General features: G+C 42.1%; 1 protein-coding gene across 1 annotated transcript; it reads left to right on the top strand.

The window, feature by feature from the left end:
- Window positions 1-95,220: 95,220 nt before the first annotated feature.
- LOC310746584 (uncharacterized protein) lies at window positions 95,221-286,896 on the top strand (the record flags this gene model as incomplete). The annotated part of the gene is made up of 7 exons (XM_083580492.1): window positions 95,221-95,395; window positions 163,715-163,864; window positions 202,786-202,864; window positions 233,962-234,024; window positions 278,267-278,333; window positions 282,955-283,106; window positions 286,843-286,896. Exons 3-7 carry the CDS (start codon window positions 202,826-202,828, stop codon window positions 286,894-286,896), a joined length of 375 nt encoding a protein of 124 aa, XP_083436618.1. The 5' UTR covers window positions 95,221-95,395; window positions 163,715-163,864; window positions 202,786-202,825.
- Window positions 286,897-288,358: the final 1,462 nt, after the last annotated feature.

Genomic DNA, 288,358 nt, shown 5'->3' with positions numbered 1-288,358 from the left:
GGCCAGTGGTTAATCTACAACTGCCGGAGAAGCCTGGGGACTGCCATAAGCTCTGTGCAATAAATTTGCATGTAGACTCTGCATATTATGCTGCCTTTTATATTAATCACAAACCTGTCTGTTTCCTTAGGAATTAAAATGTGCAAATTTACATTGATTACTTTCTTAGGGCATACGCTTAGCAAAGTTTTCTTTAAAAGAAAACTCAGTTTATCCCTCTTTAAACACTTTAAGCCATTGTAATGCTCTGCTGCAATTCACCTCATCTTAAACTGTCCTGCTTACCATGAGGTGGCAGTCCTGATCCATTACCATCAATGAGGAGAGCGGGCTTGTATCCCATTAGCTCTAAATATTTGTAGCATTACAGGAAACCGTTAAGATTGTGAGATCACTAATCTGTTGTACAACAGTGATGTCAAGTGTGGACATGCACCAATTCCTTAGCTATGCCATCTCAACCAAACTTCCTCTAGTTTCAAAGTAACCCATTTAGTCATGATTTCTTTTTTTAAAAAAGAATTGGCTTGTTCTATCAGGCCAAGGTCCACCTAGTTAAGCACTTGTCTCCATGTGTCGTACCTCTCCAGTATAAAAAAGAAATACACATGCATGTGTGTGACCTTCAAAAAAATGGTGCAGCATGGAGTGACTATTTTCAATAAGCCAGCCTGTCTTTCAGCTTACTGCATTCCAGCTCCCCACCCAGCTTTCTGTTACTGCCCCTTCAACAGATATATATCTGCCGTGGACTGGTTGGATGCAGAGGAATGGTGGGAGGAACCAGCTGGGGAACCAGCAAGGGAAGAAGGCTCAGCACCTGGGGTGGTGGAACAACGATGAGTGATCACAGGGAGAAGAGGGAGAAAACTGGGAAGAGGAAGTGTCGGAAGCTGAAGAGGTAACAGGGCTTAGTGAGCTGGGACACTCTGGGAGAGAAATGTCCAGAAGCAGAAGCTTGAAGCAGGAGGGTGGGAGGAGAAAGGCTAAGAGGCAGAGAGGAGTCAGGCTGGTGAAGAGTCACGGGTGTCTCCCTCTTCTGCTGTAATAAGCTCCCCTCCCCCTTGGCCTCCCAGAACCAGAAGATGTATGAAGTGGAAGGAGCAAAACAAGCATGCGAGAGCTATCTTCTCTTCCTTGGAGAGAAGAAGACATAGACAGCTGTGTACTCTCAGCAACTAAAGGCCTACCAGGCATGAGTTCTTGTGCTCAGTAGGCCAGGCACTCTGCCAAGACTGTGCAGATCCTGTTCTTGCTAATAAAGAGTTAACTCCAACATGCACAGTATGATTTACTGGTGATTTGCTTCTGTCATTATCATTCTGTGACCACTGAGTATGTTCAATGGTCATTGGATTTTTGGGTGTTGTTGTTTCCCCATTAAGTTCCCATCCCCACAAAGCCTCCTTGTAGTTTCTCAGTAGCTTTCATAACTCAGCATTTGAGTTTGTAGTGTGTCTCCATATGTATTATTATTCCAGAAAAAAAGATTATATTGGAAAAAAGTATTATACAATATTTAATATATCTCAGCAAACAACTGCCTATGGTTTAACTTTGTTTCAGTTTATCAAGAAGGGTCTCAAACTATCTGTGAGTATAGCTTATTTCCCCAGAATCTTTCATATTTTTAAAAAATATCATAACCAAGGTTTGCCAAGCCAGTAGAAATGTTTGATTTCTTCCAGTATTTTGCAACTCAAGGAAGCAGGAATGCTGTGGAGAGTTGTGGCTGATTGAGCTGCAGGAGCAATGTTTTATAGCAGATATTTATTTTTTAATACAAAAATAATACTGCCTAATGTAATAACGGTATCTAAGCAATTTTATATAAGAGTAAAATAAAATAAAATAAAATAAAATGTTCAATAAAATTTCCAAAGAATGATATAATACCACAACACAGCTGTGTTTGTGTATCAGAATGTGGGCGCAGAGAGATAAAGGGAGGTCCTTGAAGGTACGGATGAAGAGATTGTGATTTGGAAGCCAGTACAGGGATTTAAGGAGGGGTGTCACATGGTCAGAGTGACGATTTCAGTAGCAGTTTTGGTTAGAGATGAGGGGAGTGAGATGAGAAGGTCATGCTAATCAAGGAGACTGATGGCCAGGATGCAAATGAAAGTTTTTGCTGAAGGGGCAGAGGAAGGGGTGTTTTCACTTGGCAGCAGTCTGAATATGGGGAGCAAATGAAAGAGAGGAGACAAATACAGTCTTTGTGACTCTTCAGCACGCTGGACTGTGACATTGTCTTGGATGTATTGTATTTGTGATAAGGATGATGAAGCACCCAAACAGAAATATCAGGTAGGTAGAGCGTAGAGTGGTACAGTTGGGTGTCATCAGCATATATGTGGTTCTGAAAGCCATAATTTGATTAGGTTGCATAGAGACATAGGAGAAGCGCAAGTTCCCAAAGGTGGCGAGGGAGACAGAAAGAGGGGGTGGGATTTGTGAATTTATTCCACCATGAATTTATTTAACCCAGCCTTTTTCAAGCTGGCGCCCTCCATATATTGTTGGATTCTTCATCCATGGCTATTGACCAATGGTGGTTGGGGCTGATGGGAGTTTTACTTCAAAAGCATATGGAGGGTACTAGGTTGGAGAAGCTTGGTCCAATCCTTCTGTAACTCCTCTAAATTACTTGCTGTCAGCTCATTCCCTTCTTATCCCTTGCCTGGCTACATTTTGTTCAGATGCAACACCTACTTGTCAGATTTCTCAGAAATATCCTGCACTACATACTTGCTTCCCAGGGCAAAAAGCGTAATGGTGACTGATAGCAAAGCAACAAGAAGAATGACTGTTGTAAGAATCGAGAAGCAGCAGGTGTAATAAGGAAATACAGGCCCAATAGGCACAACTTTCCTGCTGCCATAAGCCTCTTTCTCAGGCAGGTGTGTTTGGACTTCCTAAAGTTAGAGGGTGGCCACTGCTATTCCTAACCTAATCCAATTTATTGGATTGTTCTTTGCAAATCTGTTATGGTATATGTTTGTCAGCTAGCATATATTTTCTTCTCTTTCTCCCTAAGGCTATGATGATTAGATCCTCTGTTTACTGTAATCTGGACTGTGATAAGTTACAAATATTGCCTGTTAATGTTATGCTCATTCATAAATATGACACAAATCTAGTTTGTCAATTTCATTTGGTCTGTGCTCTTAAAGTACTGCCGCTAGTGGTTTTGGATCTCCAGAAAATGTGTTTCATTTCCTAGGAAGAATGAGAGGCCTTGATTTAATGAAATGCTGATCAATACTATTAATTATATCATGCATGTGTCCTGGCTCACATTGAGTTGCACCCTGTATTTAGAGATAATAAATGAGAATGGCTAAGTAGAGATGAAACTGGCAGAAGAAGGCAAAATTTGCACGATGTACTGCATCTCTCTTTTCTATGTTCATTAATCACAAAGGAGGCACAAATGTAGCTGGGAGATAGAATTATGGCAAAAAGGGGCACAGGACTTCAAATTAATCACTGCAAGACATTAACTATTGTTAATGGATTTGTATCGGATACCTTCAATCATCTTAGCACAAATTCAGACTGCCAGGTCTTCACCCGGAGATGGTTCATGTCTCTTTAAAAGTTCTGGGGCACGAAGAAAGAATATGAAGCTACTATGCTCCCTAGATTTTCTTACCCTTTCTCCTTTTTCTGCCTGCTATAGCATGCAAAACTTTAGGTACCGGTATGTCCCATCATAGATGGAGGAGAAGCATTGACCAAAGGAAAGCAAGGCACAGCAGCTGTGGAGCTGAGAAAATAAAGAGCTGCTGTGCCTACTTCTCAGGTTTTTATAGCCTGGGGGTCATATTCTGTCATGCATAACCACTTTGGGGGGGGGGGAACATGACAATGGTGGGTATGACCAGAGGCAAAAGTGAGCAAGGGTAGAGGCAATAGTGTGTGGTCCAGTGGATGTGGCTCCTGCATGTGATAGGCTATACTCCAGATACGCAAAATCAGGTAGCTACTGAGGTCCATAGAAATGGTCAACCTGGCATGTAAATTATGGAACTCCAACGTTGGCTAAGCACACATAAACAGAAACAAGAACTTCAGTCTAGTGTTATATTGAAATATCATGTGGGAAAGAACAGATCACTTGCACTTGTGCAAGTCTGCCCACCTACTGAGATCATCCTAAAATGTGCTCCTCTGTGTTCCAACATCTCTTAAGATGGTTAGAACCGAAGAGTCATTTCTGTGGCTGCATCTAGACTTTGGGTCTCCATCTCGACTAGAAGGCATGCCTCAGCCCCTCTTAGATGTCCTTGCAGAAGCTGGCAAAAAAAACCAAACACCTTCCCCTTTTAAGAAGGATTTTGGCTTGCAGACAACTTTTAAAATTAGCTTTAATCTACTGATTTGATAGGCTTTTTAAAAAACTATTGTTTTAATGTTTAATGTAACTGATATTTTAAATGATTAAATAATTTCTTGATTTTGTTGCTAGCCACCTTACTATTTTATGAAAGTTGGGGTGCAAATATTGTAAATAAATAATTTTCTGAGTCAAGAATGGCCAAATTCCCTGTGAAATGTTCTCACGTTGCTTTTGTTGGGGGAGGGAAAGGAAAGAGAACAGCTGAGAGCTGATTAAGACAATTAGCTAGTCCTTGGCAAACAAAACAAAACTGAGTTCAGTTCAGAACAGAAACTATAGAATAAGTGTTAATTGTTTCACAATGTGCATTGCTGGAACAAAAGTCAATTTAATTTGGAAAGCTTCACTTGGTTTGTTTTGCCAAGAAGGCTATTTTGCAGTCAAGGAGGCTCTAACATTTTATATACAATATAAACCCATTACATCTTTATGTCACAATGCCATACTTGGCCTCTTAGCATTCTCATCTCAGGCTCCAGTGAATACTAACTCATGCAAGTACCGTATTTTCAGACCTACACAATTTTGTTGGTAGATGTAACAATTTCTTCTGCGGGGCCTTGCTTGCAAATGAATAAAAATGCACAGTCACTTAGCATCAAGGGCAAGAGCTGCCTCTGACAAAGTAACCTTGATTGGCTATCAGAAGTTTAAAAGCATGTCACAGACTGGTTCTTTTGGGGGAGGGGGGAAAGGAGCCTTCTAAGTCACCAATTTAAATGCTTTAGGAATCTGACAAGGCACAGACTCTAGAGGGAGAAAAATCATTACCTGTCTGACATCTTTTCCTTGGGACATCTTGCAAGGGGAGAGAAAGGAATAATGCAGTAGTAGACTGTTGTATGCAGGAATGGCATTTTCTCATTTGCTAACTGCTCCTTCCTAAAGAAAGAAAATAAAAGAGTAGGTGACATTTGTTTGTTATGCAAGAACCCTCTGCTTTAACGTAACCAGGTAAAAAGCAGGGACAGTATTATAATGATTCACTTGAAAAGTCATAGTTCTGAAGAATGATTTTGGATCGAAGCAGATACTTGCAGTCCTTGTATCTGTTCTTACTCTTGGGCATTTAAATCAATTCTTTCTTCATTACGCATTGCTGGCTGGAGATTCTTTTTCCCTAGGTGAGGTGTCTGGTCTGACTTACTACTTGCAGTGGACATTGCCCATCGCTGAAATATGGCTAATGGGGACAGCCCTTACCTGGAGTTAATCTAGGTCTTAAAAGAAAGTTTGAATATTTAAATGTCATAAAAATAATGTGAATGAGAGAAAAAAATTAATATTCTAATTTTGGGGACATTCTTAGAGGGAATAGAAAGTTAACTGATCTGCTTAACCAACATATTGTGAATACTATGTTATTTTCCAGTTAAGCAGATCAACTACCTATGTTTTGTGGTTAATGACATACCTCTCAACTGTCCTGATTTAAGCAGAACACCCTGTTTTGGGGGGCTGTGATCTCGTGCAAGTCACCTGGCTCCTGTGAGATTGCTACCTGGAAAGACACACATTTTTGGCGCTGTGCTCTCATGTGAGTGATGGATGTGCGCGTGGATGTGCGCTTAGAAGTGAAGGCACAAGTCTGGCAGCTTTCTTTATTAAATCCAAATGCATGTTGAATAATATAAAATAGGCGACATCCCATTCATAGTTAGCTATGTTTGGCCCAAGCATATTATTCTTATTCCAACTGGAATACTATACAGTTTTCAAGACTATATATTTCAGTAAAGTTTAATTTCTCATGATTTTTTAAAATAACTATTTAGGAGGGGCTATTCATGAAATACCCAACCAGCTTTCTCTTATAACATGCTAGTGAAATAATACTGAATGTTGAGAAGCTTGGAAAAGTCAGATGCACTGACTAGTATGTAAGTCTGTACTCCAAAGCAAGAGGTATATATATACAGAGAAAAGGGAGAAGGTGTGAGGTATGTTTACTGCATAGTTTTGTTTCTCTATTTCAATCCTCTGAACTTGGTTCAAGCTTGAACTATGTCAACGTGTCTCAGAGGGAACCTTGAGGTTGCTCTGAGTTCAGGGTGAAGAGTTTGAATGAGGAAAGCATTGGAGAGCTATTGGTTATTATTATTTTATTTTATTTTATTATCTGCAGCTTGAGAATAAGTGGATGTTTGAATAGTAGTAGAGGTTATTTTCTGGGTGGCACAGTGGTTGCCACTCAACATGGAAACAGTGATTTGGGAAGGCGCCAATGATTGTTAGCAATGATGTGCAGCTAAAAACACCTTGCCTCTCTTTTTATGGGCTTTCTCCTTAAGCTAACAACCCTGCAATTAGGTAATCAAAATCAGAAGCTATTACACAGCTTTGGATTTCCTTCTGCTCACATGTGTGTGGAAAACTGGAAATCTTGGCAGGTGTTACAGCATCTGGCCAAACTTTATTTTAGGTAAGAAGCATGCTCATTAGTCTTTATGTTGTGAATAGGTACTCTTTCTCTACTTGAAAGCTAAAAAGTTCTCCAGAAGCTTTTAAACTGTAATCTGCTCTGAAAAGTTTCTGAGCTGTAATAGTAATCAATAGTTTTCTGTGTATATGCAACTTGGCAACTGTATTATCTTGTATCTGGAGGGTGGCAGCCTTAAGTTAATGTTGTCTCCAATTCTAGAAACTGCTGTTCAGGATTATCCTCCCTCTGCTCCTCCATACTTCTCAGATCATACATCTCATTACATGGAGGCTTTTAACCAATGTCTGTCTTTTGTCACTATAAGAGCAACTTCAAAATTCAGTCATGGCGTTGGCGGCAGCAGTACAACAACAACAACAACAACAACACAGTATTGTTAATAATGATGATGATGATAGAAACTCAATCATGGTCCAGTTAAATAATGGATGGAATGGGAACTTTGACTGAATAAGGACAGGCGTGACAACACACACAACAATTTTCCTCTGATATAACTCATCCCTTTGGCTGCCATAATTAAGATGTTGGATTAGAGTTTTGGGAAATTACCGGAGCCTTTTCCCCCTCCTTAAGGACTGTCTTATCTAAGTGTAAAAGCTCCCATTAGTAAGGTTACAACACAGAATAAATGTTTGCATAAGTACATTTATTAGTGGAGAAGACTATATCATGGCTTCATTTTATCTGGCAGTGCTAAATAAAACTCTGTGTCTGGAGTTTTGTCTCCACTCCTCAAAATTGTTAATGATTACTGGGGAAAATGCAGCATCCTGTGCATTTTACACATGTTTGTTTATTAATGTTCATGCCCAACATTTCCCTTAAGGGCTATGTACACATTATACGTTTAAAACACTCCTCAAAGAATCATTGGAACTGTAGTTTGTGAAGATTACTGGGAATTGTAGCTCTGTGAAGGGTAAATTACAGTTCCCAGGATTCTTTGGAGAATAGGTTTAAAATGTATGGTGCGTATGCATCACGAGAGTTCATGATGGTGTATATCAGGCACATCCAACTCCCAAGAGGCTACGATCTACTCCCACTATAAAAATACTGGCACTGATCTACTCATTGTCATTGCCAAGAGTTGGTGAGCTTTTTTGGGGGAGGGTTGCTCAAAGTTGTTGAGCTTTGTTTAGGGATTGATCAGGAGCACCATGGAGATCTCTTTGATCCTGTGATGGGCTGGTAGATCGTGATCGACCTGTTGGACATGCCTGGTGTATATGATCCTTGCAACAAACCTGTGAGTAGAATCTAGTTAGCTGCTTTATACTGAATCAGGCCATTGGCCCGTCTTCTCAGTACTGTCTACAGGGAATCTTTCCCATCTCTACCTTGAGGTGCTGTGGATTGGATTTATCTTCTGTATGCAAAACAGAGGCAATACCACTCTTTTCCATGATGATGACTGACCTAAGATCACCCAGTAAACTTCAAAGTCAAGTGGAGATTTAAGCCTGGATTTTCCCAGTCCTTGCCCTACTCTCCAACCACTACACAACACTGGCCTCGGCTAGGCTCTGCCTCCATGATCGGAAGTGGTATGATTCTGAGTAGTAGCTGCTCTCCATTTTGGATAATTTAACTAAATCTGGTGATGTACCACTCAGCAACAGGCAATAACTCTATAGCCAGATATGCTTCTTCCAGCACCAGCTATTTTGCTTTCTTTCAGGTAATTATTAAAGTAGGCAGTGCTAAGGAGAAATGATAATGCTTTATCTAGTCCTTATTATTATTATTGTCTCTATTTCACTGATGTGGCAATGGCATGATTGATTGCTCCTTCTGTCCCCTGATAGGATTCACTGAAAAGAATGGGGGGCGGGGAACCACTATCTGATTTATGTGTAGAATTGGAATGGATTGAGACCAGGGATGAAAGGGTTAAATCTCCCCTGCTTACATGCTGCAGTCCCAATGAGCATTGCCCTTTATGCCATTAAATAAACAAATAACTTGACAGTTGCAAATGATGTGTTTAGCACCCTGTGCGGTTTGGGCCTTAGGAAGCATCTTTTGTGAAGTAGTCTCACTGAAACCACTAGGCATAAGTGCACTTGAGCTCAGTGAATTCTGCATGTGCTCACTCCACAAAGGACTACGCTCCAAAAGGTTCAGCAACAAAAAAGCCAGGATATATTCATGTGCTAAAGCTGTTTCAGATGTCTACCTCTGGCATAAGGCTTCTGATTTAAATGTTACTCTCTTAACTTTAAAGGCATTTTAAACAAATTGATCCTGGCTGGATTACATTAAGTTTCCTACTGGGAAATACACCAGAATGTTACATCTATTTATAGAAAGGCCACTCTTCTTTCTCTCTCTCTCTCTCTCTCTCTCCATCCCATCCCCTGAGCTATTTCCCTGTGAAACAGTTTGATCCAATGTAGAACGGTGCTCTTGTTGAGGCCATATTTGATTTTCAACAGGATGTGGCTTCATAAAAATGTGTTTACCTAGCAATCTCACAATCCCATTTTAATGGAAATGCTCGGCAGCTTGAAGGGACAAATGTCAAGATAAAAATGTGAGCACTCGGCAATACAATTTCTTTGTGAACTAAATATCAGATGATTTGAACTCGCAAGAATTCGGAAGGAGAGGAAAACTTATGCTCAACTGTCAGTTCTAGTATGAATGGTATTATCTTCAGCCTGCAACCATTTACAAGTTTAAGAGAGCATTTGCACAGCAGTTTATATGGGGGAAATGGTTGTTTGTGCCATCTATAGGCAACACTCACCTTTGGATCCCTCCAGACATCTTTTTTATTGCACATTCATGATGGGTTGTGCTCAAGATGCTATTGAGGCAGTCACAGGTGACCCTGCTTTCAATATCATTTTCAAAAGTTTTGGGGTTGCCCTACTGCTTCATTTCCAATCAGGGCATATCCCATAATTTCCTGCTAAAATCTCGCAACTCTGGTTTATTTTTGTTCCACTTTGGTTGCTCTGTAGCCCCTCCAGACAGCAAAAATGTGGTAGTGTTGGGGAACCATCGCAGAACAAACTAAAGCAGAATAAATCTGCTATTAATGTGCTATTACTGTGTCAATGACATGTTGCAGAATTCACCCATGATAAAATGCCAGTCTGGAATGGGCCTTAGATTCGGCTAGTGCAGGTTTCCCACAGTGCAGTCTTATGCCTCTCTCCTCAGGGCAATTCTAAACTGTCACAATTTTGGGTGGGATTTACTCACATACTGGATAATTCAGGTAACATGATTATAGATGATTGGGAGCTCTTGAGCAATAAACCCCTTTGCTACGAGATAGAACTTTTTCGAAAAGGAAAGTGGCAGGAAAATAGTCTGGAAAGTGTGGGACAACACTTCCTTTGACCCAATGACATTTAATCTCCCTGCAAAGAAAGGATAAATGCTCAGTAAACAAGCCGTCTGGAAGCGTCCTCAGAAGTAAGCCTCAGTGAGTTCAGTGGGGTTTATTTCACGGTAGGAATGGAAGGATCTGTCAGTCTTAGGTTCTGTTTCTTCACTTTTCTGCAGCCGTTCACCTTTTTTAAAAAAGCCTCATGAAAACCCTTCAGCATTTTAGTGTGTGTTTTTCCCGATAAACACATTTTTATATGCATGTTTGATTAATGTACCACGGATAGCTCAGAGTGAGCAACTTGTTCTGGCAAGGGCTTTATGAGCCTCTGTCGCCAGCCTGCCCTTCTCAAACTCCACCCGCTTGATCAAAGAATGGAAGCTCATAAGGGGCAGTCATAGGAATAGGGTGGGTCCCAATAACACACATCTCAAGTGTCAAAAGGCTAGGATAAAGAGGTGCAATTTTAGTATTCACCCAAAGCTGGATGTGAAGAAGCCAGCTGTGCCTTTGTGGGGAAGGGAATTTCACAACTGGGGGCTGCTTTAGAGAGTGCTGTCTCCCAAGCCACTCCCTTGAACTTCTGGGGGAGATGGAACCATTAAGAAGGCTCCCACTGCTGATATTCGCACCCAAGGGTGTCTGTAGGGCAGGAGGTGGTCTTTCAGATGTTTCGGAGCTTAGTTGTTTGTACCGCATGCATTTTCTGGTCTGTTGGGCACAGATGGCAGTGCCAGAAACACTTTATTCCTGTCTCAAGGGAAGGTGCTTGTGACGTTCTTCATTTGGTGAGTTCAGGCTCACTGTCAGGAGTGTGGCACAGCGCTTCAGCTGATGGCATAACAGCTTCAGAATTTGCCCACTCTGACTCCACAATGGGTTCTGGGCCCACAACATCGATGCCAACTTGCAGCTGTTTCTATTCTGATGATAGAAGAAGGGAGGTAGCCTCTGTGGAGATTGATTATTTATTTCTGGTGATTTGGAAATTAGGTACACTCAATTAATGGTGTGTGTTTTTTTTAAAAAAGATATCAGATTGCACCTGGAGAGATTTTTATCATTATAGATGAAAAGCAAAGACTTGGCACAATTTAGTACATAGAACGTAGCTGCTGTATCTCCTTCTCTTTCATTTGTCTAAACACTTTGCTGAGCAGAATGCACATTGGCTGTGATCAGTGGCGTAGCGTCGGTTGTCAGCACCCGGGGCAAGGCAAGTAATTTGCGCCCCCTAACCCGTGGATTTGCGCCCCCTAACCCATGGATTTGCCCTAACCCCAGATGTTGCGCCTGGTGCAGCCCGCCCCCTCTGCACCCCCCACGCTACGCCACTGGCTGTGATATATTTGTTCTACTCTCTGCATGGTTGTGATTGTGTCTTGTGGCGACCTCAGCATGAAATGGTTCCAAAACGAAGTGTATTCTGAAAGCTGTCCGTGCTCTTATCTGCCCAGTGAGTGATAGCAGCTTGGATAACAGCCTAGAGTGATGCAATGTCTCTGGGACCACCACTTCCTCAAAAATGCCAAAGGTGTAACAAAAATTGTATCAACTTGGTTCTAAACACCTTAGAAAACTTTTCCCCAAGCCCATCAATGCCAGGAGCTTTCTTATTTTTAAAATGTTGAATTGCTCTGTTTCATTTGCTTATATGGCCCTTTACCAAGGTTTGCATAATATCCTGCAAACATTTGTCAAATATCCTTATTTCTATAACACATCTCACTTTTAGCATTCTGAACCTTCTAGTGATTTTGCTTTTACATAATGTTCTGGCTAAAAGCTTAGAGCTTTTATTGCCAAATTCACAGTACATCTTAGCCTATGGATTTGTGTACTGTATGAATCTTTGCAGCCAGTGGCGGAGCTTCATGCTCCGGCAACGGGGAGGTGGAGAGCAGGCGGGGCTGGGGCGCATCCCGGGGGCGTGGCACGCGTCCTGCAGGCATGCCATGCCACCTGTGGGGGCGTACCGCCCAGAGTGGGCGGGGGGGGGGGCTGCCGTGATGGCACCCCACCGGGATCGCACTGCCGGGGGCAGTGTGCTCCCACTCCTCTTCCTCCGCCAGTGTTTGCAGCAACCAATTCACTTCTCTTGCTCAATAGTTTTTGGTAAATTTTAATGCTGCCAGTGTGTTTATGTTCAGCTTCTAAAATGGCAATTTCTAACAAAGGCTAGTCTCAGGCTGCTACTCAATCTTTTCAGTCTGGAAGACTCTTTAATACAAGCTCCCTTTATCACAGTCCCACAACAGTTCAATCGATGTCTCAGGAAGATGGTTAAATTGAAAGAATTCATCTAGGCCCTTTTCTAGTTGTTCCTTACTAGCCAATCAGTCAAAAGCACAGGGTGTAAGTGAAAGGAAAAAAAACACTTCTATCATGATCAATCATTGACAAGGGCATAGACAATGGTGTGTGAGCTAACATTGTGATACACCCTGTTTCTGCTGTTTCAAAGCAGCTCTTCGGTGAAGAGAAGGGGAGGATTAGATCTATACAAGACTAAATCTTTTTGCATATTGAAAACAACAACAGATAGTATCAACTGTGAGAGTGCAGAGCCTACCACATATAACAGAATGTGTGACTAGCAGTATGGTTGGACAACTTGGAGGAAGGGGATACCTTGATGCATGGGACCCAGAGACATGCCATTGGGTATCAGGTATAATGTTTAGGTTGCCACCCATAATCACTTCACTTTCAACGCCATTGTTAGAAACTGCAGTTGTCCCTCATTTGGAGCATATATAGAGCCAATAGTAAGGTGATTTGGGTCCAATGTGCCTTTAGTATCAACCTCTACAGACCGTTAATCTATCAATTGTTTGGAAAGGGCATCTCTGTGTGAGGATAACAGCAGTGCCCCTTGATTTTGAGGATCCAGGATAACAAGAATAATACTTAATCCATTTGCATTTAAGTGAATTAATCAGTTGGGATTTCTGCAAAAGGAGGACATCTGGGTGCTCTTTACAAATCAGCAGTTCAATACATGAGTGCTTAATGACATATCCCAGGCCCTTGATGTTTAGCAAAAAGACTTAGCTTATTACCCATTTTATCTTGCACAATCCAAATTCCTTATCAGAACTTTGGGTAGCTAAGGTGATTGGATCTAATGAAGAGTCTAGACACACTGCACCATTTAAGTGGAGAACATCTCTTTGAACTGGTCCTTGAACAGGAATATTGGCTTGGCAGGTTTCACTTACTGGAGCTATTACAGGGTTAATTTCCATAGTTACAGTCCTTTGATTTTTCAGTGATTTTGACTGAAAACTCTCCAAACTGAAGTTAATCAAAGTATCAATTGTACAAGGGACAGAAGGATCTACAAAGTGGTCATGCTTGGAGGACTGTGACTACTTTTGGTGACTTTTGATTCATCTCTTGCTAGGTCAAAATCCTGGAATTTTTATTTGGGGTTTGAATTGAGGGTTTGGAAATCCTGAAGTCTTGAGAAGTAAAATGAGTAAACATTTAATAGAATATTCATGAACATTGTGTGACAATTTCAGTGCTGGAAGGTGTTAGTTTATAGACTTCTCAGTAGCTTCTTGTTTAAAAAGAAGAATGATATTCTAAAACCCTTCTGATCCAAATTTTGTTTTTCCAGTTGGGATCTAGCTGCAAGGCTGGTGAATCAAATGTTACAGTACATCTCTTTATATGTGGAGAAGATGGGAGAGTATGGACAGTTTTACAATTTATTGGATGAATTCAACAATTCATTCAAACTGTATGCCATTTATTTTCCCCCTCCCACCAACTTGGCATTGCCCCATTCAGTAATGGGAAGATTTCAAAAGCCACCTGGTCTGGAATCAGAATTAAATTACATTTTGAGTCCAAGTTCTTTAATCTTCCTGTTTAATATGAATTTCTGGCAGCTGCCTAGACCTTGCAAAGAACTGCTAGACTTTGATGTACTGTCAAGGAGGTGGTTGTTTATATATTCTGGAGGTGGTAGTGCAGTAATGATATTTGGAAAGGCGATGATGGCAGCAGGAGCCACACTGTTTAGGTCTTCAGTGTAAACATAGGCTTGCCGAAACTATTGAATTAAAGTCCAGGAGCTTGAATCCCCTAGAAGAATAGTTCCTTTGAATACAAACACAGGTAAATTAAGAGTCATTTTGCTACATGTTTTGGGAATTTCAGTTTTTTGACCTGCTTGATATTTAGCTTGTGGAGTTTGTGGATGGAGTTTGTCAAGGCTGTTGTCAGCTCTAGGAATCTATTTCTATTTACTAGCCATAAAAAGCTGTGTTTGGTTTTCTTCAAAGCATTGTATGAAATCAATTGCTCCAGCGCTATGTTTTCTTCACAAGTAACAAAGTAGAATCAGATTCTGTAATGTTATCCAATTTGTTTGAAAATGTCACCACTTCTCCACATTTTCCTGTCTGTCAAGAACATACTTAGCTATACAAAATTTTAAAACAAACAATTCACTACAGGCTTCAGATTGTATCCAGATAATAACTGATGGAACCATTACCCCAACCCCCATGAGTAACTTTTGGGGTGATGAGTTTAATGAGCTGAGGCAGGAAGGAGGAGACAGGAAAGCCCTGCTGCATGAGAGGAATTTCACTATAAAGGGTTTTTAAAAATTATTATTATCCCCAGTTATGCATGCACCAGTTCTTATGAAACTTATGTGAAACTTGCCTGATTTAAAATTCATTCTTCAAACATCAGTTAACAAAAATTACCATTTTATCAGATTTTTTTTATTTAAAAGTTGCATTCTCTTTACAAAAGATTCTGATCATCCAGGATGAATATTTTCTCTTCACCCAACTCCAGGTCATTTGGTAAAGGAGCTAAGAGGATACCTTGAGTCCTAGTTCTGGAGATTCTACATATTACATGCATTCAACTGATTTCAGTGATTTTCCGTATGATCATGTGTGTTTGGGAGAAGTGTCTGTATTCTGCAATTTTAACTCAGGTGGAAGTTTCTAGTTACTGCAAACCAAATACATGTTCTGTGTGTTCACGGAACCATCACTTCTGCACCTGTTTTCTCACTTACAGCCATGATATGATTTAGGCAACTATAGAACTATTATGACAACAATTTTTGTAGAGTTGCTCAACAACCCAACCTTAAGTATATCCACTCAAAGGCAAGTCCCATTCAGTTTAATGGGACTTACTCTGAGGTAAGTGCATCTGAATGGAGACTAAACTGTAGTATATGCATACCATCTATCCAAATGTGAAAGGGTTATTGCCTGCATATTCAATAGTCTTATATGCGTATAGCTTCTCTATATGCATCAATCTGTCAGCAGATAAGTCAGTACTGAATACCATCCTTGAAGATATTCCCTGTGCAGATACATGTATGCTTATTTCAAGCAGACACATCTTATGATTCCTATAACCAGGTATCTGTCTCCACTTCTGCCCTGTATATAAACAGTATACAGTATGTTGTGTTCTGGAGTAACTTGCAAGGTGTAAGTGGAGGTTTCTGTAGCGTTATGGGAAACCTTTAGAGCTAATATGCAGAATTTAAGTGTCAGAATCGCAGCACTGATGCATTCAAAATGAGCTGGGGACTCAACACTTTTCAACACTTCAGAAGAGATGTTCACCATTAAAGAAAATGGGGTCCTAACAAAAGGGCAATTGAGCAGGATGCCTATTAGCTCTATTTCATGTTCAGGTTGGTGAAACAACAACAGTATCTGATGTAGCAAATTAAACTTGTAAGAGGACTGTTAATTATGCTTCCTTTTGAGCCTCTGTAATTGCTACATGGAAGCATTTCGTTGCATTACAATTTCCCCCTGACAACTGCTGCATTGTAATTGCAAGCTGTCATACCTGGATGCAATAGGCTGTTCAGAGGTATGTGTGGGGCTTGTCTGTCTCAATCTCCTTACTTAAGAAAAAATAGTGTTTTGTTGGTGCATGAAGCAAAAGCCACGCTCTTGCGGATGGGGTTGGGAAAAGTAATTTAGGAAATTTCAACAGCTACTTACATAGTTGTTTTTAACATGTAGATGTGAATACGTTGCCATGCAAGTAATTTTTGGCAAGAACTTTTAACCTTAGTTAGAACTCTATTGATCACGCCCTCTGCTCCTGTGCCCTTATTATTTGCAATAAGTCTTTGATGTCAAAAGGAACATTAGCTAATTATGGGAGGCACAATCTTGCATAGCTGTCAACTTACAGATTTGAAAATAAGGGACCAACAACCTTGAAAATAAGGGACCAGCAGCCTCACCTGTTCCAGGCACTCCAGTCTTCCTGTCCTCCTGCAGTCTGGTCAAACTCATGCTGGTAGCTTCAAGAACACTGTCCAACCAACTTTGTAACCAGAGGTTCAACTGAATAGAATCTGAATCACATGCACCACAAGGCCTATGCAGCCTCAACTTAAGATGGCTCCCCGGCCTGGCTTTGCACTGCAAAGTTTGCAGCAAAATGGCGTCCAGCATTCAAAAACCCCCTCAGCTTGCATTAACTAGCCGCACACAAGGCATGCAAGCTCCACCCCCCAGTCGTTCTTAGACTTCTTATTGGGTGAGCAACACAGCCAAGCAACACAGTTGGAGCCTCCCTCCTCCCTGGCCGGCAGGGAGGGAGGGAGAGGAGCTGCTTCATTTGAAATTTAAGGGACATCATTTAAGGGACATCTATCAATAAGGGACAGCTGCGGAACATGGCGCTGGAATAAGGGACTGTCCCTTCAAATAAGGGACACTTGACAGCTATGATCTTGCTCCTTGTTTTTTGAGCTCTCTGGAGACATGTTTTTGAAAAAGTGACATATCTTTTCTTAATCAAGCAGAGAAATGGCTGAGACACATGGTGCTACCAGTAAGATGGCATGAACTTTATTTTTTTCCTCTGCTTTGGCCAAACCACAACCAGTCTCATTTGCAGACAGTGTATTTTGTGTGCAGCCATCCTGGGTGAGAAAAATGGGGAGAGGACAGACCAGGAATGATTGGTCAGGAAGCTCTTGTATACAAGCAGAGTGTTGCCTAGCATGCTACTTGAAATTGTTGGGCTGCACACCTATGATGTGTAGTGGTGTTATTCAGCAGTGAAAAGGCTATATAATACCAGTGTATTTAATCCACTGTAATCTCAAAGCAAATGGGAAAACTCAATTTTAGTTTTTATTCTTCGCATTCATCAGTTCTTTTCACTGATGATATTCTTTAGCAGTTTGGTTTACATAAGTTGGAAGTTATTTTTGTGTGAACAGTAGAATTCATGGGGACCAGATCCAGCTTGCAGTGGAATTGATTTGTGTGCTGTGAGAAGTTGGCACATGTATTTGTGTTCCATAGTGGCATCGCAAGGGGGGGCAGGTCAACCCTGGTGTCATGTTTGGGGTGTGTGTGACAAGAAGGCACCCTGTGGGGTGCTCGCTCTGCCACCCTGGGTGCAAGCAGCCATCACGCCACTGCAGCTGCATGTGGAGGATCCTCCATTTGGGGCTGCAACCACGAGCAGAGGATCCTGCCACCATCCGTATGGCGTCCGAATGGCGCAAGCGGCAAACCGCTACATACAATGCATGCGTGGTGTCGCCTGCATGCACTGTACGTAGCGATGCCGCAGATAATAATAATAATAATAATAATAAATTTTATTTATATCCCGCCCTCCCCAGCCGAAGCCGGGCTCAGGGCAGCTAACAACAATGCACTCCATGTAGCGATGCCACACATGCGTCGTACGTAGTGGCGCAACGCGTGCGCAACCGGTGGTTTGCCCTGCCCCAGGTGTCGGTTAGCCTTCGTTCGTCCCTGGTGTTCCATTCTGAATCTTCTTTGCTTCTAGAAAAATCTATGATCTGAACATTCCAAATTTTAATTGAGGGGGAGGGGATCAAAAAGTTTGGTTTATGAAGCTCTGAGTTCAGTTTTGATAAGGGAATCTTCCCTCAAACAGTATCAAAATAGCAGTTATGTGCTTTTCCATGGACTAAGTTATGGGTACCCAACATAGTGCCTTCCAGATGATGTTGAACTCCAAATCCCCTCAGTCACAGCCAGTAGAGCCAATGTTAAGGGATGATGGGAGTTGGAGTCCAACAACTTCTGTGAGCATCATGTTTGCTAACACTGGGCTAAAGGAAAAGCATTGATGGAATGGTTACAGCCTTGGCCTTTCATTGCCTAGTCTTGTGCTAAACAGATCACGTGAACTTAGCCATTTCCCCCCTTTTCTTGGAAGGGAAGGTCCTTTTATTCTTAAGTTCTGGGGTGTGCCTTACAAGCTAGTATCAGAGAAAATGAATACTTTGATTCAGTAGGGGGAGCTCTTGCTATTATTTCTAAATAGGAAGAGGCACTGGATTCCTTCAGTGGGAAAAAAATATTGATATGTACAGATTTCCTTAGCTGTGAAAGTGATATAAATCTCTCACATTATTAGAAATATCTGCTAGAATGGATATTATTTAAGCACAGGGTTAATAAAGATGTTATACAGGTATGCTCACACACATGTATCTAAAATGTAAAGTTTAGATGTACTAGTCCCTGCAGCAAATTTTGGGTAAATAAAAATATTTTGATTGTGCTGTTAGGAAAAGTGAAGAAGTTGCATATAGTAAGGGGCAACACCTCCCTTTTTTGTATGGTAGAATGGAAGCAAATATAAGAACCTATTATGGTCTCTCGGTGCATATCTCTCTTGAAATGACATGCAGATAGGAGGAGTTGTGCATCTTAGGCTGTAAATAAGTTTAATGATTTCCTGCTGCAATTCTGTAACTGCTGAGTCAGTAGGAGACAGGATCCAATTGGAAGCACAAGCCATTGTAAGGTAATGGCAATATCTTGTTTGACTGAGTTGCTTTTTATTGTTGGATGTAGAGACATTTCCTGGCATCAGCTCTTTTAGTTGGAGGTGCAGACATTTCCTGGCACCAGATTTTGTAGGAACTTGAACAAGATAGATCTGCTTCCTTTCCTCCTATATATCTTTAGACACTCAGTGATTATCATGGTGATGGTGAGCTCCTGCTGGCCACTTACCTGTTTTTAAATCTCAATGGCTGAGTATCCAGCCTTGGCAGCCAGTAATAATAATTTAATAATTTATTATTTGTACTCCACCCATCTGACTCTGTTGCCCCAGCCACTCTGGGCGGCTTCCAGCATATATAAAAACATAGTAAAACATTAAACTTTAAAAAGCTTCCCTATACAGGGCTGCCTTCAGATGTATCCTAAATGTTATATAATAAATTATGAAATGTGGGTATGTTAAAGGGCATGTGTAGAAAAGGCTGAGCCTTGGGGAAGGGCTTTAGCTTAGAGGTAGAGCATCTTTGCAGGCAGAAGAGGATCCAATCCCTGGCATCTCTAGATAGGACTGGGAGAAAATCCTGTCAGAAATCCTGGAAAGCTGCTGCCAGTCAGTGTAGAAAATCCTGAGCTAGATGGATCAATGATGCAACTCAGTAGAAGGCAGTTTCCTATGTTCCAATGCAAGCAGGAATCGAGCAGGAAGAGAAAACAGTATCTCATGCATTGTGGGTATCTGAAGGGATATTTACTGAGACCTTTCACCTGCACCATCTTTTTGCAGTTGCCATAGGACATATTGGCAGGCACAGTGGAGCCCACAGGCCCCATGCTGCCAAACCCTGGTCTATAGGCATTTCACTCTAGCTTTCTCTTTCAAATATTTGTGTAGAGAGTGTGAGCACTTTGGGCCCATGTAACTCATCACCTGGCTTTTTAGTGTTTGACAACTACATACCTTCTATATTATTATTTATCAAATGTATATTCCATACTTCTTCTCAAAGGAGCCTAGGGTAGCATTAGCGTACAAAGGAATCAAAAGATGGAGAGGGTAGAGGGGGCAGATGTTCTATGCGGCCTTCAACAACTCCACTTGCCATGGCAAGTGTGGTGCCTCCCTCTGGCAAGTGTGATGGGTGCCAAGCCTTTCTATCACATCTGGAGCTGCAAAGGAAGGCAGGATTCATCTTAGCAGTGACATGGTAATTGAAACAAGGATATCTCGAATCTCTTGGGTGCTACCATGCAAAAGCACTTGGGGTGTCTTTAAGCAGCAGTGTGCAAAGGTAGTTTGCTTCTCTGGTTCAGAGATGGCTGAGTGGGGTGGGGGCTTGCCAGGTGGGAGGCGGTTGACTGCAATTTTCAGCCAGCAAAGCCAGTCAATTTGTAGACTGCTATTTAATCGTCGTTGTTTTAAAAAAGTGGAGGGTGGACTTCAACATGTTAAGAAAAAAATGCTGTAGTGATCAGCATGGTATGAATAGTATGACTGAAATTCCTGCTAATTCTGTTGTCAGCTTTGCCTTCTGCTACTTGTTAATATACATGTTACTACCAAATGGAGCGCTGTGAAAAGAAGAGGGAAAGAACTCACAGGCAATTTTATTAGAATTACTGAATATGATTATATTCAAAATTAAGTGAATTATTTGTTAATTAACTTAATATTGACTTCCATGTACTTATAATATACTTAATGATAATGACCCAAAGAGTGATAGTTTGTGCATAAACATTTCTAGTACCTGAACTGAACAATTAATTTACTAAGTAGTAAAAGAGAGTTGTGTGTTTAGCTACAGATGAATTATTTTTAAAAGAATATGTTGTTAGAATCTGCCAGCTAGTATGAACTGGCCCTTAAGTAGGCATTAATATCCAGCCAAGTGTGTGTCGTCAAAACTGTGTATACCTGATGGGAAACTGCAGACTCCTAGTTTACCATAAGAAGAAGCCTCTCAATTTGGCAGGGGAAATGCATTATCCCATTTCATTGCAATATTTCTGCAATATGGATGTGCAGTGTCATTTCTGCACTGTTCCTGGGATTCAAGTGTTACATATGGATTGGACCAATGTGTGGTCCCATCATCTGCTGCCAGCCTTACCTGCATCCTTCATCTAAATCCCTTGCTTAATCTCCTTGAGCTAAGGATGAAGTGCCTATCCAGCTAAAGCTTTCTCCCCACTTATTCAACAAGGCCTCTCTTTGCTTGCTCATGCAATTGCATGTCTATGCATATCTTTCAGCACGACTGGCTGCAATCTGTCTAGATTACCCTGTTCTAGCATCCCGGGGACTGCATCATTTGTCAAAGGGTGAGCAGGAAAATGTCAACGAACAATGTCCATGATATCGAGGAGCATCCTATGAACATTGGTGCATGCTGTCATTACAGAAGGAAAATAGATGCATCTGTTACAGGAGCACGAGAGAGTGTGTGCACGCAGAAGATGAAAGGCTAATGAGTTGTCGGCGATGTCGGTTAAGTCCATATAAAATGCCACTGCAGAAGTTGCAGTTGTAATAAATGTCGGGAAGGGTTTGCAGTGACACCGGCTACTCTGCAAATATAGTGGGCGCTTTAAAACTAAATGTATATGGACTAACTCGCAAGGCTGTGAGTCAAGCTTTATTTAGAGCAGAGGTTGTGCACTTGCTGTAGCCCTCCAGATGTTGGGTTGAGCTCCAATTATTCCTGACAATTGGCTATGCTACCTGAGGCTGATGGTAGTTGGAGGCTGATGACATCTTGAGGACATTGGCTGCCCACCCTTGCTTTAGTGCTTGCCTGTAGCACTTGTGAATCACCAAGCCACATACAACCCACCAGCCTGTGGGCTGCCTGAACACCCACTCTTGTTTTTGCAGTCCCAGGCAGGCAACAAAACCATATACTTATCACCCCCACAGTGTGCTTATGTGTGCACATGGGGCGGGCAGGCGGGCTGTATATATCACAAGATTTGGAGGCTTAATTTGGAGATTTATCTTTAATAAGATTTAGAGTGGGCAGGTGGGGGATCCTGTGGCCCTCCATGTTGTTGGACTCCAATTCCCACCAGCCCCAGCCAACATGGCCATTTCCGGGGTGATAGGAGTTGTTGTTCAGCAACATCTGGAAGGCTACAGGTTCCCTGCTCCTGGTTTAGAGAATTCAAATATTGTGTAAACCCTGAATATATCAATATATTTGCAGAAGCATTCCAATAGAGGTAATGAACTGTGTTATGCACCTCATAGCTCATATACTTTTGTCATATTTGCCACTGTGATAAAAGTTCACTCCTTTTATGGGTGAAGAACTGAGGCTGAGAATCTGTGACTAGCCTGTTGATTCCAAGCCCTGTAAGAACAATTTAGAATTGACCAGCCTTCTGAGAAATGGGTGGGTTGGGGTTTTGTTTACCCAACTCATTAGAATTGTGGGATCAGTGCAAACGAAATTCTTTTGTACCAAGAGGTGGGTGGAGGAGTGATTAAATAATGACCTAGCTACACACTCTATGCTTACCTCATGAAAAGGAGCCTGGACTTGATAAGATTCTGAAGTCTCCATGCCAACAGCAAAGATGATTGAAGGTGGAGGAGATTGAAATCGATTGGGATGCTGGCTGTGTCCTTTCCTTCTTTTCCTCCCTGTTATTCTCTCTGCTGCTAATTTTCCCTACCACAAGGATGGGGAACATGTGGCATTCCAGCTGTTGCTGGGCTCCAACTTCCACCATCCCTGATTATTAGCCATGCTGGCTGGGGCCAATGGGAGCTGGTTCAAATGCCACACATTTCCCATCACTGCCCAGCAGTTGGATGAAGGACGAACAGAGGAAGCAAAGAAGAGAAGCAGCAAGAGATAGCTGTTCTGCAGGGGCTCCTTTTAGGTGCCATGTCTGTCTTTACTCTTACTTTCTTTACCTGTCAGCAGGAAGCCTTCGGAATTCTTAACCTTGGATCCTTCTTACTTGTCACATCATCATCATCATCATCATCATCATCATCATCATTATTAAATTGATATACAGCTTAATTGCCAAGGCGGCTTCCAAGCAGTTTACAAGGATAAAACCTTTAAAACGAATAGAAAACCCACACACATTTCATCAAAATACACAATAAAAGTGTTCCATCAAAACATTAAAATAAACATCCAGAATTAAAATGTGCAACAACACAACACAAAAGTGTATAGTTAGAATCTTATGTTTGCCACACACAGAACAGAGAGTCCTGTAAGCAATTGTTCTAAGTCACATTCTGTTTCAGAAGGCCAAAAGCAAAACAAGCCACCCAGGAATGCAGCCCAAATCATACTGGGAGAAAAAAAAAATCAATTCCTGATCTTAGATATAACAAATAGTTTGATCCAAAGGCTCTTGCCAAGTTCATGGAGGTTCCTTCCTTCCTTGTTTTACACCTGGTTTATGGAGCTGTAGGACTGTGAGTTGTTTCTCTTTTTGTACCTATAAGGCTGTAATTGTATGTTGCTCGTGGCCTCTTGGCCAAGCAGCTAATCAACTGCACAGCTGAAGAAAAGTGAAAGAAAAACACCTTGAGCACTAAAGATTGGATGGATGGGAGAGATGCAACAGCAGTTTACTTTACTTGATATCCGTAAGGGAGCACAGAAATATAATTCAGTGAAACTAGGCACAATATTTTAATTATTTTAACCATTTCTATACCACTTTCTACCCAAAGTGGACATAGAGCAGCTTGCAACAAATGCACAACAAAAACAAATCAAGATGACAACTAACCTGTTGAGTTGGGGGTCAGCTTGATCAGGCAGCTGGTATTAGAGAGATGGTGATATTGCCTGGGAAACAGCTGCCTGCATCATGTAGCATTGCTGCTGAATTGTGCAATGAATTCTCACTTGGGAGAAGGTTGAGCAATGGTTCTCTTATAGGTTGCATGATAATCCAACAGGCTGCTTTACAACAGTCCTCTCAGAGGACTAATTACTGTTGACAAACTTGATTCATAGTATTGCATGTGCTTCTGAAGCCTGGTTTAAATCTTTTAGGTTAAAGGTATGTGTGTGGTGGGGAGGCCACCATCAAGCATTTTCTGTGATCAGAGTGCTATCCATGTGTTTCGTTGCATTTAATTCAGAAAGATAGGCATGCAATTAACCCACAGTTAGTTCCACAATCCACAGTCAACAAAAAGGTTCTCCGATCTGCCGAGCGACTTGAAACCCAAAGGGAGACAAATCACATTTAGTAGTTAATTAATAGTTTAGTATGTTTGCTAAAGGTGGGCAGGGTCAGAATTCAATCTAATATATTGTGTTGGAGGCAGGTCAAAAGAATTTGTTCATAGCACCTTGTGCAAAGGAAGTTCCCAAATAAGATATATACAAAAATCAATCAAGGCACTGATTATTTTTTTAAAAAAGAAACCAGGTGAGAGTCATTAAAACCACAAAATATGCAGCAGGTGCCATGGGAAGTGTCCTAGCACTTTTCTGACTACAGTCAAGAAGGCTCTCCCCAACTTTTGCTCTGCAAGGGAATGCTCCCTTGAAAGCTGAGGGCAGTCTTCTTGGGTTACCTTTTTATTATTGGATGATGCAGCTCCTGGCTTGCCTATGATTTTATTCAAGAATCTGTGTCCACCTTTGTGCTGCTTTGAGAGATAGATATCATAGCACAAGGTATCCCTTCCTGCTTCCCACTTTGTAGAGCAGAGGGTTGGCAGGGAACAGCTGAGCAATGGAGAAAAGGAGGCTGCAGTCACACGCTCTTTTCTGAGCTACTCAGCTGGTTGGTGGGAGGGGTCAACATACATTGCATAAAATTAGACAGCTGCAGCTAGTTTGTGGTCAATGGATTGATCACATTTGAACTAGGGACAGAAACAAAAAGGGTATGAAACAGAGAATATGCTCATTCTCTGGAGAATGTATACAGTCCTGCTGCATGCATAGGATGCTGACAAGGACTGGGTATCAGATGACTTCGATTCTATAGGCACTATTCAGTTGTACAGTGTGGTGAGTATCCATCCCCTGTGTGTAGTGGCGGTGCGGAATGAAACTTTTTCGTAGCTGCTTACAAAGAAAAAAAAATAGTTTAGAGATGCTACATTTTAGCAATTAACTCCGCATCCTTTCTGCCCCTCTTCCCTTTAGGGGTTTCCAACACTACAGCTAAATGATGACCTGCAACACTGAGCCATTCACACTCTCCTGTGTTCAAAGGCTATGACCTACTTGAGCGTTGATGCTGGAAGCTAACCTTAACACCTACTCTTAATGAATAGTCAGTTCCATTTATCACCCCCCAAATGCTGGCATTCCCTAGACAGACAGGCACGAAATGCTGTAGGGAAGAGATGGTGCTATTCACACTTAAATATCCCAGTTCATTGTGTGTCTAAGATTCTCTCCTTTTCTCTCTCTATTCTTTTATTTTGATGTTCAAAGTTTAGGGCACTATGCTTACTGCTAACTTTGCAGTGGTTCTGCAGTAGCTTGGGAAAGTGCTTCTTGGTCCTCTGGCAGTTACATTATGGAGTAATGTAGCTTCTCTGCTGAGCAGGTTTATAGCAAAGGCTATATCTGGTCTGCTCCTTTGGGAAAGATATAGCAGACTCCCTAGAGCTGACTGAAAAACTTTGGGTTTCTCAAACTCAGACCTTTCCCCGAACTGTCTGTCTTTCACGAAGTTCGTCTCCATGGGTGTTCTAACACCTGCACACTCCAACATTCTGAACTTCTCAAGTAACTGCTCAATTTTGCCTTTCTGACTGAGTAAGAAACTGCCGTCCTCGGTTCTATCAATCTGGACACCTAGGTACACCTTTACCAGTCTTAAGTTCTTGAGCTTAAAGTGACTTCCAAGCTCCTTGACAAACTCTTGCACTTGTTTCCGATTCATTGCCAGGTGGATGATGTCATCAACGGACACCAAAACCAGGTCCTGTTTCTCTCCAGACCCTTTAAGGTGCAGGCAGCTGTCAGCAAGACTCTTCCGGAAACCCATGCTTTTCAAAGCATCATTCAGGCACATGTTCCAATTTCTGGCTGACTGCTTTAGGCCATAGATGGACTTGTGTAGTTTCCACACTTGATTTGGCTTTTTGCCTTCAAACCCTGGAGGAGGTAGCAAGTACAAATCCTCCTTTAGATCCAAGTTCAAATAAGCAACATCCACGTCAAAGTGACATACCTCTAAACCTCTCTGGGCAGCAATTGCTAACATCATGTGTAGTGTTTCACTTCTGGAGGTTGGCGCATACATGCATAATGCACCCCTTTCCTCTGTGTGAAACCTCTCGCTACCAGTCTTGCCTTGTACTGTGGCTGTCCAGTCACTGTGGGCTTGACCCTGTACACCCAACGACAACTCACTGCCTGTTTTCCTTCTGGCAGTGTTGTGGTGGAGAACACTCCTAGGGACCTCATGGAGTTTAACTCCTTTTCCATTGCCTCATGCCATTTACTGGCTTCTTCCTGAGGTAATTTCAGAACCTCCTCAAAGCTTTCTGGCTCACATTGAGCCAAACCAATCCACACAATAGTGGCTGAAAACCTTTTGGGAGGTTTTCCTTTTGTCGTGCGAGCAGAACATCTTAGCACTACTTCAGACTCAAATGTACTGGGTGCAGCCTGTGTTTCCTTGACCTCAGAAGACTCTCTCTCTGATTTACTGCACCTTCTTTGCCCCACAGGCCTGACTTTGGGAGTTGTGGGTTCACTCTTATCCTCTTGCTTCACTGCCTTAGGAGATGTCCTCTCTAGTTCAGATACCTGAACGTGGTCTGGCTCTCCAGCAGATGCGGGTGCTAGCTCCTCCTCTCCATCAGCATCAACAGAAACCTCTGAGAGAATGTCAGGATTTCCGTGGATGCGTATCCACCCATTTTGCTCACAAAACTCAGCACTCCTGCTGACTAGAATCTGTAACTGGTTGCCTTCTGGGTAGGCAAACCTCCACCCCTTTGTCCCTGATTCGTACCCACAAAAAATCGAATCGAATCAATCAATCAATCAATCAATCAATCAATCTTTATTATGGTCCAGAGATCCAACAAATCATTACAAAGCAATGCATAATTCAGACAGCCTACCTCCAGGTTAAACAAGCATTTTGTTCAGACTTAAATATAGGGATCATTGGTTCTTGCAACCACCGATAAAAACTTCGCTACTACTAACGTTCTAGCATTTGTCCGGTCTTCCAATAGGAACCTGACATAGTGAGCCTTTGATTTTCCCTGGAATGGTACCAGCAAGGGTAATATCAGTTCAGCCCTGGCTTGCTCGTATTTTGCACAGTACAGCAAAATATGTTTTATAGAATCGATGCCTTGAGCACATGAGCAAAGTCTGTCCTGGTAGGGAACTCCTCTCAACCTGCCATCCAACACTGCAGAAGGAAAGACGTTGAGTCTGGCTTTGGTGAATAACCTTTGATAATTTGGTACTGTCAGGTTTTTAATGTAAGGTGTTACCTTAAAGACATGCCCATATTGTACTCCTACTGCCAACGGACTACACACTGCGTGTGATTGAGATCGCAAGTCACTGTGTGTATTATCCCATAATCTTTGCTTTAGCATCTTTAGGGTGCCTTCATAACCCAGGTAATAAAGTTGGGGGGGGGGTGACAGACCAATAGAGGTGGCTTTTCTAGCCATGGTTTTCTGCCATTTGCTGACAAACTCCTCATTGGTCAGGTTTTGGTACAAACCCTTCCGTAGAACAAACACTGAAATCCTGAGCCAATGCTTTAGTGCAGCCCACCATGCTTTAGTTGAAATTGGGCATTCACCAGCTTCTAACAGAAGTATGGATTTGGGAACACAGTTGGGTGCCTGCAGCAGAGATGGTAGAAATTTTGCCTGAAAGCCATCTAGCTTAGGCAGGTCCCCATTACGCCAGACATTCGCAGCATACAGGAGTTGGGAAACGGATTATGCGTTGAAAACCCTTAAGGCTGCTGGAACATACTTGCCACCCTTTGTGAAAAAGAATCTGAGTATGGCTAGCTTTGTGATCTTCGCCTTTTGAAGGGAGGTTTGCCAGTGGTGCTTCCAAGATCTTGTATGATGGAATGTGAGCCCTAGATAACTGAAGTATTTGATCTGTTCAAGGTTATGGCCATTCAGCACCCATTTAGACTGGGAGAAGCTTCTTTCGAAAACTAAAATTTTAGAGTTTTCATAATTAATGGATAAACCATTAGCAGAACATTAATCAGAAAACTTCCTCAGTAGATATTTCAAACCTGGTCTGGAACATGAGATGATGGCCGCATCATCCGCATATAACAACAAGGGGGTCCTTCTCATTTCTATTTTTGGAAGGTGTCCATCTGGGTCCATTAGGCTCTCTTCTAGGTCATTTAAGAATAGGCAAAACAGTGGGGGGGGGGGGCAAAATGCATCCCTGTCTCACCCCCTAGTCATCTCGATACTGTTCGATAACTGTCCCTGCCGACTGCATTGGACCTGCAGTTTGGTTCCATTGTACAGGGCTTCTATAAGAAAGAGTTGTTTGTACTGCAAAATCAGATTTAATTTGGACCATAGCTGGGATCTGGGGATGGAATCGAACGCTGATTTCAGATCATGAAGGCCATGAAGAGTTTACCCTGTAGAGGCCTAGTATACTTCTCAGCTAGGAAGGACAGCATTAGACAGTTGTCTGATGTTGAATGGTTCTTGTGAAAGGCTGCCTGGGCTTTAGATAGTATATTAAGCCTTGCTTTACAGCCCCAGCAAAACAGAAGCCTCTACCCACTGTCCTTTCCATGTGAGGAGCAGAATTCAAGTCAATTTTATTTTCTTAGTTCATATAGTGGGAAATCAAGGTAACCATGACAGTGCATGATTCCATATTGAGATACAAATGTCCTCTTTCTCTTTCAATGCTTTCTAAAATGTTAATAACATCCCTTCTAATTATTATGGGCTGCTAATGTGATTGTTGTCATTGTTTCCTTGACACTATTTAAGGAGCATTTCCAAATCTAATTAAGAGAGGATTGCCCTATAGTCTCCCTTTGAAGATCAAAGATAATTGTCATGACTGGGATAGCACTGTTGACAACTTCAGCATAGTCAAGAAGGACAAGGCAGGAAAAGGTGACAAGCATTGTGGGTTGTGTTAAAAGCAACCTGGTTGCATTGTACTTGGCTGGCATTGATTTGAATGGATTGAGAAGGATATCAGCTGGAGATATTTCAGAGGAGTAAAATGAGAATTATTTGGAACTTAGGCCAACGGAAGGAGCTGAGGCAACAGGAAGTTCAAGTCAATACATGGTAGCTTTGGAATGCCTTACAAATATGGTGCAAAACAAATGGAAGCAAAATGTCTGCTTAAGACAGGAGTGTGAAGCCTTTTTTTGTCCCACTGGTGCATTCCCTCATGTGCAACCTTCGGGGAGTCATATGCCAGTGATGGGCGGGGCCAGAGACAAATGTGAGTGGAGCAACAGGTGTGGCTCTTACCTTTGTACATTAAATGTCAGAGGTCTCTACATATTGCCACCACATCTCTCTCCTCCATCTGGGCAAGCATTATCACAGTTCAATGACAGCCCAGCCAGGAGAAAACACTCAAGGAGGATCTGGAGCAGGACCACTGAATAATGTAGCTTGGGGAGAGGAGGATTGGCTTGGAAATGACCAAAAGGCCATATTTGTCCCTTGCTGAACAGCAGCCTGAAGGGGGAGAAAGCGGAGTGACTCCACCTGCAGCTGATTAACCTTCAAGGACACAGAGAAGGCACGGATGAGAACCAGCTGGCTTCAGTCTTCTCAAACAGAGCTCTCAGCAGTAGTCAGATGCTGGAAACAACACATTTGGTTTCTGGTCCTACCTTGCTACTTGCTACTTCCTGCTTCTTGCTCTCCATCTGGACCCCTGGCTTCATAATCATCGCATTCCCTGACCTCTGGATTGTCTGACTATGTGAATTGCTGTTTGCCCAACCATCGGAATGGACTTGACTTTGTATGCTGGCTCTGCCAAGTGTATCTCAGAGACTGTTCTGGGTTTTTTAACTTCACACTCTACCGAGTTCATAAGAGTGAAGGCAAGCCTTAAGATTGCAACCCTAAATGGCCTAGGTTCTAGGTTAGCCTAGAAACAAAATGGCAACTGGTATCATCTGCTCTAACTGCAGTTAGTGCAGCCATAGATGTGGCCATTGTGCAGAGCAGCTTTCCCTGACCTAGCACCCTCCAGGTGTTGGGTGACAGCATCTGGAAAGCATCAGATTGGAGAAGGTGGGCATAGAATGAGAACATCCTTTCCCTCAAAGCATTTTCTAATGAGTTAACACCTCCAGCTCCTGAGGAAGCTAATCCAGAGGTCTCCATAAATAAATGACAGCTACTTGTGCTGAATCGAAAGCAAGGAGTACAGAGGAAAGGAAACCTCTGCATGAGCAAGCTAATTGGCCCAAGCAACAGAGAAGCTTATAAATTACTTAAAGCAGGACTAGAGAAAAGCAAATAATTGTATAATGCAACATTAAGGAGCAACATTTCCTTCTCCTGGTTAAAAGCAGGTATGCTGGCTAGTTTATGCAGATGATGCTGGTGAGCTGATTCTGAAGCAGAATCAATTTGGTTTCTTTTTTGCACAGCAACTCCTGTGGGTTCATGATAAATGTGCATAGGCAGCTGTTAAAGCTGTTAGAAACTGAATGGGAAAAGCATGGAAGAATTAATGGTTGCACAAGAATTGCTTCTCAGGCAAAAAAGTCCAGCATGGGACTGGATACTGTAAACAATTACATTGTTGCAGATGCAAATCACCTTTATACCTATAAACTGGAAGAGGGGCTAAGCCAAAATCACTGACATTTAGCTAGCACTAGGGGTGCATCTGTTGGCTTATGATATGCTTCTAGCTGTATCGAAGCTTCCTTCTGCATACTGGCTAAACTGCATTACAAGGTTAACAATGTATTTATTTTGTTTAAAAAATGTCAATAAAGTAGGAAAAAAGCCAAAAACAATATTCTGGCATTATCTTATGGAATTCTGGCCCCATAATAGATTTACTACTAGAAAAGCAGGGTCTTTTGCCACTTTTTGTGATGAGGAAATAACAGGAAGCATGTGTATGTTCATGGCTTGAGAAGGATGACTTGCACGGGTGAATGAACCATTGTAGGCTCAACTTACAGAATTTTCATATTAACTTGCATAAGTTGAAGCATGATGTTAGCTCATACATTAAGCTGTGAATTACTAGGTGCTGAGAAAATCTCTCTATGTATACTGTACTGTATACACACACACATACCCAGATGTGTGTGGACTGTTGTTGTTTAGTCGTTTAGTCGTGTCCGACTCTTCGTGACCCCATGGACCAGAGAACGCCAGGCACTCTTGTCTTCCACTGCCTCCTGCATTTTGGTCAAACTCATGCTGGTAGCTTCAAGAACACTATCCAACCATCTCGTCCTCTGTCATCCCCTTCTCCTTGTGACCTCCATCTTTCCCAACACCAGGGTCTTTTCCAGGGAGTCTTCTCTTCTCATGAGGTGGCCAAAGTATTGGAGCCTCAGCTTCAGAATCTGTCCTTCCAGTGAGCACTCAGGGCTGATTTCCTTCAGAATGGATAGGTTTGATCTTCTTGCAGACCATGGGACTCTCAAGAGTCTCCTCCAGCACCATAATTCAAATGCATCATTTCTTCGGCGATCAGCCTTCTTTATAGTCCAGCTCTCACTTCCATACACCACTACTGGGAAAACCATAGCTTTCACTATACGGAGCTTTGTTGGCAAGGTGATGTCTCTGCTTTTTAAGATGCTGTCTAGGTTTGTCATTGCTTTTCTCCCAAGAAGCAGGCGTTTTTAATTTCATGACTGCTGTCACCATCTGCAGTGATCATGGAGCCCAAGAAAGTAAAATCTCTCACTGCCTCCATTTCTTCCCCTTCTATTTGCCAGGAGGTGATGGGAGCAGTGGCCATGATCTTCGTTTTTTTGATGTTGAGTTTCAGACCATATTTTGCGCTCTCCTCTTTCACCCTCATTAAAAGTTCTTTAATTCCTCCTCACTTTCTGCCATCAAGGTTGTGTCATCTGCATATCTGAGGTTGTTGACATTTCTTCCAGCAATCTTAATTCCAGCTTGGGATTCATCCAGCCCAGCCTTTTGCATGATGAATTTTCGCATGATGAATATAAGCAGGGAGACAATATACAGCAATATACAATATTAAATAAGCAGGGAGACAATATACAGCCTTGCCGTACTCCTTTCACAATTTTGAACCAATCAGTTGTTCCATATCCAGTTCTAACTGTAGCTTCTTGTCCCACATAGAGATTTCTCAGGAGACACATGAGGTGATCAGGCACTCCCATTTCTTTAAGAACTTGCCATAGTTTGCTGTGGTCGACACAGTCAAAGGCTTTTGCATAGTCAATGAAGCAGAAGTAGATGTTTTTCTGGAACTCTCTAGTTTTCTCTACAATCCAGTGCATGTTTGCAATTTGGTCTCTGGTTCCTCTGCCCCTTCGAAATCCAGCTTGCACTTCTGGGTGTTCTCGGTCCACATACTGCTTAAGCCTGCCTTGTAGAATTTTAAGCATAACCCTGCTAGCATGTGAAATGAGTTAAATTCATTGCACTTTATGTCCCTTTGAAGTCAATGTGAAAAGTTAGTCATGATTTTAAGAAGTTCCATTAATATCAATGGAAACTAAGTGCAACTTAGTTTTTTTGAGCAAACAGCTTAAAGAAAAAATCCTATATGTAGGGATGAGGGAGAAATTTGGTTTGCTTTTTAAAAAAATGTGAACCTACCTAATTCACACTGTGAAATTTGCAATTTTGCAATGCAGCTCATTAAACAGAAAATGTGTACAAAAACAGATAACAAGAAAGTGTGCGTAAAAATGTATATATTAATTCAAATAATATATTAAAATGCATTGTGTTAGGGGGGACATGTATGTTATCCAGAAATGTGTATATGAAGAGAAATGTGTGCTAAAATGCTGAAGAATTTTCATGAGGATTTAAGAAAAAATAGAAAGTGGGGCAAATTAAGATTGAAAAAATAGAGATTGTGAGAAACTGAAATTCTTCCATCCATTCTACGCCACTCCCATTTGCTGCTGTTCTGTGGCATTTTGCCATGTGCATTAGCCACTTGAACATCCTGGTTTGGAAAAGCTGCATGAAGAGTTGTTTGTTCGAAACTTGCACATTGCCAGAAGATGTCACTATTGTTTACGTAATGCGCTTCTGGTATAAAAATGCCAGTAACCTTCCCATGGGTTCATTGTGTCTCTCCTAATCTCACTAAATTTCCTCTGGAGCTCTGTGAAAGAAAACACTTCAGTGAAACCGTGTCTTTAGGCTGTCAGCCACTGGAAAATTACTACGTGCACTGGACTGGATGTCAGTCACACTGCCACCTCTTTTGTGCTTCTGCAAACAGAAAATGCATGAGAATTGACAGGAAAATCTACCTTGATAAATGGCTTCATGTGGGCCTTCCATTGAGCTAATCATCTAATAGCCAATCTGTTTTGCATGTGCTGATCATAGCTCGTTAATCGCAACCTTTTAATAGACAGAATTTCAAGGAAACCAAGCCATCAACTCAGTACCTGCAGTTACGAAACAATATCTTCCAAAATCAAAGGCCAAGATATAATTTTATTTCACCAACATTGAAATTCAAGTTGACTACCGAAAGTATTAAAGAATAGGGTAAATGTTCTTCTAGTTTGTCTTGCCAGATGTGATTACATTTCACCACTTGCCTTGCTCAGTGGGGGGGGGGACGACATTTTATGAAATAGAACGGTAAGTATATTTAAGTTAGGGCTGCTTCAGATGTGCTTCCTGTATGGGAAATCAGGGAGCAAACATAGAATCATAGATTTGTAGAGCTGGAAGGGACCCTGAGAGTGATCTAGTCCAACTTATTGTAATGTATGTATTTAGACTGTGTTGATTGCAGTGGTCAGTGTTTGCCAGAACAGGCCTATGAAGTGAAGTATGTGTATTGCCTCATCTAATAACCTATAGAGGATGCTTAGAGGAGTCTCTTGTTTCCAGAGGCATAGCCATTACAGGAAAAACAACAAATACTCTAGTGCACCTTGAAGATTATTTATTTATTATTGCATTTAGTCCCCACATTTCCTTCCAGAAGCTCAGTGTAGCATAAATAGTTCTTCTCTTCCTCATTTCATCCTCATAACTGTTCTGGGCCCAGGGGTAACCCTTGAAACGAAGTCTAGGACCGGTCCAGAATCCGAAGGTTCCGCTGGGAGTCAGTCCGACAGGGCCAAGGCAGGACACAAGGCAGGAAACCAGGCAAGGACAGGTACAGGATCTCGCATACAGCAATGTTGCTCCCACAACCTGTGGCAGGGTCCGACAGCCTTTTATCTTTGTTGGGGTAGCGGCCAGTCCTGATCCCCCGGCGACTCACCTCCCTGTTTCGCCCGAAGGCAAGCACTTCTCCTGCTCAGGTCTCCTTCTTTCAGACCTTAGTCTCTGCAGCTTGGGAGACGTCGGTGGGTTACTAGACCCAGGGGCCGCCTCAGCCTCCCCTGACCAAACTGGTAGTGGAGCAGCTGTAAGTGATGGTCCAGCTGAGGGCAACGAGGTAATCCCCACATCTGGAGCCAGGGCAGGCTGAGGCCCCTGACTCGGCCCAGCTGGTGTTTGTTGCAGGGGAAACTGTGCAGACTAGAACTCTTCAGGATCAGGCCCCAGACTTGGTTCAGATGATGTCTGAGGCAAAGGATCCAGTGCAGATTGAGTCTCCTCTGGTTCCGAGTCCAAGCCTGAATCCCAGGCCATCACAATAACAACCCTCAGAGGTGGGCTAGCCTGAGCATGAGTGACTGACCCAAGGTCACCTAATAAGTTTCATGGCTGATATTGGAACCCTGGTCTCTTAGGTCCTAGTCCAACATGCTAACCACTACACCACAGTGGCTCTAACTGACTGATTTATTATGGCAATAATAGCATTGTTGTGGAATAGTCCACAAAAGCTTATGCCACAAACGTGTGAGTCATTAACATGCCATGAGACCCAGTTGTTGCCCCTTGTCTTTTATTCATGAAAACACTTTACTGGCTCATATTGGAGACCCACAGCAAATTTTATTGGGGTTGTATTTTTGTTTTGTTCTGTTAATTGAAGGTAGTTTGAAAGCTGCATTGCTGCTCATGACGTATACAGTAGGTTCATTTTCTATTTTGGCAAACAGTGTTGCAGGCTTTTCTAAACCTGCAAAATCTCTTTCATTTCAACCAGACGAAATGGTGGGAGAAAAACGTGTGCACACCACTGGAAGCAATGTCTCTCTCAGATTACTTTCAACTTTCTTAAAACAATTGCTTGACTTTTGCCTTAGCTTGCTGTAGCCAGGTAGGAGTCCTTTCTGTGAATGGACAAGTAAGCACTTGTGAGTAAACCCTTCTGAGATTTCAACTGGCAAACTTGCTTGGGGGGATATTTCTCCTGTGTTCTGCCGAGACAAAGAGGAACCTTGGGAGGAAAATGAATATGTCTTTAGGGTGGTACTAGCTTTTGGCACTGTGGGTTAAACCACAGAGCCTAGGGCTTGCCGATCAGAAGGTCGGCAGTTCAAATCCCCACAACGGGGTGAGCTCCTGTTGCTCGGTCCCAGCTCCTGCCAACCTAGCAGTTCAAAAGCACCTCACAGTGCAAGTAGATAAATAGGTACCGCTCCAGCGGGAAGGTAAATGGCTTTTCCGTGCACTGCTCTCGTTTGCCAGAAGTGGCTTAGTCATGCTGGCCACATGACCCGGAAGCTGGACACCGGCTCCCTCGGCCAGTAAAGCGAGATGAGCGCCGCAACCCCAGAGTCGGTCACGACTGGACCTAATGGTCAGGGGTCCCTTTACCTTTACCTAGCTTTTCTAACATTTCACACACACGATCTGGCAAATGGGTGTTTATTGTGAGATGGATGATCCTCATGCATGAAGAGTTTTTCTCCATCACCCATATGGCATTGTTGACATCAGAATACAGTAGCTAGTTGACTGGCTGAACCCAAAGATCTCTCATGAATGGTTCCTCACCATCCTGGAAAAAATTGATAAGTGGGGTGCCGCAGGGTTCTTTCTTGGGCCTGTTGTTGTGGGTAGTGGGCCATGGTGGAGATGGTGGGGATTTGGGGCGTATGGTGCTAATAAGGTGGATGTTGACTCTGGGTAGCTCGCCGTCAGTGAGGAACTTGCCCATGTCACCCTTGATAATCAGGAAGTTCATTCCCACTTGAGGAAGTCCAAGATGAGCCTCTGGAGGGGCAATCCCGCTGATGTGTGCTTGAAATTCTGACACTTCTCCTTCTGCTTTTCCTCCTCCTCTGTGGCAATATAGGTGATATATAGTTGTAGTTATTTTTTGGCAAGGAAACATAGCAGTTTTGGTGTGTTTCAGGGACTGTCACCTCTCCATTATTGAGCTGGCATTTGGGAGTGCAACAGAAAATGTTTTCCTGGTGCCCATACACTTCAAGCATCTTCTTTGTAAAACATCAAGTCTTTTCCTCCTTCCCAGACTAACCTACAATTTGCAGCCCACTAGAGCTCAGGATGGTTGGTTCATGCTACTGCTCATACACATCCTAAGAAAATAAAATTATGTAACTATACTTATCATAGAAAGATAGCAAGGATTCTGTATAAAAATGTTCCACACATCCCTGAGCAATTATGTTCACCCTTTCCTCTTGAATTATTTCACTGCCTTGGGAACTGTGAGCGGGAGAGGTTCAACTGGAAAGCCGAGAGGGCATGTTTGTGTGGTCTATGTCTTTCTCTCACTTTGGAGAAAAACTCACAAATGCCTAAGTCCTTTATGAACAGCAGTAAGATAAATGATATCTCAAGAATGTAGTGGCATCAGTAGCCAACAAACTGGGCCACTCCTCTATTTTCATGCTTGAGAATTCCAAGCTTTCATCAGGAAAGCCATGCTGCAGGTTGGTCAGCATATAGTTGGCAAGAAAGCTTCTCACCATCTACACCGCTGAAGGAATGCTGATTGTGTTGATGTATTCTTGCACATTAAAAGGTCGTTTTAAGCAGTTTGGGTCATCCCTTTCTATCTTCTTATTTTTATTTTTTTTAAAGTGACAGATTCGGAGTAGAGGCTAACCGCCAATGGCAGAGTGATCAGAGTGCATTTTTTTAACATAGTTTGGTGCTGTCATGGCTTCAAGAATAGCCACTGACCCCGTAAGCTAGCAGGGAGTGTTTTTTATGACCCATGATATCATTGATCTAAGGGGTGAGGGGCGGGCGGGCAGGGAATGTATCCTACTGTGAGAAGCTCTTCAAGCACTAGAATGGAGATACTATGCACTGTCACTTTGACAGACACAAGTCACTTTCCTTTGTTCTGAAAACCAGATGCACACAGCAGCAGAACATGTATAGATCAGTTTGAAAGGGAATATGTAGCCATATCAACACTGGATTAAAACTGAAGGGATCTGGAAAGAAAAGCTTTTTAAAAACCCCTTAGCAACAGAAATGATTATTTGCTTTTTAAAATACTTCTTATCCTGGGTGGAATCTTTTTACTGGTGGTAACTGTGCATTATTTTTTCTACTTGATTCCCCCCCCCCAACATGATACCATTCTTAAATTGCACACCGTCCTTTGTCTGATTTATAAGGCGTGATTGGCAATTGCAGCCTTCTCTTTCTGCCAATTGGTTCTGCAGCAGGGAAGAAAAGAGACAAAGGAAGATATTACTCCTGTGCTTTTAATAGCATGAGGAGATTCTCTCATTCTCAGCTTAGTGGATCATAGTTTAGTGGACAGAGCAGCTACTTTGCATGCAGAAGGCTGCAGGTTCAATTCCTAGTACTCCCTGGACTCCTGCTACCAGTAAGCATTGACAACATTGAGGTAGATGGATCAATGGTCTGACTCTGTATAAGGCAGCTGTGGGAATGTTGTAGATACTAGGAGAGGATATATTGATTTAATAGTATCCTTTAGTTTAGCGTTACAGAAAAGGGTTTGAGTTAATTCCATATGGGAATGGGCCCATGTCCTGGTGGCTGAGAGCCAGCAAACCTCAAAATACATCAGTATCAAGAGAGTATGGCATCAAGAAGAAGAAAAAGAGGGAGGTGGCTGCATGACCAGCCCCTTTTATGGGGTCTCCCAGGGTCACGCCCATCTACCTGGTCACATGCAGGTGGAGGAAGCTCCAGACCAGGTGTGACAGGAAGTCTCCTCCTGGCTGGAGTAACACCCCCCTGCGTGTCCACTCTCGACAAACAGGAAATGTTGTACTTGATTGCTTATGTTACATTCCACAGCAGCTTCCTATGCTATGTGTGGCAAGCTGCACCTACCAAGGTGCCCTTTTCTACATAACTTTTTTTAAAAGTTGCATTTCTTGTACATGTGGTATAGGTATAGGAGTTTTACTATTTCCCCATCAATAGCTGTTGAGTATTGCTAAAGGTTTCATAGAAATAACACGTTGTTCTCCATGAACAATGACAGGTATGAGAAAAGACGAGATGACATGAAACCAAATCATTTTTGAAACAAATGAAATCAATATTGTCATTAAACCACCATCTCCAAATCTGAATTTTTCATGGTTGTGAAAAAAAAATATTACGGTGAAAGTGTATAAAATCATTGGAAGTCATTATATACACATTTGATCCCGATACGTTTCCCCACATATGAATAATACAACATAGAGTCATCAGTTTATAAACTTATAAACAAGCTTAAATCATGTTAGAACTTTTCAGGATTGAATTGTGATGAGGTGATTAATCACAAATGCATGTTTGTGTAATGAATTTTTTTTGGGGGGGGAAGCATTACATCTTCTTTACAGAAACAACAGTTTTATTTATTTTTAGATACAGTCATACCTCGGGTTACAGTTACTTCAGGTTGCATTTTTTCGGGTTACGCACCCGCCGAAACCCAGAAGTACCGGAAAGGGTTACTTCCGGGTTTTGGTGGTTGCGCATGCGCAGAAGTGCTAAATTGCACTTTGCGCATGCGCAGAAGCGCGGAATCGCAACCTGCGCATGCACAGACACGCCGCTGTGGGTTGCGAACGTGCATCCCGCATGGATCATGTTCGCAACCCAAGCGTCCACTGTATACAGTTTAGATATACAGTAATATTTAGTAAATAGCCTAAGTCACAATCACAGTAACACTATTGAAATCAAAAACCTTTAGGCTTTTTTCCATGTGTAGACAACTTATACAAGTCAAAGCAACCGGAGAGTAATATTTGAAGAAGCCAAAAGTCTGGCTCAGGTGTCAGTCCAAAGGGCTGCCACCACTGTAAGGGATAGGTTCAGGTGGAGGTGAGTGATTGATTGGCAGTGGTAGCACTCATCACAATAGCAGCAGAAGTGGGTTTCTGATGGGGATGGCAGGGGTAGTGATGGACCCTTCTGAGTCTTTGCGGCAGTTGGTAGGTGCCCAACCATGCTCATCACTGATGTGGGCTTTATCTGGACATATCTAAATGTTCATTCTCAGTGCTATTTTTGTAGAAAAAGAGGTGCCAGAACTCACTCTGAACTTCTCCCTTGTTCTCTTAGAATGGCAATGGTGCCTACCTAAGAGGTGCCGAGGCTCAGCTCCGGCTGAAAAAAAGCCCTGCTTATTCTTTGTCTTCAGAAATCCTGTAGACATGCTTGGCAAAATAGCGAGGCAAGAAGAAAATTGGGTTGCATTTAGAGCAGGGGAAAGGAGCGGTCCCACCACACATGATGGAAATGTAATAGACAGCTCGACTATCCTTGTTTTCAACATTCTCCCAGTCCTTTTCACGGTGAAACCAAAAACATTGGGTTGCTGCCACTGAAATAAATGAAGATGCCAGTTTGCATCCAGTCAATAGCAACAACCCCACTTTCACTCCTATTTCATTTTACTGTGTCCTTCATATCTCCCTTGCTGTCACCCAGAATGAAAACGGGACAAATAGTGTGCATTTGTAATTTTCTGCTACAGCTTTGAGATTCCCTCTGCCCTTTAAAGGTACTGTTTCTATGGCCTAATCTAAGTTGGTTTCTTTAAAATAAATATTTGCACACGCTAAGTAGATATTTGCTTCTTAGAGACCTGTTTTTCAGGCTCTGAATAGTATGGTAGCTATTATCTTTAATAGTACCACTGCTACTACAACCTTTGTATCCCACTTTTCCTGTAAAGAATTTAAAGTGGCATACATGGCTCCCCTCTTCCTCTTCTTCATTTTATCCTCACAACAGCTCTGAGAAGTTGCTTATTATTATTACTGCAACTACTACTAATGCAACTAGGGGCTGATACTACCAATACTACTCCCTTTCCCACTCACCAATTGCCCCTGTAAAGGCTTTAAAAATATAACTCCAGAGACAGTTTTATTTTGTGCCCCCAAGTGCTGAGTGTTCATAAAGGCTGACTTTTAGTTTTTACATAACTGTGCCATAAATCTGTCTAGAAAAAGCACACATATCACCCAGTTCATTATGCCTTTCTAGAATGGGTTTCCCTCTTCTGAGTAGCATAATGTAGGACGGTGATGTGAGTCTATATAGCGCTTCAGTTCACTTGGCAGCCTCTTCCTATCCGGAGAACGCTATCCAGCTCTTCCACCTCTTCTCCCCCAGGTTAATAGGCTTGACAATGTGGCAACAACGTGTGAAATTCTTACTGTAGCTTAGCATGTGTTGTGCCATCAGCTCTCAGCTTGTTACAAGGGAGAAAGGGAGTCATGTTGGTATGTTACCTTGAGTTCCTTGGAGGAAAGGTGGGATATAAATGTGATAAATAGATAAATACCATCTAACTCTGTGTTCCCTTGTAGAAAGGGGACCTGCCTTTTGGGCTAAGAGGCTCTTTTTGTAGAAATCCTGGACTGTATCTGTCATTGGACTGTGGATCTTTATTTGTCACACTTATGCGCAAGCCAGGTGGTCCTGTGTTTCAGTGTAATGCTTTTGCGACCTCCTGAGCTCCTGTAGTTTGCGAGGCATGGAGTCCTTTCTTTTTCCATTCTTGCTATGTAGCAACAAAGAAAAGTTTTGCTTGAGAGGCTTGTTCCTTCCTGATTTGATTTCCTGCTACCCGCAACACAAGTCACCTACTCGTCTCAGGCATTCTATTAGGGCAGCTTATCTAGAAAGCTTTCTTTGGCCCCGGACCACAAGAAAGGCCTCAAAACTGCAGACCCTAAAGAAGAAACCTTGCCTTAGGTTGTTCAATTAAATCAATTTATTTCAGAATTTATAAACTGTTCCGCATTCAGGGAACACCTGAAGGGCATACAGAAATAAAAACAGAAAAGCAATAATAAAACAGAATTAAAACAGGAAAAACTCATAATCGGACTAGGCCTGAGTATCAAGGTATGTGGAAGCCAATTAGGGTTATGGGAAAGAGACTCCCATACAGGCTTCCTAATGAGCTTTTCGGCCAGCCATGAATGCTGTTACTAATTGGGCTAACTATTTATAATGAGAGGGGTTGTCTTAAAGTCAACAAACGGAACAGTTCGGGAGAAGATGAATGGGAACAGAATGAGAGACAGAGACTACTGCTGGGGCAGATTGGAAATGACAAGACCAGCCAGAAACATCAAACTGTGGTGACAGCTTGACATCTATTGTTACCGTCCTTGTTCAGTGAAACCGCTTAGGATGCTGTTGGCTACTGGAACAGATTTGATAGCCAGGCTGTATCAAAAGTGCTGTAGCCATTTACATTAGTTAACAGGGCTGGTTATGAGACCATAAAGAGCTTCAGCCGCTGCCTTGGTGACTGCCGTTGGCATATATGGAAATGTGACAGCAGCTTGGCGTGGCTTTGCATTTGCTGCCCTGAAGAGGCGAAAAGGGGGAAGTATATATTTTAAAACCCTCCAATCTGATAAATGCCTTTCGGAAAGAAAAGCAGGTGGGGAAAACCAAAGAAAATCAGCTCTTTTTAATTTTTGCTCTGTAAAGGTTCATCCCTGAATCTTAGAATTCTGTCTTCTGACTGCTTTTAAAATACAATTAAAAGACAACTGTGGAGGTGCAGAAGGGGTTTTGAGAGGCATTGTATAAGAAAGAAATACATTTGATGCCCCAGGTATTTATGCATTTATACCAGTCCAGATATTTCGATGAGAACAGACTGATCCATCACCTTTTCAGGAAATGGCTGCTCTGTTTTTTATGCATTTTTGGGAGTATAATTTTTTAAAATCAAATTTTATCGAAAGTTTTCCACATAAAATATAATGCTTCCTGTGTATATCTTCATTAATCCAAAATAGGGAACTTCAAAAATCAGCATAAGTAAAGCATGAATTGGAAATCACAAAGAGATAAGAGAAATGAAATAAAGAAGGAAAAGAAAAAGAAGGAGCTCCCGATTCTCTGGTTGCCAATTATGTATATGATAGTCATTCAAAATATTCAAAGCTTGCACTCCAGAATGACATCTAGATATATTATTTAGCTGCTGCTTAGTCTGCTAAGCGTTGTTTTCTTGATCTTCCATCCAAAGCATCTCATATTCATCTTTTTCCACTCAAAAAGTCCAAAAGTAGCTTTTGAAGTATTATTATCCTTAAATGTCCAGGATAGACTTTATCCTTGAACTCCCTTGTCTCAAAAGGGAGTTTTGATAGCCAGGATATCTATCTTGGCTATCTTAATCACTATGGCAACTGATGACTAATCAGCCATCTTCCTCCCTGGAAGTCCAGAGAGTATAAATGCTGTACTCAAGTACAAATTCTCTCAAGTATATGTCCTGCCCTTCAGTGGAACACCCTGTTTAGGGGTGATAAGTGTGAACCATATCTTTCTTGTTATGTTCTTTTTGTGCCACATGTCCCTTTTTAGTTATTATTATTATACCACTTGGAAAGGATGTCCAAGCACTGGAATGGATGAGACTGAGCCGTGGAGCCTCCAGGTCGAACCTTGTCTTTGTTATGAAGTCATCAAGGAACTCACAGATTAATGCTATGCAGTCTTTTTTTCTAAAAAAATGTTTTGGGGTACTCTCATTTTGACTCAAGAAAAACCACCATTTTATAATTCAAATTGGGAAAAATAAATACAGGAAATGGACAAAAGTACAAAGATTCACAAAATGTTTAGGGGTAGGCGTACCCCTGCATACCCCCAGAAGAAAACACTGCTTACATGGATGCAAGTCCCACTGAGATCAATAGGACTGTCTCATAAGAATGTGTGGAAAACTTAAGACTTCTAGTAGCTGGTGAATTTCTGTGTTGGCAGATGAAATATACTCAGAGTCGCAAAGTGATTTCATGCTCTTTATTCAGCTCATAGTGGTGAGGAGGAATGAATGAATGTCCCCTCAAAGTATCTGCTTTATATACATTATTTACACAATGGGCTGCACATGATTGGCTAATTCCGGAATTCTACTGTAAGCCAATCAGGTTGTGGATTCACTTCTATCTGGAGCATGATTGGGTGGTTCCTGCCAACCAATCATACTGCTGCATTGTTCTAGGACCAATCAGACTGCTGCATTCTGAATCCTATTGTTCTAGGACCAATCAGACTGCTGCATTCTGAATCCTATTGTTCTAGGACCAATCAGACTGCTGCAGTTTGGATCCTATTCAACTCAGTACATAACAGCAGAGCTGTGTGTTTTTGCAGAATCTGTGCTGCGTTAATACACTTTAGCATTTCTTGTGTCTGCATATGCCCTTGTATGAAAGAGCTGCAGATCTTACAGTGCCACTTTCCAGTTCCTTCGTGTCTCTGAGCCATCTTGGCTTTCCACTTTGTTTCCAGAACGATGCATGTGGCTCGCCATACTGTTCTGTCTCCTGCTAAATTAGTGGAATGGTTCTTGTGCTTATGCAGTTTGTTTATAGTCATTACCAGGAGGAAAGGATCAGAAATGGAAATGCTGTCTTTTTTATTTTTTATTTGCAGGGCACAGTGAACTTTTTGCAGCTCCAAACTCTTTGAGCGAAAGTGGAAAGGCTTGCCACTTCTAAAGAGCACCTGAACCCCAGGACTCTATTGATTAAACATAATGGACCTTCACAAAAGATTGTGTTTGGTAGAGCACATACTGACATCATGAGAAATAGCCTACTTTGGTCTCCAGAAGTGGAGTTCACAGATTTTCATTTTTGGTTTATTGTGAGGCAAAAGAACATAAGAGAATAAGCATTAAAACAAATAATCTCAACGAGCAACAATTGTGCCCCTGGTGTGAGCATTTTCCACAGTCTTTTTAATGCTTTCGGCTGCGGCACTTCTAACAACAGCTTTAAAAGCCTCTCCCCCCTTCCATTCCAACCTGCAGAACACATTTCTTCTGCTAACAAGTTAATTTAAACTTTCCTTTTATTACTTCAACAAACCTGGGATAGCCAGCTTCCACGTCTGTCTGTGGGAAAGGAAAGGAATTTTCCTTTCTTCTTCCTGGGTGTGTTAGGGGTACTGTTGTGCCATCAGTGTGTGTTGAACTATACAAAGTATAAGAGGAAATGTCCCTGTCCCAAAGAACTTACAATCTAGAAACATATCTGAGAATGGAGGATAGTGGAGAGTGGAGGCAGGGGTAAACAAGGACAGCATACACCCCATAACCAAGAATCCTGGGAATTGTAGTTAAGGGTGCTTGAGATTGTACCTGCCCACCGCCTTACCCTCTTAGAAAGTGGCAGTGACCCAGGGGCCAGGAAGCTGGTATTGTGGCCTCACTCCACAGGGTGAGCCACCTCTGTGTGTCTTTTTGTGCATGTGTGTGTATACACACCAGAGCAGGATGCAATGCATATACTGCATTTTAAACATGCACACATTATAGTGTGACTTTGTATGTTACGTTGATGCTGGAAATGAAGAAGTAAGTGCTTCCTGTTTGTTTTTTTGTTTTTGTTTTAAAATAGCTGGTGCAGCATTTGAATTGGATGGGATGGGGGCAGAGATATCCTAGCACCATATGAGGAAACACCTTCAACATATTTCCCTGCAGAAATGGCTTTCCAAACTTTGCACTAGGTGTACGAAAAAGAAAAAGAAAAAGGGCAACACATGTACACTTCAAATGCAGGCAAAATGCAAAGCCACCCTTATAGCTGTCGTGTCCTCTTAATAAACACTTATTCTCCCTCACAGTCCAGTAGTTCACTTGTCCTCTCTGCATCTGGGAAACAGCACTTGTCAATGCTGTAGATTGTGATAAAACATGTTTACATGAAAACTTGCTTTCTCTTCAAGCTATGGGTTTTATCTAAGTTTATAGATTTACTGAAATGGCATCCATTTGTAATAAGGTAAACTGACATTTGCAAGAGAAGAACATTTAAAGGAGTACCTTATGCATCTTGGAAAAAGGACTTGACTTACCAAAACTGGTATTTTTTTTACTGCAAGCACATCAAATTTATACACGCAATACTGAGAAAGAATGTATTCCCTGAAGCTTGATTTTAACAGTACTGACACATTTTTTACCTTTTTCTTGTATACTGTGGTTTACCACAAAATTATGATATATACCAATTATTTAGTTTTTCCCCAATGCATGCTTAGACGGATTTTGTGGATTTTTGGTGAATATAAGGATTTTGGTGGATTTTTAAAAATAAAAACCCACAATTCTGAGGTGCTGGTTGAATGTGCCTTCCTTGGTAATCATTTGTCGCAATCCAACTAGCAGCTATTCATGTCAAGTGCGCATGAAGGAACAGAGTCGCTGTCTTGAGCCCAAGATTAGGGGAGGCTGGCACACATTGCGTGTGCACAAGTTCATGCACATGACATGCGCTGTGTGTGTGATGTCATGCACCCAGTGTGCATTGTGCGTACGTGACGTCCTGCGCACCATGCACGCCATCACATCAAGAGAATGCCGAGCGTGGAGCAATGAGATTGTACCTGCCAGACTTCTCGCCTGCTCAGGAGGAGGCAGCCATTGAACCACTCACTGCTTGGCCTCTTCCACCCCCTCAACATTGAGGGGGCCCAGCCCTCTGCCAGCAAATATTGAGGGGGCCGAAGACCCCTCTGCCTCTAGGAATTGGTGTGCCTGTGAAGCACAAAGACTCTTAGGTTACATACATCCCATGCCATGTAAGTGTGTGCATAGGATTGTAGACTTGGGCTGCGTACACAACGTACCTTTAAAGATCCTCCCCCAAGAATCATGGGAACTGTAGTTTACCCCTCACAATTCCCAACATCCTTTACAAACTACAGTTCCCAGGGTTATAATTTTTTTGAGGGGATGTCCTTTTAAGGTATGGTCTGTACACAGTCCCAGGTTCAGATTCTTTCCTCAGTAAAGTGCAGAAAATATAGATTCCAAGCACTTATTAGTTTTAAAAATTGCAGGCACCAGACTGCAGATTTGGTTTAAGCACCAGTTACGGTCTCTCACCCCCCCTCCAAGTACATATTAACATAACTTGGGAAATCAGTAAGAAACTTTCATTGGAAGCTCATATATAAAGATTAGTTCATGACTATGATCTAAATTCAAAGCACAGTCTTGACATTCTATGAATTCAGGAGCGCAATATAGATTTATGGTAATATTCTTGAGAGCACAGGTTTGCTGCAACTATTTTAAGCTCTTTTTGTTATGCCATTGTCTGGAGCGAACTACAACAGTACAAAAAATAAAGGGGAAAAGGTGTGTGCATATAACAATTCTTTGGAGAGTTTATGTGTGTGTTGGATTAATTCATCATGGCCCACTTAATTGTGTCAGAATAAGGTTGTCTGATAACTGTTGGGTATATATAGGAGAATTACCCTTTTGGTTTGTAAATGATAAAGTTCCGAGCCCTTTAGCCAGAGAAAGAACTACATTGTGAAATGATCTTGTCCAAAGGTCAGAAGGATCATGGTTGTGGTGTGTGGGATGCATATGGAAGTATTCCTTGAGCTAGGATGGTTGAAAAATAGCAGTTTGGGAATTTGCTTAGCATTACAGGGCATTGGACAATGTTGCTTTGAGACTAGCATGGTTGCTTCTGCAGCCCCACAATGACTTTTATCAACCTGTGGATTGGAAATTATTAATAATAATAATAATAATAATAATAATAATAATAATAATAATAATTTGACCTTTCTGAGTGTGAAAGACATTATGTTGCATATTCAATTAAATATATATGTTGGTAAAACATTAATTTGCCCTTTCTGAGTATAAAGGATATTGAATTGTATCATTCTTGGAGTACACCCATTGAAATCAATGGACTTGGCCTGCTTATGTCATCTGATTCCAATGTTCCTGCTCTGATTATGATTTAGTAGGATATAATCCTTTGCATATTATAGCTTTGTTGCCTAAGGCTGCAATCCTATACATACTTACCTGGGAGAAAGCTTGCTTGGAATCATTAAGACTTACTTCTTGGTAGACACATATGTGATTGTACTGTAAGTCACATACCCAGATGCAGTGTTGGAGCTTCATGGCTAATGACAATGAATGATGAGTCATTGGCTATATTATTTGACTATATCAGTATTTTAGCCTTCCTTGTCTATCTTTATTGCACATTGTTCCACACTACCCCAATCTCCAAGTGGTGTGAGATTCCAGCGGTCTAGGCATTTACCCAGTGTTCTTGTTTCCTTTGGAAATGAGGTACAACAGAGATTGTGGTGCCTTTATGATAGATGGTTTATTTACACATCTATAAAAACCTGTGCCTACAGTGGAGGGGTTCAAAGCATTACACTACAAGAGGGACCTGTTTCTCCCATTGCTGCAGCTTTGGATCCAAAAAGAAATCAAATATGGCACTCTGTCCCTCTGCTCAGCTTGCTGCCTTTAATAGACTGACACACCTTTTCTGCTAACAATCTCTCAGTGGAAGGAGGGGCTCACACCCATCTGCTGTGCAGCACAGAGTATCTGCTTTGTTAATTGCCCATTACCTCCCCCCCCCCCACAATGGCTCTTTTCCCAGGTGATTGGGAGTGTCTGGCAGCCCATCTTAATACTCAAAGAGTTGTTTAAAGTCCAACACCTACTAGACCCAGGAATTTAGGGAAGTCAAGGCACCCACAAACTCATAACAATATGCAAGTCTCTGAATTCATGACTAACTTAACTTTGTGGTCTCTACTATCCAATTATACTGAAGTATTTGATGACCGGCAGGCAAGGAGGCGAGAAAGAAAACAAGCTATTTATACTTTACACAATGTGACATGTGGAATAACCTTTCAATAATGTCATGATGATCACAGCTCTAGTGTTGTCCAAATGAATGAAGTAGGAGGCAGATGCTGGGAATAAAAATGTTGAGGAAGAAATATTCATTTAGATATTCTCTGCCATGTCTGAAGCAAAGATTATCTACAAAAAGCACATTACAGTAATAAAACATATGTGAAAAACCAATTAGGTGAGTTCATATGGGCTACTTTTAATGACCAATGACTAGTCTTTAAATTGAAGACATTCTTTCTTGTTTTACTAAGGTTTAATCATCTGCACTTTTGAAGGAAGTTATTTCACTTTCAGCATTGTGTCAGTTGCCATGGCCTTTGTTTCAAAGAGTTAATAATTTTGACAAGAGGGAGAAGAGGGAGATATTTAAATGTAAACAATAAAATAATTTTGAGTCAAAATTGGAAGTGGGGAAATGAATGCAGCTAGTAAAAGGGCAGGCAAAAAAGCGACTGCTTTTCATTGTGAAGCATCAAATCTGGATCGAATCTTGGTGGTGGTGCACATCCCTAATTAAAAGCACATTTAATTATTAGGTGCAATCATATCTGTACAATTGCATCCGTGATTACAAGTGCTTTTGGAGTGTTTATGTGTTTTTTTCTTTGATGTTTTTCTTCCTGCCCCCCCGTCAACCAGGAGACCCAATTTCATTGGCTGCTCTTGCTAGCTACCATTCCCACCCACCCAAATGCCCCAGATGTTGGGCTGCATTTGCGGGGAAATGACAACCTCCCCTCAAAATGGTGACTGCTGTTGGCAGCCACCATTTCTCTCTAAGTGTGCTCTAGAATAATGCAACATCTAGAAGTTTCTTAGCATGAAAGGGATGGCGGCCACTGCAGTCAGCTTCTCTGCTACCACTGGAGAGAGGATATCCCCCTAATCTCAAATGGCAGTCATATTTGTGCCCTTTTGTTCCTAAATTGTTCAGAAGAAATGAGTGTCATTCAATTCAGCTTTTCACTCATTTCCAAAATAAATGCACATTCTCATTTCAAATTCATTTTTATACCCACAGTGTATATTCAGCCACAGGCGTTTACATATTTGGCCCAAAATGGGGTGGGGGAGAATCAGTGATAAATTCTGTAACCAGAAGGAAACCTTAAAATTAAGCAAACTTGGATAAAGCATGTAAAACTACATACATTTCAAACATGGGTGCTGAAATTGTGACCTTTCTGGCATGTTTATTCAGACTCGATGTATGTAAAAAATGTATGTCCTTACACTGTTTTGGATTTTATGCCATAGCAGGTAAGGATGAATTTAGTGAGTTTGTAACAACAAGATGGAATGTGGAAGGGGGAGGAAAAGCTATTTTCTGTTGCTCCATAGAGACGAACAGCTGCAGTAAGTGTTCATGCTTTAGTTCTATACTTCATATATTTTTCTTATTTTCAGCATCTTCGAAGTAATTTAAAAGATGGCATGTAGAGAACTACATTTTGGAAATGTAATCGTCCACTTTTTCTCCTTTAAAGGAACAGCTTATCTTCAGGAATCCCTCATTCACAATATTCATGGCTGTCACTGACTGATTTCTATCACTCCTGAATTAACGTCAATAAGTGTTCATGCTTCACCATCAGGGTTATATATACTTTTGTATTTTCTGCATCTTGGAAGTAATTTAAAGGATGGCATGTACTACATTTCAAAATTGTAATTGCTCAGCCTCTTTCCTTTTAGAGGAATAGCTTATCTCCAAGAATCCTTCGTTCACAATATTCACGGCTGATTTCTATCAGCTGAATTAACGGGGCTTTCTCAAATTGTTTTTGGTATAAAAATTGTATTCTGATCAATTGTAATTTAAACTCCTACATTATCTTGGCTGCCCAGAGTATGGGAATTATGCTGGCACTCCATATTTGTAAAAGAGCACATGCTGAATTTTCAAAGAAAATCATGTTTCATGAGGAGAGGTTCAGAGAGAAATAACTATTTAAAACTCACACGGCAGTAGAGTTCTTTCCTGGTAAGTGTGCTGAAGAAACTATTCAAGCAAGAATGTTTTTTAATTTAGGTTCTGCTTCTGATATTAAAAATGCTTTCATGTCCGTCAAGGAAATTCATGTCCACTTTCCTTGTAGAAGATAGTGGCTTGCTTGAAGTATTTGCCCCCCCCCCCCACTGATACAGGAGATTGTAACATAAAGCAGGAAATGTATGAAGCTTATATAACCATTAATACTGTGCTAGTGATGAAATAATAACAACCCAGAATAATGCTGCTGCTAAACAGTTTGGTTTCCATGATAAACAGAGGCCACAACCACACTATAGATTCAAAGCACTATGCTACCACTTTAACAGCCATGGCTTTCCTCAAAGAACCCTGGGATTTGTAGTTTGTTAAGGGTGCCAGAGTTGTTAGGAAACTGCTATTCCCCTCATTGAACTACAATTCTAGGAGTTATTTAACCAGGCATAGGCAAACTCAGCCCTCTAGAAGTTTTGGGACTGCAAATCCCATCATCCCTAGCTAACATGACCAGTGGTCAAGGATGGTGGGAGTTGTACTCCCAAAACATCTGGAGGGCCGAGTTTGCCTATGCATGTATTTAACAATCCTTCTTCCTGGAAAATTCTGGGAATTGTAGCTCTTTGAGGGGAATAGTGCTCTCTTAGTAATTCTAATTGGTATAAAACTGAAATCCCATGGCCTCATAGGTTCTGGAGCTATTCTAGAAATAAAATGGCAGAATGGAGGTATTGGGACATGTCTATTATTCACTATTCCTGACTTTGAGACCTTGGGATTTATGAGGCATAGGTTAAACATAGCCACTTCATATCCTAAAGGTCTCCAGTTCTGCTGAGGGCATGTACTTATATTCTCCTCCCTGAACTGGAGGGTTTCCATCCAGATGTGAAGAAATTCTAGTCATTTTGTTTGCCTGAACATGCAATGGTCAAAATGGGGATAGGAGGAAGGGCATGCATGCAAGCCCCACACCCTTGTGTGTACCATACATTCCCTCAGTCCCTGATCTTTCCTGTGTTGTGTGAGGAGGATCTGCAAAAGGCTTCGACTTAGGTCTACTTGAACACGAGCAGAACTCTTTGTGCAATTGGGAACCATGATAAAGTTGAATCTCTGATTGATCTCATGAAGGAGCCTGCACATGTTCAAGTGCATGTCACTAGAAGTCCCCTGTGGATTTTCCCATGAAACATGAGAAAGGTCACGTATGCTGCATATGATAATATTGAAGGTACGACTTACCTGCACCCTCTGCTCCCACTTTTAAGCATCACAAGTTAAAGTGAATCTTTGAATATGGGTTTCGTATTCTCAGCCAAAGCCCTCTGAATCCTGTGAGGGGAAGCGGAAAATGTTCATTTGCTGGAGCAGGGTGAATAAATGAGAAACTATTTGGAAAAGCAAAGTGTACTGGAAGATTATGTATTCCTAAACACACTTGGTCCCCAAAAGTTTCTTCTGTGTGGATTTAAAGGGAATACACTTGGCTTGTTAATTGGGGCTTGGAGAGTTGTAGGCCTGGTAATCTTTGTTCAGAGGCACTTGTTAACGAGAGTACTTTCTGTTAGTCTATAAGAGTTTGTAATAGAAATAGCCGTTGGCAATCTTTTTCCATTAAATGTTCTAAACCCCTAGATTAGTTATTTGGGAACAGTCACAGATGAAAAAAAAGCATGAAGTAGAAATGTGCCAAACTGAATCCATTTGGTGCGAATTTATTTTATTTAGAGAAGACTTGGGGGCAGAATTTGGGAGTGGACTATTCTTCATTCTGCAGAGAGTACCCCCTCTTTGCCATTTTTTTGGGGGAAAGGTTTTCTAGTTGTTTTTCATGAGAACACTGAAGACATGCCAAGATGCCCTCACATGGCCCCCAAACAATACATAGCCTCTTTACTACCCTAGTTGAATGGCTTTGGTTTTGTTTGTTTGTTATGAATGCAGGAAGTTTTCTGCTTCACAAGGTCCTCCTCATGAGTTGGGGGCCAACTGGAATGGTGACAAAAGGAAGCACACTCATCCCTACATGCATTATCGCTAACAAACTGAACACCTGTAGAGAGCTTCTGTTTTGGACTCTTAGCCTGAGGCTGTAACACAGACACATTAAAAATGCCCAGCTAGCCTACTAAGAAGAGTGAGCTTAAAAAAACAACCTGACCGTGGGACAGAAATTCAATTCAGTTCACAGTAAAAGGTGAATCTACTTAATCTGCACTTTCCACAACAAGGTGAGGACAAAAACACAGCCATTCTTCAAAATTCCCACTTCTCTGAATTCTGTTGTCCAGTCATATAATGTGTATAAAATGCATATACTGCGGTAAAATGAATATTAGTGAAAATAACAAAACAAACAAACACTTTAAACAATGGAAAATTGCTTTTCAAAACTGTGTATATTAGGCAAAATTGAACACAAATATGTACATTAGGATGAATTTGCACTAAAATATTGGTGGATTTTCATGAGGACATTTTTTTAAAAATAAAAAAATTGCAATCATGTGAAAACGTGGAGAATTGAATTTAAAATTGAAAAAAATGAGAAGCTGAGAGAAACAGAAACTGGCAGATGAGCATGCCACTTCTGTGGAATTAATTACCTGGAGTGATTTCTTGTTTCCATGGCCTTTGCCATGGTGACCAAATACAAATAACTACATTATTGGCCTCTAATTTTCGAGGATGCACTACACATGTTTGTCAAGCTTAATTAATGGAGGATGGAGAAGGCTTACAGCACCTTGCAGATTATTTCAAATATCCTATCCTGCAAACACTTGTAGAATGAATGGTTCTGGTGCACGATTGGCATATGAATTGGACCTGTTCCTCTGCTAGTGTTCAAAGCGCTTGAAAACGACTTTGCTCCCAGTGAAGTGATTTTATTTTGTACTTCATTGTGGAGCATCAGGGATAAACAAAACCAGGATCTCTGCCACTTCCTGTAAGCGATTGCCTGTCTGATTCAACATTACAGGGAGACAGAAACATCCATTTTGGGGCACACAATTCCCATTGTTAACAAGACTCAACGAGACACTGAGGCTCATGTGGTGCAGCTGGCGTTAGGTCTTGGCAATTATGTAGCTATTTACCCCACACTGACAACTCAGGAGCCAGGGCTGCAACACATTTTGGGTGTTGGATTTCCTACAGGGATCTGTTTATGTTCTGTAGGTTGTGTGCAGGCTGCTATGAAGACACCAAATGGTTGTATTGGGTTGAGGATTAATGAGGTTGAATTAGCTCAGTCATTTACTGTGCATTTTATTGAAGTTCAAGCTGTTCAGACTTTTGCTGCTAATAGAAGCATCCCAGAATGTTGCCAGTTAAGTGTAAGTTACCCATCAGGGATCCAGGGGTCATTACTGACATAAGGAAACTTTACTTGGTGATATACTTCCACATCAAGCAAAGAAAGTATGCTCTTTGTGTTGTGTTTGGGGAGGTGGTGAAATGACATTAATGTTGCCAGAAGCATTTAACACATCTGGAATGGAGGATGGTTTCATTTTGAAGACAGGATCCATTTATAATGCAGAAGCTATAATTTCAGATTGTGCAGTGCCACATATTCCTCTTGGTGGTGAGAGACAATACTTTGAAGGATGGAGAGCTGAGGTGTGTTCACATGTTATGTGCCTGTCTCTATGACCCAACACAAGATTCGGACCCACTAGCCCTGCCCCAAGGTAGAGTGGTGTTCTGGTGATGGTGATTACATTCTTATAAACCGTAGCAACATGTCCCTGCCTCCTTCCCTGCCTGTTCTGGTTCTGTGCAGAAAACCTGGGTTGTGCAGGCAAAGTGAAGTCAGATCAACTGTCCCCTGTTTGCCCATCCAAGGGATTCAGCTACATTAGTAAATTCCACATGCTGGCAAGGGTATGCTTAAAATTCTACAAGGCAGGCTTAAGCAGTTTGTGGACAGAGGCAGAGGAACCAGAGACCAAATTGCAAACATGCGCTGGATTATGGAGAAAGCTAGAGAGAAAGTAGAAAGACATCTACTTCTGCTTCACTGACTATGCAAAAGCCTTTGACTGTGTCGACCACAGCAAGCTATGGCAAGTTCTTAAAGAAATGGGAGTGTCTGATCACCTCATCTGTCTCCTGAGAAATCTCTATGTGGGATGAGAAGCTACAGTTAGAACTGGATATGGAACAACTGATTGGTTCAAAATTGGGAAAGGAGTACGACAAGGCTGTATATTGTCTCCCTGCTTATTTAACTTATATGCAGAATTCATCATGCGAAAGGCTGGGCCGGATGAATCCCAAGCTGGAATTAAGATTGCTGAAAGAAATATCAACAACCTCAGATATGCAGATGACACAACCTTGATGGCAGAGTGTGAGGAGGAATTAAAGAACCTTTTAATGAGGGTGAAAGAGGAGAGCACAAAATATGGTCTGAAACTCAACATCAAAAAAATGAAGGTCATGGCCCCTGGGCCCATCACCTCCTGGCAAATAGAAGGGGAAGAAATGGAAGCAGTGAGAGATTTTACTTTCTTGGGCTCCATGATCACTGCAGATGGTGACAGCAGTCATGAAATTAAAAGACGCCTGCCTCTTGGGAGAAAAGCAATGATAAACCTAGACAGCATCTTAAAAAGCATCACCTTGCCAACAAAGCTCCGTATAGTTAAAGCTATGGTTTTCCCAGTAGTGATGTATGGAAGTGAGAGCTGGACCATAAAGAAGGCTGATCGCCGAAGAATTGATGCTTTTGAATTATGGTGCTGGAGGAGACTCTTGAGAGTCCCATGGACTGCAAGAAGATCAAACCTATCCATTCTGAAGGAAATCAGCCCTGAGTGCTCACTGGAAGGACAGATCCTGAAGCTGAGGCTCCAATACTTTGGGCCACCTCATGAGAAGAGAAGACTCCCTGGAAAAGACCCTGATGTTGGGAAAGATGGAGGGCACAAGGAGAAGGGGACGACAGAGGACGAGATGGTTGGACAGTGTTCTTGAAGCTACCAGCATGAGTTTGACCAAACTGCAGGAGGCAGTGGAAGACAGGAGTGCCTGGCGTGCTCTGGTCCATGGGGTCACGAAGAGTCGGACACGACTAAACGACTAAACAAAGTAAAGAAACAATGATTTGATTGCATTATAAACATGCAACACCGGATAGTGCCAGAGAGCAGAATTTTTTTCTACACTCTTTTCCATAGGTCCCCCCCCCCATTGTTATAACAATCTAATTTCTGCCTTATTTATAGCTGGTTTTTTTCCTGTGTGTCGATCCACCCCAAGTCTCATTTCCCTTTGGTGGCAATCCCATTGCTTATGGGTCCACTGCCTAAGACTGTATTTCTTTGAAGCCCCTGCCCAGGAAGCTAATGAAATTGGGCAACAGGTATCTGCTGGCTGGGAACTGCTGAATCAGGCTTGGTTTATCCTTCTAGGAATCAAAACTCTCCTAGGTGGCACAGTATACTCATTTCCTTCCTGGGTCGTCAGTCCAGTCTGCCTCTCTTGCTGGAGGTGTGAGGTGGTAGCAGAGTCCATGCCAGCATTTATTTTTAATGCCCTTGCCCCTGGAAGCTGGCACAAGCAGGCAACACATTACCTGTTCTCATGTGAATCCTAAGAAAGAGAGCAATGTGCTATTTCCTCACCATTCTTCCATGCTGCGTGGGTACTTGATGATCCAAAGAGAAGCAGCCACACTATTTCCTTGCCCCCACTTTAGAAATACAGCAGATAGCAAAGGCTGCATCATCTAACCTGTAACAGTAAGTAGCACTGTGTTCAATGGGGCTTACTGTAAAGTGTGCATAACATACATGGTTTCTGCATCAACCATTACTCAGATTCACTCCTGTACTTCGCTCTGTGTGTCTGCCCATCCTTTAACATTTTTTAAGAGTAGGTGATGCATTAGCTTGGAAGCAGTTAATTTAGAACAAAGCAAAATGGATGAAGGTAATAAGTGAAGCCTCTTGTAGCAGGAGGAAAAATAGTGTTTCAGGGAGCTTTACGTTTATGAATATATATATATATATACAGAGAGAGAGAGTGTGCGCGCTCGCAAGCACACCATTACAGGATGTCAAATAGAGAAGGAGGGGAGAGAGAAAACCCACCTAGGGTGTTTAATGATTGGCATTAACTAGTACCAGGAAGAGTTTGATGGAAACTTTAGCCAATATTGTGCAGCATGGAAAATCAAGAGCTGTATTAAAATGTCTGGATGATACATGAGATAATCTAAAGTTTGTGTATTCTGGGTTAAAGGAGAATTGCCCTATTACAGGAAAAGGTAATGCAAATCGGTGCAGATGAAAATGTTCAATGTTCTTGCTGAAGGAAAACTTTAATGGTCTCTGCATTATTCAACTGTACTAAGTATGTGTCAACAGGGGAATTTTGACAGAGTCCGGTCACGCTAAGGTAAGAAAATGGAATCTGCCCTAATCCAGTTACATGAATATAAATGGATGCAGTAAGACTGTTGTCTTCCTTGGTAGTTATTCGGTATATTTAATTCTGCAGGAAGCTGTAGGCTCATATTTTTCAATTGTTGGTGTAATCATACATGCCCATTTCTTTAGCAGAAGAGGACTATCTCCAAAGAGGAGGACTGGTTCCAATATATTTATAGCTTCTGGGTTAGCGTAGGGTTCCCATTTATTCCAACTGCTCTTTAAGGAAGGTTCCTTCCCCCATATTTTTGACCGTGTGTGATTATTCCTCCAAATCAGCTATATCTTTGGTAGTTATGCAGTATGACAAAATAACTACAACAAATGATCTTAAAACCACGCTGCCTTTCGGTAGATAATCTTGAATATATTCATGAGTAGTAGAGTTGAACACCAGCTGGGGAAAAATGACTTGGCTGTTTTATTTATTTTTGCAATTTGCCAATAAAATAAAATAGAATAGAATCCACAAAGGGACAAACTTCCTCTTTATCATTTTTAAAAAGGTGTGTGCCTTAAGTCAGGAGTAGCCAGAGTGGTCTCTCCAAATGTGGTTGGACTAAGGTTACCAGGTTTTTTCAAAGAATCCGGGGACACTTTTTTTTAAAAAAAGAGAGAAAAAAAAGTTAGTTACAAAATTATTAATATATATATATTAAGAAGTAATATCTTCTCTTCTGTGGTCTCCTCTGCCACACAGCCTTCCTCTGGGCCCCAGCCTGCTCTCTTGGAGTGCTAGCCACCGTGGAGTAGGCTCGGGTCAGACCTGGGCTTGGCCATGTGTCCTTGCCCTCCCGGTGCTCTCCTACCTCTCTTTGTCAGCAGCGGTGGCAGCAGCGGCGCGGCAAGTTCAGGGTTCCCCTCTTTTTTCTCCTTCCTCTTTCTCTCTCTTCCTTCTTCTCCTCTCCTTCTCCCTGCGTCAGCTCCAGGATTTCCCTGGCCCCGGAGTGCTGCGGGGCGGGTGGCCGGGCGCTCTCGCTCCCGGCTTGATTTGGGTCGGGGGGGTGTCAGTGGTTTCCCCAGTTGACGCGCCAGGCATCCCTGGTTCCCCCTTGACAGTGGCAGTGGCAGTCCCAGCAGCCCAGAGCCAGCCTGGTAGCGCAGTTGGCTCTGGCTGGCTTCAGGAGCTGCTCGCTGCCGTGGCGCGTGCCATTTTGCCTCGCCAGCAGTCCCCATATGATGTGTCTTGTGCCATTGAACCAATCAAGCAACATTCATCCCTACTAATAAATCTACAACACTTAAAATATAAATCCGGGGACATTAAATGAAATCCGGGGACATTCCGGGGACGGATTTTGTCTGGGGACGGATTTGTAAAACCGGGGACATCTGGTAACCATAGGTTGGACTCCAACTCTCATCAGACCCAGCCAGCATGGCCAATAGTCAGGAATGATGGGAGTTGTAGTTCAACAACATCTGGAGGGCAACACATTGGCTGCCCCTGCCTTAAGTGAATAGACATATTCTGTGTGGTACTGTATCTTTGGACCTGCCAAAATCTACCAGGCTGCACCCCCAGGCTCACTCTGGACCTCACTCCAGAATCAGAGAGTATTTCCCATTGAACTTACCATAGGAGACAACTTCAGGGGGCTGTGGGTGCTTGGGCACCCACAATAATGTAATTGTGGGGGCCAGGCACGCACAAAGTCAATGAAAGCAGGCAGCAGCAGCACTGTGTCTGAGAGAGAAGCAGTTCAGCTCCACCCTCCTCAGCCAGTGAGTGAAGCACCCTTTTCCGTGGAGAGGAGCTCGGACTTGGAGGTAGTATCTCTCTATAATTAATACAGGTCCGGTGGATTCAACTTTGGCCTCTGCCTGTCCAGAGTTAAAGTATAGCCTGAGGATGTGGACAGGGTGTTCTTGATGGCTGCCCCCAGACTCTGGAACTCCCTCCCTGGAGAAGCTAGTCTGGCTCCCTCCTTGTTGTCGTGCTGGCAGGCGAAGACCTTCTGGTTCCAACAGCCTTTGGGGAATTGACTTCTTTTAATGAAAGGGCTGTCACCGTACTGTTTTTATTGTAACTATTTGTATGTTTTAAACATATTTTATAAATATATATAGTTTTAATTCTATTAATATTTGATTGTTTTTCATGATAAATTTTTCTTTATTTTTAGCAATGATTGCTTTTATCTGCAAGCCACTTGAGTTCCATCAGGGAAAATGGCAGGGTGTAAATAAATATATAATAAAAATAACTTTTCCAAAACCTGGAACTACTCCCCCCCATATATCTGCATTGTGGTAGAGCTGCTCTTGCAACCCCCCCCTGGATCATGCTATGATACAGTAGTGGATGCTGGCTCACTAACTTATGGCATAAAGGCATCTCTAAGGTCTGTAGTGGGGGTCTCTCTCAGCCTTACCTGGGGGTTTGAACCCATGACCTTTTGCATGCAAAGCAGATGCTCTACCACTGAGCTTATGGCACTTATCCCAGGCAGGAAAACAGGGTGTGAGGAGGAAGAGAGCAGCAGGGCCAAGAGGTCCTGGAGATGGGGAGGGAGTTGGAATGTGGGCCATGGCAGGTACTCAGCAGTGCCTATCCCTGAGCATTCAATGTTACAGATTTTGCCATCACAGCTAGATTTTGCACACCCCTCAAAAAAAAGCTGAGAATGTGGAGCATGGTTACAGGAATGTTGAATTCTCTGTTCCCACCCCCCCTCTCATATATTTCTCATTAGCCAAGGCTTCTTTTTCTGCCTGGAGCTATCTGGAATGTGTCTGACCCTCACAATCCACTTAAACGATAAAGAATCGCTTAACATTTACTGCCCTCAACAGTTGCTGCTCCAGGCAACTACCTGCATGGTCTCTCTGGAAGAATCAGCCTTCCCCTTCGGGAACAAGTAAGGTTGACTTTAGCCACCCCACCTCACCCCACACTTAGCATAATGTTTCATTTTTTAAAAAAACCTATTACCTGATTTCTGTTTCCTCAGATTTTCTCATAAAGGCTGTGAAAATCCCTGCTGAAAATAATTTAACAAAGAGCATAGCCTTTACAATGTATTGAATGTATATAAGACTGGAAGAAGGCGGGTAGATAGTTTACCGGCTCACATTTTTATTCCTAAGGATTTTGGGCAGAGTCTACTGTATTTACTCGAGTCTAATGTGCCATCAAATCTAATGCACACCTCAATTCCTTTTTAAAAATGGCATTAGTGATACTGGTGGAACACCCCCCTCCCCTTAGGTGGGGGTCACAACCCAGTTGTGCGTTACAACCCACAGCTGTTGTCTTCAGTACAATAGGCACCTGGCTAATGTTTTTGTGCTTATATTGTTACACTACTTTTGTTGCCTTTTTGCTTTGTTTTTTTGTGGGGAGCAAATTAATCTCTCCTCCCATTACAAACACTACTCCTAGCAGCACTATTAGTTTACTCCTAGTCTTACCTGTCTGAAACCAAGTACACAAGAAGCAGTGGCTTGGGACGGGTGGGACTGCTAGGGAGAGTAATTCCTGTGTGATTTTTGCTGTGTTAGTTTCTGGAATGGAATGTTAACTGTTTTGTAAGTTACATTCTTTGTACATTTCTATAAAAAAGAGAGAGAGCTAAAGAAATGGCCGTAAAAAGGAAACATATTGGATGTGAGAGGAGAGGTGAGTGGCAGAAGCTTCCTGCATCAGAGACATGGATAAGTCCGTCATCACAGCTGAAGCCTAAAAAGCAAAACAAGCATTGGCTGCATCTTGAATTAAGGCAATGAAAGCATGTTGATTTACAGTGCAATCTTATACATGTCTACTAAAAACAAAAGTAAGTCCCATTGTGTTCAATGGGGATCATTCCCGGACACAGTTAACAGCAGCCAAGTATTATTGGGTAAACATATTTCGAATTGCACTGATAATGGTCAATGTGTTAGAAAACAATAAGGCAAGGGAAAGTGGCAGTTGGCTACTGCTAGAGGAGAAAGAAAAGCTAAACCATTTCCTGTTGTTGTTGTCCATGTTGTTCTGTTCTTGTTGTCACATAAAATCTGTTGCGGAAAGGCACTTATTTACCAGACAAGATTATATATGCATGAAGATTCTAGTAGTGATTTTGGGGCCACGCAGAAAATAAAACTTTGTTGGTCTTTGCACATTGATTTGGCAAAATTGAATAAGAAGAATAATAAAGTCTGAATGCAGCCCCCTCCCCCAAACTATATCTTTCCCCTCCCCCCAATAGTAGTATACAGGAATCTTTAGTCTGGCAATAAATTGCATACCTCATATTTTGCACCCTGTATCTGTGATTCAGTCAGAGTAGTTCAACACGTGCATGCATTTGGGGCTTAACCTTGTGAATGTGATATTTCATCTGTAAGGTTTCAGCAGTTTGCCTTCATAACTGTTTTCTGTGGTTTTCAATGTGGTCCCAAGCTCTTTTTCATGACAGGGTATTGCATACTGCTTGCCTATAACCTTCAAACAGATTTACAAAGGGATGGAGGGCGGTTCAATTGATGATGAATGATGAAAGTAGGCTGGCAACCCTGACATTCTCACCCCAGTTTGTCTGGGGCACTTGCTTCTGATTTACTACAGAAAGCAATCTCTGGAAGCTTTTATTGGCCATCTACCACACCTCAAGCTGAGACATATAAACTGCTTCAGAACGTTTGTTTCACTTTCCTTAAAATGGCAGCCCCTGCTGGGCTCTGCCTTGGCGATAATCTCAACTAACAGTATGTACTTGGTAGCAGGCTTGCGCTTTGTGCCTGACGTGCTGATGTTTTCTTGAAAAACAAATGCCCCCTTTTGTCAGGAGAAGTCAGGGGAGGGGGAGAAAGTGTTTGGGGCCAGTTGGGTTAGCTGGCATATATGAATAGCCCTTCTAAAAAATAACAATAAAAAAATCACTCCTGAAATCTTGTGACTTTGTGCAGGGCAGGCTCTCCCTATTGGAATCTCATTGAATAATGCAAGCAAGCCCAAGTTGGGCACTGAAGTGAATGTGTGAGGACTTAAACTGGGAGGAGGAAATTCAAGCTCAGCTCTCAATGTCTTCAGATGCATTGGTTCCACTTAGATCTTTGAATATGATCACAGTTCCTGATGGTTGGCGCTTTTAAGGGAGGCTGGCTAGCAAATTCACCTGAATCCATTTAGTAGAAGCCTCCTCTGAATTAGGGATGAATGTGTTTTGGTTTCTCACAGTTTCTAGTTTTTCCAGTCTTCAGTTCATTTCTATACATTTCCTCATTAGTTTGCATTAAAAAAAATTCTCATGAAAATTCATTGGCATGTTAGTGTGAATTTCTAATAGACACATGTCTGTATGCAGTTTAGCAAAGGAAGTTTCTATAATGTACAGTGGACCCTCTGGATACAAATTTAATTCATTCCGGGGGTCTGTACTTACCCTGAAAAGTCTGTAACTGGAGGCGCCGCTTCTGCACATGCGTTCGCGGAGAAAACCAGAAGTATGCACTTCCGGGGTTTGCTGTGTTCGCAACCCAAAAGTTACATATCCAGAGCGGTACGTAACTGGAGGGTCCACTGTAATGCATTTTTGTATGTTATTTTCACAAATATCTGTATTTTTATGCACATTTGATCCGAGTATATTCATTTTTGTATGCAGTGCTTTGCTGGAGAACTGCGTTGCACAATTTGTAGAAGTGTGAATTTTGAAGGATAACTCTATTTTGGTCCTTGAATTGGTCCTTGAATTGTAAAGTGTGAACTAAATCAAATTTCTCCCTAGCTCCTATTCTGAATGCAGAAAGCTCAGAAACAAACTTACTACATGTGGAGCCATTTGGGGTGGTGCTTCTGTACATGCTCCCATCCACTCCCCAGTTAGACTCACACATTTGCTCAAATGCTTGAATAGGTCTACACATTTATTTTACAAAACCAGATCTTGGATACAATAACTTCTTGATTACAGTTCAGGAGATGTGGAATCATGGTCTGGACACAGGCAACTGAGACCGATTTACCAGTGAAGTTAATTCTCATTTTGATATCAAAGTATGTGAAATGTGTAGGCCCTCAAAATAATCTACTGCACAGGAGTGTCATGGAGACAAAATAGAGCTCATGTACTGAGCTCCAAGGAGGCAAGATACAAATGTGAGTTGATAACAATGAGAGGAGTAGAAATATTCTAACACAGACATAGGCAAACTTGGCCCTCCAGATGTCTTGGGACTACAACTCCCATCACCCACAGCTAACAGGACCAGTGGTCAGGGATGATGGGAATTGTAGTCCCAAAACATCTGGAGGGCCGAGTTTGCCTATGCCTGTTCTAACAATATATTTGGTATTAAGTAGAACAGAGAATAATATTGAGTAACTTGAGTCAATGGGTTGTATCCAGTGCTAGTCATCCTTGAAAAGAGTTAGTCAAGTCCATTAATTTCAGTGGGTCTACTCTGAATAGCATTGGATACAACCCAAATATTTTGTATGTATTTGTTCACATCCTTGTAATATATCTATAGGTAATTTTGTATTATATTTGATAAAGATATTATACACCTAACACAATCTAATGAAAAATAAAATTGTGAATAAAAAAGCTATAATTGGGGAGTCTGCAACTATTTTCTTTACTCTTTGCTCTTCAACTCTCATTTATGTGGTTGCAGACCAACTTAGGTCTCTCTCTTGCTACAGAAAGTATGGGTATAAACTATCCAAATAAAAGAGCTCATCCTTTGATATCCTATTTATCCCTTCCCCATCAGCAACATAATTTTGAATTGTAGGAACCCAGTTTTAGTGGAAGGCCATTATTATTACTTAAATTAAAGGTTTCTCAGTCTTCTCAATTCTGACGATATTTTCTGAATTTTCTCATACTTCCCTGTTCATACAATGTGTCAGGTAGGGGCAGAGAATCCCGACCCTTCCCATAGCTCCGGCTAATGCTGCAGCTACCCAGACAAGAGCTGCAATATAACTAAAATGCATAGTGGCCGATTCATTTGTCATGTCAGTTAATTTGCAATAGGGTGCTAAAAAGAGACAGGGAGAAAAAGTGCAAAAGTCCTTGGTTATTTAAAGAAATGTTAATTATCGCAACTTACAACACGCTCTCCTACTCACGAGATCTTGTCTGGAGGTGATACATGACATGCTGAAAATTCTTGTGCAGATTTTTATTTCTTTTGAGAGACTAATATCAGTGATTTTTGAGGAAGTTTAGAAAGCCAGGTTTCAGAGAAGTCTGAATCCATGATGATGTTTCCTGCTGGCAATGCAGAATATTAATGAAGCATCAGACATTACAGTGACATTGCTTAGGCACTGAGGGATCATTTTGGTACTCAGCATGCACTGTATCAGAAAACTTTATTATTATTATTGACATCCGTAGGAGGGCCCGACACTTGTGAAACTTAATCAGGATCATAGAGATGGCTTTTGTCTGTCTTTTGTGGTAGCGGAAAGCTTGTGGGTCGTACATTGTGTTTGACAACACATTAAATAGAGGGAGATGCATCGTGGGGATCATCTGTTAGCTTTCTGGCAGCTGAGCTGAATATGTGATGGCCAAGGGGATGTCGTTTTCATTGGTACTCTGCAGAACTTGGGTGTGTGGAGTTTTGTTGGAATGGCATTGTTATTAATTATTGGGTTGCATCCAATTGTGTCCTTCTGTTGATCAAAGGCTCTTTGATCCAGCGGAGGCTTTTGTGAGCTGAAAGGGGGAAGGGAGGAGACTCTCACAAATTCCTCCTTTCTCCTGCGTTCCCCTGCACCACCTTTCACATCTTCCCAAAGCCCCCCTCTGAACCTTCTGGAACAGATTTTGAGGGAGACGGACTGCAGAGAGAATAGTTGAAAATCACCTTTACTCTTTCTGCTGTTGGAAGCCTCTCCTGAATCCAAGAGCCTTTTCATCAGCAGAAAGGTGCAGTTGGATGCATAAAAAAGAGGCAACCTTAGTTTTTTAAGGCATTCTGCCTTGGGTCTTGGAAAAGCAGTACTGTACACAAATGCTTTAGATTAATGGTGTGCAGTTTATATTCTCTCTAAACAATATTAACAAGAACAGCAAGCTATGGTACTAGCGAGGCAAGGCAAGGCAGCTACCTCAGGTTGCAGCTTGCTAGAGGGTAGCAGCTGTTTTTCCTAAGAACTTTGGCCATTCCCCTTGGTGGAGGACAGACCTCTGTATGTTATATGACATGACATGTTCTTGGCCCCATAAACTAGCCTGCTTCCTCAGGTGTGAGAAAAGATACTACCTCATCACCAGTGTTGAATTAAGATTCAACTGCCGGTATAGTCAGTTTCTGAGGAGGGACTTCAGGCAGCAAAATGTATTAGGCTGGCCCTCTTTGAAGGCCTAGCAAAATAAACCCTTTGAATTTAAAAAAGGGAGAAAAAGGGAGAATTGTGAGATTGAGAATGTTGTGTGGTGAGAAAGTTGGCGGAGCAAATTATTTTAAAGAAAGCATTTTTATATTGTTAAGCCCACTATGGGGAAAAGGGGATTGTAGAGGCAAATGAGATTGTATGCACAAGCCCAGCATTGCTTCCTGGGGGGACGGAGCCTGCTGTGAGAGGGCCACAACAGCCTCCCACCCCAAGATGGGTAAGCAGCCATTTCCACATAAATCACAACAAGATCTAAAAAAAACCGAGCAACAACTCCCACAGCAAACTGCTCCAGACACCCCAGCCCAAAATGTGCAGTGGCTGGGATGGAACCAGCAAGTTTGAGCCTCCTCGCCATCCATGCATTCACCATGTACACATGGGAAAGGCAAAAACAGGGCCAAACAGTGACATAGGTATGTCTGGTGCCATAGCAGAAGAGAGGAGGAAACAGGAGTTTGACAGGTAGGAAACTATAATGGCAAATTGCTCAATTCTTATCTGGCCATGAAATGTCACAAATGCCCTTAATATTTTATCTAATTCCAGCTTGTATTTTGTTTCCATCTGCCTCTAGGTACATTTTTTCTTCTTTCTTGCAGAGAAAATAGATTGTGAAGGGTTTTCTTTTTTCTTTTTAATAAAGAGGTAATGATATTTAAAACGAGCACTTTTCACACACCCTGTTTCAATATTTCCTTTGAGAAGCAATGCTGCTTTTATCCTACAAATGTCAAGATTCCTCTCAGGTGTTTTGAGCTGTACAGATGAGTTCCCTTATGACCTTCTAGCAGGAGGTAATGATTTTCAGTTTTGCAGTGGACAAGGTTGCTAATATAAAAAAATTGCTTGGGTAAGATCAAATTGCTATGCCAGGGAAGTGATAAATTGATTATCCATATTACTACTGATGACTGGTTTGCTTAATGCTATTTGAAGTCAACATTAACTTACTAAAAGTGTTGAGATCAAACCAGAACATTCCATGCGTTTTACTCTTCACAGTTTTGTTGTGTGATAGGGTTTTCTACTTACTGGAATCTAGATGAGGTGTGGGGAACCTTTAGCTTTCTAGATGTTGCTGAACTACAACTCCTATCACCCTTGGCTGTTGACCATGCTTGCTGGGGCAGATAGGAGCAGTAGTTCAGCTACATCTGGGGGGGAGGGAAATGATCTAGACATCTGATCTAGACTTTCCTCCATTGAAATACTATTGTATGTAATGGTTCATGAACTACAGGCTGGCTAAAACGTGGTGTATAATCTAAGATCTATGCAGTTCAAAACAGAGCTGAAATGCACATGGTTAGCAAAGCCTTCCTCAACCCAGTTCCCTACAAATATTTTTACTTACAACTCCTACCAAGAAGGATTCTAGGAGTTGTAGTCCAAAACATCTGGAGGGCACTAGGTTGGGGAAGATTTGCAGATAGCTTAATTTTTTTCTTTCCTTGTTATTTATGCTAAGAATGCAACTTACTTTTCTGGGAACAAATATAATTTACACTATGAATATACCCAGCTGTATTGAACATTGTACCGTCTGCTAATGAAATACTGCTGTTTCTTGTTCATAAAAGGCAGAGGGGGTGAAATCGACCAAGCAATTGCAGTGTGCCACTTGTGGCATCAAGTAGCTTTCTTTATTGGCAGTTTAATGTGCTGAAATTATGCATGGATTATGTTGCACTCTGCAAACAATTTATGCCTGAGTGACCACATTGGTTTCTGCCGTTGGATGGAGTTAGATGGTGTGGCCTTTTGTTTTATTAAGACCATTGGAGCCTTGAACATTGCAGATGATGATGCTATGCGTTGGCATAACTTTGTATTGATTGTCAAATAATAAATTGGTTGAGGAGAAAGCCATTATATAATTGAAGATTTCCTATTTTTGCTTCTTTAGAAAGAAATGGAAGCAGTGAATGTGTCTAAAACTATAGTTGCTGTTTGTCTGTTCTTTACAACATTCTTCTGGGGAGTGTAAAATTCAATGCGGGAAGCTGTCAAGATCCACAGCCATTACAATTTATTTGTCCTATAGAACAGAAAATTTAAATTTTATTTGTAACATTGTGATTGGAAATTGTCATGAGAGTAATACAATGTTTGCTGCTACTTCTCCACTTTGAAAATAAGAGCATTTCAAATGGGTGACTTGAAATGGGCTGTGAGCCAGTCGAGTGGATAAAAGCATGAAATGATGAAATTCAGTGACCATCACTACTACAAAAAATCTCATTTGAAGTTGGTTCTCCTTAATTAAATTCTTAACCGTAGGCATGCACAGCACATTTCATTAGGGTGTGCACCCAGGAATTTTTTTAAGGCAAACATTTATTAAACACATAATCATAAAGGAAATTGTTTTTATCCATCAAACAAACAAGGGAAACTAAAACTAAAACAACTAAACTTTACTTAAAAAATACAAACTTAAAAAAAAAGAGACACAAAATACCTCCCCCCCTGTACAGATAACTAGGCTAATCTAAAGATACAGTTAGTTTTAATGATCTTTATCTTCAATCAGATAATGAACTAACCCAAACTGACCAAAGCAGATTCAGGTTACTTCATCTTCCTGTCCTAGACAATGAGACATCACTCATCAGGTGTGAGCAAAAATTGGCGATCCAAGCTTGGGTGGAAACAGAGTGATGAGATAGAGACAGGCAGATGAAAAAGGCTGCAATGGATCTGCAGCTTTTGGCTTCGCTGCTTCCAGAAATAGACGCAGGTGGAAGGTGCAGATCCATTCCAGCCTTTTCATTCCTCCTACATCTTTCTCGGTTTGCTCCCCTCCTTCTCCATTCCCCTTTTGTATCTCCCTCATGAGTTGTGGCAGCTGAGGGAGCTGACTTGCTGCTCTGTACTCTCCTCCTGACCACAATCCTCATATAGTATTTTAGAAAAGCATTATGGTGTGCCTGGGCACACCGGACACACCCTGAGCGCTTGCCTATGTTTTTAACCTAACAAGATTATATGTTCTGCAACCTTGTTTTCTCCAATGCTTTTAATAACTCCTGATGATTATTTATCAGCACAATCCTATGCATATCTACTCAGAACTAAGCTCTATTGATTTTAATGGGTCTTACTCCTTGTTAAAAAAAATTCTAGATTGCAGACTACTTGGCTAGATTTTAATAATAAACCCTATTGTGGGCAGGTTCTTTTTTGCTTTGGAGTCATCCAGAAATCCTTGGTTGTAGATGAGAGATACTTTTTTTAAAAAAAACACACACCCCAAAATAATTTCAAAGTGTTCTGGTATCATTGTCTACATGAACTTCATTGACCTAGTATTTTACATAGGCATGCCTTTTTATATTGATGCAAACTTCGTGATTCTAGGACAACTGCGTATATGTGAAACTCTACAATTTGAACAAATCCAAAATTATTTAATTTTTAATAATAATAATAAACTGCATTTGTTCTTTGATTTTTTTTGTCTTAAAGTGCATTAACAGATTTTTTTGTGTGGTTTAACATTAAAACCAGCAGCAGAAATGGATCTAGGATGTAGGCACACCCTCATGTTATATAAATATAGTGTGTGTGTATGTGTGTGTGTGGAGTGATTTTCTAACCATCTTCAGATATCCCCCTCCCTGTAATTGCACATTTGTAAAATTAAATATTGGATTGGCTGCCAAGAGTAATCAGTGTGCTTACAGTGTTGCAGAACTGGGAATCTTTTGGTTGCAAGAAGCAGTCTTGTATAGATTTTCAAAATGGATCATTTTGCTCTAGAGCATGTATTCAACTGTCACAAAGCAATAGAGCTATCTGCAGTATCTGAAGGAAATTGCATGGTCCCTGCCAAGAAGATGATTTATTATCCCAGGATAAAAATTCTTACGTAGTTAAAGAAACATCTGGGCAAATGAAAATAGAGATTAAGGGACAGTGTAATGATGAGACTAGACAGGTTTTATAGTGGGCTTTTGAGCCTCTCTCACCCCTCCCCTCCCCACAATTCTGTGTCCTCCCCTCAGATGTGACTTTTCAATCAAGTGGCTATAAAAGCCTGATGAAAAGGAAAGGTTTAAGGACTTGCTGGAGTGCAAGTCATGGGAGGCTTGCCTCCTGGAATAAGCAGACTCCAATATTTGCATATACGCCTGAAAATTGCCACAGCTTGTTTTCCCTCATTGTTTTGTTAGGTTCCCAAATGCAGCAGAGTACCCTCCCACCTTGCTTTTCTCTTTGAACCTCTAGCATCCATAGACAGCCAAGCCAGACTGGGCTGATCAGTAGGCAGAAAAGGGCCCAAATGAAACTGCATTCAGCTAAATGGTAAAATAAGCTGCTCACCAATATTTCCAGCAAAGCGCTCCGTAGTTGAAAGCTCTGAAAAAAAACGCTTGTCTTCAGTACTGGAGAACTGCATTGAGGCCACACTGCCAACCATGGTTACAGACCTAGGTAGACTTTTGGTATGACTCAAGCCCCTTTTCTGGGGGGTTTCATGGGAATATGTTTTAGTTGAGCAGTTAAAAACCATTGAAAACATCTAAGCACAATGAATGCACATCTAAATCAAATTCAAGAACAGAAAAGAAATTCAGTCCTACCATATGGTGCCCTTGGACAAGGGATTTGTGACCTTCCTCCTCTTCCTCTGCTCTGTGATGTTCCTTCATTCAATTAAGGAATCATCTTTATCAGTTGGCTCTAGACAGAGTAGAGCATCCTTCTGGGGGAGCAATGTGGCTTTCGCCATATGGGTGGGTCCACCTGTAGGTGGTACATGTATGGTAGTTCTTTGTAGGAGTGACTGGGAGGATGTGGAAAGCAGTGAGAACATAAAAACAGTCTGCTAGATCAGGTCAATGGTCCATCTAGTCCAGCATCCTGTCTTCACAGTGGCCAACCAGATGCCTGTGGAAAACCAGTGGGCAGAACATGAGGACCCTCCTGTGGTTTCCAGCAACTGGTACTCAGAAGCATTGCTTCCTCCAACTGTGGAAGTAAAGTATAGGCATCACGGCCAGTAGCCATCAATATCCCTCTCCTTCATGAATATGTCTAATCTTCTTTTAAAGCTATCCAGGTTGGTGGGCATCATGGCCTCCTGGGGGAGCAAGTTCCATAGTTTGACTATGCACTGCATGAAGAAGTGGTTTCTTTCACCTGTCCTAAATTTTCCAACATTCAGCTTCATTGGATGTCTACAAGTTCCAGTCTTAGGAGAGAAGGAGAAAACTTTTCTCTACCCAGTTTCTCCATGCCCATGCATATTTTTATAAAGTTATATCATGTCACCTCTTACTTGTCTTTTCTGTTAACTTAAAAGTCCCAAATGATACACTCTTTCTTCATGGGGAGTTGCTCCACCCACTGGCAGAGGAAGAGGAGTGCGGGGGGAGCACACCGCCCCCTGCAGCGTGATCCCGGTAGGGTGCCATCATGGCTGTCCCCCCACCGGTGCTGGGCGCCACGCCCCCACGGGCGACATGCCACGCCCCTGTGGGCGGCACGCCACACCCCCAGGAAGTGCGCCATGCCCCTGCGGGCAATGCGCCACACCCCTGGGACGTGCACCAGCCCCGCCCCACCTGCTCTCTGCCCCCCGGTGCTGGAGCATGAAGCTCCGCCACTGCCTCCACCCCCTTGATCATTTTGGTCCCTTTGCTTGCCTTTGGCTCCTTTCAGCTTTTATGGATTCTAAATGACAGTACCTTGCCTCACCTGCAACTTTTCATTCTTTGTTGGGAGCCTCCAATAACAGTTGCAACTTTCTCTCCTTAGAATGAGCTGGAATCCTTTCTCAGGGCAGCTGTTTTTGCCTGTGTCAATGACAGCCACGTGCGGTCTCACTTTCTGTTCCTCATCTCAGGTCCACTCCCCCCTGTGTTTTTGTTGCCATTTGGTGTTAAAACTTAACCACACAGCACATAGTACAGGCATACTTCAGTTTATTGCAATTTGCTTTATTGCACTTCACAAATACAGTGCTACCTCTGTTTGTGAACGGGATCCGTTCCGGAGGCCCGTTCGCAACATGAAAAGAGCACAACCCACAGTGGTGCGTTTGCACACGCGCGGGTTGCGATTTGCTGCTTCTGCACATGCGCGAGCGGTGAAACCCGGAAGTAACCCTTCGGGTCGCCGCGGGACGTAACCTGAAAGAACGTAACATGAAGCAAATGTAACATGAGGTATGACTGTATTGCTCCTTATGATGATGCAAATGCAGCTGTAGGTGGTCCAGATGCTTCCAGAGGAAGGAAATCTCCCACCACTTCTCTTCTTCTGGCCATGGGAGTTGAGTTGGCTAGGGTTGGAGCTGGGTATATCATAGTGCAAACATGACTTTTATATGCACTGGGAAGCAAAAAAATATATTGTGTGACTCGCTTTATTACAATATCCATTTTATTGTGGTTGTCTGGAACTGAACCCACGATACATCAGAAGTAGGCCTGTACTTAATGGCACCCTGATAACGAATATCCTCTCTGGGGAGGTGCTAGATTAAAGTAGGTGAGCTGACGATATTCCACGTGGAACTAATTATCATCAACACAATGTCCAGCAGAGACATGGGGGCCTCACAGGTTGCCGTAGCAAACAAGATGATAACATCTCGCTTTCTGTTCACTGTTTTTTCATGCATACTCTCTTTTGACAGGCATCATGAGAATCACCAAGGCAGCAGATGGTCTATGCACAGTTCCCTCAAGCATAAAACAACATTTCTGTACTTGTTGTCAGGACCTTAAATTGCACACTGTTCTATTTGATTATTTTCAAACTCTAGGATTGGCCGTAGGGGCTCAGATGAGAACTATTTGCATATCATGGAGAGGGAGCAAAAGCTGAATTGAAGTGGCAAGCAACTGGGCTGAAACGAAATCCTAGGTAAAAGCCACAAAAAATTAATTCTTCACCTCAGTTTTGACTGTGGCGCGTTTCCACAAAAGCAATGACCCCAGTAGAGTCCTATGAAATCTGATTAGGTTGAGCTATTTTCAACAAAAATTGAATAATTAAGGGATTTCTACAACATACGGACATCTTTTAAAAAACAAATAAAAAACACTTCTATGAAGGTTTTAGTTCAATTGTGGGCTAAACAGTATAAATAGCAAATGCATTCATTATGCACAATGTTACTGCATTGAATATCAAATGAATGTAATATATTAGTTCCTTACAGAAAATGCTGTTTTCATTTTTTTTAAATTCCATTTGCTATGCAAGAAATTTTCCAAGACACAATTGATAATGTCAAGTTCAAATCTGCATTCAAGTATGGAGTAAATACTGTTCAGCTGGATCCACGCAATGCTTAAAAAGAAAGAAAGAAAAGATTTATAAACCCAGCGGGCTTAAACATATTTGTTTCATTTTGTATTTTGCTCTAAGCTTCACATTTCCACTGCTTACATATTCAGAGTTGCTGAGGGTAAAAGGGAATACACACACACACACACACACACACACACACACACACACGATGTTAAACATAAAGGAATTAGAATTACAGCTGCAACAAAAGGGACCATCGTTTCCAGGGGGAAAGAAAATTGTGAAGAAAATGTTTTAGGGGCGATGGCATCCAGTGTGTAATAGTGTTGTGAAAAACTAACGCACAACTTCTCATTACCACATGAATTTTAATCTTGCTCAGAATGGTTTTCCTCTGAGCGCTAATCCATACTCAATCAAAGTGCACAGCTTTTTCTGAGTCATCACCCCCGTACTGTAGCATGTGGGAATTACAGCAATAAAACATGCCATTTTATGCCCCTGGTTCAGTTTCCCTGCATCATAAGCAAGTTGAATGTCAGCACCAAACTTTCTAATTGCATTGCAGGAAGGAGCTAAAGATTTTGACTTCAGATAATACTTGGAATTTTATAGGGCACAGTTGTATTATTGACCACTGGTGGGAGTGTTAGTGGGTGTAAAGGGAAGTCCCTCTATAATTTTGGGGAGTAATTATCCTTAATTTAGAATTTAATGAGGATATTTAGAAGCTGCTTTGGCTGGGGCCTGTTGGGTATCCGCAGTTAATCATTAACACACATTAACTGCTTTTGATTTCCCCATCACCACCATTATTACCTTTTGTACATTTCTATTACCACAACCATAGAGAGCTCTCCAGGATCACAGAATAAGTGTATTTGTGGGTGTATAAAGTAGCATCCAGGGAAGTCATGTAACAACCACCATCCAGAAGGAAAAACAAAAACCCTCCATCAATGCTAGAGATCACAAAAGCCCTAAATTCTTCACGGAGGTCAAGTTTATGCTATCTGTTGTTATGAAGGGAATAGTTATTCGTATTGCAGCAAAATGATTGACTGAAACTGACAGGACTTTTGTCCCTCAGATTTTTAAAAGCACTCCTTTAGAAATGAATTAAAATGGCTGCAGCCTCTGGTCAAGGATATTTGTACACTGTGACTCTTCACATGAAGGCCTTTTGCAAATAATCTGTAACTTCAAATCTGTATGTCTTGTGTGTACACATATAGCCCTTTGGCTTTGATGGTGTTGTTGCTGTCACATAATACTTACTCTCAGTTAGGCACTTTACAATATGCAGGCTACATGGGCATGTTAAAAAAAGGAGAACATTTCCCCCCATTTTAATGTTAAAGAAGTTTACTCAGAAGTAAGACCCGCTGATTTCTGTTATTGATTTATTGCAGTCATGCCCCACCTTTCCTCCAAATACATCATGGTTCTCTCCCCCATTTCTCAGCAAGTCCGTGAGGGAAGCTGGACTGAAAGATAGCTAGTGACTATTTCCCCATTTTCAGAGTGTAAGACTAGGGATTTCAGTAACTTGCAATGATATCTGTGGCAGGAGCAGCTTGTGTGTGTATGTGGATTGGTCGCCTCCCAGCACTGGTGTCACTGCAGTTTACCAGGGTTGGGGTGATGAGGTGGCAGGGAGCTTGGTGCTGTGTGGACACACCAATGGGAACTGACCTCCACACCACACCTTGCTAGAGACTTACTTTTTTAAAAAAAGAAAAGAAAAAGCTAAGAGTTGGGGTCCCCTGTCTGGGGGCACCAATGAAGACCTTCACACACACTGGGCTGGCAACTCTTGGTATGTGGTACATTTCAAATTATAAATGCATTTAATCCAGTATGTTTCATATGTCTCTCACATTTGGCTAGAGAGGTTAGCTACCAAGACACCTGTTGTTTATTACATGGGAATACACGAAGCTACTTTATTATTGGTGTCAAAACTACCATAATGGTAGAGGAATGTTTTGTTTTTGTTATTCCTTAATAACAAAACTGGTTGCTCACCCAGTGTCTTTTGAGCTGTAGCCAGGACCTCCATGGGCATTTTGACATACTGTGCAGGCTTACCTGTACCACCTTTCCACTTCATTCAAGACGTACAGCTATGAGCTGTGTCATTGCTGGACATTTCACTAAATGGTTCTGTTATTCCCACCTTTTATCTGACAAATTCACCCCTTACATAAGCAAGAATGAGATATGCAGTGCAATGCAACAAATTTATTAGATATATACAGCAAACAAGGGTTTCAAGATAACATTGTGGACATAAGCAAATGGCTTCTGTATTCTAGCATCTTATTTATTACTTTGCAGTTCCCATAATGCTAATCTAAGCAACCCTGCTTCACAACCCACTTTCCACAACTCTCCACAGTCAACTCTTTCTACCGAACTCCTAACTCAGATTGACCTTCAGCTGTCTCACCACTTACATTCAAAATCACCCGCTTTCATACTGTCAACCAATAACCCCTCCCCACCAACATTTCAAATCCACTCTCTTTCCCTTCCAAATTAACATTGCCTTAATTCTACTACTATACTTACCTTTATTATGTTATACCTTAATACATGTGTATATAACTTTAAATACAAAACAAAAAATTTTTTTTCCTTCCAGTAGTATCTGAAGAAGTGTGCATGCACACGAAAGCTCATACCAAGAACTAAATTAGTTGGTCTTTAAGGTGCTACTGGAAGGAAATTTTTTTTTTTGTTTTGACTATGGCAGACCAACACGGCTACCTATCTGTAACTTTAAATACAAAAACACTGAACAACCCATGCAGTTTTATGTTTCTCCTACATATACTGGCCAAGCTACTGCACATGTCTGGCTAATTTTCAGCCTTGCAATTTTATATGATTTTGTAGTATTGAAGCTATGGATTAAAGGGGGCTGGGAACTGAGAGGGGCTCATTACAATTACTTGAATAACCAGCCCCAGCATGTGTTTCACTTTTACAGCTATAAAAGAGAAAAGAAGTAGGCAAACAAATGAGCCCACTCAAATAGACTGTGTGTTTTGCTTTGGGGCTGTTTTGCAAGTACTCAGAGGTATTTGGGAGAGATGACTTTGAAGAAGCTAGCAATTTTGAAATGACTTTCTTATGTGGTGCTATGTACATCGTTGCCAGATTAGATATTGATTTAATTGCTATATTTTACCTTAGCAATTCCTAGATTCCCACCAGGAAGAAAGAAACCTCAGGGATATTGCACACCATATTCTTTCTTAATGTTGCAGGTAGCATGGTTGGCCTGTGGAAGCATTTGTTTATCAGATTTATTCTTCCTTCAGCTTGCCACCTACAAAGCCCAGTAGGACCTGTGGGCAGAGTACAAAAAAACTATTGTTATTTATTTCATCTACGAACCACTTCCTAAGAGGCATCTCAAAGATTTACAATACAATAAAAACATACCGTATATGAGACAATTACATGTATAAAAATAAAAATAAAAATGAGAGACAATAAGGTACAGAACAAAGGAGCAAATGCATAGGTTGGAAATTGCATTTGAAATAGATTAAATCAATCTCCACTTAGAAAGCTTGTTGAAATACAGAAGTTTTCAACAAGTGCCTAAAGAACAACAGAGATGGCACTTGCCTGATGACAGTTGAAAGGAGTTCCAAAGGTTGGGTGCCACCACCCGAAAGGCCTGGCTCTGACAATTTCCAGAATGGACCTCCTGATGAGATGGTATCTGATAGCGACCCTCAATGCTGAACACATTGATCAATTAGGTGTATAGGAAATGAGGCAATATTTTAGGTACCTAGATACAAGCAAATCATTAAAAGTTTAATCAAACATACGAATGTTGTATTGCAGGACAGACTGATGAATTGGAACAAGCTATTGAGCCATGGCCTGATCCAAGGTGGGTTACAGCAGGGGCACTAAAGGTAAAGGTAAAGGGACCCCTGACCATTAGGTCCAGTCGTGACCGACTCTGGGGTTGCGGCGCTCATCTTGCTTTATTGGCCGAGGGAGCCGGCGTACAGCTTCCGGGTCATGTGGCCAGCATGACTAAGCCATTTCTGGCGAACCAGAGCAGTGCACGGAAACGCCGTTTACCTTCCCGCTGGAGCGGTACCTATTTATCTACTTGCACTTTGACGTGCTTTCGAACTGCTAGGTTGGCAGGAGCTGGGACCGAGGAACGGGAGCTCACCCCGTCACAGGGATTCGAACCGCCGACCTTCTAATCGGCAAGTCCCAGGCTCTGTGGTTTAACCCACAGCGCCACCTGCGTCCCTACCTGGGCACTACCACCATGCAAATATATGGTAAAAAGATTGAGAAATTGGTCCCTAAATGCATGTTTTGGTTAAAAGAGGATCCTGTGGAAAAGACTGAAGATACCTGCTATAAATACAACTTGTTAATTAAAGAATGAACCCAATGTGCTTTGTTTCCCTGCCAAAATCCCTTAGCAGAACGTCTGGCCACTTCAGTGTATCATAGGCACTTTCTGCCCATGTGGTCCAAAAGTCAATCAGGATCCAGGGAGGGAAAAAATCCTGTGCAGCTCCAAATCGAAAGGTAATCAATATCACCCATTCTGAATTAAAGGCAGCCCAAATGTGACTGGAGGGAGGGGAGGTGGAAATAGGCAGTATAAGATGGCTCCCTCACCAAACAAAACCACCACAAACACATTGGCCCCATTTTGATGTCTCTTTAAATGAAGGAGTGGAGAGAAAAAGCCTAAGTTTGCAGTGGGAAAACTATCCAATTAACTGTGTGGTTGCAAGTTAGTTGCTTGCTTTTATTATGTAAATAGCAGGAAAGCCTGAGCAGTCAGAGGAGCATAGAGGATGGGGAATGGAAGTGTGACTCCATCTTTCTCTGTCTTGGTCCTGAAGGGGAACCCCACCCCCTCTGAAGTTGCTTATTTGCATTTCAAGGGATGCTCCCCTCCTGATCTACCAAAGTCCTGAGGCTGCTCAGCCTTTCCTGCAGTTGCTATCTGCATAACAAAAACATGCCTTTTAATTGCAATCCTGAAATTAACATTTTCTGTAGTTTGGTCTAAGAGAGACAGAATTGGGGTTTCATAAATGACGTTTCCTGTCTTAATACTTGCTCACCTGAAACATATTGGGTGAGATCCACCTATGCACATGACTAACATAAATATCACCTAAGGAAAGCTAAACAAAAAGGAACAGTGTCTTAACATATTGATTAAAGTACCTTCACTGAAAAAACACCAAGATAGCTTTGGAGAGTCATAGAATTCTTCCTCAGGCTGGTTGTCAGACAACTACAACAAACCAGATAAGGATTCTAAAACATGCAAGGAGCCTCTACAAATCCAGCTGCTGTTGGTGGTCATGCTACAGCATTCACTAATGGCAGCCTCCAGATCAAGTGCAAGGCAAGCTCCACATAGAGCACATTGAAGTAATTGGTTTTTGCATGGCTGGAATCTAGCCTACTGTACAAAAGTAAGAGTAATGTCTGTTGTCCTGTTTTACTTCTAACCTTCACCACTGACATGTATCTGTAGGAAGGAATGTAGCCCTCAGACTAAAAAAGTTCCCTCACCCCATTTCTTCCTTTTGTTTCATAACTTAGTATTTTCATTGTTGTTGTTGTTTAGTCGTTTAGTCATGCCTCAGCTTCACAATCTGTCCTTCCAGTGAGCCCTCAGGGCTGATTTCCTTAAGAATGAAAAGTATTTTCATTGCTTTTTATTTTATGAATGTTAGCCAACTAGAGAACTTCATGCTGTGGGTTAGCATACAAATGTCACAAGGAAACAAATGTTATTGTTTTAAGAAGATAATGATTGCAGAGTTTGTGCCCTGTGGAAAAGACTGTTGTATACCCCAAAATTACTGGGGTTAGGGCTTCATATAATAAAATTATTATTCTCACTGCAAGAAGTGATGTTACAGAGAACCAGGCAGAGGGCCTTCTCAGTAATGGCTCCCACCTTGTTGAATGCTGTTTCGTTAGATTCCAAAGAGATAAACAACTATACAACTTTTAGAAGACATCTGAAGGCAGCCCTGTATAGGGAAGTTTTTAATATTTGATGCTGCATTATGTTTTTATATTATGTTGGAAGCTGCCCAGAGTGGCTGGGGCAACCGAGACAAATGGGTGGAGTAACAACCACCACCACTAGGGAACCTCATAAGCATAAGTTTATTTGCTGAGGAAACCTTTGCTGCAGGGAATATATCCCAGAATGCACCCAGTGTGTTTTGGGAGAAGGCTAAATGATTATTTATTTAAGAGCATTTGTTCACAGCTTAATATTTAGAAAATCTCTTAAATGGTGATGATAAGCAAACTGCCTTTCAGGAAGCTTGGCCCACCATTTGCTGAAGTTGTCATGGTAGAGTCCTTGTTGCACTTTTGAGAGAATCCAAAGCTCCTTGCCGTTATACAGTTTGAAAAGCATGGCAAAGATGATGCTTGTGTTTCAAGCTCAATTAACATAAATGTATATAGAAATAGCTCAGCTGTTATTTTCTACACATAAAAAACCCAACCAAGACCACTATTTGCAGGGTCTTAATGCATATCCAAGTATACATCTCGGTACATGATTCTCCATTTGGGTGCTATAATTTCTACAATGAACCATTCAGTATCAGTATCAAACTTTATTTCGGTCACAGACCATCATAAGATAGAACCATTCAGTATTATACATGAAAAATGAGCATCGATTGAGAATTATAATCCATCTTTGTACTGGAAGCTGAAAACAACAGCAAAGAACAATGTTTCACGGAGTCCCCTGCATTATTTCATTGTTCTTTGATATTTTCTTCCTTGCGTGCTGTTAGCATGAGCAGTCTTGTGATGTCATTGTGTCCAGTTGTTTAGAAATAAGCTGGTTGTCCACCATTAAAACATTTTAGGAAAAGTTATTTTACTGGTTTGACTTTTAATATTGTATTTCTACAATGTACAAGGCTTTGTGCTTAGCACCACAGTGAGGTAGTCTGTTGTCCCAAACTTGTTTCTGTTTGATTGTTTGAAAATAGATAAGTGTTTCTATTACTTTTTCATGGAAACATAGATACTGTGGAATCTCTCTCTCCCGCTTCATGTGCTCAAACAATGTTTTAAATGCTTTAACAAGAGCTTGCCTGAAAAAGCTCTGGGACAAGCTTTTGCAACTGAAATAATGAAAGCTTAGCTTGTAGAGCACAGTTCAAGGCTTGGAAACTTCTAAAGGACACAGAAAGCAACTCCCTAAAAAGAATGGACTCCTATCTGAAAAAAATCTATATTTAGCTTCTAGTTCCCAGATCAGTGATTCTATGGTCTCCAAATGACAGCCAGATCAATAAATGCTTCTTAAGACTTCCAAGAAATAAACTTTGAAATGAAAAAGTACAAAAATAATCTCCTTCAAGAACAGAAGTGACCCACATGGGGTAGACTGAGCCCAAGCTCTGGCATAAAGTAAAATAATTTGTTAGCACCTGAGGCATTTGGTTTCTGGTGCTTGCTTATACACAGTAAATTCCCAGAGGGGGAGTATTTGCACAATTTTTTTTTTGTTCACGTCCTGCCATGAATGTATATCAATCATATATTATACTCTATTTCCAAACTTCAAAGGAGAATGTCTGCAGTTATGTAGCTAAGATGGCAGCTGCCACGTGTAAGAGGAAGGGACTGGTGTACTCTAGAGAAACCTAAGGTTTGCAGAAGTACACAGAATTTTTATAATGAAATGGGACGTTGAGAGACCGCTAAGAAAAAAAAGCTGACCAGTTAGGAGGGAGGAATTGAGGGTGGAGAGCAGCTATAAAGAAAGGAGTAGGGAAGAGGCAGAAAGTGATAAAAAGGAGGAGGGAGAAACATATCATTTTCCTAATAGGTCATTTCCTGGTTCACACTTTTTTTTGCAAAAGTAAAATGAATCAGGGGTGGACTTTGGTCTTCCACATTTCAGTGGTGCCCTGTGCGAGGCCAAAACCTGGCATCCCCTGCCTCTTGCCTTCTGTTCTGCTCAGTTCACCATATCATAGTTTTGACACTCTGCAGCACCCCCTAGGTTTGGCACCCAGTGCAGCAGCACTGGTCATGCTGTGCTACATCTGCCTCTGATGGCATTGTGCCCCAGGATGGAAACCCCTCCTTCAAAACAACCCCCCCCCCCGAAAAAGTAGCAGGAAGGAAATAATTATTGTGCTTTCTAATTCAGTTCTTATTTGGAGTCAATGTTTAAAAAAATTGCTCATGCAAATTCCAAAGGAAATGTAGTTAATTGTCCATATTGCAGGTTGGGCGAGGGTGTGGTGGGGAGACAGTTGCTTATTATAGCCCTGAAGTTTTGTTCACCCTGTATACTGCAAATGTGGTTGTGAGTAGACTGCAGCAGACCCGCAATGTTGTCCAGTGGAATTAGACCCATCCAATTGCAGGTTGGGCACCGGTCTGGAGTTGAGAGAGTACAATAAGCCTACAATGCTTTACATTGCTTTTATTTTTACATTGCAGGTCAGACATTCGGTTGAATGTGTGAGGCCATAAAAGTGTGCTGAGGGTGTGCACTGATTTGATGTCCCTTTCCACTCAATGAAGGAAGGTTGGGAGTAGGAAGGCCTGAAGGAGGATTCTAAGCATGTTTGGTTGAGCTTGCTTTTATGTTTTCTCCTGACTGTGAACCTTATATTTGAACCCCATCTCCTTTTGACCTCCCAGCACGTATGAGGACACTGTTTATGCCTTCACACATTTCGCAGAACCTCCAAAGGCTTTGGCAACAAGGATGATAGCTAAGAGACAATGATGATTTGTGGGAGAATCTGAATCTCCATGTTTAGAATTGTTTAGAATTGTCAGATGTTGACAGATGAATGCAAGTAGAACACAGAGAAAGAAAGCTGCTTTAAGTATTGCACTTGCCATGTAGAATCAAGTGCATTACATTGTAAGTTTCCCCACCTGCGTGACTGAGAACCATTGATTCTGAGTGGGGAAACTCAAAACTTTGTAGCCTTGATTTACTTTGGTGAATGGACCTACATTTGTCAAGAGGATGCCAATCCCATTGCCAAATGTAGCATCTAGGCTGGCTCCGAATATTGTTGGACTACTCATCTCTCACCATTGGCCAAGCTCACTGGGGTTGATGGAGTCCAATAACATCTGGAAGGCTACAGGTCTGCCATGTAAGATAAAACGCTCTTATAATGTATGTTCAGAAAGTGTTTCTGTGTGAATATGATGTAAGTCCTATTGTATTTAAGTGAAGTTACGTTTTTGGTGGTTTGACAAAGAAATACACTGGTATTTAAAGCTTTATTGTTTGTCCCCCCTGCAGCAAGATAATTTCTTGGAAATTGCTATGTATACGTCACATCAAAGAAAGGAATCTATGTAATTATGCAGAGAAATGGTGGAGATGGTAGTCTAATTTTGGCAAAAAGTACTACACAAATGATTTTTTTAACAATGCTTTTTTATGGTAGTCTTTAAGTCCTAATTACTTATTTATCTTCTATGAAATAATTACGAAAATTTTAAGTAGCTAGTTAAGTGTTTTGTCCTGTAATTACTTAAATCTTATATAATTATATGTTTTGAATTGTGCAGCATTGCTGAGTGGATGATTCTCTATTGTTGGAGGAAATAACTCCACTATACAAAGAGATCATGATTGTGAGATCTGATGTGAGGCAATTATCTTCAAAAAGTTAAATATATATATATGCAAAGCAGGCTTGCTGTTCTGTATTTTTTTTCTTTTAATTACATAATGCAAGTGGACAGTGTACCTTTGTTCAAATTTCAATATGTTTTCCTACTTGGCTGGCAAATCTATTTCCTATTACAAAGCTTTACCAATATGCAAGAGCCAAGTACGGGGTGGTGGTTAAGAGTGCTGGAATGGGACTGGTTGGACCATATTCCCCACTTCCCTGACAGCAGGGAAGCTTGCCATGTGACCTTGGGCCAGCCTAAGCTACTTCACAAGATTTTGGCAAATACAAAATGGGGAGTAAGGGAAACCTGCCCTGAACTCTTTGAAGGAATACAAATGTAGTAATAAATAAATGGAATATGTCAGGGAATCAGGAGCAGGAGCACTGGGGAGAGAGGATTGGGAGAGCGAAGGGGAAGAATCCGAGGGCAGCGTAGGGGAGTATGACAGTGGCCCGAGAGATTCCATGAGCTTCTCCAGCGAATCAGAAGATTCCCAGAAGGGGGCGCCAATGGTCAGGGCAAGGGGGGTCCCAGGGGGGACGCACCAGAAACAAGGAGCCAGAGGGGAACCCCAAAGCAGCAGTGGAGGATCGGGACCAGTTTCCCCACCAGAGCGTTGTGGGGGGGAAGAGTCACATGTGTCAGGGGCAGTGTCTCCTCCAGAGAGGGAGTCAGGGCTGACCACGCCTCCAACAGAGGGGAGGTCAGTTGCAGCTAGCCCCCCCGAAGGGGGAAGCAGTGACAGCAGCAGTGGAACGGTCAGGAGGAAAGCTGCTGGCTGGGCGCGCGCGCCAAGTTCAAATGTGCAGGCGCGCGGAACAGCAGGAGACCCGGATGGGGAACCAGCTCCTAAAGCCCGCCGGAGGGAGGGAGAAGGCTCAGGGGAATCAGCGGGAGAAGAGGCTAGAAAGGGCGGAACCCCGGCGGGCAGGCGGACCCAGAGGAGGAAGGAGCAGCGGAGAAGGTGGAGCAAGGCTAGAATCTTAAATTGGTGTCAAGGGGGAGGAGACTCAGACGGAGCATCAGCGGTCTGACACTTGAGACGTGGAGCTGCGCGCTGCGGCTCTGGAAGTGAAACTGAACTTCAATAAAGACTTTTATACTTAGCAACGAAGCAGCGTTGGTCCTTTGTGAGCTGGGACCTAGGGTAGCTCTGACAGAATACAAATGTAGTAATATAATAAATAATGATAGAAGTACAGTCTTACAGGTAGTTCTTCCACAAAGGGTAGCGATGGACACCAACTTGGATGGCATTTGAAGAGGGTTAGACAAATTCATGGAATACAAGTGATCAGTGTCTGCGAACCACGATGGTTGTATTCTTTCTTCATTGTCAAACAGAGTATGGCTCTGGGTATCAGTGGTCCCGCTGTAGTAGCACATCTCCTGCAGTGTACAAAACAAAGCTTAATGCAAATTTTGAACTTTGTGGCTTAGAAGTCCCATGGAAAGCGATTTGGTGCACAGATGGTGTACTGAAATAGGGAGGGAAACGGTTGGCCTTCCACAACTCCGCCAAAAATTCTTTCTCAAAGCTGATTTTCCTTCCTTCCTTCCTTCCTTCCTTCCTTCCTTACTTACTTACTTACTTAGCAATATCCCTTAGAATACATCAGTGCTCTGTGACACATTTGCTCAAAATGCATAGTTAGCCCCTGCTAACGATGTGAAAGCATGAAGCAAGGGTGAAAGAGCTGTCCCTTGGCCTTATTTCTAGACACTGTATGGAAATGTCTGATTGCTGCAATTAAATCCAGAGCAGTCCAAAGACAGTGAGCTTGAGCAACCTGGTGTAGAATTTGACTTAGGAAATGTGCATATCTGCACCGAGCAATTAGCCTGCAGTAGTAAGTTTCTGCAGTGCGTTGAGGCAACAGCTCCAAGATATATGGGAGGAAATTACTGCTTAGATTGCAAAATCTCTTCAGAGCTCCTGTTAAGAGGGAGAGAAATCTCCTGCTTGCAGAGAGTCCTGTTTGTTAATGGGCTGACTTGCATACTGTTATTTAACTGTGAGGCTTGCAAACTGCATAAGGGATCTGGGAGAGCCTTTTGGCAGCCAGCAGATAGGATGAAATAAAGCAAGTGCTTTATCTTATTAAGACCCTTTTGTAAGGGTTCATTTGAAACAATTTAGATTGTCTAACATAATTAAGTGACTAAACAGCATAGTGCAGGGCACAGCAATACCTTAACAAGCAAGGATTTACAATGTCTCTAATCCATTTAGAAACATTGCATTGTCCTTGTTTGTTAAGGTGGCGTAAGGTGCAAAGCGCTATATGGTGACCCAAAGTGATGAATTATGATGGATGACGGATGATTTGCCCAAAGAGATAAGACTTGTGCATCTTGATAATCGGGATGACACCCAAGTTGGTACCTTCATCTTCATAGCCTATTGAGGTGCACCAAAGGTTTTTTAGCAGTTTGATGCCTCCCCCCCAACCACATACCCAATTCAGCTTGTTTCTGGAAGGAAACAAAATGATAGATGTGTATAGACTTGCATGTGGCAATGTTTACATCGTGCTTGATGAAAAGCCATAAAAGTTACAGTCACTTGGCTGCAGGTAAGTGCTTCATGATCTCTTGGAAAGGAGCCATCATCTGTGACACTGGCATCTACAGTCACCGAAATGAAGGGCTGCTAGGAGTTAAGAGGCTTTCTGGGTCCAAACATCACCAATATTATTGTTGTTGTTATTATTATTATTTCTACTTCATTAGTCACTTACAGCATAAAAGGAACTTTAAAATGATTAAGTGCCAAAAACATTGCATAAAAGCAGAAACAATGCGGCACAACAAAACTATTACAATTATCCTCTTTTCCCCTAAGCTGCTCAGATCAACCTCTACTTCAAGTAAAGAAATGGTGCAATGGTTTTAGCTGATTCAGGCAAATGGCCAAGATGGTTACCCATAAGTAACTGGTGCTTATCATTTGTTCCAATTTATGGGATCTCTTGCCTTGTAATGGAGTGTGACTAAAATAAGGAGGAGTCTCTCAAAATAGCTTCAAGTCAGGTGGCACTGCAGCACCCATAGTAACAACATAGTCTAGAAATGATGTGTCTTTCAGGTTTTTCTACTGTGTGGAACAAAATTTCAACCCAGATAAGATGTTGCTGCATTGGTAAGGATAGGTAGATCCATCGGCATAGCCAGGATTTATGTGTGTGTGTGGGGAGCCTTTTGTAGGGGGGCAGAACCTCAGTTCATTAAGTATTTTTATTGATTGGGGGGCAGCTGCCCTCCTCCTTGTCTATGCCTATCAGTGGATCCATCTTAATTTGGTTCATGTCTATTTTGCACATGGCCAATAGAAAGTACATTCTATGCTGTTTTACAGTGCTTGTATGTTTTTCTTTCTTCTTCTGGACAAAATTTGCACGAATAGGTTGGAATTCAACACCATGCTGTTTCAATCATTGCATGTGTGCAAGTCTTGCAGCTTGTCAGATGGATTGATTCCTCCCTTGCCCCCCACTACACACTGTTCTGGGGCTTCTTTTGGCTCCCCAGAACCAATTTGGGGGGGCATAGGGAGGAAAGCCCTGTCACACAAGTGGAATCCCACCATTAGTTGACAAATGTACAAGGACTTGTACATTTCATTTCTTTCTTTCTTTATGCAGCTGTGTGAGGGCAGGCATAATCTATGTTTGTATGCACACACAACTTTCTAGCTATTTGGAGCAGCTACAAAATGCCGTACATGGGGGCAGCCATTATTTTCCTATGCGATTACTCAGAAAGTGACAGCACATCATGGTGTGCATGTACAGGAGGTGCCAAACTTTGTAGCTGCTTCAAACAGCAAGTAGCAGTGGGCAAATCTATCCATTTCAGTATCTCATATTGCCAGTCTTAAATTCATTTTTCCATGTTTCCACATCAGTTTGTGATTTTTTTATTTTCAAAGCCCACATAAAAATCAATCAGCGTTTTGGTGTGAATTTCTGCTAATATAATTTTGTATGTTGTTGTCACTTGTATGTGCATTTTTAATGCACACACACACACTTCCTCCCAGAGAAGCTCAGGGCAGCAGCAAGAAGTAATAAAACAATGAATACATATTGAAAACAATTCTAATGCAGATGTAGGCTGGGAAAGATTTCAACAGGGTTGTAGAACCATCAGGAAAATTAGCCATTGCGATTAGCTCAGAATACAGCTGCAAAGTTGATATTTGGATTGGGTTTGTGTTTCCCTGGTGCTTAAACAGTTGCACTGGGTCCTGGTCTAATTCTACACTCAATTCAAAGTACTGATGATACCAAAAAACTTTATTGCACTAGCAATACATATAGTTTCTAAGGGACAGCACCACTTTGCTTCTTTTGATCACCTATAGTGAAACCTTTTCAGTAAACTTTCACAGATCTCAACATGTCTTGAAATAAGGAAAATTGAATGGGTATATGACTCTACATGTTGCCATTTGGGAATCCATGTGGCTTTGGAGTTACTCTTGAACCTATTTTGTCTTAAATGAGATCAAAGGATACTGCACCAGGGAAAATCAGTTTTATTTAACACAGAAGTAGAGAAGTAGCTGCACCATAAACCCAATCCAAACTTTTTTTTTTAAAAAAAATCCTGCCTAGAGACTGGGTGTGAAGATGTGACATTATATTTGTCTAAGCAAAGCAACTCAACTTGCAAATGATCACATTTAATTGCTTCCAAGACTATAAGGACCAAAAAATCATAAATGACACATTCATCGGAGGAAACTGCAATTTATTTTCCCACAAAGGACAAGAACCTGGAGAATATATATTTTAGTGCTGCTAAGCAACAAGGATCTGGCTAGCAGCTTCAGAAGAAATTGGTAATTTAAGCCTGCAGTCAGAAAACATGAGAAGAATAAAGTAATCAGTGTATCACTCACTGGAGAAAGATGTTTTAAATCTCACCTAATCTATCTTAAGTAACCAGAGAGAGTTTACTCTTTTGATTTGGCTTAGTGTGCCACACAGGAATGGTATGAAGACCATGGATGTTGTTTTTCAATGTGTTTTTGGCTTAGACAGCTGTTAAAATGGCTCTTCATATTGTCTCTGTCACAGCAAATTTAATATTGCATTAAGGCAGTGTTAATGATGGAACTCTGCTGAATGTCTTTCAGAGACAAACTCCCAAAGTTACAGCAATTGCCTTTTGGCAGATGTGCTTAGAGGCAGAGCCAGGTAAAGGGCAACAGGAGTGTGTTTCAGCTGATGATACATCTATTTCACAGTAAGCAGTAAACTTTTGTTGTCCTTTTTGGATTGTGTGTGCAGCAGAATGAGAATTTCTCCTGCAACGACATCATTCTGTTTGCCTCTCTTGCTACACAGGTGGTGGTGTTTTTCAAAGACATGCAATTTCATGGGTTTTTGTGCTTTGTATTGCGGCATTTTCATTTATTTTGAAGCTGTGCTTTATCTGCCAGTCTCAGGTTTGCTTGTATTATTGTTTAATATCATAATAGGTGGGAAGGTTTATTCAGCAACAATGCAAAAACATGCAGAAATTGGGGAACCCAGGAAAGAAAACAGACAGTTTTGTTTTTGGATACATTCTGATGCCCTTAACATATCCAGATTTGAGGGTGCATTTACAGATTGCTGAAGAAGAAGAAACACGCCATCCACAAAATATGACACAAGTTTGCATAGAATATGGTATGCATAAAATTATTGTATGTGTTGATGCTCATTTAGAAATAATTATTATAAATTAAATAGAAATACAGTGCATCTCACCACAGGGAGGAAGGCTGAATCTTGTCAATTTCAGCTAATTTCAGTTTCTTATTTTTGCAATCTTAAATTCAGCCCTACACATTTCCAGATCAGTTTGCACTCAAGAAAGCTCATCGGAATTGTAAGTGTGCATTCTCATAATATACATTTTTTTCTGTAAGAAATTTTGCAAACTATATACATTATTGCAAGCAACTTCCCCTAACTAATACAACATATTTTTATGCACTTTCCCCCAATGTACAAATCTTTGCACCCATTATTTGGTTGGAGAACTGTAGAGCAAAATTCAGAGAAGTGCAAATTTCAAAGGATAGTTGCATTTCAGTTTGTGTATTGTTTTGGGAAGTGGAAATTGGGGAGATTCCAATTCAAACCAAACCTAATTTGTTCCTTGTTCCTACACTAGAGTGGGGGAGATGATGACCAGATGACTGGGGTCCTTGCTCAGTCTGCTGCCCAAGTGCAGCAAACTCTTGATTGACAACTTCAAGGCCCCTCCTCTTCCTTCTTGGACCAGAGAGCCCTTCAAACAGAAGACACCTTCAAGCAAAGTGCTGTCGGCCCTCCAAATAGATGACTTAGGCCTCTGCAGAGCTTATCTGAGGGCCAGGGTGGGAGTCTAGTTAGAATAAAGTTATAAACTCAAACACCGTAAGTCAGGCAGGCTCCTAATGGGCCCCTCCAGCCAGCCTAGCCCTCTGGGGCCCAGGGGAAGTCTACCCGGCTGCCCCACACTGCAGAGGATTATGTTCAGAGTTTCAGCCATGTTCAGAGTTTTTGTATTCCATGAATCCATCTTTGTCTATACTTTGCTAATCTCATCCTCTCTTACAATTTTCTATTGAAAACAGTCAGCTTTTTGTCATTATGATGTCGAAATTCAAGCCTTCAGTCAGAGGAATTGGCCACTCTCCAGGTGCCCGGCTTGGATTCCTTGTTGATCTCCCCCGTCAGCGACTCCCGGCAAGACAAGGCGAGATCCCGGCAATCCTCCTCAAATGTGAGAAGAACACACCATTCCCTCCTTCCCCCCTCATTCCCAGGGAGGGGAGAGAGACAGACAGAAATGTATTTACATGCCTTTATTTCTGTCTTTCCAGCAGTACAGAGAAAATGTGTCTGCACTCTCTCAACTCCAGCAGCAGAGAGAAAATAACTCCTCCCATGTACTTCCAGTACAGGGTCATGTGACACTCTGAGCTAACATCCGGTGCTCAGTGCACATAATAGACTGTCCCTTGTTCCTACGGTACAGTCCCAAAACATCAACATCCTGTTTGGCTTTCCAGCCATCTGGAGCACTCAGCAGCATTGCTCCTTTTTCGTAACAGGTATGTACATATGTGAGAAGCTTTTTTGCTTTTTGCTCCTTCTTTGCTTTTGCAAATCCACAAGCAGTTGAAATCATCACAGCCTGCCAATTCACCAGCAGTCCGCATAGCATAGAAATGGACTAGTGAGGTCATTGTATGGGATGGAGTCTACTACATGGAAATATACTGAAACCTCTGTGTTGCATAGTATTTACTATTAATTTGTTAACAACATTTATCCTGCCAAATAACAGCATTCTGTGGGTGGCCTACAGACAATAAAATCTTTAACAGTAGCAACCACAAATCATAAATGTGTAATATACCTGTGGGTATAGGGCGGTATACAAATAAATAAATAAATAAATAAATAAATAAGTATAAATATTTCAGCAGCAGAGAATAAACCAACACAGAAAAAAACAATGCACCATCCCACAGCCACCCACAACATCTCACTTTGTGGAGGCTCTGTAACATGGTCAAATTGTTCTGTCTCAGTTAACATTACTATTTCTGGCCTATTTTGGATAAACCAAAACTTCGGGAACTTTCTCAGAGAGCCCAATGTACAAATGTAAAGGAATAGGTATTCTAACATTTTGTGTTTGGGTTTTGGTTATACAAATGGTTGCATACCCATCAACTGCCCCAGAAAAACTGGGACATCCCATCCCCCCCCATGAGATTGTGGCAGCCATTTTAGGTGCCTTGCTCTTGTGATTTCGGATCGAGATATTGCTCTGAAAAAAAACATTTTTCCAGGTACACAATCTTGTGCTGGTCACATGATTTGTATGGGAATGTGGAAGATGGTGTCCCAGTTTGGGCCATGTCACGTTGAAGGGTATGTGGTAGTTGTTTAGATGAGGGAGACAGGGGAAAAAAACCCCCACAAGATAGCCACTGGGTGGTAGCCAAACAAATTAAGGAAGTTGAAGGGGTGGTTGACTGCTTTTGTTGCCTCTCTACTTTCTCACAGTGCATGCTGCAGCCCACAATGGCATGTTGCACTAATTTTATAGCAACCCCTCCCTACTCCCAGTACTCCAACCCGTATTTTCATTTGTGGTGTAAAGCATTACATTGGGAACATGGGAAGCTGAGTTAATATGAACACATCACTGCTGATCTGGGTGTATTTCAAATAGTATACGCCTTCTATTTTGATACCAAAAAACTCACTTCTTCTCCTAGGCATTTCATTGTTAAGATCTCTGTTATCTCTGAGGCAGTTTAAGCTGTCAGATTTCCTGGTGATTGTGGTCATGTGGTTGGGGTAGGCAGGGTTCCTGCCTGTTGTGTTTAGAATTTATCTATTTTATTTTTCAGTGTTTATTGCTAATTTTAATCTTTTCCATATTTTGTATTGTCATGTGCTTTTTTTGTATTCTCTGTAATTTTGATACTCTTTTGTGGTAGACATCTAACCAATGAAGACGGTGATATTATTTGTGCCTCTTCTACATATGCTACAGTAGGCAAATCGTGGGAAAGGCAGGGCTCAATTTGTCAAGCACAGGACTTCGTTTGTTCTATCCTTTTCAGCTGAGGCAGACACATTTCCCCTCCAGCCATTTGCATTTTTTTTTTTTTGAAAAAAGGAAAACTTGTGAAATCTCCCCCCTCCCTGGCACAGAATTATCAGTGAAACATCAGCAAGAGCTGTCGCTTAACAAAACTGCCAGTTATATTTTGATTTGTCCTCAACTGTCCTCATTGCCTTGAAAGCAGATGATTCGTTCCTGTGGCTTGCAAACAGAAGACGCTAATGAACAGATGAAAAGCAATTTATGCAGAAAAGCCTGTCCTCTTTCTCTTGATCTCATATCCAACAACTTGTTTTCTCAACACATAACTTTGAGGCTTTGTGCTTATCAGGCAGATGGAAGCCTCTAACGATATTTGTGTTTGCCTCCTTGACCTTAGAGTGACCCTAATGTGTAGTGCACTGTGATTTCCTGCATAAAACAATTGGATTCCTGATGGAGAGCATGATCACGAATGGGAAAAGGTGGTAGTTCAGTGATGAAGCATCTGCTTTGCCTGCAGAAGGTTCCAGATTCAATCCTAGGCACCTCCAGGTAGGACAGGGAAAAATTCCCTATCTGAAACCCTGGAGAGCTACTGTCAGTCATTGTCGACAGTACTGTGCTAGATGAACCAGTGGTCTGACTCAGTATAAGGGAACTTCTTGTTTTCCTAACTCTGCACTTACTGTCTTTGTTGTTGTTTAGTCATTTAGTCGTGTCCGACTCTTCGTGACCCCATGGACCAGAGCACGCCAGGCACTTCTGTCTTCCACTGCCTCCCGCAGTTTGGTCAAACTCATGCTGGTAGCTTCGAGAACACTGTCCAACCATCTCGTCCTCGGTCGTCCCCTTCTCCTTGTGCCCTCCATCTTTCCCAACATCAGGGTCTTTCCCAGGGAGTCTTCTCTTCTCATGAGGTGGCCAAAGTACTGGAGCCTCAGCTTCAGGATCTGTCCTTCCAGTGAGCACCCAGGGCTGATTTCCTTCAGAATGGATAGGTTTGATCTTCTTGCAGTCCATTGGACTCTCAGGAGTCTCCTCCAGCACCATAATTCAAAAGCATCAATTCTTCGGTGATCAGCCTTCTTTATGGTCTAGCTTTCACTTCCGTACATCACTACTGGGAAAATCCTAGCTTGTCCTGGTAAAATTGGCTAAACCCCACCGTTGGTAGTTGTTTGTGTTAGTTCATATGTACAGGCAGGGGGGAAGCAAAATCTTTAATTTGCAAGTCACAAAGCTTCACTCTTTACAGTTCCACAGTGTTAAGTATAATGGTTTAATTTACACAGAAATGAAAAATGTACCGTCATACCTCGAGTTGAATGTGCTTCAGGTTGAGCGTGTTCGAGTTGCGCTCCGCGGCAACCCGGAAGTAACGGAGCGTGTTCCTTCCGGGTTTCGCTGCATGTGCAGACGCTCAAAATGACGTCACACGCATGCGTGGAAGCGGCGAAACGTGACCCGCACACGTGCAGACGCGCCGTCGCGTCTTGCGTTCCATTCGGGATGTGAACGGGGCTCTGGAACGGATCCCGTTCGCATCCCGAGGTACCACTGTATATGTATCAATGAAGTCTTAAAATGGAAAATGACTAAATGTGTATTGCTAACACTGGGGGTTTTCCACAAGGACTCTGAGCTCTTGCTGAGTTAATGATTAACTAACAGATTGTTGTTTTCTGGTAACTAACATGTGAGGGCTGTAAACCTGGGGTCATGTGAGAGGCATCAGGTTTCAAGCTCCATTTTGAAAAAGAGTTGTCTTTGAGTTCTTTGCCTCCCAAACTCAGTGGCGTGAAGATGCAAGGAGTCATCTCTCTGAATGCCACACGGAGAACAATGCAAGTACATGGTTCTTCTGAAGGAAGAACAAATAGCCTGGAGGCTGGAAAGCAGGATGGAGAGAGAGATAGAGAGAGAGTCCTTTGCTTATGTATGGGTCTGTTTTGATTATTTCATATTTTGTAAGATGCTGAGCCTGTGCTGGACAGCACGAGACATTGTATGGATATTTTAAGTCTGTTTTGAAAAAAGTTCTGGCAGTAAAAGTTTGAATAATATTTCTATGGGTCTGGATAATGCTTCCTTTCCAAAGGAGTCAGTTCTTATGCTTCTAGTGGCTTCAAAAAGTGGAATATTTAATATCTGAAACATACAATCTATCCCAATACTCGACACAAGCACCAGCAGATACCAACAGTAGCTGCTTAGTGAAAGCGGAGAGAGAGGCCTGATTCAGAAGGCAGTATGGGGCAGGGGATAGAGGAAAACAGGAAAATTGGTGTTTGAATGTTGCAGTAAGAAGACCCGCCCAGACTGGACATTTATAAGTGGGTGCATTCTGTAACATGTCATTGATACAACTGTACAGTAGTGCATTAGTTGTGGATTTGTACTGGACCATCCACACACCACCCCACTTTCTTAGTTGTTCTGCAATGCTTCTCCAATGTTATTGCATTATTGTCATATGGAGGGGCACTCTTGTGCTATAGCACAACAAAAGCAGGACAACACCCATCCCCCACACCAGAAAACCCCCAAACAAAACCAGAACATTTATGGTGTAAAAAGATACAATCATGAGAACAAATAGTCGTGAATGTACCATATAAAGGATGCCTGGAAGGGACCAAAGTGTTGGCCCTTCAGAGGGGAAAGGTATTGCTACTTGGGCTCTGCTTCAGCCAGCAAAATGTGCAGGGCTGGCTTTCATGCTCCTTCCCTAATATTTGATGTATTATGCCCATGTACCCTTAATAAAGTTGTGCCCCATTTGATCCCAGCTATTAGTGTCTGCCTGTTTTATTTCCTTCCTCCAGCAAGCAACCAATTTTCTGCATTCAGGCTCATTTGAGAGGTGGATTAAACAAGGTTCTTCACTTCGTTGTACCCATTTTGTATTCAGTGTCAACTGTAAAAAACCAAAGTCCTCCTTTGCATTAAGTGCTGTCCATGGTCCTTTTTTTTAAAAAAAAGCACAATTTCTATTGTGCTCCACTATTTAGCCTTTACCATATGGGATTGGTTTCATTTGTTGCCATTTGTTATGCTAGAAGAGTTTTTAAAGTTGTTGGATATTGATTCACCACAGAAAGTGCCCGAAAACCAGGCTGCTTCCAACACCAGCATTGATCAAATATCAATTATTTTTACTCCGAGCCTACAGAACATCTTAAATTGATTCTGGATTTATCTGCTACGTGCTAAAGGCTTTGACCCCAATCTTTCTGTTGGGGGCATTTTATCTTGGGCCTTCAGAGTTATTTTGTTTGTTCCAAAATGTGCTGCTTTTCTGCCGCAAACATGCCCTCCCTTTCTAAAGGCTTGACTTATTTGCTGGGAAGTCTTATTTCAATGCTTTGGGTCCAAACTATATTTAATGGACCTAAATGAGACAATTAAATATATACTTCTTCAAAATAATTTAAGTGCTACCCGTAAACATGCGTCAAGAACCTTTGGGTTTATTTTGGGCATACACTTTTGCTGTAGTAGGCTTTGTTCTTCAAAATGCAATGTTACTTATAATTAGGGGAAACTAAGCTGTTGGCGGAAAGAGTTGTAAAGTTGAATTAATTTTTATCCAAATCTTTCCCCCTGGAGCAGATTTTTCTGGGGGAGGGCAGGGTCAGCCAGAGAGAAGGGAAGGAGGGGAACTCAACCCAATATGTGTTTCTTGATTGGGAAAATATTATTGGGGGCAGAGCTGACTTTGATTTTCATTGGCGTAAAAATGGCTGCATTTACCACAATTTAGTAGCACTGTCACTTTTCCCTGGAAAAACTTGCTGTTTACCATGGAATCAGAACAAACTGCAATCACTTTTCCTGTGGATTGATGTTTGCTCCAATTCAGTAGTAAAGAGTGGGTTTCTTTCGGGGAAAGCGGTACAACAAATGAAAAACTTTTCAGAGTCGTGCTTAAAAAGCGCAAAACCTCTTACACCTGTGCTTTCCAGCTAGAAGTGTGGACAGTGCTGAACTTGATGGATCAGTGGTTTGATTCAGTATGTTTCCAAGCACAATTCAGAGTGTTGGTGTTGACCTTTAAAGCCCTAAACGGCCTTGGCCCAGTATACCTGAAGGAGCGTCTCCACCCCATTGTTCTGCCCAGACGCTGAGGTCCAGCGCCGAGGGCCTTCTGGCGGTTCCCTCATTGCGAGAAGCAAAGCTACAGAGAACCAGGCAGAGGGCCTTCTCGGTAGTGGCGCCCGCCCTGTGGAACGCCCTCCCATCAGATGTCAAAGAGATAAACAACTACTTGACATTCAGAAGACATCTGAAGGCAGCCCTGTTCAGGGTAGTTTTTAATGTGTGACATTTTAGTGTATTTTTGGTCTTTGTTGGAAGCCGCCCGGAGTGGCTGGGGAAACCCAGCCAGATGGGTGGGGTACAAATAATAAATTATTATTATTATTATTATTATTATTATTATTATTATTATTTGAATTGGTATACAGCAGATCCCTGTATTTCAGTGTAAGATGGCTGCCACTTTAAATCAGCTGAATGGCTATAATTATACAATTGTATATACAGTCATCCCTCATGTTACGTCTGCTTCATGTTACGTTCTTTCAGGTTACGTCCCGCGGCAACCAGGAAGTACCGGAAAGGGTTACTTCTGGGTTTCGCGGCTTGCGCATGCGCAGAAGTGCAAAATGATATCACACGCATGTGCAGAAGTGGCGAATCGTAACCCGTGCGTGTGCAGACGTGCCGCTGTGGGTTGCATTCCTTTCATGTTGCGAACGGACCTCCGGAACGGATCCCATTCGCAACAAGAGGTACCACTGTATGACAGTTTAATTCTATGTATGTTTATTCAGAAGTATGTACAACTTATGGTGTATGCTAATGTCTATCAAACATCCCAATGTTCAATGAGTTTAGTTCCTAATAAGTGTGCTTAGCATTGCAGAGATTTTAATTTTTAAAGTGAAGAAAAAATAAGACTCTTACCGTTTTGGGTCCCTGTTTGCAATTATATATACAGAGAAAACACAATTTTGTGAAAAGGAAAGATATGGGTTAGAGAGGCTCAGACAAGAAGAATTAATGGACTGGTGGGAAAAGGATGACTGGGGAAATGTAACCTGATTTTTAACCAGGGCAATAATGTTTAGGAAATGATTATAGGCTTGTAAGTGTCCATTTTAATTTCCATTTTTGTTGGTATTGTTTGGTATTGCCTATAGTATAGCGTCAGACTGAGGAGACTGAAACCAAATTATATAAAATGAGAAGGGGCTTTGACTGTATGAAGAAGTTTTTACTGCTTACTATATAACTTTGAGATAGGGTGGGGGCACCTGGAAAGGCATGGATACTGTTAATCTTTGCAAATTAAACCCATCAGAGTAAAACCAACTCTGGAAAATATTGTTTAACCTTGGCTTGGGTCGTTTTGCTCAGCAATAGCTGCAACCATTTAAAGCAAATTGTCCATTAAAGCACCATTCTGCCTTTTGACAAATTGCATCAAACCATTTTATTCCTCCAGGGAAACACAAACTTTACTGCTATTGTGGTTTTCTGCCTGACATACAGGCTGACTGAACCTGAGGTTTCAAATGCTTTTAGGCATGGTGCAGGAATGCCCATAGGGGCTAGGTATGGACAAGCTGAATTGAAGTCATGTCATCAAAAGCAAGTTGCTGCCTTTCTCCGATGAAAAGAAATTCAGATTGCTCCTTCACCCACATAATTCATTGTTTTAGAAACAAACCCCAGTCTTTGAAAAAAACAAGGCAAAAAGCTGCTAAAAGCTAGTCAGATATATTGGCAATTGTTTGTAAATCTTCCGTTTGGTTAGAGAAGTGGTGAACTGTATACATGTATGATGATTCTGGTGAATTATTGATTCACAGAGATAAAGCAGCCACTGTCAACTGCATCAACATTCAGTAGGCAATATTTCACACAGGAAGAGATCAAGGTCTACACAAGAGTGGGGAACTTGTGCCCTGAAAGCTGCATGTGGCCATATGGATGGATGGAGCCCAAATGGAGAGAAGGAGGGCAGGCGGAGGAAAACGGAAGAAGGGTAAGCTGAACAGATGGTGTGGAAAGAGGAGGAGAAGAAGAAGAAGGGGGGACCCTCTGCATGCAATCTGTTCAGACCTCTGGTTAGAGCAGCCTGCCTTTGGTCACATGCCTCACCATTAATTTAAAGCATCATGATACCACTTTTACAGCCATGGCTTCCCCCAAAGAATCATGGAAAGCAGGGGTGGACTTTGGTCTTCCAAATTAGAGTGCTGCCCTGTGTGAACCCAAAATTCAGTGCCCCCCACTTCTCACCTTCTGTTCAATTGTCATGAACTGTTGGCTGGATGCAGAGGAATTGTAGGAGGCACCAGCTGAGGAACGCCGAAGGGTACTCCAACAGGAAGAGGGCTCAGAGCCAGGGGATTGGCGGTGGGGTGACGATGAGTGTAAGAGGGAGAAGAGGGAGCACATTGGGAGGATAAAGTGTTGGAAGATGAAGACATAACAGGGTTTAGTGAGCAGGAAGAGTCTGTGGCAGAGAGCAGTCCAGAACTGGAGGCAGAAGTGGAGGCTGGAGAGAAGCAGGGCCAAGAGGCAGTGATGAGTCAGGCTGCTGAGGATGCCAAGGTGTCTCTCCCTCCTGCAGCGACCAGCTCCTCTCCTCATAGGTCTCCCAGAACCTGAAGAAGTATTAAGAAAGTGGAACAAAGACAGGCAAGATGAAGGAGCCTCAGATTGCTTGGGAAGGAACTGGGGGAGGAGACTTAGAGACCTGGGGAAAGGCAGGGACTTTAAGTCCTCCCAACTGCCTCATTGGGGCAAGAGCTACCAGGAAGAGTTGCTGCACTTAATAGGCCTGGCCTCCTGAGCTGTTTGTTTCTTTGAATAAGGAGTTAACTTCACTGAGACTGTGTGAGTTGACACCCTGCAGCATCCCCTAGGCTTGGTGTCCAGTGCAGCGGAACTGACTGTGCTCTCCTAAATCCTCCTCTGCTGGGAAGTGTAGTTTGTTAATGGGGTAGGGAACAGTGGTGGAGCTTCATGCTCTGGCACCGGGGGGCAGAGAGCAGGCGTCCTGGGGGCGTGGCGCACTGCCTGAGGGGGCAGCTGTGATGGCACCCCACTGGGATCGCGCTGCCGGGGCGGTGCGCTCCCCCCGCACTCCTCTTCCTCCACCAGTGGTAGGGAATTGTAGGTCTGTGTGGCATAAGGTACAGTTTGAAGGAAGCCATGACTGTAAAAGTGGTAGAAATGTGATTTAAATACTGGGGATTATTCCTCTCTCTATATCTCTCAGCAGCCCACTAGATCAGAGGAAAGAGGAAGAAAGGAGAAGGTTAAAGAGAGAGGGGCTGAGTTACAGTTTGTATATTGTTTGTGAAAGTGCAAATTAGATAAGTTCATGTTAACTGAAGTGGGTAGGGAGAATGGACAGCGGACTGGGGAGGGGAGAACCACTTGGGATTTCTCTCTGGGACTCAGACACAGGCTGTACTGTCTGCTTATAGGAGTGCATATGCCACCACTATTCTCTGCTTGTATGTTTCTAAATAAAGTAAACCTTACCAAGGCACTGTAAGCCTCCAGTGCTCTCTCTCTCATTCAGAAGGAGCTAAATCTGATAGTGCCATTCCTAGAACTTTCACCACTTTGAGGAGCTGTAACAGCATTGCATTTCTACTGCACTTGGAACCCAGGCTCCCCTATCATGTGATAATAAGGGAACAGCCAGCAATTCATGAAATATTTACCACTAGATCCAATTATTATACCATTGGGATATTTAAAGGAAATAACCTCTGGCTTTCCGACATATGTGGTTCTGAATTGCTTATTTGCTGCAAAAATTCTGAATTACCGAGCTATTCACAGGTGGCTGGGGAAGGGTTGGAAGGTAGCCAAAATGTACAAACTAGCAATGTTTGTAAGATAAAGAGAAGGAGGTTTCATTTCAAGAAACTGTTGGCAAGATTTTTTTCAATGTGCGTTTGTGGATATGTGGGGGGGGGGGGAGGGATATGTTCCGTATTCTGTGACTCCAGTTCTAAATATTCAGTGGTTCGTGGGACAGCCTCCTTTTGAGATACAGAACTGATGCAGAAGCTTGAGAAGTTTATAGAATGGCAGATGTTATATGATATTAAAGTAGCAAAGGAAAATTATGATTTAGATAATTTGCAGCAATTGTGTGTGTGTGTGTGTGTGTGTGTGTGTACGTGCATGCACATACACGGTGGAATTCAATGCAGTATAGGTAAAGCGACCCCTGACCATTAGGTCCTGTCGTGACCGACTCTGGGGTTGCGGTGCTCATCTCGCTTTACTGGCCAAGGGAGCTGGCGTACAGCTTCCGGGTCATGTGGCCAGCATGACTAAGCCACTTCTGGAAAACCAGACTGACGTGAATATTCCACCTGTGCAATAATTTCTGTTTGTACAATGGAATGCTGTCTTCACCTCCCCCTATAAATGTGTTCTAGAGGTTCTGTTCCCCTGTGTGCAGTGGGAGGAAAAAAGAGAACACCCCATTAAAGTGAAAATCCTTGTACTACTGATAGTAGAATACCAGTCGCACACACACATATGGCTGCACATTTTGAGGATAAAGGTGCTCAACTTCAGAGTGACCATGGACTCAGCCACATTAGTATATAAAAAAGGGCATTTAAAATGCATTATACCACTTCCACACCAGATGGCGCAATAGAGTTTGGTTTTTGGCAATATGATTTCCCATTATGAGGTTTACAATGTATTTTCCTGAAACAGTTTTTTGATCTAGCCCCTGACTCTACAGTTATTGCAGTTCCAGATGAAGCATCCAATGCCATAGTTAGTAATGTACTGTGGGAATGATTTTAGCTTATGCCGTCAAAGCAGACAAGGTGCAGGTGGCTATTTGCATGGCCACATGCCTTCTTGAACCCTGTCTATCCTGGTTTATTAAATGTGGTGGAAAGGGTGGCGGTTGGTTGGTTGATTAGGTCCACACAGAGCTGGCTCAGACATTAGGGATGAGGAGGCTGCTGCTTCAGGCAGCAGAAGACCCCCAGGTAGCATTCTCACAGATGCCCCTCTGCTTCTGTATTTGCACTTGAAGGATTTTTTTTTTATGTTGACCTAGACTTTCTGGTATGTTTTCATATCATATTGTTGATTGTAGTTATACTCACTGGAAATTGAGTATAAAGTCTATATACAAAATAAGGGGATATGTTTTGCTGCTAGCAAAGGGGTGTGATTATACCGTATTAAGCATTTATCCAGTATTTATCATGGATGTCTAAGGAATCTGCAAAGGATTAATGCTATTATCAATACTGAGAAGCCATACTGACTTAGCAGATGATTCTAGAGCCAAATGGTGGACATATGGGAGATTTCCAAGCTTGATGGATGAAGGAAACGTGCTTCAGGGATGCTGTCATGTCTCTGGTGAAAGGCTGACCTGTGCCTCAACTTGATGCAAATTGCAGGAGATGGTTGGGGTGACATAAATGTGATTCTCTCTGAAGCAGGTCAGTAAGAGCCACTGTAGATTGGTGGCTATGAGCTGTGAACCGTAGTCTTCATTTCAGAGATTTCTTCTGTCATGGACTCATCAGGTGGCCTTAGGCTAGCCGCTGTCTCTCAGCCTTAGTCTTCCGTTTATAACACAGCGATAAAAATAACACTGTAGGACCAGGCATATGGGCTGCAATGAGACCTAAAACATGTGCCCTTAAATGGACTTAATATTAGCTCCCGGTCCATCTGTGGGTTCAGTTCAAAGTGCTGGTTTAGTTACTAAAGGCAGTGGTAAAGAGGTCTGCAAGAGATGGGGTTTGCCTGATGTCCCGTGGAATCACAGCTGTGGGGTCACTGCAAAATTCATACTATCTATTTAAAAGTGAGAGAGGGGCTAACGGGGGGGATGGGACAGTGCCAGGCAAGTCTTTTTTTAAAACCTCACCCACTGGGCTTTTTCCAGCTGTTCACATGACTAGGGCAAACCTGTATTTATAGATGCAGGTCTGTTGACATCACATATCGCTGGGCCCCAGGTGAGCATCACAAAAGGAGGATCATGATTTCAGGAAATTGGAGGGCAGAAGACCCTAGCTACTGGATGAGACCCAAGCCCATCTGATTCATCATTCTGTTCTAACCTCAGTCAGCTAATTCCTATGGGAAGCCTGCAGGCAGGACCTAAATTCAATGGCACTCGCACTAGCTCTTGCTAGTTTTTGCATTGCACTAACTTCTCCCCTTTCTGATGCTGGTTATGGGAGGTCAGGTAAGTAGTACCTCCATGCCTTATTGACAGCTACTGCATTGATAGCCCTATCCTCCATGAATTGCCACCCACCTATTGATGTGTTTTAATGGCTGACAATCACAAAGTAGTTATCACTAGCTGGATGCTAACAGGAGTGAAAACATTGCGAAATCCTTGCATTACATTGATTGGAATGAAAGCAGCTCAACAGTAAGCAATACAAATTCTTCACCAGGGTGAGATGCCCCATGTTAACAGTGGCTTATAAAATATTAAAATATTTGCCTGGTATAATATCTCTAGAGTGCAGAGAAAGTGTTTTACCCTGAGTGACAACATGGGGCCTCCTAACAAATTATACAAATAATGCACTTGTCCTCTGCAGGGGTATGAGCAAAAAAAATAATACTAATGCTTCTGCCTGGTTGTTTGTTTAAATACGTACAGACTTTTTATGCTCCTCTGGGAAGGTTTTGGGTGGCTTTTCTTTTTTGCTTTGAAAGAAATAACTTGTGTGACAGTGTTCAATCCATTGCAATGTACCAATTTGGCTATCCCGTACTTGACTGATGAAATAAAATTTCCAGCATGCTGTAATCATTTGTTAGAGCTATCTTTTGAGAGGCCTTGGGAGTTTACTTGGAATATACTTGCCTCATCCTTTTTAAAAATAGCAGTTAACATGTGCAGCAAGTATTTAGGCACCTCCTATAGTGAGGAAAGTGTATATGACAATGTATCTTCCTTTCATTCAACCAAAATGTGACCTTCCCCCCCAGTTCCAATCCATTATGACTGACCTGTGTTTGTGATCCTGCTGATGAATTTCACATTATCTCATTTCTTTTAATTTATTACCAAAGTGGCTTTTTCCGGTGACTTTTTGCCTCATGCAGAAAACCCAACATTTTTCTAATAATGCTTGTTAGTGAACTACACGAAACGGCTGTAAACCACACTGCTAACACTGAAGGAAACAGAGCTAATTACAACCTTTCCCATCACTAGGACCTTCTTTGTGATATAGCGTGAGTTCCATTCATTCCAGTGAGTCTTACTTGAGAGATGCTGCAAGGGGAGTTGTGTTCTTTGCCTTGGGAAATATACCAGCAAATACATCATCTCACATACTCACTGGGATAACACTGTGTCTGTGTCCAAAATCTTGCTGGGAGAATATGGTGTCTGCCCTCCTGTTGCCTGCTACTTTCAAGTGCACTGCGATAAATCCAGGTTAGATTTCAGACTTTGCTATTAATAATAATAATAATAATAAATTATATACCACCCTTCATTCAAAGACCACGGAGCAGTTTAAAAAACAACAACCAATAACTTCCTCCCACTTTGCAAGGCCAAGCCATCCTGATTAATATGTAGGCCCCATAACTTCTCAGGAAGTGGCATCAGAGGCTATGCTACCGTATCTGAACTGATTATTTGGTAAGGCACTAGGTAGGGAAGAAGCATTTCTTGGCTCAGCTGTAAAAGAACACTGATTTCTCCCAAGTGTTTCAATGGATGCTATGAGTTGGGAAGGAGATTCCAGCTCCATTAAATCTGTTTTACAGCTCTCTTTTTGGAAAGGCAGCTGAAAGAAAGACAAACACAACATAAATTGGGGATAAAAATCCACAGTTTTATTAAGAGGAAGAGGCAAAGCTGAGAAACTGTTGTGTGCAAGCCTCATCGCCATCACCCTATTATAACTTCATATCATGAAGGCCAGCACATGAATTGCATCACTGGATGGCTTCACAGTCTGTCCAACCATAGCACATGTAATGTTCGGTCCCTGGGGCCCAGCTGCCATTCTTGTTTAAATTGCCACAGCAGTAAGCTGTTAATCAAGTTAGTATATTGTCCACAAAGCTTGTGACTGGTGGTTTTGGTGTAATGGCTTAAGACTGAGCTGCGACCCAGAGTGTCTGCCCAGTTCAAATCTCACCTCTTTGTTTATTTTCCTTTGTTAAATCTGGCAGAAAAATATAGCCTTTGTGACTATTTGCCATTACTAGCCTTATGCTCTGTGAATTTGTCTAATCCTCTTTTAAAAATGTTTGACGAAAGTGTTGATAATCTAATGGTGATGCTGAGTTTTGAAGGTGTGTATGGTTTTGTGTACACATCTGTATCCTACCCTTACTTTCAGTATGGTAAAGTTTCACATTTGTAACAAATTATTAATAATAACTCTTCCCTTTCCTTAACTGAAGGGTTTTACATGGCTTATTTCATTAATATTTATAAACTCACTAGAAATCCTCTTATAGAAAGCATTAAGAAAACACCAAGTATTATTATTGTTTTATTACTTTATCTATCTTCAAGAAACATTTAGGATTAGTGGATTAACTCATCCTTTTCTTGCAAACACAGCACCCAGTGCTTTCACTGTTTGAGGATAAAAAAAAAGTGATATGAAATGTGTGTGTGGTATATTTTTCTTTTTCATTATCAAACGGAAACAGAACACAAATCCTTTGCCAATCATTGACATATTGTGAGGTAGTTATATAAGAATATGATTCTTCTGAAACTGCAGGTGTGTTCAGCTAGGGAAGGTGGGAGAGGCATGCACTCAAACTCTTCAGATCTTTGAACAATTAGCCTGTAGCTCTGGAGGAGTTCTTGAAGAGTGCTTGATAGAACACACGTAGAAGTTGTCCCTGCAATCAGAAGCTCCAGCAAGCCAAATTTCCACTCATAGGGAGGTTATGAAACATGTGCAGTTGAACATGCTTTTTTTAAATTAAAAAAGTCATTCATACTTTCATGCTAATCATGTGGAGATATTATAAGCATCTCACATGTCTGGGGATGTTATGGGTGGGGTTTGCATGTGCCCCCCCCCCGGTTTAATCTTTCATATGTTTAGGCAAACAGGTGAACACAGTTTGAGACTTTAACCACCACCCCTTGTGCTTGTCTAAATCACTTCATTTTGATGTCTCCTCTAATTTGACTTATACTGATATCCAAGAGAAAGAAACTATTGAGAACTATGTTGGCTATAGAATATGTGCTGCTTGTTATCATAATCACCATCATTTTTATGCTAAGGGACAGCCAACTCCAAAGAGTGGTGATGTCAGCCATTTGTTGGGGACAGGACAGCAGATGCTTGAGGAATTAATTCATAGAATTGTAGAGCTGGAAGGGATTCTGAGGGTCATCTAGAACAGCCCCTTGCTATGCAGGAATCTGAACTAAAGCATCCATGACAGATGGCCAGCCAATCTCTGCTTGAAAACTGGCAATGAAAGAGAGTCTACCACCTTCCAAGGGTGTCCATTCAATGGCAATGTTGATACAAACTGACTCAACCTGCACCTTCAAGACTAACGTATGAATCAGAACACATTTCACACTTCTGAATTTTGCGATGGAGGTACTGCTCAAAATTCATATCGAAATGCATCAGGAATGCATATTTTGAGAGACAATAGATTTAGAAAAAATATTCATTGTGATAAAAAAGTTTATAAAAGTATATTTTGAGAGGAATATAGAAATGCTTATTTTATGAGAAAATACATTCAAAAACATTTTTGTTGTTGTTTAGTCGTTTAGTCGTGTCCAACTCGAAATATGTTTAAATGCAATTACTCTTTTAAATGTGTTTTAATCCAATTTCCATTATAAAATATTCAGTGCTACTCTTTAATTTCATTATGCCTTCATTTTCCTTGTCAACAAACATGATTCATACTCCATGCCATGCACTGGCTTATTTATCCACTAGACATAATCATTGGATATTACTGGGTTCTTTTTATAAGACAATTATAAGCAGAAGATGCTTTTTTATTTTTATTTTTTAAGAACCATATTTGTGCCAGAGAAGCAGACAGGTGCAGAATGGAAATTGGATGAGATGTTGAAGGGGAGAGATAAAAATGTGAATCCCGCCTCTTGAAAGGTCTTGCCCTATATGAGTTGCGTCCAGACCCTTCAGGAACTTTGTGTGATTTGCATTGAATAAATACTGTAAGTAAATACTCATAAAGAAATTTGATGGGTAGTGGGGGGTGCATCACAAAGTGTGCTGGAAAGGGATGTGATTGTCTAGCCCAGTCACTTTTTGTAATCACCTGGAAATATAAAGGTATTGTTCAAGTGTTTGAATGGAAAAATTCCAAAATGTGAGATGAAACCAAGGCAATACAAAGTTTGGTTTGGAGAATCTTGGCATCATGGTAATATTGTACTGGGCGCTAATAGCAACACCCCCCCTTAAAAATCATTCTGTGTTTTTGAGCTAATTTCCTTATTATATAGGGGCCTAATATATGCATTTCTGCAATCTATTTTCCCTAATATGCAGCTTTGTACATTAAGTGTGTGTGTGTGTGTGTGTGTGTGTGTAGTTTTGGGTTGAAGAACTGTTTCACAAAATTCAATGCGTGCTAATTTCGAAGGCCAGCTGTGTTTTGGTTGATTTAATGGTTCAGGAAGTGCAAATTAGGTTGGCTTGAATTTATCTGCCTTATTTTCCCTACATTAAAGGGGTTTCTGTAAGCATATTGGGGAATGTTACCTATTTCTATTTGATCTTCTGCCTGATTAATGTAATGCAATTATCCCCAAAGTTCATGATTGCACAGATTAACAGAAATATGAGTAGATTACTAGAACACAAATCCAACATCCTAAAGGTTGTACATTACACCCCAAACTTAGATATGAATCATGCTACAAAATGCTTATCAGCAGCCATGAAAACCCCCTTAAGCCTTGCTCATATCCTCATGTAATCATTACAACAAGCCAAAGTTCCCTTAGGCCACACTCTTACCCCAAGTGGTCATTAAATCAAATTATTGTGTAATAATTGTCAAGTCACTTTATTTTTGAATCAAGCATTTAGTAGCCAATCTGTTATTATCACTACTAATGGAATTTATTTGGTGGATAGATGAACACAGATAGTATCCACAGGGCAGTCCATTGGGCCACTCTAGAGCCAATTGTGGCCACCCAACAGTAACCTGGACATCACAGGTGAATAGCAATCATTTCCTTAGGTGCCTGCTTTGTACAATCTCTGCAAACAGTGCTTTAAGAAACACAAAAGCATAACGAACAAGGTCTTCCTAGCCCATTGCACGTGAACATTATAATTATCTTCCTTTCAATTAAGATCATTGATATTCCTGCTTCCTTTCAAAAATACTTATTTGCTGTTATGAAACCCTTTATTTTTAATTGCTTGCTAATTATGGTGGAAATGAGAGATGGAAGGTAAAAACACTGAGGCTAAAAATAGGCAATTTCCCTTGAAATCCCACTCTAACAAAAGCTTTCCAGTTAATATATTCAGTCCCCCCCGCCTGCCACCCCATGTACTGTACCCAGCCTTTGAAGAGAAAATGTTCTTTCAGATTCTCCTTTTTATCTCAACTTAAGCTGGCTGGCGTGATCCTCTGTGCAAAACAATTTTCTCACGAACAGTATTTCAAAAGTCCTGTAATGCCTGTAAATCACAGGGACCCTGTTATGTGAGACTCTTATTTTCTTGTTCTTTTTAATTCCTCCTCCAAACCATCATAGGATTTAAAGCACCTACAGAGAATTCTTATCTAATATTATCTGTGATCTCTTAAGTGTCACTAGTCCATCCTCTTGATGTTTTGCCGTGGAGGTATAATGGGTCCTCACCATGGGGCCTGCTGGCAGAAGCCAGTCATATTGTTTGCTGTTGTGGATCACGGGTCAAAAAGAGAAATTTCCATAACCATTGTCAATAGAAAGAGATGTTTTATCAGAAGAGCTGGGCTTTATACAGCGGGTAAGTGAATACTTTAAAAAAAGCATTTGCAGTTCTTCAGTTTTTACTAAACCGCAAGATACAGTGTCTAAATATGCATATAATAAATACTATGGTGAAACACTACCATTCCTTAAAATCACCTTAGAGAGAATATATGTGAAGCTATATTCTTTGTTTTTTAAAAATCTTCTTGAATTTTACTGCTCCCTGTGAAGGTTGCATGTCTAATCTGCCCCAGTTCACATACAAACTTCTCTTCATATCTCTAGCATTTCTTTGTATAATTTTGTTACAGCTTCTTTTTCACAAAACAGCCCTATGAGGTCGGTTTGTCAGAAAGCTGGATCACCCAGGGGTAGGGCTCAAGTGCATTGTTTCCTTCAACTACATTAAAATAATATTGTTACATGCCAATCATGCTGTGAGTTTGGGGTGGTGGGGTCAGTCTGCACAATGACCTGAGTCCCTTTCAGTTCCTGGGTTCCTGTATCTGTCAACCATTGTTTAGGCAATGGTTGTGGTTGGTTAGTTAAGCACCATGATTAACATAACCAAGTACTATAGAACAAATGAGTGGGCCTCCCCCCATCTAGCTGCTAGGTAGAAGAAAAATAGTGAGTGTGACAGAGTTGAGCAGAAAGCAGACTAGATACTGGATCCAAAGCTGTGACTAATGGTGAAGCAAGATCTGTTGGGTGTTAATGCTGTGAGCCCCTCCGTCTTGTGCTCAGGTTGCATGAATGTGCAAATTAAACCATATACCCTAAAAACAACTCAATCTTTGAGTGACGAGAGCGTTCAGTGGTTCCAGGGACTTACCCAGGGTTCATTTTCCTTAGAATGAAGGCCAGTGGAAACTGTGTAGAAGTAGGAAGTAATTTTCTGAATGTTGCTGAATGCTGAACGATTCAGGATAGGCACCTATTCACCCAGTACATAGTTCAACTATGGGATTTGCTCCCATGTGACGTAGTGATAGCCACCAACTTGGGTGGCTTTAAAAGAAGGTTGCATAAATTCATAAAGGATAAGACTATCAAGCAGTTATGAACCTCCACTGCTGGATGCAGTATACTTTTGAATATCTGTTACTCGAAACCACAGGAGAGGGTGCTGCACTCAGGTTGTGGGTTTCCGACAGGTATCTGGTTATCCACTGTGAGAACAGGATGCTAAACTAGCTGGGCCATTGGCCTGTTCCAGTAGGCTCTTCTTATAGTTTCCCTTCCCCTTCCTCTCTTATAACACTAGAACTTGGGTCATCTTATGAATCTGATGGGCAGTATAGTTGGGACAGGCAAAAGAATGTCTTTCTTTGCACTACACAAAATTATCGTAAGTCACAGAATTCATTGACACCAATTGTGGTGGTGGTGGTGACATTACGGTGTTGCATTTTATCTCCTGTTCAAAGAACCAATTAAATAGGGTGTTTTTCAGCCGCCTGCTAATCAGGTTGATTGATGCTGGATGAATTCAGTCTTTCCAGCTTAGCCTCCTGACTTCAGCATTACACAGAGCGATTGCTTTCTTTTTTTACTCTCATTTAGGATCCCTAATTGGAAGAAAGTCAGGATGACACATATTATCTAAGTCTGGTTGTACAAATAAGATGTCTCTTACCAGCTAATATGCTTTACTCTTTAAAGTCTGGTAATTATATTAGGATAAGATGTGGCTTGCATGGTATAGCTGATTGTCCCTAATTGTCTTACTGGAGCTGTATTGAAGAAGAAACATAGGTTAGTTAATCTTGATGAAATCATAATCTCAATAGAGTAATGGGTGCGAGAAGCAACAGTTTTGCAGACTTGAGCCTATTAAAATAATCGACCATGCACGGCAAAATGCCCCTCCCATCTAATAGAGCTCATTTGCCTTTAACTCCCTCCTTTCACAAACACCACCCACTTGGGGAATGGTGTTATATCTATTTTATTTTATTTTAAAATCAAAGTTATTATGAAAAAACAATGTAAAATCTAGAAACAAGAATGCACATTGAGCCCTGTAATAATGTGCTCCTGACAGTTCAGCTCTGCTAGGAAGTGACCTTCCCCGCTCTGTAACATCTCCAGCCTTCGTTCTCCTGAACAGATCGCATCACGAAAGCACCATCTTGAAGTTATGAACACACATCGATCCTGATAGAATCTAAAGCTGATCTGTTTTGTATTTTACTTCCTGTCTTGTTCATGTCAAATAATTTTAAAATGCACATGGCTTCCTGTTGGATGCTAGGCCAATTCAAGCTGTGCCAATGCCCATATGGTTCCATTTAAAGTTGTCCACAATCAATGGAACTTTATAATGTTTTATTAATGTCATATTGGTGGATAGCATTTAATTCAATGTAGAATGATCCACTGCAGTTACCTAGAATTTACATTAGCGTTGTTCAATTGATAATAAATCATGGGGACTCTTCTGCTTTATGATCTTAACATTTAAGAAGCTAACCTCTCTCTCAAACCAATTTGCTCTATTCTGAACATTGTAAAACTTTCGCATTAACCTTCCATTATATCCTTCCTCTCACAGAGCCATTTTGTTAATTTCTTTCATCACTCTGAACTTTTTCTTGTGCGTTTGCCACTGGGGAGCACTGAACGGCTGATTAGTCAGCTCAAGCTCCTCTGATACCATACCTGGAGCTGTATATTTAGTTTCTGTGTCTGAATTAAATCACAGACTCTACTTTCAGCCGAAAGGCAGATGATGGCAATGTGTTTTGCACAAGGTTTTCAACTGTAAAGAAACATGGGTGCAATCTTTTTTTTCCACTGGAAAAGAGAACAACCCACAACCCAACCCCAAGTATCACAGCAAGGGAAGTCTCTTCTCTCCACAGCCGCTAATTCCTACTAGGAAATGCTTCTCTCCTGACATCCATTAACTCCATAGATAAAACAGAAAAGTTAATGATCCGTGGAGGTAAGCTTCCCTCCAGCTAGGTTAAAAATGTTCAGAGCTTCTTTTCCTCCAAGAATGTCACGTACTGTTTTGCCAGGTGCAGACTCTGCCTTCAGAATACCACATCTAATCAAGCAGGACTTGTAGGGTTGCCACCTGTCCTGTATAATACAGGATTGTCCCATATTTCAGTGTAAAATCCTGCATTGATATTGATATAGTTTTGTCCTGAATTTCAGGCCTTCTTTCTCTGCCAAGTTAGGGATCCTCTCCAAATGCAGGTATGCGAAAGGTCATGTATTTAAGTTCTGGGTAGCCAAGCACAGACAGGTTTACAAATGCATGTTTGTGTGTACATACACACAGAGGGGACATTCTGTTAGGCTGCAATAGATTGTAATGGGTTGCTTTGAAGTCACTTCAGTGCCAGATTGGGGTGGAAAAATTGCCCCCAACCACCCCGCCCCATGCTTTTGCCAGAGCAAAGGTTTGAGCCACAAAACTCTGTTAGAATATTAACATGTCTGAAACATTAAATCAATAGCAAGCGACTGGCAAGCAAGTACAAGAGACCCGTAGGCAATAGTTTCCAATGTGGTGGGGCAGAACTGCCCTCTCAACATCAGCATCACCACAGCTTACCTGGATTGGGACAAGGCAGTATAGTGGTGAGGTCAGGGCTGAGTGGATGTACTGGTGGGGTCAATCCAGCACTCCTGTTGGTGCATCTGCACAGCCCCGACCTTGCCACTGCACTGACATGTCCCAGCTTCATGCAGGTGAGTTGTAGCAATGCCAAAGCTGGTTGGATGACTCTGTTTCTCCCTCTGCTCTGCCACACTGGCTGCTAGTGAATATGAAACTAGGTGTAAGGTAAAGGTAAAGGGACCCCTGACCATTAGGTCCAGTCGTGGCCGACTCTGGGTTTGCGGCGTTCATCTCGCTTTATTGGCCGAGGGAGCCGGCGTACAGCTTCCGGGTCATGTGGCCAGCATGACTAAGCTGCTTCTGGTGAACCAGAGCAGTGCACGGAAACGCCATTTACCTTCCCACCGGAGCAGTACCTATTTATCTACTTGCACTTAGACGTGCTTTCGAACTGCTAGGTTGGCAGGAGCAGGGACCGAGCAACGGGAGCTCACTTCGTTGCGGGGATTCGAACTGTTGACTTTCCGATTGGCAAGCCCTAGGCTCTGTGGTTTAATCCACAGCGCCACCCGTGTCCTGAAACCAGGTGTAGAGTTGGGGAAAATGCTGCTTGGCTGAAAACATGATTTGGAAAGGCCCTCGCAAACTCCTGTGACTGTCAGCACTTGCAAAGGATTTGCAAGGTCTGTTCTTTTGCCTGTTCAATTTGGTTTTGAACCCGTGACCCATGGGGGTGTGGGGTGTGGGAACATCTGCCCTGCCCACTGGATCCAGTTCCCCAACCATGTTGTAGCTGAATAAAAAGGTGACTAGACAGTGCTTGATTGACGAGCTTTTTATTTAAAAGTATTTAAGTGTAAGAAGCATTATTGGGTATCAAACTTTAAATTCAGGATCGTTTCCACTCCATTTCCTTGCTTGGGAGGCAAGTTGGTCATTATAGTGGTACCTTGGGTTACATACGCTCCAGGTTACATATGCTTCAGGTTACAGACTCCGCTAACCCAGAAATATTACCTTGGGTTAAGAACTTTGCTTCAGGATGAGAACAGAAATTGTGCGGTGGCGGTGCGGTAGCAGCGGGAGGCCCCATTAGCTAAAGTGGTGCTTCAGGTTAAGACCAGTTTCAGGTTAAGAACAGACCTCCGGAACGAATTAAGTACTTAACCCGAGGTACCACTGTACCTTATGCTGTCGGGCCTATAGCAATCCATTTGGATGTGCCCATCTCTATCCAAATGATCTGGCTTTTGACACATCACTGATATGTGCCCAGCCCATAGCTGTCAACATTTCCCTTTTTTAAAGGGAAATTCCCTTATTCCGAATAGGATTCCTCGCAAGAAAAGGGAAAAGTTGACAGCTATGGCCCAGCCACATTTAGGTTTGTTTGCAGTGGTATACCCAAGTGACCGTTTACTCTGTGGTTTGACTAGTTTGCCACAGGTTGGAAGCAGTCTATGTCTATTTAGCCAGGCTTTCTTACATGCCTGGATGAATAGAAGAATAGGTGAACATGGGTGTTTTCTTCTGTGATTCCTGCACTGAATGTTGCGAGATGGAGTATTAATCAGAAAATGTTGTCAGGTAGAAGACATTCTATCCAAGTTTTTTTTTAATCATTTTAGTGTCTACATAAACTGTGTTGAGAATTAATCTAATCAACGAAGTTTGGTATGTAAATTTAACTGACTATACAATGCATATTATTACCATAGGACGGCTCCATAGTTGTCCCAACTCTATATCGAGTTGACTTGGAAAAGCAACTTGGTTTCTGTCTCTCTTGCAAAGACATTCGACAAATGGAAGAGAAATGATCCGCTTAGATTTCACTGAAGAGCCTCCTCTGTTTAATATGATCCCTGCTTTCTTGTATTTTCTGTCAGATCTTTAAGCATGACACCTGCACAAATATATTTCATAGCTATTACAGCATCCCCGTGTCTGCTGAACAATTATCTCCTTTGTGGATGTTTGCTAGGAGGGAAGGTGGCTGATTTTATTGTCTAATGTTTCTTTCATCTTCTCATATAGAGCTCCAGGTGTGTGAAGACTCCACGAAATGCTTCAGAGCATTTCTGTTACCTCTGAATCTGGTTAAAGTATAGTCATTGAACACCACCCTCTGAAACTGACCATGCAGGCAGGAGCGGGAAGCCTGTTCTACAGTGCCCTCCCCTCCCATCCTATGGAGCAGTTGAGCAAGCTACAGTGGTTACTGGTGTCAAAAGCTACTGAGAGACTGAGCAAAAGTCCTAGGATTGCATTTCCTCCATACTTACAAGCCTTGCAAACTTTTCACAGCGGGCTTCCATGGGTTCCAGGAAAATATATATCATTTCACCTTCTTCTGCATTTTAACCTTTATTTCAGAATCTCCCCTCTCTTGCATTTTCTAAGAAAAAGAATTAGTTTGCAGTTTGCAGCCATTAGCAAGTCAACAACTTTGTTGCTGTGCCAAGATAGTAGCAATGAAGAAATATCTCCTCACAACAGTATCTCCCCCCACCGCAATACACTGAAAAATTACATTGTGATAGAACATTACGTTAAGTGGTACATTGAAACTAAAGACTGTTGTACTCAGCATAGTCTCAGTAGCATGTGATTAAACATAAGCTGTATCCGCTGGCTAATTGTCATTGATAAAATATACATTATTCGGAACTTTAAAAACATTGGTTCCAGATATATATATGTGTGTGTGTTACTTTATGTAGACTATATAAAGTGTTTCATTTGAGAAGTACATCTATACAAGTGGAAAAGTGCAAGGAATTGAGAGTGGGAGTGAAAGGAGGTGAAGGACTATTTTTATTCCTTTGACCCCTTCCTTTTAAATAGATCCTTGCCATCCTTCCTTGGTCATTTCTGAAATGCTTTCCAGACAAGCTCACAATGGAAGCAGATCTGAGAATGACATAGTGACAATATCTATGGTAACCCTCTCTCCCACATATACCTAAATGGTATATATTTTAGTGCTAATGTAAGTTGAGAAGTTAATATGGATAACAGAGGATCTTTGTGCACATTCACCATTCCTCAACGAAATGGCCACATTATTATTATTATTATTATTATTATTATTATTATTATTATTATTGTCATACCTTGGTTTTTGAGCAGCTTACTTCGCAAACGTTTTGGCTCCTGAACGCTGCAAACCCAGAATTAACTGTTCCAGTTTGTGAACTATTTTTGGAAGCCGAACGTCCAACGAGGCTTCTGCGACTTCTGAACATTTTGGAAGTCGAACAGACTTCCGGAATGGATTCTGTTCGACTTCCAAGGTACGACTGTATTATTATTGTTACAGTGGTACCTCGGGTTAAGAACTTAATTCGTTCTGGAGGTCTGTTCTTAACCTGAAGCTGTTCTTAACCTGAAGCACCACTTTAGCTAATGGGGCCTCCTGCTGCCGCCGCGCGATTTCTGTTCTCATCCTGAAGCAAAGTTCTTAACTCGAGGTAATATTTCTGGGTTAGTGGAGTCTGTAACCTGAAGCATATGTAACCTGAAGCGTATGTAACCTGAGGTACCACTGTATTATTAATATTATTTTATTCAAGGGTTTTCCCAAAATTTTACTACATACAAGTTTTCATGACCTTCTCTTATATGTGTACTTCCCACCATCCCTCCCTGGTCTCCTAATTTGTCCTTATCTTGCTGCATATGATTATTAACCATCCTCTTCCACCTATTTTCACTATTCCAACTATTTGCCACTGCTGCTTAGATTTTGGGTCTATCTGCAAATTAATCTGACTGCTATGCTTCTTCAAATAGACCCAGAGTTAAGTGTGATGAAACTTCTATGTACATACCAGTGAATTACAGACCTAAAATTAAAATCAAATTGCATTAAAAACTGCCCAAAGTTCCACCCCAAAAGGAAAATTCATTTTCAGTTCATCCAAAAATGAACTACTTTCAGGTATAATACGGAGATTTTTTGAATTGATTCAGTGAATTAGTTAATCTGAATTAGTTCGTTCCAAGAGCTGAGTAAGACTGAGTTCCATTTGTAGAACTTAATGCCCTGACTGGGCAATGGACTATTGACACACTACCTTGATCCATTAAAAGTATCAGCCACCTACTGGCCTCAGACTGTTAATAGAAGGCCTGAAGGGGAAACTCACTATACTACTGGAGAAGGGCACATAATGTAGCAAATGCAGCAGTTTTGAAATATGTCTGTAGCTATAACACCTGCTTTACATGCTAAGGCTGTGGTATTTTGAAGAAGGGCTGACAAAGGATCCTGCCCAAAACCCTTTAGAGCTGCGGCCATTCGGTGCCAATAAATCTGTGCTAGGTGGGTCAATTGCTTTACTTGATATAAGAGAGCTTCCTATGTTCCTAACTCTCATGAGCTAAACTTGGTTCGGTCATCACAGTTCCACAAAACTGATTGCACCACAGGGAGAATAAAGTGCAACTGTTCTGGTGTGATTAGTAGGTAGGCGCTCAAAGGAAACAGGATTTTCACAAAATTCAACCTAGTGTGTTTTCGTAGCAACCTTTCCCAACCTGGTGCCCTCCAGACCTTGTCGGACTACAACACTAATCATCCATGACCATTGGCCATGCTGGGCACCAGGTTGCAGAAGACTGTTGAATATCCTCAATGAGATCTGACAGGCACAGACTACTTCCCCCAATACCCCTAAACTCAATCAATTTAGTTTGGCAACATCTGGAATATGGTGGCATTAGTAGTTGGGTTAATTTTCTTCACCAAGACATAAAGATTATGGGATAAACCTCCAGCTTGGCCCATTGGTGGAGGAAGGGGGTGCAGTAGGTGTGGCCCGCCCTGGGTGTCATCCTTGAGGGGGGTGACATTGCCACGCCACCCCCTGGGCAGCTCGCTGCAGGCAGCACCCCCCTGGGACGCTCGCCCATGTTAAGTTTCTGTGTGTTGCCACTGTGCAGTGCTTGGAGTTGTTACAATTGTGTAAAGACATGAGAATTCCTGTAAAGTAGTCGGGATCTATGCACCTAATGGCAATAAGACTGAGTTCTACAAAACTTTGGAAGAAAAACTATTCGAATACATGGATCAGAAAATTATAATAATGGGTGATATGAATGGAGTGGTTTCATTGGAAATGGATAGACTTAGAGAGGGAACAAGTAAAGAAGGGAAACTACCCAAATATTTTTTCTCAGTGATAAAAAACTGTAACTTGATAGATATTTGGCGACTTAGACACCCATTGGACAAACAGTTTACTTATTACTCCAAACCGAACCAGTCAATGTCAAGGATTGATCAGATTTGGATCTCGAGCGAATTGACTCCAAGAACCCAACAAATAGAAATTCAACCGAAAGTGATCTCCGATTATAGTCCAATAAAATTTGAACTAAAAGGTTTTGAGGAAAGAACTTTCAGATGGAGAATGAAAGATTATCTCTTAGACGACCAGAAAATCGTTGAAAAAGCACAAAAGAGGTTAACTGAATATTTTGTTGACAACTGCAAAAGGGTACAAAGATAAAAGTGGTTTGGGATGCAAGCAAGGCTGTGATGAGAGGATTCTTTATCCAGCAGAATTCAATCAAGAATAAAAATGGAGAAAAAGGTAAAAAAGAAATTTTGAAGCAGATAATGGACAATGAACAAAAATTAATCAAGAAACCAAACAGTCGAAAAATAAAAGAAAATATTAAAGTTCTACAAACTCAGTTTGCAATTATAATAAATAGAGAAGTTGAATGGAATAATAAAAAACTGAGACAAAGAAACTTCGAGTTCGCGAATAAATCAGGAAAATGGCTTGCATGGCAAATCAAAAAAAGAAAGGAACAGAATACAATAAACAAAATTATAGTGGTAGCAGAAGAGATAATCAATCCGAAGGAAATTAGAAAGGGATTCTTGGACTACTACAGAAGACTATATAAAAATAGAGAAAGAAACAATTTGAGGAAAATAGAGAGATTTTTGAAGGAGAAAAAGGTGCAGAAGATCCCGACAGATAAAAAAGAACAATTGAATACCCCAATAGAAATAGAAGAGATAAAAGAAGCAATAAAAGATTTAAAAAGGGGAAAGGCTCCAGGTCCAGATGGATTCACCGCAAGCTACTACAAAGAAATGAAATCTACTTTGATGATGCCACTGAAAGAAGTAATGAACAACATTTTAAGAGAGAGAGACATCCCGGAAACATGGAAAGAAGCATATATTACATTTATTCCAAAACAGGATTCAGACCTAACTCAAGTTAAAAATTACAGGCCGATCTCATTGCTAAACACTAAAGACTATAAAATATTTGCAGGAATCCTTGCGAAAAGATTGAAAAATATACTATTAGAAATCATTCATAAGGATCAGGCGGGTTTCCTTCCATGCAGGCAGATGAAAGATAATGTAAGAAATATAATCAATATTGTGGAATATCTGTCTGCCAGGAATGAGAAACAAGCCATAATGATGTTTGTGGGTGTGGAGAAGGCCTTTGACAATATAGCATGGGATTTTATGTTGAGAAACTTGGAATATATGGAGGTTGGTAAAGAATTCTTTAATGGAATAAAGGCAATTTATACAGAACAAAAAGCCAAATTGATTATAAACAATGTAGTCACAGAAGAAATAAAGATATTAAAAGGAACAAGACAGGGATGCCCACTTTCGCCACTATTATTTATAATGGTGCTAGAAGTCCTTTTAAATTCGATTAGACAAAATAAGAAAATAAAAGGAGTGACAATTGGCCAAAATGAATATAAGATCAAAGCATTTGCAGACGATTTGGTAATAATGATAGAAGAGCCAACAAGTACAGTAAAAGAAGTATTGGAGGAAATTGAACAGTTTGGAGGAGTGGCAGGTTTTAGACTAAACAAGAAGAAAACGAAAATGATTCCGAAGAACATGGATCAAAGTGCAATTGAAATAATGCAACAGCAAACACAGATAGAGGTGGTTAAAAAGGTGAAATATCTAGGAATATGGGTAACTCCCAAAAATATAGATCTATACAAGAATAACTATGAACCAGTATGGAATGGAATAAGAAAGGACTTGGAGGTGTGGGGAAGAATGAAACTGTCATTTTGGGGCAGGATTTCTACAATTAAGATGAATGTGCTGCCAAAGATGTTATTTCTATTCCAGACTATCCCCATAATTAAGGGGAATAGGATTTTTAAAGAGTGGCAAAGAGCGATTTCAAGATATATTTGGCAGGGCAAAAAGCCAAGAATTCAATTTAAGTTATTAACAGATACGAGAGAAAGAGGAGGCTTTGCCCTGCCTGATTTGAAATTATATTATGAGGCATCATGCCTTTGCTGGTTGAAAGATTGGATAAAACTAGAAAATAAGGAATTGCTAGACTTAGAGGGGTTTGACAACAGATTTGGATGGCATGCGTATTTATGGTATGAGAAAAAGAAAATCCACAAAGGTTTTGAGAACCACATCTTCCGAGGTCCTCTAATTGAAGTATGGGATAGGTATAAAAACCTATTAGAACCTAGAGTACCACACTGGTTATCTCCTTTAGAAGTCATGAGTGTAAAGAAAATTAATATGAGAGGCAATTGGATCACATATGGTCAATTGTTATTTAAAGAAGGAGGAAAATGGAAAATGAAACCATATGAACAGGTCAAAGAACATGTATATGATTGGTTGCATTATTTTTAAATAAATGAAATGTTTAGGAAAGATAGTAAAGAATGTGGTTATGCTGACAAGGATTCTAAATTTCAGATTGAAATAATAGATAATGATTTTAAAATTTTATCCAAAATGTATAAGTTGTTGTTAGAATGGAATTTAAAGGATGAGGAAGTCAAGTTGGTTATGATACATTGGGCCAGAGACTTTGGCTATAACATACAATTTGAGGTTTGGAAAAAACTATGGAAAGAAAATTTAAAATTTACAGCATGTATGACGTTAAAAGAAAACGTTATGAAAATGTTTTATAGATGGTATATAACACCGGTAAAATTAGTGAAAATGTATAAGACATGTAACAAGTGTTGGAAATGTAAAGATAAAGAAGGCTCTTTTTACCATATGTGGTGGGAATGTAAGAAAGTGAAAGGCTTCTGGGAAAGGATATATAATGAATTGAAGAAGATTCTAAAATATACATTTATAAAGAAACCAGAGGTTTTTCTGTTAGGAATATTAGGAAATGAGATAAAGAGAAAGGATTGTAAATTTTTCCAATATGCAGTGACAGCGGCAAGAGTGTTACTGGCCCAGAAATGGAAACAACAGGAAATACCGACGGTGGAAGAATGGAGAATGAAGCTGTTAGACTATGCTGAGTGGGATAAATTGACTGCGAAGATTAGATATTTAAGAGACCAAAAGTTCACCGAGGACTGGGGGAAATTTGTGGAATATCTGGAAAGTATAAGTGAGGGACAGATAACGCTAGAGGGATTTAAAGAAGCACTGTGAAAAATTGAGAAGTATTGTTTAAAGGGAACAGAAAAGAAAGATATAAATAATGACAATATAAACCTAAGGAATGTGTAACTTAAATAATGACCATGGATGATTTACGGAAAAGCTGAAGGAAGTCCAGAAAAGAAATAATTTGTGAAAAATTGGATGTGAAATTAGTATGTGTTTTTGTTTTTGTTGTAAACTAATAAAAATTATTTCAGAAAAAAAAAGAGAATTCCTGTAAAGTGTCCAGTCCAGGTTTATCAGGACAACAAAGCATGTTTGGCTTTGCTGACTTCTGAAGGTTGTAAGCAAAGCACAAAGCACTTGCAGTTGAAGCTGCAACATGCTAGAGAATGTGTTCAGAAAGGACTCATAATGGTATCCTACATGCCAGGTAATGAAATTCCTGCTGATTTATTGTCCAAGGTTGTTCCAAGGGATCAACACTGTACAGAAACTGGGTTTGTACTGTGATTGTACATGACACACTGCCCAGTGGTGTTCACAGAAAGGGGGAGGATGTTGGCTTTCTGTGTTTTGCCACTGTGCAGTGCTTGGAGTCACAAGACTCTATTTTGCATTCCAGACATTCCAGACTGTTGGAAGTCTCACGGAAGACTGGAGACGGGTGTGATGTTACTGGTTTCCTGTTCCTTTGTTTTCCAGTTGCTCTCTGCTCTCACAGAGAGAGGATGTAAATTCTTATTGTCTGCATAGTTTGGAAAATAAAGCATAGCGATGTAGCTCATATTTCTCGCCCCTTCTGCTGTGTTTTGGATAGCCCCTGGGTGCACAGCATGTGTGCCACTCCGGGTGCCGGAGCAGCTAGCTCTGCCTCTTGCTTGGCCCCATGTTATCTGTGACTGAGTGAATCATATAATATGATGATGTTCATATTTGGTTGTCTGCCATTGTGGATAGAGAAGTTGTTCTGAGCAACAGCTAGAAAGGGATTTCTTTTGTCTGTTTTGTGTATCTGAAAAGCAGTGGCAATCGCTTTTCATGTTACATAAAGGTTTTTATACATTAGGTAATTGACACCCATTGCTTTCCTGCTCTTTTGATCAGAGAAAGTCTAGTGTGAAATATTCTCTGGGAATGGCAGGCAAAAACAGTGTTCTGTACACCTCTATTAAAAATGATCATCCCATTTTTATAGCTGAATTGAAGTCCGGAGGTCACTAAGCATTTTGCAGAAATGAAAGCATCACAATCTTAGCCATCTCCACTAACTGTTGTTTGAATTCCCACTCCTTGCTGAGAACTGAGATGTCCCTTTCTGGATTGGCACATCACAGAGAGTATTTGTATGGAGATCAAGTTTTCTCTCTCACACTCTCTCCAGGTAAAGCTCTTTAAAAAAAATCAATCAAAATGATCTGTGTATAAAATATTAATTGAGTGTGACATTAGAAAAAGGCAGTTTCTTTCTTTAATAGATACTTTTGGCCTTGCCTTAGCAACTTTCAAGCTCAAAAAATCCAAGTAATGCATTGACTGCAAAACAGAAGAGCATTGATGATCTGAATTAGTGTTCATAACTGTTAGTCTTTCCTTTACAAACACTTGTTTTATTCTTTTGATATTCTATGGCCTTTTAGAGATTGCACTACACATTGTTCCTATGTGGATCACAAAGTAAAGGGGCCTGCTAATACACTTAATGTCAAGTCAGGCTCGCTCTCACAGACCCATGTTTGGATATGTTTTACAGGACCGGCCCTACCATTAGGTAGAGTGGTAGAGTGAGGCGGAATTGTGGGAAATGTCACATTTTGAGTGAATAAAAAGAAGACACATTGTCAGAGCACCAGAGTCATTGCAGTCCAGAGCACCTGGATGGCACAACATTGGCTACCCCTGTTTTCTAGTTTAATATGACTTAAAAAAGAAGAAGTTTGCTTTGCTTTAAGAGTAAATGTAGATCCAAACCTCTCTGACAACATGCATTAGAAATGTAATAATATTATTTGTGCATATTTTTGTATTACATATGTATAACAAGTCTATTATATGGGATTATAAGCCTATAAACTTTATTTTATGCACAATTATTGCATATAAAGTTTATAGGCCTATAATCCTACAAACTATATATTTCCAATACCGTTAATGATATCCTGTGCACGTATACTTGGAAGTAAACCCAACTGTGTTCAGTGGGGCTTACTCCTAGGTAAATGTGTATGATTGAGGCCTTCGAGGCTCCCCCCTCCCCTGCAATCGAAAAGAGATATTCTCAGATTCATCATCTATTTAGAGGTTAGCCATGTCACCTAAGATTGCCCTTCAGTGCCTGCTTTTAAGCAGCAGATGTTCCCACTGTGAGGACATGTGGTTCCCCATTTATTTGCTTCCCTCCCAAAAGCCTGTAAGGGGGGAGCTGGGATTGTCCAAACACAAGAGTAGCCTCCAGAATGTAACCTTTCTTTTTGACAGTGCTTTCAATCTTTCTTCCATGCTGAGAAGGCTGCAATGGGTCTCTTTAGTACTCCCGTGTTTACTTCAAACTCCTGCGGTTCATAAAATTAATTTCTGCCGGAATCAAAATGTCGTGATGAGACTGGTTATTTGATGGAAGCTTCTACCTTTTCCTTCATGGAAAGCCAAAGCCTGCTCTCTCCCCCACCCAACTGCTAATTATGTATCAGCTACAGAGAATTCTCATGGTGTGTAGTCTGCGGAGTATTTTGCCATTAAAGACTCTCTGTTTTATTTTATTTTTTTATCTCTGCTGAAAAGGTGAACTTAATGCTCTTGTAAAATGCACAGTGGAAGGGAATGTACTAAATTTTAGCTTAGTACACTGCGGAAACTTCTGTCGTTGATGTTTTCTTTTTTGCAGTAGTACAGACAAGTTCAATCAACTCATGTTCCTCCTTATCCAATTATCAGCATTTCTACACAGAAGACTAATTTTCCATTCTCTTCCTGGTGAGGCAAGAATCAGGAAACTGACCTAGAGGACTAGTTTACTGAACCATGAAAGATTGTTTAAAATTGCTTTCCTTTATGGCTTTGAATATTAAGCAGGCATTCCACCAACTTTTATCTCAAAGGCTTTACACCACCAGTGTACTTCTTGGGGCAGAGGTGGGCAGTTCTTTTAGCCCCAATGACCACATGTGAGTGCTGGAGTTCCCAGCCTTTGAGATTTTATCACGCTGGTGCACTTTGAGGTAGAAAGATAGATAGATAGATAGATAGATAGATAGATAGATAGATAGAAAGAAAGAAAGAAAGATGGATGGACAACTTTGTCAATTTTGGTTTCTCTCATTTTCTCAATTTTCCAACCTTAAATTCAGTTCTGGACATTTCCATAGCTAGTTGAGTTTTTTTTTAAAAAGGCCTTATGAAAATGCAATAGCATTTTAGTGCAAATTTCTGCTAATCATCATTTTCCTATGGACTTAATGACACATTTCTGCAAGCAATTTTCTCCCTAATAGAATGGATTTTGTATGTTGTTTTCATGAATATATTCCTTTTCATGCACGCTCTCTCTTTGAATATGCATTTTTGTACACATTGTCTGGTGGAAGAATTGCATTGCAAATTTGGAGTAGTGCATCTTTTGAAAGATAGTTGAGTTTCAGTTTGCGTATTGGTTTCAAGGACTGCAAATGAGCTAGTTTCTCATTGCAGACAAAATCAAGTCTTCCCATTCTGTGAATATGAAGTGTTAATTGTTCTTGCATAGCCAACTGTTGACCCAAAGGGCTCTTTTGTTGCTGACTGCCGGAAAGCTAATGGGAGGTGTGTTGTGATTGCTGAAGGCTCATGCTGGCAGGTAGGCCTCTGTCAGAAATGTAAATGTAATAGATGGAGCATTTCTACAATAAAGGGCTAACAGGAAGGGAGGTGCTAATCACTTTCTTTTTTTGTAAATGACTCTCTCAATAGGACCTTTTGAGAATAGAAAGGTGTCCCATTTCAAGGTGTGCTTTACAGGGAGGGCCGGGGGAGAGGAAAATATGAACTGAGTTATCCTAAAAGACATTTACAGAGAAGCACCTACTTGAAAGCCAGACTACCTTTCCTTGCTGGTGCTTGAGTGATTATTACCACCATTGAATATTATTGACTTAATCATCTGTTTTCACTACTGCCAGGTTTTTACAAGCTGACGAGTGATTTCAGGTTTCTATGTTAGGGACAAAAACACCCTTCAGGTCAACAGATGGAAAATTAATGGAGTGTTGTCAAAGTGGTGATGGGAAGAAACATAGAATCACACTGTGCTGGTCCCAGGGGAAGGTTACCGTGAGGCGTGGTCAGAGTCCGGTCCTGGGTCAAGGGTCTGGAGACAGCTCCCAAAGGGCAAAGCAGGGTCCGAAGCAAGAAGCCGGGCGTGTTCGGGAACTCCGGAAGAACAGGTCTGGGTGCTGGCAGAAGCAGGTTTCCAACGACGTTGCTCCCGCAACCTGGGACTGGGCTGACTGGCCTTTATCTCCTCTGAGGCCAGGGGCAGTCCTGGCCCACAGGTGACCCGCCTCTCCTGGCCTTAAGGCAAGCACTCCTCCTGAGAGAACCCATTTACCTCCGCCTCTCTACCCTGAGCCTCTGCAGCTCAGGAGAGGCTGGAGGGTTACTGGACCCAGGGGCAGCTTCACCTTTCCCTGACAGGGCTGGGAGAGGCGCACCTGCAGGCAATGGGTCCTCCATCACCCCTGGAGCCAGAGTGGATGCATCTGGTGTCTGCTCCTGAGGATCTGGCACAGGTGCAGGCCCTTCAGATTCAAGCCCCTGCCCCAGCTCAGCCAGCCCTGGAGGCGGGGATTCCTGTGCAGGCTGGGACTCCTCAGATTCAGCTTCTGAATCAGATTCCCAGGCCATCACACACACACAATGACTGGGAGGCTGCCAGGACCAAATAACACCAGTCCTAAAAGAACTATATTAGCTTCCAGTATGTTTCTGAGGAAAATTCAAAGTGACCTTTAATCTCATTGTCCACCCCAGAAACTGAGATCCAGCTCCAAGGGCCTTCTGGTGGTTCCCTCATTGTGAGAGGTGAGGTTACAGGGAACCAGGCAGAGGGCCTTTTTGGTAGTGGCGCCAGCACAGTGGAAAGCCCTCCCATCAGATGTCAAACAGATAAACAGTGGTGTGATTTTAAAAAGACATCTGAAGACAGCCCTGTTCAGGGAAGTTTTTAGTGTATGATGCTGTATTGTGTTTTTACTATTTTTTGTTGAGAGCTGCCCATAGTGGCTGGGACAACCCAGTCAGATGGGCAGCATATAAATAAATAAAATATTATTATTATTATTGCTAGGCAAATGTTGATTCATCTAGTTCTGTGCTGAAAGTGGTATTCCAATTTCTTAAAAGTTTTCTTCTTGCGCAAGAAAAAAGCTTCAATTTTTCTGCTGTATGCAAAATAAATTTCTGTGGGTGTGGGGTTTTGAGCTTACCTTATTGTTGCAAGGTGTTGGAGGGAGGGCTGTGTATTTTCCTTACACTAAACATTTCTCAAGCACTCTGCAACCTTCCTGACAGCCTGAACTTCCTGATGTGAAAAAGCTCTATGGGGAGCATTTCACCAAAAAATTATCTTCTCTTTGATAATTATCAAATCCAATTTCTTTTCTCATTAACTGATGGAGAGTGGTCAGATAGATGCAGGATAAATGTTCAGCACGGTCCTAGATCTACCAAAGAATACTCTGGAAGCATGCTGAAAGGCTGGTGGAGTTTACTGGTCCAAAGGGAAAGTAAAACAGGAATATGGTTAGAACTAAGGAACCTAGAATGCACCCTACTACTGCAGTTCTCTGATGTTAACCACAATGGATGATGACTGGTGTGCTACATCTTTAATGAAATCTACATTGGCCTTTCTGCTTCAGCTTCCTGGACCTGGAAACAGGGATGGGTGGGATTTATTTCAAATGCAGAGCCAATTTTATACAAGGGTTGCCACTTGACTCGAGCTTTTCAAGCTGGTTGTCAGAATGGGAAGATCTACGGTGGTACCTCGGGTTACGTACTTAATTCGTTCCGGAGGTCCGTTCTTAACCTGAAACTGTTCTTAACCTGAAGCACCACTTTAGCTAATGGGGCCTCCCACTGCCGCTGCCGCACAATTTCTGTTCTTATCCTGAAGCAAAGTTCTTATCCCGAGGTACTATTTCTGGGTTAGCAGAGTCTGTAACCTGAAGCGACTGTAACCCGCGGTACCACTGTAATAAGTTTGTATATTCAAAAAATGTATGTTGCTACACTAACTTTCTATAAGACACATGTTTTTTAAGAGAAGAAGATGGTACCATTGTGTGTGAGGAACCCAAAGCCCCTTCTCCTTTTATTAATTTTTGTTAAAAAATCATTCCAGGAAAAGGCAAATTGCACATGCTTAGAGGTGTTTGCCTTGATTTTCCAGAAATGAAAGGTAGCAGGCCTTCAGTGAAAGCTGGCATAACATCACCCTTTGAAGAGCATAATTAGGGCCCCTTGCATCCTTGGCAAGGAACTGCATTGTGCCCCCCCATCACTTTCTAATAGCTGCAATAGCTGTATCACTACATTTTATGCAACTCAAATATTTAAAGTGTCTGGAGTGAGGGTAAGGTGAGGAGGAAAGCTTCTCCTGTGTTTGGTCTTGCCATGACAACGGTGTTGCAGTACCCACCCCCCATATGTCATACACTCCCCGGGCCTGCACCCCCAGTGTGGGCTGTTTTGACCAACCCCTAGGTACACCTCTGCTTCCACTAATACAGTAATGCTCAGTGTACAGTAGAAATTAATGTCAAGTCTGTCTGTCTCTAAGCATATATGTATGTGTGTGTGTTTGTATGTCTCATATATCACTTTGCAATGTCTATAGACAGCTTTTCTTCCCCCTTTGCCATAAAATGGGTGTGGGGGTTGAAATGGTCTTCCGTGCTAGTGAAAGATGTTGATTGAGGATCATGTTAGTGGAAGATGTGTATAATCTACCTGTATTGATGGCTCTGCAGTTGTAATCTAATTGCAGTCTTCAGTTAACATCATAAAGGTTTCTTGGGTTTCCTCCGTGTGTGCTTCAGTTATATTAATGGAACAGCAGTAGCCACCACACAGTGCCTTCCAGAATGATATTAAACATTTTGCACTAAGCACAAACTGAGACGTCTATCCGGTTCTGGTTCCTTCTGTGGCAACTCTGGAAGGAACCCCTTCCAGCGATAAAGCTCAGGGTATGTGAGGGTAGTCTGGGCAATTAATGTCAAGTCTGCCTTGTCTGTCTGTCTGAACACCGTACTACAGAGATCACATTGCAATGTTTGTTGGCATTGTTTCTTCTTTCTCTGCCATAGAGTGGATGTGGGGTTTGAGGTGGTCTTCAGTGCTAGAATCATGGCCATTAGATGTAGCCATTAGATACATTGTGATATCTCAGTGGTTGAAAGACATCGCACATTACAATACCCAGTGTACTAACTTCTGTGATGGGACTTCTCCTTGTGGAACTGGGCATTGATGGCCCCATACATTTTGCTGTCTGAAGCAGAACCAAAATCCCTATCCCCCTCAAGTCAACACAAGATAAAGTTTTGCTGCACCATTCAGACACCCATTTCTGCCTTGATTTCATGATGCTTCACCCGGCTGCATGGAAGTGGGCTGGTCCTGGAGATGGGCTTTTCTGCCTTTTGTTTCCCACAACAGCTTCTTGTAACACCCCCCCCCTGCTGTTTTGAAAGGTTTGGTAACACTCTGGAATGGTATGGAATGTACTGTGGTGGGCTGCAGTGAGGGGGGAAATAGATGAAAATTGGGTGTTCTCTTCACACATGAGTGGGAAGGACTACTTGTCATGCTATTTTCATTGCATACAGTGCTGTTTCCATTCTGCTGCAGTTTGACTCTCAACATCAAGTGTGTTATTTGTCTTGCTGTTCATTGTGGTGAACTTCTGCATCATCTATTACATAATATATCATGTTTGTTATCACATTATTCTGTGCTGTCTCAATGCAAAGGAAACGCCAAGCAAATTTGAAAAACAAACAAAACTACCATCAATTATGTATTGTTTGTGGATTGAAAATAACAACAGCCAATACTGTGAACTGCCCTCAGACCTCCGGGTATAGGGCAGTATATAAACTCAATAAATAAATAAAATACTGACCATATTTGCTAGATTGATTTCTGTTTTAGATGTGGGACAAATAAGTGAACACCTGCAATTTCGTCTTTCATTTCAGTCAGAATTCTCTGACATTCCTAACTACAACTCCTATCACCTCTGGCAATTGGCCATGCTGGCAGGGGCTGATGGGAGCTGTAGTTCAGCAACATATAGAAGGGCCACCGGTTAAGTACCAGTTAACTTACGCTGTGGATCCTTTGGATCGAAGTCATTTTTTGTTTTATTTTTTGCTTATTCCTTTTAAAATGGGTATGAAGTTGAGTTGGTTTTCGAACCTGAAACATAAATCCTTTCCTTTCATAGAATCATAGAGCTGGAAGGAGCCCTGAGGATCATCTAGTCCAACCTCCTGCAATGCAGGAATATGCAGCTGTCCCATATGGGGATCAAACCTGCAACCTTTGGTGTCATCAGCTCCACACACTAACCAACTGAGCTATCCAGGCCTTTCATAAATAATGTCTTTGATTTCATTCCTCTAGCACAATGTTCAATGGTGTCCTTGCAATACAAATAGGCTTGCAAACTGGGAAGTATGAAATAGGTGAGTTAAACCATAGACCTCATTTTCCTTGGCCAACAAAATTATAGGTATCTAGAGTGGTGGGTTGTTTTTTCTAAACCCAAACTTACTTCAAAGGTTATGATTTACTGAGCTCAGTAAAATCAAGGCGTTAGCATCCCTGTAGTCTTTAATTATGATGCATTTCAAAGGGCAATGAAACCTGAATAAAATAGATTTAGCTCAAGTGTCTGATCAGCTTATAAGCTTTGGGTAAACTGGAACATATATGCACATTCCAGTAATCAGCACTGCTTTTGATCTGCTGCTTTCTTTATAGTTATCATAAAAAATATAATCTCAAAACCCACTTGTGTACCAATAAATGGAAAATCCACACTAGTTTGCAACTACAGGGAAAGCTAAACTATGTTGATTTATCAATATCAGCAAATAGTCTGCTCTTATTAAGGGAGCTAGCAGTATCATTTACTAATAATATGAAACCAGGAATACTGACTTTATTTAATGTGGCGTAGAGGTGCTTTGGAAACAAATGCATGTTCTGGAAATTGAAATATTAAATTAGCACTGTAGAGCTAGACAGATCACTCTGTCTGATGCTATGTGGTTTTATGTTCACATATTTGCTGACCATTGTTAGTGGAAGATGTGTATAATCTACCTGTATTGATGGGTCTGTGGCTGTAACATAATAATAGCCCTGTCTTAACATCATAAAAGTTTCTTGGGTTTCCTCAGTGTATGCTCCAATCACATTACCATATATGGATCAGCAATAGCCACAACATAGTGCCTTCTAGAATAGTACTAAACGTTTTGTACTAAGCATTTTGTATTATGTGAATGTCTGTTTATGGTTCCTTTTGTGTCAGCTCTGGAAGGATGCTATTTTACGCTGGATGGACTTAGACCAGGGATGGTGAGCCTGTGGTTCTCCAGATATTATTGGACTCTTGCCCCTCTGTAGTTTTTGGTGGGTAGGGATTTCTTCTCCTCCTCACTACAGATGGCTAAGAGAGAGAGAGAGAGAGAGAGAGAGAGAGAGAGAGAGAGAATATGTTGAAAATATTAGTTCAGTGGCGCAAACGGGAGTTTTCAGACTTGCAAAAAGGTTGATAGTTGACTACTGCTAATGTGTAATATGCATAGTTAATAACCAGCCTTTTGCTCATAATTCATTCCAGTATTTTTATTGCTATTCTGCCTATCATATTTGTGGAAGTACATACAATACTTTTAATGGCTTGAATCACCCAGAATGCTGTAGGCCAGTGGTTTGATCAGTTCGAACACCACAATGATGATTTCACTTATGGTCTAACTATTCAGTCCCCAGAGTGCTGATTAAAAAGACCTTTTTAAGGTTCCTTAAGACTTATTCCTTTGCTCTTCTTTGGAGTCTTATCAGAATAATTAGACTTTCAGTCCTCAAGAGATACTGAAGCTATAAATGGTTACATTTCTGCTTTTTCTTCTGATCTTGTCAGAAAACAGCAGCTACTCTGCACTACAAGAACTCATAACTACTTAACGTGTTCATGCTATTGAAGATGGGAATGTGTTTCAAATTCTAAATGAATTTTGCTCCTATAAATGCTATACGTTTTGCAGCAAATTGCTTTCTTGGAGAAATGTCATTTCAAACCTGTTGCGCTGCTAGTTGAATCATGATACATTAATTAATTTTATTATAAATTTATTATTCTCTGTTTCATGCTACATGAAGCTGCCTTTTAAATGCCTCAACCACCCAGTGTAAAATTATTTTGGGGAGTATTCATCTACTTTTGAATGATGTGCATCAAATTAGTTGAATTGTCTAATGTTCTCGATTTCTTGTTAACTTTCGAATTTTATTAGGAATCTGTTTATCACTCTATTATTTTTAGCCATAATAACATTGAAAGTTTAAACATTTGTTTAAGCTTAAGCATGATTCCACTATTGCAGCATGGCTGCATTGTTGGTCATAGTGTCGATCATGAGTGCATCCAAAGGGTCCATCAGAAGACAGGGGTGTGTATGCATATAAGTTGTTGTTTTTAATGTTTTTAGCAATGGGCTCCTTAAATTCTTTTTTAGCATCCCTTACTGTCTGTTTGCACTGCCCCCATGAAGCTGGTGTTCCTTTTTGTTCTCCTCATTTGTACAAGACTTGGTTTTTTAAAATAATAATAATAATAATAATAATAATAATAATAATAATAATACTGAAATAATTCAAGGATTAATAACATGAAGACCAATTATGAAACTATACCACAATTATAAGACAAGCATATCCCATATGAAAATGGTTGGTAGAATTCTCACATGTTGATGTCCCCTGCTTCTGAAATAAATATATGAATTGGTTCAAAGAAATTAGGGCAAAGACTGACTGGCAGATGGCTAATAATGATAAGATAATGATAACAATAAGAAATCCCAGGATTTCTGTGTATGTTCCTGCATTTTACACTGCCTTAAAAACAAATTCTCCTCTTCCACTTTAGAAATCTCTCTTCCATTTGAACTGACTATAATTACAATGATGATCTGTCAGCTCCTTTGTAGTTGGTTTATCACCGTCTCTTGCAAGTGTTGCCTATTTTGCTTTGAAATATATTTGTAATGGTGGATAAAGCAATGTTTCTCCATGGTTTGAACTTCCATTTGCAACCTTATTTGTGCAGAGCAAATCCCCTCCCCAGATTTGAGATCCAGGCCATTGACAAAGAGCTAGGAAGTCTTTATATGCCATGAACTAGCCCTGTAGAACTACACTGACTCACTACAACCCCATTGACTCCAGTGGGAGCTAGCAAATGTAAATGGCCGAAAACTGCAGCGAAGATCTCTAAGGTATACTCAGGTCTTGCAGTGGCAGCCTCAGAACTTACAGGAGCCATGTACAATGTTAAAAAGAGATATGATGTGCATCTGTGTTCTGGGTAGTATGCCGACAGTCTGTGCCGCTGACAGGCATCTAGGATTGTTATATCTGTAAAGCTGATGATGGTGGGAAGGATGGGATATTTGAACCTGCTCATGCTTTCCAGAGGCTGGTACCACACTCAGCACAGTGAACATGTTGAAAGGAATTACTGAAGCTTGCTTATCCCCTTTGAATCATCACCAAGTGGTACTTCCTAAAATGAATTAATGCTGCGATGCACTAGAAGGCACAGGGAAAATCTGAGTACCCACAACCCTTAGAGAAATATCAAGGCTTTTTTTCTCTCTATACCAGCATGATGCCCCTCATATGTTATTGACAACACCTGGAGGGCACTAATTTGGCTTCCCCTGATATACAGCTTATGTTGTATAAGCACATGCAGAGGCACAACATCAAAATATTTTTATTTATTTTACAGCCAGATTCCTGCAAATTAGTGCTCAAGGGGGCAACATCCATTGCCTTTTGTAAAGAAACCCACTTACCTAAGAGTAACCCTCATTGAACTCAGCTGGACATACCGGTATTTGCATGTTGATGCAAAGTAGGACTGCTGTGTTAATGTTTTGGAAGGCACTTGGGGACATGATTTGGCCCAAACTGGGTGGCAGAACCACTGGGGAAAAGGGCCCTGTAAGCATTCTTACACATTCAGATTACTCTGATGCTTCACTGAGTCAGTATGTTCAGTACCTCAGTCAGTAGAGCCCACAGGAGCTGTCCAAGGTCCTGATAGTGACCTGGCTTTCCATGACTTGGCCTGATTGGAAAGGACTGTGATGATTGCTGCCACTCCCCCTATAGACCTTAAGCTAAGAGCTAGCAGAAAAAGATAGTGGGACTTTATGTAAGTATTTCAATTGACATCCATGTCACTGCAATGATATCCCAGTTGGATTTATTGACATGTGGTGAAAATCCAGGATCTAGATGGTGGGTCACCTCATCTGAACATTGTGCTGTTTGGAGTTGCTTCTAACCAGTTTTATACTGAGCATCCACTATCCAAACTGGACCTCTCTTCCCCTCCCTCCCTCACCTTCCCCTCGTATTACAGTCAATATGTTCAATACTTCAGTAGGGATGGGCAGACCATTCTGTTTCATGTCAATTTCACAACTGTTCAATCAGAAGTCCATTCCTTTCTGTTGCCACATAAATCTGCAAATTATCAGCATGAAAATTCATATGTAAATGTTTATTTTATCCTAAAATACATATTTAAACATTTTATCTCAATATATTCACATTTTATCATAAGATACATGGTTAAAAAATGAATTTTGATACAGGTGTACAAAGATCTGGTTGCTTCACACTGTAATTCATAGAAAATGAATTTCCCAAGCATGGCTATATTTAAAGCATCTCTAGATACTGAAAAACAAGGAAATGAACCCTTCTCTCATTGATGATCCTCCAGCACTGAAAATATGGAATGCATTCACACCCTGCAGGCTTTTGCTTGCAGTATGGGAAAAGTATAATAAACAGCATTCGTTTTTTTAAATGTGGTGGCTGCAAGAAAGACAGGATTTAATTCTGAGCTGGCAAAAGAGGAGTTGCCACAGTGGCGACAATCAGATTTCAATTGTTAGCAAATGAACTTCCTGCAGCTATTCTGGCAATCTTGACGGCCTAGCAAATTTAAATTCAATGACACGGAGCTGGCAGGACAAACTATAAAAGGGCTGCCAGGATGTAACAAAAAGAAAAAGGGAGAAAAGAACCCTTTAGGATGTTGCTTTGGATAGGGATGCAGATGACTAGATTAAAAGCTCTCCAAAGAGCAGTTGATTATCTTATGGTAGGAGGAGCTTGATGGACTGTTTATTCATTTTTAAAAGTGCAGTTTATGATAGTCACATACGGTGAATTTTAAAACACATCCCTTTGCAACCATGATTCAGTTGCACTTCAAAAATAAAAAAGATGTCCATGGTACACCCTAACATTGTAGGGTCCGTGGAAGCATCTTATTTTAATTATTATTTGTATTAAATATTTATACTTATGAAAGTACATGAATGTGGTATAGGCTGTTTGATTCTCCGTTTCATTGTGAGTCCTCGTCCTCTACTTTGGTGTGAGCTCCTCTTGTTCTTATCAAGTGATTGACTGAATAAATGAACATATTCAGATGCTCTACTGCAATCAAGAATTGTGTCAGTCAACTAGTGCCGGCAAATTCTCACAGTGTAGATGGGATACAGTATAATCCCACACAAAGTATGCAGTTCTGGTGAGGAGACTGGACTGAAGCATAGGTTATTGACTAGCCAAATCCAGTCTTAGTTTATCTCCAATTCTAACCTCCCCCTCCCCTCCCCTTTTGCACCTGTGGCCTTCCTCACATGGCAGAGGAGAGAATTCATCTCCACCCCATCAAATGGGACAAGGCCTTTTCAGTGTTAATACCAGCCTTGTGAAACTCACTTCCCAGGAAAAGCCTGCTCTCTTGGGCTGTGTGGGCATTTTTGTTCAGTTGAGAAAACTGAGAAAGGTTTCCTTTTAATGAGAGAGGCTTCTTTTCTATTACCACTTAAAAAATCTTCCCAATGCTATTGACTAGGGTTTCACTCTCCCCCTGCTGGGCAAGCCTTCATATGCTCTTTGTACCTCCCCATCTGCCAAGTGTCAAAAAGAAAAAGAAAAAACGAGTCGATAAGTTTGCTGTACTCTCCTTAAGATTGAGAAATGTTACAATCTCTTTTGACTTGTACTCATGCATATATTTATTCTTTTGACATTGCAAAAAATGTCAAAATTACTGGGCAGGAGTTAAGAGCTGTGTGAATGGGCCCCTAAACACTTAAGTTTCTCTTTGCCAATACTTGTCTGGGGCTGGACTCATTCAAAATGTATTTTATTATGAAGGTCATACCTTATTTATGAAGGTCATATCTTCAGCTGATGTAAATCTATTGCTTTCCAGGGTAGCCAAAGGAGTTGTGCCAGTTTACAGTGGCTGTGAAACTGTCATATAAAGATATATGGACACACACACAGTCCTGAATTCAATAAATTTGGAATTCAGGTCCTTTCTTTTTTTGCTGGAGGAGCAATAACACAGAAATAGTTAGCTATTACCCTATAGGTGGCGCTGTTGTAACTAGAGACAGATTTAGAGCTCGGAAAGGCTGCAAAGTTTTATTCTGTGTTTCAACTTTTATTGTTCCTGAACTGATCAATTTTGTTGGTATTGCTAGATTATTTTAGTGTTCAGTTATGCTTTTTTGAAATGCGACTGGCTGGCTCGATATCCATGTCTAATTCTGAAGCATGTTTCTAGGTGACAATGTGCTTTTCCGTTCCCTTAATCATTTTGTTTGTCTTTCGAATGGCAGCTCCTCGACATTCAAAGCATTCCCAGTCATACAAATCATGTTTCAAAGACAACCTTATATGTATTTTCAGATGTATGTGCCTTTATGAAGGCTTCTGCAAATGAAGAGACACAGACTTGGAAGGAATTTGATGATAAATGAAGGATAAAGCTATTTGTTTTGAAATTGAATACTATTCTATAGCATCTCTGTTTCATCAGAGGCTATGGGTGGGATCCATCTAACCCTCTTCCACTGCCCCACTCAACATTCCCCCTGAAATTGGCTGTTGGAGGTTTGGAAGAATCTCCAGAAGAGTACATGGAGGGAGGAAAGGGGGATGGTTTCATTTGCCAAGATGATATGCTTGCACAGATTGAATATTTTTAATAGCATGACATTTGAAGTCTACCCTTTGCGTTTTAAAAGTTTCACAATGGATCACTTAAAAGGACAAATGGGATGATATGATTGGTGCAGGTGCCTAATCTGACCTGCCCACCACCCTCTCCAAACCATCAACTTGCAGGGGAAGGCAGTTGGCAAAGGCAGTCCTTGAGTATTAAGGAAGGGCTTCCTTGAGTAATAAGGAAGTGATGCCCAGAGCACCAAAAATAATGGGGCAGCAGTCGGTCATGTACCCCTCTCAAGGGCACTCTTTCAAAATGGCTGATGAGACAGTATATGGAGTGAGGATCCAGGCATGGGTGGAGGCAGTGGTAATAAACATCCCTGTGTCCTATCAATGTAAAACCTCAAAGGGAGATCCCTAGCAAAAATGTATCATACTCATGATAATAAATGCTGGAAATGTAAGGAAAAAGAAGGAACCTTTTACCACATGTGGTGGACGTGCCCCAAGGTAAACGACTTCTGGGAAAGGATTTATAATGAACTGAAAAAAGTGTTGAAAAACACATTTATTAAGAAACCAGAAGCCTTTTTACTTGGTATAGTGGTATAGCAAAACCCCCAAAAAGGATGTTACTTTTTTTCTGTATGCCACAACAGCTGCGAGAATATTAATAGCGAGGAATTGGAAGAAACAAGATTTAGCAACTATCGAAGAATGGCAGATGAAGATGATGGACTATATGGAACTTGCCAAACTAACTGGGAGACTCTGAGACCAGAGAGAAGAGACGGTGGAAGAAGACTGGAAGAAGTTTAAAGAATATTTGAAAAAAATATGTTAATATTTAAATCTTAGAATAGCTTTGGAAGTGGATATAGGCTGTGGGGTTAGAAGTAGAAGATAATGTATTTTAAAATAGTATTACTTGTAAGGGATAAAATGTGAAGATTTTTATGGTAAAAGTAAGTGTGATTAAAAAAAATGGTTACAAATTGTGATATATGTAATCTGCTAAAGATGAGTTAAAATGAAAATCAGATGGGGGCACTTGGGGAAGCTCACCCAACAATGTTTAGAAAAAATAAGGATAAGGCAAGAATTTGTTTGTATTGTTTGTTTTTCTGTTTTTCTTGTTCATTTGTGTTACAAAATGAATAATATTTTTTTTTTTTAAAAAAAGGGAGATCCCTAGGATAGCAGCAGTTCTATGTCAGGGGAACACACACATGCCAGATAAGTGACTGATAGTAACTTCCAGGACTTCTACATGTTGGTCATTTCTGCATCTCCCATTTCTGCATCCCTGCAATTCCTTTCATATTTGGAAGCCACATAGTTTCCTACACATATGTGTGTTCAGCTTATTCCAGATCTAGCAGGTCTTTCTCTCAAGGGGAGAAGAGAAAGAGAAGGAGGAGAACTGGAGAGAAGAAGAAATTGGCATTGAGTGTCAGACAAAGGGAAGTAGAGGTCAGATGTGGCGGCGGGGGGCGGGGTATGATTGAAGAAAGGGACAGAACAGCAGTAGATGAGCTGGGGAGTGTGGCAATGTCAGCAGCTTCACCTATGCCCACATCAGCCAGATAAGGGCTTTGGAGAAAGTGGTGATGAAGCTTGCATCTCCCACTCCAACCATGTTGGGCCAGAGCAGCTAGCTGAGCTCAGGAGAGTCTTCTTCTTCTTCTTCTTTTTTTAAAGGAACAGAACAGTTTCCTTTCTACTTCCTAACCTCTCATTTTGGATTTTCCATTTTTGTTCCCCCTGCCTTGTGGTTAACACTTGGGTATGCAAATACAGAAGCAGTCCTTAGTAAACCTAACTACTATGAGCGTTCACCAAGCAATCATTACAATTTGTGCTCTTACCTATTTAAAACCAAGAGTTGTGGGTTCTTTAAAAAAAAATCAATTCTGCACCAGGCAGCTCAAAGGAAAGTTTCAGAATTGCTGTTTATATATACAATCGGTTAAAATTTTAATTAACATTGAATACTGCCAAGGCTAATATATATAGCTCTCCCTCCACATGGGATTTTAAACTACTAAGTGAGAACTTTAAGATGCCAATTATAAAATGATGCTTGTACAATTCCTGTCAGTTTAAAACACAACAATGAGCTTTTTTGTTCTTACATAAGCAAAAGAAAACACAGCATAAGGAACACTTTGCAAGTTTTCAAGCATTAAGTTCAGTATTATTGAACCTCCAGCATAGTTAGCCTATTTCCCCTAACCCATCTTTCATTTTTCTCTCAGTACAATAATTGCCCAATAAATATACATAATCCAATTTTAAGTGACCTTCTTAAAACAATTGGTTGACGTTTGGTCTTATGCAGTTTCTTCAGTGTAGTTCAAGGTTCAAAAGATGGCAAAAACACAACATGAAATTTATACAATGGAGTCTTGTTTATTAAGAACACAGCTCTGAACATTGCAAACACTCTGAGCATCTAATTGAAAACTGTCATTCTTTTGGTGAATCTACTGCAGTGCTCATTCTGAATCAGAATGTTTTCATTATGGCCAAGATTACTACAATGAGCGTTAAACATTTTCAGGGTATCTGCACTCTTGAAATATGGAAATGTTACTAAACCATTATGTGATGGATCTATAACTATCTCCCTTTTGCACGTTACTGTTTTCTGTGATCAGGTGTGGCCAAGAATAAACTAGATATGCACAAGAAACATCCTTAAGATCAAAAACTTGTAAGAATTGCTGTGGGTTATATCCAAATACAGTCATACCTTGGGTTGGGAACGTGATCCGGGCGGGAGGCACATTCGCAACCCACAGCATTCACAGCCTGAAGCGCCGTGTATGCGCACATGTGTGGTGCGAGTCAATGCTTCTGCGCATGAAGTCATTTTGTGTTTCTGCACATGCACGAGTGCTGAAAGCCGGAAGTAACCTGTTCTGGTACATCTGGGTTTGTCACGGTCCGCAACCCGAAAACATGCAACCTGCAGCGTTCATAACCCAAGGTATGACTGTATAACTTTGTGCTTGCCTAAGGGCTTCTGTAAAGTAGGGCAGCTGATTTTTACTGACCTCCTAACCAGTGTACCCTCCCACCCACCACCTAAAAAATTCTGAGGACTGGGAAATTCTCTGGAACTGTATGGGATATGACATAGCATGCTGAAATTGGTAGGATGGTACCTGAAAATGGGGTGTCTTGCCATGGGCAAGTGTATGTCCCTTCTGATAACGCAAAGTCACTATTAAATAAACTGTATGATTGTGTAGCTTTAATACTATATAATGCATTGTGCCCTTGCACGAAAATGTATGTATGAAAATATGCAGGGCCTTGAATTACACAGTTTATAAAATACTGAGCCAGGGAAAACATGACTAGAACTAGTGAAACTTGAGTCAACAGATGAACTGTGTTAATGGAAAGGAAAAAGAATTGGAAGTTGAATTACTCCCATGGAATTTACATATATGAATACAAGAAGCTGCCTAAAAGAAGATGTGGTACAGCTTCCTTTGTATTGCCTGCACTCTCCCAAGCCCACATTCCCAGCATATTTGTACCCTTGTCTCAGTGACATCTACGCTGGCTTGGTCATGTCTACAGAATGGAAGATGGCAGGATCCCCAAGGAAATGCTGTAAGCTGACTTCAGGCACCAGGCTCATTGGCCTTCCAACTCTTGGTTACAAAGATGTATGCAAATGAGGCATGAAGGCCGGCACATCAACCCCACTCTGTGGGAATCCATTGCAGATGACTACGGTGCCTGAAGACAGATAGTCGGGTTGTGTACTCACTGTAGTGACCAGAGGAGGAATGACCACTGGGAGGAGTGCAGAGAGAAGAAATGCCATGGTACATGTGTAGCAGCACAACTGGATGCCTTCATCTGCCCCAGATGCAACAAAACATGTCTCTCCCGCATCGGTCTTTGCAGCCACAGCAGGCGCTTTAACTCTCCAATGGCTCGACTTCACCTCCAAAGGCGCACACCTCCATTGTTTCCCAAGACAGCAGCCAACAGCTTATCAGGCAAACTTCACAAAGTAGTTACCATGGATTCCGGCGTATAAGACAACTTTTTAACCCCGGAAAAGAGGTTTAAAAGTCAGGGGTCGTCTTATACGCCGGGTATGGCTGCAGTGGGTGGTGGGCTCTGCTCTGCACTGGGAGGAAGCTGCCCGGTGGAGCTGCCCAGAGATGCTAAGCCGGCTTCCTCCCGGCGCAGAGCCCTCCACTCACTGCTGCTGCAGCGGCAGCTTCGGCAGCTTCGCTGGGCAGCAGAAGTGGGTGGCAGGCTCCGCTCCATGCCGGGAGGAAGCCGCCTAGCGAAGCCGCCCTAGCATCGCTGGGCAGCTTCGCCGGGCAGCTTCTTCCCGGCGTGGAGCCCTCTGCCCACTGCCACTGTCCAGCGAAGCTGCCGAAGCGTATAAGCTGCCAATTTGAGGGGTTGTCTTATACGCCCAGTCGCCTAATATGCTGGAATCTACGGTAACTTAAAAAAACACAAAAAACACCCAGTATTAAGCATCAAAAAAGTTGTGATGGACCAGTCCATGGTGGCCCATCACAAATATATATGAATGAATGCTAGATTGTGTCTCTTTTCCCGGCAGTTCTGAATAGTTCTCTGGTGGCAGATGTGGAAGGAAGAAAACTGGAGTTCACCAGGCTATTTATATCACAGTCCTATGCATGTCTACTCAGAATCATGTTTAATGGAATGTACCCCCAGGCAAGGACAGAAGAAGAGCCTACTGGATCAAGCTAGTGGCCCATCTAGTCCAGCATCCTGGTCTCACAATGGCCAATCAGATGTCAACAGGAAGCCCACAAGCAGGACCTGAATGCAGTAGCAGCTCTGTGGTTTTCAGTAACTGGTTTTCAGAATCCTACTTCCTCTGACAGTGGAGATACATGTGTATAAGATTGCTTTACCCATTTCCTTCCTGCTTCCTGCAGGACAAGGTGGTACTCAAGCTGCAAGTTTAAAGTGCATTAAGTGTTTAGTATATTTTGCTGTGGTGTTACTCACTGAAAAATGTTATGAAATCTGTGCAAAATATAGCTGGAATTTGTTTTCCTGTGACATGAGAATATAGTGAACAAAGGAGCCCCTCCCCTTCTCAGAAAAATGTACTACTTTCAGAAAGCAAATTATAGCAACATTTCAAGATATTTAAAGATGCCGCTGCTGCTGACATTCAAATGTGTGCAACATCTGTGGAGGAAGAATGCAGAATAAGGAAAACCTTTTTACAAACTTGGGTGAGAAAGAAATTGCAGCTCCAAGTTACTCTTTTCATAATGTATTAACAATGGAGAATTTGACTGTAGCAGTTATATTGATGGCCCATTGAGTTGGAAGTTAAACATTTAATGGAGCATCTAGTTCAATGTCTTACACCAAAGAAGCATACCCTGTACTGATACCTGTCAATGTAGGTTTCTCTTAAACTTTTCAAAAAATATTATATAGAAACATAGGGAATTGCTTAAAATGGAGTCAGAAAATAGGTCTATCTAGTTCAGTGTTGTCTACTCTGACTGGCAGCATCTCTCCACGAAATCAGACAGACTTCTCTCCCAACCATAACTGGAACTATTCAAGGTATAACACTAAATCACAAAGCTCACAATAATGTGTTATAACTTACCCATAGGAATGCCAAGGAAAATTGGCTGTGTTTGGTACGGTTTCAAGATTTTTAATTATTAGAAGTCCAACATTCCTGCTGGGAAGAAACATTTTGAGAATAATTGACCATCTTGAAGGACCTCCTCTTTTATCTTTTCCCATTGGGGACCTTGCAACTTGTACTAGAATTCCAGACCCCCACTGGAAAATGGCAGTGTTCCATTTTCCACAGGTAGGGCCCAGTACCACCTATCTGTTTTCCACAATACGAGTTTTTGCCTCTGTGGTGGTGGTGGGGACTGCAAGAGAGGAATGAAATAGGATCTGGGTGGGGACCTGCTTGTGTGCCTTCCTGGACTCTGCACATGGTCATTCAAGCAGAAGTGCTTCCATATTTAGGCACCCCTGCTTTAAATGTTCACCATATTCCTATTGGTGCCAATTAACAGGAAATCGGTAATCTTGCTGGCATTGTCATCTTGGACAATAAGATCTCAGATCATGTCGCCATAAAGAAGGTTGCACAGCAATCAATACAAGTCAAAAGATAAGTTTTACAGGATTTATTGAGATGGAAACTCTCTGATCATGCCCTTGCTACAACACTATAAGAATCTATTCATCCTTTTCATTGTACTATCCATAATATTTACCTTGTCGTTGTTGAATTCCAACTTATATCTGCACAATGTTTCCCCTTTTTTCTTACCCTTTCCCCTTTACTCCACCTCTCCCTGCCACTCGCTACGTTGTTATTTCCAGCTATGTATAAAACTTCAATAAGAAATCTTCTAATCCAAGACAGCTTAAAAATAGAATGGGGAAAGCAAGCACACAGAGAATTCTTCCCAGCTCTTTTCTAATTTTGGATTCTTATTCTCAGTTTCATTACAGGTGATATGCACTGCCTGTCTAACTAGCCTTCTGGTGGGTTTTTTGGGGTTTTTTTTTTGATCATTCAAAAACATACTAACCACAGCAGAAAAATTAGGTCTGTCATTCTGGAACATCAGATGGGCTTTTTGTAGATTCAAAAGACTCTTTGTCTGTTGCTTCTGTCTGAAGCTATCAGAAATTCCACATAGGTCAATGATACAATTTGCAGCCGACTTTTCATGTGTCTCTTCATCTTGATTATAAGGGGCTTCACCATCAACATCAAGAGCTGTTTAAAATAAACCTGTAGGGACTTAAAAATTGAACAAACACCAATTCCTAGCCCATTTTCGTATATTAGACTGTTTTCTTTATTAGTGCTGATTTCATGCACTTCTTTTAAGGGTGTGACATCAGTGCAAGCTTAAGCTATATATAGTTTGGGAGGTTTTTGCTGGTGTGTGTATGTATGAATTTTTAGTACAGCTTTTTTTTTTTTGCCTTGGTGCTTATGTTACAGCTTGACAATAATGTATGTTAATTGCTATAGTTTAAATTTACTAAATCATTTCTGCTACACCAATGAAATTATTTTTCTTTTTTGAAGTCTGTCAAGCATATTTGAAAGAGTGATGTGGGTTGATTTCAACACACAGTTTGTTTTAATGTATGGAACTGATCATGGATTTTGATTGAGCACTTTTTCAGAGAAACCTTTGCCGTTTTGAAGGTTAGACATGACAATTATATGGCCAGTATACTACTCCAGATGTATTGCGGAAAATATTTTGATGTTTTCAGTTGTGGGAATTGTGAGAACTCATAAGATGGCTTTATTATTTGTTTTTCTGACAGTTTATAGCTGTAAATAAGAATGTCTCTTTATAATATTAGAGATTTCAAAGAATAAATACAAACCGAACAGCTTATATTGGTCTACTTCACTATTATTGTTATGTTTGACTGTTTTTACATTGGTGCATGTGTGTATGCATCCAGCTTGAAATCTATTTCAAGAGTGGATATAAACTTAAGAATAGATAAAGCAAATAAATACTATTTACTCCATATGTCACATAAGATTAATTGTGCTATCTCTTTGCATGTCTACTCAGATGTTAGTCCCAGGTAAGTGTGTGTCGGGGACTGGTTGTATGTAGAGGAATGGTGGGAGGAACCAGCTGGGAAACCCCCAAGGGAAGAAGGCTCAGAGCCAGAGGATTGGTGGTGGGACAATGGTGAGTGGTCAGAGGGAGAAGACTGGGAGGAGGAGGTATTGGAAGCTGAAGAGGTAGCAGGGCTTAATGAGTGGGAGAGTCTGTGGCAGAGAGAAGTCCGGAAACAGACGCTGCAGCAGAGGAGTGGGAAGAGGGAGGCCAAGAGGCAGAGATGAGTCAGGCTGGTGAAGAGGCACAGGTGTGCTTCCATCCTGCTGTGACAAACTCCCCCTGCCCCGATCTCCCAGAACCAGGAGAGGCATGAAGCAGGAGGAGCAATGACACATGCAGGCACAGTCTCAGGTTGCTTGGAAAAAAATGCTGGATAGGAGGGGACTTAGCCAGCTGTGCAGAGGCGAAGACCTTCAGTCTCTACAACTTCTTCATAGGGGCAAGACCTACCAAAGGAGAGTTGCTGTGCTCATTAGGCCTGATATTGCTGCGCAGATCCTGTTTTCTTCTAATAAAAGTTAACTCGACTTTGTGTGATTTACTGCTAGCTCACTCCCGACCATGTATATAACAGGGATGGGAAAACTGGCTTTCCAGCTACTGTGGAATTCCCATCCCTGTCCATTGGCCATCCTGTCTGAAAATATCTGGAGAGGAACAGGTTCCCTACCCTGCTGAAAAAGATATCAGCCTACCTGAGAATATATATATATATACTTAGACCAGGAGCAGCCAACATGTTTCCTCCAGGTAACTCTGCATTACCACCCCCCATCATCCTTACTGTCTGGGGCTCATGGGAGTTGGGAGTCTGGCAACATCTAGAGGAGTGCCTGTGTCTAAGACTGGCATATCAATGCATTGTTTTGTGTCTCTTAAGGGATGTGGATGCACAGGTGTCTTTAGTGGAACAGGTCTGATTTGTATGCCTTCTGGCTGAAAGCCCGTGCTACTTGTAGGTTCTAAGACTAGAATGCAATTGGAGCTACACTAAAATGTAAAGTAGTAGTGCTTAATTTCACAATGCTGTCTTATTCTTTGATAGATTCTTCCCCTCCCCGGTTCCATAGGCACACGCTCAGTTTGACAGCCTTCTAAAGCTAAGCGTGATGTACAGTATTTAGGATATATGAAAGATGGACATTCTTAATTAGAGGGCTATTACTTGGCAAGAGTGGGAGGACGTGTGGCTTTTAAACCTGTCAGCTGCCATTCACAGTGCCATTCTAAAGCCAAGAGCTTTCGCTCAAGCAGAAAAGGGGAAGGTGGGCATAAGAAATGAGTGCTGAAAATAATCTGATCTGTCCTCCCATTTCTTATTGTTTTTAGTCCATGAACTGCCTTCATTTTTTTCTCTCTGATCTCATTGAATGGCAGGTGTCACTCAGTACCTTCCCCCGCCCTTTTTGTCGTGTGCTGTTATTGGTACTATTGCTGCTGCCCTTCTCTCAGTAATCTGCAACATCATTCAGTAAGGTTCATTTAAATAGCAAGCACATATGGTTATAGTCACACATAATCTGTGCTTTTAGTCTGTGGTTTTAGCAAATGTTGAGGTAGAACTATTCATCAGAGTAAATGCTTCAATGGAAATGCCAAGGTCAGCTATTTCTAGTATTGATCATCTGCCATGCCAATTTAATTATTCCCTGTATTCTGCATTGTATCACAAAACATTTCTAGTACAATCCTATACATGTCTGCTCAAAAGCAAGTCACACTGAACTCAATGGGGCTTACTCCCAAGTAAGTGGATATAGAAAAAGTGAAAAAACCCAACCCCTTAATTACTTGGAAAAAATGGCCAGGTTTTAGGCTCTTAAGCATTTTGAAATCTCAGTGAGTACATGTCAAGGATTTCAAGCTAAAATCAACAGGACTCAACATGCTTAAATCTCCTTGATTTCAGTGAGAAACTTATGCTTGTCCTAAAAACTGTCTCTCGTTCAAATCAATGAGACTTCAGAGAGTCTGAGTTGAGTTATATCAGACCAGAGCCTGGCAAGCACATTTGAAAAAGGATCTAGTTCAAATGCAACACGTCCCAAAAAGTACTAATTCCAGTTCGTATTCATTCCTTTACAAAACAAACTGGTTTGGTTCATGTTCAGCTCACAGTTCAGTTCAGGTTCATCCAAATGAGCCTCTGAAAAAAACAACCAGCATTCAAAATATTGTAAGTTGCTGTGATGACATATAAAATATATTTAAGACCAAGGCTTTCCCCCCAGCTGGAACTCCCTGGAACTCACTTCCGGCACCTCTCAGGTGGGTGCCATTGCCATTTTAAGAGAACAAGGGAGGCATTCATGGTGAGTTCTGGTACCTCTTTTTCTAGAAAAATAGCACTGTTTAAGACTAAGTGAACATCAAAACTCACACATAGTGGAATGTGAATTGTTTAATTGACACCCCCCCCCCAAATTTTTGTGTGTGATATTTAATCTTAAAGGTCCAAAGGGTCCCAAGAGGAAAAAAATCACCCATGTGTAGGAGAATGAAGATAAACTGGACCCCCCCCCCAAAAAAAATTCAACCCCCAAAGGAACTGAATTAATGTTCAGTTTACCCAGCAATTATGTCAATCAGTTTCAGGTGTAGTTTAGCGATTTTTGAACAAATTTAGTGAACTTTGTTAAAATGAACTAAATCATTCCAAGCATTGTGTCAGAATAAGCTAGTCAGGACTAAAGTCTATTCATTTCAGTGGATTGGAAGCAAATGCTTATATCTTTCCCTATCTTCTGCCCAGTTCTATATTACTCCTCCTCCATATTCATGTTAGCTAAATACTGTACCTCCTAACCTGATTGTATTGTGCTGTCTGAAGTGTACGAAGAGGATCCTTCCCATTTGTACTGGGAAGCTGTGCCAAGGGGATGGAGGGAGTCTTTACTGGAACTCTAAAACCCAGGTCCAAATTGTACTATTGGAGATGATGGCTTGGATCCTCAGCACTGATGTTAAGAAGTTCCCTGGCATGAAGGAAGAACTGTCTGTATTTCCAGAGGAGAAGTTTCTCTAAAACAAAGAGACTTAAGAAATGACCCATTAATAAACACACACAGGGACTCAGTTCTGTTGTCCATTTCTTTTCTCGAGTAGCTGATACAAATTCCCAGAACTGTCATTCCTGCAACTCATCGGTTCTTTTAATTTTTTGTCTTTGGGGAAAGAAAAAACTCAGATCTATAATGTTCTTTAATATTACTTACAATGGGCTCGGGGAAGAAATGAGGATTTAATGGGCAGGGACTCAAACAGGCCAATACATCAACTCTGTATGAAAGGTTTTGGCTCCAGCACATTTGAAAGTGACGCCCTCCTGCAGCTTTCAATACAAAGGTTAGTATTAAAAAGCTTACTTGAAATGCATCAATTTCTGCAAAGGGATTAAGCCTGCAAGCTTTCCCAAATGGGAATTGAAATTTAGGGCAGATTTATATCCTTTTTCTCTGCCTTTCCACCCCATACCTTTTTCTAAGTTTAGCACTGTTTCATCTTGGAAAGTTTGAATTAATCTTTCTGCCTTGGTACATTTAGGGATTTCCAGCTGTTTATTTATGACTGTATGATTCTACTGAAAAGGTTTTGCATCATGTCATATGAAGGATCCTCCCATTCCACCAATCTGGAATCTAACCCACTATGTACATTCTTAGGGCATTTTCAACTGCCAGTCATATATTATATCCCTCTTCCTCTTTATTTTCACCCATTGCTCTTCAAATTAGACACGGAATACCTTTTGAAAAAAACAAGAAGAGTTAACAAGATGCCATCCAAATGTTGTGAGACTACAGTTTCCATTACCCCTTCCTCTGACCATTGCAGATGAGGCTGAAAGGTATTGTAGCCCAACACCACTTGGGTGGCACTATGTTGGCCAGCCCTGCCACAAAATATTCCAAATTGCTATTCCTAACAGTTTTGTTGTTGTTGTTGTTTAGTCCTTTAGTCATGTCAGACTCTTCGTGACCCCATGGTCCAGTGCACGCCAGGCACTCCTGTCTTCCACTGCCTCCCACAGTTTGGTCAAACTCATGCTGGTAGCTTCGAGAACACTATCCAACCATCTCGTCCTCTGTCGTCCCCTTCTCCTTGTGCCCTCCATCTTTCCCAACATCAGGGTCTTTTCCAGGGAGTCTTCTCTTCTCATGAGGTGGCCAAAGTATTGGAGTCTCAGCTTCAAGATCTGTCCTTCCAGTGAGCACTTAGGGCTGATTTCCTTAAGAATGGATAGGTTTGATCTTCTTGCTTTTCTCCCAAGAAGCAAGCGTCTTTTAATTTCGTGGCTGCTGTCACCATCTGCAGTGATCATGGAGCCCAAGAAAGTAAAATCTCTCACTGCCTCCATTTCTTCCCCTTCTATTTGCCAGGAGGTAATGGGACCAGTGGCCAGTTAGTTCATCCAGAAAACTTAATTTCATGAAGGGGGAGGGGTAACTATGAGTTGGCCTGGATGTTTTTGAAATATGCTTTCATTAAAAAAATCATAATCTGCCAGAAACAAACAAAAAAACCCCAACCAACAAAAAAAGTGCACATCATTTCATTATAATTCAGGAACCCATACTTTGTATTTAAAGTGTGGTTAAATTGTATAGGGCCTTTCTGATTAACAGCATTTGCAATTTACATTGGGCCCATCGTAAGGAAGGCTACACTGGGTGCACTAGCCTAACACAATCAACCTTTACTCGTTCTGGCATAGTGATATTGACGTGATTAAGTACACACTCTAGCATGAATAATTTAAGAACCACAGTTCAGCCCTCGGTTCGTAAGGTCTGAGATGTTACAGTAAAAGTAATCAATGTTTCAATTCTCTGCAAATACATGTGTGAAAAAGTGCATCTGAAAGCAATAAGGATATTAAGGCTAGAAATGGATGCTAGTCCCACCCCACCCCCCGAGTGCTAAAGGCTTATTTAAAGTGTGCATGCCCAATCCACTATCATCTCTGCTCATTGGCATTGCTGGGTTTGTTTGACCAAAGAAAAGTTCAGACAAGGCAACAGAACTCTATCATATCAATGGCAAATCTCTTTGAATGTTTGCCTTTCTCTAGACTCTGCTAGTAAGATAAGTTATTAATGCTTGCAGCATATATGGAGGTGGGTTGACTTATGTTTTGCATAGGCTCCTTTTTTTGTTTTACCAGAATTTGTATGGTTGAGGTATGGGTCTAATTTACTTATCTGTGATCCTGAGCAAACGTTTTTCTTAAGAATCTTTTCATCTTGTTGGATGCAAGCAAAGTCCATGTGGTCCAGCTTTCTTCACAAGAATTCTAGCACTAGGTGGTCCACCAGTGGTCTGTATTGTTGCTTGTGCCCATGTTAATTCTGGGTGGTGAAAGTGTATATGGATTACCTAAGACAACTACAGTGGAATGAAAAAAATGCCAGTGTGTTTATTGTACTTATGTAAAAAGGTAATGTATATTAGTTTATTCCAAAGCAACATGAAAATTATCTCAAAGAGTCTCGGTAGTCTGTAGCTGAGAGGTGATTCCTTACCCTCACTCAGGTTAAGTGTAGTGAGGGCTCTCTGAGGACTTCTCAAACCCCAGTGCAGAATTACTAATATAGAACCATTTGGCTTGTGTGTGTTAGGATGGCCAAGTATGTCAGCTTCAGTTCTTAAAAATTTTCTCATTTTCCAGTCTTAAAATCAGTTTGAATTTTTGAAAAAGTCTCTAGGAAAAGCTATACATGTTTGTGTGCATTTCTCCTAATGTACACATTTTTGCAAGTGATTTCTCCCAAAACAATGCAATTTGTATGCAGTTTCCCTGCTATTTAGCACATTTTGTGAGTGTGCGTGTTCCCCTAACAGACATATTTTTGTAAGCATTGTTTGGCGAACCACATCGCAAAATTCAGGAAGCTGTGAATTTCAAAGGATGGCTTTGTTTCAGTTCACATATTGGTTCTAGAAGTGCAAATTAGGTAACTAAATTTCTTCCCCCTCTTATGTGAGGGAGCTTGACTGAAAGAGAGAGCTGTTCTTGCCAAAGAAATAAAACAGGTAATATGTGTACATAAGCAGTTCCACTTGAGTTTCCACTTTCATTGGACTAGAATATGCAACACTGTAGCCGGATTCAGATGCACCATTTCTTTCCCAAAAGTAACGGAATTAGAAAGGTGTTCAATGGGGTTTATCCCCCCCCTCTTTTGTCCTGTCAATACCAAAGTAAGAAAATAGGATAATTTGTAAATCAGTGGTACTAGGTTTTTCAGTAAGTTACTTCAGACATTTCCAAGTTGATTTGCAAGTTTTCATATTGAGTGGTCTCTTGCATCAGTATTTGCAACATTTTGAGTGTGCACTTCCTATAGAAAATTAGCTTCTACAGCTGGTAATTTCAACCACCTTTTCCTGAATTTGGCCTCATCTAATTTTCAGCTCTAGCAGCAAAGCTTTTGAGAGCAATACTGTTAATTGCTCAGAATGAATTAATGAGCATTAGATCTATCAGCCACCAGGAAATATTTCTGGCAGTTAAATGTGGTAAGTTCTGTGATTTAATTTCACTTCAGCAGATGCTTGAAAACTTTTCTTTCTTTCTTTTTTAAGCTGTTGGTTTGCATACCTTAAATCTGCTGTCTTCCCTGATTTCCATGGGTCAAATAGCCATCATTTTACAACTTAGGAGCACACAGAACAAGATTGGCATGCAGTTTGCACAAACACAAACCTCCCCTAAATCACAAGGGTCTTGAGATGAAGTACACATATCAAATACTATGAGAAAACAGAAAATTAAGTGAAACCAAACATTAGGGTGAGAGGAGATTTAAATGACTAAAATTAAAGTGTCAGTTTACCAAAGTATGTGATGAATGTTTATGAGGGTCCACTCCCCCAATTCACAAACTGATGTGGAAATTGGAAGAACTGAACTTAAAATTGTAAAAATGAGAAACAGAGACACAACAAAATTTACACATTCAGCCATCCCTGGGGCTCTCATCAGGCCCATTGCAATGGCCTTCTGTGTGCCATTCCCAGCTTCTCCTTCTGCCTGACCTTCATGAGTTCAGCACAAAGGTGTGTTGAGATGCAGTTAGAACCACCCCTTTGATCTGAAATATGTTGGTTTTCCATACATGAGGAGGATTCTAACCGTGTTCAGCTGAAAATGGTTAGAATCTACTGGCAGATCTACATGTCTAAAAATTAAAGTTTGGGAGAGAAAGGAGCAGAAACAATGTGAATGCCCTCATGGCCCCCCTTCCTCTAAATGCTAGTACCGTATTTTTCTGTCTATAAGACGTCCCCATGTATAAGATGCCCCCTATTTTGGGGGACTCCGATTTAAGAAAATGGGGGGGGGGGAGAGAGATCTATCCATGTATAAGACGCCCCCAAATTTTGGACATTACTTTTTAGGAAAAAAACCCTAGTCTTATACACGGAAAAATACGGTATTTTATCTGAAGGCTAACACCGCTGATTTATATGTGATTTAGAATCAAAGGCAATTCACAGAAAAGGAACTTGCAGTATAGAGAGCACTTGGATGTCACCCTCCTTTTCATGCCCACACAATGACTGGTGGTTTCATTTTATGCCTTCCATTTATTAAACTTACAGTAGTTATGAAATAAAATAGAAAGAGATTGGTGGGACCTCTTAGATTAGTTAATTCCTCTGTTCACACAGAGCTGATCTTGTAACATATTTTTAGCTGAATCTGGCTTCAAATGTAATGCGTTAATAACGGCAATTATGACTTAGGCTTTTATGGACGTGAACTGTGTGAAGGAAGATGGGGCGGGGGAGAAGAAAGTGATGTTAAGTGGGGGAGGTGGAGAAGAACTATAGTCAAATTAAGCTTTCAGTCATTCCACTTGCAACGTTTAACTGGTAATATCTGGAAATATTTAGGTGGTGTAACTGGTAAGATTAACCCATTATTATTACATTATGCTCAGCACACCAGCTGTGGAAGGAAGGCATGGACTGCTCATGCATGATCTCATGGGAATTTGGATTTTTGCACAAGATCTTGTGAGAGCATCCCAGAGCCGCCACACTGAGGGGGCTTTGCCCCACTCCCAAGCAAGGCAGACAGCTTTAAAGTGCTTTCTGCACCAGGTAACACCAAGGAGACCTGGTGCAATAAGAGTTTTTAAGCTCTCTGCCTGCTTGGATTTAACTTGCACAGTTTCAACCAGCCTGCCTTTAACCCTGCATAGTTGAAATTGTGCACATTAGATGCACCTAAGATGTGATCGTGTTGTATCGCTTCATGTCCACCTTTATGACTCTGTGATCTGATTATTGTGCCAGATTCTTTCCTGACACAAGACGTATGCCATCTTGGAGTGAGCTATCACGCCTCCATGCTTCTCCCAGGTACTGGCTAAAACCAACAGCAAGAATGCGTTCAGAATAGCTTTTTCATGACACAACAAATGTGAAGGCATCTCTTGTGTTTCCTTTTGCCCTATTTTGCTTGACACCCAAAGAGTCAGTCCCCCAAAATACAACATATGAACTACACACACCCAGTATTTCCAATAGGATCTAAGAAAGTTTATTCTAAGATTGCTGAAATTCCCCAGGAAAGAAGCACAAAGTAACACAAATGTCTTTTGGCTCTTCTGATAATCCCTGGAAAAGAACTGATTAAATGGTGCGCAAGAATAGGATGCAGGCCAATGAACTTAGAAACAAAGTCCCTATAAATGTGCCTCCTTTAAAAGAAGATGCACCGTACTTGTCATTTCTAGGGCTCTAACTACCAACCCTATAGAAGCAAGGAGTCTTTTTTTCCTGCTGACTTCAGTATGATTTCATTTGTGCTGAATTTCTCAAAGAATCACTTGAGCCAGCAAATACTTAAAATGCTTGAGTTTATCCAAAGGAAAGTGACTTAATTCTTCGTGAATCAGGTCAGTGACCACATTGTAGCAAAGCACCCATGGCTTCTGTTTTCTTACCCCAACTGAGTTTGCCGAAACTTTTCTTGGAGGATCAATTTCTGACATTTGCGGAGGATAAACTGCTGAAACCTTTAATAAAAGATAAGGAAGCACTAAGCTCTATCCGAAATTACACGAGGAGGAAGAGCAGAAGTAGCTGTCTTTGCCCACAATCCAGCCTACTTACAATCACAACCAGGACACTGCTTCACAGAAAAATGCAGGATAGGACTACCTGCAGTTCTTCCCTGACAAGGTTGCTGTCCCACAGGGCAGCCACACACAGGTCCCAGTAGCTGCAGATATTCTGACTGACAGTGGCTGCCCAGAGTCTCAGAATAAGGTCTTTCCCACCACTTAATACCTGAGATGGCAGGAGGGGGCAGACCTGGGCTGGCCATCTTCTAAATCCTAAACCAGCCCAGCTGCTCCTCCTGGCCCCCAATGCTATGCCAGCTTGGAGCAGCTGATGCAGCAGAAATCACTGCCCACCCCCTACTTTTTGAACAGTCCAATATAAGCAGAAGGGCTCTGCTGCCTAACTGGGAGTTTGGATTCAGTCCTAAACTAGTAACCATAGTCTCATCTTGTGTGTCATTGTGGCGATCACACACAGAGCCCCCGGACGTTTGACGGTCTATTGACCCTGTGCCACCACTGCGATTGCTTTTACTGCTGCCACCACCCCGTTTCTCACGGGTCCAGTCAGTTGTTAACATTAACAAATAATCAAGTTTATTTTTAAATGCAGGAACAAGCTTATGGTTACAGTTAATTCTTCTTGGCAGTTTTTTAATCTTAGTTCCTAACAACTTCAAACTGATTATCCCCAACTATCTATCTGACTCCACCTAACAATTCCTCTCACTCTCTCACAATACAACTCGACCAACCCACTGCCTATTCCTCTCTCTTCCTTCTCCAATTCCCAAACCTCAACTAACTTTCAAAACGTCCCACTCTAACTTTTACTCCTCCCCTTGCATTCACATTGGCCAATCACATCACACACTCATTTAACCCTTTCCTTATGACCCACCTAGGAGGCAAACGCCACAGTCATTGTCTTCTTTGTTTTCATCTTCTTGTCTATCCATAATCTCATACCACTGCATTTCATGGGGTGACCCTGAGCTCTAGGATTATGGCAGATTTTAGCCATTCTCTCAACAACCAGCCTTCCCCAACCTCTATGACCCAATAGTGATGATGGGACCTGGGGTCCAAAACATTTGGATGGATTGGGGAAGGCTGCTTTACAACATCAACATATGTACTAGTCTAGGAGCTGGCAAGATATGGGAGCTGGGGGCACTCTAGAGGCATTAGTGTGGACTGACTGAGGTGGAACCTAAAATATATAAGTTGGAATATGAGGTGGAATATAAAAAACACTGTGAAAATGTTTTTTTAAAAACAAGTTTAAATCTATATACAGTGGTACCTCAGGTTAAGTACTTAATTCCTTCCGGAGGTCCGTACTTAACCTGAAACTGTTCTTAACCTGAAGTACCACTTTAGCTAATGGGGCCTCCAGCTGCCCCTGCGCCGCCGGAGCACGATTTCTGTTCTCATCCTGAAGCAAAGTTCTTAAACTGAAGCACTATTTCTGGGTTAGCGGAGTCTGTAACCTGAAGTGTATGTAACCTGAAGCGTATGTAACCCGAGGTACCACTGTATTGAATTTGCCATGAGCTCACAATCGTCATCTAGTGTCACATTTGTATAATGCACTTCAAACATATTTGCAGCTGTATAGCTTGAGTCCTTCTGCAGACTTCTGGTGGATGGTGCCCATTGTTCTGATAAGGTGTCACTTCAGAGTAACTCTGTCCAGAGGTGGTTGCTGATGTTAAACCAATACAAATAGCTGCCTTTTGCAGCTATGTCTGATAAAACAGCAAAAATACACTGAAATCGTACTCCTGCTCATGGTGCCTTTTCATGGGGCTGTTTAACCATTCTGCTTTGCTTGTTACATCCTTTTTTTATATATATAAAAAATATCTTTGGGTAGGGCAGAGATGGGTGGGGAGGTCAGATGCGATTTGAGGTTGAGTTCTGACGTGAGGAGATAAAACCTGTAACAGAGTGCTAGTCATTTTCTTCCCCCATGACCACCTAAATGGCTTTATTAAAGCATCTGCCAGTTCATTCTGCCCCTGCTGCTAGCTGTCATTAGTGGGATAAAGCATCCATTTTGCAGCAGAGCCTCTGACAAAGAAAAGCTTTGCTTCAGTAGGTGCAGATTTAGTGCAGCTGATGAGCTGCTCTGCCACTAAATGGGTGCCCCACAAGGGAAGGAACGTGTTCAGAGAGCAGCTGAGGGGAGCGGCATGCTCATTTCAAAATGGGAGGTTAATTGAGAGGAAGGAAATGTGAATGTTCTCTTACACACCCTCACATATAGTCATGTTCCCATTGCTGGAAAGAAAACTCTGACCTATAGCCCTAATAGCTGAATCACAGACGAAAAGGGATGAACTTGTAAGAGAGGTTGCCATCATATGAATATAATTCCTGCATAAACTAGTTATGCTAGATGTTTTATGCAAGCAACTAAAATCCATTCCCATCCGCTAACATCACAGGTAGCTTGGAAAACATTCCTTTTGATTAGCGGACTCCCCAGCTGCACCAGTTTTATAGGCTCAGCATCATCGTCTTCACCTACATTTGAAAGGTTGGCTGATGTGTACAGAGTTTGCATCTAATACTGGAGCTCAGCTACCACTTGTACTTATTCTGGTTGGCATTATGTTGTCTGCCTCCCTTAATGATTGGATCCAGCAATTCTGGCAGCACATCCTTCAGCTTGAGCCACAGCTGCTGGAGTGGCAGCATGGGATTGACTTGTCTGTGTCCCTCATATCTTTTCTGTGCCTTGCCGATTTTTAAAAAAAATCTTTGAATTTCCAACCTCTTGGCCTAGTATTAATATTCATTTACTTGGATTCGTACCCATCACCATTCCAAAGAGTAATATCAGTTGCAAGGTTCTGTATCTATGCAAAATGGGACTGATGGCTCCTTTGGACTGGCAGTGTTCTGTGGGGGGGGGGGGATTCAAGTGCTTACTGACAAATTTAGATTTGCACAATTAAAGTGGGGATTAATGTTTTCTGCTGACATAGTGCAACAAATCCACTTAGAAAAAGAACCAGACTTTTGTTGTTAAGAAAGTGATTGGGAAATGTATTGAAAAGTGTAGCAGGAAGATGCATAAACACCCCATGAGCAAATAGAGGATGAATGCTCATTGTCATATGATCACCCCACAAACAGATTAGAATGAATGCTCAATAAAAACCTAGCATAGTCCAACCTCTGTGTAAGCTTTTTGCAAGCAAATCAGCGTGAATGCTCAATAATTTAATCATCTGGAGGAGCCCTAAAATCTCAACAGAAACCAACTTAAACATTTATCCTATCTACCTGTGCTTTGTAGTATCTTGGACCAAGCAATCTTCCAAATGCATAGGTCCCTTAGGTACAACCTATTGGCAGCTATTCCTATGGCTACCAGGTTATATAGGATTTCTGTGCCAGCTGGGGAAATAAAAAGTATTGTTAGGGTACCTGCAGTCTTAAGAGTTGCATTTTGTGCCCCCCTCCCTATTTGTTTTTAGCCCTTGAATTTAACAGTTGTTAGGAACTCAGAAGCAATCCAGCCCAATGCATTGTGAAATGATATGTTTTATTTTTTTGCAGAAATATTATTTTCTGTGTGATGTTTATCTCATGGAAGATGATCAGAAGGAATATACAGCAGTAATTAAGGCTTCTGGTTTTGTATTAGAACCAACATCTCATCAGCTGCAATAGCAAACATAACCAAACCCATCCCATAAACATGCTGAGAATCAACACTAAGCATTCAATTTTTTAAGCTAGTAATTTTTTTTTGAAAAAACAACATTAAATTATTGATTCACCCAGCAGAGTGTTTTTCTGATTTCATTTCTCCTGTGCATTACTGGGGGGGGGGGGTCAGAGAGGAAGATCAGTTTGAAGGTTTGGGAACTGTGAAAGTTTTTAGCAAATCAGAGTTTTAAAATAGTTTCAGTTCAATTAACTGAAATTGTTTAAAAAACTCTGATTTGCTAAAACACCCGGTAAATTATTCCACAGGTTATATTCCTCTATTTCTTGTGGAATACGTGTACAGGAGACATTATAAATCTTTCAGGCAACAAAGCTAATATTGCGAGAGCAGAAACATAGATTTTCAGGGAAGTTCATAGCTAATTGAAATGGTCTGAAATTATTCTAGGAGCTTAGCAAAGCAATTCTTAAAAGTTCCCCACCTAAAAATAGTGGCCTAGACAAGATAGGGAAATGGACAAATAAAAAGCATCAAAAAAATTATTTCAGCATCTTTTATGTGATTAGGCTATCAGATGGAATAATCAGGAAATAAAAGTGAAACAAAAAAACACAAACAAACCCAAAACTAAATCTTTCAACTGGCTTGTACATACACGGAATGCATGGCCAAGGATCAGGAATATGCCAGCACTTCATTTATCCTGCAACCCATGCCCTCCACAGATGTATGAAATGTTTCTCTTACTGCGCTTGTTGCTATTTAGATATGTTGGCTGTGTTTCCTAGATACGCTGGGTGTGAATGCCAGTTGTTGGTGTCACAAGTGGGAAAGAACACTTGACTTTCTCTTCTTCGTCTCTCTCAGCAGGATGTCAGGGACTGACAGGGCTCTGAAGAGTGTGTGGCAGAGGCAAGAGACCAGGGAAGAGACCAGTGACCAGTGGGTTTTTTTCCAGAGATGGGAACCTGGCCTTATGGTTCAACTTTGAACCTTTCTCAGTGCATTGGACCTGAACCTGTATTCAGTCATTGAATGCATAGACTGTCAGACTCCTCTCTAGCGTTGCCCTTGGGACTGTGATCAACAGAACTTTCTGCTTAGACTACGTTGCTCGCCATGTACAGTATCAGGACTTAACCTCAGAGTGCACCAGGGTTTAGGATGTAAGCCAATTAGTAGTGTAGTTTTTCAAACCTCTCTTAGTTTTTAAAAGATCAGTTTTTCACAGACCACACTTATGTAACTAAATATGTACTGTATTTTTTGCTCTATAGACTCACTTTTCCCCTCTTAAAAAGTAAGGGGAAATGTGTGTGCATCTTATGGAGCGAATGCAGGCTGCGCAGCTATCCCAGAAGCCAGAACAGCAAGAGGGATTGCTGCTTTCACTGCGCAGCAATCCCTCTTGCTGTTCTGGCTTCTGAGATTCGGAATATTTTTCTTCTTGTTTTCCTCCTCCAAAAACTAGGTGCGTCTTGTGGTCTGGTGTGTCTTATAATAATAATAATAATAATAATAATAATAATAATAATAATAATAATTTTTATTTATACCCCGCCCTCCCCAGCCAAGGCCGGGCTCAGAGCGGCTTATAAGCAATAATAAAAACAAGTTGAATGATTACAACTTAAAAACAAAATTAAAATACAACATTAAAATATTGAAACATTAAAATATTAAAATGTAGCCTCATCGCAGGAGAAGGAAAAGAAAAAAGAAAGAGAGGGTACATTGTGTCTAAACCAAATCCTGTTGCATGGCTATTCCCGCCCCCTCCCACAGTTGGAGTAAATAAAGACACCGGACACAAGAATTTAGGTTAATGGGCGAAAAATGGCCACAACTTTATTGATTACAGGTAAGAGCGGTATTGGCTTAGGCATTGGCCCTAACAGACTATCTGTTCTAACCGGGAAGGGTTAAACACCAGCAGGGGGAGCCCCCGAGATGCACATCCCTAGGCGCTCCCCGAGGGGTTACCGCTCGGGAGCGCGCTTTAGGCCCTAGCCTCCGTAGGTTTCGGACGAGGCGACGCCCCTCAGAGTCCTTTAACGAACTACCCTTCAAGAATTGGGGGAGGTGATGGCATTCCTCCCCCCCGATCTCATTTGCATAACAATACCCCGGCCAATGCCTACCGCCAAGACCAAGGAGTTGTGACGTTTGCTACGAGGTAGGCGAAAAAACCAAGTGGCTTAAAAATTCCAGCCAATTAGCCAAATGGAAAAACTCCTACCAGGCCCCTTGCGGCGACCAGCCGAAGCCCATAGCAAAGTCCGAATGCGAAACCTAAAGGGCGGGTGGGTGGGAAACCGGAGCAGCTGTGAAGGAGGAAAAGGAGCGAGCCGGGGGCTGCCTCGACCTTAAGTACCCCTAGGTTGGCCCGCCCCTGCCGCCAGCCGATTGGCTGACGCTGCAGGGGGTGAATAATAATGGGAATCCCTGAGTCCCGCAGGGCTGGCGCCAGCCCCGCGAGAGTGTGAGCGGGGCCGTGAGCCCGCAACACCCCCCCCTCTTGAATTCGGGAGTGGCTTTCTAGTAAATGCATTGTAAAAGGTCCACACCATGGGTGGATTGACACACAGGAAAAAACCGCTATAAATAAGTCAGAAATTAAATCATTATAACAAAAGTGTGTGTGTGGGGTGGGGAACCTATGTAAAAATATTATAGAAAGGTTTTGCGCTCTCTGACATCATCTAGTGTTGCATGTTTATAACACATTCACATCACTGTTTTTGACTACTGTAGCTGAGTCCCATGTCTCAAACCATTTGTGAGCTGCTTTTCAAGATAATTAGTACTTTACTTTGTGGCTTTTCATAGAGTATTTGTGAACACTGAGGACATTACCAGTGTCTGAAGCATATCATGTTTGGGCTATTAATGTAAAGGCCATAAGCTGAGTTGGAGCCTACAATATGGTTCAGGAATCTCATTGACACCCTTGCTTTGTGATCACTTAAATTGGGGGTGGGGAACCTTTTGTTGGGTTCCAAGTCCCATCTGCCCTAGCCAGCATGGCCAGTGGTCATGGATCATCAGACTTGGAGTCCAGTGTCAACTGGAGCACCACAGCTTAGCTACTGGCTTAAATATTACTAGTCCTCCAATGGCTGCCCACACAGCCTTTACAAGGAGTTGCATTTTCAGCTCTCTATAGCATTCCTTATCCAAAACTGACACTCATTCCCCCACCCCCGTAAGCTCGTTCTCTATAATAACTTCGTGTGGCTTGTCTTTTGGCAAACATCCTGTCCTTCAGAAAACCTTTTTTTATCTCCCCCTCCCCCCTTTTTTTGCTGTATGAAGGATTAATTGCTCTAAACATGGGCCATGCTTCTGTGAGTTCAGCAACATCAGTCAATTCCTGCCAAATTAATTTTCTGTTTGTAGTTGGCCCATTAACTGCAATATAAAGCCCCTGTCCCCAGGCTAAAGATGTGCACAACTTTTTAATCTCCCCCCCCCACCGCCCCCGGTGATAGAGCAGGCAAAACAGAGAATAAATACTTCTGCTGTCAACTTCAGACTAGGTTGGTTAGAACTGGGCAATTTTCCAACCTTATTGTTTAGGTGATGGGCAGGCTGTAAATACTTCACTTTCACAAGTTAAGCTCATAAATTATTAGTTTCAGGCTTGTCTCTCTAAAATATTTGGTGTCAAACCTCTCCCGGAGAACAGAATAACATTACCATCCTCAGAATATGATATCTTTGTTTTTTTTTTTTGTTTTAAGCTTGTAGGAACATACTGATTGTTCCTAGCCATGATGGGAGATGGGAGCGGGAGCTGGAAGTTTTGTTTTTTTAAACAGCTGTGGGGGGCGATTCCAGCTGAAGAAGGGTGGAAATGGTTTAGAATACATATAGTACAATTCCCCCTGATATATTATAGATGAAAATAGGGACACTTTCACTTCCTCTTAATGTCCCACTTGTAGATCAGATGCTGTTGCGGACATGGACATTTATAAGCAAGAAGCAGTAGCCCAGTAACAGTTCTGCTAGGAAATATTATTAGGGAGGAGAACGGGAGAAAAAACAAACAAACTATTGGTCTATGACTCAATTCAGAATGTGAATTATTCACGCACGGAGCTTGGAAAATCAAAGAAATCAATTCAGAGTTTGTCCACAAAAAAGGCCTTGTTTTTGTAGTTTCTAAAATGATGCATTCAGGGAGCAGAGTGTTAGGTTGTAGTCATTGGGTGTAATGGATGGTGAGAGGGAGAATGGGTGAGTAGTTGTATGAATAGCATGTTTTATGCTGTTTGGGATTTTACATTGTGATTCATTGTAGTGCTCTCTGGTGTTATTTACTGTATATTGATATCTTGGTTTTTTATGTGATTAGGCTATCAGATACATATGAATCTTTTGGGTTTTATTTTTTATATTCTTTTTGTTGTACTTACTGTGTGTGTGCCTTCGGCCTAAGGGTTAGAACCAGCCTCACTTAATCCCAGCATTCTAAGCATTCCATTCTTCAAAGCTCTATAATTGTCACCTTGGAATTGTCATAAAGAGTCATAGTTACTGCTGCCATTTACCTGAGCACCATTTTTATCAGAGCAACTGATGAATGCAGAAGCCAAAATATTGATAGAGGAATTAAGAAGTTCTCTTCTGCTCATCGCTGTGTGTGTGTGTTGTGTGTCTGTATTGCAAACTGCATCATGATCTCCAGATAGCAAAAGCATTCTATAAATAGAAATAATAAAATTTTACTAATTGTAATTCTCAGTTTCATTATTTGATACATATATAGATTGTCTTGTAGGTTAAAAACCATTAACACATGAATGTACACCACTAGATTTGTCACTGCTAGCATACAGTTGTGTCTGTAGTTTAAACGTGACACCATTGAAAATAATTGTGTTTGAGGTTGTAAGCTGACATAAAGGTTCTGTGTGTGGTGTTTGATCCATATCCATAATATCTCATTCATAGATGCAATTGATGAATTCACACATTTGACCCAGTCACTAGTCTGATTCGTAAGTCGTAAGTTTATAGATAGTATTGCCTTGATAGATTGTGAATTAAAATTAATTATTGAGCTAAAACTGGCTTTACAAACCCAGATGTATGCAATAGTCAGTACATGGAACTGGGGCATGCAAAACTGGACGTCTTCCTCATAGGATTAATTCAGTTTACTGTGCTGTTGTAATAAAATAATAGCATAAACCTAGGGTTCCCAAACTGTGGTCCCTGGACCACTGATGATTCATGAGCTTCATTCAGATGACTGGAGGTATTTCTGGTTGAAGATGGGAGATGATATATCCATCACACTAAATATTCAAATTAATATTTTGTCAATTTTTACTGCTTCTTTTCTTTCTTATATATTGCATTTTACGATAACATGCAACTGAAAACCATGCAGCATTGAGCACAGCACATTGCAATGGTTACAACAGGAAGAAAAATGATTAAGTGGTTCACCAAGACCCTCAGCAATTTTCAAGGGGTACATGGAGGGAAAGGTTCAGGAACTACTGGTATAAAATCATAAGGAAGAGGTAGAAGAACAAAATCTGTAATTTATTGCACATGCTTCAGCTGTGTGCCTTGGATCTGAAGGATATGCCTGCCTTTCTCCTATGTGAACACAGAAAAGAATTTATACAGGTCCAATAAATATATTGTGAGTTCTCTGTGTTTCCAGCTCTATCTTATCACGTCTTGTAAAAGCTTTCACAGATTCCATTCCTTCTTTGCTGAAATTGGGATTATATTTAATTCATAGCAGGAGCTGCTAGTATAATAACAAGATTCAGTCTTTCAAAAATTCTAGTGGCTAGGGATGGCAGCTGGCACAATAATGTAACACTGGAGCAAATGAGTGAGGAATTGCTGTGTTATATCAAAAGCAAACAATCCCACAGCATCACACAAGAATCTTTACACCGAAGCATTTATCGCCTTTTCAGTTTTTCAAAAACTGAGCTTTTTCGTTGTTGTATTCTTGTGGGCTACATGTGTCTACTAACGTTAAACCAAACAGAATTTGTACATATATGGGGAGAGTTTACCACAGAACAAAAAGATAATTGGATCATGTAAATAATGTCTTACACTAATTGATGGGGCAATTTTACACTTGCTGATAAATCACATGATTGGTTTTTTTTTTAAATTTAACATAGAACCTTCTGAAAAGTAGACTATAATCCAGGTTGTATGGAGCTAGGGATTGTTTACAACATGCATATTACCAAGGCAAAATAAAAATAAGCTGCACTTTCAAGTCAAAAAGGTATAGTGCATCCACCCACCACTCCCAATGCTGTTGGGAGTATGTGAATCTTCTGAAACAGAATGGGGAGGTGATATGGGAGAGAGCTTCAACCTGGAGGGAGAAACTGGTGAAAATCCATTCATGGCAGCCTCCATCCTTTTATGGAACTTTATGATCTCCACACATTGCCTCCTCCACTCAGCTTGACATCTCTCTCCACAGATAAGCTTTGCTCCCAAGCATGGCTCTGCCATTGGGTGCTAGGCTCCATGCCTCCTTTATCAATCTGTCTTGTTTATAGCAACAGTCATATTTGCCCGACCATCCTGGGGAAGGATAGCTCAGCTCTTTGACCTATTGACAGCCCACCCTGCTTTTCCAGGTAGGCAGAAAAAGCAGGAGGTTTGTTTAAAAGGACCCCACTAATACTGCACAAACTCCCCTGTTTATCCTTTGAACAAATTGAAAATTGTAGTAGTGATGGAGTACTATTGTTGAACGACTTTACTCTCACAATCCAGGGCACAAATGCTTAGGGAGTCTGAAATGTGCCCCTTAGGTGTTCTCATATTAAGAGAATATAGTCCAGCAAATGAGAACTTGTGGACCGGTGAATATAAAAAAGAAAGACCTCTTTTGGTGGCCTTGCTGTACAAAGACAGTGTAGCACCAGTATACCAACCCTGGAGGGTGCCATCTTCCTGTTCCTCCTTACTAGTTTAGATGCACCTGTGTGGTGAAATGGTTGTTCCTAAACACCTTCTGGTTCATCTGAAGCAGAACTTTTACATTTCCCCTGATTCTGATCACACACACATATTTAAGCGGGGAACTGTGACCACTCTATTTAGAACAACAAAACAAAGTTAACTTTGTGCAAGTTATAATTGACTGTTTCTCTGAAAATCTAAAATGATGCAGAATGAAGTTTAGCCACCTCTCACTTTTCTATTATGAGCTTCTGATTTGTTTTGCTTTGATGTTAAAGGTCGCCACCAGGTTATTTAGTGGCGATCGGAGTAACATTGTGGAAAAAGCAATCCAGCCCAAGCGTACGGTGGAATTTCAATCCTGCTATATATATTCGAGTTGTCACCTAGGGAAATCTAGACTACAGCCTCCAGTAAAGATCAATTTACCCTCATGGACTCAGTCTCTGGTATAGATTGCATGCATCATTTTTATTAACTACCACACATGTCAGCAAAGGCATAGCAGCACATTACCCATAATCTTTATATTTAATTACATTTAAATTTTTAAGAAAGCAAATAAAGCCGAGTGTGAAATGTGGATTTATGGTGTCTTCTCCACAATACCCTGGCTTTATTAAGCATGCATAGAATAGTCTTCTAAGAATGTAGATGATTTCTATGAGATCTATATCTATATATAGGCAGTACTTAACATTTAAGGCACACTTAGTACCTTGGGTTTTCAGAGTAAAATCACCATGCCAAGCTGATCCAAGCAGCAGCTAGACATAGGGCACCGCGGAGCCATTTACACACGTCTTCCCCTCCTTTGTCATCCATCAGTGCCTTTATCTATGGCAGTGGTTTTGACCTCAGCTGATAGAGCGCAAATATATATTTGTTGACAATTCAGATGATTATAAGTCTGTGAAGGTCTGTCGAGGGAGAGAAGACAAATATGTGGGAATATACATACCTTTGTTCTTCAAAGAATAAAGTAAGGAGAAACCTTTAAAAAGAGAGACAGAAAATAGAGGTGAGGATTGTAAATGTGTGATTCATGTGCGGCTGCTTTTGTTGTTGATATTGTTTCATACATTAGTCTAGGCTCTCCTGGAAGCAGAGCAGTTTGGACAATAACACCTACTAGAAATATCCACTACAATAAAACATACTAGGAATAATAAATATCCATAGTAGTAGCAATTACACATCTACTATAAACACTCTGAACACAGGACACAAATGACACAAAGCCCCGTATAAACCATGGCTCACATAATATGCCACACACACACACACACACACACACACACTCACAGCGAGAGAGAGAATGTCAGCTGGGGCATAACAATTGGAGTGCATAAAAATTGGCCATTGTGAACACCAGGCATCATGGACACAATATTTACCTTTCTCCATTGGCTTGGCTTAGGGACACAGGTGGTGCTGTGGTCTAAACCACCAAGCTTCTTGGGCTTACCGATCGATAGGTCGGCAGTTTGTATCTGCACGACCGGGTGAGCTCTCGTTGCTCTGTCCCAGCTCCTGCCAACCTAGCAGTTTGAAAGCATACCAGTGCAAGTAGATAAATAGGTACTGCTGCGACGGGAAGGTAAACGGTGTTTCCGTGCACTCTGGCTTCCGCCATGGTATTCTGCTGCACCAGAAGCGGCTCAGTCATGTTGGCCACATGACTTGGCAAGCTGTCTGTGGACAAATGCCGGCTCCCTCGGACTGAAGCAAGATGAGCAGCACATCCCAAAGTTGAAATCGACTGAACTTAACCATCCAGGGGTCCTTTACCTTTACCTTACCTTGGCTAATGTAGGGAAACAATATTCACCATCATCCTATATTTCCACGGCACTGAAGCTGCATCAGAAGCAGATTCAGAGTTTTGGTTCTGTGACCCAAAGAGGGGCAGATTTGCATCACATACATAGCCCGCTCCCACAGTTCAGTCTCAACATATTCCAGTGGCAGGCACTTTTTTCTAAGGAAAGATAATATTGCTTTAATTATTATGTGGGTCTTGAATACAGTTTGAGAAATAGGTTTCTGGTTACATTAAAAACATTGCCGTTTTTCTTTCCTTATCTGGCATGAGCTCCCCCCACCCCCCACACTTTGATTTACAATAAGCTTTCTCATAAGGTGAACTATGATCACACAAAGAAAACTTTAATCATTTCAGAGGCCCACAGCGCCTCTGAACATTGTGGTGCTGTCATGGTAACAAGCAGATCCACACGAGGGACATGGCAGGCTCAAGTTCTGGATTGTGCTGTTTGAGTGAGAAAAGACAACAGCATGTTTAATCTTGGAACCCCAAATGGAGCGGTTTAGAGTTAAAAAAAAAAAAGCAGCACACTAATCCCAATGCACATTTTTTGTTTATAGGCTTCATCTGAAATGATTTAGCTTCCATCTCAGTCGGTGCGACTGCTGGAAAGAAAGCTGGAGGACAGCAAGAGCGGAAGAAAGCCTCAACCAGGCTGATTAAAGTCTTCCCTCTGAACTACAATGCTGTTGACATCTCCAATGATTTGGGTGAGTTTAAAGCATGCAGCGCTGGAAGGTGACAGCTGTGCACAAACGGAAGAAAAAAACTGGCCAAGACCGTAGCAGTAAAGGAAGGTGGGAAAGCTGGATGGTGGTGAAAGCAAGGAGAAGGAATGGAGTCACATAAGAATGGGCAAATCTGTCAATTTCATTTGCTCATTTTTTCAACTTTAAGTTTGGTTTTCCACATAAATTTTCATTTTAAAAAAATCCTCATGAATATTCATCAGCATTTCAGTGCAAATTTCCCTTAATACACACATTTTCCAAGCAATCTTGCCCCAAATACATAATTCTGCAAAGCAATTTTCCCACATGTAGTGCATTTTGTATATTACCCTTCGCTGCTATATGAGTTGTTATGCACACTTGGCAATAATATATATATTTTCGTATGCAGTACTTGGATGGAGAACTGCACCACAAAATTTGGATAAGTTTACATTTCAAAGGATGGCTTTGTTTCAGTCTATGTATTGTTTTAGGAACAGCAAATAAGGTATGCTTGCCTTTAGATGTGAACTCAATTGAATTTCTCCGCCAATCCCTAGGTGAGGGTGGGGGTGGGGAGATGTCAATTTCAACAAGGGGAAATATGTTTTCAGCAGTTTTTTTTTATTCTAAAAAGCACACTCTTGAATACATTTAAAATACAGTTGTTAAAAAATCCCAAACACTTGTTATTTCAAGACATTTGCTATAACTTTTATGTGCTTCGTAATAAACTATGGCAGTGTAAGTAGAGTCTTGCTGCATAAGATAAATGGTAAGGTAAAGGTAAAGGGACCCCTGACCATTAGGTCCAGTCGTGACCGACTCTGGGGTTGCGGCGCTCATCTCACTTTATTGGCTGAGGGAACCGGCGTACAGCTTCCGGGTCATGTGGCCAGCATGACTAAGCCGCTTCTGGCGAACCAGAGCAGCGTACGGAAACGCCGTTTACCTTCCCGCCGGAGCGGTACCTATTTATCTACTTGCACTTTGACGTGCTTTTGAACTGCTAGGTTGGCAGGAGCTGGGACCATGCAACGGGAGCTCACCCCGTCGCTGGGATTCGAACCGCCGACCTTCTGATCGGCAAGTCCTAGGCTCTGTGGTTTAACCCACAGCGCCACCCGCGTCCCAAGATCAATAGTAAACTCTGCCAAATCCAGGATTCCATTTTTCTCAACGGTCAGCCAAATGTCCACAAACAGGACATGAATGGAAGGGCATTAGATTGCAGATGATTCATATGTTTCTTCATCATTGCATGAAGCCTGGAATGGTTGAAAGCGCAGTGGTTTGACAAGTGGTCTTTCTGTGTTTCCAGAAATAACTGAAAAGGACCTGACTGTGGGCAGTAGCCAACTAATGAATCCAAGGATTTCTACTTGTGTAGCTGGACTCCCCCCTTCTCTCCCTGTGTGTGTCCTGAGCCCTCCCCAAAATCTGCTTCAGGGGGTTGGGAGAACCCCTAGAACAGATTTAGGTGAGTGTAGGGGGAGGAGAAAACTCAGCACTAGTTTAGCTGCAAACATATATTTTGAACCCTCTGGAGTGGCATATAACAACAGGAACAACTGGCCTATGGGCTAATCTCCCCACGAGCATGGCAGCATCAAAGTAGAGCTGAGTCATGAAAAAAGCAGTAGGGGAGAAAGCATTCTCAAACAACAGCTCCCATCATCCTTGACTATTGGTCATGTTGGCTAGGACTGATGGGAGTTGGAATCCAGCAATATGTTGAGGAAGCCTGCCTGCGTAAGAACATAAACGTTGGATTGCTTGATCAGCAATGAGATGATCCATCTCATTCAGCACTAATTAGGACTGCCATGTGTTGTGCTTTACAGAGAACAGGACTCTGTTTGAAGAAGGTCTCTTTGTGAAGGGGTGTCCAGTTCAAAGAACCCTAAGAAGTGAGAATAGGGGCCTTGAAGTTGCCCATCAACTCCTAGCGCTTGGGCAGACTGAGGAGCCCCAACAAAACCTGGTGGGCATCAGGTCGGGGAAGGCTGTTCTTATGAGTAAGGAAAGGTTGTTTCTCACTTTATATCAAAGAATCCAGTTTCTGTTAAAAGGGCAGACCTAAAAGTCCAATTCAGAGTGCTCACTGGCAGCATCTCTCATAAAGCTCAACAAGCTGGAGGTGCCATTTATTTGTAACTGTGTGTACTCACCGTTGTAGCTGATTCTCCAGCGAGCCATTCTGGTCAGCAGCAGTATAAATTGATTTCCCAGTTCGCACATAGCTTTGGAATAAATGCTGCTGGAACCCAGGTATACCCAGCTCCTGTTCTGCAGCGGCTGCCCAGCAGAAAAACTAATTAATTGTTGTGGCCATGGCAAACAGTGCACGCTGCTCAGGATGTTAAGATCTCTGACTGGGGGGGAAATGCTCCCCAATCTGTACTTTTAGGATATGCTGCCATTGGGCTTGCATAAACATTTGTGACAAATAATTTTTAAATATATATTTTTTTAAAAAAGTCAGAGGCATTTCTATGTAAAGCCCCCATTCTTAATTTTGATTTTAAATGTCTCGGCTGAACAGCAGGTGCTCCAGACAGCCACCACACCTCATTTTATTCCTCTAGTACTGAACTATACAGTAGTTATTTCTCATATAAGCCTGTTCCAGATACAGAAAGCTCAAGATAAATGCTCACTTTCCAGTGAGAGCCTCCATATTAACATGCTGCCATGTTGCTCCGCGTCATGTTGGTACTAGATACTTTCATGTAAAACAACCACCACCACCAGAAATATTGATGACTAGCTTGATTTGAAATGAGCATTTAATCTCCACAATGCATTTAAAGGAAATTGGTCATGAATTACTTCTGAACATCATAATCTCCCAAAACAAAAGCCCGCCTATCGTAGAAATGTGAGCCAAGTTTGCGCTTTGTATCTAATGCAGTTTCACCCACACACATTAGTGTGGGAGTGACTGATTGCTTCGGGTTCCATTTGCGGTGCCTCAAGAAACAAGTTAATGATAAAATAAAATGGAATCTCAGTGTTGATGAAATCCTGGACTGAAAGATAGAGGCAACAGAGGCCTGATCCTTATGCTTTACTTTTCTGGTGGTGGTGGCGGCTGGATGCAGTGGTGCACTGGAAGAATCCTGGAAAGGCAGAGGCCTTGTGAGTGGGTGTTCCCATGCCCAAGAGAGAGGTCAACTGCCTGTTCTGGATAGAGTGGAACGCCCTCTGCAGGAGCAGGTGCACAGTCTGAGAATGCTTCTTGTTCTATCACTTAGAGGTTCAAGTGATGTCTGTGTCCAGGAGTGCTTTTTGCCAGCTCTGGCTGGTAAGACAGCTGTGACTGACAGCTGGACTATGACAGCTTGACCACAGTGGTCCATGCATTGGTAACTTTATGGTTTGGTTAATGCAGACCCTCCAAGTGTCCCGATTTTCCAGGGACAGTCCTGGATTTTCAGAAGCCGTCCCGGTTTCTTATTTGATCCTGGAAATCCACTCCACTTCCCAGTGGGGAGGAGTTGTGGTGGACTGCGTGGTCACCCACTCCCCTCCGGGGGCGGGGGACTTACCGTAGTCCCCTGCTTTTACTTAAGACAGAGAAATGTTGGAGAGTATGGAGTTATGCAACCCCCAAGCCAAGGAGATAAGTAACTAAACAACCTTCAGAAGACATCTGAAGGCAGCCCTGTATAGGGAGCGTTTTTTATGTTTCATGTTTTCTTCTGTTTCTATATATGTTGGAAGCTGCCCAGAGTGGCTGGGCCAATACAATCAGATGGACGGGGTACAAATAATAAAATTCTTATTCTTATTATGGAATAGGACATATTTCATTAGAGAAATGATGGTGGGTATGTTAGTGTGGTTTATAGCTGGGAAGCTTCAGCTAATGAAGACTGCTCACAGGAGCAGATTACTGGCAACATGTTACCCCACTGCTGAGAAAGCTGCACTGGTTGCTGATTTGCTGCCATGCCTGCTTCAAGTTTCTTATGTTAATTCGCAAAGCCCTGAACAACTTGTGCCCAACAACTTGGAGAACTGTCTGATCCCTTATGGTCCACTTTGATCACTGAGATCCTCTGAGAGGGTACTTCTGGTGGTTTTCCACACCCCTGAGGTTCAGTTGGCCTTCACTGTAGACGGAGCCTTTAGTGTGGTAGGCCCTACCTTGCGGAACTCCCTACCACAAGGAGTTTGTCAGAAACCATCCCTCCCTTCCTTCAGATGTCTTTTGAAAACTTCTTTGTTTAGACAGGCCTTTCCAGCATGAATTGTCTTCTTTAATCCAATCAGTATTGATGCTTGCCATGATGTTTTTAGAGATAATTTTTACATATTCTATTCTGCTTTGCTTTATTTATGAAAGTACAGATTATAAATTCATTTGTAAATAATTGAGTACTACAAGCTATTTTGAGCATTATTCTTTGATATTCTTTTGCAAGGAATTCATCTTTTGCAAGGAATTGAACTCCCTTGATATTAATATCAGGCAATCCCTTTTTGTACACAGTTTTAGAACCTGCTAAAGCCAGCTGGATAGAGCGTGATGCCGATAACACCAAGGTTACAGGTTCGATCTCCATAAGGGACAGCTGCATATTCCTGCATTGCAGAGGGTTGGACTAGATTATCCTTGGGATCCCTTTCAACTCTATGACTCTATGATATGCCAGTGTGGGGTGGAGCCAGAGTATCTAATGTGAATTTCACCTATGTACAGTAAGCTACTCACACTCCTTTTTATCAGGACAAGGAAAAGGCCTTGTCAGAGTTCAATGACACATTCTGGCCAGGCAGGGCCAGTGAGGTCTGTGGCCTGGGGACAGTTCTGAGGGCCAGATACAAAGGATTGAAGGGCCACACCTGCCCCCTGGGACTGAGGTTCCCCGCCCTTGAATGACAGTCTTACAGCTGCACTTCAGCTTTTCATAAAGTTGCCTTTTCATTCCGAGCGATGCCACAGACTGCTACTGCTTGTCCAGTTGCTCCTACATTTCTGTCAAAGTGAATATATTTCACAGTTCATCAAGGGTTAACTATTCAGTTGGCTGGAGAAGGACGAGGGGCAAAACAACTCCATATGTGGACCATGAAGGAAGAGGTGAAATTATATGTACTGTTCCCTACAGCTCCTCGGTTATATTATTCTCCACAGCCCTTCCCCAAATTTATTGAGCTATTTCACTTGGCACATAAAAATCCCTCTTTCGGCTGTGCGCTGAGGTCTGCAAATAAAATAGAGCCTGAATCGGAAGAGGAAAGCACTTGGTTCCCCCCTCCCTCAAAAAAAAAAAAAAAACACAAAACAACGGTGCAGGCATAGCAATGCTGCACATAGAATAAGTTTGTGAATATTTTCTAAAGGCAGGACCATGCTTGGGGCTATATCTGAACTCATCATTGCCAACCGCCCAGCTGACAGACCTGCTGGAGTATTCATGGGGTGCCCAAAAGCCACCATAACAGTGTGACTGCCAATCTATCATTCTACTAACTGAAAGTTGCAGTTTTACTGCCATGCAGTGGATTAATTTAGCTCTGTAAAGGGGAGAGCCTGTGGTTCTTCTGTCGTGGGCAGTGAAAGGATTGAGCCAACATTTAAGCATCCTGCCTTGGTCCTCTGTCAAAAGAAAACAGCAGGGGAAGGTGAGGTGGGCCTCTGCTTCCCCTGGAGAAAGAGTGATTTAGGAGTAGATTTGTTACCTTTTATATACGTACTCATGAGTATCAGACGCCATTCTCTTTGGTTCCGATCCTGCCTAAGACCAGGCCTTTGGTGAAATGAATGAGAGACTTGTTTCACTAAGGGGCTGAGGTTTCTGATCCCAGCGACAGTAGGTTTGAGATATTTGTGACACTCTTGATCCTTGGAGAAAACACTTCTCGCTGTGCTGCCATACAGGTGTGAGCAATTGACCCTGGACAGCCATTCTTTATTGGTTTTTATTTTGTCAGATGCTCTTTCACTTTAGCTATTACAAGGAGTAATCGCTTCAGACAGGCAGGACTGAGATGATTGGCTGTTGCCTCTTTTTTCCAGAGTATCACAATCATGCACTGGTTGGAATTGGCTTTGCAGCACAACAGCTGTCTTATGTTTTCTGAAATAAAAAATCTGAATGTTTCAGTTTCTTTAAACACAATACTTATTCCATTCATAAAATTAAGATTCAGCTTTCATTTATGTGTAACTTTCATTTTTTAAATTAATTTGATATTAATGTAAAAAATACTGAGCTATATAGACCATTGGTGCAACTCGATATAAGGCAACTTCCTATGTTCCTAATTTTGGTGAGTGTAACTAACAAAGTGATCTGTGTGTGAATTCAGGAGATCACTACCATTGATGTTTAGTGAGCAAATTAATATTCTGTTGGGTAACACACACAAAGCAAGTCTTCATTTCCATCCTAATCACTACTGGGATTTTTATCTGGAGAACTAAACTTAGTTTGAATTTCTACTGATCCACTAATGTTGCTTCAGTGATAATATTTAATAATTTATTTTTATTTCTGTTTATATTGATTTAAGAGTTTTCTTATTCTAGAGTTATTAAAACATTCCAGATTAGGCAGGCTGATGGGAGTTCAAAGGTGAACCATAAATAGCTTGTTGGATTTTTTAAAAAAGAATAAAATTACAGAAATCTCTGTGTTCACAAGCCTGTTACCTGCAATTATCCTGTCTTTGATTCAGCAGTGAGGGAATGAATTGTACGGAACTATATGCACAGAATTCTAGCTAGCACCTTCTTTTGTTTCCTTTGTCTTGAGTGACCCAGAGTGAAATGAGCTGATGGTTTTCTTCTTCTTTGTGATGAGTCGTGTGCTTCAGAGACAATATTAGTGACCAGTAGGGGTTGAGCCAAAACTTAGTGGTACAACAGAGGCTAGGTTGGGAAAGGTTTCTGCCTGCCAGAATAGATTATTGGCATTGCTGAATCAAGGACCTGACTAAGTATAAGGCAACTTCATAGGTTCCTAAAAGACTATGTGAATTTTGAGAAAGCCATTAGTTAAAATACAAAGAATCAAGAAACAACCTTCCCAGTACTAAACTTGCATATACACTGGCTCTATTCACACATTACACTAAACAGTGGTTTCATGGTATGTCCATGAGCTGGAACAAGTCCGAACAAGTTTTGTGTTCATGTGCTCCCCCCTCAGCCTCCCACATGATTGAAAGGAGGACTTTGGAACCACGTACTTTGTGGTTCAACTTTCATTGTGTCCAATCCTGGGATCATGGTTTAGCATTAACTTTGGTTTATTGAAAGAAAGTCAGGTTCAAACTTTGAAGTTTGAAGCTGGCTTGTTTAAATTAAACATAGTATATAAACCACAGTCCACAGTTTGAATGAAATTGCAAGCTGTATTGAAGGGAGACTGAAAATAAATTTGTCTGAAGTTGTCATCTAGAGTGGCTGGGGCAACCTGGTCAGGTGGGTGGAGTATAAGTAATATATCACCACCACCACCACCACCCTCTCCACTACAGTGGTACCTCGGGTTAAGAACTTAATTCGTTCCAGAGGTCCGTTCTTAACCTGAAACTTCTTAACCTGAAGCACCACTTTAGCTAATGGGGCCTCCCGCTGCTGCCATGCCGCCGGAGCACGATTTCTGTTCTCATCCTGAAGTAAAGTTCTTAACCCGAGGTACTATTTCTGGGTTAGCGGAGTCTGTAACCTGAAACGTCTGTAAGCTGAAGTGTCTATAACCCGAGGTACCACTGTATGTGGGAAGAGAAGGTACAAGGAGGAACAGGTGAGCCTAGGGCTTGCTTGACCTTATTCCCATTTGTACATGTTCCACTAAACTGTGTTCAGCTTGACATGTTGACGTGGCTATTGAGTATATACATAAGTGTATGGTTCAAATTTCATCCCAGCCATGAACTCACTGAGTAGTCTTTGGCAAGCTCCTTTCTTTCAGCCTCCATCTGCAATAGGGAGATGAAGACAGTACCAGTCTACATATTTGTTGAAGGGACTTCTCAGTTAAAGAAATGTGAAGCACATGTCATATAAATTAGTGCTGTGCCTAAACCTGTTCTCCAGTTTCTCAAAAGTTTTCTTCTCCAGCCAAGGAGGATTCTGGTTCCCTGTCTTATTTTCATGGTACATTAGACTTAAAAAACAAACAAACAAAAAACTTGGTGTGGAATGTAGCTTACCTTATGCTTGTGAGATGGCTGGCAGTGGTGTATAACCTTCACCCTGACTAAACATTTATCTGACATTTTTCAGCCTCCCTGGCTGTCCCTTTTTCCTGATCTGAAAAAAAATTCTACAGTTTAGTGTGAGGTGTGAAAACATGAGTTGCCATATGAAATATTCCTGGTCTTTTAAGTGAAATACTCCAAGATGAGAGGTAATACACTTTCCAAAAGATATCCTTGGCTTTTGGATGAGAGAGGAATGTAGGGAAATGCTTGTTGTGTCATGTTAGTGGAATGTTTGTGAAGCAAACTGAGTCATATAGCCTTTTATTTTTCTTTGGAATTTCACTCTCACAATATGTTGCAAGGGAAATTAAAAGGTGTTGGAAATCATCTACAAAACTCCCCTAATACGAGTGTGTAATGCCAGTGGTGAAGTTGGAAACTGAACCAAATAAAGCCATGTATGTTCTGGTACACTTGCTTGAGAGCCAGCCTCATTACACTTGATGGGATTTACTTCTGTATAAACATACATTGTGCTGCATGGCTCCAGCCCTACGTATGCTTCCTTGGGCTCATGCCCACTGCGCAAATTGGCTCATCCTTCAGAGTAAACATTCGTGGACTTGAGCTGCCCAATTTGCCCGCCTTCCTCCTAGAGCGCAGGTTGACAAATTATGCTGTGTCTGATGATCGTTAGGTGGCAGATGGCAGGTGATCAAGATTTCATTATCAAACACCGATTTTCTTCTAAAGGTGAAAAGATGACCAGCTGTTCTCTACTGCAGTGCCTAAGGGAGCTAATAGCTCTGGTTTAGCCAGTTACAAAATATAATAACAAACGTCCCTTAATTAATTTACATACAGCATTCAGCTTGGATTATTGCCATTCTGATATCATTTCAAACGAACTGAGGTGAAACTAATTATGGCCCGCGTAATGCAAATAATGACATTTCCTATGTACTATGAGCAATTGACTGAGGAACATTCTTATTTGTTCGTTCTTCCTCTTGAAGGAAGCATTGCCCATTATATTAAAAGGTGACAGATATAAAGACCAGATTGCATCAGCCTGTCTTCTAAAATGCCATTGTGATAATTTACTTAGGAGATTTACAGCTGCTGCTTCTCAATTGCTCTTACTGGAGAGTTTGCTACGTCTTAAGATTCTCAGAGTCAGTACTATGGGATGCTGGCCACAGCAGTATTTGCCAAGCTACCAGGGCCGAGCTAGATGCGATTTGAAATGCTACAGACATCATCAAGAAACTAAAGCTTTCCTATGTATACTTCATGTAGATTATATACTTGCTATCCAGTTGTGGCAGCTAGCTTGTGTGACAGCCATTTCACTAACAGGGACCATTCTTAGCACAACACAACAGATAAATTTGCTTGCGCAAAATATTGTACAACTCTTAGTGGAGCTGCTATAGGTGACAGTTAAGATTTGTGCATTACCTCCTCTGCTACAGCTTGCACCCCCTGCCAATGAGAGAGCTAAAATCTCAAGATGCTTCAAATTTTCCTTCCTGTATTGTCATGTGTATTAGTGAAAGACCTTGATGCCTTATCATGACTTCTTACAGTTTATATAATTGGGTGCCTTTAGATAGTATTTTTTAGTCATTAGTGAATTAACTATGATCAGAGAGCTCTTCAGACTGTTTCTACATTTTATTCTAATCAAGAAGATATAGACGTATAATTAGTCTTTAATTATTGAGAATTTATGTGATATATTGTCCCCTCTACAACCCCTGATGAAGGCTTAAAGTAACTGCAGACTGAAACATGTTTTTCTTTTGTTTTACTAATATATTTCATTTTCTTTTGTTTTACTAATATATTTCATTTGCAGTATCTTGAGATTTTCTCTCTCTCTCGGTCATTTTGCACACATAACATTTCCCCCTCTATTTTTGGAATCATTAGCACAGCAACATCAACTCTCAAACTTCTTGTGCTAGCATTATGTTGGATCTCATCCTATGAGCTTAACAGGAAAATTCATGGGGGTCTTTCCCACTATTGGAGAGGAGAAATCAGTATAAGCTATGCAGGACGGTGGCAGGCAATCAGGCAGGGCAGGATGATAAGGCAATGATAAGGCTGAGGCTTGTTGGAAATGCTACCATGCCCTTTAGTTTCGTATCAAGCCATGAGTGTGGCTGATGTTCATGCAGTGCAGCCCTAATCAGGTTGACTCAGAAGCCAGTCCCATTACAGTGGTACCTCGGGTTACATACGCTTCAGGTTACATACGCTTCAGGTTACAGACTCTGCTAACCCAGAAATATTACATTGGGTTAAGAACTTTGCTTCAGGATGAGAACAGAAATTGTGCAGTGGCAGCGCAGCAGCAGCAGGAGGCCCCATTAACTAAAGTGGTGCTTCAGGTTAAGAACAGTTTCAGGTTAAGAACGGACCTCTGGAACGAATTAAGTATGTAATCAGAGGTACCACTGTATGTGAAATGGGCCTTACTCCCAAGTAGGTATGTGCAGAGTCACGGCCTACGGCTGTGATCTTAAAGACCACTAAAGTATAACACAAAATCATTCGCTCACAATTAGGTAGTTATGCTGTCATCAGTTGATCTCCTGCAAAACCAAGAGCTATTGTCAGGTGTATAAATAGCCACTCCCTTGATCATTCTGCATTGAATATTAACAGCTAGGATGGTAACCAGGTCTCATAATTGAGATAAGGCTTCGCAACAAAACTGTGATCATTAATTTTTCTTTTCTGATTTCTCCGGGTTTTGAAGTTCTGTCAAAGCTTTGTCCCAGATTATTGCCTGAGGCACCACTCAGGGAAATGATAGCTCACTGAACTACAAAAAAACAGACACCAGAGTAGTTTTTTACAACCTCTTTGCCAGTTCCTTTGCTGCATGAGAGACAAAAGTAAAACATGGTATACTTTCCCATAACAGTAGACATGGGAATTGGAATTCAAAAATATGAAGCAAAAGCTTTAAACTTTCATTGCAATTTGCAAGCAGAGATAAGCATAAACTAATAACTTGCTTACTTTTATGCTTATTCCAATGAGGATAAGAAAGACCTAGAGCTTAAACAAATGCATCCCATAAACTTTCCTCAGGAATCTCTCTTGTAAAACTTGAATATTCAGCACCAGTATTTTAGACCCACTGATATTTAATATAACATTTTTCCATTTCACTGTAATAAGTGTTTAGGATTTGACAATCTCTGATGGGTGGCCTGCAGTGGTAGATAGTATTTCACAGTATTTGATAGTTTTTACTAAGTTTATGTTGGGGGAAGTGGGGGACAGTTGCTACATTTTGTGGGCAAAATCTGGCCTAAGGAAAATTGCTAGAAGACACCATGATTAAGCTGGGAGTGTTGCTGTTTCTGTCTTGGTCAACACTAAATCAAGACAATGCATTGCTCCGGCTAATAGTGAACTTAAGTAGTGAGTGCAGATGGGTATACAACTAAAACAGGGGACTCAGCTACATTAGCAAAACAACAACCACCACAGCACTTGGTTATAAACATGCAACACCAGATGGCTCTAGAGAGCAAAAAAATTCTTCGTGATTTCCCATAGCATTTTCTTTCTTTTGTTATAACGACTTAATTTCTGACTTACTTATAGCGGTCCCCCCCCCCCCCCGTGTGTAGATCCACCCCAGGTTTCTGAAAAGCAAAAAAGGAGAGATGCCTGCATGCTTGGTAAGTGGAAAACACTACTTGAAGGGTTTGGCTGGCTTGTCCCTGGAAGCACTCTTGTCAAAAAGGACTAAATACACTTGTTTGATGTTGGTTTGATGGCCAAATGAATGGAATGATGGAAAGATTACACTGTAAAAGGAGAGGAAGGAAAAGCAGAATGAAATATTTGTGTATGTGAGAGCTGGACCATAAAGAAGGCTGATCGCCGAAGAATTGATGCTTTTGAATTATGGTGCTGGAGGAGACTCTTGAGAGTCCCATGGACTGCAAGAAGATCAAACCTATCCATTCTTAAGGAAATCAGCCCTGAGTGCTCACTGGAAGGACAGATCCTGAAGCTGAGATTCCAATACTTTGGCCACCTCATGAGAAGAGAAGACTCCCTGGAAAAGACCCTGATGTTGGGAAAGATGGAGGGCACAAGGAGAAGAGGACGACAGAGGACGAGATGGTTGGACAGTGTTCTCGAGGCTACCAGTATGAGTCTGACCAAACTGCGGGAGGCAGTGCAAGACAGGAGTGCCTGGCGTGCTCTGGTCCATGGGGTCATGAAGAGTCGGACACGACTAAGTGACTAAACAACAACAACAACAAGGGCCCAGTGCTTCCTGTTGATCTGGATGGTATTGTGTTTTGTTTCATACGTTTGCTTGGTTAGGAGAAGTGTGGGAAGCTGTATGCACATATGCTTTCATTGCATTTGGGGCACATGAGGATGTCTCCAGTCTAGAATAGAAATTAGAATACCCCTTCAAGCAAACAAAATGACTTGCTAAAATGGCCATCTTGAAATACGTATGAAAGTAGAAGGCAAATGAAAATGATAGAAGGGAAACCACATGTCATCTTAAATTATGTATGCATACCAAAGCAAGTTAATGAATTACCATTAATTCTAGTTCATTTAAATTAGATTTTTGATGCTGTTATGTACTGAGTTGAATAGGATCCAAAATGCAGCAGTCTGATTGGTCCTAGAACAATAGGATTCAGAATGCAGCAGTCTGATTGGTCCTAGAACAATGCAGCAGTATGATTGGTCCGCAGGAGCCACCCAATCCAGCTCCAGGTGGAAGTGAATCCGCAACCTGATTGGCCTACAGGTGAATCCCAGAATTAGCCAATCACGTGCGGCCCATTGTGTAAATAATGTATATAAAGCAGATATTTTGGGGGAACATTCATTCCTCCTCACCACTATGAGCTGAATGAAGAGCATGAAATCCACTCTCAACTCCGAGTATATTTCAGATGCCATGTGTCTATTAAAAATACACACAGTAGTAGCAGCAGCCATTAACAACAGCAACAACAAATAAAGCACCAGAGAGCCATTCTTTTCCTTGGAGGTTTTTAAGCAGAGGTTGGATGGCCACCTGTCATGGATGCTTTAGCTGAGATTTCTGCATTGCAGGGGGCTGGACTAGATGACCCTTGGGGTCCCTTTCATATCTACAATTCTATGAGTCTATGGTTCTAGGAAAAACATCAGCCAGGAACACTATCATTAGCAGCTGGGAAAGATTGGCAGAACAGTTTTCAGGGTGCATAAACAACATGATATTGTTTCAGATCACCTACAAGACCACTTACTAGAACACGAACACACACACACACACACACACACACACACACACACACAACCCCCAGTAACTTAATATATTGAAATCTTTCTTTCTTTTTTTATTTAGGACAGGTGTGGGGAGCTCCAGACCTACAACTCCCATCAATCCTGGCTGTTGGCCATGCTTGCTGGGGCTGTTGAGTTGTAGTACAGCAACATCTGGAAGAGCAAAGGTTTCTGTACCAAGTTCAGGGCATAGGAGAACCTATTTCTACAAATGGGCTAGCCTCCACTCAAAGGGCTTTGCTTGATTTACTAGATCTGGTACCATTGCCGAACACTCGGCTTGGTGTGACTTTGGGCAGTGTTGGTGCACCTGTTTGAGAGAGGAAGGGGAGGGGAAGCAGGATTCCATCTCCCTCGCTCTCCTCCACCTCCAACAGGTGATTGGCGCTGTCATCTTTGACAGTGCCAACCATCTGCTCTGCACAGAGCACAGCGCTGCATGCAAGGTTATCTGGACAGGAGCCAATGAAGATGATGGATATGATCCATGTTGCCAAGTTTTGTCTGCTTTCTCGAATATGGGGTCAGAAGGGGGAAAGCCTGAGGGAGAAGCAGTCCATTTAAAGCTTGCATATTCATCTCTGCTAATTACTTATACATTTGGGGGATAGGAATTATTTTTAGATGAAAGAAAAAGTGTTGTCCTTCTAGATCTAGCTATATATCTATAAAGAAAGATGATGATGATAATGTGTGGTGAAACAGATATTATTTGGCATTTTATCCTCCCTTCTTCACCTGCAACCTCAATGCCTGTTACTATAACTTCCTTATTTCAAACTACATGGCCTCCATGCTGTGAAAGAAAAATTGCTATGTGTAGGGGTGCCTTTTTGCTGTAATTGTCTACTGAGACCTTGAAAGCTTCAGAATAGAAGACATTGCAGTGGTAATGGATCAGAGAGAGGGGCGGGGGGAGGGAGGAATTGGTTGCAGGCCTAAAATTCTTACTCAGAGGAAATGATGTAGAAGACTCCTCTTTACTTATGAGTAGGAAAGAAAGGTATATTACATTTCACAAAAAAGTGAGTCACAATGATTAAATATTTTGCATATATTAGGGTTGCCATATTTCAAAAAGTAAAAACCTGGACACCCCAAATAAATTATTATTATTACTGTAATTTCATTACAGCCTGGCATACAACTGCCAGCATCTTGACATGCTGTTGGTGCTCTGCCTCCATCTGTGGGAACGTTAGAAGTTGCTTTCTACTGAGCCAAACCATTGGTCCATCAAGCTCAGGGTTTCCCAAGCTTGGGTCTCCAGCTATTTTTGGACTACAACTCCCATCATCCCTAGCTAGCAGGACCAGTGGTCAGGGATGATGGGAACTGTAGTCCAGCTGGACACCCAAGTTTGGGAAACACTGGTCTAGCTCAACATTGTCTATGCTGAGCATCAGTGGCTCTCCGTGATTTCAGACAGGAGACATTCTAAGTCTGACTTGGAGATACTTGGAACCAGTCCTTTTTTCTGGAGGGTCGCAGAGGGACGCATGCCCCTAAACATTTTGTGAATCTAAGTTTGGCCTCATTGGCCTCAGTATATGTAGGAAAATGAGAGTACCCCTAAACATATTTTTTTTTAGAAAAAAAGCACTGATTGGAAACAAACCTTTCTTTTCTGCATGGAAAGCACAGAGCCCTTTACCACAGAGCTATGGACCTTCTACATTCAACCTGGCTGTTCTTGGGTCTGTTAAAACACCAGCTGCATATTATGCGTCCATGTTCTTTGTGTGAGACGGCAGTGGGAGTGGGGCACGATAAGCATCTCATTTCTGCAGAGGTTAATATGAGAAGCAGCTCTGATTAAAGAGTAATGTGACCCTCCGAAGTTCACGCCACTGGTCTCTCACTGGTCCTGTAGGGAGTGCCAGCAAAGGATTAGAGAATTAGCTGCATTCCTAGTGTCTAGTTTCTTTAGCCGAGAATCTAATAATGCAAAATGAACTGGCTGCGGTAGACATCACAGGCTGATGTGCTCCCAAAGGTACTGTGCTCAGCAAAGGCTATCAGGATTTTAAACAGCTGCACGGGCGAGATACTGCTTTACAGAACCTGTAAACACATTACTGCAGCTGTCCCTCACGGTATTCTTTGCTCTCACCCTCCATTCCAAGCTCAGCTGTTCTGCGCATTTAGATAAAGCCATGCTGCAGGCGACTGTGGCAGGTAGCGGGACCCTGAAATTAAGGTGATGCCTAACACACACTGTTATTTGCATATCCCACACTGCGCTGCTAAGTCATCCCCATGGTGAAATTCTCGTTGGCCCCGTTCTCCTCCTTTGTTATAGAAAAGTAACTATTAAAATGAGTTCCATTTCTCTCTGCACCCAATCGTTCCGAGTTTGTACCACGGGCTTATTAGAGGCAATATTCACAGATGGATTGCTGGCTTTACTTAGAGACCTGCAAGCACTTGTCCTGAATCTTCAATGAGAACAAGCATTTTCTCTTTCTTTCCGTGTGTACTTTTGTTTGGTTTGTTTTGTTTTGACCATTTTTCCCCTCCAATCTTTTTCAAACACTTGAGTTAAATAGTTGTTGCCAGGGCTCCAGGCAGCGTGAGTCAAATTCACTGCACTTTTCAATTACCCAGGTTTCTCTTGCGACGCACATTCCGGGATAAGAATGCAAAATGGTGCAGAACCTTGTCTGAAGAAATATTTCTTTCATTTGTCAAGACATCATTAATGAATGGAATCCACTACCATGAAATGTTGTGATGTCCACTAGCTCGAGTGCTGCTGCTGCTGCTGCTGCTGCTGCTTCTTCTTCTTCTTCTTCTTCTTCTTCTTCTTCTTCTTCTTCTTCTTCTTCTTCTCCTTCTCCTCCTCCTCCTCCTCCTCCTACTCCTCCTCCTCCTCCTTCTTCAAAATGGTGTTAGTTCAGGGATGGGGAAGCTGTGGCCCCTCCAGATGTTATTGGACCCCAACTCCCATCAGCCCCAGCCAGTATGGCCAATGGTCAGGGAGGATCTGTAGTCTAGCCCCATCTAGGGGGCCACAGCTTTCCCATCAGGTCTATGGATGCCCACAAGTCATTGAAACTAGGTGGAACCTTCATGTTCCAAATGAGGAAGGGAACAAAACAACGTTACTCCGTCCTGCCCAACAGGTCTGTATTCATTTGTGGTGCTGGCTCAGGAACCTCTAGAAAACAGAAAGTTCTGGGTCCATTCTGTAAATCTTAATACCCCATGTCCTGCTTTAAATGATGGTTCTAGTCTGGATTCCTGAAAAGCTGAATAGGATAGGGTTGCCATATTTTAAAAAGGTGAAAATCCGGACACACTTCCGACATGGGTTGCCATACATCTGGGTTTCCCCAGACATTTAAGCGATTTCTGCCTGGTCACTGTTTTTGGCGGTCAAATCCCGGCAATGTCCTGGAAATTCCGGATATATGGCAACCCTAGAATAGGATTGCTTATTCTTAAGGATGAGAATTAGGCTGCCTACATGCTATACCTGTAAAGCACATTCAAAGCACATTCCCTCCCACAGGGAATTCTGGGTAGTGTAGTTTGTCAAGGAAATTTTAACTCTGTGAGGGATAAAACTACAGTGCTCAGAATGTTTAGGGAAGCTTTTAATGTTTAACAGGTTATTGTATTTTAGTGTTTTGTTGGAAGCCGCCCAGAGTGGCTGGAGAAACCCAGCCAGATGGGTGGGGTATAAATAAATTATTATTATTATTATTATTATTATTATTATTATTATTATTATTATTATTCTCTGAGGGAAGGAATGTGCTTTGAATTCACTTTAAAAGTATATAGTGTGTATGTAGCCCAGTCCTCATCCTTAAGAATAAGCACCCCTATTCAGTTTTTTAAAATCAACTTAAGTGGTGGTGGAGGAGTGCTGGCGCAGCCCCGCATTTCTAGCCTCACTGGCTTTACTTCTAACCGAAGCTCTGAAGAGGAGTTTGAAGTGAATGCATCAGAGTGCTTAGAGAAACATCTGTCTGCTTGGGAACCCTGATAATATGGATTTACCAATTGTGAGGGAGGCTTCCAAGTGTGTTCAACTGAAGCCCCCTTCAGACCGCATGGATTGTGTTGTTGCACCCCACCCCACTCTCTGAGCTGTGTGAGTTTTCAGAGGTTCCAGGCTCTTCCTCAAGGTTTGGTTTCCTCTGAATGATGAACAGTGGAGACTGGTGTTTTTATGATATATGATTTATTTACACATGTAGACAACCTGAACCTACAATGGAGGGGCTCACAGCATCCAAGAGGATATTGCATTTCCCCTAGCCGCAGCCTTGGATTCAAGCAGAGATCAGGCATGCCTCTGTCTCTCTGGCTTCCCAGCCTGCTTCTAGCTTCTAGCTCACACCTCAGCTCTGCTCTTTGTCTTTCTAACTGCCAGGTAGTTGAGGAAGCAAGCTTGTTCCCGCTTCCATTTGACAGTTCTTGGCTATCATGCCTCCTCTCAGTCTCCTCTTTCCCAGGCTAAACATCCCCAACTCCCTCATAAGGCTTGGTTTCCAGACCCTTGATCATCTTGGTTGCCCTCCTCTGCACACGTTCCAGCTTGTCAACGTCCTTCTTAAATTGTGGTGCCCAGAATTGGACACAATATTCCAGGTGTGGTCTTACCGAAGCAGAATAGAGTGATACTATTCCTTACCTTGATCTGGACACTATACTTCTGTTGATGCAGCCTAGAATAGCATTTGCTTTTTTTTTTTGCTTTCTTTCTGATGACTCATGTTAAGCTTGTGGTCCATCAAGACCCCTATATCCTTTTCACATGTACTGCTAGTAAACGATCAACAATATAGATTTTGAAGTAGGCAGAGAGAATTTTCACTGCTAAGCAGTGAGGGGGGAAAACAACTCTGAACATTTTTCTTTATTTCCAAAAATCTTCCCTGTGCAGATGTGGAGCACAGCTGTTTTCAAAGCTATTGTTTCTCCCCATTGTTCCTGTTTGTTAATTCCAATCCCAAAATATCAAGCCCAAGAAGGGCTCCATTTCCATTTGCCACCAAGGAAGAGTTTATAGAGTGTTAACTATAATAAATAAGAGATTAACAATGCCCTCTTGTTCTCATGTAAAAAATTCTATTTTGCTGAAATATTTATAGTTAATCTTTTTTTTCCTGAGCTGCAATGAACATTTAATGAGCTCTGAGCAACACTGCTAACCATATTGATTAATAGATCAAGTGAAAATGTTTCAATTTTGCCATGATATAATCAACGTGATTATAGCAGCATGTTTGTCATCTCCCTTTGTATACGATTAATAATTAGATTCTGCAAGAGATGAGATGCAGTTGACAATTTGGAAGCAAAATGATTAGTGGTTACAAATCAATTCTTACTGTTAAGTTATAGAAACCACTTAATAAAAGGCATCCAAAGCAAGATTGCCAACGGTAATCGAGTTTTTCTGGTACTTGCTATACTTTGTTTTAAACTTTATAACTATGATACATTTATTGTTTCAGTGTAAGATGTTCCTTAGGCACTTACAAGAGGGAATAGCAACTAAATATTGCAGTGTGTTACCATCACACCTAACAGGACTACTTCTGCTGGGCAGACAGATGTACTTTCCCCTGGCATATAAACTGGAACAAGCCAAAGCTGAACTGGACCTTGTCAGAGGGTCCTACATGAGAGTTAGCCATCCCCCAGAAGGTGGGAATCCAGAAATATTATGAAGCCTCAAAATCAGTGCCGGATTACCAGATAGGCAGAGTAGGCACTGGCCTATGGGCCCCATGCCTTTTAGGGGTCCCGTGACAATGGATCAAAATAATATTGATTTGATCTTGAAAGAAAATTACAAAAAAAAAGTTTTAGGAGATAATTTGCAAGCCTCCCCCCCCCCCCAGAATTTGACTGCCAAGGGGCCTCCACAGGGTTTAATCTGATACTGCTCAAAATTTCCATGTTTCCGAATCATATCATCTCAATCAAGAGAGTCATAGTTATCAGTTCCATTTCCATTTCAACAGTGACTTGGACCAAAAAACCCCCAAATGTGAATTCTTGCTCAGGTATGGAACTTTCTGGGGTTACCTATCTCACCATCTCACAGCCTAACTTTTCTGACAGGGTTAGACTGGGAAGCTGGGGTTCAAATCCCTACCTAGCCAGAAGGCTCACTAGTGGTCTCAGGTCAGTTCCTATCCCTCATCACAATCTTCCTGTTGAGGGTATAATATGCGGAGGGTGAGACTGATTTTGTTGACTCTAGTTCCATGGAGGAAGGATGGGAAAGAAATGCAGTAGTGTGTATTGTGTGTGTGTGTGTGCGCGCGCGTGCGTGCACACACACACACACACACACACACACACACACACTGTATACAAAATGAGCCAGATAATAGTGTGCCATTATCAGATTATAGCATGCCACTTTCAAAATGAAGGAACAATGTTTCCCATGTCAAAGGATGCCTCGTAGGCAAGGAATATGTTTATCAAAACAAATCCAAATTACTGATGGGAAAACTCTTCTCAGCTTGATTTGAAAATGGGTAATCAATTGCAAGTATTACTTTTTGTTGAGAACTCTCAGAACAATCTTGCTTTTTGCTCTCTGTCCTCCCCCACCGAGGGTTCCAAATTGACTCATAATGTTGGTTGCGCTAAATTGTGTTGACTTAACATGTCACTTATTTGGTTGTCTTTTTCTCCCAGGTCCTGGGTGTTAACCTCAGCTCAAACAGACCTGCTGAGGGATTTGTATTTCTATGCTAGAAAGCATGAAACTCAGAAAAGGGCCTTAAAGCACAGTTTCCCTGTTGCACTTTTGGAACCAAGCGTGCCGACTTGCCCCCCACCCTGTGATGTGAGCACGCCACGTGCTGGGTGTAAGTACGTTGCACAGCGTATGCACATGGCTGTTGTGGAATTTTGAGGGGGCTAGGCCCCCTCCTTGAAAATTTTGTTGAGGCCCTTGGCCCCCAGCCCCCCTAATTTGGCACCCCTGTTTGGAATCGAAGCCATAGTTTGTTGTTGCTAAACTGTGGTTAGGACAAACCATGGTTTGGTGTCACAGCCACATGCCTACCTTATATGACAGGAAAAAAGGTTTATCCTGATTTTGAACATTATGATGATTGGATAAAGTACTACAGTGCAAATGTAAGTGTTAGACACTTACCACTGGCTGGGTGAATACAGACAGCAATTTAATGGCACATTCTGCTACATCCTTTATTGAAACCAACTTTTCAAGTATGACAAAATACACCATGTTGCATAGTGATACTGGTGGCTAATCTATGGTAAAGTGAGAGAGCTGTTGCTGAGGTAGTTTGGTTCTCTGGTCAAGTCAAGTGGGAAGAACTTTACCAATCTAGATGCAGATAAATGTTTGAATAAATACAAGCATGTGATTAATCTCTCTTCAACTCCGCGGAAAACCTTACAGACAAGCACCACACTGCGGTAAACTATTACTTGATAAGATTTGTAACAAGTGTAAGCACTGCAACCAGCTGGCCAGATGCTATTTCGCCTACTGGTGATTCTGTTCACATCTTCACTTTGAGTCTGGCCGCCATTTTGCCAGTTTAGAAAACAAGGAAGGCTGAGTTTAGTTGCTGGTTCAGAGGGTCCTGATCTTAGTGCTGATTGTGGTGTTTGCTAAGGCATTAAAACTGCAATCTCTAGGCACACTTATCTGGGAGCAAGCCCCATTGCAATCAGTGGGATTTACATCTGAGTAGACATCACTACATTTGCACTGTAAGGTTGCAATCCTATGCATGCTTCTTAGGGAGCAGCATTGAAATCAATGGGATTTATTACTGAATGCATACATAGCACTGCCTTGGAGGCCTTTTTGTGACTTTCCTGGAATTCAGTCCGATGAAGGATTGACATCTTTAGAAAAGTTCTGTTTCCTGCTTGTTGTTATTTTGAAGGGCTTCAATCCAAATAATGATTGCATTGTAGGAAATTGTAATTAGTGCATAGATAATATTCCCCAAGCAGAAAAAACAGATTAAATATAATGAGTTGGTAGAAATTGCTCATTCAGCTGCAGAGACAACTTAGGGAAATTTTGCAAACCAGAAAATTTGTCTATCTGTCTGTGTAGAAACTGAGTTGCATTAAGAGGTTTAAAAAAACTTCACCGTGGTACATATTCCACACTCTGGACTCTACCATCAGCCAGGGGCCAGGGGCCACTGGAAGAATGGTTTTTCCTGTCTCCCTGGAAGAGCATCATGGCAAAAGGCAGATCAATCTGATCCCATCCATTGGCCAAAGAGGAGCAGATGAAGTGACTTTGCTTCCAGAAAGAACACACTGCCAGAATTGGCTCATTAAATGGGGCAGAGCTGCTAATCCAGCTTCCAAGTAGGTGGGTCGCTGTTCAGTTCTGGGAAGGATGAAGTGGTGGGGACAGTGATGTAGCATACAGGGGCCAGGGGGGCTGTGGCCCCAAGCACAAATTTCTGAGGGGCCCAACACACCTCCCCACAACAAGTTCCCTCATCAAAGCTGGAGCTGTGGGAAGGCAAGTCCCGCCTGGGCTGGGCCTTCGGGGCTGGAGCATTGGCAGCACCCACTTCTCCTGGTGGTTGATGACGGGACACCCTCATGCCTGGGGCAGTTGAGAGGGAAGGAGGGTGAGAGGCACTGCCGCCGCCCACTGAGGGAAAAAGAGGAAAGCAAGAAAGCATTGCTAGAGTCATGTGTGTTGCCCAGAGTGCCTTGCTGTCAGGACAGGCGGGTGAGGAGACACAGCGGCACTCCTGGTTTCGCGTTTGTCTGCCTTATATCTGCTCCCAGGTTGGGGCTAGCTTGCAAGGAGAGAATCCTTTTATGCTGGCCAATGAAGGGACTGTCTGCTGCCCAGTCCATCTGAGGTGTGTGTGTGTGTGTGTGTGTGTGTGTGTGCAAAACCTGCCCCTCCCTGGGTGCCAGCAATCCACGCTATGCCCCCGGATGAGGAGGTCATTGCTGTGCAAACCCACATGCGTAATCAATATGGCACCCCTGCTGTTGCTTTTGCACTATGCCAGCCTCCTCACCACCCGACCCCCTTCTCAGTCCCAGCAAGCAACAGTGATCCACCTTTCAGGATGCTAGTGCAGTGACTCCACCCCACTTCTGCAATCTGCTCCATAAGCCAGTTGTACTGAGCCTGCAGAAGCAAGGGGGAAAAGGGCCCCCAGACCCATTTGTCCATTTGTCAAAAGGAAGAGAGCCACTAACCAATTTAAAAGCAAAAACGCTAGCAAGGGAAGGAAGATCAGCCTGGCCTGACCTGGATACAAATGCCTGTTTATAGCTCGGCCCTTCGTTCTGCTCTTCAATAACTAATCTCCTAAAACACTGTTTCCAATTTGGCATCTAACCTTGGACAAAAGCCATCAAACTGGATAAAAAAGTTTGCCCCCTACACAAAAAAGGTGGCAATTGAATAGGGAGAATCCATGGAGCATAGCTAAACATATATTGACTGCCATGGCTGTCCCCCTCACCCCAAGAGTCCTGGGAATTTTAGTTTGAGTGAAAGTGCCAATAATTCTTTTAGAGATACCTAGTTTTACTTTCTGAACTAGAGTTTCTTGGGTTCCCTAGTAAACTTCTTCAAGCCTGTGGTGCTGATATGTCCACAGATGCCCCATATTCCCCATTTGGATTGTGCTATTTTTATTGATAGAGAAATCAGTCGACTGACACAGATGCTCTTTGTTTGAGAACGACAATGTGAAGTTTATTTCGCGTGCACAAAAAAAATGCAATCCCAAGCTCAGGAGCAGAACAATGCTTACAGCAGAGCAATAAGCTCAGTGCATTAAAAGGCTTGTATGAATTATTTAAATCGGATCTGAAGGATTTATTATTTTAATAATTATCTGAACAATTATGCAGTTATTAAGGCACTCTGCACTCATCTGTTCAACAGGCTTTCAATTTTTAAAAAGGTTACAGTCAGAAAATGAAGGTGATTGATGAGGATATAATGATTAAGAGAGAGAAGGGGAGTGGGTCTGCGTGTTCTACACTGCAGAAGAAACACACACACACAACCAAATACCCAGGAGTCATTAAGTTGCTAGGACTGCAGGGGCCCTGATGCAGTTGACACAATTTCAAAAGGTCATCCCTCCCCCTTCTGAATTGGCAAATCCTTGGAGTCTAAAGTATGAAGGATCATGGTTTGTTTGTTAAGTTCATCTGTAATTCTACAGCATATTGCAAAAGGATCCCTTCCCATACTTAGCAGTGGGTCTGGAGTCGAAACCTAGCACTCTCCACCCCCCTAATCTCCCTCGCAAGCTGTCTCTTGTAGATGCTGCGAGAGCAGCTGTCTTTTCCACTGGCACATATTGCAAGAACATACAGGGTGAAGCGTTGCTTGAATCTTTTCCAGTTTTCTTCCATGTTTCCAGAAGGATTCATGTCTGGTAACTTGCTTTTACTCGCCTCCATCATTAACCCTTTTGTGGCCATTTGAAATTGTTTTTAGTATTTCCGGAAACGTGCAGGCATTGGAGGGTGTTTCACTCATGCACTGGCTAGAGCTAATCTGTACTCAGGATAGGGATCATTTCAGTTTCTCTAGTTTCTCAATTTTCCAGTCTTTTCCACATTTCTCGATCACTTTTTTTTAAAAAAGAATTCCTCACAAACATTCATTTACATTTTAGGCACATCTCCTCCATTATATGTATTTTCCCTTGCAATTTCTCTTACTATGTTGCATTTTTTGGGGGTACATTATTTTCAGTAACATATTCAATTTTATGCAAACTGTACCTGAAGTGCTTTGTATGCAGATGGTTCCAGTTTCAATCCCTGGCATCCCTAGGTAGGGCTAGGAATGCCCCCTGTCTGAAACCTTGGAGAGCTTCTGCCAGTCAGTGTAGACAATATTGAACTAGTATGAGGCTGACTCAGTATGACTCAGTATGCAATATGTGTTCATATTGCAATTAGATCATTCTTATGTGCATGCAAGCACGAGCGAGATTTGCAGGTGAGTCTGCAAAGCAGAAGAGGCAAACAGTTTTCAGAGGTGGAGGACTAAGGTGATGGAACACTGAAAATCCATCATCTTTATCACTTGCGGTGTGGCACTTTAACCTCCCTATGTGGCAGTACTGGCATTTGTTGAAAAAATGAGATGAAGAGGTGGGAAGGAATCTACCTGAGAGTCTTTCAAGACATTGCTTGTGTTTTGGAGTCTATCGATTTTGATGGGTATTTTGTCACTGGCTTTAATGAAGTTAAGACTCTGTCCGAGACATCTATTGAAATGCATTGCCCAATTCTCCCGATCAGTCTTCTGGTTCTCTTAAATCCATCACTGTTCCTTCATAGCCAGAAGTGTTTCACTGCCTCATAAAATGGCAATGGCTTTTTGTTTGTTTGTACCTATCACACTATTGTCCAAGTTTTTGTAACCCTAAGGCAAAGCTCCTGTAATGTAAACTACATCTTTGAAAAAATATATGGAACCTTTGGTTGGTGTTCAATATTGTGCTCAGGCCACTGATGGGAGAGGGAGCATATAAGCAGCAGCCTCCTCCCTAAGATATGCTTCTCTGTGTGCTATCCAGTGCTGTGCCAAAACTTGTCCTCAACAGCTTTCTCTCGCTATGAAAGAGGCTACCATTTTCCTCCCATGTCATGAGGGTGGTTGAGCACTTTGGCAGCTATGGCTCTTTTTTATTTATTAAAAAACCTGCATCCTGCTGTCTCCTAAAAAAAAACCAACCACACACAAAACCAAAGCAGTTTACAAGAATCACAGAACAAACCATATTATAAAAACTGCATGCAAAAAATAAAATCTGAGATCATCAACTACCTCTTACAGAAATACATTTTCGTAATTGTCTGCATACGTCTGGTAGCATATATTTGATTTTCAGTCCAATGCTGAATATCTGTTGAAAGAGCATTTCACAGGATTGGGCCAATGACAATAAAGGTTCGGTTTCATGTTCTGGAGGAGGTATATACACAAGTAATCAGCAGTCACTGGGAAAAGGTCAGGTGGGCCAAAGGTCAGAATGAGCTCATGGACCTCCAGCAAATGGACTTCTAGTGACTTCTTCCATTCTCTCAATAGCTGCATCCGAACATGCAAAGCTACAGAGATGTAGTGATGTTAGAGAGACTCACCTGTTGAATTTAAGCCTTTTGGGGCACAGGGGTCCTGCCAGGGCGGAAAGGGGGTGAAAAGTATTGAGAGTAAAAAGGGGACAGACATAAGGGACTTGCGGTAAGATTGTTTCTCAAGTCTCTTTTTCTGCTGCTTATTTAATCTTTGGTCACATGCTTGATTCGATAGGACTATTTTCCCTCAGACGCTATAGTAGCAATATCTCAAAGATTCCTTGGATATCTACAGCCCCTTGTTGAAATGCCATTATCTGGATTTTGTACCTTGTCTTTCCTAGAAATGCATTCCTCCTACCCTGCTTTTCTAATATTCGCATTTGCTGTTTCCCATTATTTCCATCATTCGCTTTTCATTCTCATTGTCTCTGCTTTATTAAGTTGTCATATTATTATTTGATCAAGTGTGCTCCCTTCTTTTGCACTCCAATTATTGTAACACTTAAATTCCCCTTGCAACTTAAAGGATATTAGTCATGAAACAAACTGATGGCCCAGCTCTCTATTCTGGGCTTACTATTGTGTGAGACAACTTTCATCTCTGTGTGCATCTAGCATAACCCACACCTATTAAATTCTTATTCCCCCCTCATTTCAAATGTGGCCAACAACATTGTTTTGAAAGGATCAAAACAGACCCCTCAGGTGTTGCTGGACCACAGACCCTCCCAATTCTGACCACTGACCATCCTGTCTGGGGCTGTTGGGAGTTGAGGTCCAATAACATCTAGAAGCCCATAGGTTATCCATCCAACATCTAGAAGCTCCCATAGCAGAATCTTCGTTTTGATGGTGTGGAGATGGCTTAAATAAAGTGGAGATTTTCCTTTGATGAATCTGTCCAAACAGTAGTGGCAACAATTTGAATAGAGCAGCAAAGAATCATGTGTGTAGTTGGTATAATTTCTGCAAAAATAATTTTCAATAAAATGTTAACCTTTAATGACTTTGTCATCTTGGTTTTTGCCTGATTTTAAACTCTTTTAATAGTCAAACCTACTACAGTGGTACCTTGGGATGCGAACGGGATCTGTTCCGGAGCCCCGTTCGCATCTTGAACAGAACGTTAGATGCGACAGCACGTCTGCGCGTGTGCGGGTCGTGTTTTGCCGCTTCCGCGCCTGCGCATGACGTCAATTTGACCGTCTGCGCGAGTGGCAAAACCCAGAAGTAACACTCTCCTTTACCTCCAGGTCACTGCAGAGCGCAACCCAAAAATACTTATCCTGAAGCGTATTTATACTGAGGTATGACTGTACTTTGATTATGTACCAAGACACTAATTTTACTGACTGAACCTTTTACAGGTCCCTTTCATCCTAGGCTATTTCTCCCCTCATCTTTATTAAGAACATGTTCACATATTAGGGGGCAAGGCACTTTAACTCCTATGTACAGCATCGGCTTGTTGAGAGCAGGGCAGAGACAGCTGTGTCTTCCTGGTGGAGCCACTGAATTCATGGGGATGGGACAGGGTGAGGCAGCAGAAAGGTCGCACAAGCTCTCCTGGTTTCATTGTCTCACCCCATCCCTCACTCAAAGAGCATAACTCCAGTAAATTGGCACTGAGCTCCCCATTTCCTTTCCCCTCTCACTCTCCTTCCTGGTAAGAACCTTTGCCTTAGAATGGTAAGATTCTGAAGACAAGTATGTCAGATATTCTACTAGGACTGCTGATTGACCAAAACAGTAATGGATCTAGCTGAGTTTGTTTTGCCAGAATTCTGTTGCCAGATTTATTTATTTGTCAGAACCAGATGCCTGCTGCTTGTTTTTAGAAGTAAATATAGATATGTTGTTAAGTAAAAGTCAGTATACGTGTTTGAATAGTGTAATAAGTACCTGTACCAGGGTTTCCAAAATTGCAGGCTCCAGCTGTTGTTGGACTACAACTCCCATCATCTTGATCTGCCTGGGCACTGGTCAGGGATGATGGGAATTGTAGTCCAAAAGCAGCAAGAGACCCAGGTTTGGGAAACCCTGACCTATACAGTAGTAGAGCATGGAAAGGGATCCTGTGACCCTGAAGATGATGATATGGACTACAGCTCCCATCAGCCTCAAGCAGCATGGCCAATCATCAAGGTTGATGGGAGTTGTAATCCAACAACATCTGGAGGCTTCCACGGGAGCCATTCCTGCACTAGAGTGCTAGGTGGTTGTGCTCCATTTCCACGCACCATTTCACAATGTAGCAAATTCACTGCTTACAGCATCCCTGGTGGGTGAACATCCTGCCTCTGCTCAAGAACCTCTAATGAAGGAGATCTTGCCACCTAACTAGGCAGTCTGTTCCACCGTCTTGTGCAGTTTGTACTGTCAGGTAGTCCTGACAGTACAGGATTTCCTCAGAAGGTCATCAAGGATACTCAACGGGAGAATCAATCATAATGGACAAACTTTTCTGGAAGACAGTTTGCCTGCCACTACATCTTTTCCTCTGTAATCCAGAGCGAGAAAGGAGGGTTTGGCAAGTTCCAGTGTGGGCTTGCAGTCCATGTGGGTTGATGGTCTGATACAACAGGCCAAGCCTGTGTCATGTATGGGACAGCTGCTTCCAACCAAGTCAGACCATCTAGAAAAGCATTCCATAGTGACTGGAAGCTTCAGACAATAATTTTCCACTCTACCTGGAGATGTGATGGTTTGAACCTTCTATGTGTAAAGTAGGTGCTCCCCCATCGAGCTACAACCCTTCCCAAACTATGAACTCTCTCTGTATGCTTCAGAGCATATCCCAGAATCCTCTGGAAGGATCCATAGTAGACATACGTGTTTCCCAACAGATGGGTTGAGAAAGTGTTCCTGAAGGTAGGAAGTTTGAAAACCACTGCCTCAAATCTACCATGCAGGACAGGTATTTGTTTCCCTCCCCCTAAAGTTATGAAAAAATATGCTAACATAGTGTATTTAGGGAACTTTAACAAATGATAAGTGGGCAGAGGAGTTAAAAATAAGCAAGCTTTCTACTATAACATAATAAGCAGCAATGCAATGAATTTGTCATCATGCAAACTCTGAAACTTAAGGACATAATTATTTCTCCTTGTCTTCCTAATAAGTGGTAGGCATGGATAAATTCCCTTCTGAGTGTGCACTTAATCAGGGCAGCCGTAATTGCTGCTTTACAGCAGAAAATGCAGGAAACTCGAATACCATATATTTCTGTGAAAAGACATCATTCTGATTTCCACTAACTAAATAAATAGTGGAACGAGGATAAAGCACTCATCCATCTACCCAAATTCACTGTAGCTCATGACTCCTTTGAGTGCTTTTGAATGGTTTTGTTCAGTTTCCCCTTAGAAAAAAAAACTCCTGTAATAAAATTACTGGGTATAAAAAGACATGAGAAAAACATTAGGTTTCAGGCAAACAGAATGCTTAAAGCGTTGCTTGCAAGGAATATGAAGTTGGGGGTGTGTGACTCCTTGATCATGAAGACAGCTGCATCAACGTATTGAGCTCCACTTTTCAAAGTATTGAGCTCCACTGCAGTTTTCCTGCAGTGTACAAAGTGATATTACAAAATATAGATAATACCCAAGTGATGAACAGATCGGTCTATTTCCAGACTGTGTTTATTTCACATGTGTTCTTTCATAAATCCAAACTGAACAATTTCTGCATTCCCCCCCCAAACCCCCCAGTATCAGTAGTTTTCTTTCTCTTAAACTAATGTTTATTTATTTGCCTCTTAGCATATTGCTCAAATTTCTGACCTCCTCTCAGATCCAACCAGCCTCTACTGCGCCTCATTCCAAAAGGAAGCATGAACCCTGGGAGACTGGGGTGGCACAATTTATTATGCTTCCCCATTGCACTGAGTTTCCTTTGCAATGAAATGAATGGGGTGGAATAAAGCAATTGCAATGTACTTTCCATAATTACATAAGTTACATAATTTCGCCATAGTGGGCAGGGAGACAAATAACATAGGTTTGGGGGAGAAGATGAACTAGGGGAAGAAAGATAAGCTCCCTGGTGAGAGGGTCTACTTTTTCATGTATGGAAAAAATGGATTGTATGGGGAGGGGAGGGAAGAGGTCTTTTGTATTCATTTTTTCTTTGTGTTTGTTCTTCTGCCTCTCTACTTTCCTTTTTTATTATTATTTAGGTTTTTCTTTTTTTCTTTTTCTTTAGATGACTTTGGCTTTTATTGTATGCTGTGTCGAAAACTTTCAATAAAAATATTTACAAACGAGAACTGCACCATAAAATTCAGAGAAATGCGTTGTTTTGGAAGGTGCAAATTCGGCGGGTTTCTCTTTAAGTGCAAACCATCAAATTTCTCCCCCATTCCTAGTTGTAAACAGGACTCAGTGGCTCGATGCAGTCTAAGTCCCACATTCCTTCCTACACATAACCTTCATATCTTTGTATCTACGCATCCATGAAAAATTAAAATAGAAGTGGAGCCCTTCAGAAACATACAACAACTTTCATTTCTGGCCCACCTTCCAGACGGTGCAATATTTGTAGTGGAGATGAGCTCCATGAGACATCTTCAAGGCTTTGTTTGTGCAAAGCATCACTGTGTCGTCCTTTCTTCGCAGAACTTAGCCCATCTGGACCTACTGCTTTCATGCTTCCAGTCAAGTGATTTCCCCCTCCTCCTTTCCCTGCCACCAGGATAATATGAAAAGACATCTGTGCCAACTTTGAAAATAAACAAGCATATGTTCCATCCCAAACAAGGATGCATGGAAGCATTCAAATGTACAAATGCTTCATTTATGGCTGAATGAAAGATTCAAATCAAGTAACTAATAACAACAATAATGTAGCACGTGAATAGCTCCTGGAACAAACTGGATGCATTTGGAGTTAAACCTGAACATCTTCCTTCCTGCAGAGAAGCAGGAAGTACAAACAGTGTTCCAGGATACCCCGCGGTCCCTTTGAATGTTACTGGAGTCCTTCATAGAGAATAGTAGCAGTGGCAAACAAGCTTCCCTGCAACTGAGGTCACCACCTCTTCTTCTCTTGCTGTCTGCATCCAGCCAGGCATGCATGGAGTGTGGGAAGAATTCTTGGAAAGACTTCCAACTCAAGCAGCTCAGCGGTGAAACTCGACACACTTTACATGGAACGAGTTGTGTAACCCTTTTGGAGCATCCCTCAGAGTCCTTTGCTAATGTGCCAGACATGCAAGGATTCCTTGTCAGCAGTAGCAGGCAGAGGGGTGGAGTGAGGCTGCTCACCCGACCTCTGGCCATTTGGATCACTGCTGCTTATGGGGAGGCAGAGGGGAACAGGTGAGGGAGGTGTGGGGCAAATGCACCAGCGGCCAAAATGAGTGGCTTCACCCCACTGTGCCATCCATTCCTCCTTGTCAGATTCACTGCTCTTGATAATAGGAAATTTGAAAACCATGCCACTTTAACAATTGGCGCTCCGACTTGCTTTCTCCCTTCTCTCCCCTCCCGGTTCCTTATTGATTTTGTGCTGTCTTTTAGATTGTAAACCTGAGGGCAAGGGATTATCTTGTAGACCACTTTGTCTTTTTGATAAGGAGTGGAATAAAATGTTTTATATTAAACCACTGATATGCCCTAATGAATGAAACCACACTGAACCACCCCACACATGCCATTAACATGGAATAAATGAATGGTCATTTAAATGTTTGTTGCCAATTATCCACACACTAAATATAAACACCTGGATGAAGATTTATCTGCTTATATTATATTATATCTGCTCATGAACTTGCTCCAAGCACCAAGGACTAAAGTGACCCAGGGTCAGTTTCATGATATATGCAGTAATATTTTACTTTTCAATTTAGTTTTCAGCATGCACAAAATGATAGGAGGACTGAATTTAAGAAATATGCTTCTTTGTATTTGGGGATTCATAGCGTTAATTTGCTAATATTTGGACAGCTGGTAGGCTATTCAGGGAGATATTTGCAAACTGTGAAGCTACAATGTTATTTAGCACCATTAATGATTTATATGAAATTTCACAGATTTGGCTACTTGTTACTTCTTAACTCATTAGATGATAAAACAATGGTTCCTTAATTGGGTTTAAAATTGCAAACCTTGGACAGCTGATGAAACATTCCCTCAGAAGTGGGGGGGGGGGGAGCAATCACAGAAATATAAATAGGCACGGTTTGAGGAACAGAGGTTTGTAAATTCATTGTGCAGTGATTTGAAAAAAGATATAGATAGATATATGCTATAATCATCCAGTGCCTTCTTAGTGCATATAACAATTCTGAATCACTATGATACATAGCATGATGCCTATACATGCATGCAAAGCTTTCCATCTGGATATGGGTGGTGTGGCTGTATTTTTCCTAGACAGCATGAAATGCTAGTTTACCAGTGACTTAGTTGTGTGTGTGTGTGTACAGAGAGGGGAGCTCCTTGGGGTTCTGCTGCAGGAAAGGATGCTTTGGATAATTCCAAGCATTACATCTTGCACGCACACATCTGCACACACACACAAATCACACCACACCAAACCCAAGTCATCTAACAATAGCTCCACTTTAACAAATCAAAGCTATTATACATTTCCTCTTATTTTCTTAATACAGCACTAACATGTTGCTGTTACCATCTATAATGCTTTTACAAAGGAGTTTTTCTCTAATCTTCCAGTGTGACAAGGAAAAAGGATGGGAATATGTAAATAGGCAGAAAGGGAAAGATCTATTCATGCAATTGCTACATTTTTATCCACCTTATCTTTGCAAACCCCATGTATGAGATTTCCAATTTCAAGTGCTTTCTTGTTCAGGACCAGTTGCTGGCAGCCATAAGTGGGAGATTGCTTACGGACTCATGTCATACTTGCAGGCTTCCCATAGGCATCTGGTTGTCCACTGTGAGAACAAAATGCTGGACCAAAGATGACTTGGAGTGATCTGATGTTCTTATGGCCAAGGGGTGGAACTATAGCAGTGGGGTGTGAAGGGGTGGGGGGGATGAACAATGTTCTCCAGGTTCACCTCTACCAGGCACACCAACTTGGGTAGGAGATAACAAGGCTGATGTCCACCACGATGCCACAATATCATGACGTTGTATCTGAGTGTTGCATACAACATCATGATGCCCGGACGCTGGACACAGCATTGTTGCACACAACATCTGGGCGTTGTGTGGGAGCTCAGCTTTCATGACTGGCAATGCTGGTGGCTCCTCCTCCTCCTGCCTCCACCAAAAGGAAAAGGATATGAAAGGGTAAATGGCTAAGGTCAATAAAGGTAAAGGAGATAGAGTAAATAGCTGCTGTCATCTCAAAGCAACGGTAACAATAGTAACTTCTCTTTAAAGCAACAGTAACACATTACTTAAGTTTACATGCATGTTGCATATTGTCTTTTAAAGTAATAATAACCCATTGTTTCTAATAGTAAGCCAAATTTATTTTATAACTTACCTGCAAGTAAACTTGTTATGCTTTGTTTACAAAAGGCTTTAATAAAGCTTGACATCATTGCTGAGCATGAAACTCCAGTTTGTTTTGTCCCATGCCTACAGCCAGTCACTGTATTTGGGAAAAACGGGTAAGAGGTAAATAAAAGTGTCTTAAAATAAATGGTGGTAGGGGAGCAGAAAATGATAAAGAAACCAAGTATTTGGTTTAGCTGAAAGTTTAAAGTGGTGGCAAAATTAGTTGGGTCAGAAAGCAACAGGGCCTCAGTTCTCGATAAAGTCCAGGCACTAATGGGATAGAAATTCCCTGTCGTCCCACCAGAGCCTCTGCAGGCTGCTATGCACTTATGTGCAAGCCATCCATCAGAATCCCTAATTCTTTTGCTTCTCCGTTTCTCAGACATTCCACTCGAGCACGGCATATGTTTCCTCTGTACAGTTCCTCTCTTTCCATGCATATTTTTAGCATTTGTGCAACATGCTCTCAAGTACAGCAAGTGGCTGTGTGTGTGTGTGGCTGGGTATGTATTTCATGTGATACTGCCAGTATTAAATACTCCCTAATTTCTACCCTGCCAAGAAATAAAACTTGGCACACCTGAAACATGCAGCTGGCCACCCTGTTTCTTTGACTTACCTTTTCAGTTCACTTCTTCAATGCTGCCTTGTGCTTTCTCGTCTCTTTTTCAAAATTATGTCTGCTGGAGACATCCGTGTGGTGGACTAGGGAGTGTTTGTCATTTAAGAAGATGCTGGATAGTTAGAATATTTTTTTTTAAAAAGAAGATATTGCGTGGGTTCCCAGGCAAAAGAAAAGCCCCAGAGGCTAAATATGTCCCTCCAAGCCTCTGTATCTGACCCACAGGACTCTTCCCACACCATATATTTTCCACAGTCACCTCTGTCTCCCAAACCATCCTGCTTTGTACCCTCCGTGAGATGTTTTGCCTTGCTGGAATGTGTCCTTGAACTTGGATGTTTTTGGTTGCCTGGATGGAGGAAAGAGAGGTACACATCTAGAAACTAACCTATTGCACAAAGGTAAACATTGCGTTTGTTGCTCTGTCCATTTTTGCATGTGGCCCCTGGAAGGTTGCCTAGCAACGGATGTTTTATTTGGGGTGAAGGATCCTTCACCCTGCTGTTAGGGATGCCCTTTTCTCTGTTTAAAGGACTGGGTTGATAGATATTGCTAGTGGAATATTTCTTTCTGATCTGGTCCTTGTGTCGGGGTGTGTGGGGAGTTAGGAGAGGCATAGTACCTCTTGTGTGGGCCATGCCATGCTCCTTCTGGGGTAACTTGTCCACCTTTGGACACCACCCTGCACTCAGCTCTCATGTGTGGCTCTTAGAAGCTCTCAGCATTCAGCAGCAGAGACACTGGTAACAGCTTTGAGTGGCCGGCTAAACCAGGTGAGGGTAGTCAATCTGTAACAAACCCTCTTGAGTTAGGGCATTCCCCTGCATGCAAAGACAGGAGACAAGACTAAAAGTGGGTCCCACGGTCAAGAAGGTGGTTTCTGCTTGTGCTGAAGAAGGAAGCGAGGCGCAGATGGGGCTCATCAACCTGGAAAGGTAGCCCATCTAGGAGAAGGAAAACTCTGGTCCTAAACCTCCACTGCCGCATGGAATGTCTTCGGGAGAAGAAAAGGCCTTGGAGTAAACCCTACACAAATCTGGAGTGGAGTCTCTAAGACAGTTGTATGGCACCTTGTACACCTCCTTCTGACAATTCCTGCAGCCAAGTTGTTGCCAGATGTATTGTTCTGCTTTCCTTTGGACCACATTGGGGGGCGGGGATGTCTTGTCATCTGGGCAGCCCAGGACCTCCATATAGCCTTCCCAGGCTTCCACCTTGGGGAGGTCACTTTGTTGCCACTAACACAGTGGTTTGACTTCATCCCTGGAGTGCACTCCATTGTCTCTTGAGACACGGGTGCCAACTAGGTCCTTATGTAGAAATAAATTCTTCAATGCAAGAAGAATAAGTTCTAAAGCTTTACTTGCAGAAATTCGGTTACGAAAACAATAAATCTGTTACATTTGTCTTCATCTTACAAAGTCCCTGTACACTGATCCCAGCGTGATGACTTCAAAAACCTTTACAGAAGAAAATATAGCTATCCGGATAAAATACCAGCTCCATGGAAGCATAGAATCATAGAATTTTTGAGTTGAAAGGGACCCCAAGGGTGACCTGGTACAACCCCTTGCAATTCAGAAATCTAAGCTAAAGCATACAAGACAGGTGGCTGTCCAACCTCTGCTTTAAAACTTCCAAGGAAAGAGAGCCCACAGCCTCCAGAGACAAACCAATACCAATAATGTATTGAATGTATTTAAAATACTAATAATGTATTTAAACATTCTTTACAGTAACTTGGATACAATGCATTTAAAATATACAGCATTTTATGTAATATTAAACATAATTTCATCATAGCAAGAGAGAATCTCGGGATGAGCCAATTTGTTCAAATCTGAGATGTATTCTATTAGGGGACCCAAGGCCCCTCTTCTAGGATGCAACACACATCCCATTTCATCGCTAAAGTCCCACACGTAGTAGCTAACCTCATTCACAATAGTATTCAAAAATGATCTGGATGATGATGATACAATATCTAGAACATGCTTAAACATGTTTTCAACAGGGAAGAAAACCCTGCTTCCTACATAAAAAAAGAACCATTGTATGTTGACTCTTAATGTTTCAGCTGACATGAGAGCTATAACAGATCACAGCGGAAGAGAGCAAAACTGAAATGCATCTCCATGAAACACACATAATAAAAATGTTAGTAAGCAAAATAAGGTCTAAAATAAAAAGAGAATAGAAAATAGGAAAAATAATGTGACACTAAACCATTCTTCTTTTGCAGCAGCCACAGCTTCTAGTTTGGAAAATTATATATATATGATATTAAACAAAACTATTACCAAATGTTTGTTATGTCTCATCCCTATAAATGCGTTTGCGTATATTGCTGGTATCATTCTAGTTTTTCCTATTTTAAAAAATATATTCTTCCTTCACATGATCTCAGCTCTTCAAAATCTCCCATGTTGTAAACCCAGTTTCTGGATGCTATGAGAGCCACAAAACTGCTGCCATTGTGCGTCCCTTTCTCATTTCTTGCTGGTAATGAATGACTAAGCATAGTGTTATCTAGGGATAGGTGAATCTGTTGATTTCAATTTCTCTCAATTATTCATTTCCCCCCAATATTTCCTCTCAGCTTCTATTGTCAGTGTCTGCTACCTTCAAGGTTAGATTACTGCAATGTGTTATATGTAGGGCAGCCTCTAGAGTTGGTTCAACTGAAGCAGAATTTGGCGACCACTGGGGCAAGGCGGGTTGGGCATATTACACTGATCCTGGCAGCCAGTTAGTTTCCGGACTCAATTCGAAGTGCTGCTTTGGACCTATAAAGCCTTAGACAGCTCAGGACTGCAATACCTCAAGGACAGCCTCTCCCCATAAGAAATGACTTGGACCCTGCGATCATATCTGAGGCCCTCCTCTGTATGACATCTCCATGAGAAGTCAGTGGCCTTTTCTGTGGTAGCTGTCTGTTTGGGGAATGCTCTCCCCAGAGAGGCTCGCCTGGCAGCTTCATTACATACCTTCAGGAGCCAGGCAAAAATGTTTTTCTTTTAACCAGGCCTTTGACTGATTCTGTGTCCTTTTAAATGTGTTTGTGGGAGGAGGGTTATCGGGTTGTTTCTGTTCTTTTTTAAAAATGTATTTTGTGTTATCATATTGTATTATGTTGTGGACCACCTTGTAGTCTTTGGATGAAAGGCAGTATACAAATTTCAATAATAATAATAGTAGTAGTAGTAGTAGTAGTAGTAGTAGTAGCAGTAGTAGTACAGTGGTACCTCGGGTTAAGTACTTAATTCATTCTGGAGGTTCGTTCTTAACCTGAAACTGTTCTTAACTTGAAGCACCACTTTAGCTAATGGGGCCTCCTGCTAACTCCATGCCGCTGGAGCCCAATTTCTGTTCTCATCCTGAAGCAAAGTTCTTAACCTAAAGCACTATTTCTGGGTTAGCGGAGTCTGTAACCTGAAGCATATGTAACCTGAAGCGTATGTAACCTGAGGTACCACTGTAGTCTTATTACAAATATGTTATTACATGGTGCATTTCTTCAACACAGCTCTCTAGGAGGGAATAATACAGAGGGCAAGCATCTTGCATCATGCTTGGTGTGATACTAGATATTTTGTCCTCTCTTGTGACTTCTGCTGGCTGAAATTACTCTTTACATGGCAAAATTAATTTCCTGCAACATCTATTTTCTCTCTTTTGTTTCATTTGGTGGGGTTATCACATCTGCTACATCTCTTCAACAAGCTGGTGAAACAACCTTTCATGGCCTTGTTATATAACTAGCAAAAGTTACTATATCTGGAATTACATTTGTCCACAACATTTGCTGCAGAGAGGGCAAAATTATGTGTTTTTATTATTTCATGCAGTTTATTTATACTCCTGCCAAGGGCCTTGGTATCTTTTTGCATATACTATCTTAATCTAGCCTATAAGCAATGAAGAATCTTGTGCTAGGCAAGTTTCAGCACAGAGGTTTTAGCAGTTTGATAACATGCCTTTAATAGATAATGTGTTGGCTTGTTATAAATGTTACTTTGAAGTTCTACATATTCCACTTAGTCTTACTGAAATTTGAGCAGGCTTCTTTTAATGAAGTATTATGGAATCTAGATATTAAACATGAACTAGTGGTAATTTTGGAAGCAAAACTGAGAGCGAGAGGGAGAGAAGGAGCGCAAAGGTAGCCTTATAAATGGTAGAAATTGACTATTCAGCAAATATTGTTTCAGTGTATTGTTTACCATTTATGAGAGCTGGGCCTTGTGCAGTATATCTTGCATATTAGTAGAGTAAAGTTCAAGCAATTTTCATTTTGCAAGGAATTTTGTAGATAAGCAGGGTTCCTAATGGTTTCCAAGAAGGTCATTTAATAATTGGGCTGTCTTTGAGACTTATCTTGCAAAGCTCAAGGAGGGGAGGAGGTGGTGGTTAATTTCTGAAGTGAGATGCCAGGGTTCCAAGCAACCTTTAAGCCACATCCTCTGACTTGCCACACCTGACCCAAATCTCAGGTGTCTGTATAGGTGACCAGGCTTATTTGTGAAAAGCAAAAGACATTCCCATTCAGAGGCATTCCTATCTTAGTCTAACCTGCCTCACAGGGTTGTTGTGAGGATACAATGAAAAGGGAATACATGCCACCTTGAGATCATTAGGGGAATGGTGGGATATAAATATGATAAATTAAAATCTCAAGGCTAACGTGCCATGCCCCTCCCCAAATAACCTAGTTAAGACTTCAAGAGGGGGAGCTTGCATGTGGTAGGAAAGTAAGTAATTCTCTGTATAGTCAGGAACCATTGACTTAAGAGCCCCAGTATCTTTGTAGAAAGAGCTGTCTAATTTTTTTCTTATTAGCATACCGCCACACGTTAACAATTTCTGGAGCACCCTTTACATAAAAGACACCTGCTGCAAAGGGGGAAAAATAATGAAAATAACGACAGCACATCCCCTAATTATAAAACGAGAAGTCTTTCTCGTAGGAAGTAATTAATGCTGGTTAATTATCTGATGAGGCTTACTCAGATTTTAGGTGTTCTAAAAGAAAAAAGAAAAACAACAAATCACCTCTAAAGCTAACAAGATCACTGCCTTATTAAAAATGCATTCATTACTGAATTTTAATGGTAACATTTGTCATGTGAAAACTTCCCGTTCTGACTTGTCCTCAAAACTAGAGCTATTAATATGAATAATGCCTATTCAAATTACTTTTAAATATTTAAAACACTCTACTGTTTAAGCCCTTGCCATATTTTATTTCTTTGCAGGGCACAGGTATTGTAGCTGTAAAAGGTGAAAAATCAGTGGATGAAGTCAAGTATTAAGAGAGTTCCTGAAGTAACACAGGTAATTCAAAGTTCACAATTCCATTATAATACTAATGGGCATTAGATTAAAAAAGATCAGCTTGTTTCTGAGTTTGGATAAGAACTGATAAAGCTTTCTGCTACTGTGGAAAGGTAGCAGAAAGGTGGAATACATATGTTTTGCTGGTTCTGCATGGAGTATAGCTTTGAGAGATGCTGTGGCGAAGGTGCTTAGCTCAGTAGCAGAACATCTGCTTTGCATGCAGAACGTACCAGAAATGGGGTTAGGAAGGTGAAAAGTGAGCTTAGTAGTTGCATCAAGGGGAAGCTCTAGGGAGTTGACGTTGGGGAATGGCAGGGGGGTTGATGAGTGACACAGACAGGGACATAGCCCCTAGGAATATATATTTTCTCTCTTTTATTTTTTTATGATCACCCATGTTCATTAAGCTAACATCTACATTGTACACCTCTTCATTTTGAGTAGAGTGATGTTGTTCTAAATTATCCTTCTTGTGCCTCAGATCTATCAAAGAAAGTAGATAATTCTTAATTTCTGATGTGTTTGTGCTACTAAGATGTCTAGGATTCCATTTAGAACCAGGGACTCAGCTCCATTAGTAAAGAAACAGTGATTTGAATGCGCTATAAACATGCAACACTAGAAGGCACCATGGAGCAGGAAATTTTAAAACACGGTTTTCCATAGGGATTTCTTTCTTTTGTTATAACAATCTAATTTCTGACTTATTTATAGCGTGTTTTCCCCCTGTGTCTAGATCTACCCCAAGTGACCAATTTCACTGATGCTTATATGTTAATGTTTCAGTTCAGAATTCCACTTCACTTTCACCATTATGTTCTTAAGGTTGTTTTCTGTTTTGTGGTCCAGGGAGTAACATCTGTGGCTGAGTTTTACCATGTAATATTTGTTCTTTTCTTTATCTGCAAAAGTGCTGATTGGAGCTCTGCTGTGTTGAATTAAGCTAATGCATAGATAACTGTCCTAAGAAAGTCTGTAGATATGAGAAACTTGAACTTTATCTGCTAAATCTCTGGTTCCTCACTGGAAAAGTAGAAAATTCCCATTTTAGATGAGACCAGTGATTCAAATATAGTTATGCTGAAATTAGTAGCAGATGCTTCAGTAACCAGGCGTAAAAAATGACATAAGGGACAGATTTTTGGAACTAACTTTCTGTGGGGAATTCCTCCTCCAATCCTATTCCCTCCCAAACAGATTTGATTGATTCCACCCCCCTTGAAAACTTTTGTGGGTTTTAGTATCATTTACAGTAAGTCCCCCAAAAAATAGTAGCATGGATTTGTGGAGGCGCAGGAGTAGAATACAGGAGTAGAATGCAGGTGGACTGGCGTGAGGGCAGGTGATAGGAGACCATTCAAGAACAGCAGAAGATTCTCCAGGTGTTAAGAGCATTGTTTGCCTGAATGACTACAGTGAATTGTTATGAGGTTTGGGGATGAGGGAGAAAGCAAGCAGGAATGGTGTGGCTCTTTATAGAAACCAGTAGTTGTGCAATAGGATAGAATCCCTGAGGGGTCTCTTCTGATGAAAAAGAGAGTCCAGGCAGCTGGAGGAGGATGAATGCCATCTCTCTAAATCAGGGAGGGGGAAACTGTGGCCCTCTGGCTGTTGTTGGACTTCCATCAGTCCCAGCCAACATGGCTAATGATAGAGAAGGTGGAAATTATGGTGCAGAAGTACTCCTGCTCCTGCCATTGCTGCCTGGTTCATGGGCCAAGTGAATGATGTTGCACTATGAAGACAGATCCTTTTTAGAGTTTAAGCACTGCTTCCCTGCATTTCTTTTTCAGCATGGGGGAAGGGGGGAAGAAGAAGAAGAAGAGGAGTTTGGATTTGATATCCTGCTTTATCACTACCCGAAGGAGTCTCAAAGCGGCTAACATTCTCTTTTCCCTTCCTCCCCCACAACAAACATTCTGTGAGGTAAGTGAGGCTGAGAGATTTCAAAGAAGTGTGACTAGCCCAAGGTCACTCAGCAGCTGCATGTGGAGGAGCGGGGAAGCAAACCTGGTTCACCAGATTCGAGTCCACTGCTCTTAACCACTATACCACACTGGTTTCCTTTGTTGATTCCCATCTGTGGATATGCACGTACATACTGAAATACTAAGAGCTCAGATTTTTTGATTTTTTTTGGAGAATGTATTGGAAAACAAAGACAGGAGAAAGCGGTTAGGTATGTGAGCTGCAAACCACTTGGAATTTCATAGGTCAAAGCCAATGTCTGGAAATTGTGGCCAGAAGGCTACTGGAATCATTTGAAGTGCAGACCCTGAAGTCAAAGAGAAATGTGCTCCAGAAATCATTCCTATTAAGAGATGGGCAGCCAATTCCCCCCACTCCTCAAATCATTTGCAACTTCCAGCAAGTTATCAAGGGCAGCCTGAAGCATGGCTTATTAACACTAGTCCAGCCTCAAGGCTTCAAAGGAGATGGTATGTAAGTTGCCACAACAAAATCTCAAAGGAAAAAGCCAGAGTCTTCTCATCATACATATGGCAGTGTAAAGTGCTTCTGGCCTCTGCTGATGCCTAAAGCTCCACTAGATTTAGAAGAACCTAAAAGCTCTGATCTTGCACACGGGTACATGAGAGAAAAAGTTCAGTTGTTCTCAGCTGCAATTTACTCCTGAGTAACTACATACATTATTGCATATAAGCACATATATCGTATCGGCAGCAACCACGCAAACAAAACCCTCTTTTGTTTGGATTGACGCTGTGCTCTGGAACGTTAGGGTTTACCATTGTTGTTAACAAACCACCTATGAAATTCTGTTTACACTTTTACTGCTTGGGAACAGATAAACAGATTGTGATTGATCAAGACCTTTTCTAGAAGAGTGGCTTGAAATTGCCTCCATGAACAAATGCAAAAGGGTCACAATCCCACCTAGTCTGCTGAATTTAATCAAGCATACTTGTCTTCCAATGCCTGGTGTGTGTGTGTGTGTGTGTGTGTGTGTGTGATTGGGGGCTACTGTCAATGCACATATGTCACTATGCAGACACCACTATGATGGCCTGAAGGTGGCTCAGTTGGTTAGAGCATTGTTCTGATAATGGCAAGTTTGTGGGTTTAATCCAGCTGCATTTTCCTGCATTGCAGGCGGTTAGACTAGACGATTCTCTGGGTCCCTTACAACTCTACAGTTCTATGATTCATTCTATGATTCTATAATACCAGAAGCAGCTATGATTCCTTGTATTCTATAACCAAAAAAAGAAGAAAAGAAAAAGAAAAAGAAGAAGAAAAGGGAAAAGAAAAGAAAAGAAAATGATTGAGGTGCTAACTTTGCACAGTTAGTTAAGGAGCTTGGAGTATTTCTGGCACATTGTTAATTTCCAGTCCAAAGTCTAGCTTTCCCGTATTCTTAGAATTTTCACACTATGCCAAAATAACTAATAATTAGCACACTAAACCCATTACAAACCTCTTAACACCAGGCAGAGAATACTTACGAATTCTCTGCAACAAAATACAAAACCTACTCATTAGCAATTATATTGAACGGTTTGCTTCCAAGATGCCACAATGCAGGCATAATTAGCCAATTAAGGAACAAAATAAATAATTATCAAATATAAAAGTGAAAGGGAGAGTGTGGGCAATTTCCCTCTGGGAACATAAATACATTTCCAAGAGTCCAGGCGACATTGGCAGCCCCTTTCATTGTGTGAAGCATCTTGCTGATTTTTTATTTTTTTAAAAAATAATAATACAGATAATTCTGCAGATGCATGAGAATTTTCTCTGCAGCTATGGGGCAGGAATATTTGTGCATGCAAATAGCCAAATGCACCAAGATCGGGCATGTATAATTTATTGGACTGGATCCAGATGAAACATGAGCACTGATTTCCATGGATCTACTCTTAAGCATGACTAAATCTGGATCCAATCTATTACTGTTGCTATTCCTTCTTAAACATGTTTCCAATCACGTGGCACCGAAGGCAACATACAATCCCCTTTTTAAAAAAATCCAACAGATAAGCCAATGTTTGTATTTTACTCTCCACCCTGGAGACTAGAACTGCGTTCCCATGGCAGTTTATCCCTTTTCCCTGATGTTTCCCTGACTGTAAATTTCCACATTATGTTTGAGCTTTCACATGACGTACTTTAAAAACAACTTCTGAAAAACTAATTGAATATAGCTCATGTTTAGTGCTCATTGCGCTGCTATTTGATTCCAGAAAAATAATAATCTATGGATGTAAGGTAAAGGACCCCTGACCATTAGGTCCAGTCGTGACCGACTCTGGGGTTGCGCCGCTCATCTCGCTTTATTGGCCAAGGGAACCGGCATACAGCTTCCAGGTCATGTGGCCAGCATGACTAAGCCACTTCTGGCGAACCAGAGCAGCGCACGGAAACACCGTTTACCTTCCCGTTGGAGCAGTACCTATTTATCTACTTGCACTTTGACATACTTTCATACTGCTAGGTTGGCAGGAGCTGGGACCGAGCAACAGGAGCTCACCCCGTCGTGGGGATTCAAACCGCCAACCTTCTGATCAGCAAGTCCTAGGCTCTGTGGTTTAACCCAGAGCGCCACCCTTTCCAAATGCCCAGACCTTAATTCTGCCTCCTCCCACCCAGGTGTTGATCTTGGAAAAGTCACCCTGATTTGATAGATGTCATAAACTGAACCTTAACCCAGGATTGACCCTGCCAAGCAATCAGCCAACAGATGGGTTAGATGATTCAGGATACACACCCAATGCCTACGCCAAAGCCTATTCACATCTGTAATCAACCAAGTTGTGGGTTTGTTAACCCCAAGATGTTTGTCCTGTGTTTCTCACATCTCTCATGCTTGAGCCCCCACTGCTGGTGGGCTCACTGGGCCTGGGACTGCAAATCACAACTGAGAAGGGGGGTAGTTCTATGAAAGAGCACCCACCTTGCATTCTAAGGCACCCAGGGTTTATACCCCTGGCATGCCCAGGTAGGCATGGGAAAGGCTCTGCCTGAAGCCTTAAATAAGAATAATATAATAATAATGTATTATTTATACCCTGCCCATCTGGCTGAGTTTCCCCAGCCACTCTGGGCGGCTCCCAATCGAGTGTTAAAAACAATATAGCATTAAATATTAAAAACTTCCCTAAACAGGGCTGCCTTCAGATGTCTTTGAAAAATAGGATAGCTGCTTATTTCCTTGACATCTGATGGGAGGGTGTTCCACAGGGCAGGTGCCACTACTGAGAAGGCCCTCTGCCTGGTTCCCTGTAACCTCCTTCTCACAGTGAGGGAACTGCCAGAAGGCCCTCAGAGCTGGACCTCAGTGTCCGGGCTGAATGATGGGGGTGGAGACGCTCCTTCAGTGTAGACAATGAAAGTGTAGACAATACAGAGCCATATGCACCAATGATTCTGCTCAGCCCAAGGCAGCTTCCTATGTTGCATCCTTACAGAGAGGCAAGGTGACCAAAAAAGAAGCTTTACTTCGTACCCTCCCAACATTTCTTCAATGAAAATGGGAATGTCCTATTCAATAATAACAATAACAATAATTTTATTTATACCCCACCCATTTGACTGAATTGCCCCAGCCACTCTGGGTAGCTTCCAACATATATAAAAACATAACAAAACATTAAGCATTTTAAAACTTCCCTGTACAGGGCTGCCTTCAGATGTCTTCTAAGGGTTGTGTAGTTACTTATCTCCTTGTCTCGGGGGTTGCATAACTCCATACCTGCCAACATTTCTTCAATGAAAATAGGGATGTCCTGAGGAAAAGTTGGGCTTTCTGAGATCAAATCAAAAATTGGGATGGCTTCTGTAAATCTGGGAGACTGTCCCTGGAAAATAGGGACACTTGGAGGGTCTGTTGCTTGGGTATGCACCATCAGAACCCATTTAGAGGGTTAGGATGGTTGAAGTGGAAGCCAACCACACAGTGTCTTTTTCTTATTTCTTTTTAGTACTAGGCAGACTTAGCAGATGATATTTTGATTTAACTGTGGGTGTAAGAGATTTTCCCCAGGCGCTCTCTCTCTCTCCCCATATATATATATATATATATATATATATATATATATATATATATATATGGTGGTTATAGCTCCCCCCTTTTTTGTTGGAAAACACGCTGCTTTGGGGAACAGGCAGGAAAGCTCTTAAAATGCATGAGGATTATTTCTATGACACATTCTATACAATAGACAGCCTCAAAATATGGTAATGCTCCTAACTTCCAATGTTTTTACAAAAGCCTCACTGTTGTCAAGCAGAAAAACGACAGTTTTTAAAAGAACAAGAAAGCGGATTATGTACAGACTGCCAGCATTCATCTGTGATTTGTGTGAAGGATTTATAATGGCAATCCTCGGATTGCTCGCTCTGGAGAAATGAGGCTGCACATGGGATGGGGGGGTTGAGGGCCGCCGTCTCTCTAATCTAAGTTACAACCGGATTTTTAAAAATGAAGATGGCTTTGGGTCTTGATCAGTCCTGTGGAATAGGATAGTGGTTTTTTGGGGATTTCTTTTAAAAGAGCATTCAAGTTTTAGTTCTGGTGAGAGAACTGGACTAAAATTAACAGGCATCCACCTGGATAATAGAAATTAGTTTTCTTCTCTGGCTCTGCACTCTTTTAGTAAAATGATTAGGAATGGCAGAGAACTTCAATTCAGTTCACATTTAAAGGCACATCTAACCAATCTGCACTTTCAGAAACAATATACAAAGGGGAACACAGCCATCCTTCAAAATCCACACTTCTCTGTCTCTTGCAATGAAGTTATCCAGCCAAGGAACATGTACAGAATGCATCTACTAGGCTAAAGCGTGCATAAAAATGCATATATTTGGAAATTGGCTTTGTAAAAATGTGTGTATCAGGAAAAATCCGCAGTAAAATGTGGATGAATCTTGATAGAGACTTTTTTTTTTAATGCAAACTGATGTGGAAATGTGGAGAACTGAATTTATGATTTGAAAAATGAGATTCTTTGCAGTGTGGGGATCTCAAGTGCTTTTTTAGATCTGACCTTGGTAGATCTCTGGGCATTCTCCAAGCTGTTGACAAATATCATTATGTCAACAGTTTGCTTTTGCTTACCTTTGCACTGCTAAATAGGTCAGGGATACTTGTTCATTTGTTAAATGTATTGCTGTGGAGGTGATGACTTGGCAGGGAGCATCTCTGATGAGGCAATATTGTTGTGCTCCTGAAATAGTTTAAAGGGCCAACACTAGAAAACTATAGACACATCTAAGGTTGCAATTATAAGCATACTGTACTTACCACTAAGCAAAAAACCCTCGATGAAATTGATTCTCGAAATGATGTGTTCAGGACCGTGTGGTAAGAAAGCAATATTGCTTTAATCAGTTAACATTCACCTCCAGTAGACATGCCTGTTCAGATGTTGCCGTCCTTGAGAATGTGACCACCAAATGAAAGCTGGACATGTACAAGAGGTTTGAACAGCGTAGTGAAAGCGGAAAATTAGTCATCCCTTGGATATTTTATGATTTTTCTGCAGCCTTTGACCTCTGCTTGAATGAAATAATTTAAATGGAAATGGACCTCTTAGCGCAATATAGCGGCCGGCTCTAAATGAAAGGGGGAAGAAACCTTACATTTTTGGTGTTTTCTTTATCTTGCAGTGACATTCAGGGATTGAACAAAAATGGCCAGTTCAACTACAGTAATCCCTAAGGAAACCTTACGAACAAGACAATGTTGTGCAAAGCTGCAGAAATATTGGCTTGCATCTAACCAAAGGCGCATGATAGTGGGCTTGTTTGCTGAAAACTAACACAGGATTGTTAACTTTATTTTTGTATCTGTGTCTTCAACAGTATATTTTTAAAAAAACATTTAGCAGGGTATAATGTTTAAAGGTAAAGGTACCCCTGCCTGTACGGGCCAGTCGTGACCGACTCTGGGGTTGCGCGCCCATCTCGCTTAAGAGGCCGGGGGCCAGCGCTGTCCGAAGACACTTCCGGGTCACGTGGCCAGCATGACGAAGCTGCTCTGGCGACCCTGCACCAGCGCAGCACACGGAAACGCCGTTTACCTTCCCACTGTAAAGCGGTACCTATTTATCTACTTGCACTTAAGGGTGCTTTCGAACTGCTAGGTGGGCAGGAGCTGGGACCGAACGACGGGAACTCACCCCGCCGCGGGGATTTGAACCGCCGACCATACGATCGGCAAGTCCTAGGCGCTGAGGTTTTACCCACAGCGCCACCCGCGTCCCCTCGGTATAATGTTTATTTACCTGCTAATTTCCCCAATCAAGCAACTTTTAAAGGGAAAGGAGTGGATTGAGCTCCAATCCCACCCCCAAGTCAGCTGGCAGTCTGACCCTAACAGAATATTTAGGGTGGAATTCAACAAATGTACCCATACAGAATATTTAGAGAGAAATCGTTTCATCAGCACAAGCATTTTTGCTTGGCAGGCAGAACAGATGTTGTCCCCCCAGTGCCCCATTGTTCTGGGGGTTCTCCTATCCCAAACAAATTTGTGAAGGGCACAGCAGGTGCATGCATGGGCGAAGAGGAGGGGAGAAAGACCCACTGCACTAGTGGGAACTCATTGCACTGGCTCCTGCTGTTGAAATGATTTAGCTGCATCTGACCAAATAGGCAATAAAGTATTGACTTACAATTGCAAGGTTCCCACATGAACAGCTGGAACATCAGTATGTGTGCATACATTACGGGGTTCTCTACAAGTACCGGTTAAGCCACATAAGTTTGGGTGGGACTTGCCACTGTGATGTCACTTCTCATGCCCATATATGCACATTCACTGAATACATTCTGATTGATTAGAGCTAACTCATCATCAGAGGAATCCTATGCAAATTTAGATTGCTATTCAATGGAATAGGATTGCAAAGGGTGCAAGGCCATTTGATCCCTGAAAAATTACACACTTACAAAATCCCTTGCAAAAGAGGAGCCCCCCCCCCCCCGCCTTTGTCAGGTTCACAAAAGCCTAGAATATGGGAGGACACATAGACCGCAGAGTTGTAAAACACCTCCTTTAGAGAACACTCACATACAGGCTTGGGATGAAGTTATGTGCAAATGTACACTTCCCCTACCAACTGCTTCTGAAGGCTCATTTCACACTTAGAAAGCCAGGGCTCTGAAACAATCCCCAGTTTACCTGCCATGAAAATTAAAGCAGCTTTACAGTGAGCAGCAGCTATTGAATCTGTGCTGCAAGCAAAACACAGAAGGTCACAATTCTGTTTTGCAGACAGTTCTAAATTGGCATTCAGGAGATGCGTCTTCCTCACATCCACGGCGACATTTAACCCTGTGCAAACAAGGTCTGGAGTCTGACTGAGAACTGCATAGAAGGTGACAGAAAAACGTTTTGACCACAGCTACTGTCTCTCCCCACCCCCACCCAATATAGAACTGAGTGAAATAATTCTCCCTTAGCTTTCATTACAAAATGTATGTGTTTTGAAAAAGATTGCATTGCTAGTCCTGAGAATTGATGCCTATACCTATATATGTTCCTCTCAAGGGCTGCTTGCAAATCAGTGAACTGCTGGAGGCAGCTTCTCAGGGGAAGGTACCTTCAGGCCTTAGACTGACCTCGTCCAATCAATGTGCCAATTGGAACTTCCAGAGCCTCCAAGCTGTCCTGGTTTCTGATTTGATAACGGAATATCTCAGTTTTCCTTAGGATGTCCCTAATTTCATCGGAGAAATGTTGGAGCGCATGGAGTTATCCGACCCCCGAGCCATCTGCAGGCAGCCCAGTATAGACAAGTTTTAAAATGTTTAATGTTTTAGTATGTTTTTATGTATGTTCGAAGCTTCCCTGAGTGGCTGGGGCAACCCAGTCAGATGGGTGGGTTATAAATAGTAAAATGATGTTGATGATGGAATAGGACATTCCTGTTTTCATCAGAGATATGTTGAAGGGTATGCTTTTCCTGAGCAGCAAGGAATATTAACTATTTCCTATTTCAGTTTAACCTTGCTTGAACAACAAGGTCATCCTGAGCTCTGGTGTGTTGGCTATTCCCTTGGATATTCTTCACTCATACCTCCTCATTTGTCCCTTGGTCCTGAATACTGCCTTGGCCTGTGACTCTGTCAGCTCAGAATGCTGACAGAAGAAGCAACTTGGTGGCGGTCATTGTTGCTTATTGGGAAGAGGCAGCAGGGAGGCTGGCTGGTGCAAATGTACTATCAGGACTGCTGGGTTGGCTTTGCCTGTGCGCTGGATGCTTGGAGCAAATCTGTATATGAAAAAAGGCACACAGTGCACCTTTCCTGGAAGTTTACAATTTCAGAATACAGTTTTGACATGGTGAGATAAGTGACACACTTAGTTACAGGCTGCACACCAAACTAAATCACCATTGATCTATTACACTATTTGCTTGGTGGGAGAAAAAGCATGGAATCCTGAGACTAGTTAGATCTATCTGATTTCCTATTTGTCAGAATGCAGCTTTCTGGAGCAAAAGTTAACCAACTCCCCCCCCCCTCCACCTTTCTTATTAAACTGTGCTTTACCTGATCAGTTGACCTATCTTGAAGCTTTTTAAAAAAGAATCTGGATAACTTGAAAGTAAGTAGAAAGAGAGATGCCATGCTGAATGTAACTTAAATTGATCGCATTGACCTTTATTTGAGTTCTCTGCTCCAGCCAGGGGAAGCACTGTGAGAGTTTAACAATACAACAAAACCAGCAGGTTTTGTTTTTTATTTTATGTTTTAATTTTTATTTCATATATATGTGCCACTTTCCCAGCAACTAGGTTGAGCTCCAAGCAATGCATCAAAAACTTAACAAGTAATAGCATTCAATATATAACAGTATCCACCGGTAGTGATGTTCATACAAGGATGGAGTAGTGTCCCAACATCCTCCTCTTCCATCAGCTTAGGTAAACACCAACATTACTTGCATTTTGGCACTTATCCAGAAAAGACTGGGAAAATCTTTTTAATATCTGATACTAATGGTTTGCTCGCGATTTTAACCTTGCTCAGGGCTATTAGCTCTGTTTCACTTGTATTGTATTTCCATTGTTTGAAATCTATATTTTAAATGCTGTTTTATACCACCTCAACATCCAATGTGAAAGGCAGTACAGAAATGTTTTAATAAATACAAATAACTAATAAATAAAATCCTAGGTTTTGTTACTGTTTTGCTCCCTGCTACCCGCACCCAAAAATTCAAAATACTGTATCTGCTTAAAGAAGTAAAAGCTTTTGCAGAACAGAGTCCTGTTTCCCCCTTTGACCCTCTCTCCAGCTTGCTGCATTTTAGAGACTCCCACTTTTCCTCTCTAGCTCACATCACAGCAAACTCTAAAACTCAGCTTCAAAGGCTTTTGTCTTTCTATCTAATTCTGAGTTGAGGGAGGGGATCCTCCCATTTGTCCTCTGCCACAGAGCCACTCTCTTTGTGCCTTGAACCACCCATCTTTAGTGGGTCATTACCAGGGCAGTCTGGCTATTTCAGCAATTGAATTCCTGGATCCAGGAATTAGAAGTGGGGAAGAGGTAATAATTCAGCCTAAGCCCTTCCCTGGGCAATTTCCTGGACACAAGACCCCAGCCTGGTTTGTGTTTTAACATGCTAAATCCAGTGTCTGGCACCCAGGAATTAGAAGGGAGGTCCAGGCACCCCCACAAACTCATAGCAGTACATTTTTGCTCTAAGCATTTAAATTATGACAAATAAATAGACAGAATCAATTATACTCACAGCTTCACCTTTTTTTGTCCGCCAAGAAAAAAAGACTGCAATAGATCAATGATGAGTAAGTTTGGCAGCTGACATTTAACTAAGCAGATGGCTCATCTGATAATTTGTTAGACCTTCTTTGACTTGGGCCTTCGTGTGAGACCTTGAGAGACCTCCACAGGCAAGGATCAATCCTTCTCATATAATTACTGTTTCCCACTCCAAGTCCTTGGCATGTTTAGATTTAAATGTATTGTTATAGTTGCGGACATCCAATTTAGGCTCACTGGCCTAAACTTGTAAATAACAGGAGAGCCATGTTATATGTGGCAATGTGAAGTAGTACATGCAAATGTAGCATTTACAGTTTTCTCTTAATGAAGCCAGTCTGTTGATTGGAGCAGTTACACTGAAGATGAGTGGACAGGAGAACACTCATCAGACTCCTGAAGGAATGTCACATAAGGCTTATCCTTACATTATACTTAACACAGTTCACGAGCTGTCTCTACACATGTACAAGTGTTTTTGTGAAAGAGTGGGCAATTTTTGATTCGTGTAGCTTAGCTACTGTGTACACAGGCTGTGCACTCATTGAACATTACATGTGAACAGTGTATGGGCCTATGGCCATAATAAATGAAATTTCATTACATGTGAACAGCTGTACAAGGGTGTATACAGGTACAGACTGTACATTTGTTGAATATCATGTATGAACATGCATGTAGAAAAGGGCAAAGATGTTTTTCCTGCTGACCCAGGGGCCACGTCTGGATCTAATCTAAGTTACAGGAAGGTAGCTTTCAGCTGAACGTTAGGAACAACATGCTGGTGAGAGCAGTTTTACAATTCAACCAGGTCCCAGAGGTTAGAGATGGACAGAGGAGCCTATTTCTTTGCATATGTTTATTTATATGTCCTTTGCATCAATCTGTGTCATGAACCGGCAGGATGATGTGGAGGAGGAAGAGGATCCCTGGGACACACCGGGGCAAACGGGGGATGGGGAAGGAAGTACTCACAGGGTGATGGAGGATGACAAGGGGATGGTGGTCAATGCACAGGAACCAGAGCAGCAGGCCCCATCACCAGAAGGGCCCCAGTCTCCATGAGCACAGTGGACTCTGAGGCATAGGGAGCAGTGGGAGTGGTGCTCTAGGAGGCTGAGGCAGGCAAGGGCCCACAGCCCAGCTCGCTAGCTGGCCGGGTGGGACTCACTAGCTCTAGGAAGAGGTGTGTGATTCCTCAGCTGGAGTAAGCTTGGAGCAAGTAAGGGTCGCCTGCCTTGTCAAGCCCAGATGCTGTAGTCAGCATACAGAGTACAAAAGGAAGCAGAACTGGGGTGCTGTGTTTACTTAGTTGCCCATGTTGATGGACCTTGATTTGGATGCTCCTGGACCTCTATGGGACTGTGCTTTGGATTTGACTCTGCACTGTATGCTGGACTTCAGACTTGGCTACTTGGATTGGCCTTGTACTGCGTTTCCTGACCTCCAGACTTTGGATTTTGGACTTTGCTTAAATGGATTGAGCCCTGGACTTTGAACTTTGGATTTGGCATAGCGTCTTGCTGCCAGGTAGGCCAGGGGTTTGGGACAATCTTTCTTTTTAAAAAACTGCATTGAGATTAGTTTTAGTATTACTTTTAATGTATTTCCCCTTTGGGGGTAGATTCAACTAATTAGTTGCACTATATCACCTCTCCTTCCCCTGTGCCACCCCAAAATTGGCTCTGGAGTGGGGTGGTGGTAGGAGAACCCCCAGAACACCACACGGGGAGGAGAGGGGAGAATGTTTCATCAGCCAAACTGAAATGCTTATGTTGGTGGAACCTTCATCTTTGAGCAGCATTTAATTCTTCCATCTATATTCCAGTGGAAGAGCAGGAGGCTCTTAGGGGCACGAAAGCTACCCAAGGCTGACTCAGCTCCTACTGGGTGTCTCCCCATCCATCTCGAACCTCTGTTATCATTAGACTCATGTTTATTGCTGTTGGGCAGCATTATAGGACAGAGGTAATAAATAAATATGGCTATGAGTTATAACTGCCAAGTCAGAATGGAATGAAAGCTCATCCAAATGAAAAAGGGATCTGTAGTCAAATAGCCCAATGATTTATGGGCCACAGAACGGGCTTTAGTGTATATCAACATTTGATTCCCAAGGTTTATTTTAGTCAAATGCAGTTTGATGTGACAGCTCTGAAATGAAAAAGGTGTTCAGGCTGGCCAATGGATGATATATAACAAGAAAACATTATGCACTTTCAGGGGGATTTGTCAAATAAAGCATCTCATGAATATATTGCCTGTGTTCCCTTTTAAACTCTCTCATTGTAGAGCATTTAAATAAGGGCAAGCCTTAAAGAGTTTGCACTTTTCTCGTGCTGACACCGCTGGGGAAGAATCCTGTCCTGTTGATGAATTGCCAGCACAATTCAGAACAATGGGGGAAGAATAAAACCAGGGGCCTTAGAAATATCTAACCTCCACTGAGCTAAGCGATCATAGATTTTAGTGATACAAAGACTACAATAGGAGAAGAAAAATCAGTCTCTCTTCTCTTATGCTTTATATTTCTAGCTCAGGATCAGAAAAAAAGGAAGTGAGGGCGAATCTGCCTATAGGAAAAACAAGGTTCAGTTTCTTCTCTTCCATCCTGAATTCTCGTCCTATATAGTTTCAGTGCCCATGGCATTGTTTTAGGGGGTAGCCCGAGTCTTTTCTACTGTACCAAAACCCAATAAGTAAAATGTCTCTTGGAAATTTGAGTGGGACAGAAATATAAAACCTTTTTTCCCCTCCACAACCTGGAATTGAGAAATACAATCTTTCAGGTTGTTTTTTTTGGTGTTTATTTTTTAACCAAACAACAAAATTTTTGTGCGTCTCACAAGCTTCTGATCCCTAAAATGGACATGTTTACTGACAATTCTGCATGCTTATTTTCTTGATAATGCATATCATGTGTGTCTTGACTAACTTGCTTGAGTTTTCTGCTATGCACACGGGAGAGTTTCTTCTTTTCTATTTGTTGTACAGATTGTGTTGTTCTTTGGTTGCTGGGTATAATGTGTGGATGGTATCGACTGGTGACAAGGGGCTTGTAAGTATATGCAAGTGCTTAGGGTTGCCATAATTCAAGAAGTAAGAATCCGGACACAAATAGTTGTTCAGGTTTTTTGAAAAATCACCCTAAGACATTCTGGACCCAGAAAATTCTATTTCCATAATAAAGCCCCAACAACAAATGCCGATTTTGTATTTGTCCCTTTTGAAAGTCACCCTAAAGTTGTATCTACACATACAAATTAGCATATGCCTGTTTTGTGCAAATTTATGTCACTCGTGGGTCAGTGCCCAAATTCTTTTAGGCATCTAGAAACACCCCTGCTTAGTGCAATACCTCATCTATAGTTAAAATATCTTATTTTGCTCAGCTTGAACTCTCTTGTGGATTTACATGATGCAATTGTACATTTTTCTCTGCATTGTGTGGAAGGGGGCATCATTTGTGGGACCAAAAAATGAAGCTTTCTTTTTCATAAACCGCCAAGATGTTGGTTAACAATGAAGAAACAAGATGGATCCCTCCCCAAACTTACTTGCCCTCAGTTAACTTTCCTTCTCCTCCATGTGCTGGAAATGTAAAGGATTACTGCAGAGGCTCCTACTGCGTTGAAGGATGGGTAAACTTTATATAGGGAGCTGTGCTGACAAGATAAGCAAAACTGACTCCTATGACCGCCTTGACTCAGCAGCACCCCAAACATGATTGTCATGGTGAGTCATTTACAAGCCAAGGACAGTCAGCTGAATTCCAAATGAAATATAACTTAAAAGTACATGCCTTTCCAACACTTGGACATTTAACAGTGTTTTAAAGTTTTGTCTGTTAGTACACAGTATATCTTTGCAAACTTTGAACTGCACAGCGATAAATTAGAAGGAACGTTGACAACCACCTTTTGATTATTATTTTTTTCTAAAGGTGAGTTAGGGTGGAACTAAACATGCTCTCATTTCTATTTCTGTTGAAATTCTCTGACGTTACTACACAGGAGAGCTGATATATATGGGAACTCCTCAAAAGTTGTGCATGTCAAGTTCACAGACCTAAGATAAACTTAGGATTGGAAGGAAATTCTCTCTCCTTGCTATCAGGAAGAATCGTTGGGCAACAGAAGCTGTGGAATCTTCCTTGCTGACTTTTCAAATCAGGGAGAGCATGTTCTGGAGATGGTGTATATCAGGGGCCATGGACCAAATTTGCCCCCCCAGGCTCTTTAAAGGCCCTGCATTCTCCTCAGGCCAGACACCACAAAGGACATACTCCTTGACTTCTTGCATGACTTGAATGTAGTGACATCTGTTCCCACCCACTTGCCCCTCATCCCACCCACCACCAGCAGGTGGCCACCATGTGACCCTTGAACTGAAAAAAACCTTGCTCCCCTCCTAGTGTGAAGGGGATAATACCAAGTAACTCTCACTCTGCCTCAATCACTAACATTTTATGATTTTTCTCTTTATTCCTTTTAACTATGGGGTGTGAACAAGTAATCAAGTGTATTCCCAGTGGAACAAGAAATTGTGTGGGCTACTTCTCAGTTCCTTGCTATCTCCAAAGTGCTGTTGCGATTTTGCTGATATATTTTGAAAGCCATAATAAATATGCATCATAGTGACTGACAGTCAACATACTAGTCTGTCATGTATGATTGCCTTTTAAAAAGACTGTCGGCTCCATGAAGTCTGTGTTACAACCCAGCCTACAAACAGTGATTTGATTGGGAGAGGGGCTAACTAAGTCAGTAGTGCCACCACATTCTGGACCAGGAATCTGAGACTTCTAACTTAAGTCTGGAAGTCAAGGCCCCCCAGAGACTTCAGCATCTGAGCCTTCAGATCATCCTTTCCCCAAAAGGTCACATGTGCAAAGTCTTTCCACTGCAGGCAGGGGGCAATAGAGAAACAACATGGTGCCAGGCTTCATTCCAGAAGCCCATCTCTTTAATGATCTGCATTCTCCAGTAAGAGGGCAGAACCTGGGAGGGCAGTCAGGCTGAGGGACTATATTAGATCTCAGTGAGCAACTACCCCTTGTTGGAAGAAGTTGTCTCTACCCTTGAACCTGTCAATGATTCTGATCTACCAGTCTCTGACTACTCTTGATTTTCGATCTGTGACTCACAAGCAGATATGTCCTCATTCCCTGTCAGTTCCCTACTCCTGCTATTTGGAGCCTCCAGGCTCCATTGCATCCTCATCATGCCGCCTGGCAGAGCTTTTTTGGATAGTATGGGGCCTTTTACAGTCTGGCCCAAGGTAGGTGGTAAAATCAACGGTGGCTCGCTGTGACTTGTTTGCAAAATATCTGGGGGATAAAATTGCTTGCATCCACTGGGACCTTGACTCTACAGTGGTAGCTCTAGTTGCGGACTTAATCTGTTTCGGGTGCCATTCGCACCCCAAAAGATCCTCAACTAGAGTGCCTCTTCTGAGCTTCTGCACGTGCGTAAAGTGCACAGATCACTTCTGTGCATGCACGGGCGGCGAACTGGGAAGTAAACACTTCTGGGGTTGCCACGTTCATAAGCTGAAAGTCCGTAACAAGAGCGGAACGCAAATGACTGTACTGTTAGAGCAGATGAATCTTGAGAGGTGTCCAGAGAACTGTCTAGTCCTGTTATGCTGGATGAGTTTCAGTTAGTAAGGCTTGAGGATGTGGACAAAGTGCTTGGATTGGTTAGGGCAATCACTTGCGCTCTGGACTCTTGCCCCCTTGGCTGATAAAAACTAGCAGGTAGGGGATGGCTGGCTGGGCCAGGGAGGTGATTAATGCCTCCTTGCAGGAGGGGGGTGGTCCCTGCCTGATTGAAGGAGGCAGTGGTAAGACTACTCCTCAAGAAATCTTCCTTGGACTCAGAAAATCTAAATAACTACTGGCCAGTTGTCAATCATGTGAAGGGAATGTGCCTACAATGGAGTCTGCATGAAGCAGATTCATAGGATTGTCACTCGTGCGAGTGGGAACTCTGAAACAGAGCTTTGATGAGAGCTGCTTCTGTTCCCAGGAAATACTGAAACACCTACAGTTTTGCTTGACCTGAATTTTTTATTATATTGTATACAGATTAAGCCACCCAGGTCCAAGTTCTTTCTTCATTGTTCTGTGGCTGTGCCTTGTGAAAATCCAGTCTGAACCTGCTGAAGCAAAGCTCAGTTAAGCAAAATATTTATTTGGATTTCCTGCGCATCTTATAAGATCCAATTCAGTGGGTAAGATCGGAGTTTCACTAGCCACAACTGCAGAACAACAAGAGATGCTCTCAGACCTGGGGGAATTAATCAGTACACAAAATCCGGGTCAAGCGAAAGTGTGGACGAGCTCTTACATGGTTCATCACGAGGTCTTAAGTCTGACTATATTCCACCTCAATGTTTTTGTTGGTTTAAAAGTTTTGTGGGATAGTTATGGGTTGCTTTCCCAGTAGGCATTTAGTATGGAGTTGCAATGCTTTGTTCATTTACTATTTCAATGACATCATCCTCAAATTCTCCTGTGTTACCCTCCATCCTTCTGTTTGTTTCAGCTTAACTTGTGCTTGGGATGGTAAAGCTGTTCAGAAGGACAGGTAAATTTGCTTGCTTGCAGATAAATGGGGTGGCTATTACTATAGAATATGCTTCTGTTTGGGGTGGATTTTGCTACCCAGTTGAGCTTTTAAATGGCTGTGAGATTTGAGCATGTGTTTTTATTTTATCTAATTTTAACTACTCAGTTCAGTGTGATTCTGAATGATATGTGTTTGAGTCCCATGCAAAGGGAAGTGAGTAGTGGGGCTATATAAATTGAAGGGGGTGATCAGAACACATGAGGCATTTTCATATTAGCTTTCAGAGTTAAGTAAATGGTGCGCTGATTAAGAAACAGCTAAGTACAGTTATGCAGTTGTCAGCCGAGACAATATAAGCTGTTTGAAAGGTCAGGAGGGTGAATTAATGTAATTTAAGTAAATAAATTGGATGAACTTTAGTGTCAGAAAATTAGTCTTTGTACAAATTAATTTGCATGCTAGGTTGAAAGGTTCTGAGCAGTCTTTGCATTCTTTGTGGTAAATCTCCTCCCTGTACAGAGATTGGCAGTGAGTGTATGAAAGCAAAGGGACGAAAATTCTCCCTTCTGTATCGTTACTACAATATTCCCCCTGTAAACTTCATGTTCTATCAAATCTCAACATGTGCCCCACATAATCAATCTCATGACACGGGACACACATACCATTTGAATGGCAATGCCCATCAACTTTGTAGGGGTGGGGGTCCCCACGAATATTTTATTGGGGGGAGTGCAAAATATTTTATGGGGGGGAGTCACCCTAGGAGGTGACTCCTGTGAGGGAGGATATGGAAGCATTGTTGCAAAGGAAGGACTATAGCTGCAGTCTATATACACACTCAATAGTCTTCCACAAGTAGGGAATGTTCAGGTAGCTTTCTTACTGATCTGAGAAATGTAGTGTTCAGATTTAATCCTCCTAACAATACAACCAGACAAAGAGTATCATGGGACAAGTTGATGAAGTCTCCGTGGGTGGATCCACACAAAGGCAAAAAACAATGACACTATAAATAAGACAGAAATTAAACTGTTATAACAAAAGGGGGAGGAACACTATGGAAAATCGCATAGAATTTTTTCGCTCTCCAGCGCCATCTGGTGTTGCATGTTTATAACGCATTCAAAATGCTGGTTTTTGACTAATGTAGCTAAGTCCCATATGTCCCTGAGGGATTAAGCTATAATTTGAGAAAACAAGAGACTTGTGTAGTGTCTGTGTAGAGTTTCATATTCACACAGAACTGTACAAATATAATTCCTCATGGCAACCCTCAGTGATAGTAAATATAATTATGAGTTTTCAAGTGTGTGGGTGTCTGTTAGGCTGAACGCTTGGCCCCCATTCTAATTCTTGGAATAGCCAGGCTAGCTTCCTGGTGAGGTGATAGCCTACGTAATGAGCCATTACTGGAACAAATGAAGTGGCTCAGCATCAGAGGCAAAATGGGTGGACCCCCACCATCAACTGGCTGATAGAAAGACAAAGGGGGGGGGGCTGGAAAGCCATAGCGACAGAGCCATATCTGATTTCTGTTTGAATCCAAGGCTATGGGAGAAACAATACCCCTTTGGGTTGTTGATGCTGTGAACCCCTCTGTCATAGGCTCAGGTTGCATATAAATAAACCATGTGTCATAAAGACACAACAGTCTCTGCTGTGCCTCATTCCAAAGGGAAAGATGAACCCCTGGAATCTTGCACCGCTCGGAGATTGGGGTGGCATGCAGCAATATAATCCATTTAATGAATAGGGAAATAAATCCCCAATTTTTGGGGATTTAGGATCAAATTCCAATCTCTTTCCTGACTGGAGGCTTGCCAGGTCTGAAGGGGGGTATCATCTCTACTGAACGCTTCCTCTTCCCCGCTGTTCGATTTGCTAGGTGTTTTATTGCCTTCATAGGTAGAGGCCTCTACTTCCGCAGCATCAGGTTTGTTAAATAGTTGGTTATCCAGGGACTGAATTGTTACTTCTGCCTTCTCACTTGCTACTGGAGTCAGCCTTGGCGAGTCCTCCTTAGCCGGTTGCTGTGTAACTATCTTTGTTTCTCTCTTTTTACCCTTCTTTTTGCTGCCCCGTGTGGTCAATTTATTTGGGGCCGAGGGAAGAAGTTTAAACAATTTCTGCCAATGTATGCTTCGATTACTGCAAGTATGCTTGGCTTTCCTTGTTGTTTTGATATTTTTATTTTTTGGAGTTAGGAATAGGACTGGGATAAATTGTGTTCGCTGAGCCCGTATTTTATACAGTCTGTATATGATGTTTGTTTGATAATGTGTGGTGTGCTATGCCTAATAAAGGATTTTGAATTGAATTGAATAGGGAAATTTTGAGCAGAGAGGGCTTGTTCTTCCCATCTTTGTGCTTCTTCAAAATGGGAGCTTCCCACAGGGGCCATGTGTGAGCCTTCATTTCAGACATGTCAAAGCAGCATGAAAACAGGGAGCATGATTCAGTTTTACTTTCTGCCCAGGTGTCTAATTACTCTTTTTATAAGCAGTTCAATAATAAAATCTTCTAAAATGACAAAATTGCCTATCTTAAAATGCCTCAAAATACCACCTGGTGAGTGGCTGATTTAATTATTTTTACAGGAAAGTAGTTACAAGGGATAGCTCAGTCTGCTAGAGTGTGGTGCTGATAACACCATGGTTGCAGGTTCGATCTCCGTAAGGGATAGCTGCATATTTCTGCGTTGCAGGGAGTTGGGCTAGATGATCCTCAAGATTCCTTCTGATTCTATGATCTATGAATATTTGGATCCCTCCTATTGTTGTGAACTACATTTCCCATCACCCTCGGCTACTGGCTAACTTCACTGGGGCTGATGGGAGCTGTAGTCCACAACCTTCCTCTTTCAATGTGCCCTTTATGTAGAAATCTTTCCCAGTCTGTTTTTGTGTTAGAGCTGTTGTGTGCCCAGCTGCAGAGTGAGTAGGAAAGGACCAGATATTTCGCATTCACTGGGCAGGATCCAAAGAGCCTTTTATACGTATGAAAGCCACACCAACTCACACTTGGAGTCTCCTGCTACTGCTGCTGCTTCTCACGGATTAGGTGGTGGAGCATGTGACTTCTATGCAGTGCTTTCCCCCCAAGAAAAATAGGTGCCAGAACTCACCACAAAGCTCTTACAGCAAGTCATCAGGAGACTCTGGGCAGCCCTGAACAGATGCCGGTTTGACGATGGCTGCGTTCACCACTCATGGAGGTGCTAAAAACCACAGCAAGCTAGTTTTGGGGGTTGCCCCCTGGTTCTGGTGCAGGTCAAATAAATGCGCCCGCCATCTCCCTCTTAGATTCAGGCGGATGGCGAGGGCAGCTCAGAAGGGTCCTTACACAAACTTGCGTGTGTGCAATGGTAGAGGCCTGGCTGGAAAGCTTAGTCTGCTGCTGGTACATGAGAAAAGGATGGAAGAAAAGGAAATACAAGTTGGCCTTGCCCCATAGCTTGGCCAATCGTGGCTAGGAGTGGGCTGGAGTCATAGATCTTTTAAAAAAGTGTAGGACTCACATGCTGGCCAGCTACTGCTCTGACTTGAAATGTTAATTTGGGGCGTCTCAGAAGTATGTCAAGGCAAGAAGCGGGCAGGGGAGCCCCGGCCCATGATGGCACCCACCTGAGAGGTGCCAAAACTGTGTTCTGGCACACTCTGACTGGAAAAAAGCACTGCTTGCATGCAGAAGGTTGGGCTGGGAGAGGCCTTGTCTCAAACCTTGCAGAGCTGCTGCCAGTCTTGATGGAGACAATATCTGACTCAGTATGAGGCAATTTCTGATGCATCTCCATATGCAGCCCTCCAAACCACATCCTGTGTCATTGTGCATGTGTGTATGTGTGTCCTAACCCTCAGGAGCAGTTGCTTTTGTGATCACAGTGGGCTGCAGGGTGGAAGGCGGAGGCAGGAAATCCCCATCGCAAAAGCATAGCTTGGCTCTTAATTCTTTTTGTCCTTTTATTGAAGAAAATGAACTTGGAAGTGTGACAGTTGTGAGGTTATTTCCCCCTGTTACAGATCCTATTTCCACACTTCTGCGTCTGGGGCACAGCAACATTTTTTTCCCTTTGCACTTAAATCTTCATGAAAATAATTGCATGTAAATGGATGTTCTAATAATATGTTGATTAAAAATACATTAATTTTACATCACCAAATCATCATCATTAGTTGAAGCCCAATACACTACAAAATGCCTAATTTTTCTTCAGCCGTTTTGCATTTGTTGGTAACTGAGATTAACACGGCACTGAAAAAGCTCATTACGCATTCCTAGAGATATTCTTTTGTTAATTTGTCCCAAAAAAGACCATACATTTAATCAATTTTCCACAAAAAAGCTATGCTAAAGTGCTGCTAAACTATCACTAATTAAACCAGCTGTATCGAAAAAGGGAAGGGTTTGTTTCTGTAACAGATATAGTGCTCATTTCATGAGCACAGCGTTTCATTTCTGCTTTGGGATTCCTCTTGCAGCTGGAGAGAACAGAAGTACAACATGGGAAGTGCTGATGGCAATTGTGAATGCTGCTCCATTTATTGAAATCTCACCATTTGAGAGGTCACTTTCCTTAGAGCTTCAAATTGCATAAGAACAGCAGAAGAGCCTCCTGAATTGAGCCACTGGCCCAACTAGTTCAGCATCTGAGTCTCACAGTGACCAACCAGTTCCCCCTGGGAATCCTGTAAGCTGGACCTGAGGACAAGAGCACTCTCTCTTCCTTTGGGAAATTGTCAAGGGGATGAAGCTACTTTTTCAGAGGGAAGTTGCTTCTTCCCTTTATAATGTTGGTTGCCCCTTTATTGTTTCTCTGCAATTTCATTTTTTAAAGGAAGGCGACCAGACCTGTACACAGTATTCCAAATGTGGTTGTACCATAGGATTAACAGTATTATTATATTAGTTTAATTTTCCATTCCTTTCCTAATGATCCCTAGCGTGGATTTTGTCTTTTTCACAGTTGTCATACACTGAGTTGACATCTTCACTGAGCTAACTACCAGAACCCCAATATCTCATTGCTAGTCAGTCATTTATTTTTTGCCTTGACATGCATCGTTGAGTTGCTTCTGTCATTTTACTACCCTTTCCTCAGTTTGGTTAGGTTCTTTTGGAGCTCTTTGCCATCTTTTTGTTTTAAACGTCAATAACTATTAAGTTTCAAAAAACTGGGCCACCTCACTGCTCACCCCTAACTCTAGTTAATTTAGTAACCAGTTAAAAAGCACAGGTCCCAATATTCATCCTTGTGGGTCTACTTTCTACATACCTCCATTTGAAGAACAGTCCATTTATTTCTGCTGTTCCCTGCTACTTAACTGATATCCCATAAGTCTCTGCTTACTGTGTTTGTAAGTCACTTCGTCATTTTACTCAAAGTGACTCAAAAATGACTCAAATAAATAAATACTACTGGAAATATGAGAAGAAGCATAACCCACACTTCTCTCACGGCTTCCCATGAACACCTGAAACCATTTATAGATTAGAGTCTTATCATCATGATTACTGCACCCATTGGTGGAGAGACAAGCTAAACATTGATAAGCTTATCTTATCGCATGTAGCAACAATTTCTTTCCACTTTCCTAAAATAACTGTACATACTTTCCCTCCCAGTCCTATTGTGTCTGCTTCTACATCATGAATGACCACTTTAATGTAACATCTTTCCTCTTTAAAGAAAAATGGGCATCTCATTCAAATTGACTTTGCTGAAGTGTCCTCCTATTGTGTCTCTTTTTTTGTTATTATTGTACGGCAGACAATTGTTGAAATTTGTATTCAAACATGTACCCATTGTGCACTCCTGTAGATAGTTGAGAATGGTTTTGCATCTATTCAGAATATACCATCTGAACACTGAGAGATTTCAGTTTGCTTTAATATATATTGGGTGTCATTTGATAGGTCAGACTGTAGATGTCATACAAAATACTGTGCCTTGGAAGATTTTCTAAATGACTTGGGGAGGATCTGCTTTCAAAATGGCATTGCCATTCAAAACCTGAAGACATGCTCAGTCTCCTTTTATCTCTGTTTTGGAAGAATGTGAGCCTGGTGTATCATTTTGGAGCAGGAGAAAGGCTGCACCCTGCTAAGACAACGGAGATGTTTTTGACGCTTAGAGTTAATGATATCATAGAGGGTAAATGTATGATGAGGAGCTCTAATAGAGATGAACAGGCATCTCCTCTGAAAATTAGTGTGCGGGGTGAGAATTTGAAATTCATGGGGTGGGGATTGGCTTGAATTACTTAGGATGTAGCTGAGTTGGCAGCATTTGCTATTTTCAGGTGGAATCCAATCCCATGCTGGGAAATGCATATTGCGCAATTATAGATGATTAAGACTTCTTGTGCAAGAAGCCCACATCCACAAAATCTCAGACTTTTTATGATAAGGAGAGGATGGTGGCAATTCACTGTAAAGTGTGGGATAACAATTGTTTTGACATGGTGTCATCTAACCTCCCCACAAACAAATGAGACCAAAAGATTATTAAATAGCCAATATCATCTAATCTCCCTGCAAACATATCATATGGAGCAAAGTTGTCTGTATTATGGATGTGACCCCCTCTTGTCCCTCTCAGCCTAACTGGAATTTAGATAAGGTCTCTTAAGGAGCAGGCATGATGGAATTGGGATAGGAAGGTAACTTAGACCTAAGCCATATAGTAAGTGCTACGTATTTTGTGATTTTAATATATTACCCTGTTCTTCTGGGATGGGGTGGACTGAAACTCAAACTGATGCACATGAAACTGTCCCAAATTACTATTAAAAATCATATTTTGACTGAGAACATCTGTTGTTATACATAAATGTACAGAACTTATTACTGTTGTCTCAGTTGGTTGGGGAAAAATTAGTTGTACATCCCAATGTGGCAGTTAGAAATCCCTGTGGGGAGAGTTAATTTGGGCTGTTTATACTGACAGAATAGACGAGCATATTCCAATAAAGCTAAATGGCCTTTGATGCTTCCAACAACATGTTGGGTAGTTCACATGCCTCTGGTGGAGCAGCCAATGTCAGAAATGCTGGTTTCCAGTTATAGATAGGGAAGGGCCCTCCTCATGGGCATGGACTTTGATATAGAAGGTGATTTTGTTAAGGGCAATTCTGGGTGGGTAAATACCACACAACAGAAGATGGATTGTGAACTGTCATTTGTCATAGCACTTAAGTTTTCTTGTTGCATAACTGCAGCAGAATGTCTAAGGGTGATGGGTGTCTTAGCAAAAAACAACAACCAATCTTGGCTGTGAGTCCTGGAAGACCTGCTGTTGTTTATGTTAATTTTTTGGATCTTTCTTTTGGATCTTCTGATTTATGTGGTTTGGTTGTGTACAATTCGATGATTTGTTTCTTGTTTATTACTACTTTTGTTATGTTTGTAGTTTTGCAATTTTTTAAATATGTTGTAAGCTGACTTGGGCATGGTTTTAACTTTGGAAAGGTGGCATACAAATAAAATGATTGATGATTAATAGGGACAAAACTTGCTTACTAGAGGAAATTCATTACGTTCAAGGGATAATAGCTGGATGAGAGGTGTCACCTGCATTAGATTTTTGCATTTGTTGTGGGAGATTAATTAGGCATGCATTAAATGTCATGGCCCATGTGAAGGTCTAAGTTTTAGGTCACTGTAGGGAAATCCCCCTATACAACCACCAATATGGTGGGGTGCTGTGAGGGTTGGCAGCAACCTAGGGGACTTTCCCTGAATATATGATACATAGCTTCCTCTGATTAGTCATGCAATCTTGGCTCAGAGAAAATCCAGACCTATCATCTCAGGGCATGTGCAGACATCCAGCCACACTGAGCTGCTTGAGAACAGCAGGCTGCCCATGAAGGATATATGAATGGTGGAACAGGAAATGTAAGGGAGTTTTCAAGTGTGAAACTTAAAGGGTTACACAACATTGTTAGCAGTTTGCAAACACACAATGCACACACAGCAACAATGTACATTCATTACATGCACATGTGTGTGTATATCTGAATTGCCCGTGCGCATGCACACACACATGCACACATACACAGAGTGGTAGAATGTTTGTTCCTCTTTGAAAATGCTAATTTAAAACTTTGCTACACACTTTAAGTATAAACTGGCTTGACAGTAGTTGCACCATCTGGTAGCCCTTCAGGGATTTTCTTTTCCTTTTTTATTTAAATATGCACTACCAAATACTGGAAGAAGCAAATCAGATGGAAATGCAATAAAAGGCAATTCAAAACAATGTGATCTCTTTATCAAATATGGCAAAAATTAGAAGACAAACATCTCCAGGGCACAACAGTAAATGAACCATAACTGGAACAGAAAAAGATAGAATTTAAACTCACTACTGAATATTACTGAATTTAAACTTGGTATAAATATGTTGCTAAAGCTGCAAACAATGTCTGGTTTCATTACAACTAGAAATGTGTGTTGTTTTACAGTTAGTATGGAAGCAGACCCTCTTGAACAATCTTCCTTAAACTCATTATTCTCTGTTAGCATCATATTTATTACAGGAACATTCTCAGATGTCCTCTTTCTCACATTCAGGGCCCTGTGGTATGTTTACGCTGTTCTCTGTTTAGCCCGTTTTCCAGCTGTTTTATATGCGAAGCCCCCAGTGAATTTAGAAGCCCCACTCATTACTTGAAAATCCATCAGCATATAATTTATTGAGAAATAAATTTTGTAATAATTAAGAGCAGACTTATAAACAGAACGCCAAACCCTGAGAATTGCAGGTGACCTGGATTACTTTTAAATACACAGTTGGAAAACAATAAGCATGATTAACAAAAGGATATTAGCTTGTAAATATTTCTCGGATAGCTTTATAAACTTAGGTTCCAGGTCCTAGAATCTTCTTTTCTCTTCCCATGCCCTCATTTCATCCTTCTCAGGTGTAACACTTGGAATGCTAAGACTGTTAAAGGCAAAATGACATATTGTACTTCACTGGGTTTTAGTAACAGACAAGATGCAATCATTCTGTTTAGTAATATGCTTCTTCTAAAGAAGACTATGACGCTCAGAAGTGTCACATTTTAAATCTAGGGACTTGGCGTTAATGCCATATTGTATCTGTACCTGTATCAGTGTTAGTTTCGAGATTCAGTACTCTGATCGTCAATTCTTTAAGCGCTACTGAGGAGTGTTCCATATCTTTCCATAGACTTTATCACAGAATCATAGAATTGTAGAGTTGGAAGGAACAACAAGGACTGTCTAGTCCAACCACCTGCAATGCAGGAATCTTTCACTCAACCTGGGGCTTGAACCCATGACCTTGAAATTAAGAGTCTCATGCTGTAATGAGTGAGCTATTGCAGTTCAAACCATATGACACACAGCAGCAAGTGCAATTCATTTGCTGCGTCCTAAACAGACATTGATTTACAAAATGCAACTGAGAGTGCTGCTGAGTTGGGTGGGGGCTTTTGAGTGCATAAGTGAGGAAACCTTGGATAACTGAAGTTGCAAAAGAGACACCTTCATGACTATTAGCAATAGTCACATTGGGAGCCCTAATGGCAGTTGGCACCTTGAATTCACTATGTATTCAGATGAACACGATTATCCAGAGCTCTGTGTTAAAATCAGATGTGTTGTGTTGCTGCTGGTACAATTGTTGGCATCTCAACTTAAAGCAGGGATGGGGCATCTGTGATTTCACAGATCTTGCTGGACCACAACCCCCAACATCACTGATTGTTGGCCCTACTGGCTGGGGCTGAGTCCAACAACACCCAGAATGTGACGTGTTCCCTATCCCTGAATCAAAGTCTCTTCAGACTTGCTCTCTGCAACCTTCCTTGAAGGGAAAGGCTCTTTGGTGATAGGAGGCAGCATCAGAGGTGGCTCCATGGTTGAAAACATTGGACTGGGGTGTCAGGTGTCATAAGGCTGGGACTCTTTTTTTGACAGCTCATTTGGTCCTTCCTGGGATCCAGATCTCCAGTCCCCAGCCAGCTGAGTCTCTCTTGCAGTCTCAATTCCACCTCCCCTCCCTTGTTGGGACCTGCCCCTTGCTGTCCCCTTGTTGTTGTTCTTGGCAAATCCTCTGTTCACTCTGGTGCCCTGTGAGAATAGGACACTCACTAGGATGACATTGCCAATACAAAGGCACTGTGTCCTGAGTGTTCTGCAGTTTCCAGTGCCTACACGTAGCCATGGTTTGTCATTGACTTGCTGCAGAGCCTAGTTTGGGATTAATGAAGTGATCCTTCATCTCATTTACCACATTGAGCCAACATTCCAGTGTGTCTATGGAATTACTTTTGCATGTCCTACCATTTTTTGTTTTGCCTTGTTTTTACAGTTTGCCTTCTTATTTTCATCATTACTACAATCTCTTTATTAGTGTGTTAATCCTTTGGTCTTCCAGTTTCAGGCCTACATGTTACCATTAATTTTAAACACACAAATGTCTCCAGGTGGCATTTCCACTACTAGTGGCTGCCTTAATTTACACTTTAAAAGCCTTAAAAAAAACCCTTTTCCTCCTGTTGGTAATCATTTACAATTGGAATCTTGTACTAATGACTCCAGACTTCAAAATCCTTTTTTCCTTTTGCTTAAGCCATTTGCAAGCTTGAAAGGATCAGAGAAATGTGTGTGAGAAGCTCTTGATTGCATTAGAGGGCCAAGGCATTGCTCTTCCTGCAAAAAGCAAATGACCTGATCACTGCATCTCACATATGTTTTGGTTCAGCATAAAAAAGAAAATGAGATAATACAATAAGAACAACACTTGATCACTTGCTACAGAAGCACATTGCCATTTGATTCTATTGTTTCCTCTACCGATGAGGTTAACAATTGCCTATTGAAATCCAAGTAAGGTTTTTAATTGGAGGGCTGCTTCACCTTTAAGAGTTGCAGAAATGCAGCTCCAGACAAGTGAAGGGTTCACATTATATTTTTGCTAACCATGCAATTTTTTTCATCTTATCAGTGCAATAGAAATGCAGATACTCATGTACACACATGTTTATATTAGTTTTTTGGGGGAACCCCCCTAAACCCTAAAAATTAATAAATGGCAGGATATTTGGGGTGAGAAGGGATAAATACCAGCTGCAGAGGAATTCCTGAGCTAGCCTATGCAAAATGACCTGGCCAACCTAGGACCATTAAGAAACAATATGGCACCATTGAGAACCATTGGCAGTGCAGGAGAACTGTCCTTCCCTCTTGCCCTAAGATATGAACAGAGTCTGGGGGGTTGGAAGCTTGCCAGGGTAACTAGGTGTGAGGTGTCAGAGTATTTTAGCAAGGTGTTCTGGTAAGAAGAACAAGGAAGAAAGACTGGGGTCCATCTTGGGCAGGATGGCTGCTTGCTGGCTGGGGGAGATGACTTGGATTCCAGGGCTACACTGCTGTGGAGTACAAGCCCCTCTTGAAAGGACTGTCCTGTAAGATCTGGACTCCCTCCATACAGACTGAAGGTGTAAATAGATGAATAAATTGTATTTCTTAAAGCTACGGCAGTCTCTGTCATGTCTCAGTTCTCCAAAGCAGGCATAGGCAAACTTGGCCCTCCAGATGTTTTGGGACTACAACTCCCATGGTCCCTAGCTAACAGGACCAGTGGTCAGGGATGATGGGAGTTGTAGTCCCAAAACATCTGGAGGGCTGAGTTTGCCTATGCCTGCTCCAAAGGAACACAAATCCTGGGTGAGTGCCTGGAACCCCATGGGCTCTTGCCACTGCCAGGCAGAGAGAGGGGGAGACACCCAACTTTTATAGCAATATAATCATCAGATCTGTGTGGTGAATCAATCGCTAACCACATGGAGGGGGGTCTCCTGATAGAAATTCTAAAACAACAGCAGGAAGATGGTCAGTCACATACTTGATAGACTTCACAAGTTTGTCCTCAGAAAAATATACCCACGGAACACTTTTAAAGTTAATACAAAGGGTAATGCAAAACATCATTCATTTGTTAAAATTATTTCTGTACCACCTGTCATGTAAAAACAACACAAGGCAGTGTAGAAAAATAGATTCAAAATTAGGTTAAACCTTATTTATCAAATAAATAAGGTAATTTTAATTGAAAATAATATTTCTTTTTACTGACTGCTCCCATATGTAGCCCTCTGTCATGCCAAGATTTTTTGTCTCTAGCAAACCCTCCCCCCCACATTTGTCCTTGACAATGGTTCACAACCATATTTTCACTCTGGCCCTGCCCACTTGTATTTAGTGGGGTTGCCATACGTCTGGAACATAGCTGGCAATTGGCCATCAGAAGCAGTGTCCAGGTGGAAATCGCTGAAATGTCCGGGAAAATCAGGATGTATGGCAACCCAAGTTGAGGTTTTTCCTAGGTTTTGCAAAAAATAAAATAAAGCTCAAACCCTATATTTAGCCACACCTACCTTGACATGTGGTCCCCTCCGCCCAAGAAACATCACCACCTCTGATGTATACAGTAGGCAGTATATGTTCTAGCAAAATCAAAAGTTAAGCTTAGCCATTTTGGGGATTTATACACACATACATATGGGAAGCAGGGAAGCTGATATATATTTTATACTTCTCCGCCCCCTCCAAGTGGCTAATAGCAGATTGGGGGGAGAGGACAATTTAAATTGGGGGGAAAGACTGGGATAAAAGGCTGAATCACTTCTCCCCAGTGCCATGACTCTGATTCAGTTTGCCTTTGAGCCTAAAAAAGAAAAAAGAAGATCAAAGCCATTAACTGACCTGTGATCAGATTTTCTATGTTATGCCTAGGCTGGCCCAACTGCAAGAAGAAATAATCATGTTTTATGTCTGCAGTGTGAAACCACAAGCCAGGTGAGATTTTTACCTTGAACTTCTCTGCTCTGTAGTGATGTTACTTCTGGGGAAAAGCAAGCAGTAGATTTCATCTACGGGTGTGTAGCAGTGCATGAGAAACTTCTGCAGTTTACTTTACGCACCAGTGTTGTCAATTGCACTTATTCCGATTATTCCGTTTCAATGAGACAGACATATCATTCAAATATACAGCTAGCTATGTGTGCTGAAGTATGGCAGCCATAATGTTCATGTTGAGGTCCTATGTTTTTTTTTGTGAAAACAGTGCAGTGTATAGTGTGTTCATATTTTGACCTTGCTCCAAAGCCTGTTTACTCATAAGAAAGTGCCATTGATATCAGCAGGACCTACTTAAAGTAAATATCTCCTTTAATACCCTTGGGTGCAGCTCATGAGGCCCTGGAGATATGAATTCATTTAAAGCAGCTAGGTGTTCCCTCACCGCCTCTTGGGCTGCAGCTCCCTCTGTGCATCATTTATTCTGTTATCACCAGGTTGAACACTGCTTTCGTTTTGGGTGAAGACACAGGCAAAGTAGAAGTGGAGTTCTGCCTTCTCTCTGCCTTCTCTCTGTCACCCAATAGCATTTATCCATCTCCACACAGAGGATCTCCTGTTTGTCCTTCCTCTTGCTTCAAACATAGCTGAAGAAACCTTTTAGAAATTATTTTAAAACTCTCACCATTCTGAGCTCATGCTGAATTTTGGTCCGCCTAACCTTCTCCCTGCAATTGTTGACTACTTGTGTAACCATAAGCTTAAAATACAATGAAAAGAAACTTTCCCCTAAGAGTTGAATCCTGGCCAAGTTGATAGATTGAAAGCTAAAGAGTACCAGAGCCTACCAAAATTCCTCTTTGATCATTACTATGGAGAGGAACAGAAAGCTCTGCAATTTCGTTTTGCTGATCCTCTTCCAGTTGTTGGTTACGGAGAAAGCTGCCACATCTAATTTTGTTTGTGTAGTCCTTCCGTTTGCATGAAAGGAGATAATGTAAACGAAGAGGAGGGAAAAACACTCCGGAGGATGACAAGTTCAGATTACTAGCAGAAGCGAGCCAATTTGTTATTCATTAAATGCTAATGAACTCAGCACCCATGTTTTATTTGTTGTACCTCGCTTCAGACTATGATGGTCATGAATCACAGTCAAAGTCCATGATAAACAAACATGTCAAAACAAGGCTTCCCTATAGCACAATGTGTCAGTCCTCAAATTCTAGGGAGCAGAGAGAGCCACGACCTTGGAACCCATTGTGATGTTACCCATAGCTGCTCTTTTTAGGAGACTACTGTGGCACGATTTGGCTAAAATGGGAATAAATGAGGAGGGTGGGTATAGGGCCCCCTGCCTTCCACCAGTTCCAATGGGTACCAGCCACCACTGTAGATATGTTATAACCACGGGGTAGAAAATTGTCTACATATATCATTTGCCCAATAATAATTGCTGGAAATGTAATGAAACTGAAGGCACCTTTTACCACCTTTGGTGGACGTGCCCAAGGATCAAGGTCTTCTGGGAAATGATCTATAATGAAATTAAGAAGGTCCTTAAGTGTACCTTTCATAAGAAACCAGAGGCCTTTCTCCTGGGCATGGTGGGCCAATTGGTGTCAAGGAAAGATAGGACGTTTTTTATGTACGCTACAACAGCAGCAAGAGTTCTTTTAGCAAAATATTGGAAGACACAAGAGCTACCCACATTGGAAGAATGGCAGACGAAGGTGATTGACTATATGGGACTGGCTGAGATGACTGGCAGAATCCGCGACCAAGGAAAAGAGACGGTGGAAGAAGATTGGAAGAAATTTAAAGTTTATCTTAAGAACTGTTGTAAAATTAATGAGTGCTAAAATGTCATGGGTAATGTAAAACAGAATTGCAACGATAAACGATTGGGTTAGAGAAAAAGGATTAAAGAAATTGAATTATAAGTAATTGAAATTAGGGGTTGCTGGAAAAGTTTAAAACAGGGATGCAGAAAAGGGAGGTATGGGGAAGTCGTTGAAACAAGGTTTAAGGAAAAGAGGTTACGAAATTATATGTGTTTTTATGTTTGTTTGTTTATGTATTGTCATTTGTATTGTGTTTTAATATATGTTGGAAAATTAATAAAAATTTATATATATAAAAAAGAAAATTGTCTACATAAAAAGAATAAATAAGCATCCCTATCCCTGGAGTGGGCTTTCTCCTTCAGAGCCTCAATGCCAGCCCTGGATAGCAGCTGTAAGCCATGTCTGATGGGCAAATGGGCCTCTGCAAGGGCAAAAAATTCCACTTTTTCTTCTATGTGGGGATTGCCTTCATGTGCCTCCCTAAGTGATATTTGTTCCTTTTTTGTTAAAGAGTCAGGGCCATTTCTGGCCCATTGGCTCCTCTGAGTACAGTTTGCCGTCTTTTTATATAGCTGTCCCTATTTAGGTTATTAAGCATAATCTTATTGCTAGTAAGCAACCTAATGTTAAACCATTTAGCTTCTCCTAGATTACATCAGTGAAATGAGGACTAATATGGGAAATTAATAATACAGCAAAGCTTTCATGTTCTGCTAATATAGGTATGTCATTCATGCCAGCTGGATCTCATTTAGTCTTGTTGTGAAAATGAACAGGATGGAATGCTTCAGAAACAGGAAGGCTTTGGATATCCTTCTCAGTCACTTAACAAACACATCATTTTTGAATTCAGTAGCCTACCCAGACTGCAAACAATAATTGACAATTAATAATGAATTATTAATATATCATTACTGTTATTATTATTTCTGTTCTCATCTTGAATCTAATCACTGAGTTGGGTTTTGCTTTTCTATATTTCACTGAAGGAGGATTAAGTGATCCAAAACAGAAATCATTTATAAAGGTTGAATGTTTAGTCCAGAGAAAGGAAGAAAGGAATATATTTTTAAACATGTAAATAGGGCATCTAAAGATGAGGGTCAATTGTTCACCTTGTCGATCAAGTACAGGAAGCAATGGGTTTTAGCCTTCTTTCCTATTACAAGGATTATGTAGATTGCAAATCTGAAAGACTAATTTATGCATGAAATAATGGCTCTCTAATTTGCATTTGTGAAAACTGAATATGTTCCATTCATAATTGTTATTTATATAAGTTTGAAAGTTAATCATGCAATGATGTGATAATTTCATATTTCCTGTATTTATGGAATGCTTGTAGTTCATAAATATAAATGGTGATATTATCTGCATATCAACTGCAAAATTCAGTGGATGCCTGCATTAAAATTCATATGTAGATACATAAGAAATGGTGTTTGTTCATTCACTTTTCACAAATGAATTTTCCCCCTATTACTTATCATGGTAATAGCACTGGCCCACAACGTGTTTGTAAATGACCCCCTACCATGTTTTGAAAATTAATAGGCAGTATCTATTTTCTCATTGTGCTAAATTATATTATTATATTATATTATTAAAAACTAACAAAAACCAAATTCTTAGGACAATGTTTTCATAAAAGTTCTACAAAGGCAAGTTTCTTACCCAGGGTCCCTAGCTTTCAAACTGATTGCTCACAAAAGACATGGGAGGGAATGCCATTTCTATTTTCCCACCCGAAAAGGGTAAAATCTGTTGTCAGGGCTACCCTAGGTCCCAGCTCACAAAGGACCAACGCTGCTTCGTTGTTAAGTATAAAAGCCTTTATTGAAGTTCAGTTTCACTTCCAGAGCCGCAGCGCGCAGCCCCACGTCTAAAGTGTCAGACCACTGATGCTCCGTCTGAGTCTCCTCCCCCTTGACACCAATTTAAGAGTCTAGCCTTGCTCCACCTTCTCCGCTGCTCCTTCCTCCTCTGGGTCCGCCTGCCCGCCGGGGTTCCGCCCTTTCTAGCCTCTTCTCCCGCTGATTCCCCTGAGCCTTCTCCCTCCCTCCGGCGGGCTTTAGGAGCTGGTTCCCCATCCGGGTCTCCTGCTGTTCCGCGCGCCTGCACATTTGAACTTGGCGCGCGCGCCCAGCCAGCAACTTTCCTCCTGACCGTTCCACTGCTGCTGTCACTGCTTCCCCCATCGGGGGGGCTAGCTGCAACTGACCTCCCCTCCGTTGGAGGCGTGGTCAGCCCTGACTCCCTCTCTGGAGGAGACACTGCTCCTGACACATGTGACTCCTCCCCCCCACTACGCTCTGGTGGGGAAACTGGTCCTGATCCTCCACTGCTGCTTTGGGGTTCCCCTCTGGCTCCTTGTTTCTGGTGCGTCCCCCCTGGGACCCCCCTTGCCCTGACCATCGGCGCCCCCTTCTGGGAATCTTCTGATTCGCTGGAGAAGCTCATGGAATCTCTCGGGCCACTGTCATACTCCCCTACGCTGCCCTCGGATTCTTCCCCTTCGCTCTCCCAATCCTCTCTCCCCAGTGCTCCTGCTCCTGATTCCCTGACATCCATCCCCCCCTCGAAGCCCCCCCTTCCCCCCTCCCCCTCTTCGGGTGTGGGTTCCGGGTGCTCCAGTCCAGTGGGTGTGAGTGCGGGATACCATTCTTCCCCCCTGGTGTGTAGCCGGTCCACTGGATCCGGCCCAACCGCAACGGGCTCGTCGACGTCGATTTCCTCTGCTTCCATCTCTCTGCTGATGTGCTCGAATCCAGGATCCTCCCCCAACACGTCCATGCCCTCCCCTCCCCCGGGTACCTCTGGTGAGACAGCTTGCAAAGGTCCCCGCAGCAGCTCCCTGCGCCACCCCACCTCCGGTTGAGTGTCCCACCAATAGGAGCGGTCTGTGGCAAACCCCGAGAGAGACCCCTCCGAGGAGCTAGTGTCTGGCGTCGTCTCTTCAGCTGATGAAAACCCCTGGAACGTACTGGCTGACAGTGTGGGCGTGAAGAGCCAGTCGTCGAAATACTCTGCCGGCATAGGTCTGTGTGGGAAGAGTGCATGGAACTCGTCTTTAAGATAGTGCTCCTCCACGGCATAGCACGGTACCCACCTGTTGGCACTGGCTGGGGTACCTTCCCTGGCGAGGAGGTATTCCACCCCCTCTTCCCCCCACCTCGAGTCCAAAATCTCCGTGACCTCGTTGAGTGGCGTCGCCCTCCGTGACCCCTCCCTCTTCGGAGATTCACTAAGTGTGTCTGGCGCGTTCCCTGTCGCCTGAAACCTGTGGGGTTCCCTGTAGGGTGTGAGCACTGACCTATGAAAGACTGGGTGCATTCTGGAGCCCTCCGGGAGTGTCAACCGGAAGGCCACTGGATTGATTTGCGCCGCGACCTGGTAAGGTCCCAGCTGCTTGTGCTTGAGCTTCCTCTTAGCTAGCGTCCTGGCCGGCACTGCCTGGGCTGCTAACCAGACCCAGTCCCCCACCTGGATGTCCTCCCCGACCCTCCTGTGCTTGTCTGCCTGCATTTTGTAGGCGTGTTTCGCCAGTTCCAATTGCCTGCGGAGTTGCTCGTGGACCTCCTGTAACTCTGCTGCTAAGTGCTCTGCTCCCCTTGGCTCCCCCTCCCCCTTCGTCTCTAACCCTGGGAAAGTTCTGGGATGCCGCCCATTATTGGCGAAGAACGGTGTCACTCCCGTAGACCCGTGCTTCGTGTTGTTGTAGGCAAACTCGGCCAGCGGTAGGTAGTCCACCCAGGTCGAGGGTTGTTGATTGGCGTAGCATCGCAGGTACTGCTGCATGATGGCGTTGACCCTCTCCGCTTGTCCGTTGGTCTGCGGGTGTCGTGCCGACGCTAAGTTGATCTTGACGTTCAGGATGCCCAGCAGCTTCTGCCAGAAGCTCGAGACGAATTGGCGACCCCGGTCGGACAGGATGGACCGCGGCAAGCCGTGAGCTTTGAACACGTGGTCTATGAACAGCTTGGCGGTCTGTTCCGCTGTGGCCACCTTCGCGCACGGAATAAAGTGTGCCATCTTGGTGAACATGTCTACGACCACGAGCACCGCTGTTTTGCCTCGCGAGCTGGGCAGATCTGTGACAAAGTCCAGGGCCACTCTCTCCCACGGTTCGAGCGGCGTCTGTAGGGGTTCTAGTAGACCCGCTGGCTTCCTGTGTACTGGCTTGGCCCTTTGGCAGGTGTCACACCTGGAGACGTAATCCGCGACTTCTCCCCTCACCTTGGGCCACCAAAAGTCTCTGGTTACTAATTCCGCCGTTTTGTCCTTGCCGAAGTGCCCAGCGCTGGGCGCGTCGTGTAGCTGCTGCAAGACTTTCGCGCGGAGGTCGTCTCCGGGCACGTAGAGAGCCCCTTTGCGGATGAGCAGTCCGTCTCGTATCTGGAACTCGTCGTCCTTCGCTGTGCCTCTTCGCACCTCCTCCATCTTGGATTGTGCGAACGAATCCGTCTGCAGCGCTCGACGCACCGCGTCCAGGTCCACGGCAGCTGAAGCGCACGCCCACGCTTTCGGTGCGAAAATGTGCTTGGCCGCCACCGGCGCCGCTTCCTCGAGATACTGCGGCTTCCTGGATAGTGCATCCGCCATGACGTTGTTGTCTCCCGGGATGTATTCTATCCGGAAATCGAAATCCGCAAAGAACTCCGCCCAGCGGATGTGTCTCTGGTTCAGGAACCGCGCCGTGCGCCAGTACTCCAGGTTCTTATGGTCCGTGCGGACTTGCACTGTGTGTCTGGCTCCAACGAGGAAGTGCCGCCACGCCCTGAAAGCTGCATGAATGGCCAGCAACTCCCTGTCCCAGATGGTGTAGTTCTGTTCCGCCTTGCTGAGTTTCCTGGAGTAGAATGCGCACGGCCTCCATTCCCCTTGCGGATCTTGCTGCAACAGGACGGCCCCCACTGCTCTGTCTGAGGCGTCCGTCTCAACCCTCATTGGTCTGCTGGGGTTTACATGTAGCAGCTGTTCTTCGGACGCGAAGAGACGCTTGAGTCTCCGAAAGGACTGCTCCGCCTGGTCCGTCCAGGTGAACTTCTTCTTCTTGGAGCTGAGGGTGTCCGTGATGGCCGCCGTCTCCTTCGCGAACCCTTTGATGAACTTGCGATAAAAGTTGGCGAAGCCGACGAACCTCTGGACCTCCTTCCGATTGCGCGGGCTCTTCCAGTCCAACACCGCGCGGACCTTGGCGCTGTCCATGGCGAGTCCCTTGTCGGACAGCTTGTAGCCCAGAAAATCCACCTCCGTCATGTCGAACTGGCACTTCTCTAATTTGGCGTAAAGTCTGTGCTCCCGTAGCCTCTGCAGGACCTCCTTGACGTCCCTCTCGTGAGCCTCCTGCGATTCCGAGAAGATCAGGATATCGTCCAGGAAGCAGACGCACTTCTTGTAGAGGAGTCCCGCTAACACGTGATGCATGAAAGCTTGGAAGGTATGGGAGCCATTTTGCAGACCAAAAGGCATTACGCGATATTCATAGGTGCCTAAAGGTGTAAACATGGCTGTCTTCCACTCATCGCCCTCCCGCATGCGTATAAGGTTGTACGCCCCTCGTAGATCCAACTTGGTGAAGATCCGTCCCTTCCTCACCGTCGCGAGCAGGTCGTCGATCTTGGGCATGGGGAATGCTGCGGGCTTTGTTTTGGAATTTATGGTCCTAAAATCAACTATGAGTCTCCGTTGGGGCGTGTCCTTCTTCTTCACGAAAAACACGGGACTGCCCCCCACTGCTTTAGATTCTTGGATGAACCCCCGCTTCAAGTTGTGATCTATGAACTCCCTGAGTTCTTGCAGTTCATCTTCAGACATGGAATACAGTTTCCCAGTCGGCAGCGTCGCTCCCGGCAGGAGGTCAATCTTGCAGTCGTAAGGCCTGTGGGGAGGCAGCTTATCCGCTTCCCTCTCGCAGAAGACCTCCAAAAACTCCTTGTACTTGTTGGGTACCGCTTGCACCATGCCTAGGTGTAGCTGCGGTTCATCCTCTTGCCCCTCCTCCTCCTGGCGGGTCTGGATGCAGTGTTCTGCGCAGTAGGAGGAACAGAAGGTCAACTGCCGCTGGTACCATGCCAATGCCGGGCTGTGCCTATCCAGCCAACTCATACCCAACACTATGGGCGTGTCCGACAGGTGGGTGACGTTGAAGCTGATGACTTCGCGGTGGTTTCCAATTTGCATCACCATCGGTGGTGTTTGCTGTACCACCTCTCCTCCCAGTAGCTTCCTGCCATCGACCGTGACGACGTTTAGGGGCATCGTGGCTGGCATGAGTGCTATGCGATGTTGCTTGATAAAGTCCACTCCAATAAAGTCTGCGTTGCTCCCAGAGTCAATGGTTATTGGTACTTGCATGGTGTGCCCATTGGGCAACTGGAGCGATGCGGTGAGTTGCACCACTGGTTTGGGTGGGAGGGGGTCTGTGGGCTGTAAAATCTCTGGGGACTGCTTCACTGACTTGCCTGGTTGGGCCCCAGTGGCTCTGTTTCCAACCAGGCTTCTTCTTCCCCCTGCAGCTGTTTCAGCTGCTCACCTGTTCCCTTTACTGTTGCTGAGGCTGCAGTGTGCTTCTGGAGCCTCTGGGGACACTCTTTGGCCATGTGCTGTGCACTGTCGCAGATGTAACACTTCCTGGTCCCTCTAGGAGCCTTCCCCTTGACTGCTCCCGGTGTTTGGGCTCTGCTGGCAGTCTGAGCCCTTGCACCACCAATCTCCATCGGCTCTTCTCCCCTTCCCAAAGGAGGCATGGACAGCGCCCGCCCCGCCTCTCTGGGAAAGAAAGGGGTTGTCCTGGCTGGGGTGCTTCCCTTACGTCCTTCCAGGCGCACACCAATTGCCAACGCTCTTTGGGCAACTTCTTGGGTATTTTGGGGTCTTTCTCCTCTTGCCAGTTCATCTTTCACCTCTCCACTTAGCCCCTCCCAGAACAGGTCTCTGACAGCAATGGAGTCCTTCTCCCAGCCCAGCACGTTCAGTAAGGCAAAAAAGCGCGAGTGATACTGCCTCACCGTCGCTTTCCCTTGCTGTAGTCCATGCATTTCCCTCCGAGCAATATCTACATCTACCGTAGATTTAAAGCAAGCGTCCATAGCTTTGATAAATGCATCGGAATCTTTGAGGGCAGGGTCTTTTTCGCGCCACAAATTCCGCAGCCACGCTTTTGCTTCCCCATGCAAATGAGTGATTATGAAGCCCACCTTCTCTTCCTCATCTCTAAAGTCTTTCCGAAGCAAATTGAGCGCGTAAACCACGTCAGCTCTGAAGTTAGGGTATTGCTGCAGGTTCCCATCAAAGTGCGCCACCAGGCTGCCCCCCCTCTTCCCGAGGCCAACTCCCTCCGGTTTGGGTCCTGGCAGCCCCTCTTTCCCCCAACGGTCCCACCTGGCTTGCAGATCCCGGCAGAGCGCTACTGCTTCTTCTTCTCTTTTCCTGGATGCTGCTACTTCCGCGTAAAGCGTCGTGACTGCTTCTTGCAGTTCTTTCACCTGGCTCTCTGTAGTCATCTTTGCCTATCTTCGTGAGCTCGCAAAACACCAAGTCTTGCCCCTCGCTGCACCAACTCACGCTGCGAGGTTTTTATGTGAGACGGAGCATACTGTCAGGGCTACCCTAGGTCCCAGCTCACAAAGGACCAACGCTGCTTCGTTGTTAAGTATAAAAGCCTTTATTGAAGTTCAGTTTCACTTCCAGAGCCGCAGCGCGCAGCCCCACGTCTAAAGTGTCAGACCACTGATGCTCCGTCTGAGTCTCCTCCCCCTTGACACCAATTTAAGAGTCTAGCCTTGCTCCACCTTCTCCGCTGCTCCTTCCTCCTCTGGGTCCGCCTGCCCGCCGGGGTTCCGCCCTTTCTAGCCTCTTCTCCCGCTGATTCCCCTGAGCCTTCTCCCTCCCTCCGGCGGGCTTTAGGAGCTGGTTCCCCATCCGGGTCTCCTGCTGTTCCGCGCGCCTGCACATTTGAACTTGGCGCGCGCGCCCAGCCAGCAACTTTCCTCCTGACCGTTCCACTGCTGCTGTCACTGCTTCCCCCATCGGGGGGGCTAGCTGCAACTGACCTCCCCTCCGTTGGAGGCGTGGTCAGCCCTGACTCCCTCTCTGGAGGAGACACTGCTCCTGACACATGTGACTCCTCCCCCCCACTACGCTCTGGTGGGGAAACTGGTCCTGATCCTCCACTGCTGCTTTGGGGTTCCCCTCTGGCTCCTTGTTTCTGGTGCGTCCCCCCTGGGACCCCCCTTGCCCTGACCATCGGCGCCCCCTTCTGGGAATCTTCTGATTCGCTGGAGAAGCTCATGGAATCTCTCGGGCCACTGTCATACTCCCCTACGCTGCCCTCGGATTCTTCCCCTTCGCTCTCCCAATCCTCTCTCCCCAGTGCTCCTGCTCCTGATTCCCTGACATCTGTCCTTGTGGCAGAACTTTTGCTCTTATCTTTCTGAAATTTGGCAGGCTTTATCCTCTCAGAAGCGGCAGCCGTGATAACAATTTATATCCAATTCTTGCAAAAAATAAAATAGAGACTTAAGAAACACACACATTAAATGCTTCCTACATAAAAACTCCTGGAGTTTTCTGCCTAAAATTTTGCTGGCTTAATCTATTCCACAGCAATTCTTCTGCCTGCAAATTTCATTCGCTTTTGTGCAAACCAAGTTATATTTTTAGATTCTCCATTATAGGCAGTAAGGATGAAACAAATCTTTGGATTTTCATTATTTGGACCTGAATAATGAATCAAATCGGAATGATATAGAATAGATCCAAAAGAAATTGGGCTGCTTCTGGATGCTGCATATCAGGCCAGTGCAGAGCTTGTCTGAGGCTCAGGGCAGGAGTCTTGTTAGCATAAAGTTATAAACTCAAACAAAAAAAGCTGGTGGGCCCTACCTTCCGGCTTAGCCCTCCAGGGCCCAGGGCAAGTGTACCCAACTGCCCCCACCTGTGCACAGGCCTGCTGAAGATAGAGATACAAGGTGACTCATATGGTTGCTGAACACCCGTCATAAATAAAATGGGGAATGCAAAAAGGACAGGGAAGGAGAACTGTAGGAAGGGAGAAGTGTTGATACAATACTTCTGTTAACAACTGAAGTTATGCTGTTTGCCTAAGCATTTAACAGGGTGATCAGCTGGTTCATGCCATCAGGTTAATAGAGACAAACTGCCATCTATTTAACAGTCTCTCCATAGGGTATTCTTCACTACTGACAAATGTCAGGAACAAAGATCAGCCAAACAGAAAGTCATATTTTGTTGTTTATGAAACAACAGCCTTTCATCAATTACAACCATTGTCATATATTTTAAAAGGCCTTTGAAATAATAAATATAAAATAATGTGTGATTTATAGTTGCATTATACTTTCATAAAGCTCTTGGTGGAATGTATACTGTTTTTATCCATGTTGCTTTTATAATTACTGTGCTGCTTACCACAACCAGTCTTTCTTAATGGCCTGTGGGCATTTAGGACTTGTTCAGCTCAGGTTTTTAAACTGGGTGTGTGTGCGTGTGTCACGGGGCTGCCAGGGAATGCCCCGGAGCTGAGGGAGGGGGAAGAACAGGAGCCTTTAGAAAAGACAGGAGAGGGAGAGGAGGACAAGCAAGCGGAAGGAACTCAAGTGGCAAGGATGCTCCCGGATGCTGCAATACCACTTGACCAGTTCAGGGACAGAGGGAGATTCAATGCGTATTCCTTCAGCACAGGACAGGAGGGGGTTAAAATGTAGGGAACAAAGGAGGCGCTTGGGGCTTCCCAAGCTCTTCTGCTGGAAGAGGAGCCGAAAGCTCCCACTTCCTGGATCTGCTACCGAGGATTAGGACGCATGAAGCTATGTTCTGTACCTTGTAAATATGTATGTAAATAAAGACTGTAAATATATCTCTGAGTGAGCAGAGGTATTCCTTGAGAAAGGCTTCCAGACCCATCATAGGGGGATATATATATTCTGTCATGAAGAACTCAGTTCGTCCAATTTAGCATATTCCCCAGTGTACCTTCCCCAACCTGGTGCCCTCCAGATAGTTTAGTCTTCAGAATTCCCATTAGATGTGCCGGCTTATAGTTCAAAACATTTGGAGGGCACCAGATTGGGAAGGCTGCCTTAAATCAAACTCTAATGATAGATAGTAAAATGGAGATTCTCTATTTCCTTCTTTTGCTCCATGATACATAGAAAGCTGTTTGGAGTGTGGTGTAGTGGTTAAGAGCTGTAGTCTCGTAATCTGGTGAACTGGGTTTGCGACTCCACTCCTCCACATGCAGCTGCTGGGTGACCTTGGGCTAGTCACACTTGCGTGTTGAGGTCCCCAATCCACTCCCCAAAATAACTCACAACGGAGACGTAATTTTTGTTTAAGATTTTTGGCATGATTTTGGCCACAACTTTATTAAAATACAAACTGTGAGTGGTTGTTTAGGCATTGGTTAAGACTATCTGTCCCCCCGCCTGGGGACAGAACTGACTTCCGGGCACCACCGAAAGACAGTGCGGGGGAAAGCAAGTCAGGGAAGAATTGGAGCTGAGACACAGACCCTCAACTCTCACCCGCCTGCTCCCCGAAGGCTTGCCGGCCCTAGTCCCATTCCAGGGATTGGACGAAAAGATGGCAAGCCCCAGGATTCCTTTAACGGAATTCCCTTTCCGCAGCAACCATGGAGGGGCAGGCCCAGCCTATCCTAACCCCTCCTCCACCAGATTTATAACCAATGCCTAACCACAACCTTACAAGTTGTGACGATTTGCTACGCAGTAGGCAAAAACCACCCAGCCAGCCAATTTGCCAGGTGGAAAAATTCCTACCAGGCCCCTGCTCAAAGGCAGACGACCCCATGACAGGCATAGCAAGGTCAACGCAACAACCCCTTATTCTAGGGCGGGTGGGCGGGTGATCCGTTGCACGCAGCAAAAGAGAAAGTAGAAGGCTGCGTGCAGAGTATTTAAACCTTTTACCCCTCCCACCCAAATTGCAACATAACTTTTCCCCCAGCAACTCGGCAATCCAATCAATGCCCCCTGGCCATCTTGGAGAACTTACCCAGCAACAAAGGGGGTGGCTCAGTAGACCCCACCGCAACACGTGCTCTCCCTGAAGGAGAACACGCTTTGTCTGAAGTCTCTCAGCCCCACTCACCTCACATGTGTTTGTGGTGGGGGAGTAAGGGAAAGGAGAATGTTAGCCACTTTGAGACTCCTTTGGGTAGTGATAAAGCGGGATATCAAATCCAAACTCTCCTTCTTCTTATACTAGGTCTATCTGGCTCCAAATGTTCTACACTGACTGCCACCAGCAGGGCGGCATCCTAAAACCCCCCAGGGTTTTAGACAGAGGACAATCAGTATAGAGATGTAGAGATGCCAGGGACTGAACCTGGGACTGCGCGCTAACATGTGTTTTGTCACTGAGTTATATGATAGTTTCTCAGGAGAAACAACTAAAGAATTCTGTTTCTTACCAGAACATAGCTTACTTTAAAGAAATGTTTCCACATGCAATTACTGTTGGGATATGTGACTGTAATAAAAAGAGATAAAGACACAAAAGGGGAAAGATGCAACAGTGGTGGTGGCAGGGTCAGGATGCTATTCCTGAGCACCTAGCCCACATGCCAAATCCCTGGTTCTGCCTTATGTTTGTGTGATGGAGCCACAGTCTAATAGATGCCGAGGTGCATAAAGACTCAAGCAATGCAATTGTTGCTCCAGAAATGGTGATGATTGTGTGGATCAGGCCTAAGCACATTAGACACAACACACCTAGATCCCTATTCTACTGTGACATTTCAGTGTGCAGTTGTCAGTTGTGGTCTAAGGTGGGCGAGAAGCATTAGAAACAACACAATCCTGCTGCCCATAGGTTTTACAGAGAGCTGTGTTTGCAGGAGCTGGGGCTGTAAAACTTATCTGACTTCCCTCTGGCCTAGTCACAGCTGCATATTGGGATGGAGAGGAAGAGAGGTGAGTGCTGCAGACATGCTGGCAGGAGCACTGCGCTGGCTCTCTGGTGCATTTGCAATGTGCCTCCTCTCCCCTTACCCATCCCAGGATGCAGCATTGACTTGGCAGGGGTGCATGTGTGTCAAGTAAGTAGCACAGCTCCACTATGCCACCCCCTGCCACATGTTTGCAATCTGCTCTTGATTCAGTGATTCTGATATTGGGTGTTTTCACTACTTTTGTTCCCAAATAAAACTTACTGAAAAGCAGGGTGGGGGAATCACAGCCCACAATCAATATTGCCTCCATCTCAAAGACACCAAATTGCACATAAATAGTTTGTTTGTAGCTTGAACTGAGCTGAGCTGAAGCACCGGCCTCCAATTTCCATTTAGTAGCCTCAGCCAGCTTTTCGCCATGACCTGAGTGTTTAAACACTGTTGTTCTGTTTCATGTATTATTATTTCTTCTAGCCGTGTTTTGGTCTGTGTTGGCTGTTTCTTTCCTGACCTCATTTGCTCTCTTGGCTGCCTACATTGTCGACTGCTGTGCTTGCTGGTTGGAAAGTCTGTTGTTGCAGTGACAGATTTCCCAAACAGATTTCTGACTGACTACTTTGCCCTCCTGGATGCCTTTCTACGATGCTCTCTCTGGATTCAGAATCTTCAGTACTGAACCGATGTAATCACTGCTGTACTTAATTCCCCCAGCATCCTTCACTGCAGTGTATTTTGCTCATGGAATGAGAACATATAGCACATTTGTTGCTTTTGACTAAATATATCACACACAATTATTCCACAACAGCATTTGCTTGATTGTATCCAATGTTGCAGCCCCTCCAGATGTGTCTTTTATTTATTGTTTGTGTTCATGATGGTTTGGAGGTGGTTATACTGCATTCAGGACAACTTTCACTTGCAAAAGTTTCAGGCTGAGAATACTGCTCCATTTCCAGTCAATACATGTCTTGTAATTTTCTGTTGATATCCTGTAACTTTTTATACCACAAATGGAAGGTGTTCGGAAATTCAATTTCCCCTGGAAGAAGAGAGGGCTTTAGATGTGGATGTGGGACAACAACAATGTTTGCTCCACAGCAAAAATACAAACAAACAGAGAAGATGCTCACCAATGCTGGTTGGTCAGGTGGTCTAGTCACATGGTTCACAGGAAACGACGATAGTTTCATGGAGAGCAAGCATTTACCTACAAAGTGACTAGATTTGCAGTCCATGCAGTTTCACAGCAAATAACAAGCCTTCAAATACGAGGGTTAATTCGGCACATGTGGCTTCTACAGATTTACTAGCGTCGAGTACCTGGTCTACTTAGTGCTCATGTGCAGAATGTCTTTTAGCATTCTGAGCCACCGACGAGCTACATGGGAAGAATGTTGCTCTAATTATCATACAATTAAGCTCTGTAAGATGGACTAATTCATATACTGACTGCCATGTGAGTATTGCGCCACCCCAATCTCCAAGCAGTATGAGATTCCAGGGTTTCCATGTGCTTACCCAGGATCGTGTTTCCTTTTAGATATGAGACACAGTGGTGACTGTGAATATACAGTTTATTTATATATATATACAAACTGAGCCTATGAGGGAGGGGTTCACAGCATTAATGTTCCAAAAGGGTTTTGTTCCTCCCAGTCTTGGATTCAAACAGAAATCAGACATTGCTCTCAAATGTTGCTCTGACTCTCTGTCCAGCTTGTCACATCACTGCAACCCAACTCTAAACTCTGCTCCGTCCTTCTAACTAACCGCAAGCTGCCCCACCCATTTGCCATCTCACACAGAGCCCATTTCCTTCGTTTCTCTTAATGGCCCATTGCCCAGGCTATCATTTCAACGTAGCAAGCTAGCCTGGCTTATATTTTAACACTTGCCGGATCCAGGGGTTAGAAGGATCTCACATAGAGCCTAGTTCCTCTGTTATACCCTCATAACAGTATAAAGTTCAGCAACCTTACCAACCATGGCTGCTTTTTTCAGGCTTTTATGGGAAGAGGAAAGTCCTAAGACATAGGCCCATTCAGGGTTAAAACACAAAAGAGGTGTTCTTTAAGAATGCTATGGCAATACGGCACGCTTGATTCCTGATGCAGATAATGTCACGTTATCATAAATCAATGAAATGCAGTGAACTGCCTCTGTGTAGAATCCTAAAGGCTGCAGTTCTATACTCACTTGTCTGGGAGTTAACCAACAGGGCTGACTTTTTAGGAAACATGCATAGTATGCATAGAATAACAAAGTTCACAGGTAGGAGAAAAATGGCTTTCATGGTGTCTGTGTTTATAAAGAAGGTAACTATTATCCATACCAATAGGTAAATAAAATACTCAAGTTCTTTGCTATAAGAAGAAGGAAGCCGAATGAGGGTATTGTTGTGGAAGGACACAGGGAGATTTATATTCCAAGTTGTTTTGAGAAAATCCTAAAATAGGTTTGTGGCCAGCAAAAAGTCTCAGTTTATAGATTTGAGCAAAACCACCATACGATTTTGCCATGAGATGGCAGTATTATGTTGTTGCTTCCTTAATTATGCAACTTACGGCTTGATTGCTCCATGTGTAATTTAGCTTGTAAACATCTGGTTTTGCCGTTATTGTTAGACCTTGTAGTTACTGACCAATCCATCCCCATACAGAATCTGTCCAAGTCTCCTATAAAGAGTAATGCTGCATGCACCAGGATTCACCCTCACACTCAGGAAACATTCTTCAGTTGCTCAGAGCGCAGAATGGGGAAAAACAACCCCTCTGCATGCAGATCAGGCCAGGAGCATTTTGGCCTATGAAACTGTTGACGCACACTCCAGCTTTTATAGGGGTGACTATGTTGGTAGAGACATGCAAGCTTTCCAGTCTAAAGAAAACCCCCTAACACTCTCCCAATAGTGCTGTTACTTTTTGAATCTGATCACACAAGCACAAATTATGTGTTGCATGCAAAATATAATTTAAAAGCTGAGCTCTGCTTTAGTTTTCATATTCAGTGGACGATAGTGCTTGCTTCTTAAAGGTTCCAAATTTATGGATCTGTAGCCGTTTTTAGATTATTAACTTTTAATGATTGCATTTTCTTTAAAAAACCCCAAACCCTATATTTAGGGAAATACCCAGGAAGATAAAAGCTAGCAAAAATAAAAATAAAAATCTGAGTCAACTATAGGTGAAGACCCATGTTACATAGTAGTATTTTCGCCCCTCCTTTTTTTTAAAAAAAAGCAGGCATGTAGATGAGACAATTCATTGCTCTCACAGAACAGGGAGAGGTAATAAAATTCCCTCTTATCACACTGATTCTCCATTGAAAATTCCTCCCCCATAGCTGCCGATACAGCAGAGGTAGTCCTTTGGCCCAGCTGTCTGGGGCTGATTGGAGCTTGACTCCAATAACAATTGGAGGGCCTTTATCCTTGAGGTGGAGACACAATGAGTGACCCCCTCCTTCTGCAGTTGCTATCAATTCCCCCACTTCAGCTTTTACGAAAAGAAAAACACACTGGGAGGCCCAATGGGTTCCCCATGTAATAGGCAATTCGGTCCCCACTCTGTGTCATTAAAAAAAGAAGAGTGATTCTGGTGACTTTAAACAACAACATAAGAGTTTCTAGGCTGTAAGCTACCATCAGGACATGAAAGTAGAACTAATAACAGACTAGTATTTGAAAGCAGTTGCCAGAATGTTTTCTATATAGGAACACAAGAATAGCCCTGCAGGAGAAGGCCAGAGGCCCATATAGTCCAGCAGTGACCAACCAAATGCCCATGGCCAGCCTACAAGCAGGACCTGAGCACAACAGCATCCTCACCTTCTGAGGTCCAGTAGCTGTTATTCAGAAGCATACTGTCTCCATAGTCCATGAAGGCAGAGCATAGCCACTGATAGACTTGTCCTCCATGAATTTGTCTGAACCTCTTTTAAAAGCATCCAGATTGGAGGCCAACATGGCCTCTTGTGGGAGCAAAACTCATAGTTAAACTATGTGCTGTGTGAAGAAGTACTTTATTTTATCTGTCCTGAATGTTCCAAGATTCATCTTCATTCAGTGTCTCCAAGCTCTGCTATTGTGAGAATGGTAGGATGTCCTGTTGCTAAGGACTGTACATTTTGAGCCCAAATTATTCATTGCACATCAAGAATGGAATGTTAGGCAGGCTCTGGCCCTTCACCGGAAACCATCAGTTCCTTATTGCCATAGGCAAGAAACAGGCAAAACTATGTGTAACCCTTGCCTTAGACTGTCATTGAACTTGACAGCAATCATAGAATCATATGGGTAGAGGTACTCATTTGGCTTTAACAGCCAACTCTCATTAAGCAACAGATCTGAGGTGAAATTCTTCCAGAGAAGAACTTTCTGTCAAACATTTTGAGTATTTTCTCTTCTTTAACTCTTCCTGAATTAGTGGAAGAGTTTGGCAAGATAGCCTCCCCAATTTCACCACCCATGAAATGGGGCCCCAACAGTCAATCCTGCTTTAACATTGCTTAATCTAGACTTGTCATATGTCCGAAAATTCCCAGATATTGCTGGGATTTGCCCGTCGGAAGCAGTGTTCGGGCAGAAATCACTTAAATGTCCAGAAAAAAGATCCGGATGTATGGCAACCCATGCCGGAAGTGTAGATTTTGGCAAATTTCCTTAAAAATAGCTCAAAAGTTCTCCTTCTTCTTCTTCTTCTTCTTCTTCTTCTTCTTCTTCTTCTTCTTCTTCTTCTTCTTCTTCTTCCAAATCTCAACAACTTTTGTGTTCAGATTTTTGAAACATGGCAACCCTACCTAATCATATTTTTCAAATTGTTGAAGAAAGCAATGGGCTTGGTTCTTGCTCCTTACACTCTTCCTCTCTTAACCCATCATTTCCCTCACCCACCTATATGAGGTAATGACAATAGGGTTTCATATCAAGTGATATGAGGGGAGAACTTGGCAAAACGACAAATAGTATGGAGAAATCTGAGAAGCCATTTTTGTTTGGTCCTATTTAGCAATAATCCAATGCCAACTTTATAACTGAAAGTCAATGCTGTTCTCAACTGTTTAACACAGAAGTGGTTTTCTTTGTGTAACTGTGACTAATTTGCCCTTTTCTCTGTATGACTAGAAAGGAAGATAACACATTTTATACAACTCAGTTTTTAATTAGTCTGTTTTGGTATATTGAGGATTCTGTTTTCTTCCCTGACTGCTGACTGCATTCGGTTATTCCACAAGGGGTAATTGTATTGCAGCATCTCCTGTCCTGTCCCCAATTTATTATGTATATTCAATGAATGTCTAGATATCTGATGGGCAAAGGTACTCATCTGATGAGTCTATGGTACTGTGGCAGGTGGGCTAATTTTCCCCCTTCCTCGTGCCATTTTCCTGGTCTAAATCCCGCCCCCAACCATAAAATGTTGTTTACCCTTCAGTACTGTAACCCTGATCCAATTCAGGACTCCCTGCCCACCAACCCTCAAGAACTTGTACACAACTTTAATGACTTTATGCTATGAAGTGGTCTATAAATTAAATTAATTAAATTAAATTAAATTAATAATTGCAACAACTGTTAACATGGATCCCCTGACATCCTGTCTAGTTTGGTGCTTAGGTTATTTTAGAAGTGGTGGGAATGTATGCTTGGGTTAGTTCTTGCAGTACATTGAAGCTGGCTCTGCAATGGACAGAAAAGTGTAGGACTGAGTCGTTCACCTCAGACGGTAGCGTAGGCTGAGCAACACAATTTACCGGAACCTATCTGGTGACCCATAGTGTCCTGCAGTGCACACAAATCTAAGCATGGGTTCAATAAGTTGTTCTCTCCTTGTGATAATTGATTATGTAAGTAAGTGATTGAGTCATAACTATTAAAACACTCCCCCTATTTAAAAAGAAGCAATTAATGTAAATTAATATTCATGTTGTTCCTTAAAAAGGAAACAATGCGGCACATAACATTATAGGTGTGCTGGAGTATATGTAATTTGTCATTCATTAACACTCATTTTCCACCTATCTCATTGCTTTTAAGGCCTATTGAAGTTCTTCTGTCCCCCCCCTTTTTGCAATATTGTAGAGTTTCACCCACATGTTTCTGCCTTGCTGTTTGCTGTGTTCATAGTGCAGATTATGAAGCCCACGTTCTCAAGCCCTAGCATCTGTGTATAATAATAACTTTCATGGTAGACAGGGGTTGGTGGGGGTGGGGGTGGAATCTATATTTCCTCTCTACTAAAGCTTTATTCAAAGGTAAACATTAAACAGCATGGCCATAACAGTGAAGTGCTGCTGAAATCTCCTTTTGAAGGCTACAGAAGGGGGAAAAAATCCTTATTAAAATCTTTGCGTGCCTGCTGGCTATTGATTTTTATAGTTTTTGTATGCACCTTTGGCAATTTCTTTTGCATTTGATTAAAAATGATAGTCTTCCATCAGGCAGTTTTATTGCTTTTCATTAAGTTTCTTTAATAAAATGTGAGATGCTCAAAACCGGGGCAAAGCATCTAGGCTTGCATGCAAAATTTGGAACTGAAGATAAGAGTGGGGTGGAATTTGCAGAATGGCAGGGTTCAGTCCAGTGCTCAGGAGTGCCATCTCCTAGGGGCTGAGACCTTTTGGGGCCCCCAATATTTTTGGGAGGGGGAAAGCCCCACCCAATGTTCAAAGGGGTGGACAAGGCCAAGGGTGGAGTTGAGCGTGACATTGCTTCAGTGGCTGTCTCCATCTCCTCCCCCTGCTGCTGCTGCAGAGGGGAAGGAGTAGGAAAGCAGCCCCTGACTGCTGCTGGTGGTGGCAGCAGCAGGAAGCCCCACGGCCATTGCAGCCATGCTGCCGCCATATTGCTGCTGCGTTAGGCTCTGCCCCAGCTCCTTCCAACGTCCTGACATCACTTATTTTTCATAATAAGTGGCAGGGTGCTTAGTATGAAAAACAGTGATGCAGGAAGCTGATGCTCGATGCTGACAACAATTTTGCACAAGCCTACCTACCAGCCTGGGGTGACTTAAATATTTGTTCTTGTAGGCCATGAGTGAGGAACCTGTGCTCCTCCATTTGTTGAGCTACAACTCCCACTGGCCCCTGCCAGCATGGCCAATGGCTAGGAATGATGGGAGTTGTAGTCTTGAAACATCTGGAGGGCTATACACACTCCATCCCCATTGTAGGCTTTCAAGAAAATTGATCTGATACCTCTAAAAAGCACCCATGCTTCAATATGGTGCTAATAAGAAATGAAATTAAGTTTGTGGCATCAAGAGGATAAATAACCTTAAAGAAATGACACCAAATAGACTCCTTATTCCATGATACCTAATCCACTGTTTTCAATGTCTAGACCTGATTATTGCTCATAATTAAGTTCATTAGTACCTCAGAGCCCTATAAGACATTTGAATCATACTTGTTCTAATTAATATTTCTTCTTGAAAGCTGTTTAGAGTCCCCCCAAACTTTCTGAAATGGACTGGTAATTGCTGCTTTAAATTTGCCAGCTGTGCAAACACATAGCTACGAGGACACACGAGGGCTTTCGCAGACGCAGTGCCACATTGGATCGGTTAATTAACTATTTGCATGCTGCTGAGACATTTAACTTACAGGTGCTCTCAGACAATCATCCCCTTTCATTTTATATTTACTCCATGAGGGATACCATTTGAGGTTTCGGCAGGAGAGTTGGGACTACAGAGAAGCTGCTGTCAAATGACAATATATTTTAAACTAACATGTTATTGAAGATTTCATTTTTTAATCATACATACCACACCCTTTCCCACCTCCTCTTTCACTTACCCATTGCTATAACATATAAGGAACTCATCTGTTAACAATCATTCTGATTTTTGGAGGGTGGGGTAGGGTGGGGAATGGCACCCACCACAAAAAATCCAGCCGCCATTGGGGTCTGCAAATATAGAATTCTCTGGAATGAAGCAAAGTTTGGAGCATTGGAGGGGGTTGGGTTGTGGCTATCAGGAGCAGCCACAGAAATCAGCTGTGCTGCTGTTAGCAAAAGTACCCGCAGAATCAATAAAAAGCCCAGGAAAAATGAATGTAACACAACCAATGCCTAAAAAGTGAACAACAAAACGAAAGACGACCTTTATAAGAAAACTAATGGAATAACAAACTGAAACAAACCTTGCATGCCACTAATATATGTATCTGTGAAATCGTTTTTAATTTTGCAGCATCTGGATCGTACATAGGAAATATACTGTGCTTGCTATCCTGCTGGATTCAGAGCTCCTATTAGTACTTGCTGTTTCCTACTCCCAGCCACCCCCTTGGTCACTCTTTCAGTAGACTTAGTTTAGTATTAATCAGCGTGGAGTTTGGCATGTTTACTTCAGTCTGCATGTTGTTTTTAAGTGGCTATGTGTTTCCTCCCTCTAGCTTTCCAAGATATCTAGCTGCGAATTGTTGCCTTGCATTTGGCTTGGCAGCTGACTTCACAATACTGTGTGCAGCTCCTCCCCCCCCCCACAAAAAAAGAATGTTCCTTGAGTCTCCCAAGTCATCTCCTTCCTCCATATTATTTTTAAGGTCAAGGCAGGTTATAGTTTCATGTTATAGTAGGAAAGTACGTCTTGAGATTTCCGCATGTCCTATCTTGAAAGCTGCACTTCCTTGGCATAGACCTAATCTGTACAGTCGGCTGGAGTTTTCCCCCTAGAGTTTAAGCACCCCCCCCCAGTATCCACCACATCACTGTATATGAAATTAACTCTCTCTCTCTCTCTCTCTCTCTCTCTCACACACACACACACCCTACAACAGTTGAATGGTAGGGTAGTTTGCTGTTTAGTGATATGACACCACATCCACGAGAGGCAGGGTATTAGCTGCTAAATAAGGACAACAAATTTCTCTTCCCCATGCTATCCATTATTAATCTGTGGGGTTGTCACCTGAAAAAGGACGACTTTAAGCTGTAATCCCCAAACCAGAATCAACAAGAAGCAATGAAATTCAACAAACGTGCAAACTGCAAAGCTTTCGTAGCAGTTGTGAACTAAAGCTACGAAACATGTAGGAGGATTTTGGCCATGGGGCATTGCTGAATAGTAAGAAAATAAGAAGAGCCCGGCGGGCTCAAAAGTCCATCTAACCCAACATCCTGTTCTCAGAGTAGTCAACCAGATCCATATGGGAGGCCTGCAAGCAAGACCTGAGAGAAACAGCACTCTTCCCACTTGAACTCTTGCCTCCCCTCAGAAAGGATATTGTAGAGTTGGTGGTGATTTCATTAACTGACAGGTGGCCAGGATCTACTCCAAGAGAAACATTCTATTAAATTGTGGCTATTATCTTTCCAGTCTCCATTTCCACACCTTAGCTCTGTTAGGTTTTGGAGAGATTTCTATATATCAGCAATTCAAAAACAGGGCAAAATAGGACTTTTGGCTAAGCACTGAACCTTACGTTATATCTTCAAGACATACAATCTTTTTTTTTTTAAGCTTTTATTTATACTTTTCAAGTTTATACATTTCATTAGTTTTACAATCAATTTAACATTTCAAAGTTTGACTTCCTTCCCTCTCTTTCTTCGTTTCCTTAAATTTATTTTTTTATATCTTCTGCATATGCAAATTCATTTAATTTGCTCATTTAATTATCTACTTTAAATATATACTCTTATGAAACTGCAGGTTATTACAATAATCCTGCTAATGTTCCTTTCTGTTTGCAATTTATCTGTAAATATTCAATAATTCAATAAACCATTCCATTCTTTTATAGAAAGTTATTTGATTTGTTATTCTTCCGGTAAGTTTCACCATTTCTGCATATTCCATAAATTTTTGTATCCATTCTTCCTTTGCTGGGACTTCTGCTTCTTTCCACTTTGGGGCAAGTAGCATTCTTGCTCCTGTAGTAGCATACATAAATAAATTTCTATACAATTTAGGTAGTTCTGTTCCTGTAATTCCAAAAAAGAAAAGCTTCTGGTTGCTGTTTTTTTAATAAAAGTTATTTCGAACATCCTTTTCAATTCATTGTATATCATTTCCCAGTAAACTTTAACCTTACCGCAAGACACCACATATGATGAAAAGAACCTTCTTTCTCTTTACATTTCCAACACCTGTTTGATTTAGATTTATACATTTTTGCCAATTTACTCGGTGTCAGATACCAACAATATATCATTTTCATACAATCAATAAAACAAGTCAATATTAGCATTGGAAAGTAAATATTTGTTCAGAACAAGAGATAGGCAAGTGAGGTTCCACTTGCACAATGGGGTCTCTCTGACCATCATTGAAGCCACCTGTGCCCTTCAACTCACTGCCAAGATCAAGGGACCCTCTGGAATTGCATCTGGAAAGGCTGCAACGGGATGTGTAAATGTCTTGTAGAAGTGAAAGTAGTTTTTCACCAACACAAAATATCTCTGGATCCAAGTCATTATTTAGAAAAATATTATTCAGAGCGTGACTATTTAATATGGTTTACTCAAGCCCAGTGCAATGGTTTTCAGAGTGCATCCATTTTGTGTGCAACAAATTGAAGCTGGAACAGCAACAGCCCCTACAGTTTAAGACTATACACCAGCAGCATGGGATCAACTGGGAACTTGAAGAGACTGACCTACTGTCTCACACAGTTACAATGCATCTGTGCATGCTAGGTAATGACCGCTCCCCGCTTAAAATGGCGGGCGCCCTTTGCGTGGACGCGCACAGCCCTAGATCTGGAGCTGCCCCATCAGCATAGGCTTGGCTTTGCCTTCCCTCAGGTGGGATACCTGGAGGTCTCCGCCTACCTCAGTCAGTTGTCCAATCCCACCTGGGGGAAGTGTTGCCAAGGAGACCAGCCCAGGTAGGGGAGGGATTACCTGCCCACACAATAGAGGGAGGATCTTACCTAGGAATCCTCACTTGGCTCCAGAGCTTCTCCCACCCTACCCACCCTCAGTTAATGTAGTTTAACTTTTCTTCATAGGTTTTGCAGGTTAACTTTTCTTCACAGGTATGCGGGTGCTGCTACGTTAAGGTCGCTGTTAAAGGGCCGGAAAGGAATTTCCCTGCATTGGCAGGTTTCGCCTTTCCCGTAGCAAAACGTCACAACTTTGGCGGTATCAGGCCTTGGGCGGAATCCTTTAGTCCATCTTCCTCTTTGCGGCGGCGATACCAGGGTTCCCCATTAAAGGGGTTACTGAAGGGAGGCTTTGACCATACGCTGAAAGGTCGTCATTGCTCTCCCCTGCGGCGGCGGCGTAACGGGGGCGGCTATCTCTGCTTGAACATATGTTCTCCAGAGCCGGCCCATCCCCCACACAAACACTGGATAACCCTGATGCTCCCTAGGTCCCCGGCTGGGGACTGGGGAGGGAGAACGCCCAATGCCTGAGCCAAGGTCTACCCACATTTGAAATTTAATAAAGTTGTGGCCAATTTAATCGCATAGCACATTGTCTTGAGTCGTTATTCCACATGACGGGGGGGACCGCTCGGGATCCGGGGACTCCGCCTGTCCACGCAAAGAATTACTACCAGCACCCCTCAAAACAGTATCATTTATTTCCTGCTTGAACTGCCTCCCTAGGCTTTATGAGACACAGACAGAATTCTGCAATCACAAGGCCCCAAGGCGGGAATACACTTATTGTGTATGCTATCTGTCTCATGTCCTTTGGGAGATTCCTTTGCAGATTTTTTTTTAAGTCATCCTGCAAGACTCCGTCAAAGGAATGACTGCATATATCTACGGTCCTTTCAAGCAGCTGTTACGTTTCAGATCTGTTACAGAATTCTTATGACAATTCAACTTGAAATTTAAATCCAGCAGGTGGCCAGCTAGTACTTTTTATATGGATATTTGCTGTGCTGATTACTGTGTGCTCCACCAGCACTCTGGAGACAGGAGGGCTGATTGAAAAACTTATTGCTATTAGCAAAACACTAATACTAAGGTAAGAATTTACTGAAGCTGGAGAAACCATCATGGCCTAGAGCTAGGATCTTCTTTTCTATATAAAGTCTCCTCCACCTGTCTCTGGCAGTGTCTCCTTATATATTCTTTTGTCTGAAACAGGGCTGAAATGGTACCCCAGTCCTACTAGCGCCAACATTTTAAAGAGTCTTGCTGCCCCATTCAGACCCCAGTTCAGCTCTCCCACTCTCATGCTGCCACCTGAAGCAGGTCACTTCAGTCTCGTGAAAACAACATGCACACATTAATCACATTAGACAAAACTGCTTTGCAAAAAATATGTAAAGGTAAAGGACCCCTGACAGTTAAGTCCAGTCTCAAATGACTCTGGGGTTGCGACACTCATCTCGTTTTACTGGCCGAGGGAGCTGACGTTTGTCTGCAGACAGTTTTTCTGGGTCATGTGGCCAGCATGACTAAGCTGCTTCTGGCGAAACCAGAGCAGCACACGGAAACGCTGTTTACCTATTTATCTACTTGCACTTTGACGTGCTTTTGAACTGCTAGGTTGGCAGGAGCAGGGACCAAACAACAGGAGCTCACCCCGTCACGGGGATTCAAACCACCGACCTTCTGATTGGCAAGCCCAAAGCTCAGTGGTTTACACCACAGAGCCACCCGTGTATATGATGATAAATTCACACTAAAATGTGAATGAATTTTCATGAAGGCTTAAAAAAACAAACCCACACCACAAACTGGGAAAATGTGGTGACCTGACCTTAATGCTGGAGAAATGAGAAAATGAGAGAAATTTTCAGGTTTTCCCATTCCTGCTCCTGGTTCATCGGGATGACAGTCTTCTGTGCTGCATACTTGTCTCCCAGCGCCACAGGTGAGATGAGCTCCTGTTGGGTCAGGAGGAGACAGAAGCAGAGGCGCCAACTTGAATAAAATATTGAGGGGTCCCAGTTAAGTCCCGTCTCGCATAATCAATCACAAGCACACACACCTTTTGAATGGCAATGCCCATCAACTGCCCCCCCCTCAAATGCTTAAATTGGGGTGTGTGTGTGAAGTGACCTCGGCCCCTAGGAGTCAGCTCCTATTGAAAGAAGGGAGGGAAATGGAGGCAACTATATATATAAAAAATGGAGTATGAAAGAGGGAAGATGGGGAGAGGCACAGAAAAAGAACAGGAAGTGACATGCAGGGAAAAGAAAAGAAAACAGGAGGAGATAATCTTTGCTATTAGCAGAGGTTTTCAGATGTAGGGAGAAACAGCTTTCCCAGAGATCACTGGTCAGTTTCCCCAACCTCCTCAGTGACTACAGGAAATGTAGTCTCTAGCACCACTTACTTGACCAGAGAGTTTGGGTCTGTACTAGACTCTGTGCTTGGAAGTCAAAGGAGGAAGCTACACCTTCCTTTGTGGTAGGAACAGATTAGGAGAACTTCTAGAAGACCTGTTTCCCAAGCATTCAACCCGGTTATGTTTGCGCTAAGTTTGTGGCAAAGTTAGATGCCAGCTATTTAATGAGCATTCATTCTGGCTTATTTGCTGGGAGGTTAGATGATCTGTCAATATGGGTGTGGCTTGTCCTGTTTTGTCACCTGATGTGAAATAGGAAGTTGACGTCCTTGCTGCCCCCCCCCCAACTTCACTTACTGGGGTTGCGTGTCTGCTGTGGCATTGCTGGCTTCTGGTGAACTCTCGTGGATACTGTGAGATATCGCTGGAAGCCAATGCATGACCCCAGTGGTGGTGGGTGGGGTAACTGCAGGGGCAAAGCAAGTGTTATCTCACACTTTCCACTTGATTTCCCCACTGATTTTCTTATCACAGTAGGTCTGATATTTGGGGGGAAATTGGGTTTGTTTTTAAAGTACTGCAAATCAGCTTTAATTGCACAGTGGGAATTTGGGATTTAATCCCAGTCATCCAAAACATTTTGGAAGGGCATTTGGGTTAACTGTGACCAATAGGGAGGGAGTCCTGGATCATTCTCAACCATTAGTAGTTTGCGTATCCGGAATGAAGATGCTGGCAGCCAGGCAATCCTGCTCAGTTTGACTAAATGAAAGAAGTCTGATACAGAACCAATAGGGGAAAGTACTTTTTCTAGGCCTAAGAGAATTACTGGAGGAGGGGAAGGAATACCTACCTAAATTACCTGCTTAACACCCCTTTTTGACTGTCGCATAATTCTAGGCATCATCCTTCAGCACCGCATGTGAACTGGATCCTTAAAAAAAAGCTGTAAGACTTGACTTCCCATGCCTCTAGAAGGCAGCTGTGAATTTAGGGCATTTCATCAAATTACTGCTCACTGAATATTTACGGTGTTGCTTGTAAGGGAATGTCTCTAAATTATTAACTCTCTCTTTCCACACACACTTTCTTCCTTATCAGTGTGCACTGGCTCTTTTATATATATATATAAAGCTAAGGCAAGGCTCTATGTGACTGCAAGTTCTTAGCATTCATATCCTCTTTGCCCAGATCCATATTTCACAAGAAAGGAGTTTGCAAATGCTGCAAGAGGGATGGAAGTTTTCACTCTGTTATCGCAGACTCCCACTCTTGGTACAGTCTAAAGTGTACGTAGATAAGGGGGTGGGGGGAAATATATCTGTGCAAGTTCCTTGCTTTCTGGAGCCAATACAGTGAGCCAGAATCATATGTGCTAGTTTAGCTGTTATCACAGACTTTCACTGCATGTACTAATTTCATGTACTCTGATATGTAGGGAGAGGAAGGGATGTAATGGCTTTTTCTTGAATTTTAATTCTCACAAGTAAATAACCAAATTAACAATGAATATGCAGCTACAATAGTGAACCGTAGGTAGTTTGCATGAGAAATGATCAATACTAGATTATAAAACAACTAAATGTTGAGTAGTAACAAAGAAGTTTGCTTCACTCTAGGAAGGAACTTTTAATCTCAAGGCTGCACATTGTGTATAATATTCAAATTAATGCAGCCATGCTTCTTCTCTTATTGGAAAATCCCCCCCTCAATTGCAGATTGGTCAGTTACAAGCAAATGCAAGGCAGCCATTTCATGGGTGAGTAATACCACTGAATTACCATGTGGCTCAAAGCCCCAAACCTAATTTTGGCAGTTTAATAACAAGTGTATTACAAACCATCTTGCATATGCAATCACAAAATATATGTTTAAAATATGATGTGCCTGATTCCCACTGATAGAAACTAGCAGGCAACCCTGATTAAGTCTCCTGATTAATGGAGCTCTATCCTCATGCATATTATACACATGTATTCAAAATAGAAATATACTATATGTTGAGGTGGAATAAAACCCTATTTTAGGCATCCATGTTAGAAGAATGCATTCATATGTGCACAGACACCAAGCTACTCCACTTGCAATTATTCCTCATTGTGATGCTACCACTGCAAAATGTGGTAGATGAAATAACGGTGGGTTTTTTTTTGTTTTTGTTTTTTTTAAGCAACAGTTCCCTGTTATTTGTGAAACTCTGCCTTCCTAACTTGAATCTGCTATGGCAAATCTCTTTCCAAAGAAGGCAGATTTTATTTATTTATTTAACAACATTTCTAACCTCTTACTATTTTAAAAGTCTCTCTGTGGTGTACACTATGTCTGAGTATATAAGAAGATTGTAAGGTTGTTGTCATGCTGCAGTTTGCATGGCAAAAAATAACAGCTGGCAGGCAGCCCAGGTAGGCAGGATGGAGCAAACAGTGGGCAGCCTAGGCAAGCTGCAGAGGACCAGGCAGACCAGGCTGTGACAGCTCACCAGCTGCCATCTTGCTATGCTGCTGCTTCCCACCTCACATCTTTCTCCCATTCATTCTGCTTCCTGCTTGTAGTGGGTGGTGGCGGTGGCAGAAGTAGTGAGATGAAGGGTAGAAGCAACTTATATCCTTCACTTCCCTTTCTGTTGATGCTGCCACCACTACTATTGTCACTGGTGGGGGTGGCAGAGGCAGATTTAGGGCAGCATGACTGGTTCCCTCGCACAGGGTGCAGGAGCCAAGGGGCCTACTTCCCAATTCATTCTCAAAGCCTAGGAAACACTGGGATTTGGGAAGAAGACATGAAAGCTTTGATAGGGTCCTAGAGTCCTCCTGCCTGCTTCCCAAACCCTACTTGGCACTTGGCCAGCTTTGGAAAGGATGCAAAATACCAAATACAGTGGTTGAAAGAGACATAATGCCCTGTGCATAAAAAAGGGGAAAAACCTAGGTGTGCATGTTCAGAACATTTTTTAAAGTTGAAATATTTTGTGTTTTTATGTTTCCCAAATGTTGCTGTTAACACCTAATCCTGCTGAGGAATGTGTAGTCTGACAGCTTGTTTTTAAATGTTGCTTTGTTTTCGTTTTGTTTTTTAAAAATGTATTCTCTCTTTCTCGGTGATTCTCACTTTTTCTTTGACACTCTATTATATTAAGTTTAGGATTCTGGTTATGTATGCTACAGTAATTCTTGGAAAATCTCATGTCTGAATGACATCTGATAGTGGCTGAATGACAGAGAAGTAACTGTGCAAAGGCCCCCTTGACCTTTCCACTAAGTTCAACTGTTATATCAGTGCCCTACTGAACCGTAAAGCACATCTGGGGTCATGAAACTGGTGGATCAAATTGGTGGAAAGTGCTCTAAAATAGAGCATCTGACTTAGAGACATCATGTCTCTTCCCCAGCCCCTTCCAGAAACCTCTCCTTGTGGTAAAACTACTCAAGAAATCTCTGTCAGCTGCATTTCTGTGATGCAGAGTTAGTACAAGTGTTTTGCCACTCTCTTTGGCATTATGTAGCACAAGAAGACCTTAGGATAACCTGAGATCTGTATGCTTAGTTTCTCTGAGAAGAAAATAGCAAATAGTAATAATAATAATATTTTTTTATTTGTACCCCACCCATCTGGCTGGGTTTCCCTAGCCACTCTGGGCGGCTTCCAACAAAACATTAAAATACAGTATTGCATCAAACATTAAAAGCTTCCCTAAGCAGGGCTGCCTTCAGATGTCTTCTAAAAGTCTGGTAGTTGTTGTTCTCTTTGACATCTGGTGGGAGGGCGTTCCACAGGGCGGGTGCCACTACTGAGAAGGCCCTCTGCCTGGTTCCCTGTAACTTGGCTTCTCGCAGTGAGGGAACCGCCAGAAGGCCCTTGGCGCTGGACCTCAGTGTCCGTGTAGAACAATGGAGGTGGAGACGCTCCTTCAGATATACTGGAATGAGGCTGTTTGAGTCTGAAAGCAAGAAGGGGTCTCTGCATCAGAAAAGGGTGACACTTAGAACTTACCATTTTAACATCAAGGATTGAATGCTGCAATTCATTTGTGTGTGTGTGTGATGCTGCTCTTCAAGTCTTCATAGTTACATAATGTTGCAGTCCATCTTCCTGTTACTACTTGACTGTGCTGGCATTCCTGCTCAAATTCTTACAAGCAATGGTGCTATTAGGATTTAGGACCCAAATCCATATAGCACAGGGCCCCTCTAAATGATGCCAGTCAACAGATGTCATGGTGTTGGGAGGCACAATGGGAGTAAACCACAGCAGTATTTGGAAGGAAAACACTACTCTAGCAGCCTGTCATGTTCCCTGATTGATTGATTGACTGACTTGAAATGTTTCCCCAAAATGAGAGGGGCATTGAACTGAGCCAAACACCACCTTCCAGGAACATAATTCTGTTTCTTTCCATGTCTGCATTATTTGTGATTTTTTTAAATGAAAATTTTCAGTATTTTGAATATATTCTAAAAGGAATCTCTTTTTCTGAATATATTTCTCTCTCTCTCCAGGCACCCATTTGTGTCTGCATTCTGTTCTCAAAATCCACATTTTTGCAGACAGTTTACCCCCAAATATACATTTTGGCAGCATTTTTGAGCCAATAAATGTATTGCAAAATTCAGAGATGTGTGAAAGTTGAAGGACAACTGTTTTTCAATCTGTGTATTAGACCTGGAAATGTGAACCAGATTGGCTCAGTTAAAAATGTAGATGAAAAGAAATTCTCAAGTCTTCCTGGTGTGTGTTGGTGCAGAGTAGATTAGGGAATTGTGATTTCATGCCCATTTCCCCAAATGGCGACCATGGCAGCTTTGCCTCCCTGCACAGATGGCCTCTAGTTGGATTAGAGTGCAGGTCTAGAAACATTTGGTAAATTCAGGGTCTCCCTTTTGCTCCCTGCTCTCAAATTCATTTGTGCAGCTTTTGCTGGCGATGGCAAATTTATAGCTTTAGCATTCACTGCTTGGAGAAACAGGCCAAAAAGTTTGAAGCACCAAAGCCTGAAATCTCTAGTGAAATATCAGAACAGTTGAAAGATTAAGTTTCAGTGCTTCTTTCTTGGCCACTTCTCAAATGTATTTTCTCCTGTCAGGAGAAAACCCATCATGGAATGTTAAAACACATTTCTTTTTTACGTTAGGGAATCAGCTTTTAAAATGTTTCTCATCCACCTTATCTGCTGTCCCCCACCCTCCCTTCTCTGGCTGCAAGTCACTGAAAAATGAATATAATCTGAGTTGGCCACACTTTTGTTCCCTGTTCCTCTCTCCTCCCCCCCCACCCCGTTTGTCACTCATCACTCAGTGAACAAGAAATGTATGAATATTATTAAATCGCTGCTTCGGTCATTATGTATCTGAAGGAACAACTGCTTGAAATATTTGGGCAAAGGTTTTCTTTTATACAGAATGACTAAGAAGGATTTCAGAGATTAGCCCAAGAAGCATCTTAGAAAATCTAGCGTTCAGATATGGTAATGCCTTCTTTTCTATCATCATTATTCTCATCTTCGGGACTAGTTTTGACAAACTTTTCAAGTTTTTCTTCCTGGCTGAAAGACGTATCAAAGAGACAAACAAAACCCTATTTGCATGCAACTGGCAGTCTAAATGGTGTACAGAAATCAATCATGGGAACGTCTTTCATAAGTTTGCTAGGGCATGTATTACAATGCATGGGCTTGTATTACATTTGAAGTGGCAAGATATCGCTGCAATAATCGTGATGGATCTAGCGGTGGATAAAATGGTCTATCTCTGCTCTTTGTCACTTTCACATGTATTCACTCTTTAAACTGTTCCTTCTCATCCATGCATTAACCTGCAGGAATATGTGCATTTTTGCACAAAACTGTCAGCTGGAAGCATCATTTGTGGCCAGCAGGGTGTGTGATGCGGTATGTATCTGGGGTGTGTGGCTTAGAGGGCTATTTAAACCCATGCCTGCTTTCTCTCATCGTCCTTGGATTTCTAGCACTGACTTGGACCACTCTAGGTTGTTGTACATATCTTAGTGTGCCTATTTGTGTGGGGCTGAGTAGGATTTTTGTTGTTGTTCATTGTCAAATTGGCTCGGTCATGCAGGTTTTTTCACCTACTGCATGCAGTGGCTGTAAGGTAATGACTGTGGCCAAATTGGTAACATTGTCGGCTTTGGAGTTGAGGGGTGTTTCTTCCTGGCTGTGTGACCTGTGGTGCTGGACGCAGGAATCCTTGGGGACTCAGCTACCAGGGGTTGCATGGCCCTGTGGTGGGTCTGAGAAGTCTCCTAGCGAGGGCTCAGATAAGGAGTTATGCCCTTGTCAGAAGCAGAGTGGCTCACTCTAGTTTGGCTGAGTTATGGTTGCTCCCACATTCCATTTATCCTCTGCTGAGATCTACAATATTGTTGCCATATTTCAAAAAGTGAAAATCTGGACACAAAAGTTGTTGAGTATTTCCCCCGCCCAAAAAAATTGAAGTTTTTTTACTTTTTAAAAAAGGGAAATCGGGCTACCATACGCCCAGGTTTCCCTGGACCTTTTAGCCGCTTTTGGAAAAATCTGCCCAGACACCATTTTCAACAGATGAATCCTGGATATGTCTGGGAAATTCTGGATGTATGGCAGCCCTAATCTAGAATGATTTAAATGTGCCCTGGTTCAACCCCACATGTTGCCTCTTTTTTACTCATTCAGGTCACAAAAATACCTATTTCTACATGTTTTGCACTTAAAGTACGTATTTTGAGAACACATTTTCAAGTATTTATTTTTAACCAAGAACTCTGTTGGAACTAAAGGGACGCGGGTGGTGCTGTGGATTAAACCACAGAGCCTAGGACTTGCTGATCATAAGGTGGGCGGTTTGAATCTCCGCGACGGGGTGAGTTCCCGTTGCTCGGTCCCTGCTCTTGCCAACCTAGCAGTTTGAAAGCATGTCATGTGCAAGTAGATAAATAGCTACCGCTCTGGTGGGAAGTTAAACGGCGTTTCCATGCGCTGCTCTGGTTTGCCAAAAGTGGCTTCGTCATGCTGGCCACATGACCCGGAAGCTGTACGCCGGCTCCCTCGGCCAATAAAGCGAGATGAGCGCCGCAACCCCAGAGTCGGCCACGACTGGACCTAATGGTCAGGGGGCCCTTTACCTTTACTATTAGAACTAAATGTGTTGTGATCGTGGTAGTTTTCAGTCCCTTTCCTGATGATTCCCAACATGAAGTAGTCAAACTCTGGGTCGACATCTTCATGAAATTATCTGCCATAAGCCTGAAATCCCTTTCCTGGTCAGTCACTGCCAGCTGAGTCTACAACACAGTAAATATGAAATTGCGGGGGAAGGTGCCTCATAGCACATCATTTCACATTTGCTTTCATTGAACTGCATTTGCCATTTTAATGTCCACTCATCTAGTTTGGAGAGATCCTTTCTGAATTCTTTTATATTTCTTTTGTATGTCTATCTCACATACCTAAAGTATAAGAATTCCTAAATTGATATATCTGGACCAGTCAGAGAAAAGAAGACTAGATTGAGCCATCCCTGAACAGGGATGAGGTAATCTCTCAATTTGAGTTTCTCTTAGTTTGTGACTTTTTTTTTAAGTCCTCATGAAGATTCATCATCAGCTGCTCTCTCATGCTTGATATCTTGCTTCATCTTATTTACTGTTCTTAGTCTGTCTAAAATCCTTTTGTTTTGATTTTATGTTACATTTGTTGTATCATTGAAAATCAATAAAAATAGTGTTAAAATATGTCACGAGCATCTTAATGCCAGTGTCTCCTAACACTTTACCCATGTTTATGCATTTTTGTACACCTCACTTTGCTGGAGAACTGCATTGCAAAACTGAGAGAAATGCAAATTTTGAAAGGTGACTGTGTTTCTGTTTGAGCATTGTTTTGGAAAGTGCAAATTAGCTAAGTTTGCCTCTAAATGCAAACTGAATTGAAATTCTCTCCATCCCTAACTCCAAAGGACCTAGCTCAAGGGAAGCAACAACAAAACATCCCCTTTATGTACCCTGTATAAGCTTCCAGGGCATAGAGGGAAAGCTCTCAGTTGACTTTTCACAGGGCACTTCTGAAATTGTGGAGAAAATGGAAGAGAGTTTTTGAGAACCTCTTCTAGGACACATCTGGCGCATTAAGTGAGAGTTCATTCTAGTCTCACTGGAACTATGCACTGCATTTTAAATACATTTCAATCAAGTGAGGCCATATGTTTTCAGATTTGGTTAGATGAACTTTGCTGTATTCAGTAGCCCCTTTCCCCAGCATTTCAACTGTATTTTCTAGCTAAGGACAACTGAATTTTCAGGGAATAGCAAAGCATTTTACTACAGTACATTTTTTTTCTTTAAAAAGTGCTTAAATGAGTCATTTATTTGATTGGAACCTATCAAGCAAAAAAAGTAAAAAAAAATAAGTTGAATGATAAATTGTACTTAATAAGCTCAAAGGGGAAATAGGCAGGGATGAAAAGCAAGCTTGGGTTTTACCGTGTTCTTTAGATTCTCATTCTTTAAACAACTTTATTTTACAATGCATGGTTTGCTGTGTAATCCTTAAACCTAAAATGGATTAAGGTATATTCTGCCACATGTTTTAAAAAGGTCTGATTTTATGCTTCCTGCAGCACGATATGCTGAGAACTGAGACTACTGTCGGTAATCTTTGCATTTTAGAAAAATGGGCTGTGTAGCCAGATTGTGCTGTATCAATGCAGGTTATAATGACAGGCGAGGTTAGTGAGAAAGGTTGTAGACTGAGAAATCTTTCGACTGAAATCACAATACAGCAGGTATTGGCCTTCCTGGTGTTGCTGGATTGCAACTCTGGCCATCATCTCTGGCCATTGGCCAGGCTTGCTGGGGCTGATGGGAGCTGCAGTTCAGCAGCATATTAGAAGAAGAAGAAGAAGAAGAAGAAGAAGAAGAAGAAGAAGAAGAAGAAGAAGAGTTTGGATTTGATATCCCGCCTTTCACTCCCTTTAAGGAGTCTCAAAGCGGCTAACATTCTCCTTTCCCTTCCTCCCCCATAACAAACACTCTGTGAGGTGAGTGGGGCTGAGAGACTTCAAAGAAGTGTGACTAGCCCAAGGTCACCCAGCAGCTGCATGTGGAGGAGCGGAGATGCGAACCCGGTTCCCCAGATTACGAGACTACCGCTCTTAACCACTACACCACACCATATTAGGGCCAAGGATTCCCCACACCAGCCATACATACTCTGTCCATAAATTCCCTACAAGGGCAATTGCTCTCTGTTCCATGAGTATCAGAGGAGCACCACCACTAGGGCTCTGTCCTCTCTGCATGGCACCACCTTTCATCTACACTATCCCATCATTGGTTCAATTTCATTGTCAGTGCTCTTTGGGCTGTTTTTGGAATGTTTCCACCCCTCTCCTTTTGGCTTTGTTTTTTTATGGCAGCAGAGGTTGCATGGACACCCTTGTGCACAATCCCAGCTACACCGCAATATTGGATTTCTTCTTTGACATCTAGAGATAGCTCTCTACTGGGTCTAGCTGACATTTTAAAATAGCCTCTCAGTAGAAATGATCTCTTCAGCCAATTGGATGGTTCTTTCTACACTTTTTCATATCTCTCTGTGTCTCTTCCTTCCTTCCCAGCCACTCAATTCCATGCCCCTTCTGACCTATGTTCAGTTTTTTCTCCTATCAAGGGACATCCACACCATACATTTAAAGCACTATGATATTACCTTAAACAACCATGGTTCCCTCCCCCCCAAATATGGGAGCTGTGGTTTGTTAAGGGTGCTGAGAGTTGTTAAGAAGTCCTTATTCCCCTCCCAGAGGTACAATGTCCAGAGTGTTTTAACAATTCATACATCTTCAGAATGTCAGAGACCCTTTTATAAGAGAAAGGCATACTTCCTTAAATATCAACCATTCACTAAATGATACTGGTCTTTGGAAGGTTGGAGTATCCCATCTGAATATTGTTCACAACCTACATATTATTTATTTTTGCAACTTTCATAAAGAAAGAAAAAAGCTCATTTCAGGACAAGGTATGGCGGATGGCTATCGCTCTCTCATCTGAATTTGCTATTCATGAAATCACATTGATTTGGATCTCAGGATATTCCTTGATGTGGAGATGCAAAAATGACAAAAATTATTGACGCAGTTTTTTATGAGAGCTGAAATTCAGCGGTACATTTTAAAAGGCAGAGTGGAGATATAGAAAGTCAAGTTATGCTGAGCAATTGTCTGAAATTCAGGGATAAGGACAGTCAATGTGCTCTTCTTTTTCCCCTGAATATCTTGTACGTTGCTGAATCAATATGGATGAGTCTTGATTTAGTACACCATGGTGATTTTCCTGACAAAAATCAAGACAGGCCTATAAGAAGCATATTGCTTCACGCCTCCTTCCCTTGTGCAAAAAGGGAATGTTATTTACTTTCACTGATGTTCCTGTGAAACATTTTACTAAGGAGTAGACCCAGCTGAACAGTGGAACTTAGTTCTGAGTAAGCCTGGATAAGAACTTAGGAATTCAATGCAAGCTACCATGTCTGAAGCCCAGCATGATACATTGTAAGAGATGGAGCAGTGGCTGGGTCTCCCTTTAATCAACTGAATAATCCATCACACATTTCTGTGACATCCATCCTAAGAGACGTGGCTTTTTAATAAATATTTTTCCTCAGGTTCAAAGGTATGTGAGCGCAGATTCTCATTCCCATTGCTAAAAGGGGAGAAAATGGGTTGATGGAAGTGGTTTTTTTATGAAGATTTTAAAACATTATAATGTTCATATAACCAAACTGAGTTAATAGCATTCTTTTCTTGTACTTTTGGAACTATATATATTTTTCTACTTCCTTCACCTTCACCTTCTAATCCTGAACTCTGGCTGATGAATATACAAGCTCAGGATTATCACGCAATGTACATTCATGTGTAAAATGAAATTCCTATTAAAAGTTCATTGCTTCAAATGAAATATGCTTTGTAGCATTCCCTGTAGCGATCCCTGCTGAGTTCTGTCATGATATGCTCACATTTGGTCTTGCTCCTCTCATCCTTCTACTTAACACTGTGAGATTTTGACATCATTTTGTATACGATGCTTTGCGCAAAAAAAAAAAAAAAAAAGACAGCAGAGGCCAGAAGCTGTTGCATTATTCAACAAGTGCATTCGAGAGCAATAGGAAATGAGCAATGAATGACATTTATTGAAAGGGAAACATTTCTTGAGAACCTTAACCGTGGGTCCTTCGATAATTAACGTGCCTTAGCCTTTGGTTAAATAAGTACAGCGATCCTAATCTTGTTACTCTTTGGAACCATTCTTAGGACAAATTTACACATTCTGGCTGTCAGGTAGGTGCCATTTACAAAATGGTCCACATACTGTCAACTTTTGCAGTGGATCATGGGAACAAAGGAAGCTGCTTTATGCTGAGGCAGACCACAGGCCCATTGAGTTCAGTACTGTCTACAGTGATTGATAGTGGCTCTGTGGGCCAGGGGACGGTACTCCCATTCTGCAAAACAGGAAGTGCCACTCTGCTACTGCCACCAAGGCCACCAGCAACATACCTGCCGCTGCTGCCGCCACTGCTGCTTCCACCACACCATCTGCCACATAGGTAATACAGTGGTACCTCAGGTTAAGTACTTAATTCCTTCCGGAGGTCCGTTCTTAACCTGAAACTGTTCTTAACCTGAAGCACCACTTTAGCTAATGGGGCCTCCTGCTGCCGCCACGCCGCTTCTGGGTTAGCGGAGTGTGTAACCTGAAGCGTATGTAACCTGAAGCGTATGTAACCTGAAGCGTATGTAACCCGAGGTACCACTGTAGCGGCAAATGTGGCTATTTAAACTTTCTTGAGTGGGCAGTTTAAATGATTATTTTGCATTGCTTCATCATATTTTTGTGTTTTCTTGTTTTCATAAATACTTTTGCGTACAATCTTGATAGCTTATGCAAGTTGGCAGTATATAAATAGGTTTATAACTAAACAAATATGTGAACTTGCTCCCCTTTTGCACTAAAAAAATGGACACCCACTTACACCCTGCCCCCATGTCAGGTTTGGATTTATCCGAAAGAAAAATGCAAACCCATGAGTGAAAACTATCTGCCGTACCATAAGTTGTGCTGTGAGAATGCTTCTCCTTTACAGGCAAAAGGTGTCATTAGGCGCGATAAGATATTCACTTGAATGACCAGCACATGACAGCATACCACTCACTTCCATTAAATTTCCTTCAGCAGCTTGAGATTGTGCCGAACATATTATTTTCATATGAAGTGAAATCATCCATTATCCTTTTGCAACTCAGCTACTGTAGCCAATTACATGCCTCAGTTAAATTAGCTGCACTGTTAAAAAAAGAAAGGGAAAAAGCCAGTGAACACAATCCTCTAGCAACACAAATTAGAATGAGTTGTGAAGGCAAACATTGTGGAATTAACACCAAGTGCAATCGCCATACACTGTTTTAGGCCCTTGGAACATACATGTGACAATAAAGACATCTGGCAGGCGAGAGAAGCAGTATGTAGGTTTACATCACTGTGGGAAACAACTACCAAAAGTTCTGGCAGAGTGGACCATTTTCTAAGTATTTTTTTTTAAACACCTTTGGATACTGAATGAGTATTCATCCTGACATTTTTGGGCAGGTATGTGCCACACTTTCCCCAGTTAAAGAGACATTTATATCATTCCTCCTGGTCACAAGGAGGAATGAGTGTTATGCCTGCAGCTGACTCACCTGGGAGAAATTCCTCTTTGCCGCTGAGCAAGCGAGGGAATGACTAACCACAGAGCAGTTAATCATGCGCAGAATGCCAGAAGTTCGTTCCCAAAGTGACAATGGCTCCATTCTTAGCACTTAGGAAAGCCACACTGAAATAAACTCTATTTGTGCAATCCTTGCTCCTGTGCTCAGCAACCTGGGAGCACAGAGTGGGCTTAATGTTGCTTACTACTTTCTCATCATCTGCGTCCATGGTGCCACTGTGTGTAGGTTAATGCCTTTGTGCATACAAGTTGCATATATGAAGACTTCCATAGAATTCAGAGCTGGAGAATGTCTCCATTTGCCTCTTTGACTCAAACAGCAAAATGTGTTGATTTGGCAGGCCTTGCACGCCAGAGATTAAGACTCTCTCCTTTACTGGCCCAGCTCTGTTGCCTTTTAGTAATCTCTAGAAATGCAAAAACTAATCCTGTAAAATTGCTTGCACTATTGCACACCTATGCCTAGGAGGAGAGTTGTACACCAGGCTTTTGTTAAAAGCACAGGGCCATACCTAGTGTAGAATATGGACACTTTACCATGCCTCTTCCCTTTCCAGGTGAAACATGAAACACTGAGCATGGTTGCTTCAAAATGCATAGAACAGAGAATTCTTCAGGAAATATAGGCCTTTCCTTGTCATGACTGGAATAATTTTGTGGGTTTTTTATATTTTACTTCCTTGCTATAAAGAATACAGGCCCTTGAGGAAAATATTTTGCTGACCGTGACTGGCTTTTGTTGCTGAGACATATTGCTAGCTTACAAACTTATATGAAGGATTTCAAATTCAATAGGGCTGAATAATTTATTTCCTTTCCTGCATGCGGGTAGAGGATTTTTCAGTTGGACTAGGCAAGTAGACAGGGATGCTGGCATCACTGAGAGTAAGCAGAGCTTTAACTTTGAATACATGACAGACCTGACCAACATCCTTAGCTGAGTTTCTGCCTACAGATGGTTGTGGACACACCAACTCAAAACTGAACTGTGCTGCAGCAACAGAATAGAATATTTGTGATTTCTCCAACCTTCCCACCTTATGCTATTGTGTAACCTGTTGTTAGTTTTGTTTGTTTTAAAAAAAGGTAAAGGACCCGACAGTTAAGTCCAGTCACGATCGACTTTGGGGTTGCGGTGCTCATCTCGCTTTACTGGCCGAGGGAGCCGACGTTTGTCCACAGACAGTTTTTTTGGGTTGTGGCCAGCATGACTAAGCCGCTTCTGGAGAAACCAGAGCAGCACATGGAAATGCCGTTTACCTTCCTGCCGGAGCAGTACCTATTTATCTACTTGCACTTTGACATGCTTTCAAACTGCTAGGTTGGCAGGAGCTGGGACTGAGCAATGGGAGCTCACTCCATCACAGAGATTTGAACCGCCAACCTTCCGATCGGTAAACCCTAGGCTCAGTGGTTTAGACTATAGCCCTGTTTGTTTATTTATTATTTCTGTACACCACCTTTCCCCCATGATTCTCCAGCTCCCCATTTTATCCTCAAAACAATATTGTGAGGTAGGTCCTAGTCCAACACGCCACCGGTTATAGAGCTGTTTACACAGAAACTATAGTAGCACCTAGAGGCATCACACGACACACACAAAAAAACATATTTAAAGATAAAGCACCACATGATACAACAAATGATGAAACATCTCTTGGAAATGGTACATGTTGTCCAACTGTCCAGAGAGCTGGTGCATTTGGGCAACCATGATAAGGCCTTCTTAATAGGGGCGCCAATACTGTAGAGCACTTATCCCCATGAAACCTGGATGCAGGTGTCTTTTGTCCACTGAAAATCGAAACATTTTTATTTTTGCAGGCCAGAGCGTTCCAAACTGTGTCGTGACACGTTAGTGTGTTGGCTGCAGTGTGTAGGTGTGTTGCACGAATGCTCCCCGCGCTCCTCCTGGAACTGGTAAGGGGCTAGTTTAACCTCTGGTTTGCTAGTAAAATCGAATTACTGTTTCGCAAAATGATGTCTAAAAAGTTTGTCACCGACATGAAAAGTCGGGGAAACTATTCTGTGTACTTTCACCAGTATCTACAGTAAAGGTTACTTTTCATCTGTGGTCTCTGCCTTTGTTGTATTTCAGTGTAACATTAATGCTGTTCTTTTATGCTATTTCTAACACATTTTTTCCTAACATAGTTTTTTGAAAATAGTATTTTATGACCCTATCCCATTTTCAATATGGGAATAATAATGCTACTGTACTTAGACGGGTACTCTGAGGATTACTGAGATAATATATGTGAAGTTCTGCAGACTTTCAAATAGCACTATCCCAGCCTGTTCGCAGGTCCTTACATGATCAGTGAAAACAGCTGGTCCTGGCAAGTATTAACTGCTCTCAGTCTTAACCTGATAACTGCCATTTGTCCATATTTTAATTTGTCTGAATTAATTTTAAGATGTATTTTAATTAATCGATGCCTGTTTTTATGTATACTGTGTCATTTATATGATGTTAGCTGCTCTGAGCCTGGCTCTGGCCGGGGAGGGCGGAGTACAAATAAATAGTAATAATAATAATAATAATATTGACCTTCATTCTCGATGGGAGGTAGGAATGGGGAGTATATTCAATTCATTTTGTATTTAAAGGTGAACTTGCCAAATTCACACCCTGTGGAACAATACAGAGATAGAAATGCAGCCATCCTTTGAAATTTGCACTCTCTAAATTTTGAAATGCAGTTCTCCAGCCAAATAATATGAACAAAATGCATATGCTAGGGTAACGTATACTAGGGTAAAGTATATACAAAATGCATATACTAGGGTAAAGTCTACATAAAGATGCAAGTTATTAGTGAAAATCACATAAAAATGAATTCTATAAGGCAAATATGGGAAAATGTGTAAGTTAGATGGAATTGCATAAAAAAATGTTTGCATTAGATATAGAATCATAGAATCATAGAATCATAGTATAATACAGGGGTGTGTGCAAGTGTGATTTAGTAGAATGTTTTGGAAAATATAATTATGCCCCCCCTTATTTCAGACCCTCCAAGTGTTCCTATTTTCCAGGGACATCCCTAATTTAGAAAAGACGTCCTGGATTCTGATTTGATTCCAGAATGTCCCACTTTTCCTTAGGATGTCCCTATTTTCATTGGAGAAATGTTGGAGGTTGTGGAATTATCTGACGCCCGAGCAGTCTGAAGGCAATACTGTATAAGGAAGTTTTTAAATGTTTAATGTCTTATTATGTTTTTATATATGTTGGAAGCATCCCAGAGTGGCTGGGCAACCCAGTAAGATGTGTGGGGTATAAAGTAAAATTATCGTAATGGAATGGGACGTCGCTATTTTCATTGGAGAAATGTTGGAGGGTATGTTATTTTACATCACTTGTGGCCCAGAGTGAGAGAAGGCTGTCTTAAGATATCAATGTATGAGAGACTGGCAAGCTGAATGACTTTCTTTTAGTGTTCTAAACCTTTAGAGGAAGACATTTTATTCCTCCTGCCGCTTTGCAGGAAGACAGGTTCAGTATTCACCTTGATACAAATGACACAAAAGGCTAATTGTGTGAAACCTTTGCAGCAGCAACGGATTCTGGTGGAATTTTGTGTGTGTGTGTGAAAATTTCACAGCTCCTTCTCTGTGCCAGCCACGCTGTCATCCTCAGCAGTGTTGTCATTCCCCTCAACAGGATGGCTGCCCTCGTTTATCACAATCAGAAGGCATGTGGAGATGAAGAAAAGAGCAGCTTCAAAAACGTGAAGTCACATGGATAGCCAGGCCTGCAATCCTAAATATTCTGTCAGTGGCGACAGGCAGCCATTCCAAGGTCGGAATGCATTTATGTAGGCTGAGCGCATCTCTGTAAACTGATACTAACGCTCGGTGGTCATATTAACTTTTATTCTACAACAGGACTTTTTTTTAAAAAAAAATGCAAATGAAGATAATGATTCCTTTAAAAAATAATAAGTCTCAGAAATATCTACTACAGGCAAGCTGACAATCTACCTAAGACACTTAGAGCTATAGAAGAAGCCACTTTTTGCAATGGCGGCTGCATATTTTCCAACTTTTATCTGATGAAAATAGGGACATCCCATTCCATAATGATAATTTTACTCTTTATACCCCACACATCTGACTGGGTTGCCCCAGCTACTCTGGGCAGCTTTCAACATATAAAAAATCATAATAAAACATTAAACATTTAAAAACTTCCCTATACAGGATTGCCTTCAGATGGCTCGAGGGTTGGATAACTCCATACCCTCCAACATTTCTCTAATGAAAATAGGACGTCCTAAGGAAAGGCAGGATATTCTGGGATCAAATCAGAAACTAGGGTGGCTTCTCTAAATCAGGGACATCATTGGAATATACGGACACTTGAAGGTTCTGTGGCTGGTGACCCTTGGGACTGGTAGGGTGGAAGGCAAAGAGGGCAACTGTAGGTAGAATCTGGGCTAACGACAGGCAGAACCGACTAATTCTAGTTCTGTCCTTGTCTTCTTTCCTGTTAGGTTATACAAAGAGTACTTGAGATGAAGGAGGTGAAGGTGACAGCTAGGGCCATCCTCTGGGCTGTATGTAAGTAAGAAGGCAGGCAGGTGGGGGTTGGCTGAGGGCAGATTGAGGCTGGTGGGGCAGCACCCCATTCCACTCTAATGAACCAGCTTTCACTGATTTTTTGTTTCTAACACCATCCTATAATAAAGAAAATTCCCAACACCCCCCCCCCCCAAGTATTTTAATATTCTGCCTCAAGGAAAATAGTTTTGATAAAATAGCACAGTTTGTAAAACAGGGATTCTAACTTCCCCTAGCTTGTCATTTGCTTTTTACCTAAAGCAAGTGTGGAGTTTTGTCCTTTGATGAAACAACAGACTTTCATGAATTTTGTCCTGTGATGAAACAACAGTGCGAATTCCACCGAATTCAAATTGTTAGACAGCAAAATGCAATATAATGAAATAAAAGAAACAAAATGCAATTAAAAAATCACTCTGCATATTTAATGGCAGCACACCACAAACCACGTGGGTGAAGCTACTGGACCACTGGTGGTCCACAGACCACAGTCTGGTACCCCCTGGTGAATAGTGTATGCCTTGCTGGCAGATGGATGCTAGTAGATTCAAAATCAAGACATGGATTTCTGTTTTTATAGATGTAGCCACAATGAAAGTTCATTGTTTCTCTGTCCTCCACCAGTCGCGGACTGTGGGCCAGGGGGGAGGGGTGGCATTATTAATCCGGGAAGATTGTTCTTTCAGGGCTCTACCATCGCCATCGATCCCCGGCATTGAATGTGTTGGCCTAGTGTGGGGCTCCGAGGTGAGCTTGGCTGTCTGGCTGGTGTACCGGCCACCTAGCGCACCAGCAGCCACCCTGTCAGGCCTGCTAGAGGCGGTGGCCGGCTGGGCCTTGGAGTTCCCTAATCTATTGGTACTGGGGGACTTCAACGTCCATGCTGATGCCACTCCCTCCTCACAGGCTCTGGACCTGGTGTCTTCCATGGCAACACTAGGGCTCTCCCAGTTTGTTTCGGGCCCCACACATCAAGCAGGCCACACACTGGATCTGATCTTTGGCGTCGGTATAGATGTGATCATGTCTCCTTCGATGAAGGTGCCATGGTCTGATCACTATGCTCTGAAAGCCAGGATTGATTTTCCACCCCCACCCTGCTTAGGTGGCGAGCCAATTTGGGCTCGCCCGCAGAGGCTGATGGACCCTGATAGATTCTGTCAGGCCTTGCGGGACCTTGCTCCCCCTGGCGACTCATTGACTGAGCTTGTTGAGGGCTGGAATATCCAGCTCCTAGCAGCTATCGATGAGATCGCACCTAGGCACCCTCTGCTACCCCGCAGAAACCGGGCTCCCTGGTTTACTGAGGAGCTTCAGAAAATGAAGCGGGAGCTCAGACAGCTAGAGCGAGTATGGCGGGGTGCCCGTGACGGAGCCTCAAGAACATCTTATAGGGTTTTTATGAAAACCTACGAGATGGCAGTGAAGGCCGCTAAGAAGTCTTACTTCTCGGCCTCCATTGCCTCCGCTAGCTCTCGCCCAGCGCAATTATTTAGTATTATTAGGTCTTTAACGTCCCTTGAAGGACAGCCAAATTTAAATAACAATTTGACACACAGCTGTGAGGCATTTGCGAGCTTTTTTGCGGAGAAGGTCTTGTTGCTCCACCATGACCTCCCTGCCAATTTGGATACAATAAAGGAACTGGAGGCCCCTCGACTGTCCTCGGGTCCAGTATTGGACCACTTTGACCAGATATCCCCAGCCGATGTGGACAGACTCCTCCGAGCTGGAAAGCCCACCACCTGTCCTCTTGACCCGTGCCCGTCTTGGCTGATTAGAGTGTGTCCAGACGAGGTGCGGGCCCCCCTGGGTGATATCATCAATTTGTCCCTTGGCACTGGGATATTCCCAGGGGAACTGAAGGAGGCAGTGGTGCGCCCGCTCTTAAAGAAAACATCATTAGATCCCTTAGATCTATCCAATTACCGCCCGGTTTCAAATCTTCCATTCCTGGGTAAGGTGATTGAGAGAGCAGTTGCTGAACAGCTTGGTAGGTTTCTGGATGAAACATCGGCTCTGGATCCATTCCAGTCCGGCTTCCGCGCTGGTCATGGGACCGAGACGGCTCTGGTCGCCCTAACAGATGATCTCCGCAGGCAGCTGGATCGAGGCGGGTCGGGGCTGCTGATTCTTCTAGACCTGTCAGCAGCCTTCGACATGGTCGATCACGAACTCCTGGACCACCGCCTTGCCGACGTGGGGATCCAGGGCACAGTCCTTCAATGGCTGCGCTCGTTTCTCTCTGGTCGGGGACAGAGGGTGGCGCTTGGGGGGGAATTGTCATCGCGCCACTCCTTGGTGTGTGGAGTGCCTCAGGGTGTGATTCTCTCCCCGATGCTTTTTAACATCTTTATGTGCCCCCTCGCCCAGCTTGTCCGGAGTTTGGGGCTGGGTTGCCATCAGTATGCCGATGACACCCAACTCTATCTGTTGATGGATGGCCATCCTGACTCGGCCCCAGACACACTGGCCAGATGTCTGGAAGCTGTGGCTGGATGGCTACATGGGAGCCGGTTGAAGTTAAATCCTTCGAAGACAGAGGTCCTCTGGCTGGGATGGGGCGATATGGGATTGAGGGGGCAACTCCCATCTCTTGCGGGGGTGCAATTAGTGCCAGCATCGTCCGTTAAGAGTTTGGGTGTAATCTTCGATACCTCCCTCTCTATGGAGGTGCAGATTACAGCTATAACAAAGGCAGCATTTTTTCATCTCCGCCAAGCTAAGCAGTTGGCTCCTTATCTCTCTCGCCCTGATCTAGCCACTGTGATCCACGCGACGGTCACCTCCAGACTGGATTATTGTAACTCGCTCTACGTGGGGCTGCCCTTGAGACTGACCCAGAAACTCCAGCGGGTGCAGAATGCCGCGGCGAGACTCCTTATGGGGTCTTCGCTGTGAGATCACATTCATCCAGTATTATACCAGCTGCACTGGCTCCCGGTGGAGTACAGGATCAGGTTTAAGGTGCTGGTTTTAACCTTTAAAGCCCTATATGGCCTAGGACCCTCGTACCTACGGGACCGCCTCTCCTGGTATGTCCCACAGAGGAACTTACGGTCTGCAAATAATAACATCTTGAAGATCCCAGGTGACAGAGAGGTTAGGCTGGCCTCAACTAGAGCCAGGGCTTTCTCAGCCACGACTCCAATCTGGTGGAACGCTCTGTCACAAGAGACTAGGGCCCTGTGGGACCTGACATCTTTCCGCAGGGCCTGCAAGACAGAGCTGTTCCACCAGGCCTTTGGTCAGGGCGCAGCCTGACCCCCTCCTCTGGCAATCTGCACAGAATTTTGCTTAATGGTTGCCATCAATTTGATTTTAATTAAGTTTTATAATGAAATGTTTTTAGAACGTTGGATTATTTTGATTGTTGTTAGCCGCCCTGAGCCCAGCCTCGGCTGGGGAGGGCGGGATATAAATAAAATTTATTACTATTATTATTCATGTGGCATGTTTTTTCCCTTTTCATACCCTCAACTACATCACCCTTAGATGCTTTTCATGGAATGTGAAAACTAAAGTATTCTGTTTGCCACAACAAAGAATTGCATAGATAGTGTTTTGAGTTGCTTGAAGGAAGACTGTCATTTTTTTAAAAAAAGTTTGTGGTTGTTGTTTTTTAAACTACTGTAACATGGAAAAGAGACATTCCCTTTACCTGAGATTGCAGTGCTAGAAATGTCAGATCGATGGATGAAATAAAGCATGTAAGGACGACTGGTGTCATTCATATACAGTAGCACCCACCATGAAGCCCTAGACAAATGAGTGGAACAGAACTACATAAATATGCATTTGCTGCTTACTCTAAACTTCAAGGACACTGTGAAATTGAAATCTAGGGAAAGGCAAATATATGGATCATATCTCGTGTGGATTTTACTCCCCACATTTCTCTTTTCTTGTTAGATAATGCAATGTTCAATTGTTTCAAGCAACATGCCCCCAAACATTTTAAAATGGTCTAATTTCCCCCCCTTCAGCTTATTGTCAGCTGTTCATTTAGAAAATCCTCCTTTGAATAATTTTATTTTCTTTGTGCAGCGCAGTTGTGATCTGCAAAGAGGATTAGCCATTGTGTGTATTCTGTTGTGGTGCCAATCCAATATACTAAGTCTTATGAACTGATCTTAGTTGTAGATTTCTTAGATCCTGGCTTCATCTGATATATTAGGTAGGCAAGCTCTATATGTTCTGTGTCAGCAAACATTTTAAGCTCACAAGTAAGCTCACATTTCTGTTCAGGGGTATATGATAGCCAGTAGGAAAGAGCTCCACAAATCTTTGTGGAGGTTGTTATCATTGGCCGGCAGTCCAGTGATGGTGAGGAGCATGGTGGATGAGTAAGTAGCAGGAAGTAGAGGATGGATGTGGTCGCTTATCTGGGGAATGCCTGCTTCACGCACCCTCAAAAATCCATGCCCGGGGCCACAGCCCCTCTGGAACCCCCCCCCCACATGCTACACCCCTGCAAGTAATTAACTAAGCACTTGTGCTATGGTTAAAAAAAATTCTTTTTGAGCAATTATGTGCCTTTCTATTTTTTAGCCTTGCAGCTTCCTCTTTTTCTGAAAAGAGTGAAATTCAACATTTTTAGAGGAATACTTCTTTTTTTCAGGTGAACACTTAAATAGCACAGTGTCTGGAAGACAGTTTATTGGAAGCAAAAGCAAAGATGAAATTGAACTCCTGAGATTTGAAGAGAATATGCAATCTATTATCATTTCTGTATTATTAATGCACTTGTTGAGATGGGAATTAAAAAAAAAAGTTGCCCATTTTTTATTGGTTTTAGCATCAATTCTGTGTGGTTTTCTTCCCTCTCCCTTTGTAATTTACCCTTTCCTAATTATTTAGGTGACATTTCCTTTAGGAACTTTCCAATCAAACCAACATGGCTAGAAGATTTAATTCACCTCTGTTTTGCATGGTGCTATTTTCAATCACACTGTCAATATGTGCACTTTCATAATATGCTAAGATTGTTCCCCACGTGATTTCTCCACCTGCCCCTGAGCCTCAGAAGATGTTGGAGCCATGTTACTGCTCCTTTCCCTCTCCTTCCTTGAGACATTTGCAGAAGGTTTTCAGCGCAAAACATCTGGAATGCTTACTGATTGAAATATGTGATAAAGAGAGGTAGATATTGGTGTGTGCATGCTGTGGTAGTAATTCTAAATGTAATTTGTCTGCCACATTGTAGCAAAACCCAGTTGTGCTATTTATTTGAGGGTGTTGAGAAACTGACTGTAAAAAGTTATAAACTCCCCACCACAACCCCAGAAGCAATAGTTCTCTCTCTCTCTCTCTCTCTCTCTCTCTCTCTCTCTCACACACACACACACACAAATTAGTTTATATTAAGGATATTTTTAACAGATAAACAGGGAAACGTACATCTATCATCTCCACTTTCAATTCATAGAATCTTTTAGGCAGTTCCTTGTTGACTCAATGAATGGACAGGGCACCCTTTACACCCTTTTCGAAATTTCTCCACCCATGTATCACCTCAAGAACTATTTTTGAAGCAGAGTATCAAAAGCACATTGGGTCCTCTGCTGTGCTAAGCTGAGCATTTACTAGACAACGGTTAGGATTTCGGAATGCTTTGCCAGGCACCGCAAATGGATTTCCAGTCGAAGCCTAGAGCTTTTCAAAGGACACATTACCCAAGAATATAAGGGGATAAGTTGTTTTGAAGATGGCACATGCGTCATCAGATCTGTCTGCTCTCGCTTTCCCCCTTCCTTCCCTTGCATATTCGGAAAGACGATAGTACTACAGAACTCAAAGAACAGCTTGACTTTCTGACAGAAAAAGTCAAACTGCGGAGGCTCATTTCTTCCTTTGAAAATGACACACATGAATCATTAGCACCTTTAACAAGTTGGAAGAGCTCCAATTTTATTTGGTCAATAACTCTCTTGACTTCAAATGGGAAACTGCAGCAGTCCCTCCCCTCCTTTGCCAGTTTTTGACGAGGCGACTTCTGCAAAACTGATGAGCAGCGAGTTCAAGGAAACACTGAAGAAAGTGGGGGGAACGACATATGGCACATTTCCTATTTCCTGAATTTCTTTGCTATTAACACTTCCTGGCAGATTTTGAACAGTCTTTGAATGTAGGGTGTGGGTTTCTTCTTTCTGGCGTGTGGGAAGATCAGTTGATGATGAAGATATGCTGCCCTTGAGAAATCATTACAGGTGTTTAAACCCCATAAACTGGGGGGCCCACTAGGTGGCGCATCGGAAGATGGCTGACAATAACATCTCTCCGACCCACACGAGGTAATTTGGAGGCTATGATGGGGGTAATTAGCCTCCTTAACCCCCCCAGGATTGTGGGGGGGACGGCCCTTGCCTGCTGTGCCCTATACCACCCCTGAATTTGTGGGGGTGGGGGCACTAGGCACAAAGCCCTCCTGTGGGATTCCGGCACTCCTGGACGCCGTCCCTGATTCGCGCCGCTAGTTGCAAGCATCTTCAAAAGAAACAATTTGGATGAGATAAATTGCACATGCTTCAAGGAAAAAGGGGAGTAAAGACTGCTGACAGAAGAGATCTCTGATAACAAGACAAGAATAAAATATGAGAAGATACGTCAAGATACGGTATGACAAATGACTGAGGGGGGAGGGGGAAAAAACCTGCCTTCCTTTTTCTTATGTGATTTAACAAGAATCCCCTCCCCTAATGAGTCAGAAACTAAGGACTTAAGCTGTGGATTTAAGGCTGTGTGGAGATAAACTTTCGAACCAAAGCAATGTTTCAAGATGAAGCTGGAAAGCTAAGAGTTTTGGAATGACGCAGTTAAAAATGCCGTCGCCATTTTGGGAGGCATTGTTGGAGCTCTTGGGTCTGGGAGGAGAAAGAGAGAAATAGAGTTGTTTACATATCGTGGACCAACTTCTCGGTGGAACTTAAGAGCGACAAATGCCAAATTTATGATGGAAAGAGCGATGCTATCTACGAAGGAGATATATGGAAACCATCTGGACTTAGTGGAGGAACGGGAAATCCACACAGGATTATTATTTTGCTTATCGGCTTAAGAAGACTAACAGAAGAGATCGTAAAGGAAAAATAGAAATTATATGAACAAGATATGATGTGGAAACACCAAGATAAGACTGGATAGAATTATGAATTTTGTTTGGACTGATTGGGACTGATTTGGACATTAACGCAGTAATAAGAAGATGATCTGAATCCCCCTTTGGATCTTGAAGTATGGGTTCCCCCAACAAAATTTAAAAATTTGGCTTTGTAATTTGGAATTTATGTGATGTGATTTAATTTGATGTGATTGGCCAGTTAATAAAAATTATTAAAAAAAAATAAACCCCATAAACTGGTGTACATGTTAGTAAAGATGGATAATTATAACTCCACCATAATTAAAGGCATACAATTTAGCAAAGAAATGAGACTGATAGCTTGCACGTCTCTAGATATAGACTCACTTAACCTTTCCCACCCCCCTGGGGTAGCTTCATCTGATTCTGTTCCCATGGTAATTTCCATGGCAACTACTTTGTTTGTGTTGTGTCTGTACTTGATAATCACTTTTGCATTTGCATCAGTGTTTTGTCTCCCTCCTACAGTTCATTACCCCTTGTAATGAGTAAGGAGGCATTTGATTCTTCGCGAGGACACACTGAATTCATACAGCTATCTGTACTACTATCTCTGTAATACTGCAGTGTGCAGAACTGCTATTGGGTGGTTCATTTATTAATTAAATTGAATCTAATATGAAGCACCAAGACTGTTCGTCCTGCAACAGCAGGCACCCTCACTGTCATTGCAATTGCAAGAACATCTTCAGTTTAGCGTGATGATTTTCAGGGAGGGAAATTATTTCCTTCGTATTACTTCAGTATCATCTACTGGTTGGTGTTCTCCTCTCTCTCTCTCTCTCTCTCTCTCTCTCTCTCTCTGTCTCTCTCGTGTGTGTGCAAGGGCATGCATGATTATCCCAGGTAGAAATGCTCAAATATAAAATAGCTGTCTCATATCTAGACTGAAAAGGTACAAGAATGTAAAATCTGGCAGATGTCCATTGAAAATCATTGGAGCTTGATAATTTCCTGGTTGCTGGTCCTGAATATTTTAAAGAAGACACACATTGAATTTCATAAGGTTATGCACATCACATTTATTGAGTTGTATATGTATAAGCAAATATTTGACTGTGACATAACCAAGGTGTTAGACAAGATAGCATTTAGGTCCCCTTCAGGCCTATGTTTCAATCTTTTTGTTTTCTTTTTAAAAAAAATAGAATAGACTTGTACAACCTTGTGGTCCCTGGAGTCAAACACAGCCCATATACATGTGTTGAGGTTTTCCATTTGCTGAAGATTGCTTTTGTTTTTGTAGTCCGAGAAAAAACCCCAAATCCTATGTCATATAAGTCTGGTTGGTGGCACTTGGCTTGGTGGATACCAAATTCAATATCCCAGATTCCACATAAGAAAAATAATATCCCTGTCTTCTGATAGATCGAACATACAAAATTTGACAACAGTTACTACATTGCTACTGAAGATAACTAGCAGACAAATTGTTTATGGACTGTCTTTTAGAAATGGAAAGTCACATGTTCATTTTAAAAGTTTAATTTCCTTCCATTTTTGTTAAGTTTTATGTTCCTTGCGTGACTGGTTGTGCTTCTTTCATCTGAAAATCCAGAGAAATGATTCAGATTAAAGGACTTTAATGTTGGCTAATTTTGGATTGCTCAGAAATTGTTCACTGTTTCTTTTTAAAATGTTGTTTTTAAATGAAATGATGTCTCTAAAGTCCACATGTTCATCTACAACATGTAATTTTGTTGCGTGCGTGCTTTTTCTGCTACATTTCCCAAAAGGATCAAAAATCAAAACGATAAACAGTCTTAACTAGCCACAAATACGCTTTTGGTAGGAAATTAAAATTATTTGATGTACAAAGATATGGCTGGCAGGCCAAAAATAAGTACTGGAAGATAAAGAGAGAACAAAGGAGGAATGGGTCATAAGTGAATGACCCAGAAGCAATAAGGAAAGAGAGAGTGAAGTATAAGACAATGACACTGAGGAGAGAGAAGGATTTAGAGAACAGGCTTTGGTGATTACAGATGGTTGCCAATGCTGTTGAAAAAGTGCTCTGTGTGTGTGTGTGTGTGTGTGTGTGTGTGTGAGAGAGAGAGAGAGAGAGAGAGAGAGAGAGAGAGAGAGAGTGAAAGAGAGTGTTTGTTAATGTTTCAACTAAATGGGAATTGGAAGTTTTTGCGGGGGGGGGGTGCACTCTTAATTTTGCACTATTGTCATTCCACATTTAAAATTGAAACTATGTTTGTCCAGACTGAAAAGGCTCTGAAACGGTTCTCTTACGATTGGAGCACAGCTCATGAGCTCCTCTGTGAAATTTTGGAGAATTTCATTTGTCCTCCAGAGAATATTTGGTGAAATCCCACCCGCTGCCCATTTGGCAACACGCTAATCAGTCTTTGGGGAGGCCTACAGCCATAAAAGGCAGATTTAGAGGAGAGTGACCAGTTTGCCCTCACTAGCACAAGCCAAGATGGTGCCTTAGGGGGCATTGCAATGATGATGTAGAACGGAAGGTAAGAGGCACTGAATTTTGGCATTGCATAGGGCACCGAATTTTGAAAGCCCAAAGCTTTCAAGCTGTCACTGCAACAAAGTACTTTCAAAAGCCCTGAAGAAGATCATACTTGCATATCTACAATCCTGTTTAGGGAAGTTTTTAATGTTTGATGTTTGATTGTATTTTTAATATTTTGTTGGAAGCTGCCCAGAGTGGCTGGGGAAACCCAGTCAGATGAGTGGGGTATTAATAATAATAATAATAATAATAATAATAATAATAATAATAATAATTTCCATGCAAATGCATGGAGAACCAGTTCTTGCAAACATACAGCATTCAGTGTTTCTAAAAAAAAAAAAAAAAAAAAAGGATTTTCGTAGCCACTTTTATAAATGGCATTTGGGGGTATTCTTGGAATCCTTG

This window comes from Podarcis filfolensis, assembly GCF_964270895.1.
Source record: "Podarcis filfolensis genome assembly, chromosome: 1".
NCBI lineage: Eukaryota > Metazoa > Chordata > Lepidosauria > Squamata > Lacertidae > Podarcis > Podarcis filfolensis.
The sequence above is the reverse complement of the archived record's forward strand: the minus strand, read 5'-3'. Positions and strand labels throughout refer to the sequence as shown.